This window comes from Brachyhypopomus gauderio, unplaced genomic scaffold (assembly GCF_052324685.1).
Source record: "Brachyhypopomus gauderio isolate BG-103 unplaced genomic scaffold, BGAUD_0.2 sc97, whole genome shotgun sequence".
NCBI classification, from domain to species: Eukaryota; Metazoa; Chordata; class Actinopteri; order Gymnotiformes; family Hypopomidae; genus Brachyhypopomus; species Brachyhypopomus gauderio.
In genome coordinates this window covers 680127-968484 of record NW_027506918.1, presented here as the reverse complement: position 1 = coordinate 968484, position 288358 = coordinate 680127, and the positions used below count along the sequence as shown (strand labels likewise).

Below are 288358 nucleotides of genomic sequence, written 5' to 3'. Positions count from 1 at the left end.
ACACCTGCACACTATAACACACACTTTTACTCACACTGTTTTCCCTTTATTCTGGAATTACAATTACTTCGATAATGAAAGTTCCTCTCCTATGAGGATCTTACCAGTAAAAATATCAGTAACAGTGGAACAGCAAAGTTAACGTTGCCTTGAATTAATCTGCATACATGTAATAATGGAACATTATATTTATAAATATATATTTTGACTATATCTTAGAAAATTCAATACATGTTTTTCCTCAAAATATTAGAATAATGACTTTGATTATTAACTATTGACTTAGAAAATATAATTTTTAATTGCTCTTTGTCATTACATTTTTATAAGCTGAATCATCAGAAAGATTGAGTCCACTGAATGTGAATGTATTACATGTGAGAAATATGGATCTGATGTCCTGACTCAGTGGCGCAAAAAGGGGGTATGCAGCGTATGCGACGCATAGGGGTATGGAAGTTATTCTGTGTCAATATTCAAATGAAAATGTAATACGTATTTGCATTTACATGTTCCACTCATACAAGCAACTTTGAGCTCAAAATTCAAATTCAAATGCAATAATTCCATTTACATTTGCAATGTGATAGACGTCTATTCATATTTCATTTACACATACATTTTGATGCTTTATTTGTGTCTTTATTGAAATGAAAAAAAAATTCCAGATTTGAATTATCAAGTTCATGTGATCATGCAAAGGTTGTATCAAAATTATAATTAAAATGCTATTCGCTTAATATGCTTTGCATTTCGTTATAACACGTTTGAAACGTAATTTTCAACCTCACCACCACGCTAAAAAGATGTCAATATTCAAACGTTAATGGAGAAATAGCGCCACCCCTGTTTGCAATAACATTACGATACCAACAGCGCTAAAACTGTGTCAAAATGCATCTTGAAAGTGCAATCCGAGCAGATTGCATTTTCATTTCCATGGTCTTCCACTATAGTCAAATTATAGTCAAATTAGATTCCACGGTTTCACTTTATTCAGCCAATCAGGTTCCACAGCTTTCCACAGCGGGCAGCCAATCAGGACGGGACTACAGCGCAGCAGTACAGGCGAGTTTTTTTAGACATGGTCACAGAAGCGCTCATTAGATTAATTCAAAGGGTAGCAGAAGAGTCCTTATGGTGAATTTACACTACATTAGTGTGAAAGTTTAATCGATCAAGTGGCAGACATATCAGCCTTATCTGGCGCTGATGTGACTGTTATTGCCAAATTGAGCGCTGTGGCAGAGCAACTGTGTGCCTCAAACTACGGCGGTAGAACGGCCGACCTCCGTGAAGCGTCTCGTGTGATCAGAAACAGAAAACCATTTCTGCTCGTTAATGCTGGTTTATTTAAATAAACATTTGTGCTGTCGTATTTTTAAAGTTATAAAGCGGTAATGCCTCGATGAGTGACGTTATCTAGAATCCCCCAGCGTCCCTGTTTAGTGTGGTTAATGCCACAGACGCGGCATAATTACCTGAACCCGCAGGTAATCCTCTACCAAGCTTTGATCTTTAACGTACTTGTAATCATGACGCGAGCAGAAATTTTAGAAGCGAGCAAAAAACTGAAACGCGCACTGAAAACAGGGAAGTGAGCGCACTTAACAGCGCTCGGTTTTCTTGATTTTGCGTGCTCAGTGTGTCTGACTTGCTTGATTGAATCTTATCTTTGCGCTCTCATATTAAAGATCGCAATCTCACTCCATACTACACATTGTGGGTTCATAGATTACCCTTGTTTGAGTCGAGTGGTCCTTATGTTTTCATGCCTTGGTAAGTCCTTAGTATAAGCTTCCGTTGTCTACGTTTCATGCCTTTCCCTAGTCTCAGACTATACCTTTGGGGTTCATAGATTGTGTTTGTTTAATCGAGTGTTCAGTGTACGTTTTTATTCTTTGGTCTGTCTTTCGTACGAGTTATTTTCCTCTACGTTATAGTTTGCACCTTATGCCCGGTTCACACTACACGATTTTAGGCTGGTTTTTCAGTCGCCGACTGTTTTTTGTAGATCGCCGACAGAAACTGTGGTCGGCAAATCGGCAATCACTCGTCGCTCGCTCAGTGTAGTGTGAACTGCTGAAAGACGCTCGCCGAGTGGTCGCCGACTCATCGCAGACGACCGGCAGATATCTAGCATGTTTAATATCTAGCGTGTTTAATATCTAGCCCAGTCGGCGACTGAGAGTCGGCAGCAGCGTCTAGCTACAGCCAATGTGAACGCGGAGAGAGAACCGCGGCACCGCTGAAGATATCTCTGAGAATGTAAAAAACTTTCAAGAATGCTTTCAAAACAGTAACCCAGCAAACACACAAAATCCTCACCTTTCTTACAACTTTACTACAACACTGTTTAAGTTATTGTGACAGCACTGGAGAAATAGTGCGATTGATTATAACTATGTTCACTGCAACGGAGAGATGAAATAATTCTGGCAACTTGGGACTATGGGACTAAAATAATAATAATAACGAAAATGTGGAGTACATGTACATTGTTTTATTCTTTATGTGGTGTTGCTGGTTTTCACAAGAGTTTCGTTTTCGTGTTCTCGTGTTTTTGGACGGCAGCCAGATGAGTCGGCGATTCCCCAGTCGTGTAATTCGTGAGCCCGCGTCACCGATCAGTCATGTAGTGTGAAAGCCACAACAACTGAAAGACTCGCGATTACAGCACAACCAGTGTAGTGCGAACGGCACAAAAACCTGACGACTGAAAAGTCGTGCAGTGTGAACCAGGCATTAGGGATCATAAATCAAGACCAAAAACTCGCCTGTACTGCAGAGCCAGAAACTATATGGCTCTGTGCTGAGCGTGCTTTAGTCCCGTCCTGATTGGCTCCCTGAGGTGGAAAGGGGAACCCGATTGGCTGAATAAAGTGGAGGGAGGTGGAATCTGATTGGAAGGCTGATGGGATCTAATTTGACTATAATTTGACTATAGTGGAAGACCATGGAAATGAAAATGCAATCTGCTCGGATTGCATTTTCAAGATGCATTTTGACACAGTTTTAGCGCTGTTGGTATCGTAATGTTATTGCAAACAGGGGGTGGCGCTATTTCTCCATTAAGGTTTGAATATTGACATCTTTTTAGCGTGGTGGTGAGGTTGAAAATTACGTTTCAAACGTGTTATCACGAAATGCAAAGCATATTCAGCGAATAGCATTTTAATTATAATTTTGATACAACCTTTGCATGATCACATGAACTTGATCATTCAAATCGGGAAATACATTTTCATTTCAATAAAGACACATATAAAGCATCAAAATGTATGTGTAAATGAAATGTGAATGGATGTCCATCACATTGCAAATGTAAATGGAGTTATTGCATTTGAATTAGAATTTTGAGCTCAAAGTTGCTTGTATGAGTGGAACAATTGCAAATGAAAATGGAGTTATTGCATTTGAATTTGAATTTTGAGCTCAAAGTTGCTTGTATGAGTAGAACATGTAAATGCAAATGCGCATTACATTTTCATTTTAATATTGAGACAGAAAAACTTCCATATAGGGGCACTGCCCTAGAGGGGGCGCCAAATCGATGAGATATAATACTTAATTTGTGTCCACCTTACGGTCGACAGCCCTCCCCCCCCCACCGTCAACAACTTATGTTCAACTATTTATGTTCGCAACCGGGGGCGCCGATAGTATGTTTGCATACACCTCTGAAAGTAAGTAGTTGCAACCCTGTCCTGACTGGAATCTCTTACCATAATGATACCATAATAATGTTCACCAGACCAAGTGTATAAGGGTGATGATCATTCTGCTGTATTGTCCCTGATTAAGTGTTTGATCTGTGTTTTCCTGATCTCTGTCACGTTACAGCCCCTGACTCCTCCCCTTTGGGCGTGTATTTATGTCATCTACGTCTAGTCGTCTGCGTCTGTGGATCTTCGTGGGTGTGGATGTGTCGGAATGTGTTCATTCGTCTCCAGTGTTGCGAATAACGCTGTTAAAAATAACGGCGTTAGGTAACGTCGTCATTTTGTCAGTAACGGGATAATATAATTTGTTACTTTTCCTGTCGTTACAACGCCGTTTACGTTACTGGTCATTAAAAGCGGTGCGTTACTATATATTGATATACTAATGCGAGCGGACCGCTGCCCAGGCTAGTGAGGAGTAACAGATCCTGATAGGTCACAGTTCTCGGTGTAACGCCTGTTTAACTTAACAAGTCAGTAAGCGATTGGCTAAGGCAGCGTTATGATAGCCAATCAGAGCCAGTGTTTTTACACGCGCGCCGAAGCACGCGAGTGACATGACACAAATGGAGAAGAGGCCGAAATGGCGTCAGGTGCAAGCCGAAGAAAACTAGAATTTTCAAGGCGATATAAACATTATTTAAGAAAATACTTGAAGTTCCTGAATGTCTACCAGACTGGGTATTTGATTTATTTAATTAAGAATAGAGGTTTTATTGTTAAGTTTACTTCTGTTGTAAACAAACCAGTTGTCTCAGGTTGAGAGAATTTAATTTAATTTCATAGATGTAAATGCACTTTATATAGTGTAACTGTTTACTTTTGCTTTTTTTTCTCTCAAAGATTTGGGATTTTAAAGGATCCTTTTATCCTGAGCTGGTCTGTGGATGTGCAATAAATATCAAAAGTTTAACAATTTTCTGATCTACTCATTTCAACTGACTGTGAAAACTGCTTAAAAAAAAAACTTAATTAATTGGCATATAACCTTTTTTTAACTGTAACGCAAATAGTTACTTTCCCTGGTAACGAGTTACTTTTATTATAGAGTAATTCAGATACTAACTCAGTTACTTTTTTGAACAAGTAGTGAGTAACTATAACTAATTACTTTTTTAAAGTAACGTTCCCAACACTGTTCGTCTCACCTGTGGCTCGTCTCGTGATCACTCTGGGCTTATGTGGTTTGTCTATTTAATGTGCGTTCGCGCAGTGTCCCGTGCTCGTCTTTGTCTAAGTCATACACGATAATGTGTCTATAGTTGTGTGTGCGCTATCCGCGCTAAAACATATATGTTAATAAACGTGGCGTTCATCAAGCAAGGATTCTGTGCCTCGTCCTTCGCACTCCACCGAGCATCACAGAAAGACGAGCCGACCAATCGAATGCCAGGATACACGACCCGTGCCAAGAAGGGGAAGAGGTCCAGCAGGCACCACCATGCCTCTTCCCCTGCACAGCACCGCGAAGCCCCAGTGACCAGCGAGGAGATGCAGCAGGACCCATTGTGCGCGCACCTGCTGCGTCAGGCTCGGGACACCAAGGTGGCTTCGATGGTGAAGCCGCGGTGAGGATGTGGAAGGAGCGACACGGCTCTCCCACTAGAGACTGTTCGCCTCTGGCGCTTGGCTCCCTAGAGCTCTGCTCAGCAGAGAAGACCCCCGAGAGCGAGTTCGAGGGAGTAGAGTCGGAGGAGGACTCCGAAAAGGAGGAAAGCCCTCCTCCGTCCGCGTACTCGGCCCCCACCGAGTATTATGGTGAGGGCGAGGAAGAAGAACGCCCTCCTCCGTCCGAGTACTCGGACGGTGAGCCGTGCACAGAGGAGGAAGACAGTGACCCGTGAACGGAGGAGGAGGACTTGAGTCCGCCCCCCTCTGAATTCTCCGGGGAAACGGTGAGGAGGAAGAGAGGGTGCAAGGAGGAAGTCTGTCCCTATCCCTCTGAGGGGAGCACTATGGACTGGTCCTGTGGCGAAACCCCGGTGGAGCCAATGATCTGGTGTTCAGACGGTGAAGAAGAGGAAATGGAGGAAGAGAGCACCACTCAGGAGGCCAGATCAGGGGAGCGATCACTAGGGTCTAGGGGTTTCACCTACTAATCCTTGAAAGTAGATATCACTGTCACTGCTCGTGGTCACTCAAGTTTGTTGACAGTGCAGTGGACGGATGCCATTGTCTCAGAATGCCCCCAAGCCTATGTTACCTTCTGGTTCTGCCTTTTTTAGCTAGGCTGTAATAATTTAACTTAGTGCCGGAGTTGCTGCCACACTCCAGAAATGTTTATAATTTTACCTGTCCTGTATATGTTCTCATACAGAGCTAATTTTCCCTGTTTCATTTCTCCACATGGCTGCCCGCCTGCTTGAGGAATAATGAGATGAGGAGAGACAAGCGATCCATCCTGGCCGGCCACCTCCTGCCTAACCGGATGGACATTATTACATCTCATGCAAAAAACTAGGGAGTTTTTCCTTGCCACTGTCGCCTTTGGCTTGCTCACTGGGGGCTAGGATTCGTCGGCACTTGTAAAGCTGCTTTGTGACAACAACTGTTGTAAAAAGCGCTATATAAATAAAATTTGATTGATTTATATAATTTGTTTTACCATAATTATTAATCAGTCTCATTAATTTAGAATCAATCTCATATTCTAATTATACCAGAACCACAAGTTTAGATATCAACTAAAGGTAATTAATGGTTTGGTATCTGAAGGATTTAACTATTAATTCTTTGGAGGTTTTGGCATCAACCACTTTTGAATGACATCAACACAGACAATTTGGTGAAAATAAATGATACATTTATTTAAAACCAACTATTCTAAAACTAACAGCATCAACAAGGATCAGTATATTTACAGTGAAGACTGGGTATCTAGTTTGTGTGTGTGTGTGTGTGTAAAAAGGAGAGAAAAGTAAATGTGTGCGTGCGCTTGTGCGCGTGTGAGGAGGCGGGGGTTGTAGTTCCAGTTCTCCTATGGAGAACAAAGCAACTAAAATGGCACCAACATTAAACAGTAGATCAGCGTGACTGTATGTTAATGAGCTCAGCTGGTTTATTCCAACGTGGTCAGAACAAAGAGTAATGGCGCTGGCTTAATAACTAAAAATTAATGTGGTGTGTCTGAGAATGGGGAAGACTACAAGTTGTCCATTAATCAGATAAATAAAAGATGGTGGCATGCACAGCAAAGAGGACTTTGTATATACAAATCTTGATGAAGACTATCTAAACAAAGTTGAACACAAAACACTGAGGTTTTAGTTAAACTTAGATAAGTCTGCAGTTCAAGTAACTTTGCCCTTTTATAAACTATGCCCAGCGGTCAGTGGTGGACGAAGTACACCAATTATGTACTTGAGTAAAAGTACAGTTACCTTGCATTGAATATTACTCAAGTAAAAGTAAAAGTTTTTTTTTTTTTTAAGTAAAAAGAAGTACAAAAGTATCTGCCTTCAAAAATACTTAAGTACTAAAAGTAAAAGTAAAAACCTTTTTTTTCTTAGCGTCACATCAAAACCCCTAGGCCTACTCGATCAACAGGTGAACAGGAAACAGTGCCTTACATTTGCTAGCAAACACAAAATACACAAAACTAGCCTATATTATCCTCACGACATTCATCTCCAAACTTTATCCATATTAATAATTCACACTAGAAAGGTAGACAAGTGGACAAACCATTTATTATGAAAACAAAATTCACCACCAAACAGAACAATAATTTCGAACCGGCCACTTCAGACCAGCTTGGGGGACTTTTTCTGAGGTTCTACGTTGTCCACCACATGGCGGTACAGGGAAGCTAGAAGCTACTGAACTCATAATATTAAACTTGGCCAAATAATTAATATAATAATAATCAGGGTTTCCAACTCTCACGCAATGAGCGTGAGACACACGCATTGACTGTCTTTACCAGAGACCGTCTTCATTCGCTCACACGACATACATCCGATTTCTCACACTGAAAAAAAATCTAGCTTATTTATCTCCGATCTACATCTATGATTCAATGAGTTACTAGTTCGCTCTGGCGCCAACCACTGGCGATTGATCGATCGCGATATAATACTTAATTTGTGTCCAACAATTTACACTCGCCGCCACTCCCACCAACATTTTACACACATGACGCCGCCCCGCCCCCCACCCCTAATAATAATAATTTTAATAATAATTTTAATAATTTTGCTTCGCTCATATTTGCTTGCCTTCGCCTCCCTCGTAGGAATGAATTGCGAAGTTCGCTTCGCTTGGCCAAATTCGCGTTTGTGTCCCCGGCTTTAACGTTTGATGTGGGAGTCTCCTGTGTTAAACTGGCGCTTGGTGTCTCCACAGATTGCAATTTGGGTAATAGCACTGGGTGGTTTCGTCGTCCTCCCTGAATACTCCTGGAATTAGGAGGGAATTTCCACTGCAGGCTCCTCGTTGATAAAAGCGACGTCGTCCAGGTGTGCTGGGAATCGTCCCTCTGGATATGAAGTCCAGGAATGAAAGTCTCGTTCACGGTTTAATAGGGAATTGATCGCCTTTGTTTCAGTCCGTGTGGCCGCGTTAACAAGCTTGATTGAAGTCGTTTGGCGAATCTGTTGTCGTGGTAACGTTGATCGGTTGATGGTTAGATTACACCGTAACTCGGGCTCGTTAATTAAGTAATATGACTTTCAGCTGTTTGCTGTTAGTCGTTGCAAAGTTCGCGTGCTCTTAATGAAAACCGGAGAGAGAGAATTGGCGGAGCCTCTCTTTAATAGGTCTAACCTCAATGTCAGTCAAACCAGAGAGAGAGTGATGAATGGCTGTTCAGGGTACTTAAACACCTGAACTGTAGACACACCCTTACTTGCGTCAAAGCACGCTTGTTCAATGTGTTGCCAGTGGTACTGCCACCTGCTGGTTTAGCATGGTACCTACATTCCCCCCTTGGTCTTCAGACTGGGGCTGATGTCACAGTCCTGATAAGCACAAAAGGTTATCCATGCAGTCCATGTTCCCTGTAGCATCCACTGGGAGGTGATCAATTCCATGATGAGTCAAGTTGTTCATCCCGCTCATAGCATGATCAATAAGATGGCTGGGAGATGCTGTAGAGACACATCTGGGCAACAAGTTCACTACTGGGCAGTTCTTGAACAGTAACTAAGGTTAACCAAACCAAGAAAAACAATGAAAGGATACTAATGCATGGCTTAGATTTCACTTGGCTTTATACAAGGAAAACAAGGTTACATGCAGGGTTAAATGCCTTTGATGTAAAAGAGGAAGTACATCAGGCATGGAGAAATGTGTGGAGTTAGCACATGTTGGTGTTAGTCTGTTGGTTGGAACAAACCTAACAATGTTTTAAAGGAAAGATCTTATTGAACTAAGACATTTGGGTTAATGTCCAGTTAGAGTGGTTTCTTATGGGATCTAGTAAAATGTAAATGGGGGTTTAACTGAGGTGTAATGCCTCATCCTATCCTGTGATAGACAATTATTTAAACAACCAAAATACATTTCTAATGCCACTATTGCTAAGTGTACACTTAAGCATCAGGAGCTGTCATCATGCAAAAATAACCAACATCTCTAGTGGTCCTGAGGAATAGTTATGCAATTTATGCCAGACTTATTTGGCCAAGTCTGCCCGAAATCTGAGAAAATGTGGATGGCAAACAGTTTCACTAGTTGTTGGACAAAGCTGGACTGCCATACAGTGTCTCAAAAGTTAACAGGAGGTAGGAGGTAACGCCGGGTACACCCCCCTTAGTAGAGAACCTACTGCATTGAAAATGCAGAGATGTGGGCGGAGATGATGCCAGGAACATCTCCCTTTAAAAGATCAGAGATCTAGAAAAATAGCTACATGCTTACAGCCTGAAGGTTTACATGTAACTTCATAATAACATCAGTTCTGCCTCCCCCCTGGCTCAGGCTGGAGGTCCACTAACTGATCCTTATCTATAGCTGTCCCCCCTTCCACTGGTTCTGTCTCTCTTTCCACCTCTTGGCTCTGTCCCTGTGATGAGAGTAGTGAGAGGGGCCTGCAGACAGAACAGTGTCTGGATTTACAGGGAAAGCATAGGGAGGATCTTGGAGCTCTTTGGAGTCTCCTCCAGGCATACTGGGCTGCACAACAGTCTCCCAAACTGTCTGTGTGGTCTTTCTGATCTCACGCATCGACAGGTCACCCTGGCGTGCTAAAAGTGTGACATGGGTTCTCACACAAGGGTGGAGATTGTGCAAAAATAGGGATTTGAAGGTTCGGGCTTGGCCGACATGAATGCTGACGCTTCGTCAAAGAAAAAGGAATACTCCTCAGCGAGGGCTTTGCAAAGCTGAGTGTAACTGTCCCTAATGGCAAACGGCTGTGACTATGAACGTGTGAACTGATCTAGAGGTGGTTTTCCAAATTAGCTTCACTTTCTCTCGTTCTGTTGCATAAGGCAAGTCCGAGAGGCTCTTCAACAAGGTAGTTTGATTTTGTGGGGTCGAATGGCTCCATGTCCTTGTCTAGTAAATCTAGCAGCTTTAAATGAGGGAAATGTTCAAGGACATGTCTGTTAGAATAGGAAGGTGGACCTTCACTATCCAAGTGGTGTAACTCATGGTCAATAGGGTGCCTACTGCCTCCTGTCTCTCAGTGCCTAGGTGGCAGTAATGAGCCTTTATGCATCTCAAGTTGAAAAATATCTGGATTTCTCCTTGAGGGAAGAGCTGGAACATGTACGTCACTCTCCTAGCCTGTGCGTGGGTCAGTGGAATGATGCTCAGCGTTTAAGTAAGGCCTGTTATCTGCTCTACCTGGTGAGACGTCCCTTGTCTGTACATTCTGCCAGTGGTGTACATCAGCATGCCTTCTGCCGTCCTGCTCTGTGTCTATAGGGGGCAACAGTGAGCCTTTGTGCATCTCAAGTTGGGAAATTTCTGCATTTCCCCTTGAGGAAATAGCTGGAGCATGTACGTCACTGTGCCAGCCTGTGCGTGGGTCAGTGGAATGATGCTCAGCATTTAAGTAAGGCTTCCTAGCTGCTGTACCTGACGGGATGTTCCTGGTCTGGGGCCTCATGTACAAAGACTTGCGTGGATTTCTTACTAAAAATTGGCGTACGTACAAATCCAGAAAATGGCGTACGCATAAAAAAATCCGTATGTATCAAACTGTGCATACGCCGGAATCCACGCACATTTCTTTTGTACATCCCAATCAACGTGGAATTGAGCGCACACGGTGACACGCCCCCCTATAAATATGCAAATTTATTTAAATTTGCCCTGCACCGGAGAAGTTTGCTCTCTGATCTATCACAAACCATGTCTAAACGGGGAAAAAAGAGGAACTTCACCGAATGTGAAAGTAGAGACGCTCCTGAATGAGGTAGAGGTGCGGAAAAAATGTTTGTTTGGCACGTTGTGGCATTACGGCAAAGCTTTAAATGTTGTGGGGTCAGAATAATGCACACTGGCAGAATAATATAATGCACCTAAAAATATCAGTGATGCGCTCACTAGCATCAGCGACTCAATAAAAGAGTTGGTTAAAATTTGCGCTGCACATTAATTTGTCCTGGCTCTGGGTCCACTGGTTGCTCCACCACCTCTAACAATGGCACGGCATACCTGTGCGCAACATTGTGCAGGACCCCACATGCCAGCTGCCCAATCGCCCTCTCCACGACTGACCGGGTGGAGAATGGAGAGAATTGTATCTCCGCTCCCGGTCAGTCTGTGGATTACAAAGGGTCATCAGCCATGTCTTGAGCACGTAGCTGCTGTTTCCTAAGTAATTTAACAATTACCCATGTTTAAAGTGAATTATTCTAAGCTGGAAATGTCAAATGCTTTTATTATATGCTTACATTTTGTTGCTTACCAAGTAGCCACCCGTCACACACTCTGCTAGCTTGTAATCTTATCCCAACCGTGCAGTTTGTAAGGATGTACTAATCATTGGGTTGATCCAGGCCAACGTGTCACTACATTAGTAAATTTTTACATCACAGATTATTTGCACGTTTATGGAATTAAAGTGCTTTTTATTCACATAAGCAAATTCCTCCTCAAATGGTGCCTTCATAGAAATGTGTGTGCAGTCGATCGCTCCGATTATATTAGGGTTGCATTATCGCTGCAAATTGCTTTAATGTCTGCCTGGTCAACCGCTTCTTAATGGGAACTTTATATAACTAGCTGACATGCAGATGATCCCATCCAAAACAGCTGGCATGGCCTGGCTTAAAGATGACTGGGACATCCCCGACCGGTCTGTCAGTTCTCTTTGAAACAAGCCAGGCACCAGGAAGCCGAGCGTTGTTGCTGGCAATGCGCAACTCCTCACGTTTCTCTCTCCAAAACTGGACCCAACTCAACACAAGAGGACAGTTCTTGGAAATCTGAAACGGCTTATAAGCCAGTCATCATCATGGGCTAAAGAATCATAATGGTCACGGAAAACGCGCTCTCGGCGAATTCGGCCATTAGCGATATCTTCCAGTAATGCCAACACTGCTATACCCAAGAACTCCAGCGCAACATTTAATGCATGTTTATATAATCTAGGCTAAGAGGAAACACGTTGAATGATCATTTCAATAAGGCAGTGAAATTGTCTGATTAATTTACTGTTTAATTTTGATTAATTTACTTTATTTTACCCAATAAGGGCTTACTACAATGTGTGCATGAAGGATATCTTAATAGTTGTAATTTCAATGCATCACCTCTAAGTGTCGCTAATAGACGAAAACACATTAGAAACATGCATACGCCAGAGGTGAAGGTGTCATAGGTTTACGCACTTTCTCACGTTCAAATCACATTTCGTACATCTGACCGTTTGCGTGAAACATAGCGTATGCAATGTTTTTGTGCGTACGCACCATTCGTACATGAGGCCCCTGGACATTATGCAGAGAAAAAGGAGGGCCAAAATACATAGCAGGATTAGTATTACTCTTTTTGTTACTCAAGAGTAAGGGGGCAGAAGCTAGGGACGAGTAAGAGGGCTCTGCTGACTTGTAGCAAGAGGATATAGACGGGGTATCTACTCTAGGAGGGTGATTCTCCACAGAGGCTTCACATTGAGCTTCAGAAGGTGAACAGTCAGTAGTATCATATGGATACTCTGAGGAAGAACTACTTACATCTAACCTAATACGACTCTCAGCTGTTTGCTGTTAGTCGTACCAAAGTTCGCGTGTTCTCAAAAAAAACCAGAGAGAGAGAGAGAATTACGGAGCCTCTCTTTAATAGGTCTAACCTCGGTGCAGGTCAAAACAGAGAGAGGGACAGGGTTGCCAACTTTTGACGTTCGCTTGGAGTGAGATTTTAACCTGGAGCCGGTGGCGAGTGTATTTTGTTGAGCAGGGGGGGGTGGAGAACGAAAGTTGTTGAGCGGGGGGGGGGGGGGGGGGGGACGTAAAATGGACACAGATATCATGTCTTTATATATTAATAAGTAAAATACATTCTGTTCCTGAAGACCCCCGTAAACAATCCTGGGAGAGAGACCTGGGAATTGCTATTTCAGATAACCTATGGTGCCAAATATTGAAAAGGGTTCATTCTTCTTCAATTTGTGCCAGACACGGGCTCCTACAGTGCCAAATAGTACACAAATCACATCTTACCAACGCCAGATTAGCGCACATCTTCCCAGACAGGAGTGATGCATGCGAAAGGTGCAACCAGGGCGGAGGGTGGTGATGTGGGGCGGGGTGAGGGATGGCAGGGGATGGGAATTATAGTTCTGGATTACACAGTCATATGTATGTAGATGTTTAAATTGCATACATGTTTGTTTATGACTTTTATTTTCTGTTGAGGTTATGCCGTTATGTAATGTTGTGTAACGTTGTGTTTTTCCAGTTGCAAAACCTAATAGAAAAAAATATATATATATATATATACAGTAAAAAATCTTCTTCTTCTGGATTTATGCAGTCACTTATGTGGTCAACCAAACCTGCTTGTCAGATCTCTGAGACGATGTAAGCATCAGGAGATACAGCCATAGAAACGTACAATACATTCTATCGCAGCGACATAATGAAACTACCGCATTATTTTTTAAGGTGGAACGGAAAGTGCGAATAAGACCCTGGCAAATAAAGAACCAACTTCAGCCTCGTGCTGAATATTCATTGTGTGATTTGTTTGTAACTTGTGCATTCGTCTGTATAATTTGTTCTTGTGTAATTTGTGTGTTAACGGGCCGCCCAATGGAGGATGGGTTCCCTTTTGAGTCTTGGTCCTCCCAAGGATTCTTTCCATGTAAAAACACACATTTATATTCATTGGGACGTGGCAAAAATATTTTATTTTATACACAGACATTCCAGTTTTCTCTGAGTCAGAATTAATTGAGTCTGTCATACCTCATTTTGCACAGCAGGTGTCACTAGTGAGAACGAGTTAACGAGGCTTCGGGTAATGAACCTTTTGGTGAACCTTTTAGCAGGAAAGCCCCATTGGTTCATGAAGCCTCGTTTTGCCATCACTAAAGGTAGCAGGCTGAATGCGCAGCACTGGACTGTGCGACCTGTGGGAATAAATACACCTCCACCTGATTATGTGACAGGTGTCAGTACTCCGGTGATTGGGAAGGTAGGAGTGACTGAGACTGAGAGGGTGCGCTCCGTCTGGTTGTGGGTGTGTGTGTGAGGGGAGAGGGGAGTGTGTGTATGCGCCCTCTGGTGGCGTCCAGGCTGACCTACCGTGACAATGAACTACTTTTTAAAAAGAACTTATCATTGCTTAACCTATAATTTTTTTTATGTGTTCAAAAAAAATTAATAATGTAATTATGATCATGTTATGATCTCATAATTATGTAAATATGTACTTCAAATGTTTTGCTGCACTCCTATTTAATGAATAAATATTAAAACCAGAAGTTGAATTAGTGCATGTTTCCCTGATTCAGGTACTTGATAGTAAACTGGCGCCATCTGGTGGAGCAATCACACTTTTTCAACTCCTTTATTTCTTTACAAAAGCTCCTCCTCCCTGTACACACCTGCCTGTTTGAGGAAGTAAGTCTGGGAGTGACACACGAGTCTTTATTAATTCAGCATTCAGGTGAGTTATAAATATTATGAGAACCTCTTAAATCTGGTATTTACTTCTTTCTGCCTTATTTCTGAAAGGAGTCTAAACTCCCTCAGCTGGATAAAGGACTACAGTGACTGATTCTCTCCTGTGCTACTGTGTTTATTACAGAAGATCTAAAAGTGAAAGTGAAGTTTGTACAGAAGGAGACATTACAGAGAAACAGCACAGCAGCTGTTGGAGGAAATGGCTGCTACAAACCCTCTGTCAGAAGAAGAGTTTTCATGTCCTGTGTGCTGTGACATCTTCAGGGATCCTGTTATACTGTCATGTAGCCACAGTGTGTGTAAAACCTGTCTGCAGCAGTTCTGGGAAACCAAGGGATCTCAAGAATGTCCAGTTTGTAGAACAAGATCCATCGATTTTAACCCTCCTCTTAATCTTGCACTAAAGAACTTGTGTGAGGCTTTTCTAGTCAGCAGGAGTCAGAGATCTTCAGCAGGGTCTGAGGTTCTCTGCAGTCTGCACAATGAGAAACTCAAAGTCTTCTGTCTGGAGGACCAGCAGCCTGTGTGTGTGGTGTGTCAGATTTCAAAGAAACACAAAAACCATGAATGCTGTCCAGTAGATGAAGCTGTGTGTGAATTTAAGGTATGATATGTACACTAATGTTTTAACGTTAATGTTGTAATGTTTTTGAAAGTGTTTACAATGATGTTGAAACGTGACAATCTAGACTAAATTTGTCAGATGACGAGATTTCAGACAACTAAATCAGACCTTCATTCACAGTGAAACTTAATATAAATAAAATATTGATATACAACCTGCTACAATATATCATACATCTCCACTTGATAGTAAAAGGATGAAAAGCAATCATAGTAATCACACCATTGTGTTCAGTTGTTATAATCTCTGTAATCTCCAGCACATCTATACAGATACAGTGATGAGTCCTGTAAGCCTCACACTGTCCTCTACTAAACCCGTATTTTACAGGACAAACTCAAGACCTCACTGGAGTCTCTACAGCAGCATCTGAAGGTTTTAGAGGAAGATAAACAAGCCTGTGAGAAAACAGCAGCACACGTTAAGGTGAAAGGTCACTCTGAGTTCTGAATGGTGCTGTGATCACTGTCCACGTACACCATAATGAAACACACACATTTGGACGGTTTATATTTCCTCATCATCTCCCATTCCAGTATCAGGCCCAGCACACAGAGAGGCAGATAAAGGAGGAGTTTGAGAAGATCCACCAGTTTCTAAGAGATGAAGAAGCAGCAAGAATAGCTGCACTGAAGGAGGAAGAGGAGCAGAAGAGTCTCATGATGAGGAGGAAGATTGAGGAGATGAGTGGAGAAATAGCATCTCTTTCAGATCAAATCAGAAACACAGAGAAGGAGATGGAAGCTGAGAACATCCCGTTCTTTCTAGTAAGAATCACTCAGTCTGTCTATTTCTCCCTCTCTCTCTCTCCCTTTCTCTCTGACTCTCTCTCTCACACACACACACACACACACACACACACAAATGCATAAGTAAAATGTTTTGACATTTGTTTTAGTGTGTGTGTGTGTGTGTGTGTGTGTGTGTGTGTGTGTGTGTGTGTGTGTGTGTGTGTGTGTGTGTGTGTAAGGGTCTTTAGAAACATTGATGTTATTATCATATAAGGAAGATGCATGTTTGACTCATATAAACAAAATGACTAAAGTTTGATTTGATTTTCTGTGTTTGTCCCTCTGTTTCCTTCTCAGAACGTGTCGTCCACATTGAAACAGTAAGTGATTATTATTTCTGTTTGATCTCCATATTGTGTTTGTGAAATTATTCAGATACATTCAGATCTTCAGTATATGAAACATGATATATGAAGATTATTTAGGTATTTAGGAATGTGATGCAGGGACAGAAGCAGCAGGAGGCTGAGGCTGTGAGCGAAAGATTTTAATATCCATGTTAAGACAAAAGCAAATACTCAGGCCACTTGGCAGGACAAACACAACAAGCTACTCAATGAATGAGGACAGGCAGAAAGTCCACAGACACGCGGAGGTCCGTAGTGCAGAGCAGGCTATTCCACGTTGTGAGGCGAAGGTGCAGGCTGAATGCACAGCACTGGACAGCGTGGGGATTTATGCAACCCCAATCTGATTATTGGTAGGTGTCTGTACTCGGGTGATTGTGATGATGGGAGTGTCTGGGAATGAGAGGGTGTGCTCTATGACGAGGTGGGCGTGCGTGCTCATGTGTGTGTGAAGGTGTGCGCCCTCTGGTGGCGTCTAGGCTGACCCACCGTGACAAGGAATAAAAACTATATTGATATTGATATATTTGAAAGACATTCATTATTGTGTAATTTAATGAAAGATATTTCACGTTATTTGTAATGATAAATACTTTGAATACGATATATAATATTATATATTTAAATAATATAATAGCTTTATACATTTCCAGAGTTCATCACACCCCAAAACAACCCAAGAAGGTGTCAGGAGCTCTGATCAATGTAGCAAAACATCTTTCCAACCTGAAGTTCAGAGTCTGGGAGAGAATGCAGAAGATTCTCCAGTACTGTGAGTTTTGGTGTTCTTTGATTAATTAGAGTAATTCTGTTCTCCTCATAATTAGAACTCTATAGAGAGAGAAACATTAACATTGTGTGTTTGGTAAATGAACTATTCCAGTATTAAAGGCTGTATTAGTATAAACAGTGAGGGGGACGACCAGTTGACTGCTGGTCTGAGGAGAGACAGTCAGTCCATGAGGAGATCTACACCACCCACTCTCCACCTCTACACACCACCCACTCTCCACCTCTACACACCACCCACTCGCCACCTCTACACCACACCACCCACTCTCCACCTCTACACACCACCCACTCTCCACCTCTACACCACACCACCCACTCTCCACCTCTACACCACACCACCCACTCTCCCCCTCTACACCACCTACTCTCCCCCTCTACACCACCTACTCTCCACCTCTACACCACCCACTCTCCACCTCTACACACCACCCACTCTCCACCTCTACACACCACCCACTCTCCACCTCAACACACCACCCACTCTCCACCTCTACACCACGCACTCTCCCCCTCTACACCACCCACACTCCCCTCTACACACCACCCACTCTCCCCTTCTAAAGTCAAAGTTAAATTTATTTATATAGCGCTTTTCACAACACATGTCACAAAGCAGCTTTACAATCTTATGGGTCCAGATCCCTAATGAACAACCCAATGGCGACAGCGGCAAGGAAAAACTCCCTATGATGGTGGGGATTAGGAAGAAACCTCAGGAGGACTAAGACTCAAAAGGGAACCCATCCTCCATTGGGCGGCCCGTTAGCACAAGTCCGTGGTGCGCAGGATGGTTCTACAGTTCTACAGTAATAGTTAAGGTTCTTGTTCCCTGGCCAAGTAGTCACAGTCCCTTCGGTGCAGATGGTGAGCCTCAGGTAGGAGCTAGCATCAGCACGTCCTCTTGTGGCAATGGCACATCCAACCCCGGCATCCGTACATCCACCGGCAAGCCAGACCATCTCCCAGGTGCTTGTAGGTGCTTGTGTCCAATTATCTTGGGTAGAAACATGCAAAAAGACTGAGTGGACATCAATTTAAACCACCAGTGATTTAAACGTACATAGCTCACGTGCCAGTGATCAGCATGTGGCTCCGGCAGGCTAATCTATAGCAGCATAACTAAAGGGAGGGGTTCAGAGGTGACCACAGGCATGAGGGCTCACTGAGACATTGCTTTCCAGTCAAGTCATTGTCACAACTAGAGTGATGCCATGACACAGCTGGATGACAGCATCAACATCTCAGATTACCAGAAATCTCAACGCCTGGGGGCCCCCGAGCCCCACACCTTAAAGGGGAATATTAACTGAAGGCTTGATTAAATAGGTGAGTCTTAAGTCTAGATTAAAATATTGGAGCTGTGTCAGAATCTCGGATTGGAGCTGGAAGGCTATTCCATAAGTGAGGGGCTTTAAAGGAGAAAGCTCTGCCTCCGGCTGTAGTCTTACAAATTTTTGGAACTAAGAGAAATCCAGCATTTTGGGAATGCAAAGGGCGAGATGGGTTGTAGTAAGCAATGACTTCACTCAGATATTGTGGGGCAAGACCATTTAACACTTTATAGGTTAACAGAATAATTAAATTCAATGTGATATTTAAGCCAGTGTAATGCTGCGATAGTGGGATTAATATGACTGAATTTTCTAGCCTTAGTTAGGAGTCTAGCTGCAGCATTTTAACAAGTTGTAACTTCTTTATGGACTGTTTAGAGCATCCAATTAGAAGACTATTAGAAGACAGCAGTCCAATCTCGACGAGACAAAAGCATGGACTAGCTTCTCTGCATCGACTAATGAAAGAAAGTGTCTCAGCTTGGTGATATTATGTAAATGTAAAAAGGCAGCCTTAGTGACATTGCATATACAGTATATGTGTCAAATGAAAGATCCGAATCAATAGTGACACCTAAACTTTTTGTGGTAGATTTAGGTGTTACTGAAAAACCATCTAGGGTAAGGGGAATATCAGCCCAATTGCTTCTAGCAGCTTTAGGCCCAAGAATCAGCACCTCAGTCTTGTCAGAATTTAGTTGAAGAAAATTAGACACTGTCCAGTTTTTAATGTCCTGGACGCAGTTCTCAATCTTGAGAGTTGTAGTGATATAATCCGGATGAGAAGATACTGTATATACAACTGAGTATCATCTGCGTAGCAATGGAAGCTACTACCATGCCTACGAATGATAGTGCCCAGTGGTAGCATATATAATGAGAATAATATGGGGCCCAGTACAGATCCTTGTGGGACACCATAGTTTACCTTAGAATGCTCTGAGCATTCGTTATTTACTTTGCCAATGAGTGTCTCCAACATATTAGGTAGAATATTATGATCAATGGTGTCAAAAGCAACACTGAAGTCTAGCAGTATGAGAAAAGAGATGTGTCCTTTATCAGAGGATATTAAGATATCATTCAGTACTTTAGCCATTTCAGTGCTGTGATGGTGTCTAAATCCAGACTGTCTGTAAGAAGGAAGAGAGTTGTGAAGAAACTAATTTCTTTAAAATTTTGGATATGAATGACAGATTAGAGATTGGCCTATAGTTGGACAGTTCCTGGGGGTTAAGACCAGGTTTTAAATTAGCGGCTTGATGACTGCAAGTTTAAATGAACTGGGAATGTAGCCCAGGCTTAGAGAATAGTTAATTATAGTAAGCAAAGGTTCCACATTGCTACACAGTCATTCTTTAAGTAGATGGGTTGGTACGGCATCTAGTATGCATGTGGAGGGCATAGCAGATTCCACCAGTGAAATAAGCTCCTCACAACCAATTGGGGAGAAGGATTCTAACAGGGCATCGGAGCTGACCAGACAGCTGTCAAGGTCCATTGGTATGTTGACAGGCTCTGAGATAGCACTACTAATGTTTTCCCTAATGTTATCAATCTTATCATTAAAGAATTTCATAAAATTGTTACTGCTACACTCTAGTGGTATTAGTGAATTGATTTGTTCATGGCTCCTCGTAAGGATGGAAATAGTATTAAATAGGAGTCCTGAATTGTTTTTATGTTTTTCTATTTTCTATTAAAGCCTATTTTTTCTATTAAAGTATGAGGATTTTGCCGTATGGAGGGCATGTTTATATTCAATAAGGCTGCTTTTCCATGATAGTCTAAACACTTCTAACTTTGCATTTCGCCATTTACGCTCCAGGATCCGCTCGGCTCATTTGAGACTACGTGTGTGCTTGTACCATGGCGCTATTTTTCTCTCAGTGGCTCTCTTATATCGTAATGGTGCAACCTTGTCTAAAGATGTACGACGAGAAGTCTCACCGTGCTCGGTAAAACGCTCTAGTCCTTCTAGGAAGAATTACTAAAGTGGATATGTTAATACCAAATCATAAGACCAAGTCTAAAGTATGACTACAATTATGCATAGGACCCACCACATTCTGAGTGATACCCATTGAATCAAAAATGTATTGCCTGAAAATGTATACCAAAAGAGTCACATAGATTTTCAAAATGGATGTTAAAATCACCAACTATAATCACCTTATCGGCTGATAGCACTACATGAGACAGGAAGTCTGAAAACTCCTGAGCAATAACTCAGAGCATGAACCGGGGGGGGGGGGGGGGGGGGGGGGGGGTAAATAGTAATTAACATAAACGATTGTGACGCTTTGATGGTTGTTAAATTTGATGCAGTGAGGATGAGATGTTCAAAAAAATTAATCTTGAAGCCGAATTTTTGAGAAATGCCTATATCGGAGTCATATATTGTGGCGACACCACCTCCTCAACCATTTGAACGGGGGTTATGGACATATCTATAGCCAGAGGGAGAAGCTTCGTTTAGGGCCATATAGTCATCGGGTCGGGTCCAGGTTTCCGTCAAGCAAAGCATGCATAGATTATGATCGGTATTTCATTAACATGCAATGCTTTAGAGAGTATGCAGAGAGTATGTTTTCAGGGTTGCCAACTCTCACGCATTGAGCGTGAGACACACGCATTTGACCGTCTTCACACGCTCTCACGCCACACTTCCGATATCTCACGCCGAAAAAAAAATCCAGTTTATTTACCTCTGATCCACATCTATGATTCAATGAGTTACTAGTTCACTCTGGCACCAACCACTGGCGATCGATAGATCGCGATATAATACTTAATTTGTGTCCATTTTAAGTTTGCCCCCCCTGTCAACAATTTACACTCGCCACCTCCTCCAGGTTCAAATCTCACTCCAAGCGATCTTCAAAAGTTGGCAACCCTGTGTTTTTAGGGCATTGTAAACTGGGGTGCCTTAAAATTTTGCATGCATATAAAGGGTGCCACAACTGAAAAAAGGTTGAGAAACACTGCTTTAGATGACAGGGATCTAATATTTAGCAGTCCAAGTTTCAGGATTAAACTACTCTCTGAGGGAACGTAGTTGAATTTATCCTTGATTAAATTTTGTCTACTAACTTTGCGAAAAAAAAAATTTCGTACTCGAGGAACAGACACAGTTTCGATCTGGTGTGACCTAGGTGACGTCTCTTTGCAGCTCGCAGACAGTCGGTATAGCCTGTGTGTCTGCTGCCTGGCCTCGGCTCTGGTTTGTCAATCCTCATTAACTACTCCTACACTACCACTATTAAGCCTAGCAGATATGCCATCACCATCACTTCCTCTTATCAACCTACTGCAGCATTTCACTCAGAGTAAAGGGCCTGCAGTCTGTAGATGTGACCTCATCACATAAACACATGAAGAACATGATGATTCATTCTGTTCTCTCTCCTCAGACCCTGTTACTCTGGACCCCAACACTGCACATCCAGAACTCCACCTGTCTGATGCTCTCACTACTGTAGAACTCAGACCACACAAATCACTGCTTCCTGATAATCCAGAGAGATTTGATGTGTATGCGTTTGTCCTGGGCTCTGAGGGCTTTAACTCAGGGACACACTGCTGGGATGTTGATGTTGGAGACAGTGATGACTGGGTACTGGGTGTAATTAGAGAGTCTGAATGGAGAAAGGGAGGGAGGTTCTGGGAGTCAGTGTGGAGTCTGAACTACTGTAAATTCACTGGTCAATACTGGACACGCTGCCCAGGACAGACACGTCACATCCTCACACCTACAGGGAAAGTGCAGAGGGTCAGAGTTCATCTGGACTGGGACAGGGGGAAAGTGACATTCACTGATCTTCTAACCAGCTCACACCTGCACACTATCACACACACTTTTACTGACACATTTTCTGTTTTGCCTTTATTCTGGAATTACAGTTCCTTTCCTGTGAGGATCTTACCAGCAAAGATATCAGGAACAGCAAAGTTAATGTTACCTTGAATTAATCTGCATACATGTAATAACGAACATTTTTATATATACTGTATATATATAATTTTAATAATACACTGCTCAAAAAAATAAAGGGAACCCTTAAACAACACAATGTAACTCCAAGTCATCCACACTTCGTGTTCAGATAGGAAGCAACACTGATTGTGAATCAATTTCAACTGCTCTTGTGCAAATGGAACAGACAACAGGTAGAAATTAGAGATTTTCAACTGATTTCAAAGATTTTTATTGATTGATATCTAGGATGTGTTATTTTGGTGTTCCCTTTATTTTTTTGAGCAGTATATATATATTTTTCTCTTTATCATTACATTTGTATAACCTGAATCATCAGAAAGATTGAGTCCACTAAATGTGAATGTATTACATGTGAGAAATATGGATCTGATGTCCTGACTGGAATCTCTTACCATAATGATACTATAATAAATAATGTTCAGCAGACCAAGTGTATAAGAGTGATGATCATTCTGATTATTGTCCCTGATTAAGTTTTTGATCTGTAAGTGTTTTCATGGTCTCCTTGTAACAGAGGCGAACCCGAGGGTAGAGAAGGATCCATTAGCAGGTTAGTAATAATGAGGGTATTTATCACAGAGGCTCAAAAACAGAGGTTCCAACACGGGACAACCCCGTAGGGTTAACAGGCAGCAGCACAAAAGGGCAAGGCAAAAACGGAGAGTCAAAAACCAGAACAGTCCAAGAGCAGCTGGCAGAGGTACTAAAAGGGGCTAGGCAAACGGGAGTATATCAAAAAGGGCAGAGCAAGGATCAGTAACCAGGATATCAGAGTATTTGGTAACACGGCTTTGTACGCAACACAGGGAGGCAATACTTCGCACTGGTGTGTTGAGAAAAGAGTCCTTATGTAGGGTGTGGTGAGTGGGTGATGCAGGTGTGCAGGTCAATATTCCGGTGATGGCGCCCTCTGGCGGTCGGCGGTCACAGCCGTGAGTGGCATTCCTGATCACCTCCTCTGCTGTATTGTCCCTGATTAAGTGTTTGATCTGTAAGTGTTTTCCTGATCTCCTTCTCTGCTGTATTGTCCCTGATTAAGTGTTTGATCTGTAAGTGTTTTCCTGATCTCCTCCTCTGCTGTATTGTCCCTGATTAAGTGTTTGATCTGTAAGTGTTTTCCTGATCTCCTCCTCTGCTGTATTGTTCCTGATTAAGTGTTTGATCTGTAAGTGTTTTTCTGATCTCCTCCTCTGCTGTATTGTCCCTGATTAGGTGTTTGATCTGTAAGTGTTTTCCTGATCTCCTCCTCTGCTGTATTGTCCCTGATTAAGTGTTTGATCTGTAAGTGTTTTCCTGATCTCTTCCTCTGCTGTATTGTCCCTGATTAAGTGTTTGATCTGTAAGTGTTTTCCTGATCTCCTCCTCTGCTGTATTGTCCTTGATTAAGTGTTTGATCTAAGTGTTTCCTGATCTCCTCCTCTGCTGTATTGTCCCTGATTAAGTGTTTGATCTGTAAGTGTTTTCCTGATCTCTTCCTCTGCTGTATTGTCCCTGATTAAGTTTGATCTGTAAGTGTTTTCCTGATCTCCTCCTCTGCTGTATTGTCCCTGATTAAGTGTTTGATCTGTAAGTGTTTTCCTGATCTCCTCCTCTGCTGTATTGTCCTTGAATAAGTGTTTGATCTAAGTGTTTCCTGATCTCCTCCTCTGCTGTATTGTCCCTGATTAAGTGTTTGATCTGTAAGTGTTTTCCTGATCTCCTCCTCTGCTGTTAAATCCTCCTGCTGAACCCTCTGCTCTTCTCCATCTGCAGTTGATCAAATGTTTATTGATACTTTATTCTTCATAACAATCTTCATTATGGAGTTGAGATGTGTAATTGTATACAGTGTACACAAATATAACCTGACATGCTACAAAGTGAAGGTTTTAATGTTCTGTAATTCTACTGTGTAGTGTATTTAGTTAATGTAAATTCATTCCCACTCCTGAGATTCACAGTTCAGGTGACACTTGCATAGTGCAGACAAGAGTTGCAAACAAGACAAGAGCATACTATTCTCCAAAGCTCAGGGAAGCTCAACAAATAAAGAAAAAAAAGCCAGTAATGGAAGACATTGGCTGGAAAATAAGTGCCTGCAGTGGATATAAGAGATCTGTGATGGAAAAATAAATGTCATGACTTCACTAGTCATGCAGAAAGAAAGGGAGCAGAACTCAGGAAAGAGAGGACTAAGAGTGGTGGAGGTCAATCATCTACAACAGCCCTATAACGGAGCTCTCGTACGTTCCATGTTGTGAATTATTGTAATGGACAGAAACACAAGACAACCTCAAAGTTTTAATGACTCTTTTATTGGTACCCACAGGGCTGCAGTGGCAAACACCTTGTCAGGACTCTGAAAAACAAATAAACAACTGTGATTATCTTGCACTATTCAGGGTGGCCAACTGATAGTGGAGGATTACTATATTCCATGTGTGTTTAACTGTTTATTGTTGGTTTTGAAATTAGTTCAACTTACCTGTTTGTTCCAGCATGCTGGCAGCCTCCTACAGGCCAAAGGACCTGAGCCCAGGGGGTTGATGGGTAATGTAGTCTGGAGGTTGTTACAAGTGGAATGTTCCATTTCCGATGTTTGAGCCGGGGGAGGGGACCTGCTTTTATGGTTCTGAAAAGGGGTTAAGGTTCCAGCATGAATGTTTTAATAATAAATGTTTTATATTCATACTAAAATATTGACTAAATAATAAAATGTTTGAGTTAAGTTGAAATAGAGAAATGTATTTAGAACTTGTACATTTTAAACCTTAACTGCGGGCGTGCCGGTGGGTGGTTGAGTCCAATGGGCTAATGTGTGTGTAAAAGGCAGAACAGTCATTCAAGAGTGGGCTGGCTTGGAGTGCAGAGTGGGTTTTAGGGCCTGGTTCATACTTGTGTATTGAATTGATTAGTTTATGTTGACTTGTTTTCTTTTTTTGTTTTTTTTTTTTTCCATTATTTATTAATGTCTGTTGTGTTGAAGGCACTCCTCACTGTGGAATTAATTAAACCTGTGTGCATCGCAACTTCCAGTTCAGTTTTTCAGTTTTTTCAGTCTCCACTCAGTTATCCTGCAACAGCCCTCACACCAGAAGAGGAAACAACCCTGGGGACACTGGGCCCAACTCACGGACGTAATTGGGGGACAGGGACACACTTTTTCAAAAGCCGGTTTTGGTCCCCCCCAGTTTTTACAGTTAAAACCAAATATTTAAATAGCGACGAATCTAGTGCTAGGACCATGCAGAACATGTACTCCGGTAACACTCCGCTCCGGTACGTCCCCACCCCCCCATCAACAATCTTCGTTTGCCACCCCCCTGGTCAACAATTTTTGTTTGTGCCCCCCCCCCCCCCCCCCCCCCCCCCCACCACCTATGAAATCAAAATTATGTCCATGGCCCAACTGCAACCCAAGGCATCACTGGGGGGATACATGTTGAATGAGTCCCTGACCTACCCCACCTCCACCTGCATCCCCTGTGTAACCTACCCCACCTCCACCTGCATCTCCTGTGTAACCTACCCCACCTCCACCTACATCCCCTGTGTAACCTACCCCACCTCCACCTGCATCCCCTGTTTAACCTACCCCACCTCCACCTGCATCCCCTGTTTAACCTACCCCACCTCCACCTGCATCCCCTGTGTAACCTACCCCACCTCCACCTGCATCCCCTGTTTAACCTACCCCACCTCCACCTACATCCCCTGTGTAACCTACCCCACCTCCACCTGCATCCCCTGTTTAACCTACCCCACCTCCACCTGCATCCCCTGTTTAACCTACCCCACCTCCATCTGCATCCCCTGTTTAACCTACCCCACCTCCACCTGCACCCCCTGTGTAATCTACCCCACCTCCACCTGCATCCCCTGTTTAACCTATCCCACCTCCACCTGCACCCCCTGTGTAACCTACCCCACCTCCACCTGCACCCCCTGTGTAACCTACCCCACCTCCACCTGCATCCCCTGTTTAACCTACCCCACCTCCACCTACATCCCCTGTGTAACCTACCCCACCTCCACCTACATCCCCTGTGCAACCTACCCCACCTCCACCTGCATCCTCTGTGTAACCTACCCCACCTCCACCTACATCCCCTGTGTAACCTACCCCACCTCCACCTGTATCCCCTGTGTAAACTACCCCACCTCCACCTGCATCCCCTGTTTAACCTACCCCACCTCCACCTGCATCCCCTGTTTAACCTACCCCACCTCCACCTACATCCCCTGTGTAATCTACCCCACCTCCACCTGCATCCCCTGTTTAACCTACCCCACCTCCACCTACATCCCCTGTGTAACCTACCCCACCTCCACCTGTATCCCCTGTGTAACCTACCCCACCTCCACCTGCATCCCCTGTGTAACCTACCCCACCTCCACCTGCATCCCCTGTTTAACCTACCCCACCTCCACCTGCATCCCCTGTTTAACCTACCCCACCTCCACCTGCATCCCCTGTGTAACCTACCCCACCTCCACCTGCATCCCCTGTTTAACCTACCCCACCTCCACCTACATCCCCTGTGTAACCTACCCCACCTCCACCTGCATCCCCTGTTTAACCTACCCCACCTCCATCTGCATCCCCTGTTTAACCTACCCCACCTCCACCTGCACCCCCTGTGTAATCTACCCCACCTCCACCTGCATCCCCTGTTTAACCTACCACACCTCCACCTGCACCCCCTGTGTAACCTACCCCACCTCCACCTGCACCCCCTGTGTAACCTACCCCACCTCCACCTGCATCCCCTGTTTAACCTACCCCACCTCCACCTGTATCCCCTGTGTAACCTACCCCACCTCCACCTGCATCCCCTGTGTAACCTACCCCACCTCCACCTGCATCCCCTGTTTAACCTACCCCACCTCCACCTGCATCCCCCGTTTAACCTACCCCACCTCCACCTGCATCCCCTGTGTAACCTACCCCACCTCCACCTGCATCCCCTGTTTAACCTACCCCACCTCCACCTACATCCCCTGTGTAACCTACCCCACCTCCACCTGCATCCCCTGTTTAACCTACCCCACCTCCACCTGCATCCCCTGTTTAACCTACCCCACCTCCACCTGCATCCCCTGTTTAACCTACCCCACCTCTACCTACATCCCCTGTGTAACCTACCTCACCTCCACCTACATCTCCTGTGTAACCTTCTTCTCGCTCCAACAGTGCTGTCTCATCTCCTGGTCCTTCCTCTGCTCCACGTACTGAAAGATCTTCACCTGCTCCTGATAATGAATGTAGATGCAGTGAGAAGATCATTTCTATTGAAAGCCAAAGGCTGCAGATAGAACAAGAGCGTCTGCAGCTAAAACAGGAACAGGTGCAACAGAGGGAGAGGCACCATATGGAACTGGTGGAACTGAAGAGGGCCAAACTTGAGATAATGTCCAAACAACTCTCAATGGCCGAGTTTCAGTTATCCAGGCCCTCAATTTCTGTGCCAATCATGTTACCCACTGAACAAGGTAAGATACTTTGCCATGTAACCATAGTGAATGTAAATGGAAGTTACTGATCTCTGATGTATAAAGAAAAAGCTAATCAAACTCATTCATTTTTATATCTAATTTTTCAAATTCTTTACAGTTTTGTGGCAGCTTCATTAACATTAATATTTTTCTTCCAGACTCCAGTTCTACTCACACAGTGTATAGAAGGTGCACGGACAAGGATTTTCAAATATTTTATTGAATTCCTCCTTCCTTATTCCTCCCTCTAATTATTGTTGCATTTAATTAGTGAAGTCAAATAAAACACATTGAAAAGCATAACTTGTACCCAATTAATTCATTAGTGTCTGTTAATTCCCTAAGAAACAACACACACAAACATGGGTTACACGTAAAAACTGTATCCCGTATTTTATTTTCAGTAAAACAGCCCTAATCATTTGCATTCGTGTTTCCAAGCCAGCCTGATAATGTCCTTCACTCCCAATTCCTGGTAAGATTGCAGGAATGTGAACTTCTCCTCACTCCTCATCATCTTCCTCAATGTCCTCACCAGGAACGTGTATGCCAGCCTGCACTGTAATGTTATAAATCATAGCCCATACACTATTATGGCACAGCTTTGTGCTGGTGAATACAGAAGCCCCCCTGATGACTTTTGAAGGAACCGAAAACTCATTTTCCAAATGCCCAACGCTCGCTCCACAACACTGCGTGTTCTCCGGTGTGCCATGTTGTAGTTCTCTTCAGCCTCTGTCTGGAGGTTCAAGACAGGAGTAAGTAAATAGGTCCAGAGTGGATAACCACTGTCACCCAGGACGTGTCCACCAGCAAACGCACCCTCAGTTGCCATCTGACACACTCCTGAATTTGTCCAAATTAAAGAGTCACTTCAGGCCACTTGGCACCATCACCACCATCACAACCACCACCACCACCACCATCATCACCATCACAACCATCACCACCACCATCACCACCATCACAACCACCGGCATCACCAACACCACCATCACCACCACCAATAGTTAGGGCTCAAGAGGCTGGGAGTGTGTGTGGGGATGAGTGTGTGGGGGGATGAGTGTGTGTGTGTGGATGAGTATGTGTGCGGATGGGTGTGTGTGGGGATGGGTGTGTGTGGGGATGGGTGTGTGTGTGGGGATGGGTGTGTGTGGGGATGAGTGTGTGTGTGGGGATGAGTGTGTGTGGGGATGGGTGTGTGTGTGGGGATGAGTGTGTGTGGGGATGAGTGTGTGGGGGGATGAGTGTGTGTGTGTGGATGAGTATGTGTGCGGATGGGTGTGTGTGGGGATGGGTGTGTGTGGGGATGGGTGTGTGTGTGGGGATGAGTGTGTGTGGGGATGGGTGTGTGTGTGGGGATGAGTGTGTGTGGGGATGAGTGTGTGTGGGGATGAGTGTGTGTGGGGATGAGTGTGTGTGTGGGGATGAGTGTGTGTGGGGATGAGTGTGTGTGTGGGGATGAGTGTGTGTGGGGATGAGTGTGTGTGGGGATGAGTGTGTGTGGGGATGGGTGTGTGTGTGGGGATGAGTGTGTGTGTGGGGATGAGTGTGTGTGGGGATGAGTGTGTGTGTGGGGATGAGTGTGTGTGGGGATGGGTGTTGTTTGTGGAAATCCCTTGTCCCTTGTTTCTGGAAATGTGATGTATGTTGGTGCAGGTCACAGAAGAGCTTTAGTCACAGCACACACACATTTACACACAGCAGCTTTGATTAGACTGTAGACATCACCAAGAGTGCTGCCATCCACCACTGGTATAAAAACAAAGTGCTGTCAGTAGCTGAATGGTGTGATTGAAGCAACATTTCTTCTGGTGCCTCTTGTTAACTCCTCCTGTATGAGACCAAGGAGAGCCATGATCTCCTCCCTAGGCAGGCGGTATCTGTCACACAGTTCATCATCACGAAGGTCAAGTTGACCCACACTTAGACGCCGAACTGAGTTAAGACGAGCTGCCTGTTTATGTTGATTACGGCATCTTCTTTAACGATGTCTTTGGTTGAGAACCAGTATTCTTTATGCAGCTGCCATGTTCACCACATAACCACCATTGTCAGCATTCATCTTGATTACTTATATGTATAAGTAATTAATGAATTAATTTGATTGGTTAAGAGTTAACAAGCTTAGTAGGCCAATTTGTAAACATTGCTCGGGGCACAATATATTATTTGAATTCTACAACTGTTCCACTGGAAAAAAAAATGCATATACTGTAAATTAATAAATACTATGTTGTAGTTTAACCAATTTCAATAGTTTGTTTTGTGAAAACAATAATTTCAGTTTAGTATGTATATTTATGTGCAGTATTGAACTAAAAACATTGGATCTAATTTACTTGACGCAATTACCCTTTCAAAAGTACATTTAACTGTTAATGGATTTGTGTTTGTACACACGTGCATGTGCAGTTCGGAGCGTTTTTAAAGGGATAATCAGCAGCCTCTTTTGTTTTTCAGACAGAACTGCACGTAAACTTCAGGTTAAGAACAACTTAGCGAGTTACAACAGGGTCAGACCACTCGTAGGTTCACAAACAAGTTTAAGTACGACGTGGGTTACGAAGGCATTTGGGAAACCAGTGTAAATTTAAGAATGTTCTTAAGTACGAGGTTACAAAGTAGGCCTACTTAGCATTAAGAACGTTACGGGAAACTCACCCCTGTTCAGTTAGAAAGCAACAATGATTGTGAATCAATTTCACCTGCTGTTGTGCAAATGGAACAGACAACAGGTAGAAATGACAATTAGCAAGCCCCTCCTTATATAGGAGTGGTTCTTCAGGTGGTGACCACAGACCTTTTCTCTGTTCTCATCCTTTCTAGCTGATGTTTTGGTCACTTTTGTATTTTGTCAGTTCTCTCACCATAGAGGTAGCATGATGTGGTGTCTACAAACCACAGAAGTTGTTCAGGTAGGTCAGCTCATCCAGGATGGCACATCAATGTGAGCTGTGGCAAGAAGATTTGCTGTGTCTGTCATCACAGTGTCCAGAACATGGAGCAGATACCAGGAGACATGGAGGGGGCCGTAGGAGGGCAACAACCCAACAGCAGGACCGCTAAATCCTCCTTTATGTAAGTGTAGCGCACATTTCATGTGGTGTTAACAGCAGTCATAATAAAATAACCGCCCGATTGGCGAAGGGCTAACTTTTGCCTAATGTATGCGTGGCATCCTCCAATCTCAACCAATTCGAATTTAGAAGCAAAATTTTGTCCTGCACACTCAGCACAACGCCGTTTCCTATAGGAGCTGCTTCAGCGAATCACAGCTGGGGATCGAGTGGTTCTGCCTACTGCTTTGTGCAGTCTACCAAGACCGCTACTCTTTCTTTCTTTTGTTCTTTCTGTTGATTACCCTCGTGTTAAGGATAGGTGTAGTAGCAAATAGTAGAAATCCTGCTATTAAAATTTATGAGAAATTAATGAGATTCATGAAATTAATCTCTCTCTCTCTCTCTCATCAGCTCTCTTTTTCATCTCCATCTCTCCCTGTATGTAGCTGTTGGAGCTGTTCCTCCACTCTCTGCTCCTCATGGTTTCTGCTCTTTTACAGTGTGAACACGGTTCTGTGAACACAGTTACTCCAGCTCCCTCTCTGGTCGTATGTGGGTCCTGCATGCTCTCTGCTGTATTCTATTCTCTGAACACCGAGGTCTTATTTGTGAATAAGAAATCAACAACTTTGCAATGCTAGTCCAGTGTCAGGAGTCTTAGCTTTTAACAATATATGTATTCATATATGAGACAGCTGAGGGTCGCTTGATTCACTTAGTCATGGTGCTCTGTCGCCATCTGGTGGAAAAATCATGTATGTTTACCAGCTTATTAACTCTTATACCAAAGCCCCTCCTCCCTGTACACGTCGGCCTTGTTGAGGAAGTAAATCTTGGAACGCCACACTAGTCTTTATTAATTATACGTTCAAGTGAGTTATAAATATTATAAAAACCTCTTAACTCTGGCATTTACTTCTTTCTGCCTTATTTCTGAAAGGAGTCTAAACTCCCTCAGCTGGATAAAGGACTACAGTGACTGACTCTCTCCTGTGCTACTGTGTTTTTTACAGAAGATCTAAAAGTGAAAGTGAAGTTTGTACAGAAGGAGACATTACAGAGAAACAGCACAGCAGCTGTTGGAGGAAATGGCTGCTACAATCCCTCTGTCAGAAGAAGAGTTTTCATGTCCTGTGTGCTGTGACATCTTCAGGGATCCTGTTATACTGTCATGTAGCCACAGTGTGTGTAAAACCTGTCTGCAGCAGTTCTGGGAAACCAAGGGATCTCAAGAATGTCCAGTTTGTAGGAGAAGATCTTCAAGAGACGAACCTCCCTGTAATCTTGTCCTAAAGAACTTGTGTGAGGCATTTCAAGCCAGCAGGATTCAGAGATCTTCAGCAGGGTCTGAGGTTCTCTGCAGTCTGCACAATGAGAAACTCAAAGTCTTCTGTCTGGAGGACCAACAGCCTGTGTGTTTGGTGTGTCAGATTTCAAAGGCACATAAAACTCATGACTGCTGTCCAGTAGAGGAAGCTGTGTGTGACTTTAAGGTATGAAATGTACACTTCTTATTTAATTGTTTTTAAATGTTTTTCCAGTGTTCACAATTATCATGAAATTCTAGATAGAATTTCTCAGATGATGAGATTTCCGACAACTAAATCAGACCTTCATTCACATTGAAAAATAATAGAATTAAAACATTGGTTATACAACCGGCTACAATATATCAAACATCTCCATTTGACGGTAAAAGGATGAAAAGGAATCATAGTAAACATGCCATTCTGTCCAGTTGTTATAATCTCTGAAATCTCCAGCACATCTATACAGATACAGTGATGAGTCCTGTAAGACTCACACTGTCCTCTACTAAACCCGTATTTTACAGAACAAACTCAAGACCTCACTGAAGTCTCTACAGCAGCATCTGAAGGTCTTAGAGGAACATAAACAAGTCTGTGAGAAAACAGCAGCACACATTAAGGTGAAAGGTCACTCTGAGTTCTGAATGGTGCTGTGATCACTGTCCACGTACACCATAATGAAACACACACATTTGGACAGTTTATATTTCCTCATCATCTCCCATTCCAGTATCAGGCCCAGCACACAGAGAGGCAGATAAAGGAGGAGTTTGAGAAGATCCACCAGTTTCTAAGAGATGAAGAAGCAGCAAGAATAGCTGCACTGAAGGAGGAAGAGGAGCAGAAGAGTCACATGATGAGGAGGAAGATTGAGGAGATGAGTGGAGAAATAGCAACTCTTTCAGATCAAATCAGAAACACAGAGAAGGAGATGGAAGCTGAGAACATCCCGTTCTTACTAGTAAGAATCACTCAGTCTGTATCTCTCTCTCTCTCTCTCACTCTCTCACTCTCTCACTCTCTCACTCTCTCACTCTCTCACTCTCTCACTCTCTCACTCTCTCACTCTCTCACTCTCTCACTCTCTCACTCTCTCTCACTCACTCTCTCTCTCACTCACTCTCTCACTCTCTCACACACACACACACACACACACACACACACACGCATAAGTAAAATGTTTTGACATTTGTTTTAGTTTGTGTGTGTGTGTGTGTGTGTGTGTGAGGGTCTTTAGACACATTGATGTTATCATATAAGGAAGATGCATGTTTGACCCTTATATAAACAAAATGACTAAAATTTGATTTCACTTTCTGTGTTTGTTCCTCTGTTTCCTTCTCAGAACGTGTCGTCCACACTGAAACAGTAAGTGAATATTATTTCTGTTTGATATATTGTGTTACACATTGTGTTTGTGAAATTGTTCTCATACATTCAAATCTTCAGTATGTGGTCTCTGTTATTTCAGAAACATGATATATGAAGACGGTATTTAAGAAAATATAAATACATTTTTGATACTGATTATGTGCAAAACGTGGTTAGATACACTGATATGTTTAATGAAAGATAATAATACAGCTTTGTACATTTCATGTGAAATTTTTTTCATGTGTTAATTTAAATGTTAAATAATTAGAATGATATATGCTAAAATATTATGATAATACAGCTTTATACACTTCCAGAGTTCATCACACCCCAAAACAACATAAGAAGGTGTCAGGAGCTCTGATCAATGTAGCAAAACATCTTTCCAACCTGAAGTTCAGAGTCTGGGAGAGAATGCAGAAGATTCTCCAGTACTGTGAGTTTTGGTGTTCTTTGATTAATTAGAGTAATTCTGTTCTCCTCACAATTAGAACTCTATAGAGAGAGAAACATTAACATTGTGTGTTTGGTACATGAACTATTCCAGTATTAAAGGCTGTATTAATATAAACAGTGAGGGGGACGACCAGTTGACTGCTGGTCTGAGGAGAGACAGTCAGTCCATGAGGAGATCTACACCACCCACTCTCCACCTCTACACACCACCCACTCTCCCCCTCTACACACCACCCACTCTCCCCCTCTACACACCACCCACTCTCCCCCTCTACACACCACCCACTCTCCCCCTCTACACACCACCCACTCTCCCCCTCTACACACCACCCACTCTCCCCCTCTACACACCACCCACTCTCCACCTCTACACACCACCCACTCTCCACCTCTACACACCACCCACTCTCCCCTTCTACACACCACCCACTCTCCCCTTCTACACACCACCCACTCTCCCCTTCTACACACCACCCACTCTCCCCTTCTACACACCACCCACTTTCCACCTCTACACCACCCACTCTCCACCTCTACACCACCCACTCTCCACCTCTACACCACCCACTCTCCCCCTCTACACACCACCCACTCTCTCCCCCTCTACACACCACCCACTCTCTCCCCCTCTACACACCACCCACTCTCTCCCCCTCTACACACCACCCACTCTCCCCTTCTACACACCACCCACTTTGTGAAGTTGGAGATACTAGCAGTGCTGAGTCACAGATGGAGGTGGAGAAGGTTCTACACCCACACTGTTCCAGGAACAGGACACACCACTCCAAACACCCAGACACATCTCCACCTCCCCACAGCCCAGAGTCCAGCTGAGCCCAAGCAGACACCCCCTGCTCCAGCCTCTGTGGGTCGGCGCCCCCCAGGGACCAACAGGTTCCCTTCATGTCAGCCAGGACCCTCCCTTGTCTGTTTGTCTGTCCCTGTCGGTGTGTATCCCTGTCACCATCTTAGTGTCTGTCCATGTCCCTGTCTGTGTCCCTGACACCATGTTTGTGTCAGTACCTGAGTTTTCCTTGGTGTTGTTGTCTCCACATCACTGTGTTTGTCTTTCTGTGTCACTGTGTCTGTCCTTGTTGTTGTGTGTGTCGCCCCCTGTTGTCCTGGTGAGGGTGTTGTAGTTGTAGCACGTCCAGGCATGAAAATCTGTCACCTTTCGGCGAAATTCGCCGTTTTGAAGTCGAAAAGGGTGACCTACGTGAATCGTGTAGATCCGAGGAGTTTTTTTTTTTTTTTTGGGGGGGGGGGGTCGGGGGTCGGGAGTTTATATGTATATATTTTAATTATCATATTGACTTAATAAGCAAACAGAGCACTTCCGAAATCGGCAATTCCAGCAGTTTCCGCCCAGAACCTTCATGGAGGCCAAATAGCGTTCAATCGTACGAACGTTCATGTTATTCATTTACTGCTAAGCAGGACGAGAAGTAGGACCTAGTGCTACACCGCGGACAAGTCAGAAGAGCGTACATTTACCACTACATTTACCAGATCGTACATTTCCCAGTGGATTTAATTGGGTTATTAATGGTTTCAATCGTTTGCATATTTTGCGGTAAAACAAAGTTACTGCCGTTCACTACAGCGTTGAACACTGTCAGAAAAAGCCACAAGCTCTTGTGATAAATAGGTAGATGGGCATACTAAGTTCGCGTCAACCCCGTGTAGTTAACGGCGACATAAAATGAGAAACAAGATTTTTTTTCTAGTGTGTCTGTAGTTGTAACTGGTGAATCCAGGGACGTGTGAGGATAACATTCGCGCCAGGGCTGAAAAGGTTGAAGATGAAGTTGTAAACGCTTGTCGTTTGAGTCTACCCTGTGCTTTAGCCCATGTTAGAAAATAAAAACACATGAACCGTGGTATTTTTACACTCATTTTCGCCGTATTTATTGGTTCATTAAGACGTAATGGTTTTGACTAAGCCATCCGGAATGGCGAAAACAGCTTCTCGCATTTACGGATCTGGCTCGTATATTGAATCCACTGACAAGACAGTCAAAACATTTTTTTAATGGATTTTACTATATTTTACGGAGCCCGTAAGGTGACATCACGTAAAAAATAATAACGCGTGGCCACGACTTATTAACGCGTGGGAACGAGATACTAATGTCGCCTTTCACACGCGGCAACAAAGTTTATTTTTCCCAGGGATGTTCGCGAACTGACTGCCCAATGAAGGTAAACCTGGCTTTATATAAAGTAATACTTAATTATCTTGTTCGCATGCGTTAATTATCTCGTTTGCACGCGTTAGTAAGTCGTGGCCACGTGTTATTATATTTTTTACATGATGTCACCTTACGGGCTCCGTAATATTTGGCATCACCTGTCGCTGTATGCCCGTACACCAGCAGCCACCCCCCCCCGTCGCCGTATCCTCATGACGTCACATGTCAATGCCCCCCACGTCAACGCCCCGTCGCCGTATCCCCATGACGTCACATGCCCCGCCCCCCGGTCTTCTCACCTTTTTAACCCCTGACCCATTTTCATGCCTGCACGTCGGTGGACTCCTCCCTGGAGGATCTGCTCCTGGGGGGTCTGGACACTGTGGTCCTCGTCCTCTGGTCCCGTCCTTCAGTCTGGGGACAGTCCACTGGTGTTAGTCACTCTGGGAGTAGCGCCCTTTAGTGGGGGAATTGTAACGGTATCCACCCACTAATGAGGACACACACACACTTCAGTACACACACACTAATAATACACACATGCAGTGTGACACTCAGTGTAACAGTAACACTGCACTAGTTAAGTGTCACATGTGATACTCAAATAATGAATACAAGATATGTAGAAATATATTAATGAATAAAAGTTTCAAGTGTCAAAACAACAAGCACACAAGTACTGCAGGGGTGTGTGGTGAACACACAACATCACCATCACTTCCCTCTTATCAACCTACTGCAGCATTTCACTCAGAGTAAAGGGCCTGCAGTCTGTAGATGTGACCTCATCACATAAACACATGAAGAACATGATGATTCATTCTGTTCTCTCTCCTCAGACCCTGTTACTCTGGACCCCAACACTGCACATCCACACCTCCACCTGTCTGATGATCTCACTACTGTAGAACGCAGACCACAGAAATCACTGCTTCCTGATAATCCAGAGAGATTTGATGAGTGGGAGTGTGTCCTGGGCTCTGAGGGCTTTAACTCAGGGACACACTGCTGGGATGTTGATGTTGGAGACAGTGATGACTGGATACTGGGTGTAATTAGAGAGTCTGAATGTAGAAAGGGAGGGAGGTTCTGGGATTCAGTGTGGAGTCTGCTGAACCTAATGGGCACTTATCGTACATACTGCCCAGGACAGCCATATCACGACTTCACACCTACAGAGAAAGTGCAGAGGGTCAGAGTTCAGCTGGACTGGGACAGGGGGAAAGTGACATTCACTGATATTCTAACCAGTTCACACCTGTGCACTATAACACACACTTTTACTGACACTGTTTTCCCTTTATTCTATAATTACAGTTCCTCCCCTATGAGGATCTTACCAGCAAAGATATCAGTAACTGTGGAACAGCAAAGTTAATGTTGCCTTGAATTATTCTGCATACATGTAATAATGAACATTAGATTATACACTGTAAAAAATGATTTTTTGACTTTATAAATATAATTAAGTTTTTAAGTTAATTAAGTTTTTTATTATCTAAAAGAATAATCTAGTATTGTGAGACGGACAGATAGTCGGACAGACCGACTTCCGTACTGGATGCTGCACTCGGTGCGCTCACTCTTCCTCTCTCTACAGAGCTACGAGAACCTTCTGATTTAGAGGCATTTCTCCCAGTCAAATCAGAACCAACACAATCACTGATACTGATACACAGTCACACAAACATGGAGCGCTGGCTAAAACGCAAATCTCCATCATCTCAAATTGAACCCAGGGGTGTAGTGGGGGGGGTGGACGCGGGGGGGACATTCACCCCGTCAACAACTTACCCCTAACCCCCCTCACGCTCAACAACTTACACTCGCCGCGACCCCTCAATTATTTTTTTAGGACTACACCACTGTAGATTGACCCCGACTACCCCACCTCCACCTGTATCCCCTGTTTAACCTACCCCACCTCCACCTGTATCCCCAGTTTAACCTACCCCACCTCCACCTGCATCTCCTATGCAACCTACCCCACCTCCACCTGCATCCCCTGTTTAACCTACCCCACCTCCACCTGTATCCCCAGTTTAACCTACCCCACCTCCACCTGTATCTCCAGTTTAACCTACCCCACCTCCACCTGTATCCCCTGTTTAACCTACCCCACCTCCACCTGCATCTCCTGTGTAACCTACCCCACCTCCACCTGTATCCCCAGTGTAACCTACCCCACCTCCACCTGCATCTCCTATGCAACCTACCCCACCTCCACCTGCATCCCCTGTGTAACCTACCCCACCTCCACCTGCTCAACAACTCTCAATGGCCGAGTTTCAGTTATCCAGACCCTCAATTTCTGTGCCAATCATGTTACCCACTGAACAAGGTAACATACTTTGCCATGTAACCATAGTGAATGTAAATGGAAGTTACTGATCTCTGATGTATAAAGAAAAAGCTAATCAAACTCATTCATTTATTTAAATCCTCCTTCCTTATTCCTCCCTCCCTAATTATTGTAGCATTTAATTAGTGGAGTCAAATTAAACACATTGAAAAGCATAACTTGTACCCAATGAATTCCTTGGAGTCTGTTCATTTCCTAAGAAACAACACACACAAACACGGGTCACAAAACCCATATCCCAAAAACTGTATCCCGTATTTTATTTTCAGTAAAACAGCCCTAATCATTTGCATTCGTGTTTCCAAGCCAGCCTGATAATGTCCTTCTCTCCCAATTCCTGGTAAGATTGCAGGAATGTGAACTTCTCCTCACTCATCATCATCTTCCTCAATGTCCTCACCAGGAACGTGTATGCCAGACTGCACTGCAATGTTATGAAGCATAGCACATACACTATTATGGCACAGCTCCGTGCTGGTGAATACAGAAGCCCCCCTGATGACTTGTGAAGGCACTGAAAACCCATTTTCCTGACCATCCTCATATGTTTTGGTCTTGCCCTCAGCTTGGATTGTTTTGGACGGAAGTATTTGATACACTAGGCCAAGTTTTCAACACCCCTCTGCCCCCGAACCCATTGACAGCTGTATTTGGAATTCCGCAAACCTCTAATATGCTCGTCTCTGAAAGACGCGTCCTGGCTTTTACCACACTGCTTGCCAGACGTACTATTCTCTTCAAATGGAAGCAATCTTCTCCACCTACTCACAACCAGTGACTCCATGAGGTGATTCGATACATTTACCTTGAGAAAATGCGCTCTTTTAAATCTGGGGTTCTTCAATCTTTTCAGGAGACATGGGGACCCTTTTTTATCGGTTCTTTATGACCAGAACTTCCTCCCGGTATGACGTTCCAGATATTCTTAGCTATTCTCCCCATGGAGGGGAATATAAGATTTGTGCTATATCTGTTTGTCCAATGACCTGCAGTATAGATATGTAACTGGAATTCTACCTTTTGTATTTTTTTATTTTTATTTTTATTTTTATTTTTATTATTATTATTATTATTATTTATTTATTTATTTTTGCTTATTCGTTTATTTATTTTATTGTATTACTTTTCTGTTGCTGTTGTCTTTTTTGCTTGGTGGGGACGGGAGGGGGGTTGTTTGATTCTGGGGTAGGCTTTCTTAACCCTAGGATGCATGGACGACCAATACCAACCAACCTGACCAATACCCCCTAACTTCCATGGGTGGGGTCAAAATAGACCCCAATTAGAATCAATGTGTTTTTGCAATGAATAAAAAAAAAGCTTTTAATTTTGGTTAAAGGTGATTATATTTATTATATTTGGGTCAACAAAACATGTCCAGATGAACAATATTCTGGATCCTCTACATCTGAGATATCAGATTCTGAGTCAATCCCACCGATGGACTCTTCATCCCATCCGTTCAGGATCATATCTCCAGAAAGGTCTCCGGGTATCCTAGCAGGCCTCTGAGTAGCCATGATAAATGTCTGTGCATTTATATGTAAGTAAAAGCACAGACATGCATGTGTGCCTGCACACACACACACGCCCCCCATTTAATAATGATATAATTGGTTACCTAACAGGTTAGCTTTTATTACAAGGAACCATAAATACAGTGAGTCTCTACATAACAAACACAGTAATATCAGCTAACTTACTAATCTACTGTAATGGTAGCTAGCTAAGTAATCCAACTAACACAGTACTAACATTACTACTAACCTTATTTTGTAGTTAGCTAGTTAAAACCCTCCCAGGTCTATTGATGCACTGGTGCGTCAAAGATGGATTTTAGACACGTCCATGTATTTTATTTCTATTAATTTTATTAAATACCTGTTTACTTTGCTGACCAACATGTTACTCTATGACAGAAAAGGCAAATGAGTTGATAAATTATGATAATACCCCTCTTATCGTCCTTGAGGTCAATTTGTCCCCACTGAATGTTTATCATTCAAAAAAATAGTAGTTGACTTTTTTCTTTTGCTTCATATTTTATGACAATTTCTAATTTGATGGGGACAAGTGATAAAGCATAAAATTGTCATGAAAATATTTTTTCAATGTGCTGAACACATATTGCACGCAGGTCGTCCTCAGGGGTCAATTTGACCCCAAGCTGTTTTAGCTGTTAAAACTTGTCTATCAGTGTGTGTGATCTAACATGACCACACCTGTAGGTGCACTTGATAGATCTGAGTTGATATATTTTGCTGATATACTTTGATAATTCCCACAGTAGAACTATTTCATGTTTGACTACTATCATGTTCACACTGTTTCGCAAATGGGTGGATTTTCATGTTGTTTTCATACTTTCATACTTCATATCTCTATAGAGCTAAAGTTTACAGTGGGCATAAAAACCTATTCCATGTTTTCACTAGTATTTGACATGTTCTTATTATCCTTTTTCTGGCTCACAATTGCCCCCCCCCAAAAAAAAACACACTCAAATAAACAAAAAAAAACATCTATTATTTTCTGTTGGTGGCGCTATAGTAAAGGCCCTATCCATCATCACCAAAACAAAACATTAATGTTGAGAAGTAAATTTGAGAAGATATATATAAAAAATTCAAGATTTAAGATTAAAATTTAAATTCTATTTTAAAGGTTTGACCTGATGGTGGCGCTAGAGGACAGGTCAACTCACGGATTTTCAAGGGGTTATTTATGTATTTAACAAATAAACAAAGCGCCTGTACCATAAAAGTGGTCAACAATGTTCTGTAAATCATTTTCTGGAGGTAAATATCCCTGGGGTCAGATTGACCCCAAGGACGAATCATGTTACTATATTCGAGTACAATAATACTTACATGTATGCTCCTGGTGGTGGGAATGCAGGCATCAGATGTGTAAGAGGGACAGAAATTGTATCCTGACAGTCACAATTGTTAAAAATCTAAAGTTCCCAAAGCAAAGCCTTGAGATTCTGTACGAAATGCTTGGGGTCATTTTTGACCCCACTTATGGAAAACTGGGGTAGTGATACAAAAACTGCAATTTCTTAAAATGTATAAAAACATAAAAAAAAATTCAAATGACCTCAAGTCACAAACATGTTTTATGAGGAATACCTGGAATATTGAAGTGTAAAAACTTTTCATTTCAGAGATTTTGAAGAAAAACATCCCTTGGGGTCACTTTTGACCCCACCTATGCATCCTAGGGTTAAGGGTTAAACAGTTTTTGTCATTTATCTTCTGTAAATACCAATCTTTATTTTTTGCCAGGTGTTCTGCGGTATTGTATATCTGTGTTGTGTTATAACCCTGAAAACTAATAAACATATGGGTACAAAAAAAGAAAACACATTTTCCAAGTGCCCAAAGCTCGCTCCACAACACTGTGCGTTCTCCGGTGTGACATGTTGTAGTTCTCTTCAGCCTCTGTGTGGGGGTTCAAGACAGGAGTAAGTAAATAGGTGCAGAGTGGATAACCACTGTCACCCAGGACGTGTCCACCAGCAAACGCACCCTCAGTTGCCATCTGACACACTACTGAATTTGTCCAAATGAAAGAGTCACTTCAGGCCACTTGACACCATCACCACCATCACAACCACCAATAGTTAGGGCTCAAGAGGCTGGGGATGAGTGTGTGTGGGGATGAATGTGTGTGGGGATGAGTGTGTGTGGGAATGAGTGTGTGTGGGGATGAATGTGCCATCCACTACACCAACAATTCCAGGAATTGTTGCAATTGCATGAAAACATATTTTGGTTTCTTGCAATGCATCCCTTGTTTGTGGAAATATTATGTATGTTGGTGCATATTGCAGTAGAGCTTTAGTCACAGCACACACACATTTACACACAGCAGCTTTGCTTAGACTGTAGACATCACCAAGAGTGCTGCCATCCACCACTGGTATAAAAACAAAGTGCTGTCAGTAGCTGAATGGTGTGATTGAAGCAACATTTCTTCTGGTGCCTCTTGTTAACTCCTCCTGTATGAGACCAAGGAGAGCCATGATCTCCTCCCTAGGCAGGCGGTATCTGTCACACTGTACATCATCACGAAGATCAAGTTGACCCACCCTTAGACGCAGAACTGAGTTAAGATGAGCTGCCTGTTCATGTTGATTACGGCGTCTTCTTTAACGATGTCCTTAGTTGAGAACCAATATTCTTTGTACAGCTGCCATGTTCACCACATAACCACCATTATCAGTAATTAAGTTGTTGTAATTAATGAATGAATTTGATTGGTTAAGAGTTAACAAGCTTACAAGCCAATTTGTAACCATTGCTTGGGGAACAATATATTATTTGAATTCTACAAATGTTCCACTGGAAAAAATTGCATATTTTAATATATTAATAAATACTATGTTGTATTTTAACCAATTTCAATAGTTTGTTTCATGAAAACAATAATTTTAATTTAGTATGTATATTTATGTGCAGTATTGAACTAAGGATGTTGGCTCCTCCCACTTTTCTCCAGTACTAGAGGAGTTTGGCTCCTCTCATCTTCAATCTGTACTAGAGGAGTTTGGCTCATCCCACCTCCCACCAGAACTAGAGGAGTTTAGCCCCTCCCACTTTCCTCCAGCTCTGCAGGGCCTTTGCTCCTCCCACTTTCTCCAGCATTGAGGGGGCGTGGCTTATCTGACCCTCTCCTGCAGGTCTGGAGGCCCACTGCTCTCCTCATTTGTTCTGATACACTCTTTGTCTTCTCCTCCTTCTCTGCTTTCCTTTCTGCCTTCTTCTCTGCCTGTTTCTCCTCCCTCTTGGGTGGATGAGTGCGACACAAATAATGAGGGGTTCTCTAACTGGGTGTCCTAGTAGTATTATCTATGTATTGGCTTGCTCACTGGGGGCTAGGACTCAGCACTTGTAAAGCTGCTTTGTGACAACAACTGTTGTAAAAAGCGCTATATAAATAAAATTTGATTGATTGATTGATTGATTGATTGATTGGGTGTAACGATGTATGCATTGTGGAGTGAGGAGGTGGACACAAACGCTGAGGAGAGCGAGATTTAGTAGACGGAATTCCGAATTCAGAGTTGAACAGGCAGGCATGGGTCATAACGGGTGAGACGTCAAAACATGAAACGTTGCCAACATGGAGAGACATGACGGGAGACTAAAGACTAAGACAACGAACGCTAAACTTTAAACAAAACAAAACACAGGCTAAATGTGTAACATACTAAACAATCAGGATACTGAAAACGCAGGCTACTGAAAACGCAGTGTGACACTGTGCAGACGTTTCCATCTCTCTTTTTAGGTAGAGGGATCTGAACTTTATCCACCAATCATAATAACAGAGTAGAGGGATCTGAACTTAATCCACCAATCATAATAATAGAGTAGAGGGATCTGAACTTTATCCACCAATCATAATAATAGAGTAGAGGGATCTGAACTTTATCCACCAATCATAATAATAGTGTAGAGGGATCTGAACTTTATCCACCAATCATAATAACAGAGTAGAGGGATCTGAACTTTATCCACCAATCATAATAATAGAGTAGAGGGATCTGAACTTTATCCACCAATCATAATAACAGAGTAGAGGGATCTGGTCATGTGACTAACATTATCTTCATGTTTGATCTATTTTTCCTCTCTGTTCCTCCAGCTGCAGGAGTCTCTCTGTCTCCTGTCTCACTCTCAGACATAATGTCCTCCTGTCTCCACTCTCTCTCTCTCTCTTCAGGTCTCTTTTTCATCTCCATCTCTCTCTGTATGGAGCTGTTCCTCCACTCTCTACTCTGTTGGTTTCTGCCCTTTTAACACAGTGTGATCAATCTGTGATGTTACTCCAGTGCTGGTCCAGTATCAGGAGTTTAGATTTTAATGACATGACAACATGTGTTTAATGTAATTTAATATTTTCATATTTAAAATATGCTGAAATGAGATCTGATTAATCTTTTGGCCTACTGAGTTTAGTCATTCTTGTATGACCATTGAACACATCCTAACAGTGATCTGTTCTACAGCTGCAGTTCTCTACACTCTGACAATACAGAGACAGCTGAGGGTCGCCTGATTCACTTAGTATAAATGAACTGTCACCAACTGTTGGAGAAATCATATATGTTTTTCAGCTTATTAACTTTTATACCAAAGCCCCTCCTCCCTGTACACGTCTGCATGTTTGAGGAAGTAAATCTTGGAGTCACACACTAGTCTTCTGTGTTCAAACTCCCTCAGCTGGATAAAGGACTACAGTGACTGATTCTCTCCTGTGCTACTGTATTTATTACAGAAGATCTAAAAGTGAAAGTGAAGTTTGTACAGAAGGAGACATTACAGAGAAACAGCACAGCAGCTGTTGGAGGAAATGGATGCTACAAACCCTCTGTCAGAAGAAGAGTTTTCATGTCCTGTGTGCTGTGACATCTTCAGGGATCCTGTTATACTGTCATGTAGCCACAGTGTGTGTAAAACCTGTCTGCAGCAGTTCTGGGAAACCAAGGGGTCTCAAGAATGTCCAGTTTGTAGGAGAAGATCTTCAAGAGATTATCCTCCCTGTAATCTTGTCCTAAAGAACTTGTGTGAGGCTTTTCTAGCGAGCAGGAGTCAGAGATCTTCAGCAGGGTCTGAGGTGCTCTGCAGTCTGCACAATGAGAAACTCAAAGTCTTCTGTCTGGAGGACCAGCAGCCTGTGTGTTTGGTGTGTCAGATTTCAAAGGCACATAAAACTCACAACTGCTGTCCAGTAGAGGAAGCTGTGTGTGACTTTAAGGTATGAAATGTACACTAATGTTTTAACTGTAATGTTTTCCAATGTTTACAATTATCTTGAAATATACTGCTCAAAAAAATAAAGGGAACACTAAAATAACACATCCTAGATCTCAATTAATAAAAATCTTTGAAATCATTTGAAAATCTCTCATTTTTACCTGTTGTCTGTTCCATTTGCACAAGAGCAGATGAAATTGATTCACAATCAGTGTTGCTTCCTATCTGAACACGAAGTGTGGATGACTTGGAGTTACATTGTGTTGTTTAAGTGTTCCCTTTATTTTTTTGAGCAGTGTATATGTTACAGAGTCTAGATTAAATTTGTCAGATGATGAGATTTCCGACAACTAAATCAGACCTTCATTCCCAGTGAAACTTAATATAAATAAAATATTGATATACAACCTGCTACAAAATATAAAACATGTCCTTTTGATAATAAAAGGATGAAAGGAATCATATTAAACATGCCATTCTGTCCAGTCGTTAAAATCTCTGTAATCTCCAGCACATCTACACAGATGTATATATACAGTCCTGAAAGACTCATACAGTCCTCTACTAAACCCGTATTTTACAGAACAAACTCAAGACCTCACTGGAGTCTCTACAGCAGCATTTGAAGGTCTTAGAGGAAAATAAACATGCCTGTGAGAAAACAGCAGCACACATTAAGGTGAAAGGTCACTGAGTTCTGAATGGTACTGTGATCACTGTCCACGTACACCATAATGAAACACACACATTTGGACAGTTAATATTTTCTCATCATCTCCCATTCCAGTATCAGGCCCAGCACACAGAGAGGCAGATAAAGGAGGAGTTTGAGAAGATCTACCAGTTTCTAAGAGATGAAGAAGCAGCAAGAATAGCTGCACTGAAGGAGGAAGAGGAGCAGAAGAGTCACATGATGAGGAGGAAGATTGAGGAGATGAGTGGAGAAATAGCATCTCTTTCAGATCAAATCAAAAACACAGAGAAGAAGATGGAAGCTGAGAACATCCTGTTCTTACTAGTAAGAATTACTCAGTCTGTATCGTTTTAGTGTGTGTGTGTGTGTGTGTGTGTAAGGGTCTTTAGAAACATTGATGTTATTATCATACAAGGAAGAAGCATTTTTGACCCTCATATAAACAAAATGACTAAAATTTGATTTCATTTTCTGTGAAAAAAATGTATTTCATTCCTCTGTATCCTTTTCAGAATGTGTCGTCCACATTGAAACAGTAAGTGATTATTATTTCTGTTTGATATATTGTGTTACACATTGTGTTTGTGAAATTATTCTGATACATTCAGATCGTCAGTATGTGGTCTCTGTTATTTCAGAAACAAGAAATATGAAGATGGTATTTAAGAAAATAAAAATACATTGATACTGATGATGTGCAAAAAGTGGAAAGATACACTGATATGTTTAATGAAAGATAATAATACAGCTTTATACATTTCCAGTGAAAGATTTTTCACTTGTAAATACAAATTTTGAATAATTTCAATATGATATATATTAATATATTATAATGATAGTACAGCTTTATACATTTCCAGTGAAAGATTTTTCACTTGTAAATACAAATTTTGAATAATTTCAATATGATATATATTAATATATTATAATGATAGTACAGCTTTATACATTTCCAGAGTTCATCACACCCCAAAGGAACATGAGAAGGTGTCAGGAGCTCCGATCAATGTAACAAAACATCATTCCAACCTGAAGTTCAGAGTCTGGGAGAGAATGCAGAAGATTCTCCAGTACTGTGAGTTTTGGATCTTGGATACTAGGGGTCTATAGGAAGTCCGGTACCCTGAGTCTGAGCTCCATGGATCTCCATCCCTGAGGGACCAAGCGTGTCAGCTGGGACTCTCCCTTGTCTCTGTGTCTGTCTCTGTCTGTCTCCCTGTCATCATCTTTGTGTCTGTGTCTTTTCTTTTCTGCGTCCCTGTCAGTCTTTGTTTCTGTGTTTGACTCTGTCTTTGTCCCTGTCTCCATCTTTGTGTCTGTCCCAGTGTTGTCCTTTGAGTTGTTGTCCCACCCCCTCAAGTGGTGACTGAAGCAACTTTCTTTACTCGTGTCTGCGTTATTCCGATACGTAAAGGAAACTTCCCCAAAGCTCCGTGATGAACAAAACAAAACGGTTGTTTATTCCAGGCTATACATGTGATGAAATAAACTTAAAACAAAACTTTCAAACCATGGTTAGGTCCTTCCAAATATATGATGCAACACAAACCGTAACGCTAAACACGGTAATAAAACTGTGTTGCTACCAGCATTCTCAACTACTCACTTATCCCCCAAAACCAATGGCGCATTTCCACACGGGCCTGCTTGGCGCGGTACGGTTCGATACGGATCGATTTGCAACGGAACGGTACGGTCGCGTTGTGTTTCCATTACAATGGTGGACCACCACAATGTGGGTGGAGTCGCTGTTGGCGCGCGGGTTGTAGTGCCGTGACATCATTTGTATGCGACCACAACACCGTACAACAATGGACGAGATGGCGATAGCGGAGGAGTCGCTCTCCTGTGACGGAACCTGTGACAACACTCCCTGGCCAATCAGTGTCATGCTCACTGTTGCCAACTCCTCAGTAAGGAAAGTCGCTATTGGTTGTCCTAAAAGTCGCTAGAATTCGCTAAATGACGTCATCACCTAATTTGCATAATACATGTTTTTTGAAGCTGTAAAATAATAACGTTGGGAGAGAAAAAAATGAGTAAAAACACCCTAAATATGTTAGAACTACAAATGAACAACATCTGTTGTCTTTGAAATAGGTCACTTCTCAAAATAACTACATGACTTTAATGCTTTGTATAAATAATTGTTTACGTAAATTACATAAATAATGTTTTTTTGCTGTGTTGTTAATTGTTAGTATATGAGTAGCAGTTAGCAGGAACTAGTTGGCATAGAAATCAACCTTACAATACAGGCAGTATGCCCGTGTATTATCTCCAATACATGGCTTTAGCCTGCCTTAAATTCAGGATTTGATTCCCACTCTTTCCTGTATTTTTGAGAATAGAGTTTAGAGTGAGACATGATGAGCAAGTTAGCTAGATGTTAAGCTTTCACAGAGACGCACATACTGTGGAGAGTTAGCTAAATGTTTAAGCTAGATGTTTAGCTTTCACAGAGATGCACTGTGGACGAGACGAGTGACTGGCTATGTGGTGAATGAGGTGAAGAATGACTGAGACTGTGTGAGTTAAATGCAGTGATTTCTTTTCGTGTCTCACTGAAGACTAAAGCATTTATATTTACATCCCCCATCAGCGGCAGCTTTGGGCATGAATAGACACCGTTAAACAGCAGCGTGACTACGGGCCGGGGCCGCAGTGCGCGGCAGTGGCTCCTCCACGGGCTGAGTTAAACCACCGGCGGCCAGCGGCCCGGTGGCCCACCAGCCCACTAACCCATCGGCCCACCGGGGAAATCCCCGGTAGCAATGTATGCCAGTCCGCCCCTGAGTTAGCAACACTGGTCATGCTGTTCTTCCACGTCACAGAAGTTTTCCGCTTTGGAACGGTTAGAACCTCGAGCGAGTAGGTACGAAAAAAGTACCTGAAGATATCGGCAAACTGGTACCTGGTACTAATGGAAACACTCACAAACCGTTGCGAATCGAACCGTACCACGCCAAGCAGGCCCGTGTGGAAATGCGCCATAACATGAGCTTCCCGCCCCGTCGCCACTTAGCTCTTAAAGAGACAGTGACCTAATTACTTCACTTAAACCAGTGGTTCCCAAAGTGGGGGGCGCACTTTAGCAAAAAGAATAAGTAAATTTATTATAAAAAAACATTTTGCATCCTTTCTGGGGAAACTTTAGAAGCAAAATAAGACATTTTCCCAGCATACTTCCTTAAAATATGGTTATTAATAAATTTACTAAACTCCTTCCAAAACCTTTGTGTGAAGGAGCAAAGCCAAAAGAGATGTGTTACGGAGCTTGGAAGTAAAGCCTGGTTTCGCGAGTGACCGTAGCGCGTAACTCCGCCCAACTCACGCGACCCTGCACGAACGGTGGAGGCGTTTATACTTGCGCAAGCTTCACTGCAGTGTTCTCCGAAACGATAGGTGGCGATAGGTGGCAGTGGAGAATAAAAAACCCCTGCAAAACCGGTGAAAGAACATTTTTACCTGACGCTACACCAGGCATCAAAATAAATAAATATATACACACACTATATATATACATAGATCTTTATAGATAGAAATATATATGAATTTGCGCAAATGGTGGAGGCGTTTATACTAGCCGCGTCACATTCTTTGTAGTTTTGTCCGAAACAATATGTGGTAGTATAAAGAAACACCCCTCAAAAACAGGGGAAGAAACATTTACCTGAAGAATTTTAATGTTGCTTTGTGTTTCAGGTTTGAAAAGTGCTGGAATTTAGGCTAAAGTACTTGAAAATGCTTGAAATTGTAACTACTTCATTTCACAACAAATATCTGTCTGACTGAACAGTTCTATGGTATTACGTTAACAAATACGAGCCTCTTGTAATTCCAGGACGAAACATGAGAGAACGTGAAGACGTTAAGATTGGGCGTTTTGAAAATAAACCACCATTAAATAATGTGATTAAAAAGCGAATTATTTCGAAACATTTCGAGTATATGTATAAATATTTAACTTAATTAAGTTTAACGTGCTGGGAAATATTGAAATGGACCTTGAAAGTGACGTGCAAGTGCTTGAATGCCACCTTGTATAGGTGTATGAACCCTGCAAATATGACTTTGTTCATTGCGCTGAGGCACGGCGCGCGCGAAGTTACAAAATTCGAGAGGTGCACGAGCAGACACACGTGTAAATAGTGCACGACTTCGCGAATCGACCACACGTGCGGAGCCACCGCAATTACGTCATTTTTGCCGCGTGGACCCTCGCGACGCGTCAAGTATAAACCCGGCTTAAAACATGTGCACATGTGTCAATATGGGGGTGGGTGTGTAGGGGGGGGGGGTGCAAAAATATTCTTATCTACTAAAGGGGGGCACGGCAGAAAAAGTTTGGGAACCACTGACTTAAACAAATGGTGCCTGTAGACATTTATATTTACATAATCAGTAAAAATATCACCTTTGGCATCTTAATACTATATTAAACAGCAATATATACACACATATGCACCTCTTTAGGGAAATTGGCAGTCCCTGACAAATTCTCCCTGAGTGTGTGTCTGTGTCTCTCTGTTCAATAAAAAGTAATGTCTGAGTGTGTGTGCATGAATGTGTGTGTGCTTGTGTGCCCAGTGGTGGATGGTGCTCTGCCACTAGGGTCTGTCCTCTCTCCCCTTCCTGCACCCCATTCAGTCCCCCAGGGGGCTGTGGATCCCGGTAGAGAGTACGCTGTGCGCAATTGGCTGCCGCTTCTCGCCGGTGTGTGTGATTGGTTGTCTGTGACTTGTACCTGTGTTAAAATTGTAAAGCGCCTTGAGTATTCTGAAAGGCGCTATATAATTCGAACATTCATTCATTCATAAAAAAGTAAATTAACTAAATACATTTACACACAATGCAAAGAAGGTCCTTATATTTTGTCTCCTACACCACTTGTGTTAGTCACTCTGGGAGTAGCGTCCTTTAGTGGGGGAACTGTAACGGTATCTACCCACTAATGAGGACACACACACACTTCAGTACACAGACACTCATAATACACACATGCAGTGTGACACTCAGTGTAACAGTAACACTGCACTAGTTAAGTGTCACATGTGATAATCAAATAATGAATCCAAGATATGTACTGCAGGGGTGTGTGGTGAACACACAACATCACCATCACTTCCCTCTTATCAACCTACTGCAGCATTTCACTCAGAGTAAAGGGTCTGCAGTTTGTAGATGTGACCTCATCACATAAACGCATGAAGAAAATGATGATTCATTCTGTTCTCTCTCCTCAGACCCTGTTACTCTGGACCCCAACACTGCACATCCACGCCTCCACCTGTCTGATGATCTCACTACTGTAGAACGCAGACCACAGAAATCACTGCTTCCTGATAATCCAGAGAGATTTGATGTGTGGGCGTGTGTCCTGGGCTCTGAGGGCTTTAACTCAGGGACACACTGCTGGGATGTTGATGTTGGAGACAGTGAATACTGGGAACTGGGTGTAATTAGAGAGTCTGAATGGAGAAAGGGAGGGAGGGTCTGGGGTTCAGTGTGGCGTCTGGGCTACAGTAAAATCACTGGTAAATACTGGACATACTGCCCAGGACAGAAAGATCACTACTTCACACCTACAGAGAAAGTGCAGAGGGTCAGAGTTCAGCTGGACTGGGACAGGGGGAAAGTGACATTCACTGATCTTCTAACCAGTTCACACCTGCACACTATAACACACACTTTTACTGACACTGTTTTCCCATTATTCTGCAGTTACAGTTCCTCTCCTATGAGGATCTTACCAGCAAAGATATCAGTAACCAGCAAAGTTAATGTTGCCTTGAATTAATCTTTATATATAAGAATGAACGTGTAGAAGAATTAGTTTTGTTCACTGGAAAATGTTACAGTTGATTAATCAATGAGAAATTTGTAATAAAAAGTGACATCTCATTCCTAATCCATAGGGTTCTATATGACATTGGTCCACCCTTTGCATCTAGAACAGCTTCAGCTATTGTGGGAAGGCTGTCCACAAGGTTTAGGAGTGTGTTTATGGGGAATTTTGACCATTCTTTCAGAAGTGCATTTGTAAGGTCACATACTGATGTTGGACGAGAAGACCTGGCTCTCAGTCTCCGCTCTAATTCATCCCAAAGGTGTTCTATCGGGTTGAGGTCAGGACTCTGTGCAGGCCAGTCAAGTTCATCCACACCAGACTCTGCCATCCATGTCTTTATGGACCTTGCTTTGTGCCCTGGTGCACAGTCATGTTGGAAGAGGAAGGGGCCAGCTGCAAACTGTTCCCACAAAGTTGAGAGCATGGAATTGTCCAAAATGTCTTGGTATGCTGAAGCATTCAGAGTTCCTTTCACTGGAACTAAGGGGCCAAGCCCAGCTCCCGAAAAACAACCCTACACCATAATCCCCCCTCCACCAAACTTTACACTTGACACAATGCAGACAAGTACCGTTCTCCTGGTAACCGCCAAACCCAGACTCGTCCATCAGATTGCCAGATGGAGAAGCGTGATTCGTCACTCCAGAGAACGCACCTCCACTGCTCTAGAGTCCAGTGGCGGCATGCTTTACACCACTGCATCCAATTTTTTGCAAAGCACTTGGTGATGTATGGCTTGGATGCAGCTGCTTGACCATGGAAGCCCATTCCATGAAGCTCTCTGCACACTGTTCTTGAGCTAATCTGAAGGCCACATGAAGTTTGCATGTCTGTAGAGATTGACAGAAAGTTGGTGACCTCTTCACTTTATGCGCTTCAGCATCCGCTGACCCTGATCCATCCGTTTACATGACCTACCACTTCATGCCATTTATCTTATTATGGCATGATACACAAAAGAATAAACATATGGTTTCAAAAACATAAACATGTAAGCATATAAGCATATCTGTAAACATATCTGTCTAGTCCTACACCATTTATCTAACTATGTGTCTGTCTAGCTCCACTGATTATATTGTTCCACTAGAACTACCAAACCTCTGCTGTTTGACAGTTATACCTTTAAGTCCCAAAGCACTGCCATATGACAGGTGTGAATAGCCCTTCTTGCCTCCAGTGTTATGTAAATGAGGCGTGTGTCAGGTGTGAGTGGTTGCTGCTTACACACCTTTCCTTACACACCTTGGCCGCCACATGAGACTGCAAGCTCTCTTGCAAGAAGTCTCCTCATCTACAGGACCATATGTTTGAGATTTGATTTGAGAAAGGTTGAAATAATGTGAAATTGACACAAACATAATATTTGAATTATAGTGGCATTTAAGTGGCATATTGATTAGTCAAAATGGCTCTGATTTTTTTAACCCTATATTAAGTCGTTTTTGTCTTTTGAAAAACTGCCAATAGCTAAAGATATTTTTACATAAATTTATACAAAAAACCCACAGCTACTTGAAATAGAATAATATTCTTGAGCAATTTTAACTTATCAATATGTTACTTTTTACAGTGTGTCTCTTCCAAAAACACAACAGCCATAACCAGCAAACAAAAATAGGAAATTTAGGAAATCTTACCAGAAGATAGTTCGGAGTCACTACTGTTTTTTTTTTTTTTTTGGCTCACCTCCACCTCCCTATCTTTGGAGGACAACTTAATTTTTTTGTAAGGATCAAAAGAAAACAATTCTGTATAATACAGTTGTCACGGTGACAGCTCCGGACCCTTCCCTATGGACGTGTCGTTATGTCGTCTGCGTGCAGTTATGTCCATGTTTGTAGTTCCGTGGGTGTGGGTTGTTTGTGAGCGTGTTTGTAGTCGCACCTGTGCCTTGTCTCGAGATCATGAGGGTATGTGTTAATCACCTATTTAATGTGCGTTCGCGTAATGTCTTGTGCTCGTCTTTGTCTAAAGTTTTGTGCAAAGTAAATATCTACTTTAAAATGTTTCGCTGCGCTCCTATTTAATGAATAAATACCATATAAGCGGATGTTTCCCTGCTTTTTCCATTAGCTCCGTCTTTGTGTTTTTTCTCGAGTTTCTCTAAACTTTATTTATTGTCTCTAGGCTTTTACGCACGCCCAGTGTGCATCTTATTTATATCCTAAGGATATTAGAATATATTTAATTGTAGTATGGAGTGCAGCGAGGAATATGCCATCTTCGTGTGTGTTTACATTCCACCCCGGGCGGACGCGCAGGCAGCGTGTGACGTCATCCACTACACTGTCGCAGCGCTACAAACACAGCACTACAGACACAGCACTACAGACACAGCACTACAAACACAGCACTACAGACACAGCACTACAGACACGGACGTAGTTTTGGGGGGGGACGGGGGGGACATGTCCCCCCCACTTTTTCAAAAGCCGGTTTTGGTCCCCCCCAGTTTTTACAGTTAAAACCAAATATTTAAGTAGCGACGAAGTCATGTCCCCCCCACTTTTTAACAGTTAAAAAAACAATATCCAAATAGCGACAAATCTAGCACTAGGATCATGCAGCTCCGAGCCCCCCCCCGCTCAACAATTTTCATTCAACCCCCCCCCCCCCCCCCCCCCCGCTCAACAATTTTCATTCAACCCCCCCCCCCCCCCCCGCTCAACAGTTCGCCACCCCAGGTTGTGTCCCCCCCACTTATGAAATCAAAACTACGTCCATGACTACAGACACAGCACCCTGACGCCTTCTATCTGATTGCTGGTGACTTTATTCACGTCACACTGGACTCACACCCTGCCTGCCTTTTTCCAGTTTGTGGACTGTCCCACCAGGAAAAACAGGACTATTGATCTGCTATATGCTAATGTGAGGGACGCATACAGGGCCACCCCACTACCACCACAGGGGAAATCAGATCACAATCTGATGGTTTTCCTACAGCCTCAGTACAAACCACTAGTACTGAGACAGCCTTCTACCTCTCACTCATTAAGAGTTTGGTCTCCTGAAGCAGAAGAAGCCCTCATGGACTGCTTCGAGACCACTGATTGGAGCGTGCTGCTGCATCCACACGGTGAGGACATTAAGGGAGTGACACTGCGTTACGGACTACTTGAACTTCTGTATGGACGCAGCTGTTCCCACAAGGACTGTACGCTGCTTCCCAAATAACAAACCCTGGATCACCAGTGACGTCAAGGACCTGCTCAATCAGAAGAAGAGGGTGTTCAAAGATGGAAACTTGGTGGAGCTGAAGCGTGTACTGGGGAAACTCAAGGTTCGTCTAAAAGAGGCCAAAGAGTCCTACAGGATAAAGGTGGAGAGAAAGCTGCAGGACAACAACATGAAGGAGGTCTGGGGGGCGATGAAAACCATCACAGGGTGCAAGAACAATAGCAGCAGCTCAGTAGATGGAGGTGTGGACAGAGAAAACCAGTTCAACTACTTCTACAACAGGTTTGACTGTCCTGCTCACGGCGTGTGCTGTCCAACTGGGTTTGCTGCTCCAACATGTCTTCAACCTGAGTCTACGCTTAAGGAAGGTTCCTGACACGTGGAAGACAACATGCCTCATTCCAGTTCCCAAGAAGGCACACCCGAAGGAGCTGAATGACTACAGGCCAGTTGCTCTGACATCCCACGTGATGAAGACCATGGAGCGACTGCTGCTGTGTCACCTCAGACCTCAGGTCCACCATGATGAGGACCCACTGCAGTTTGGCTACCGGGAGAAGGTGGGGGTGGAGGACGCCATCTTCCATCTCCTGCACAGAGCTCACTCTCACCTGGACAAGGGGAGCGGTGCTGTGAGGGTCATGTTCTTTGACTTCTCCAGCGCCTTTAACACCATCCAGCCCCTACTGCTGAGGGACAAGCTGATGGAGATGGAGGTGGACATGCACCTGGTCACCTGGATTACTGACTACCTTACGGGGAGACCTACAACATGTCAGGATCAGGGACAGCTCCTCTGATACAGTGATCAGCAACATGGGAGCACCACAGGGGACCATCCACTCTCCAGTCCTGTTCACCCTGTACACATCATTGAGGACTTTGTGGTGTGGTGCAAAACAAACCATCTGCAGCGGCGTGGGATGTCCTGCTCTGTACTGAAGCTGCCGATCACCTGTGGATCCTCGTTTTGGACTATTGAGTATACTTTTGTGTTTATACTGCCTATTGGCCTGAGTGCTTGTGTTCTTATTGAGATGGATAATAAAGTATTTCGGTTACAGCCTCTGTCTCCTGCTGTCTCTGTCCCCACATCACATGCACTAACTAACTAACTAACTAACTAACTATCTATCTATCTATCTATCTATCTATCTATCTATCTATCTATCTATCTATCTATCTATCTATCTATCTATCTATCTATCTATCTGGTGGAGCAATCAAAGTTCAACTTATTTATTCCTTTACAAAGGCTCCTCCTCCCTGTACAACCTGCATGTTTGACGAAGGTACATACATGGATATAAAGTGTCATCATTATGAATGACTGTCATGTCTCCTTTATGCATACTGATCATGTCCATTGATTATTTCCAGTTACTGATCTGTTCTGCTCCTCTCTGGTTGGTTCTGTTCCCACTGCTCCTGGTTTATTGAGGCTTTGGACTGGTTTCTTGATTCTTTACTTATCCCATTTGTACTGGTTTTGCCTGTTCTTGATATCTGCACTTGTTTTCGTATCAGTTTAATGTCTTTGGATCTCCCATGTGTCACGGTCACAGCTCCGGACCCTTCCCTGTGGGCGTGTCGCTACGTTGTCTGCGTGTCGTTATGTCCATGTTTGTAGTTCCATGGGTATGGGTCGTTTGTGAGCGTGTTCGTAGTCGCACCGGTTTCATTTGCTTTTATTTAGAATTTGTTTAATCTGTACACAAATGAGACACTTTATATTATAAATGTAAATTATTTGAGTTATTGAAAACATGGCAGTAAACACCATGATTATTATACATACACAATCTTTAGTTTGTGGTTTATAAAGACATTCTATAAAGAAATGCTTAGACTCATGTTTATCATCATTTTGAAAAATGTGAAACAATGCAGTATATTTTTAAAATGTGAAGTAGAAAAACAATGAAATACAAGTTCAAACATGGTTATTAGCCATTATTGAAGGGTAAAGTATCTCCAAACCAGTCGAGAAGATGTAATGGAGAAGAAGGAACGTTTACTCAGGGAGCAAGATACTGGTCTCCTCACACACTGTACACTGGATTTCTAGGTCTGATTGTGAAATACTGACATGTTAAACCACCTGTGTTTTCCTCACAGATGCTCCTGCTTACACGTCCTCTCAATATCACCACAGTCACTTTAGACACTAAACTGAAGGAAGAGACACAGAGAAAGAACCAAAATCAAACATATTAAATGTTCTTCTCACAGACCCAAGACTCTGTCACAGCCCAAACACTTTAGTCTCTATAACAAATGTATGAATACAGTCTTCACATCTGCCTTAGACCATTTGTTTAATTTCAGGTCAAAGTCAAACCAGTTTGTGTGGTATATTAGTGTGTGACGGTGAGGAAGCAGCAGAAGGCTGGAGCAGCAAAGGGTTTAATGTCCATTAAATATAAAACATTACGGCAAGAAAACATAAAACATTACAGCCAGCAAACATAAAACAGCTCCCAACAGGCACAAATGAGGCACAAAATTAACTTGAGAAACACCTCCATGTACAGCATCTCTCTTATGTGCTCACACTGTCCGTCTTCAGGCCATGTCCAGGTGTGAGAGGAGATTATCAGAGAGTAATCGGACTCTGGGTGTGATTATCAGGGAGTAATCAGACTCTGGCTGAGATTACCAGGTAGTAATCAGACTCTGGATGGATTTCTTTTCCCCACACATCACAGCACTGAGCTGCTGCTCACTGATGGGCAGGTCCAAGAAGCGTGTTCTGGTGCGTTCACACACACACACACACACACACACACACACACACACACACTGAGCTCACGCCGAGTTCAAAAGCACACAGTCCAAACACATTTAACCAGCGAGTAACATTAAGCTACTACCTGCATGGAGCAACACAAGCTAATCGCTAGTCACATTTACCATTCAGAGCCGGAGTGGCTAATCGGGAGATTCGGGAGGATTCCCGATGGGCCGGCACATGTCAATCTCTAATTTGGGCTGATTGGGAGGGAAAAATAATTTTGGGCCGGATTTGGGCATGAAACTCCCGGGCTGAAAAAGGGCCCAGTCCGGCCCTGGTTGCAAACAAGTAAAACAGTCTGTTATTACTTGTAACGCGGGGGTGCGTGCGGAATGACGAGGCACAGAATCTGGCTCGCACACTCAAGCGTCACTTTATTTGAGTGATGGCTTCAGCGCACACAGCACACATACAACTTAAACACGCACGGGCAACACTCAGACAAAGATGAGCACAGGACACTGCGCAAACGCACATTAAATAGACGGTCAACACACATCCTCGTGATCTCGAGACAAGGCACAGGTGCGACTACGAACACACTCACAAACAACCCACACCCACATACATGGACATAACGACACGCAGACAACGTAGCGGCACGCCCACAGGGAAGGGTCCGGGGCTGTCACCGTAACATTACTCCATTACTCAATTACTCAATATTACCTTCACACAGCCTTCTTACAGTTCTACACCGTTGATATACTTTGGTAAATGACACTAAGTCTCAGGCTCTATATCATAACACCACGTTTTGTTCGTCTGGGGTGTTTTTTTCTCATCTCTCCTAGATAGGATGCACGAGAAGTGGTCCATATAATCAAACAAAAAGAGGGTATCATAAACATATATAATCAATAAATACCCTCTCAATTACTAATACATGAACTTCAATAAATGAACTACTTTTTGAAAGAACTCATCACTGCTCAATTTTTTTTTATCTATGAGTACAATGAAAATTTAAATCTAGTAAAAATGACTGGTTTTATTATCCATAACGCTTTAACAGAAAAACTCAGGCCACACTGCAGAACTGACACGAACAGAAATGTAAACGAAGAAAATAGTAATGAAACGAGAATAATAGCGGAGCTTTTAACTAGCTTGTTCACAGAGCAGGTCTCTCCCACGGTGCGAGGCGAGGTAGCAGGCTGAATGCGCAGCACTGGACAGCGCGACCTGTGGGAATAAATACACCACCACCTGATTATATGACAGGTGTCAGTACTCCGGTGATTGGGAAGGTAGGAGTGACCGAGACTGAGAGGGTGCGCTCCGTCTGGTTGTGGGTGTGTGTGTGACAGAGGGGAGTGTGTGTATGCGCCCTCTGGTGGCGTCCAGGCTGACCTACCGTGACAATGAACTACTTTTTTTAAAGAACTTATCATTGCTTAACCTATAATTTTTTTTATGTGTTAAAAAAAATTAAAATCATGATCTCATAATTATGTAAATATTTACTTCAAATGTTTTGCTGCACTCCTGTTTAATGAATAAATATTAAAACCAATAGTTTTTATATTAGTGCATGTTTCCCTGATTCAGGTACTTGATAGTAAACTGGCGCCATCTGGTGGAGAAATCACACTTTTTCAACTCCTTTATTTCTTTACAAAAGCTCCTCCTCCATGTACACACCTGCCTGTTTGAGGAAGTAAACCTGAGTGACACACTAGTTTTTATTAATTCTGTGTTCAGGTGAGTAATTAATATAATGAGAACCTCTTAAATCTGGTATTCACTTATTTCTGCCTTATTTATGAAAGGAGACTAAACTTCCTCAGCTGGATAAAGGACTACAGTGACTGATTCTCTCCTGTGCTACAGTGTTTATGACAGAAGACCTAAATGTGAAAGTGATGTTTGGGCAAAAGGAGACATTACAGACTGTAACTAAACTGTAAAAACTAAGGCAGTGTTAGCTGACGTTCTCCGATTCAATCAGGTGAATCAATAGTGAATTGGCGCCAGCTGGTGGAAAGATCATAAAGGTTTTCATCTTTTTGACTTATTTAAACAGTCCCCTCCTCCCTGTACACAGCTGCCCATTTAAGTGAGTAAATCTTTGAATGCCACACCTGTCTTGACTCACGTCTGTCATAAATGTTTTGATGATCTCTATACTCTGGCATCAACTCCTTAAACTCGCTAACCTGGATGAAGAACTACACTTAGCCTAAGGAATTGACGTTTGGGCAGAACGATCTATTACAGCAGCTGTTGGAGGAAATGGCTGCTACAAACACTCTGTCAGAAGAAGAGTTTTCATGTCCTGTGTGCTGTGACATCTTCAGGGAACCTGTTTTACTGCCATGTACCCACAGTGTGTGTAAAACCTGTCTGCAGCAGTTCTGGCAAACCAAGAGATCTCAAGAATGTCCAGTTTGTAGAAGAAGATCCTTTAATTCCAACCCTCCTCTTAATCTTGCACTAAAGAACCTGTGTGAGTCTTTTCTAGAGAGCAGGAGTCAGAGATCTTCAGCAGGGTCTGAGGTGATTTGCAGTCTGCACAATGAGAAACTCAAAGTCTTCTGTCTGGAGGACCAACAGCCTGTGTGTGTGGTGTGTCAGATTTCAAAGGCACATAAAACTCACGACTGCTGTCCAGTAGATGAAGCTGTTTGTGACTTTAAGGTATGAAACATACTATATATATTTAACTGTAATATCTGTTTTCTTCCATGGTTTAGATTATTTTGAAATGAATATTAAATAGGCTAGATTAAACCTGTCAGGGGATGGGATTTGAAATTAAATCAAACCTTCACAGTTATTATATTTAAAGTTTATTTATTCAAAATTAAAATATAAATAACATTTTTAGACACATACTGTAAATATATAGTATTACTATTTTACAGTAAACGAAACTTGGTCAAAGAGTAAACGTGGTATTCTTTTCATTCTTGACATTATTTTGTAATCTTTGTAATCTCCAGCACAGATACAGACACTGAGATTAAATCCTGTAAGACTTGTACCGTCCTCTGCCATTTTTACAGAACAAACTCAAGACCTCACTGGAGTCTCTACAGCAGCATCTGAAGGTCTTAGAGGAACATAAACAAGCCAGTGAGAAAACAGCAGCACACATTAAGGTGAAAGGTCACTCTGAGTTCTGAATGGTGCTGTGATCACTGTCCACGTACACCATAATGAAACACACACATTTGGACAGTTAATATTTCCTCATCATCTCCCATTCCAGTATCAGGCCCAGCACACAGAGAGGCAGATAAAGGAGGAGTTTGAGAAGATCCACCAGTTTCTAAGAGATGAAGAAGCAGCAAGAATAGCTGCACTGAAGGAGGAAGAGGAGCTGAAGAGTCACATGATGAGGAGGAAGATTGAGGAGATGAGTGGAGAAATAGCATCTCTTTCAGATCAAATCAGAAACACAGAGAAGGAGATGGAAGCTGAGAACATCCCGTTCTTACTAGTAAGAATCACTCAGTCTGTATCTTTCTCCCTCTCTCTTTCTCTCTCTCTCTCTCTCTCTCTCTCTCTCACACACACAAACACACACACACACACAAATGCATAAATAAAATGTTTTGACAATTGTTTTAGTTTGTGTGAGTGTGTGTGTGTGTAAGGGTCTTTAGACACATTGATGTTATTATCATATAAGGAAGATGCATGTTTGACCCTCATATAAACAAAATGACTAAAATTTGATTTCACTTTCTGTGTTTGTCCCTCTGTTTCCTTCTCAGAACGTGTCGTCCACATTGAAACAGTACGTGATTATTATTTCTGTTCTGCCCTCATTAAAGAGTTCCCCTTCCTTAATTAGACAGACAGATGACTCCTACAACGCACCAGTTGGATTTGGAGAATTTATTCAAATCAACAGAGTGCAAAGGGGTAAACTAAAATAAAGAAGCAAAATAAGACACACAATCAGCAAAAAATATGTACTTATTACCATATCTAGTACATCTACTTCAAGCATAAAGCCTAGAACTAGCCTAGCAAGATACTAACTAGCTTAACATATGAAATAGCGAGATGCTAAATGATCAACAACGGTTACATCAATGAAATTACAAACTGCAGAAATATACACATCTTATGTTTATACATAAACATATCCATGAAAATACTGACAGACGATGCTTCTACAAGTGATTTCACACGACGATGGGCGCAAATATGTAAGCTGTTAAATCTTCCGTGTTCAAAACTGGTCTGACAAACAAAACAAAACTAACGGTCACATTCTATATACGTCACAGGCTTACCGTAAATCTCAAACGCCACCTAGTGGCAAGAAAGGTAAATAACACATAGAATACTTTTACAATGAACCCAGTCCAGAACACTCCCCGCCTGGTATCTAAAAAGATGCCACCTTTTATCCAGGTGAATTTAGGTACTATAAACACTAATCAGTCTCTGGGGAAAGTAGGACGACCTCAGAGACTGGCCGCAGAAAAGTCTGGCTTGACCCGTCCCTTAAAGTCTTGAACTCCACCTTCCTTACCCTCCCGTCCGTGCTGGGGAAAGTCTCGATGATGATGCCCATGGGCCAGTTGTTCCTCTGCAACTGGTCATTTTTCAAGAGGATAACATCCCCTTCTTTCAAATTGCATGTCTCCTTTCTCCACTTCCTGCGTCTCTGCAGAGTGGGGAGGCTTCCATCGATGCCAAAAGGTGGTGGCGAGGCTTTGGACCTGCCTTCACTGCTTGCCGTAGAGGTCCTTCTTGTCGAATTCACCCTTGGGAGGAGGGAGGGCACCAACCTTCTGCGTGAGAAGTGTTGCAGGCGTCAGGATGAATGGGGAGTTGGGGTCTGTCGACACAGGAACCAGAGGGCGGGCGTTTAGAATAGCTGAGACCTCTGCCATGAGCGTGGTCAGGACCTCGTGCGTGAGCCTTTCTGGGCCGGCCTTCAACAGCATCGCGTCTAGGATCCGCCTCGCCAGTCCTATTAGTCCAGGGGTCACCAACCTTTTTGAAACTGGGAGCTACTTCTTGGAGACCAATTATTGCGGAGGGCTACCAGATGAATTCGCATCAATCAATCTAATGAAAAGTTGTTGAGCGGGGGGGGGGGGGGGGGGGGGTGCGAGTGCGAGTGTCAATTGCTAAGCGGGAAGACCGCTAGCAACCGCGGCCAATCTATAATAGTAGCAAAAACATAAACGATGCAGCGCTTTGGTGCATGGCACTATAGTGAGCTATTTTTAAAACAAGCCCGCAGGCGACTCGTGACGTCCTCGCGGGCGACATGGTGCCCGCGGGCACCACGTTGGTGACCCCTGGATTAGTCGTTCCCAACTGCCCCCCATGTGCGAAGAGTGTGGTGGGTTGAAGATCCACTTACACCCATTGTCACCGAGATATCCTTGCACTTCCTTGTCGCTGGTCACAGAGTTCATCTGCAACTCCTTACAGGCGCCGACGAAGTTGGTGCCACAATCGCTCCTGATCTGTTTCGCTGGCCCTCTTAGTGAGAAGAACCGTTGTAGAGCGTTGATGAAACTCGAAGAGTCCATTGACTCCAGAACTTCTATATGTGTGGCTCTGGTGCTCATGCACGTAAAAAGTGCAGCCCATCTTTTGCTGCTGGCCAATCCGCCCCTGGTCCGAAGACGTCCACACCCACAAATGTGAAGGGAGGATCTGTGCTTAGGCGGTCGGCAGGTAAGTCGGCCATCTTTTGAGTCTCCATCTTCCTTTCTTTCTTCTACATGTGACACAGTGATGAAGGATGCTGTAGATACGACGTTTCCCACTAATAATCCACAGCCCTGCCGCTCGCACCGCACCCTCGGTGAGGTGCCGCCCTTGGTGCTGGACCTGCTCATGATAATGCCGGATTAGCAAGGTTGTGACATGGCTCTGCCCAGGTAAGATTACAGGACTAACCTCTCTGCTACCCATGTTTGCCTTGGACAAGCGCCCTCCAACCCTGAGGATGCCTGCACTGTCAAGGTAAGGACACAGGCTAAGGAGCGGGCTCTGCTTGGGAATGTCTATTCCTCCCCTAATGCATTCCAAAGTCTCCGCGAAGGCATCTTGTTGGACCGACCGTATTATGATGTTTCTCGCTTCCTCCAAGTCTTCTGTAGGATTGGGCCCTTCATGCATGTGCCAACCCTTGCAGCTGCCCTGTGTGAAGGAGTTTAGCAACTGCTCGATTGAGTGACCGCCAGCTGGAGAACCTCTCAAAATGTGTAGGGCCGAGTTGCTTAGTGGTAACCCTGTTGAAATGACAAGTGATCTGCGGGCGGATGTCAGAGTCAGAGTTAGGGTCGACCAAGTCAAAGGAACTAGACGTTGGTTCAACTTCATTAGCTGTCAACAGGAATGGTGGTCCGCGTAGCCATGTGGTGTGAGTTAGACTGCCTGCAGGGACTGCTCGTGAGCCGTGGTCAGCAGGGTTTTGGCCGGAGGGCACGTACTTCCATTGATTAGGGCTTGTTGACCTCCTAATTCGCTGCATCCTATTGCTCACATAAACATGGAATCGTCTTGATTCATTGTGGATGTAGCCTAGGACCACTTTACTATCCGTGTAAAAGGTCACAGCATCGAAGATGGTGTCCATCTCATCTACAAGTGTGTCTGCAATCTCTACAGCCAGGACCGCAGCACACAGCTCGAGCCTTGGGACTGTGGTTTCTGGACGTGGAGCGAGCTTGGCCTTGCCAAACATGAACCCAACTTCCACATCGCCACTCATATTGGCTGTCCTCACATAAGCAACAGCAGCTATAGCAGTGGTGGAAGCATCACAGAATACACACAGGGCCTTATTACTTACTTGGCGGAGAGAGATGGAGGTGTATTGACGCGGGATCTTGAGCTGTTCAAGTTCCTTCAGAGAGTCCCTCCACAGTTTCCATTCCCTGTACCTTTCCTCAGGAAGAGGGGCATCCCAGTCGCATGACTCGGTGGTAAGCCCTCTCAGTATGGATCTTCCTCGAATGCTCACAGGAGCAGCAAAACCTAATGGGTCGAACAGACTGTTTACTGTCGACAGGACCCCACGTCTTGTGTATGGCTTTTCTCCATCAGCAACGCGGAAGGTGAACACATCATCTGAAACATCCCAGCTCACCCCTAAACTTCTCTGCATGGGAAAGGGATCTATGCTAAGATCCAGGTCTTTCACCCCTTTAGCCAGGTCGTCAGAAGGGAAAGCTCTCATCACACCCACCCTGTTAGATAAGATCTTGTGAAGCCGGAGGTTGGAGATAGCCAACATGGATTGAGTATTGTGAAGAAGAGTGATGGCCTCCTCTTCTGAAGAGACAGACAGGAGGCCATCATCAATGTAGAAATTCCTCTCAACGAATAGCCTAGCCTCTTTTCCATACTCCCTCTCTCCTTCTGCAGCAGCTCTTCGGAGCCCATATGCGGCTACGGACGGTGACGGGCTATTTCCAAAGACATGTACACGCATCCTGTACTCAATGACATCATCATCCAGGTCATTATTACGATGCCAGAGGAAGTGCAGAAAATTCCGATGGTCCTCACGTACTACAAAGCAATGGAACATCTGCTGGATGTCAGTGGTTACTGCTACTGGCTCCCTCCTAAACCGTAGCAATACCCCGAGCAAACTGTTGTTCATGTTTGGGCCCGTAAGAAGGACATCATTGAGGGACACCCCTTGGTATTGCGCGCTGGAGTCAAATACCACCCTCACCTGCCCAGGCTTCTGAGGATGATATACTCCAAAGAACGGTAGATACCAGCACTCCTCATCTGGTGGGGAAGGTGGTGCTACTTCAGCATGACCATTCTCAAAGAGCTTGCTCATGAACTCAATGAAATGCTCTCTCTTTTCTGAGTGTTTCCTTAGCGTCCTGGTAACTGCAGCAAGACGAGTCCTTGTCTGCTCACAGTTGTTTGGCAGACGCTGGCGTGGGCTCCGGAAGGGGAGAGGAGCCTCCCAGCTGTTGTCATCACCCTGTTTCAGTTCCTTCTCCATAATTGTCAGGAAGGCAATATCTTCCATAGATGGGGCCGTCTTCTCATCATCTCTTGTGTTACAGAAGATGAACTTCCCCATGAGTCGGGTTTTGTCATTTGGCAGGGATGGTTGATTGGAGAATGAAGGATCCTGAAACTGGCCAATGAGATTGAGCTTCTCCTTGAGTTCGATCTTGTTGGGGCAGGGACAAAGGACACTGGGACGCCCATTCTCAAGAACATAAGTTCTGTAGACATTCACAGGCGAGGGTGCGTGCGCGCCATTAATACACACATCCCCTACTATCACCCAGCCGAGGGCTAATCGCTGGGCAAAGGGAGCATGTGGGGGGCCATTGCGCTGTTCAAGAACCTTGTGCACCTGGATCATGTCTCTTCCTAAAAGGAGTAAGATCTCGGCCTCCGGATCAAGAGGAGGTATTTTTGAGGTGAGGGACTTCAGGTGTGAATGGTGCATCACAGCAGCTGGCGTAGGTATCTCTGCCCTATTGTCAGGCAGTTGATCACACTCAATGAGTGTAGGTAGAGCTAGACTGTTTTTTTCATCAGCCGACTCCACGATGAACCCCCTGGCTCTGTGGCCGGCGGCCTCTGACACACCAGCACAGGTTTTGAGTGTGTAAGGAGAAGTGTCGTTGGCTATGTTGAACATCTCAAAGAATGATGACCTGGCTAGTGACCTATTACTCTGGTCGTCCAGGATGGCATATGCTCTCCTTTTCTCCTCAGGTCGGTCTTTAGGATATACGTAGACCAGACTAATTTTAGCGCATGACTGTCTCCACAGACCTCTGTGCAGATTGAGGTAGTGACTGAAGCGGAAGAAAGTCCTTCTCCCTCCCCGCCATGCTCTTCTGAGGAGCCGCTAGCAGGCTTTGTCGACCATGGTGCAGGACCGGCATGAAGGGCTGCGATGTGCTTGTCACTGTTGCATTCAGAGCACTGGATGATGTCCTTGCAGTCCTTAGCTTGGTGAGAGGTTGAAGAACAACAACGGAAGCAAATACTATTTTCTCTAAGGAAGGCCTTACGCTCGTCCAGCAGTTTTGCTCTAAAGGCTCTACACTTAGATAGGGGGTGGGGCTTTTTATGTATGGGACACTCTTTATCAAAGTTGCCTGAACCCTTAGTCTCGCTCTCCTTGGGGTGATTGGCCACCTCTATTTTATGCACAGCTACGGATTTAGCTGACCTAGGTGAGTATTTCTCCCCTCTAGGTGGCGTATTGTGGGGCACTGCTGCAGCAAAGCTCGGATCGTTCCTCATCCTTGCTTCTGAACGAATGAAGTCGGCAAACACAGAAAAGGGTGGGAAGATGGCGTGGTGTTTTTCTTTATACTTAGTACCGTGCACCATCCACTTCTCCTGCAGGTTAAATGGCAATTTTTCCAAGATAGGGTTAATGCCTTGCGCAGTGTCCAGGTAAGCTAAGGCAGGCAGGAACCCATCCTCTTTGGCTGCCTGTATCTCCAGGAAAAGGTCGCCTAGCTCTCGTAGTTGCTTGGGTTCTTTATTGGAGAACTTAGGGAATTGTTCAAGCTTGTGGAAGAGAGCCGCCTTCATGGCCTCTGGTGATCCATAAACCTCCTCTAATCTCTGCCAGACCATACTGAGGGCCTGACTTGGGTCATTGATACGAACTGACCTCAATCTCCTAGCGTGATCCGTCGACTCTGGACCAAGCCATTTAATCAGAAGGTCAAGCTCCTCACTAGGTTTCAGACCCAGATCTTCAATGGCGTTAGAGAAGTTGGACCTCCAAGCCCAGTAATTTTCGGGTTTGTCATTGAACTTTGTGAGTCCAGCTGTGAGTAGCTCACGGCAAGCTAAGAACCTTCCCAGCACTGATGCATCAGCACTGGGTTCTCCTCTCCGTGGATAACTATAATCCCCTGTATCTTGCCTGGGCGTCCATCGGTTCCTTGGTTCAGATGCCGTGTGTGGTGCAACATGACCTCCTTCACTTCTCGGTGTGAATTGCACTGGCGGCCGCCTTGAATGAGCAGCTGTTACCGTTGGCATTGTGGCTTTTACGGACAGACGTTGTGTCTCACTTAGGCTTAGTAGCTTGTGATGTCTCTGGAAATCATCACCAGAGTTGAGGTTAGCAGCTGCTGAGGAAGTTAAGGCAGCCTTTACATCCTGCTCTGGGTCATCAGTGCTCGCATCTGATTTAATATAAGCACACTGTTCTTGAACATATTTCTTTGTTCTCTCAACTGAATGACAGAGTGACCATTGGTCGACATTATAAACCCTAGTGAGCTCCCCCATAGCTGCCAAATCTACTGCCGATTCAAAAACATTAGCTTCGGCACAAGCAGCATCAGCCTCCTTCTCTTGCTGTATAGCCTCCAATGTGGCATCGAGACGCGTCTCCTCTACTTTCAGTTGAGCCTTTTTAAATTTAATATCAATTTCCCTCTGTGCATGCAATGCCCTTGCCCGTGCGGCTTCAGCTTTAGCTCGTGCTTCTATTGCAGCAAAGCTAGCTGCAGATCTTACAGAGTGCTTTGATGATTTTGTTATATTTGATGAATGAGAACACTCTGATCTCGTTTCATACTTATTTTCCCCTGTTGCTGACATCTTGACACTAGTAGATGTAGAAGAGGCAGAATATCTTACTCACTGTTGTAGAAATCACAGAGGAGTCCGTCTTTTACTGTTCTGCCCTCATTAAAGAGTTCCCCTTCCTTAATTAGACAGACAGATGACTCCTACAACGCACCAGTTGGATTTGGAGAATTTATTCAAATCAACAGAGTGCAAAGGGGTAAACTAAAATAAAGAAGCAAAATAAGACACACAATCAGCAAAAAATATGTACTTATTACCATATCTAGTACATCTACTTCAAGCATAAAGCCTAGAACTAGTGGGTGTGTGGGTGAGGACAGCTGGTTCGGGATCGGGGGCTGGTCGTGCCCGGTTCACTCCCGGATGCTCCCCTGAGATTACTGCACCACTCCAGTGGGGGGGTGCCTTGGGGTTCCGGGGTCCGGCTTGGCCCCCCGGCGTGGGGACGGTTGGCCCGCTCCCCTGGGCGGTTGTGGTTCGGGGCGGCCGGGTGCTCCTCGGCGGGAGGTGGGCCCGGCCGGGTGGTGGGTGGCTTTCCGGGCGAGTGGCGCCGTGGCTCTGCCGCTGGCCCATGACGGGGGGGCATCCTGGGGGGGGGCTCTGTTCCCCTGGACCTGCGCTCCTTGACTGGTGGGGCGCTGTCCGGGGTCTCTCTCTCCCACCTGCGGGGGCGGGCATGTGAGGGTTTCTGGGAAGTGCGGCTCTGGTACTCCACCGCTCCTTGGGGGGCCGTGGGCGGGTGGGATTCCCGGGTCTTTCTCTGCTCACCTCTGGCCTCTGGGGGAGTCTTGTCGCAGCTATCCACCCTTGCTGGTAAGTACATTCCATACATCTATCCTATGTTGCACTTTTAGGTTGCACATAAACACACTCACACACACACCCATACATTGCACTCATTTGTACTATATGTATTTGGTTTACTTTCTGTTCTTCTTTGCAGTGGCCATTTGAGCTGGTTGCGTGTTTTATTTTATTATTATTATTATTTTATTTTTTATTATTATTATTATAATAAATTTTTTTTTTCTTTTCTTTCTTTTCCTGCCTCTTTGTCTTTTCCCTTTTTATTCTTTCTCTCCCCCTCTTTTCTTGGTCCACCTAACCCCAATAATTATCACTTTGCATATTGTTATCACTATATTATATATTGTTATCACTACACTATATATTATACAAAATTGTTATAATTGCCATTTAAATCTGTACATAAAAACAAAGTTGTCCTCCAAAAATGGGGGGGTGGAGGTGGGCCATAAAATAAAAAAAAGGGAAAAAATAAAAAATAAATAAATAAAAATAAATAAAGCCTAGAACTAGCCTAGCAAGATACTAACTAGCTTAACATATGAAATAGCGAGATGCTAAATGATCAACAACGGTTACATCAATGAAATTACAAACTGTGCAGAAATATACACATCTTATGTTTATACATACACATATCCATTAAAATACTGACAGACGATGCTTCTACAAGTGATTTCACACGACGATGAGCGCAAATATGTAAGTTGTTAAATCTTCCGTGTTCAAAACTGGTCTGACAAACAAAACAAAACTAACGGTCACATTCTATATACGTCACAGGCTTACCGTAAATCACAAACGCCACCTAGTGGCAAGAAAGGTAAATAACACATAGAATACTTTTACAATGAACCCAGTCCAGAACAATTTCTGTTTGATCTCCATATTGTTACACATTGTGTTTGTTATTCTGATACATTCAGATCTTCACTATGTGGTCTCTGTTATTTCAGAAACATGATATAAGACGGTATTTAAAAAAATAAAAATACATTGATACTGATTATGTGCAAAAAGTGGTTAGATACACTGATATGTTTAATGAAAGATAATAAAACAGCTTTATACATTTCCAGTGAAATTTTTTTCATGTGTTAATTTAAATGTTAAATAATTTGAATATGATATATGATAAAATATTATGCTAATACAGCTTTATACACTTCCAGAGTTCATCACACCCCAAAGGAACATGAGATGGTGTCAGGAGCTCTGATCAATGTTGTAAAACATCTTTCCAACCTGAAGTTCAGAGTCTGGGAGAGAATGCAGACGATTCTCCAGTACTGTGAGTTTTGGTGTTCTTTGATTAATTAGAGTAATTCTGTTCTCCTTATAAATAGAACTCTATAGAGAGAGAAACATTAACATTGTGTGTTTGGTAAATGAACTATTCCAGTATTAAAGGCTGTATTAGTATAAACAGTGAGGGGGACGACCAATTGACTGCTGGTCTGAGGAGAGACAGTCAGTCCATGAGGAGATCTACACTACCCACTCTCCACCTCTACACACCACCCACTCTCCCCTCTACACACCACCCACTCTTCCCTCTACACACCACCCACTCTCCACCTCTACACCACCCACTCTCCACCTCTACACACCACCCACTCTCCACCTCTACACACCACCCACTCTCCACCTCTACACACCACCCACTCTCCACTTCTACACCACCCACTCTCCACCTCTACACACCACCCACTCTCCACCTTTACACACCACCCACTCTCCACCTCTACACCACCCACTCCCCACCTCTACACACCACCCACTCTCCCCTCTACACACCACCCACTCTCCACCTCTACACACCACCCACTCTCCCTTCTACACACCACCCACTCTCCACCTCTACACACCAACCACTCTCCACCTCTACACCACCCACTCTCCACCTCTACACACCACCCACTCTCCACCTCTACACCACCCACTGTCCACATCTACACACCACCCACTCTCCCCTCTACACACCACCCACTCTTCCCTCTACACACCACCCACTCTCCACCTCTACACCACCCACTCTCCACCTCTACACACCACCCACTCTCCACCTCTACACCACCCACTCTCCACCTCTACACACCACCCACTCTCCACCTTTACACACCACCCACTCTCCACCTCTACACCACCCACTCCCCACCTCTACACACCACCCACTCTCCCCTCTACACACCACCCACTCTCCACCTCTACACACCACCCACTCTCCCTTCTACACACCACCCACTCTCCACCTCTACACACCACCCACTCTCCACCTCTACACACCACCCACTCTCCACCTCTACACCACCCACTGTCCACATCTACACACCACCCACTCTCCCCTCTACACACCACCCACTCTCCACCTCTATACACCACCCACTCTCCACCTCTACACCATCCATTCTCCACCTCTACACACCACCCACACCCCATCACCCTGAGTCTGACCCTATAGGGCTGTATGAAGTGGGACGTGGGTCCTTGAGACTCCAGGCTAAGGGGCTTCCCACAATCCTCCATCAATCCTCCATCCTATTAAGAGGAGTCGTAGTGCTCAGAGGAGTGTGGTTGTGAAGTTGGAGATCCTAGCAGTGCTGACAGATGGAGGTGGAGGAGGTTCTACACCCACACTGTTCCAGGACCAGGACACACCACTCCAAACACCCAGACACATCTTCACCTCCCCACAGCCCAGAGTCCAGCTGAGCCCAAGCAGACACCCCTGCTCCAGCCTCTATGGGTCGGCGCCCCCCCAGGGACCAACAGGTTCCCTTCATGTCAGCCAGGACCCTCCCTTGTCTGTTTGTCTGTCCCTGTCGGTGTGTATCCCTGTCGCCATCTTAGTGTCTGTCCATGTCCCTGTCTGTGTCTCTGACACCATGTTTGTGTCAGTACCTGAGTTTTCCTTGGTGTTGTTGTCTCCGCATCACTGTGTCTGTCTTTCTGTGTCACTGTGTCTGTCCTTGTTGTTGTGTGTGTCGCCCCCTGTTGTCCTGGTGAGGGTGTTGTAGTTGTAGCACGTCGGTGGACTCCTCCCTGGAGGATCTGCTCCTGGGGGGTCTGGACACTGTGATCCTCGTCCTCTGGTCCCGTCCTTCAGTCTGGGGACAGTCCACTGGTGTTAGTCTCTCTGGGAGTAGCGCCCTTTAGTGGGGGGACTGTAACAGTATCCACCCAATAATGAGGACACACACACACTTCAGTACACACATACAGTGTGACACTCAGTGTAACAGTAACACTGCACTAGTTAAGTGTCACATGTGATACTCAAATAATGAATCTAAGATATGTAGAAATATATTAATGAATAAAATAGACACAATTTCAATTGTCAAAACAACAAGCACACAAGTACTGCAGGGGTGTGTGGTGAACACACATCACCATCACTTCCCTCTTATCAACCTACTGCAGCATTTCACTCAGAGTAAAGGGCCTGCAGTCTGTAGATGTGACCTCATCACATAAACACATGAAGAACATGATGATTCATTCTGTTCTCTCTCCTCAGACCCTGTTACTCTGGACCCCAACACTGCACATCCAGACCTCCACCTGTCTGATGATCTCACTACTGTAGAACGCAGACCACACAAATCACTGCTTCCTGATAATCCAGAGAGATTTGATGAGTGTGCGTGTGTCCTCGGCTCTGAGGGCTTTAACTCAGGGACACACTGCTGGGATGTTGATGTTGGAGACAATGAAATATGGGAACTGGGTGTAATTAGAGAGTCTGAATGTAGAAAGGGACGGAAGGTCTGGGAGTCAATGTGGAGTCTGAACTACAGGAAATACATTGGTAAATACTGGACACGCTGCCCAGGACAACAAGGTTACTACATCACATCTAGAGAGAAAGTGCAGAGGGTCAGAGTTCAGCTGGACTGGGACAGGGGGAAAGTGACATTCACTGATCTTCTAACCAGTTCACACCTGTGCACTATAACACACACTTTTACTGACACTGTTTTCCCTTTATTCTGGAATTACAGTTCCTCTCCTATGACGATCTTACCAGAAAATATATCAGTAACAGTGGAACAGTAAAATTAATGTTGCCTTGAATTAATCTGCATACATGTAATAATGAACATTATATTTATAATTATATATTTTGACTATATCTTAGAAAATTCAACACGTTTTTCCTCAAAATATTAGAATCATGACTTTCATTATTAACTATTGACTTAGAAAATATAATTTTTTAATTTCTCTTTGTCATTTCATTTTTATAACCTGAATCATCAGAAAGTTTGAGTCCACTGAATGTGAATGTATTACATGTGAGAAATATGGATCTGATGTCCTGACTGGAATCTCTTACCATAATGATACTATAATAAATAATGTTCAGCAGTCCAAGTGTATAAGGTTGATGATCATTCTGCTGTATTGTCCCTGATTAAGTGTTTGATCTGTGTTTTCCTGATCTCTGTCACGTTACAGCCCCTGACTCCTCCCCTTTGGGCGTGTATTTATGTCGTCTACGTCTAGTCGTCTGCGTCTGTGGATCTTCGTGGGTGTGGATGTGTCGGAATGTGTTAATTCGTCTCAACTGTGGCTCGTCTCGTGATCACTCTGGGCTTATGTGGTTTGTCTATTGAATGTGCGTTCGCGCAGTGTCCCGTGCTCGTCTTTGTCTAAGTCATACACGATAATGTGTCTATAGTTGTGTGTGCGCTATCCGCGCTAAAACTTTTATGTTAATAAACGTGGCGTTCATCAAGCAAGGATTCTGTGCCTCGTCCTTCGCCCTCCACCGAGCATCACAGAAAGACGAGCCGACCAATCGAACGCCAGGATACACGACCCGTGCCAAGAAGGGGAAGAGGCCCAGCAGGCACCACCATGCCTCTTCCCCTGCACAGCACCGCAAAGCCCCAGTGACCAGCGAGGAGATGCAGCAGGACCCGTTGTGCGCGCACCTGCTGCGTCAGGCTCGGGACACCAAGGTGGCTTCGATGGCGAAGCCACGGTGAGGATGTGGAAGGAGCGACACGGCTCTCCCACTAGAGACTGCTCGCCTCTGGCACTTGGCTCCCTAGAGCTCTGCTCAGCAGAGAAGACCCCCGAGAGCGAGTTCGAGGGAGTAGAGACGGAGGAGTACTCCAAAAAGGAGGAAAGCCCTCCTCCATCTGCGTACTCGGCCCCCACCGAGTATTATGGTGAGGGCGAGGAAGAAGAACGCCTTCCTCCGTCCAAGTACTCGGACGGTGAGCCGTACACGGAGGACGAGAACGGTGAGCCGTGCACAGAGGAGGAAGACAGTGACCCGTGAACGGAGGAGGAGGACTTGAGTCCGCCCCCCTCGGAGTTCTCCGGGGAAACCGTGAGGGGGAAGAGAGGGTGCAAGGAGGAAGTCTGTCCCTATCCCTCTGAGGGGAGCACTATGGACTGGTCCCGTGACGAAACCCCGGTGGAGCCAATGATCTGGTGTTCAGGCGGTGAAGAAGAGGAAATGGAGGAAGAGAGCACCACTCAGGAGGCCAGATCAGGGGAGCGATCACCAGGGTGTAGGGGTTTCACCTACTAATACTTGAAAGTAGATATAATTTGTTTTACCATAATTATTAATCAGTCTCATTAATTTTAGAATCAGTCTCATATTCTAATTATACCAGAACCACAAGTTTAGTTCTCAACTAAAGGTAGTTAATGGTTTGGTATCTGAAGGATTTAACTATGAATTCTTTGGAGGTTTTGGCAACAACCACTTTTGAATGACAAACACAGACAATTTGGTGAAAATAAATGATACATTTATTTAAAACCAACTATTCTAAAACAAACAGCATCAACAAGGACCAGTATATTTACAGTGAAGACTGGGTATCTAGTGTGTGTGTGTTTGTGTGTGTGTGTAAAAAGGGGAGGAGAGTAAATGTTTGCACGCGCATGTGCACGTGTAAGGAGGCGGGAGTTGTAGGCTGTGTTCGAAATAGTCTACTACATACTACTGGCGTACTGATCGAGCCCCAAATCAGTATGTCGTATGCAGTATGTGACCAAAATGAAAATTTCCAGTACGCGAAACATACCCGGATGACCTACTACTTCCGCAAAATATTCCAGTACGTGAACAGAGCTATCTTCGTGGTGTACTGCATCCCATCATGCAACGCTACGTTCACGTGACCCCGTAGTGTGCTTTGCTTTTGTCGCATACTGGAAACTGTACTGCATACTACTACGAGGACCAGTATGCAGTATCCAGTATTTACTGAGTCCAGTATGCAGTATCCAGTATGTAGTAATCTATTTCGAACACAACCGTAGTCTCAGTTCTCCTATGGACAACAAAGCAACTAAAATGGCGCCGACTTTAAACAGTAGAGCAGCGCGACTATGTTAATGAGCTCAGCTGGTTTATTCCAACGTGGTCAGAACAAAGAGTAATGGAACTGGCTTAATAACTAAAAAGTAATGTGGTGTGTCTGAGAATGGGGAAGACTACAAGTTGTCCATTAATCAGATAACACAAAACACTGAGGTTTTAGTTAAACTTAGATAAGTCTGCAGTTCAAGTAACTTTGCCCTTTTATAAACTATGCCCAGCGGTTAGAGTCTCACGTGTTGAGGATTTGGGGTAGTGTCGTCGTCCTCCCTGAATTAGGAGGGAATTTTCACCGCAGGCTCCTCGTTGATAAAGCGACGTCGTCCAGGTGTGCTGGGGAATCGTCCAGGAATGCGAGTCTCGTTCACGGTTTAACTACAGGGAATTGATCGCCTTTGTTTCAGTCCGTGTGGCCGCGTTAACAAGCTTAATTGAAGTAGTTCGGTGAATCTGTTGCCGCGGTAACGTTGATCGGTTGATGGTTAGATTACACCGTAACTTGGGCTCGTTAATGAAGTAATACGACTCTCAGCTGTTTGCTGTTAGTCGTAGCAAAGTTCGCGTGTTCTCAAAGAAACCCGGAGAGAGAGAGAGAATTACGGAGCCTCTCTTTAATAGGTCTAACCTCGGTGCAGGTCAAACCAGAGAGAGAGAGATTGATGGCTGATCAGGGTATTTAAGTACCTGGAAACCCTACTTTAGACACACCCTTTCTTCCGTCAAAGCAAGCTTGTTCCATGTGTTGCCAGTGGTACTGCCACCTGCTGGTTTAGCATGGTACCTACATACCTATTCTGAATAACCCCAGGTTCCCCCCTTCACGCACTGACCCAGCTTTTTCTACCTGGTCTACAAAAGGTCTCATTAAAATCAGCAATTTGTATACAGATAATATATTCATGTCCTTTTCTGATTTGTCAGTCAAATACAGTCTGCCCATTACTCATTTGTTTCGATTCTTTCAGATTAGACACTACTTGCAAAAACTTTTTCCCCACTTCCCTAATCGCCCTCCTGAGTCATATATTGACCAAATCTTTAGTTATGATCTTTCTCAAAAGCATATAATATCATGTCTTTATAGATTAATAAGTAAAATACATTCTGTTCCTGAAGACCCCCGTAAACAATCCTGGGAGAGAGACCTGGGAATTGCTATTTCAGATAACCTATGGTGCCAAATATTGAAAAGGGTTCATTCTTCTTCAATTTGTGCAAGACACGGGCTCCTACAGTGCCAAATAGTACACAAATCACATCTTACCAACGCCAGATTAGCGCACATCTTCCCAGACAGGAGTGATGCATGTGAAAGGTGCAACCAGGGCGGCGGGTGGTGATGTGGGGCGGGGTGAGGGATGGCAGGAGATGGGAATTATAGTTCTGGATTACACAGTCATATGTATGTACTGTTTAAATTGCATACATGTTTGTTTATGACTTTTATTTTCTGTTGAGGTTATGCCGTTATGTAATGTTGTGCTTTTCCAGTTGCAAAACCTAATAAAAAAAATAAATAAAATCTTCTTCTTCTGGATTTATGCAGTCACTTATGTGGTCAACCAAACCTGCTTGTCAGATCTCTGAGACGATGTAAGCATCAGGAGATACAGCCATAGAAACTAAGACCAATGCACTGTATGCACAGTACATTCTATCGCCTGACATGCCAAGTTCACAGGACGGTTATAAAAATATTCTACAGTAAAAAACCTTCTTCTTCTGGATTTATACAGTCACTTAGGTGGTCAATCAAACCTGCTCGTCAGATTTCTGAGACGATGTAAGAATCAGGAGATACAGCCATAGAAACGTACAATACATTCTATCGCAGCGACATAATGAAACTACCGCATTATTTTTTAAGGTGGAACGGAAAGTGCGAATAAGACACTGGCGAATAAGGAACCAACTTCAGCCTCGTGCTGAATATTCATTGTGTGATTTGTTTGTAACTTGTGCATTCGTCTGTATAATTTGTTTTTGTGTAATTTGTGTGTTAACGGGCCGCCCAATGGAGGATGGGTTCCCTTTTGAGTCTTGGTCCTCCCAAGGATTCTTTCCATGTAAAAACACGCTTTTATATTCATTGGGACATGGCAAAAATATTTTATTTTATACACAGACATTCCAGTTTTCTCTGACTCAGATTTAATTGAGTCTGTCATACCTCATTTTGCACAGCAGGTGTCACTAGTGAGAACGAGTTAACGAGGCTTCGGGTAATGAACCTTTTGGTGAACCTTTTAGCAGGAAAGCCCCATTGGTTAATGAAGCCTCGTTTTGCCATCACTAGAGGTAGCAGGCTGAATGCGCAGCACTGGACAGTGAGACCTGTGGGAACAAATACACCACCACCTGATTATGTGACAGGTGTCAGTACTCCGGTGATTGGGAAGGTAGGAGTGACCGAGACTGAGAGGGTGCGCTCCGTCTGGTTGTGGGTGTGCATGTGACAGAGGGGAGTGTGTGTATGCGCCCTCTGGTGGCGTCCAGGCTGACCTACCGTGACAATTAACTACTTTTTTTAAAGAACTTATCATTGCTTAACCTATAATTTTTTTAATGTGTTCAAAAAAAATTAATAATGTAATTATGATCATGTTATGATCTCATAATTATGTAAATATTTACTTCAAATGTTTTGCTGCACTCCTATTTAATGAATAAATATTAAAACCAGAAGTTGAATTAGTGCATGTTTCCCTGATTCAGGTACTTCATAGTAAACTGGCGCCATCTGGTGGAGCAATCACACTTTTTCAACTCCTTTATTTCTTTACAAAGTCTCCTCCTCCCTGTACACACCTGCCTGTTTGAGGAAGTAAATCTTGGAGTGACACACTAGTCTTTATTAATTCTGCGTTCAGGTGAGTTATAAATATTATGAAAACCTCTTAACTCTGGTATTTACTTCTTTCTGCCTTATTTCTAAAAGGAGTCTAAACTCCCTCAGCTGGATAAAGGACTACAGTGACTGATTCTCTCCTGTGCTACTGTGTTTATTACAGAAGATCTAAAAGTGAAAGTGAAGTTTGTACAGAAGGAGACATTACAGAGAAACAGCACAGCAGCTGTTGGAGGAAATGGATGCTACAAACCCTCTGTCAGAAGAAGAGTTTTCATGTCCTGTGTGCTGTGACATCTTCAGGGATCCTGTTTTACTGTCATGTAGCCACAGTGTGTGTAAAACCTGTCTGCAGCAGTTCTGGGAAACCAAGGGATCTCAAGAATGTCCAGTTTGTAGGAGAAGATCTTCTAAATCTGATCCTCCCTGTAATCTTGTCCTAAAGAACCTGTGTGAGGCTTTTCTAGCGAGCAGGAGTCAGAGATCTTCAGCAGGGTCTGAGGTGCTCTGCAGTCTGCACAATGAGAAACTCAAAGTCTTCTGTCTGGTGGACCAACAGCCTGTGTGTGTGGTGTGTCAGATTTCAAAGGCACATAAAACTCACAACTGCTGTCCAGTAGATGAAGCTGTGTGTGACTTTAAGGTATGAAATGTACACTACTTATTTAATTGTTTTTAAATGTTTTTCCCATGTTCACATAAATTTCTCAGATGATGAGATTTCCGACAACTAAATAAGACATTCATTCACATTGAAAAATAATATAATTAAAACATTGATATACAACCGGCTACAATATATCAAACACCTCCATTTGATATTAAAGGATGATAAGGAATCATAGTAATCATGCCATTGTGTTCAGTCGTTATAATCTCTGTAATCTCCAGCACATCTATACAGATACAGTGATGAGTCCTGTAAAACTCACACTGTCCTCTACTAAACCCGTATTTTACAGGACAAACTCAAGACCTCACTGGAGTCTCTACAGCAGCATATGAAGTTCTTAGAGGAACATAAACAAGTCTGTGAGAAAACAGCAGCCCACATTAAGGTGAAAGGTCACTCTGAGTTCTGAATGGTGCTTTGATCACTGTCCATGTACACCATAATGAAACACACACATTTGGACAGTTTATATTTCCTCATCATCTCCCATTCCAGTATCAGGCCCAGCACACAGAGAGGCAGATAAAGGAGGAGTTTGAGAAGATCCACCAGTTTCTAAGAGATGAAGAAGCAGCAAGAATAGCTGCATTGAAAGAGGAAGAGAAGCAGAAGAGTCACATGATGTGGAGGAAGATTATGAAGATGAGTGGAGAAATAGCATCTCTTTCAGTTCAAATCAGAAACACAGAGAAGGAGATGGAAGCTGAGAACATCCGGTTCTTACTAGTAAGAATCACTCAGTCTGTATCTTTCTCTCTCTCTCTCTCTCTCTCTCTCACACACACACACAAACACACACACACACACACACACACACAAATGCATAAGTGAAATGTTTTGACATTTGCTTTAGTTTGTGTGTGTGTGTGTGTGTGTGCATGCGTGTGCGTGCGTGCACGTGTGTGTGTGTGTAAGGGTCTTTAGACACATTGATGTTATCATATAAGGAAGATGCATGTTTGACCCTCATATAAAGAAAATGACTAAAATTTGATATCACTTTCTGTGTTTGTTCCTCTGTTTCCTTCTCAGAACGTGTCGTCCACACTGAAAAAGTAAATGATTATTATTTCTGTTTGATATATTATGTTACACATTGTGTTTGTGAAATTGTTCTCATACATTCAAATCTTCAGTATGTGGTCTCTGTTATTTCAGAAACATGATATGAAGATGGTATTTAAGAAAATATAAATACATTGATACTGATTATGTGCAAAACATGGTTAGATACACTGATATGTTTAATGAAAGATAATAATACAGCTTTGTACATTTCATGTGAAATTTTTTTCATGTGTTAATTTAAATGTTAAATAATTTGAATATGATATATGATAAAATATTATGATAATACAGCTTTATACACTTCCAGAGTTCATCACACCCCAAAACAACATGAGAAGGTATCAGGAGCTCTGATCAATGTAGCAAAACATCTTTCCAACCTGAAGTTCAGAGTCTGGGAGAGAATGCAGAAGATTCTCCAGTACTGTGAGTTTTGGTGTTCTTTGATTAATTAGAGTAATTCTGTTCTCCTCACAATTAGAACTCTATAGAGAGAGAAACATTAACATTGTGTGTTTGGTACATGAACTATTCCAGTATTAAAGGCTGTATTATAGGGGTGTAACGATACATCGTGGCACGATGCATCGCGATTCAAAAATGTAGCGATGTGCATCGTAGAGACTGACGATTGCGAGTGCGTTCTGTTATTTTTTTTCCATTTAAATGAATTGCATTGTTTTAACACCAGAGGGCGCCAATTGATTATATCCCTGCAAGTACGTCATGCGTCACGCTTCGTTTACAGCTTCTTCCAGTTTGCAATGGAAACAGGGGCAGGTGAATTTGAGATTGAGGATGCTCCCTCGTCTTTTAAATCCGAGGTGTGGCATCATTTTGGTTTCCCTGTTTCCCGAAACAAAAACGGTGAAAGGGTAACCGACAAAAACAAAACAATTTGCAAATACTGCAAGAAAACCATGGCCTACATAACGGCAAACACTACAAACATGATGCAGCACCTACAGCGCAACCACGGTGAAAAGCTCCGTCCACTGCCTGCGAGGAAGAAGCTACTCCAAGGCCAAACATCTCTAGAGAGTGCTTTTGCACCCCCGCTTCCCCAATCCAGTACAAGAGCGCAAGAAATAACCAGGTGCATTGGTGTTTTTATTGCAAAGGACATGAGGCCTTTTTCGGTAGTCGATAATGATGGGTTTCGACTACTTCTTAACACGCTCGAGCCCAAGTATAGCATTCCATCGCGCCCGCACTTTAGTCGCACTGTACTACCAGCTCTTTACAGTGAAACAAAGGCGAAGGTAATGCAAACTCTCAAAGAGGCAGATAGTCTAGCGCTAACAACCGACGGGTGGACTTCGAGGGCTACGCAGGGCTACATTACTATAACGGTACATGTCATCACTGGTGAGTGGAAAATTGAGAGTTTTGTCCTCCAAACACGTCCGCTTTTCGAGTCGCACACGGGGTTACACATAGCCGAGGTGTTGAAATCAGCCGTTGTGGAGTGGGAGCTCGAAAGAGCTAATCACAACATTGCTGTCGTTACGGATAACGCACGAAATATGGACGTAGCCGTGAAAGAGTCTGGGCTTGCACCACATATTAAGTGTTTTGCCCACACTTTAAATCTGGCTTCTCAAGCAGGCCTAAGTGTAAACCGCGTCAGTCGGTTGCTGGGTCGAGTGAGACGCATAGCCGCCTTCTTTCACCGAAGCGCCACGGCCACCGCCGTGTTGGCGGCTAAACAGAATCTACTGCAGCTCCCACAGCACAGACTCATCAAGGATATAATCACACGGTGGAATAGCTCTCTGGAAATGCTTGAGCGCTATCTGGAACAACAAGCAGCCGTAACGGCAGCTCTCGTTAGTACAGAGATACGTCGAAATGTCCGTGACATCAACACTTTGGACAGCTCCGACGTCAGTGACGCTGAGGATATTGTGAAACTTCTGAAACCTTTGAAAACAGCGACCACCGTGCTGTCCGATGAAAACAACCCCACAGTCTCACTCATCTTGCCGCTGAAGCACATGATTGAGCAGAGCATGGAGCCCATCGAAGAGGATTCTGCCACCGTGGCTAACATTAAGAAGGCCATACTGAAAGACATCTCGAGCAGATACACTGGGGAGCATGATTATCTACTAGAGAGCACAGCACTGGATCCTAGATTTCGAGCTCTGCCCCATGTACACCACGAGCAGCGGGAGGGTGTCTTCCATAGGATCATGAAAAAAGCAGTCCAGCTGCAATGTGAACAGGTACTTTCATTTCCTCTGTGCGCATGTGTCTAATTGTTAATGTTTCAAATGCAATGTAGGTGTATGTATAAAAACATTAATTTCTAATGTAAATAGCTAATTCTGCATCATGACTGTGAATATATAATTTTTTTTCACCTTTGCATATGTGAAAATGAGACACAACCTCAGGTTGGGTTTGGCTTAAAATATCCTCTTTTCTCTATTATGACCCAGACTGTAAAAGAAACAGAAAAGGTGGGAGCAACAATTGACCTGACAAGCACAGCACATGGAACTGTTCAGGAACAGCCACCTTTCAAGAAGACAGCACTAGAAGATCTGCTTGGGGACTGTTTTACTGAACCACCACCAGCAGCACAGACCAACAATGGGGTAGAGGCAGAAATTCAAATGTACAGAAAAGACCCTCCAATTCCACTGAGCAGCTGTCCTCTAAAGTGGTGGAAAGAAAATGCACATTTGTATCCATTGCTCTCTCCTCTAGCCAAAGCATGTCTGTCAGTGCCTGCAACTTCTGTTCCTAGTGAACGAGTATTTTCAGCAGCAGGGGACATTGTAAGCGCGCAAAGATCTCAGCTCCTCCCTGAAAATGTAGACATGTTGATTTTTCTCAAAAAAAACATGTCAGTGCCCTAGGTTAGGCTAGTTAAAGTAGAGTGTTTAAAAACTAAGCATTTGTTCAGCCTTTTAGTAGGTTATAGTACAATACTGTTGCAGTAGTATATTTTGTTGCATTAGCATAATTTAAAGATAATTCTTCATTCTTTTAATTGCAGAGAAGAGGGTTTTTTGTGTAAAAGAAAAAGTACACTTATGTTTCAGAAAAAATATAATTTGTTTTCACTTGGCTATTTAAGATGCTGAAGCCAAAGAAAAGTGTTTTGTTTACAAAATTAAACCTCTGTTTTTGGTAATTACCTTTAATTGCAAGGGGACTGAGGCCTTTTTTATGGAAATGTGCATTGTTTTACATTGTTTACACTTAATAAAAATAAATAATTTTCTTAATTTGCATTTTTAGAAAATATTGTGAGAAAATCGAATCGTGACCTCAGTATCGTGAATCGAATCGAATCGTGAGCAGAGTGTATCGTTACACCCCTACTGTATTAGTATAAACAGTGAGGGGGACGACCAGTTGACTGCTGGTCTGAGGAGAGACAGTCAGTCCATGAGGAGATCTACACCACCCACTCTCCCCCTATACACACCACCCACTCTTCACCTCTACACACCACCCACTCTTCACCTCTACACACCACCCACTCTCCACCTCTACACACCACCCACTCTCCCCTCCACACCACCCACTCTCCCCTTTACACACCACCCACACTCCACCTCTACACACCACCCACTCTCCACCTCTACACACCACCCACTCTCCACCTCTACACACCACCCACTCTCCACCTCTACACAACACCCACTCTCCCCTCTACACACCACCCACACTCCACCTCTACACACCACCCACTCTCCACCTCTACACACCACCCACTCTCCCCTCTACACACCACCCACTCTCCCCCTATACACACCACCCACTCTCCCCTCTACACACCACCCACTCTCCACCTCTACACACCACCCACTCTCCACCTCTACACAACACCCACTCTCCCCTCTACACACCGCCCACTCTCCACCTCTACACACCACCCACTCTCCACCTCTACACACCACCCACTCTCCACCTCTACACACCACCCACTCTCCACCTCTACACATTTACATTTACAGCATTTAGCAGACGCTCTTATCCAGAGCGACTTACAAAGTGCTTTGCTTCTGATCACAGAATACATCCTAGGAAATAGTACAGATTGGCCAGAATTCAAGACACCATTGAGTCAGGCTACTACTAAACTACAGGAGTCAATATCATTACCTAGTGTTTTGCAAGTTAGGCATTTGCCAAGAAGCACAAATAACCATAGACAGACATAAAATTTAAGAACACGGCAAGTGGTATCAGCTGAGTTAGTGCTCTGGTAAGAACTCAACAAACAGGTGAGTCTTCAGTCTATGCTTGAAGATAGCAATAGACTCTGCAGTCCTAGCAGCTAATGGAAGATTGTTCCACCATCTTGGAGCCAGGACAGAGAATAGTCTGGAGCTTTGTCTTCCATGAGACTTTAAACATGGAGTTTCAAGTCGAGCCAAGCTTGAGGTTCTAAGTGTTCGCTGTACAGATCGGCTTTTGACCATGGACATCATGTAGGGAGGGGCCAGTCCATTTTTGGCTTTGTAAGCAAGCATCAAGGTTTTATATCTGATGCGTGCTGCTACTGGAAGCCAGTGAAGCAGAGGAGTCACATGTGAGAACTTGGGTAGATTGAAGACCAGTCGTGCTGCAGCATTCTGAATTAGTTGTAGAGGTCTGATGACCCGTAGAGGAAGACCTGCAAGTAGGGAATTGCAGTAGTCCAGCTTAGAGATTACTAGAGACAGCACAAGTACTTGAGTAGCTTCCTGTGAAAGGAAGGGTCGTATTCTCCGTATGTTGCAGAGGAGAAATCTGCAGGATCTGGTCAGCTTTGAAACATGTGTTGAGAAGGACAACTCGTTGTCCAACGTTACACCCAGGCTTCGAGCAGTTTCTGATGGTGTTAACAAGATGTTCTCAAAGGAAACTGTGAGGTCGTTGTGTGGGTTCGGGGTTCCTGGAATGTACAGAAGCTCAGTTTTGCTAGGGTTGAGCTTCAAGTGGTGAGCAGTCATCCATGAAGCAATATCTGCCAAGCATGCAGAGATACGCCTAGAGACCTGGGTGTCAGAATGAGGGAAGGAAAGAATTAGCTGGGTGTCATCAGCATAGCAATGATAATAGAAACCATGAGACAAAATAATGTCACCAAGGGAACGAGTATATAAAGAGAAGAGAAGAGGGCCTAGGACCAAGCCTTGGGGGACTCCAGTGGAAAGTTTACATGGATTGGATGTAGATCCTCTCCATGTTACCTGATAGGAACGGTCTTCAAGATATGACTGGAGCTATTTCCAAGCAGAGCCAGTCACACCTAGGCTAGAAAGAACAGAGAGGAGGATGTTGTGGTTGACAGTGTCAAAGGCTACAGAAAGATCTAGAAGAATTAAAACTGATGATAGCTTGTTAGCCTTGGCAGCATGGAGCTTCTCGGTCACTGCTTTGAGGGCAGTTTCTGTTGAGTGCACCCATTTGAAGCCAGACTGATTAGGATCATGGAGTTGGTTCTGGGTGAGGAAGAGAGATAATTGGTCATAGACTGCTCGCTCCAGAGTTTTTGATAGAAAAGAAAGAAGTGATACCGGTCTGTAGTTGTTCATGTCAGAGGTGTCAAGTGCTGCTTTTTTCAGGATTGGTACCACCCTTGCCATCTTGAACACGGTAGGCACATCACCCACACTCCACCTCTACACACCACCCACTCTCCCCTCTGCACACCACCCACTCTCCACCTCTACACACCACCCACTCTCCACCTCTACACACCACCCACTCTCCACCTCTACACACCACCCACTCTCCACCTCTACACACCACCCACTCTCCACCTCTACACACCACCCACTCTCCCCTCTGCACACCACCCACTCTCCACCTCTACACCACCCACTCTCCACCTCTACACACCACCCACTCCCCATCACCCTGAGTCTGACCCTATAGGGCTGTATGGAGTGGGACGTGGGTCCTTAAGACTCCAGGCTAAGGGGCTTCCCACAATCCTCCATCAAGCCTCCATCCTATTAAGAGGAGTCGTAGTGTTCAGAGGAGTGTGGTTGTGAAGGTGGAGATCCTAGCAGTGCTGACAGATGGAGGTGGAGAAGGTTCTACACCCACACTGTTCCAGGACCAGGACACACCACTCCAAACACCCCAGACACAACTCCACCTCCCCACAGCCCAGAGTCCAGCTGAGCCTAAGCAGACACCCCTGCTCCAGCCTCTGTGGGTCGGCGCCCCCCCCAGGGACCAGCAGGTTCCCTGCATGTCAGCCAGGACCCTCCCTTGTCGGTTTGTCTGTACCTGTCGGTGTGTATCCCTGTCACCATCTTACCATCTGTCCCTGTCCCTGTCTGTGTCCCTGACACCATGTTTGTGTCAGTACCTGAGTTTTCCTTGGTGTTGTTGCCTCCGCATCACTGTGTTTGTCTTTCTGTCTGTCACTGTGTCTGTCTTTGTGTGTCACTGTGTCTGTCCTTGTTGTTGTGTGTGTCGCCCCCTGTTGTCCTGTGGAGGGTGTTGTAGTTGTGTCACGTCGGTGGACTCCTCCCTGGAGGATCTGCTCCTGGGGGGTCTGGACACTGTGGTTCTCGTCCTCTGGTCCTGTCCTTCAGTCTGGGGACAGTCCACTGGTGTTAGTCTCTCTGGGAGTAGCGCCCTTTGTAACAGTACTGTAACAGTATCCACCCACTAATGAGGACACACACACACACACTTCAGTACACAGACACTAATAATACACACATGCAGAGTGACACTCAGTGTAACAGTAACACTGCACTAGTTAAGTGTCACGTGTGATACTCAAATAATGAATCCAAGATATGTAGAAATTAATTAATGAATAAAACAGACACAATTTCAAGTGTCAAAACAACAAGCACACAAGTACTGCAGGGGTGTGTGGTGAACACACAACATCACCATCACTTCCCTCTTATCAACCTACTGCAGCATTTCACTCAGAGTAAAGGGCCTGCAGTCTGTAGATGTGACCTCATCACATAAACACATGAAGAACATGATGATTCATTCTGTTCTCTCTCCTCAGACCCTGTTACTCTGGACCCCAACACTGCACATCCACGCCTCCACCTGTCTAATGATCTCACTACTGTAGAACGCAGACCACAGAAATTACTGCTTCCTGATAATATAGAGAGATTTGATAAGCATGCGTGTGTCCTGGGCTCTGAGGGCTTTAACTCAGGGACACACTGCTGGGATGTTGATGTTGGAGACTGTGAACACTGGGAACTGGGTGTAATTAGAGAGTCCGAATGGAGAAAAGGAGAGGAGGTCTGGGGTTCAGTGTGGGGTCTGGGCTACAGTAAAAAGGCTGGTAAATACTGGACACGCTGCCCAGGACAGACACGTCACCTCCTCACACCTACAGAGAAACTGCAGAGGGTCAGAGTTCAACTGGACTGGGACAGGGGGAAAGTGACATTCACTGATCTTCTAACCAGTTCGCACCTGCACACTATAACACACACTTTTACTGATACTGTTTTCCCTTTATTCTATAATTACAGTTCCTCTCCTATGAGGATCTTACCAGCAAATATATCAGTAACTGTGGAACAGCAAAATTAATGTTGCCTTGAATTAATCTGCATACATGTAATAATGAACATTATATTTATAAATACACTACCGTTCAAAAGTTTGGGGTCACTTAGAAATGTTCTTATTTTTGAAAGAAAAGCAGTTTTTTTTCAATGCTAACATTAAATGCATCAAAAATACACTCTATACATTATTAATGTGGTAAATAACTATTCTAGCTGTAAACGTCTGGTTTTTAATGCAATATCTACATAGATGTATGGAGCCCCATTTCCAACAACCATCACTCCAGTGTTCTAATGGTACATTGTGTTTGCCAACTGTGTAAGGAGGCTATTGGATATTTAGAAAACCCTTGAAAACCCTTGTGCAAGTAGGTTAGCACAGCTGAAAACAGTTTTGCTGATTAGAGAAGCTATAAAACTGACCTTCCTTTGAGCTAGTTGAGAATCTGGAGCATTACAATTGTTGGTTCGAATAAACTCACAAAATGGCCAGAAAAAAAACAACTTTCAATTGGAACTCGACAGTCTATTCTTGTTCTGAGAAATGAAGTCTATTCCATGCGAGACATTGCCAAGAAACTGAAGATTTCCTACAATGGTGTGTACTACTCCCTTCAGAGGAGAGCACAGACAGGCTCTAACCAGAGTAGAAGGAGAAGTGGAAGGCCCCGCTGCACAACTGAGCAAGAAGACAAGTACATTAGAGTCTCCAGTTTGAGAAATCGACGCCTCACAGGTCCTCAACTGGCAGCTTCATTAAATAGTACCCGCAAAACGCCAGTGTCAACGTCTACAGTGAATAGGCGACTCCGGGATGCTGGCCTTCAGGGCAGAGTGGCAAAGAAAAAGCCATATCTGGCTAATAAAAGAAAAAGATTAATATGGGCAAAAGAACACAGACATTGGACAGAGGAAGATTGAAAAAAAGTGTTATGGACAGATGAATCAAAGTTTGAGGTGTTTGGATCACACAGACAAACATTTGTGAGACGCAGAACAACTGAAAAGATGCTGGAAGAGTGCCTGACACCATCTGTCAAACATGGTGGAGGTAATGTGATGGTCTGGGGTTGCTTTGGTGCTGGTAAAGTGGGAGATTTGAACAAGGTAAAAGGGATTTTGAATAAGGAAGGCTACACTGTAAAAAAAAAAATCCAAATTTTATGGAAAATAACTGTAAATATTTAATGTATTTTAACATTTTTTCCCAATTGTATACAAAACTTTGTAAAATTACAGACATTATTTGTAATTTGACAAAATGTCTTATTTTAAGTATTATGACAATAATTACAAGTTACATGCTTTTCTCCTTTTTTTACAGAAAAAATACAGTATTATTTATACGGTATTTTTCTGCTTTCTTAAATTATATACAGATTTATGTAAAATTACAGCAATTATCTGCAATTAAACATTCGGTTGATTATATAAAGCAGGGGTTGGCAACCTATGGCACGTGTGCCACCGTTGGCACGCCGAGGCATAATCACTGGCACGCGACACGCTGGACCAGCATCAGCAAAAATATATATAATGTAATATAAATTATTATATTATTGGATTATACTTTCGCGAGTGACCGTAGCGCGCGACTCCGCACGCACACCTCGCTCGAACGGCGGAGGCGTTTATACTTGGCGATCGATCGCGATATAATACTTAATTTGTGTCCATTTACACACACCCCCCCCCCTCCCTCCAACAATTTAAACTCGCCGCCATAGTGGCACACTCATTGACTGGACATGTTAAAGTTGGCACTCCATGTCTCAAACGTTGCCGACCCCTGATATAAAGGTTTATGTCTGTAAGAACAAAAAAGTTTTTTTCTCTGTTATTTTAATCAAAATCTTATTAACTTGTATTATCTAATGTCTTTTGGCACTGCTGGTTTAAACATGATTTTCAGTGTCAGAAATGAATGTGGTTTTCATAGTATTAGCTTCCATGTAGCAATACTCTTATTTTGATTGTTAGGCGTCCTCGTAATTCAGAGGATCCATTGATGTTCAGGAGAAAAATGTACACAGAACACAATATATAGGGTCCGGACATATTAATTTGCCATAGAACGTGATGGTAATTGATTTGATGAAAAAGAAAATAATTTCTGCAATTGAAAATGCTCATTTTTATGATGACTACAGAATGAGTCGTGGCTTCCTAATGTCAGTTCAGACATTAGATTTTTACATTGGCATATCTAAAGTATGTAACTGTAGTAATGGCTGTAGGAGATTTCTGTTGATTGTTCCATCTCTATTGATGTCGGTTCTCATTTTAGTTCTTGTGCAGTCAATGGCAATAGAAAATGGCAGTTTGTTTGGGTGCTGGACTTTTAAAAGAAACATTTCTAAACACTGGGTCTATACTTGAACATAACCAAGGAAATAACCGGTAACACACTGAGAAACAGATGAACTGATATACTGGGAACAACCAATTAAATATAAACGTTATCTCTAGGCTAGGGGCATAAACGTGATGTGAGCTCAACGTGTTGCTTTTAACCATCATTGGTTAATCTGACTGTCATTCAGGAAACTGGCCAATGACAACTGTTCGCGCCTCTCAGTTCATGTTTGAAAATTTCAGCGAGTATGCTGACGGTGGACATTACGGTCGGTCAGCCTACGAGCTATGGTGGCTAGCTGGCTACCTGGATTATTTTACATCTGCCTGCCAAATTATTATTTTGAGCAGATTATCATTGGATGATTCCACAAAATAAGATGGAAACGGGGCACAGAGGAAGAAAATTTAAGTGAAGCATTATTGGTGACATCAGGTAAGAAAACGTCCTTAATTTATGTAAGCCAACGTTAGCTAGTTAACTAGCTAGTTAGCCCAGTCTAAAAACACATTTCACTTGAATGTTTCATTTGATAAAGATGTAAACAATAAAATATTAATATCTAATATTTTCCGATGCATTAAAATACTTTTTCGGTCTAATTCGGTCACTGTTAAATACATAATGGGTTAAATAATGCTTTATCAAGTCTTTGTATAAGTTTCATTGAAATTTAGTTAACATAACTAGCTATGTCGCTAGATTTAGTTACTCAAATTTGATCTCGGTCTCATTTTGAATTGGTGTAATGTGAGGTGAACCTTGAAATAGTTTTTCTGAGGTAACATTAAGTCTAATTTGCTAGGAATGTCGCCGACTATTCTATCGCTAATGATTAATAGTCACATTAAATGATGTACAAATCAATGTGCTTAACAGTTCAGCTTTCTCCATATGCCTCTCATGTCCCATTTTTTAGTTGATGTCATTTCTACATTTTTAGCACTCTGGATCTGGATTTTGAGTGGCAGACATTAATGGGTTTAAAAAAAATCCGCCTCCATCACGTTCTGCAGTGGCTGAATATTGTACCGGCCGCCAATGGGCAGCGTCAAGGGGTGGAGTCTACAGGCCTCCCAGCAGGCCCTGCGGTGAGTTCCCTGTTTCCCTGGATCAGTGTTGCCAGGTTTGCGGTTTTCGCGCCAAATTGGGCTTGTTTGAAACTCCTTCCGCGGGTAAAAATTCTGGGGTTGCGGGGTGCGGTTTTTTGGGCTACTTTTGAGTTGGGCCACCACGGGAGTTACAAGTCAACAATAAGAACCCATGGCGATATAATACTTAAATAGTCTCAATTTTAACACTGTAACACTGCTTTTCCGGTCGACAATTACCCCCCCAAACAACTTAAACTCAACACCCCCCGGTCAACAACTTACACTCACCGCCACAACCCCCCTCCCTGCTCAACAACTTTGGGCTTTGGGCTAGTTTAGGCTTCTGAGGGGCGGATTTTACACTGACTTTGGGCGGGATATTTTTGTAGGACCTGGCAATATTTGTAGGACCGTTACAATATGTAATGAATATGAATAGACTTAAAACCAGTATTTTTTTGTCAAAACCTTTTCAGATTAATGGAGAAATTCCTATGCAATTAAAATTAATGTTGCAGCTGGACCGCTTCTTAGTTAAGTTAATGCAGATCTGCACTGAAGAAAGAAATAGTGAAGGAGACCAGGTATGGTTTGTGTAAAAAATAAAAACACCATTATTGGGATCATTGTGAAGATTTTGTCCATTGCATTTTAACCCTTAGGAAATCAATATGCTTTCTCATATGTTAAATATGTAAATCAAAAAAACAATATGCACCAAGGTTGGCCTACATTTTGTTTACTGTACAGAGCAAGAACGCAACACAGCCCAGAGCAAGAACACAACACAGCCCAGAGCAGGAGCGCAACACAGCCCAGAGCAGGAGCGCAACACAGCCCAGAGCAGGAGCATCACAGCCCAGAGCAGGAGCGCAACACAGCCCAGAGCAGGAGCGCAACACAGCCCAGAGCAGGAGCGCAACACAGCCCAGAGCAGGAGCGCAACACAGCCCAGAGCAGGAGCATCACAGCCCAGAGCAGGAGCACAACTCAGCTCAGAGCAGGAGCGCAACACAGCCCAGAGCAGGAGCGCAACACAGCCCAGAGCAGGAGCACTAGCTCACAGTACAAATCAATCTGGCCATTATGTTGAGGTGAGTGACTCTCCCTGCTGCACCACTACACTGGATCTTGGGGATCTGCCACCTCCTGAATCCCTCTTCACTGTTTATGTGTGTTTTCCAAGATTAAGTGCTAATTCACAGATGTCATTGTCATGATTCAAAATAACAGAGAAGTCTGATCCCTTTTTGAAATGGCTTTGCAGTTTTCATTCTTTGATGAAAACTGATGTCCAGATGTATAAGCTTAACAAAGCTGTGTAGGTTTTCAAAGGGACTCCGATAAGGTGAACGTATCACATTTTTGTCTCTTTGAAAGAGCTTTGTTAACCTGCACACTTGTACCCTAGACATCAATTGTTTTCCAAGGATGAACTTTGAGTAGTAATTTCAATATCAATAAATTTTCTACCTGCAAAGATTCAGAATCTAACCAAGTAAATGATAATTCAAAGACATGGTAAATATGGTAAATATTTCAGCTCATAAGAACTACAATATTTGTAATGTTATTGGCACAAAATTAACAGCAGCTAACTTTGGATTTTGTCTGCAACTTTTTAACAGACAGACTTCTGCTTTTCACTTCTGAGAGGCCAATGACCAGATCCTGCAGATTTCTTCTCTGCAACATACAGAGAATACAACCCTTTCTTTCACAGGAAGCTACCCAGGTGCTTGTACAGTCTCTCTTCATCTCAAAGTTGGACTACTGCGACTGCTTACTTACGGATCTTTATCTATGGGTCATCAGACCTCTACAACCGATCCAGAATGCAGCAGCATGACTGGTCTTCAATCTCCCCAAGTTCACATGTCACTCCAGTGCTGCATTCTCTTTACTGCCTTCCAGTAGCTGCATACATCAGATCTAAAACCTCGATGCTTGCTTGCAAAGCCAAAAATGGACCAACCCCTCCCTACATGATGGCCATGGTCAAAGCCCCATCCAAACCTTGAGTACTTTGAACCTCAAGTACGGCTTGGCTTAAAACGCCATGCTTAAAGTCTCACGGAAAACAAACTTCAAGACCTGTCCTGGCTCCGAGATAGTGGAATGCGCTTCCATTGTTGAACATTATAAGTTGTTCATTCATTCATTCATTCATTGGCTGTCCAGACTGCAGAGTCCTTAGCAGTCTTCAAATGTAGACTGAAGACTCATCTGTAGAACAGACTAAATCTCTAGCACTTGTCATAGTTGTTTCCGTTGTATGATATAGTACCTATGTGAATTTGCATTTCTTGTAGGTATCCATTTTAATTCCTGTAGTTTAGCAATATTCAGCCTATGTTTTTGTGTACTTCTGGGTATTTGCATTGATTTCTGTAGTTTAGTAGTATTCTGGTCCAAGGGTATCTTGAATTCTGACCTATCTATGTACTATTTAGAATTAATTCTGTGAACAGATGGCAAAGCACTTTGTAAGGCGCCCTGGATAAGAGCATCTGCTAAATGCCCTACATGTAAATGATAAGGAGTGTATCTTTCATTTCACATCAGTGTTATGTGTTTGTAGTTGTGTTCAGGCTAATGATATTGGTGATGGAGGAAGACACTGAGTACATTCCTGGAGATTTAAATGATTAAAAGTGATGATAGAGGACATTAAGGTGCTCAACACTGGTATAATATACTTTTTCATTTGTATAAAATAACTTTGCAGTTTGCATTGCACATTTGAGTTTGTCCTGGAAGTCATGAATATGGACAGGAAAAATCTGTAAAATTACGGTATTTCTCTGCAGAACTTTTTGTGCTGTCACTTTATTGAAAGTGCTTAATTGTACTAATTCAGGGAAAAGTTGTAAAATAAAGGTATTTCTCTGCAAAACTATTAGTGCTGTAACTTTATTGAAAGTGCTTAATCATAATATTTCAGGGAAAAGTTGTAAAATAATGATATTTCTCAGCAAAAATATTAGTGCTGTCACTTTATTAAAAGTGCTAAATCATAATAATCCAGGAAAAATCTGTAAAATAACAGTATTTCTCTGCAGAATGTTTAATGAATTTTTCTGTAAATTTATTGTTTTTCCACTTAATTTAAATCCGGGTTTTTCACTTTAAAATTAAAGTTTTTGTTTGGCAGCCACTGCTGCCAGTCGTTTACCGTTTTTTTAGGATTTTTTTTTTTACAGTGTATCACTCATTTTGCAACACCATGCCGTACCCTGTGGACAGCGCTTGATTGGAGCCAATTTCATCCTGCAACAGGACAATGACCCAAAGCACACCTCCAAATTATGCACAAACTATTTAGAGAAGAAGCAGGCAGCTGGTGTTTTATCGGTAATGGAGTGGCCAGCGCAGTCACCAGATCTCAAACCCATTGAGCTGTTGTGGAAGCAGCTTGACCGTATGGTACGAAAAAAGTGCCCATTAACCGAATCAAACTTGTGGGAGCGGCTTCTGGAAGCATGGGGTGAAATTTCTCCAGATTACCTCAGCAAATTAACAGCTAGAATGCCAAAGGTCTGCAATGCTGTAATTGCTGCTAAGGGAGCATTCTTTGACAAAAGCAAAGTTTAAAGTAGAAAATTATTTCAAATAAAAAAAAAACATTATTTCTACCTTGTCAATGTCTGGACTATATTTCTATTCATTTTGCAACTCATTTGATAAATAAAAGTATGAGATTTCAGGGAAAACACAAAATTGTCTAGGTGACCCCAAACTTTTGAACAGTAGTGTATATATTTTGACTATATCTTAGGAAATTCATCCATCCATCCATTATCTGAACCGCTTAATCCCACTAGTCGGGGTCACGGGGGGAGCTGGAGCCAATCCCAGCATCTCCGGGCGAAGGCAGGGTACACCATGGGCAGGTCGCCAGTCCACCGCATGGCCAACACACACGCACACACTCACACTCACACCTACAGGCAATTTAGAGTGATCAATCAACCTAACACGCATGTCTTTGGACTGTGGGAGGAAACCGGAGTACCCAGAGGAAACCCACGCAGGCACAGGGAGAACATGCAAACTCCACACAGAGCAGCCCAGACCGAGAATCGAACCCAGACCGCCTTGCTGTGAGGCGACAGTGCTAACGACCACACCACCATGCCGCCCCTTAGAAAATTCAATACATGTTTTTCCTCAAAATATTAGAATCATGACTTTGATTATTAACTATTGACTTAGTAAATATAATTTTTAAATTTCTCTTTGCCATTACATTTTTATAACCTGAATCATCATGAGTAGAGTCGGAGGAGTACTCCGAAAAGGAGGAAAGCCCTCCTCCGTCCGCGTACTCGGCCCCCACCGAGTATTATGGCGAGGAAGAAGAACGCCCTCCTCCGTCCGAGTACTTGGACGGTGAGCCGTACACGGAGGACGAGACATGCTGATACTGTTGATAATGACAGAATGCTTTGCAATGAAGAAATGCTTTGCCTACAGACGTAGATGACACGTAGATAAAGCGATTAAACCTGCTACTGAGTTTTTGCAAAATAAATATGTTTTACCATGCGACTTGCCATGTGAAGAGACATATTAACAGATTCGAACACCATATGCACTCTGTGTGCTGATAACGATGGTGTTCCCCACAGCAGGGACAAGCGAGCTCCTGTCGACAGCAGACGACACCTGCGAGTCCCGTTCAACGTTATTTGTCATTGGCTGGCTGACGTAAGGTCTTCAGGAGCTAACCGCTTAGATCTTCCCCTCAGGTGTGCCGTCCTGAGCCGCGTAGTCCCATCTGGGGTGCCAAGTAGGGGTGATGGGAGATGGGCGGGGTAAGGCAAACTGTTCCCATGCTTTGCAATGAAGAAATGCTTTCGCTAACACATGCTGATACTGTTGATAATTATAGAATGCTTTGCAATGAAGCAAGTTCGGCAAAGTCAAGGCGGGGACTGACGGTCGGAGGGGTTCGACTGGTGACGATCGGGAAGGGTCTGGTAAGACAAACTGTTCCCATGCTTTTCAATGAAGAAATGATTTCGCCGACACATGATGATACTGTTGATAATGATAGAATGCTTAGCAATGAAGAAATGCTTTGCCTATGTACATAGATGTCACACAGATAAAGTGATTAAACCTGGTACTGAGTTTCTGAAAATATATATGTTCAAATCTCCACTCTTCCGGTTCACCAGGTCCCCTAATCATTTTCGCAGGGAAAATAGGGGTCCTCGTATGTGAAGTAAAGCATGGTGTCCTGTATCCCTGCTCTCCCCTCCTGGGGAAGTGTCAACACCCCCCACAGGATGAGCAGGAGTATAGGGGTCATGGTGGGTGATCGTTGACCTTTCTTGACAGTTGTTGTGCTTGGAGTGCGGGCACGCCCAATCTGCACTCCTCCCACTCAACTGAGGCACCCTGAACACCCTCCTTTCACTCTGTAGGAGCTGGGGTGCAACCTACTCCATGCACTCTGCCTCTGTGCTCACCAGCTCTTCCTCCTTTAACTCTTCATGACCACCCAGTCCCCTGGTTTCAGGTTGTGTTGCAGACTTTCCCGTGGCTTAGGCAAGGCCTCTTACACTGACCTGTGAACTAGTGACAAGACAAAAGACAGATTTGCACAATAATTCAGCATGCATTTGGCATTTGGCGGCCTGCCAATTTTTTTAAATCAACATTTTGCTGGTCCAGTGTCAGGAGTCTTGGCTTTTAACAATATATGTATTCATGGCAACGTGTGTTTAATGTCATTTCATTTATTTAATGTAAAAAATATTAAAGTTTTGAAATGAGATCTGATTCATCTTTTGACCTACTGAGTTTAGTCATTCTTCAATCACCACTTTATTTATTTGGCTGATGTTACCGTGATTGAAACTCTTCCCCCACTCTCTGCTCTCCTGGTTTCTGCCCTTTTACACACTGTGATCATTCTGTGAACAGTTACTCCAGGAACCAGTGTCAGGTGTCTTAGCTTTTTATGACATATTCATGATAACATGCATTTAATGTAATTTCACATCTTCAAATTAAAAATATTAAGATTTTGAAATGAGAACTCATTCATATTTTGACCTACTGAGTTTAGTCATTCTTGTATGATCATTGAACACATCCTAACAGTGATCTGTTCTACAGCTGCAGTTCTCTACACTCTGACAAGACAGAGACAGCTGAGGCAGTTAGATTTGAGGTATAAAATGATGTTGGATCAGGCTAAAATCAGGTTCCTCTCTTAGGGAGTGACCTGTTCTTCATGATGCATTTGTTATTTCTCTGGTCCACCATCAATAAGGCCTTCAATAATCCTCTGAAACTGCCCATTTAAATGCGTTCACCTATCTGCCCACTGCTCAATATGCCATGTTGTGTGCTCGTATTTCTTCTTCCGAATTAATTTGTGTTCTAGATCAGCATTTCTGTGTTTTTAGTTTTCAAATGTAAGAATATGTTTCCTTACATTAGAAATGCTGACGAATTCAATAATCATGTACAAATTGCATACAATTGTAACAACTTGAAATAGAAAGGAATGCTTTCATTATATTATATTACATTATATTATGCTTTCATTATATTTAAATATTTTTTTTCTACATTCACAAAATCAGTATGGGAAACAATAACCTCTTAAATGTATGCTCCTCGTTTGTTTAATCTATCTCTTTTAAACAAAGTGCGCAGCAAACACGCATAGTGAACACAACCTTTTTGAATAAGGAACCAACTTCAGCCGCCGAATAAGGAGCTGCGAATAAGTAACCAAACGAATCTGAAAGTGCAAATAAGTAACCAAACGAATCTGAAAGTGCGAATAAGTAACCAACTTCAGCCTCGTCTCTTCGGCAACGTCCAACCTAGGCCGACCTCGCACTGGGCGGTTTTCCATGGTCCCCAATCCAGACCTTAAGCATTCTACCACTTCACATATATTCCGACATACAACAGTATTAACCTGCATGTTGGTGAAAGCTTGGATATTGCCAAGCCTGTCTAAGATTACTTCACATCTAAGCAATACATAATCTTCGTCCTGGCAATTCGCCAACCTCATAATCTCATTTGCCGTTTCTAGTAAAACGTCAGCCATGTTTCCTCCAAGTATGTCTCGCTGCAGCCTGCAGGAAGGCGGAGTTGGACATCCAACCCCGCCCACATCCAACTCCACCCTCTAATGCGCTCTCGTCTCGTCAACCCACTACTTCTTCATTCGAGAATAACTGTGTGGCACTTGAAAATATGCATAATAACTCACAAGTGTTCAAGAGACACGTCGTTGCGCTTAATTTACACATACCTCGTTTACTTTGTGTATCGTTCCACGTATGTTATTCATTATTTTTACTTATTGGGTGGCGAACGTAAAATGTTGACGGGGGGATGTAAAATGGACACAAATTAAGTATTATATCGCGATCGATTGCCAGTGGTTGGCGCCAGAGCGAACTAGTAACTCATTGAATCATATATGTAGATCAGAGGTAAATAAACTAGATTTTTTTCGGCGTGAGAAATCGGATGTGTGGCGTGAGAGCATGTGAAGACGGTCAAATGCGTGAGTTGGCAACTGCCAGAACAGGATCCGGAACTCTTTCATTTTGAAGGGTGAGTTCCGGGAACTGTCTGCCTCGATCCGGTACCTTTCAAGCCTACTAATTATAAGTTATGAAGAAATCTGTCTGCGTTGAACCAATTAATTGAACAAATAATTCTATAAAAGACATTTTTAAACACAATATCCACATTCCTAAATCACATAAGAGCTCTCCTTTTTAGCGATGCCTTTCTGTGTCTCCCCTATAAAGCTAGTTATACTTTCGTGAGTGACCAGCGTGCGACTCCGCACACCTCGTGCGCGTCACATTCTTTGCAGTGTCCTCCTGAAACGATATGTGGTAGTATAAAGAAACACCCCTCAAAAACAGGGGAATGAACATTTACCTGACGAAAATTAATGTTGCTTTGTGTTTCAGATTTGAAAAGTGCTGGAATTTAGGCTAAAGTACTTGAAAATGCACTTAAAATGCACTTCTGCACTTAAAACACTTATAAAACACATGTAAATAATTTAAAAGTAATTTATATATATACGAATTGGCTTGTTATTTTGACATTTGTGCGCCTAAGCGTTGGGTTTTGTGTGCGATCCGGTGACATTGTTGGCCTCAGTGACCCTGTGTCTCATGCTGCTGTTTGCGTTCCGGCATCGTTTGATTTACAAATTAAGCACTGGGTGTAATAGTAATGTTGGTGTTTAGTGTACTCAAGCAGCCCAGCCCACTTTCGCAAATGGCGACACACCTGAGCAACTCTAGTGATATGGCAGTGTTGTAGAGACCAAGAGTGGCACGATGAACACTATTCTGACTAATGGCTAAGCACATTATGATGTTGCCACCACACACCCCAGGGACACTGACGATGGCTCAGTGTCTTATCATGTGCCTTTCCCTGTGCCTTGTTTTAGTAAAGTTGTAAAGGAACTTTACAACCACTGCTGCTACATTAATATTTATTTTATTGCTGTACCTTTGGGTAAGAGAGTAATGTAATTTCAATAATTTGTATGTCCTGTACATATTCAGAACTGACAATTAAACAAGAAAAATCTAAAAAGATTGTACTAAGACTTAAATTATTCATGTGGGATAATAAAGAAAAACTAATTTTGGTCAATAACGTGAGTGTTTTTCTTGGCATCTGTTAAACTAATTAAAATCTGGAAGTTCTGTAAGTTCTGTTTACTGGGAGCAAAAACAGTCCGAGTTTCGAACGTAACATGGGCGTGGCTTCAGACTTGAGAAGAGGGTGGAGTTGGATGTGGGTGGGGTTGGATGTCCAACTCCGCCTTCCTGCAGGCTGCAGCGAGAGGCTTCTCTGTTGCTGTGTGCTGCCCTCTCTGGATTTCACGGGAGGTTCTGTAGTTGTAGCTCCGCCTACTGTTAATTTACATGTATTTGCATGCTGGTGAAGTTGAAAACGAAAAAGAAAAGTGGAAAATGAAAAAGAAAAGTGGAAAATGAAAAAGAAAATCACCAGCAGGTAGCGCCAGTCCTCCTTTTTTATTTTTATTTTATTTTTGTCACATATGACCCGTGCTCGAGTGAAACATTAAATTGCAAATTAAGTGATTTCATTTTATTTTTAATTTTGTCATAATATTTTCACACATGTATGGAAAAAGAAATGGCAAAACGGTGTTTTCATTTCAGTTTTATTATTGGCAGGATTTACCTCCCATATATGATGAGGACAGGGAAGTAAAACAGGTTATTATTGTGAAGAGCGCCACAAATGTGGCTCTGACTGGGGATCACTGGACCTCTGTTAGCATCAAGAATTATCTTGGTGTGACAGCTCATATTATAGATGATGAATGGAAGATCCAGTCATTTGCTTTGAGCATGCAGAAGACCACTTCTAGGCACTATGGAGATGCCTGTGGCAGAGGCATGGGAAATTAAAGAAATTCTACCATCTAAAATAGTATTAAAAAACATCTTCTGATTTACTTCAGTTCTTATTCTTCCAATTTCCTGAGCAAAACTCCCAAAATTAAACAACATTTTTGGTCAGAATTCCCAGTGTTATGAAAACTGTTTGCTCTGTTTTCTAAAATGCGATTAATTTCGATTAATTAATTAATTACAAAGCTTCTAATTAATTCGATTAATTTTTTTAATTGCATCCCACCCCTAATTATATATGAAACATTTTAAAGTAAATATTTACATAATTATGAGAACATGACGTTGATTTTCATTGCACTATACATTCCACACATTACGATACACAGCCACTCCCACACACTATTTTAGCCCACAGGTCCTGCAGGTCCATGTTGAACATTCCTTGAACCTACAGTCATGGCCAAAAGTTTTGAGAATAATACAAATATTAATTTTTACAAAGTCTACTGCTTCAGTTTTCATAATGGCAATTTGCATATACTCCAGAATGTTATAAAAAGTGATCAGCTTAACAGCAATTAATTGAAAACGACCAATTTTAACTATTGTTTTGACAAAGCAGCAGTTTGTTTAAGAACAAACCTAAACATAATAAAAAGCACTAATAGAAAATAACAATAAGAAAATAAAAAAATACATTAAAAAAATTATAAAGCGATTATGTTGGTCTTTTTAGTGAAGAGTTCTGACCGAATCCCACTGGGCATTCGCTCATGAAGTGCATCTCTCTCTCTCTCTCTCTCTCTCTCTCAACTCGCAAAACGTCAAATGTCTAATCTTTTTAGCGTTTGCTTTAATATACTGTACAGAGTAGATACTACGATCAGTTTGGACACCTACATATAGCCTAGGGAACGTTTTTGTCGGGAATCGGCGAGTATTTACATGTATTTGATAGCGGCGTAACATCTGTACGCAGCTCTCTGCGTGCCCATGAGTACGCATTCCAGTGTTTAGTTTTGCGTACAATTTCATACGCATAGGGAGTGACACCGGGTTGGGCCAGATTACTTTTTTTTATTACATCCTGGTGTGTAAAACAATACAGTTAAAAGAGGGTGTTCTCTGTTTTTCACATGACTGTGTATATAAAATACTGACAATAGTTGCCAGCACCTTGTTTTACCTGTATTGCCAGTTATTGTTATGGTAACAATGAACTGAAACAGCAATAAACACTGCAATCTCATATTGCAGTGAAATTCGAATCAGAGTGCAGACATATTATGAACTGTAACTTACATTACAGAACAGACTACAAGATGACCATGTGAAGCTTGTGTGGAGATTTGTTTAGCAAAATGAAAAGCATCTAGAAGTTCAAAGACTATGTGTCTTCATTTATCACAATAGGCACACTTTGCAAAGGCAGAATAGGGTAAACGTTCTCCCTATAGAGGGAGAAAGAATCTGTTTATAATACATAGGGAACAGTTCCTTTTGAGCATTTAAAAAACCATTGAATGTATTTCAAAGCTTTGTGAGCCATACATCATAGTAATGACCTAAGAAATACTGAATAATACGATAACTACCATGTAATAAACCACAGTAACCAGAGTAACCTCCATCCAACCCGTTTCTCTGAATTGGAGCTCCTGGGTGCTCCTGGAGCTCACTGGGTCAGAAACTCATGCATTAGCATACCTAGTAGGCTAGTCAATTTTACTATAGCTATGGTGAGCAGTATACTTTGGAAGGAGAAAGAGAAAACTCATGCTGATTAAGACTGATGTAAATTCTCAGTCTGAGCTGCATGCATGGGATTAAATGACACTAATTATATATAAGATTTAAATTTCTTTCTTTCCCCCTTGTAAGATTTGTCGTGTCATTTTTTTTTTTTAGAAATTAAGTTTAAAAAAAAAGGTCTCAAAAGTGAGTGTTTAATCAGATATTTTATCATGACATTTTGCCATGCTTGTCAACACTTGCTGAGTCTGTAATGGTGAGTGACTGAGTCATCTTAGCTCTTCAGCAACATGCACCAGCCCCACGAGAGAATGTGCTAGGAAGCCAACCAGACTGTTGAGGTGCCACTACACGGAGAGCATGGTCCTGAGAAAGTGCTGGAGGTACATACTGGAGATAAAAGTCTTTTGAAGCTGCACTCATGCTCATGTCACACTGTTCCATGGAAGTGGACACAACTCACATGTATCCCAGACCATCAAAGACCTGCAAGCATCCACACGTCACCATATTTTATAAACACACTGTACAGTGGTACCGTGCTTTTGTCTTTCGATCATTCCTCATCACACTTGTACACAACTGATTTACAAGATGGCATTCCTAAGACTATTTGATAATTATATTTTGGTTTTGCCATTGTAGTTTGATGATATTATATATACAGTATGATATGGAAGGGGGAAGGGTGACTGCACCTGAGTGTTTTACTTTCGATTCTGTGTGTATACAAAAGAACATACATGTTGAGGTTAGCTGAGAGTTCAAACCAATCTTGCTGAAGGTTGATCACTGTCCAACAACATATCTCCTTTTAACAATTACTTTTTTCATAGATTGTATAAGCTGAACAGACTTCTGCAAAATAACTGAAGAGAAATCCTCAGTGGTGCCTGTGAGATTGCTGTGACAGTATTGTTTCAACCAAAAAAATAAAAACAATTATTTTGAAGACATGAGTGATCAGGGTGAGTATGAAACATTTTGTAACATTCACCATTACCTTGTTGATATATGAAGCATAATGACACTGTCTAACAAGTCCAGCATCCAAGCTGAAAGTGGAAGGTTTTTCAGTTGATAGGCTTTGTTTAAATAGTTCTTAAACATACAAAAGAGCGTGGTGTGAGATTATAATAGTATACTGGTGCACTACAGTACATAATACAGTACACTATTACTATCTCACACCACGCTCTTTTGTGTTCGTTTAAAAATAGAAAATTCTGGATGAGCCGCTACTCTTTTGGTACAGTCAGGGAAAATATAACGTCTAGTTCATTTTAACTTACTTTAACGTTCACTTTCTGCTTAAAAGACTGTTATACTCAGTGATGTATAAAGTATTAGAGACCCATTGTAACGTGGCTCGCGCCACGGAGCGAGGTCGACACAAACGCTGAGAAGAGCGAGATTTATTCGAGGGAATACCATAATCGTCATCGCTTAGCCAGTCCGGGTCCATAACGGGAGGGCAGTCCGTAAAACATGAATACACGGGCATGACAAGGACAAGGGACACGAGTACATACAAAGAATCAAAGAAAGCAGGAACACACTACGGCCAAATACAAAGAATAAACAGTCAAAATACCCGACAAAGGACAAGGGAGACTCAGGGGCTTATATACATGGGACTGAAAACAAGGGACAGGTGTGAATGATAATACAGGGGCGTGGTAACAAACGAAGCATCACGAAGACAAACGAGCTGGGCGGGATGAACAGACACGGAACACAGACATGAGGGAGTTCGGAGTGACAGCTACGGGAGGGGGGCATGGTCATATGTGACACCCATACTTGAGTAAAAGTACAAGTACTCTATCAAAAAATTGACTTGAGTAGAAGTTGAAGTGTTCTTTAAAAACTTTACTTAAGTAGAAGTACAGAAGTATTCAGCATTTTTTTGTACTTAAATGAATCATTCAGATCAACATTTCCCCCATGTGTGGACACAAATATGGCCAGCAGAGCAAGTTTGGGGTTAGGTTAGATCTAAAAGATAGAACAACTACAAAGTGTGCCGACTATGTGCATTAAGGAAGGTTTAGGCAGGGATGGGAATGCATCAAAGCTGTAGTTCCATCATGCAGAAACAGGTGCAAGCAAAGTATGTGTTTACATGTTTCAAATATGTGGAACTTCAAGAACAAGGGTTTAAGAAGATAAAATGTTTATGAAGGTTTTTTAGCTTCATTAAATAGCCAAACAAAACAAAAAAAGATCCTGAGTAAACACGTTAACTTAAAAGGTTTTTGTTGAAGGAGCTGTAAAATTAAGAATCATTTACAGCAATTAGCAGAATGAGAAAGATAACTATTGGGAACAAAGCAGCACAGCTAAAAAACAATATGAACCAAGAAGAAACAGGCAGAATAGATTGGAATAGAGAACAGGTGATATGTTAAAATAGCCTAACGCACTGCCACACTGACAAAGTGATACATTGACACACTGATACACTGCCACACTGACACTCTGCCACAGATACACTTGCAGACTGATTAACTGCCACACAGATACACTGGCACACTCATACAACACCGGCACACTCATACATGGATATTCTGACACACTGTTACACTGACAATCATTGCCACACTGGCACACAGATGTACTGACACACGGATACACTAACACACTGATAGACTAACACACTGATACACAGACCCTCTAACACACTGACACAGTGATACACTACCACAGTGATACACTGATACACTGCTTGTGGGTTTCTTTCTCTCTTTCTGTCTGTCTTCTGAATTTTTGAAATTTTTGGTTTTCTTCCAGTACATTTGCTTCAAAATGATGAGAATTCAGACGACTGGTCTGGTGAGTATTCATTAAAATATGGATCAAATTACATATCAAATTAAGATGCCTGTGGCTATGGGAGGCTGTACAAATCAAGCTATGTTTAAAGAAAAGACTTTTGTTAATACAGAAGTAAAAGATGAAAACAGCAATCACTTAACATATTCACAAACATCAAAAGTCCATGAACGAAAGGGTTCACAAGCAACAACCCACAGGGCTAAAATGTACAGAGGAATATTTATACTGAGGAAGGAAGACACAGGTATCACAAGGAACACCACTCACAAGATGGTGACAAAGTGGTAAATAAATAAGTGGGATGTTTGATTTGTATTGGTTTCACGTCTGTATACTTCCTGTTAGAGTTGAGCGATATGGGAAAAAATCTTATCACTATAATGTTTTTCATATCAATCGATATCGATATATATCACGATATAAATCAAAACGCTATTTCCTTTAAACTTTAAGTGAGAAATTAACAACACGACTATAATACAACTCTTGTTTCTGGCTACAACCTGCAGATTGTTAATCATAAGAGTTGTTATACAGTGTAAAGGCTTTGATATCGTCTTCAGATTCACAACACACGGGTGTCAGGAAAGGGTTCCAAAGTTTAATAAGAACTGTAACTGAAGAAGAAAAGTTGAAACTGAGGGGCAGAAACACGGATAAGGGAATGAACAAAATTTTTGAGTCTGATTGAGCATCACAGACAGTAAATCATAAATCCCCTTACATATAGTCTCTCATTATGTTGAATGCCGCTGTTACGACTCCTCAGCAGAATCTGACTCCCCTCGTTTGCACACATATAAAGATGCAACAGATGATATTTGCGATTTCCGTTGTTTGTATGCATAAATAAGGCGTAATCTTCAAGTGTTCATCATAGCAAAACAAAATGAGTGCTCAGTGAACTACATTATAATCACTGTAGCTCTCAGGACTGAAATGTCTGGTTAACATCTTTTTTTTAATTTTGGTGACTTATCCGCATGTGTATGCTATTCCACATAAAGCACGTCAAGTGTCTAATAATATAACCCTTTTTATATTAACCTTTTTAATGGAGGGTTTCATTTTAATCCAAATATCTGTAGTGTCTTTATGTGCACGCAAACGAGGGGAGTCGGATTCTGCGGAGGAATTGAAATTCAGCACAACTGGACTGGAATTTCGAATGCTCTTTAAATGTAGCTAGATAGATAACTAGCTATTTAGACAAAAACTAAGGGTAAAGGTCTTTTTACTAAGGGTAAAAGGACACCACTAGTTTTGAGACATTGCATCATTTGTCTTACACGTGATAAAATTGCTTATCACTTTATTTCAAGCTAAATGCTCTTTAAATATCTTGTTTTTGATCACTGATGATAATTATTTTCATTTGAACTTTAATACTTATTGAGCAAAAATAGTTTCTATAATAGTACATTGAATTTACACACATGGGTCAAAAATGACCCGCATTCATATCCAGTGTTATATAATGCTGGTGGGGTTTTTCTGTGTTCCTGTCTTTTGAATCTATTCCTTTTATGATTGAATATTTCAAGTATTCATTAAATATCTTGTTTTTGATCACTGCTGATCATTATTTACATTTGTACTTTAATACTTATTGAACAAAAATAGTTTCTATAATAGTACATTGAATTTACACACATGGGTCAAAATGACCCCTTCATCCAAATGTGATATAAAATAAAGTAACATAATCCAATAATAACTAGTTTTAAGTTGTTACTTTAGTAGTGAGTGGGGTCAAACATTTATTTGGTTTTTACCACATATTTTTCATTTTATCACACACACACAATGTCAGGTTTTCAAAGTGACCACCCAAATGCAGACATCAAAGGAAGAGGAAATTTAAACAAAGCATCTTCAAAATAACCAATAAAGGGTATAGGCAAGATCCAAAAACAGAACATGGAGGAACAAGACAAATAGGGAAAGCAGGACAGGACAACAAGACCTTAAGATTATGACTCTGACTATGATGACTATAAGATAAATACCGCAACACTTAGTGTGGAAGACTAATGATGCAACAAAGGCTGAACAGAAAACTGGACTTGAATACAAACACAGACAAGGGGACGAGGGACAGGTGAAAAGACGCTCGGGTGAGGACAGTGAGCAGAAAACAGGTGGGTGACTGGCAGATCGGTGCAGCCTCTGCAGTGTCGCGAACGCTGTAACGGACCGTTGTGGTGAAGGGTTTTTACTGGTCTACATTCCAAGTCTCACCTATGGTCATACTGTAAGCTTTGGCTAGTATGAGATCATGAATACAATGAGACAAAGAATGAGACTGCGAATACAAGCGGCTGAAATGAGTTTCCTCTGCTGGGTGTTCGGGTCTCCCTTAGAGATAAGGTGAGGAGTACGGTCATCCGGGAGAGACTCGGAGTAGTCTCGCTGCTCCATCTTGTAGAGAGGAGTCAGTTGAGGTGGTTCAGGCATCTGGTTCACCTGCCCCCTGGACTGGCTGGCCTTTCTGTCTCTGCACCTTTTCCTCTTTCTGTCTTTGGGAAGAGGGCAGCGAGCGCACCTCTTCCTCTTTCGTTGGCCCTCCTTGGGGGTGTCTTTCTGAGGATGGGTGGTGGCTGTGGTTTGTTTTTGTAACCCACATCTTCCCACTGCCTCAAGCACATGCTGTTGGAGTTTGGGTGAGCCCTCCATGTACCTCTTCATATGTGTCATGACAAGATTTTTGTTCAGTTCCTTGATGAATAGCAGCCATGCAGCGTTCACACCACCCATATCACCAGGGTGTTGTGCAGGTGAATTCACACCACCCATATCACCAGGGTGTTGTGCAGGTGAATTCACACCACCCATATCACCAGGGTGTTGTGCAGGTGAAGTTGGTGTAGACATTGAGGATGGAAACACCCACTATGCTGTACTAGAGAACCACAGGCCTCTTCGAGGTTCAACAGTTAGCTAGTAAATAATAATTACTTGTGACCTTCTTACAAGTAATGTACTCACTCTCAAGGTAACCTAAACCTAATAAAATATTACAGTATGTACAATTGTCTTTCCCAAAGATCATCAAAATATTTTCTAAAGTAATGTTAGAACAATTGAAAAAACAATACTTGTGTGATGGGAGCTGTGGTGAGTTATGAAATGGTAAATGCATGTGGGTCGTTTGTGACCCATGTGTGTAAACTTGATGTATAAATACAAAAGATGTGTTTTTTCTGAAAGTAAAAAAGGAAAATAAGAATCAAGATTTGTATTAAACAAAAACAAGATATTTACTGCAAACTTGGGATATAAAATGATTAATGATTTATTAATTTAAAAGATGTACCATAGAAACACTCAGCCAAACATGAAGTAACATAGAAAATGAATGCGGGTCATTTTAGACCCATGTTGTGCATTAGAGGGGTAGTGATACAAAAAGGGTTTTTATTCAAAAAGTAAGAAATGAAAAAATAAATTAAGGATATATGATGATCAAAAACAAGTTAATTGAGGAATACCTTGAAGGCTGAATGATTAAATTAATTTATTGCAAAGATATAGAAAATAAAAACTCAGCTGGGTCACTTTTGACCCATGTTGCGCATCAAAGGGTTAATGAATATTTGGAATATTCAATCATAAAAAGAATAGATTCAAAAGACAGGAACACAGGAAAACCCTACCAGCATTATATGACACTGGATATGAATGCGGGTCATTTTTGACCCATGTTGTGCATTAGAGGGGGTATGCATATGTTGCGCATCAAAGGGTTAAATGTAGTGAACTAGGTATTTATGTAGTGAATGTAGGTATTTAGACAGAAACTAAGGCTTAAAATTCCATTTAATACAACATAGTTTCTATCTAAATAGCTAGCTAGTTCAGTTAATACAGCTGCTACATTTAAAGAGCTATAGGCCTACTACTTAAATCCCGTTTAACGTAATGAGAAACTGTGTAACACAATAGTTGTTTATGGCTAAAAACCTACAAAGTGCCTGCGTAAAAGCATTTGTTGAGAAAAACTTCCGTTGTGTTGTGGTCTAACGTTATAGACGGGCAGGCATGATGCAAACGCAGGATAATGCAATTAGAATTATTAGTTTAATATACAACGAGGGAAGACACGGCAACAGGGAAGCAAGAGTTTGTAAGGGGAACCACATTTAGGCCAACACAATGTTTATCAGTCTCAGGTCCATAGGCGGGCAATGCAGTCACTGTGGAGACTGGACAACGGGCCGTGGATAACCCCCTTGGAGTTTCAGGGCCAGGAGCCGTAGGTGACTCCCTCTGGGTTGCGGGGTCAAGAGCCAAGGGATTGTCTAGGGAAGGCGTCGTGGCCAGCGAGGAGATGTTCAGAGGGATTGAGGCCGGCGAGGAGATCCTTGGAGGCGACGGGGCCCGTGAGACAGCCACAAGGGGCATAGCCACTGGTGCAGTGTCGTCAGGAGGCAGGACCGCCGGCGTGACATCATCGGAAGGCGGGGACGCCGGGGCACCGTCGTCAGGGGCCGGGGACACTGGGGCAGCGTCATCAGGGGCTAGAGAGGCGTCATCGGGAGCAGCAGGCACCGGGGCAACCTCATCGGGAGCTAGGGTCATATTACTAGGGACCTAGTGTCATATTACTAGGGTCGGTCATTCTGTAACTTTTTCGATGGGCAGGCATGACGCAAACGCAGAATAATGCAATTAGAATTATTAGTTTAATATACAACGAGGGAAGACATGGCAACAGGGAAGCACTATAAACGGGAAACACACAGGAGCCAACACGATAGATAAACGGGGAAAGATAACTAAAGACAATAACTATACAACTACACATTTAAACTCACTGAACACAAAGGAATGAGGAAGCGACAAGGAGAACAACCATAAGTTACAACCTAAACATTTAAACACTACTAGGAGAATCACAGATAATAAACGGGAACTAACTGAAACTGAAAGGGAAACAAACAAAGGTAAACTGAGGCTGCTTTAATTGAGAACGGTGAAAAGGCACGGAGGGAATCAACGGGTGAGGCACATGCTACAAGACACAAAAGGGGAAACAAACTAATCGGAGGGAGAATCGGAGGCGAGCGGAGACAAGGCAACATGAGGGTACCAGAGGTGGGGACTCGAGTCACATGACTTGGACTCGAGTCAGACTCGAGTCATTAATATTAAGACTTTTGAGTTGACTTGAAAAAATATTCAGAGACTTAGACTTGACTTGGACTTTTACACCAATAACTTGGGACTTGAATTGGACTTGAACCTGTTTACTTGCAAAGACTCGGGACTTGAGGATAAAGACTTGGACTTACTTGAGACTTGCAAAACACTGACTTGGTCCCACCTCTGTAGGGTACTTACACTCAACGACCAACAACAATAGACTGGGCAGGGGAAACTAAATACACAGAAACAGGGAAATGAAACGAGACACAGGTTAAAACAGTGAGTGCAGAGGGCGTGACAGACAGAGGGAACTATGGAAATGGGGAGACAAGGCAGGACAAGGGAGGAGGGCAGAGTTGGGCATGACATGTGGCTGGATTTGCAGCGTTTCTGAATTTGTAGTGCGTTTCAGAAATGTAGTGCACACCTCATTTTGATGAACTTGCTTTGCGTATTTAATTATTAGCACGTGCGCTAAGCGGCCACTATTCCTACTTTCAGTGCTGTAGCCTATGCTTCAACCCTGAAATGGCTGTTTCAAATACTCTAGTTCATCCGCTTGATTGGTCTGGGCAGCGCTATTGTCATTGGCTATTCATATTGTCTGTCAAAACATGGCGGGAATTGAATTTTATCGATTTCAATCAAATGCGTCTTATATTTCTATTGAGACGTTATAATGACCTTATAGTTTTATCGCCCAGCCCTACTTCCTGTGGTTTCTTTAGTTTTGTTATTAATCTCCTTCAAAGTCCGCACTTGCGTCCAGCCTCCAACCGTTACAGTTAGAAGCATGCTAAGCATTTTCTATTGCATTGATCTTTATGGTTTGATCTGGTTTGACTGTTTTTCACGTTTTGGATTTTGTACCTCTGCTTGACTTGGACTGCTTTTTCACATTGACATTGGATTATTATTTTTTCTCCCTTGATCTGGGTTTGATCCGTGCTTTCTTTGACTACACCATTCGTCACAGTGTAGCAAATCTGGAAATCACAATGTATGATTTTTTGAACATCAGCCAATCAGCAAAAATTTTGGCCCTCAAAGACCTGTTAGTTCACCTCTAAAAAGTCCACCTCCACTTATTCTAAATTAGAAGCACCTGTTTGCGGTCGTTAGCTGCATAAAGACACGTGTCCACCCTAGGGCTACAGGGAAATTGCCAAGCAGCTTGATCCAGGCTCGCTGATGAACATTTGCATCACCGAATTAAAATATAATATTTGTGAATGTAATAATAGAAACACTTAGAATATTGTACAGTAGCCAGTTGAAAATGTTGCCATATGTGCACATGTACACTTGAGCTTTCATTTTCCTTGTCAGCACCATTCACTTCTGTATTCAAATCTGATGTTGAAGGATTACACAGGCAAACAGGGCAGTGCAGGTTAGGCAGAGGAAATAAAGAAGTACACGGGAATATAGTGTAGTCAAGCAACAGCAACTTGGAACAGGCAGGAAATCAGTACACAAACTGAGCAATGTGGGGACAGAGAAACAGACCCAAGACAGTGAAACAAAAAAAATGAATCATTACTGAATCATAATTAAAGAATAAACCAAGCAGCACAGTTAAGAAACAGTGAAGAGGAAGGAACAGGTTGTCATTATTAGCACACTCTAATTGGAGAACAGGTAATCTGTTAAAACAGCCTGTAATGGGGAGCAGGTGGTGAGGATAACACACCAACACAAAAACACAGATACGTTGATATACTGACACATTGCTTTTAGGTTAGGATTAGGCTTGTGTGTCGTCTGAATCCAGAAAATAGAATTTTTGAAATACAGTTTTGTTTTTCTTACAGCATCTTATAACAATGATGAGATTTCTGGTGAGTATACATTCAAATATGAATCCAATTACAAATAAATGAACTTAAAACTACAAACTGAAGCTGCATTTCCTGGAGCATACTGTGATATTGACATCGGTGTAAGTAAATGCATATTTCTATGGCAGCAAATACAGCTTATAAAAACATGTATCATGCAGACATCCCAAGTTGCAAAAGTTGATTTCAGGGATTTCAGTGAAGACAATCACAACAGTTTGGAACATTAAATACATTATGCAGTTAGCAACTGGTATAGGTTTACAATACATTATCAGTGATCAAGTATTTAGAAATCACCTACTGCATGTTCACTTGAAATTTACTGGATCACAGAATATTGTAAACTTTTTAGCTAAAAGGCCAGCTCAATGTTCTTCAGTCTCCCAGGGGGCTGGACTATTTGTGAAAAATTAAATATACAAAAAATAAAAATCAAGAATTCAGAATGTATGATTAAAAAAATAATTTCTTTGTATGTTACTGCTAGGGCTGCGAATCTTTGGGAATCCCACAATTCGATTCAGAATCGATTCTTGGGGTCACAATTCGATTCAAAAACGATTCTCGATTCAAAACGATTCTCAGGATCTCAGGAGCTACTCTGGTCTGGTGGCATGAAAGCAGAATACATTTATAAAGATATTATAATTGTAAATGTTTGATTAACATATTGCAATAACGTAAACACACAAAGGTAAATCCAAGACAATATGTCTGATTTATTTATTCTTGTACACAGGCATCCCAAGTTGCAAAAGTTGATTTCAGGGAGGTTACCCCCCCGGAGGTTAAGTTGTTGAGCGGGGGGTGGGGGGGGGGGGTGTCGAGTGAAAGTTGTTGAGCGTGGTGGGGGGGGAAGGCGGCGGCGAATATAAGTAAGTTGTTGAGCGGAGAACAGGCCAATCAGAACCCCCTCTCTCTCCTTCCCACTCGCGATTAGAGAAAAAAAAGTCTGTCGCCTGTGTGCGCGTTTGTGTGGGTCACTCGTTCTGAATTCCGGGAGATTATATGTGACTCGCGGGTATCAGGGAGACACTACCGAAATGCGGGAGACTCCCGCAGCTTCCGGGAGACTTGGGATGTCTGTGCACATATGTTTTTAACTTGTACAAACACAACACAATATCTTTGAGGCTGACACTCAAGCTACTTGAACTGCTCACAGTTATCAGAACACTACATTAAACTAATAAAACTGTAATAAAATAAATAACATTGGTAGGCTTAGGCTAGCTGCCAGAACTCAAAAATTTAATTATACAAAAATACTGCTTAGGCAACTGGGAACAGGCAAGAAATCAGTACACAGACAAATTGAGCAATGTGGGGACAGAGAAACAGACCCAAGACAGAGAAACAGAAACATGAATCATTACTGAATCGTAATTAAAGAATAAACCAAGCAGCACAGTTAAGAAACAGTGAAGAGGAAGGAACATGTCCTTATTAGCATACTCTAATTGGAGAACATGTAATCTGTTAAAACAGCCTGTAATGGGGAGCAGGTTGTTGAGGACGACACAACACACCAACACAATGACAAACTGACACATGGGCACACTGACACAAAAACACACTGATACGTTGATATACTGACACATTGATTTTAGGTTAGAATTAGGCTTGTGTGTCATCTGAATCCAGAAAATAGAATTTTTTTAAATACAGTTTTGTTTTTCTTACAGCATCTTTTAACAATGATGAGAGTTCTGGTGAGTATACATTCAAATATGACTCCAATTACAAATAAATGAACTTAAAACTACAAACTGAAGCTGCATTTCCTGGAGCATACTGTGATATTGACATCGGTGTCAGTAAATGCATTGTTACGTTTGCTGAGGTGTAGGCGTGACGCAACTGCAAACTTGGAGAGGTTTAATAACGAAATGAAAACAAAACAACAGAGTGTAAACAGAAATGCTACACAACGAATGGAGAATCTACATAAACACAGTACAGACAATACACCAAGGCTAGTAAGAAACGCTACACAACTAATGGAGAATCTATATAAACAGAGTACAGACAATACACCAAGGCTAGCAAGAAACGCTACACAACTAATGGAGAAACTATATAATTAGAGTACAGACAATACACCAAGGCTAGTAAGAAACGCTACACAATGAATGGAGAAACTATATAAACAGAGTACAGACAATACACTAAGGCTAGTAAACACATCCAAGTAAAATACAAACATAAGTCGAGCAACAGAAACTCGAACTAAGATCACAGACCCTCAGGAAAACAACTAACACCAATCAAAGAGAAAACAAGACACACCAATACTTAACGATATGACGAAACAGCGAAGGGAAACGCGGAAGAGGAAAACACTTAACTGGGCTTGGGTAGACTAGACTAGGCGACTCGGAGAACAACGGAGAAATAGGTATGAATCCGAAACTAGAGACAACTACATAAATAAAACAAACAAGCGAGAGCAGAGACAACACGCACATAAGCTTAAACAGAAACTAGGAACAAACGAACAATGACCAGAAACACGGAATACTTAGGGACTACGAAGAACTACGGCAGACGAAGGAGCACAGCAAACGGCCGACGTCGGTGAATGAGACAGGGGGAAACTAAATACACAAGAAGGGGGGAAAACAAGACACAGGTGCAAACGTTGATGAAAGGGGTGTGACAACCAGAAGGGAACCATAACACCGGGGAACTAGCCAGGGCTAGGGCATACGACACAGGACTGGGGCGGAAGGCGGAGCTAGACGTGCATATTTCTATGGCAGCAAATACAGCTTTAAAAAAACATGCATCATGGTCAACACAAATCAGCTTTATAAACTACAGCTGTGAGAAAAAATGATATATACTGGACTAATGTTTATCATGACATACGAATAAATAAATCATACTTTATAGATACAGAAGGTATCACTAATTATGAAACATAGAGCATTTTGATATATTCAAAGACAATCACAACAATTTGGAACATTAAAAACATTATGCAGTCAGCAACTGGTATAGGCTTACAATACATTATCAGTGATCGAGTATTTAGAAATCACCTACTGCTGTCATGCGAACCCCCAGGGAACAGGGGACTCGCGGGGTTTTTGTACGAGATGAACCCAGGGGCAAAACCCAAAAGAAAACACGACAAACTGAGTCCTCCGCGGGAAACGCCGAAAAGGAAAACTGAGTATAACTCAGAAAACGAAAACAGAAAAGAATACGGAACTCCCTTGACGTGAGAACAGGTGAGTGAAAACAACAAAAACGGTGGAGACAAAACTGTGTAACAAGGGAGCACAAACGAACAAAGAAAATACAAGCCAGAGAAACTGACTGGAATGAAAACAAAAGGCACACGGAGGAAAACCACTCAACGTGTCGTGATAAAAAAGGGAGCACAAACGACCAAAATAAATATAAGCCAGGAAAGGGAGCTGGCTGAAAACAAAAGAACAAAAACTAAATGTGGCAATAACTACGCCACCCCACTTTTATAGAGGGTAGGGGATCCCTGCAAGGCTTCTCAAATAAATGAGTTATAAGGCAGTTTAGCGAAAATATGTATATTTTATTTAATCCAAGCAATAGATAAAAACATCTTCACCACCCATCTCAGCGAATGCGGTACTCAGAGGGATAACACCGGTTAACAGTCAACCCTAGTCAGCACATGGAGATGGTAAATACAAATCCCACACAAGTAATAACCCTTTGTGGTCATACCCACAGGACAGAAGCAAAACAGCACAACAAACTTCGTAAAACAACCACAAATGTACCAACGCAGCTTCCACGACACTGCCGCACGCCAAACCAGCCAGCTCCCCCCTTGTTGGTTGAGAGTAGAGAAGTCATAAGCTGCCAATGACTCCAGAGTTTTTATAACCTTAATGAGCCCGCCCCACCCATAATTTATCCCAGCTGTAGGCCTACATCACGTCTTATTCTCACACCCATTATTAGCCATGCCACATTCACCCCCTCTTCCAAAGTTCACCGTCCCGGTGAACCAGTTAACTCACCAAAAGCCCTACTGCCAAGGCCGGAAAACATTAAGAACAGAGCTGGGTGTACCTGAGCTATAAACAGAATTTGACATAGCTGCACGAGGGAGATGAAAAGGATTTGGGTGCTGTCCTGCTGTACTCCGGACGGACCGCCGCACTATAGGAATAGGTAAAGGCTCCTGTCCTTGACCCTCAAGCATCAGAGGCTCCTGAGGAGCTAAGGGGATAGATAACGCGCTGGCTGTATGCCCCTGCTCTCCCTGAGCAGGATTAACTACCTGGCCTGAACAAGGCTCCAACACCCTGGAAACACCAGCTGCAGGGGACCTTACACACAACAATACATCTCCCAACGCGCTCTCTTCTTCTGAGTCATCTAAACTTGCCTCGGGGTGCCCAGGTAGAACAGGTTCTACAATGCCCCTCTCCGCTGACACCGGTGGGCTTGCTTCCATGGCCACCACCTTTAATTCTGACCGGTGTACCGTTTTACAGCCCCCCTCAATCCCCATTGGCCTAATCTTGTACAAGGTTCCCACCTGATCCAAACATTCAACTATCTCAAAGATGGTAGAACTCCAAAGATCCTGTACTTTATGCCTACCCTGAAAGTGGTTCCTACAACGTATCCGTGTACCTGGAGAGAGTATAAGTGCCGGTACATTATGATGACGCCTACGGTACGCTGCTGCCTCCTCCAAATGCCCTTTTGCCTTAGCATACACCTCAGCCAAATGCTCCCTATGTTGGGTCACCCAATCAGAGAGGTCAACGTTTTCCTCCCCCTCCTCATTAACATTCCCCAACAACCTGTCAATAGGCAGCTGCGGTTTCTGCCCAAACATCAACTCATATGGTGAATACTGGGTTGACTGATGTACAGTGGTATTATAGGCAAACACTAGCTGTGGTAACAGTTGTGGCCACTTCCTTTTCTTTTCTTGGGGCAATGTTCTAAGTAAATCATGCAATGTCCTATTAAATCTTTCGCATTGCCCATTGCCCTCAGGATGGTATGGTGTGGTCCGGCTCTTTTCTACGCCATAGAGCTCACAAAGGCGTCGCAGCAACTCCCCCTCAAAGCTACGACCCTGATCTGAATGAATCCTTTGGGGTACCCCATACACATAGAACCACTTTTCAGTTAACACCTTTACCACTGTACTTGCTTTCTGGTCAGGCACAGGATATGCTTGGGTAAACTTTGAAAAGACATTAGTGATTACCAACACGTTCTCTTGTCCGCTACTAGCTCGTTCCAAAAGGGTAAAGTCGATGGCCACAATTTCTAGAGGTCGCGTGGCCAACAAACTGCCCATAAATGTTCTTACTTTAGGGCAGGTGGCCTTAGCCACTGAACATCGGCCACACTGGAGGCACCAATCCCTCACATCTTGCCACATCCTTGGCCAGTAACATCGTTGCCGCACAAGCTCAGTAGTGCGTTCTATGCCCTGGTGACCATGATGGTCATGCAGACTGGCGAGAACCTCACCCTGCAGTGCTTTTGGCAGCAACAACTGCAGCACTGGGCGGGTTGCTGATGGAAACTGGACTTGTCTATACAAAACACCCTCCCTCTCTGTAATCCTGGGCCATTGCCTAGCCAATTCTCTTAACCCCTCTATCTCCCTCTTTAATTCTACCCCTGTAGGCTTCTGCCCTCGCCTCCAATACTGCAAGAACGCAGAAACACATGGATCAGCTGCTTGTAACGCCTTAAGATCAGCCTTACTGCGACTAGGAACTGCATCTATGGCCTGAGACTCCGCCAACAAGTGGGGTTTCTCAGGGCCACCTACCTGAAAGACCACCTCAGGGGGAATAGAAAGCCCGCCCACCACCCCCAAAGAAGAAGGTTCAGGAGGTGCAGGCAATCTTGAAAGGGCGTCGGCATTACGATTAGCCGTGCCTGGACGATACCGGATCTCATAATCAAACAAGGCTAGCTGAGAGGCCCACCGCTGTTCTACCGCCCCCAATTTTGCAGACTGTAAGTGGCTCAATGGGTTGTTATCAGTATAGACGACAAATTTATTGCCCAACAGATACTCCCGAAATTTTTCCGTTACCGCCCACTTTAAAGCTAGCAGCTCCAATTTCATAGTACTGTAGTTCGACATGTTTCGTTCAGTAGGTCGCAACCCACGACTGGCATATGCAATAGGTCGGCGCTGCCCATCCACATCCTGAGACAGCACAGCTCCCAGCCCTGCATGACTCGCATCAATTTCCACTTGGAAAGGGCGAGTAAAATCAGCATATCCCAGCACTGGTGCCCTCACTAATCGCTCTTTAAGGCCTAAGAAGCTCTTTTCACAGGTTTCATCCCAATGCTGCCCGAGAGGGCCCTGGATTCTAGGCCTAGGTTGCTTCCGCGAGCCCTGTAACGCACTCACCAGTTGGTGAAGGGGAGCCGCCAATTGGGCAAACCCTTCCACGAACCGCCTGTAATATGAGGCGAAACCTAGAAAGGACCGCAACTCTTTAACCGTTGAAGGCCTTTTCCATTCCTCTACTGCCCGGATCTTCTCTGGGTCGGTGGACACACCCGCAGCGGAAATAACATGACCCAAATAACCCACCTCTGTCTGAAAAAACTTACATTTCTGTAGCTTTAACTTTAGATTATGCTGTTGCAACCTGCCCAGCACCATATCCAATCGTTGGAGATGCTGCGGGACAGTTTGAGAGAAAATAACAACATCATCCAAATATAACAACAGTGAATGGAAACTCTGGTCACCAAAGATCCGTTCCATTAGCCGCTGGAACGTGCTCGGCGCATTACATAATCCAAACGGCATACGATTGAACTCGAACAAGCCGAACGGCGTGCAAAAAGCAGTTTTCTCTCTATCTGGTTCAGCTACTGCCACCTGGTTGTACCCACTGGCCAAATCCAATGTGCTAAACCATTTGGCACCACCCAACGCATCTAAGGATTCTTCAATTCTAGGCAAAGGAAAGGTGTCTTTGCGCGTTTTAGCATTGAGCTGACGATAGTCAACACACAGTCGAATAGACCCATCCTTCTTTTGAACAACCACGATAGGCGATGCGTAGGGGCTTGTACTAGGGCTTGCTACATTACGATCTACCAACTCCTGTATATGAGCTTTCACTAACTCATACTGGGACGGTGCAAGACGCCGATACCGCTGCCTCACTGGAGTAGAGTCCACAAGAGGGATGGTATGCTGAACCAATGTAGTACATCCCAAGTCACCATCATGCTGGCTAAAAGCGTCACGATACTTCTCCAAGGTATTCCTAACTTGGTCCTGTTCTTGAACTGAGAGAGACGGCCAGGTAAATTGGGAAAAATCAATACTACACCCACTATCCCCTTGGACAGACTGAATCGTCACTACCTGCTGCTGCTCATCTCTATGGACTTGCACGGTACTACCACTAGACCAGCCTTGGGGTACATGAAGTTCCCCCAACACCACTTTAGACTGAAGCCACCTATCCTGATACCCCACGTTTACCACCGGAACCTGCACGACTCCCTGGTTCACAGTCAAAAGGGCTGAAGGTATAAGGAGGTCACCAGGCAATTGGCCCTCCACAAACGACGCGGGCTCCAACACCCCAGAAGAAGGTACACCCCCCAGACCACCATGGCACGATGCGGGCACCAACTTCATAGTACCAGCTGGTATTCGAACGGCAGGGCCACGCTGTGTCCTCACCAGGCCCACTCTACCCCTTCGACAGGTACGTTCCCAATGCTGACATTGAGAAAAGGCACGTTGCCACACCTTACCATCCCGTTGAACATCTGGGGAACGGAACAAGGCTGGCCCATGGTGCAGAAACAGTTCGTTGTAGCAACGGCTAATTATATTCATTCCCAGTAAACCGGGAATAGACTCCTTAGCAAGATGAGCAGTAGAATTACAAGAACTTTTAGTAACCAATATGCCCATGCAGGGCAAAACCTTGCCCAAAACACAGACATTGGCTTCCAGATACCCCAAATATGGAATCTCTAATCCATTAGCAGCCTTCAACTGCAACCATGGACAAGACTGCAAGGATGACTGCAAACGACCCTGTAGATGCTGACAAAAGAACTCCTCTGTAACTGTGCTTACCATAGACCCAGTATCCAATAAGCATGCCACTGTCACCCCCCCAATCTCAATCTCCACTGTAGGACATGTGCCAATCAATCTAGTTGCACTTGAGAATCCAAAGCCCCTTTCCTCCCCTCCCGACGCCTGGGCGATAGCATCTAGTTTTCCTGTTGCTGAACAGTAGCGCTACCTACCACCCCTCCAGCTTCCAAAGCCGCCCTTCCATCTACCTTACACCAACGAGCAATATGCCCAGGCTTACCGCAACGTAGACATATCGGTTTGCCATCAGCCTGAAACCGATAGCGAGAATCACGGTTGAGAGAGTGACTTGGAGGGCCAGTAGTTACTGGAGACGAATCAAGACGTCGCATGATAGCGTCCAGCTGGGCTTGTTGCTTCCGCAGGCCCTCCTTTAAAACAGCCAACTCATCAGAGCGATTAACCAAAACGGCATTCACATCTCCCTCCCGCTCGGCTATTGAATGGGTATTGCAAGAATGTACACGGGAGCGATGGCCAAGGGACTCACCCTCCTCAACCCAACGAATAGCCTCACTACGAATCTCCAAAAAGGACGCCTCAGGATGCACACGAACTTGCCGCCTAAGCTCTCTTCGCAGTAAGCCATCACGTATGTGCTCAATAAACTGATCGCGCAAGGTAATGTCAGGGCTGGCGAAACAAGAAGGATCCCTACGCTTCACAGCCTCCATTAAAAACATTAATGCGTGGGAATAAGCCCTCAATGACTCGCCCTCCCGTTGTCGCCGCTGAAAGAACTGAGTCTGGAGGCTAATATACGACTGTGAACACCCATACACACTAGTTAAAATACTAAAAATACCTTCTGCCCCTTCCGTCTCCGAAGCCGGACGAAACTTAACTTCCGCTTTCGCTTCGCCATCCAACAAATCAAATACAACTAGTGCCTGCTCCCCCCTAGACCCAGGACGTAATGCCAAATACCTCCGCACTTCCTCCACCCACTCTTCCACCTTCAGGGAATCTACAGCTAGGTTTCCTGAAAACCTGGGACATTTTCGGTCCCTAGGCAGATAAACATAACGATCTACCGCCCCACCCACCATAGAAGAATTCCCTTGAACCAGCCTGGGGGTGGAGGAGTTTATTGAAGTACCTTCTACTGCATCGTCTACTCCGGCAGCTACAGGCGCCTGAGCTACCTCCTCCCGAAGTCTAGTATTCTCCGTCCTAAGCTGCTGAACCAACTCGGTAAGAGCCTTAAGCTGGTCTGCCAAATTTTCATCTGCCATTATAAAAAGGGGAAGAAGAGAGAAGAAAAAAAGGAAAAAAAAAATTACTCCCCACAACAATAAACAAAATCAATAATCACACACACACACACTTCCCCACCCCCCTAAAAAATAATAATAAATAAATAAATCTGCAACTGGAAGTGGCTCGGTCACAATTCCCTGGGTCCCCAGTCTTCTCCTGGATGCCGAAGTTCTTCTGTTGCCGTCTACTCTTCAGTCCACCTGTGACCACTGTCTTCCTTCTTTCTGTGCCTTTCCCCAACTCTTCTAATTACTAATCCGAATACTGAGCCACTATAACTTTGACCACCAATCGGTTAAACAGCCTTCATCTAATCACCGATCCTGCCAACTGCGCCAAAATGTGGCAATAACTACGCCACCCCAATTTTATAGAGGGTAGGGGATCCCTGCAAGGCTTCTCAAATAAATGAGTTATAAGGCAGTTTAGCGAAAATATGTATATTTTATTTAATCCAAGCAATAGATAAAAACATCTTCACCACCCATCTCAGCGAATGCGGTACTCAGAGGGATAACACCGGTTAACAGTCAACCCTAGTCAGCACATGGAGATGGTAAATACAAATCCCACACAAGTAATAACCCTTTGTGGTCATACCCACAGGACAGAAGCAAAACAGCACAACAAACTTCGTAAAACAACCACAAATGTACCAAACGCAGCTTCCACGACACTGCCGCACGCCAAACCAGCCAGCTCCCCCCTTGTTGGTTGAGAGTAGAGAAGTCAAAAGCTGCCAATGACTCCAGAGTTTTTATAACCTTAATGAGCCCGCCCCACCCATAATTTATCCCAGCTGTACATCATGTCTTATTCTCACACCCATTATTAGCCATGCCACATAAAAATAGAGAAAAAACAGCTTGGGGAAAACTTGAGAAAGGCCAGTAAGGGCGCAGGAGAAGAGACCTCGAAAAACAGTAGAGAGAGAGAGAGAGAGAGAGAGAGAGAGAGAGAGAGACGACTGCTCAGTAACCGGGAATAAGGCTGGCTGCAAGAGCGAGAGGCAACAAACAACTCAGCAGTGAGGCACTGCAACCGTGCCCATTAAATAGGGGAAGGCACAGCTGCAGGTCCTCACTGCTGATTGCGTCTCCCATGAGAATCCGCTCGTGGGTTCCCTCCAGTGGCGACAGGAGGGATGGTCCTGGACCCAGCCCTGACAACTGCATGTTCATTTGAAATTTACTGGCTCACAGAATATTGTAAATTTTTTAACTAAAAGGCCAGCTCACTGTTCTTCAGTCTCCCAGGGGGGCGGACTATTTGTGAAAAATTAAATATATAAAAAAAAATCCAGAAATCACAATGTATGATTTTTATATAATTTCTTTGTATGTTACTGCTGCAACTAAGTATTTTAACATCTTCCAATCAGCAGAAATGCTGGCCATCAAAGACCTGTTAGTCCACATTAGACACACCTGTTTGCAATCGTTAGCTGCATTAAGACTACCTGTCCACCCCACATAATCGGTAAGGCTCAGACTACTAACCTGACTAAGACCATAGAGCTGTCCAAAGACACCAGAGACAAAATTGTAGACCTCCACAAGGCTGGAAAGGGCTATGGGGCTATTGCCAAGCAGCTTGATCCAGGCTCGCTGATGAACATTTACATCACATGTTGCGATTGGCAGTAACAAACGTCGAACCTAACATTGACTGTCTTGTCAGCTGAAAGCAGGTTCACAGTTCACACTAATTATGGAGAAGCACTGTATGAGGTAGCATGATGGAAATTATTAACTAATATGTAAATTAAAATTTTGCATTATAAATTACAATCATACTACAAATAATGCAACCATTATCACAGTTTAGATATTTTTTTACTAAAACCTAGCCACTTGGGTGCACACACCAGTGTATTTTAGTGCCAGTCCCAAGCCCGGATAAATAGGGAGGGTTGCGTCAGGAAGGGCATCCGGTGTAAAAACTGCACCAAATCAAATGATGCGGATCAAAACAGAAATTCTATACCGGATTGGTCGATGCCCGGGTTAACAACGACCGCCACTGGTGCTGTTGTCCAACAAGGCATTAGTGGAAATTGGACTACTGTTAGGACAAGGAGGAGGAGGAGAGGGGGGAAGAGGGTTCTGAAGCTGAAGGAGAGGAGACAGAGTAGGAAGGTGGAGGTTAGAGCAATGTGGGGACAGAGAAACAGACCCAAGACAGAGAAACAGAAACATGAATCATTACTGAATCGTAATTAAAGAGGAAACCAAGCAGCACAGCTAAAAACAGTGACGAGGAAGGAACAGGTTGTCCTTATTAGCATACAGTGGTACCTCGAGATACGAGCTGCTCTATATACGAGCGATCCAAGATACGAGCACCGAGACGAGCAAAATTTCTGTTCGACACCCGAGTGCACGCTCGAGATACGAGCATGAACCGGTCATCACAGCCATTCGCACGTGTGCTTTGCAACGAGTAACAGTACGTACGGTGTATACAGTACAGTATTTCAATACTACAAACGTTTTTTTTTTTTGCATTATGGCTCCAAAGAAAGGCTCTAGTAGTGGAAAGTCCAGTGAGAAGAGAATGATAACTATAGAAACTAAGCAGGAGATTATTCACCTGCATGAGAAAGGCACTCGTGTAGCCGAACTCGCTGGTCTGTTCGGCCAGAGTACATCCACCATTAGCACTATCCTGAAGCAGAAGGACAACTTTAAAAGTGCAAACACGGCGAAAGGCTTGACGATATTGTCCCAACTTCTTTATTAATAAAGAACATGTCTTTTTTTCCACATTTATGCTAGTTTTGTGACTTTTTTAAGGACCGGAACCAATTACAATACTTTACATTGTTAAATTGCTTCCAGAACCGAGCAGTTCGAGATACGAGCACGGGTCTGGAACGGATTAAATTCGTATCTCGAGGTACCACTGTACTCTAATTGGAGAACAGGTAATCTGTTAAAACAGACTGTAATGGGGAGCAGGTGGTGAGGACGACACACCAACACATGGACACATTAGAGGGTTTTCCATCCACCGAGTTTTTGCGCATTTTGAAAATGCGCATGAAAAAAGCTGGATGGAAAAAGTCCAAAATTCGAAAAAAAGCCCAAATATTGCAAAAAGATTTTTATGCTAGGAGGAGGTGGAAAAGTTAGACTATCGCATCGCCAAAATTCGGAAAAACTGGATGGAAAAGGGTTTTTCGCATAAATGATGACGTATCATGCCTCAAGTCATGTGGTTCTGTACATGATCACGATGTAAAGATGGCAAATGCATACAAAAACAGTTCTGGAGAGAGCAAAAATTGAATTTAACTTCTCCATGTATAGAAAAGAAAAAGAAAAAAATGTTTCAAAACCTCAATGTGTAAAAATGCGTAACTGCCAGATGGATGTAAAATCACTATTGTTTGGCGTCCTCTCACGTGATCTAAAGTTTATTCGCATAACTGTTATGAATGGAAACAAGGCTTAATTCTCATTTTTTTCTGCCGAAACGTGGAAATTGCGCATTATTTTTTCGAAAGGTTTGGATGGAAAGCCGGCTAATGACACACTGACAGATGGGCACACTTGACACAAATACACACTGATACGTTGATATACTGACACATTGCTTTTAAGTTAGGGTTGTGTGTCGTCTGAATCCAAAAGACAGAATTTTTGAAATACAGTTTGGTTTTTCTTACAGCATCATTTTACAATAAGCGTTCTGGTGAGTATACATTCAAATATGAATCCAATTACAAATAAATGAACTTACAACTGCAAACTGAAGCTCCATTTCCTGGAGCATGCAGTGATATTGACATCGGTGTAAGTAAATGCATATTTCTATGGCAGCAAACACAGCTTTAAAAAAACATGTATCATGGTCAACACAAATCAGCTTTATAAACTACAGCTGTGAGCAAAACTGATATATACAAGACTAATGTTTATCATGACATACGAATAAATAAAACACTCTAAAGATACAGAAGGTATCACTAATTATGAAACAGAGCATTTTGATATATTCAGACAATCACAACACTTTGGAACATTATGCACAATACATTATGCAGTCAGCGACTAGTATAGGCTTACAATACATTATCAATGATCGAGTATTTATAAATCACCTACTGCATGTTCATTTGAAATTCACTGTTTCACAGATTCTGAAGTGAGGATTGTTCTGGTGGGTAAAACTGGAGTGGGAAAGAGTTCATCAGGAAACACCATCCTGGGCACAGAATATGCCTTTACAGCAGAAGCTTCACCTTCATCAGTTACAGAGGAGTGCAGCAAAAAGACTATGAACAACCATATGGGTAGAACAGTCACAGTGGTGGATACACCTGGCATCTTTGGATCATCGACAGAGGAAGAAACATCTGCTCAAATAAAGAAGTGTGTGCACATGTGTCTTCCTGGTCCTCATGCATTCCTGCTGGTGATCAGTGTGGGGAGGTTCACACAGGAGGAGCAAAATGCTGTGGAGTGGATTCAGAAGTTTTTTGGAGAAGAGGCCTTAAAATACACCATCTTTCTGTTCACTCATGTCGATCAGCTGAAAGGAAAAAAATTGGATCAGTTTCTAAAGAAAAATGATGACCTTTGGAATTTGATCAAAAGGTATGGTGGATATTTTGGATTCAACAATAACAATGTAAATGACAGGACTCAGGTCACAGAGCTCCTGCAAATGATAGATGAGATGGTGAAGAAGAATGGGGGCAAGCACTACACCAACGAGATGTTTCAACAGGCCCAGAAGAATGAAACGATTAAAGACGTGGTACTAGGAGTGGGATCAGCGGTGGGGGCAGGAATGGTCGTGGCAGGAGGGGTGGCAATTGGGGTGGCAGAGGCTGTAATATTGGGACCTGTGGTAATTGCAGCTGGTGGCGCTCTTGCTATTGGAACAGGGGTGAAGCTCCTATATAAAAAGCTGAAAAAGCAGACACCATAAAACACCAAATGAACCACGAGCATTCATTGTCTGAATGTTTGTCTGAATCATGCACGGCATTGAAATCATAGCTTTGTAATCATGTCATCTTACTTTCTTTTACACTTTTACTGGTCTTTCATAATTTTTTTATTTGAAAAATCTATAACCAATTGTACTGTTTATAGCTTTAAAAAAATTCTTTAATTAATGATACTGTTAACCTTCTGTACTGTTAATCTTTTGCAAATCCGTAACAATTTTTATTTGTAAAGTCCATAAAATATTAAATATTAAAATATTCCACTGTAATTGCTGGACTGTGTATGAACTGTACTAATCTACAAACTGTGACGCTCGGGGCAGGGCGAAGGAGAAGGCACAAAATCCTTGCTTTCACAAACGTAACTTTTATTTCACACATAAATATAGTGCGAATAGCGCACGTGAAACAATCACACTCTTAAACATGAAAGACTCAGACAAAGACGAGCACGGGACACCGCGCAAACACACATTAAATAGACGAATCATATAAGCCCCAAGTGTTGACGAGACGAGCCACAGGTGAGACCAATGAACACTCGGACACAACCGCACCCACGGAGATCCACAGACGACTAGACATAGACAACGTAAACACACACCCAAAGGGGAGGAGTCAGGGGCTGTAACGTGACACAAACATTTTCAGCCTTACTTGCTTTATTTTATCTATCAGTAAATCAGTAAAGATAGGGCAAACCATTGAACACTTAGAGTAATAGAAAATGAATCGTTTTTGACCATGTTATAAGAGACGACTATAATTTCTAGGGATGCACTGAAAGGATAATTTTGAGCCAAAACCAAAAAAAGAGACATTTGGCCAAATACCACATACCAGATGTTTTTCATGGTGTTTAATTCATTTTGCTACTTTTACACCAATGCCTAAATTAAATATGCTAAATGTATTTGTAACGAACAGACCTGTCAGAGGAAGATAAAACTTCGGAATAGCACTGCCTTTATTGAAAGAGATACAATCGCTCGAGGCGACCAATACAAAATACAGCCAGTGGCACGGAACACAGCAGTGTTGTGCAGAATGTGGGGACAGTTCAGGGTCACACGGGGAGAGCAGAGTCCGGGAGGTACAGGTACTAGGCAGGGTACGAGGTCTAGGAGGAAAGCAGAGGTCAGAGCACAGGAAGACAATCAAGGAGAGAGAGAGAGAACGCTCAGTATGCGGCATAGTCGGCAATACTTCACAACCTGGAAGTGTGATACAGGCATTTATTAGCAAAAGAGAGGGTACGAGAGGCAGGTGCAGCCAATATCCCTAGGAGAGAGATTGGAGTGTTGTTTCTAACAGTATTTTTGTCTTGGTTTTCAAAGAAAAATGCAATGCAATTCAATGACAACTGCATTTTAAAATTATTTACTGCACTATATACACTACCAGGGAAAATCTGGACTGTTTTTTTAAACATAAAAGAAATATGTTATTAAGCTTTAATAAACAAATATTAGATTATTTCAAGTAACTATCCTATATTTTTATTATATACATGTAACGATCTGCGCTGGGCAGAACAGGGAGGCGGACACAAACGCTGAGGAGAGCGAGATTTAATCATGGAAATTCCAGAGGCAGAGTCGTAGTGGCAGGCAGGGGTCATAACGGGTGGGCAATCAGAACAAGAAATGTAGACAGGCATAATAACGCAAGGAAATAAACAGGGCACTAAGACAATGAACGAATACTCAAAACAAAACACGGGGAAAACGCATACAAACTAGAGCAACCAGGTACAGAGCACACGAAAGACAGAGCAGTAAACTACGGACCATGGACACTGAACTAAAACAACCGATAACTAGATCTGGGATACACAGGGACTAATATACACAGAACTTAACTGGGAACAGGTGAGAACAATGACACAGGGGCGTGGTAACAAACGAGGAATCATCAAAACCAACGAGCAGGGCGGGACAAACAGGCAGGGAACACAGACATGAGGGAACCCAGAGTGACAGCTACGAGAGGGGGCGTTGCCCTACGTGACAATACATTTGCATGCTCTTGGTGTTCTGTTAACCAGCATCTTGAAGCAGCACATGATGATTTTCATTCATCCTGAAGACATTCTCACATATGCAGAGCACATGTAATAAAGGAAATAAAACCGAATTAAAACTGTTTGCTGAGGGTGCATTTAAAATGTGTTTGTGCTAAGAATTAATTCATACATACAACACCTTTTCCAAATTATATTTGTCTTATAACATATTTAAGCATAATCCTTGTTGTGGAAATGGATGAGGACTCAGACGTGATTAAATGATTAATTTATTACAAAAATATAAATATATATAAATAGCACAAAGACAGAGACAGACATGAGAGTCTCATTCAAGCATGACAACTCTGAGAACAAGGGGGCAGTCCCCCTGCTTATATACAATCCTAAACACAATTCAGCAGTTCTAACAGCAGGTTATCTTTAGCACAGCATGTTCCAAAAGGCTCCCAGCAGGCTACTTTGTCTCACGTGTGTATCTCCTAATATGGAATTCCCTAGAGTTAGCGGAAGCAACTGATGTATCAGTTGAACGCAGAGAAAGCTAAATGACCCAAGCAGGGTATCTGCACATTTTTAAATCTCAAATTCAATGACTTTTAAGACCTTTTTAATACTTCACAAGAAAAAATAATACCAGGTTTGCCAACTTTTCAAGATCGCTTGGAGTGAGATTTGAACCTGGAGGGTGTGGCGAGTGGGGAGGGGGTGCACGACCTCGCGAAGCGACAGCACGCGGGGACCTACGCGCTGGTCATCCTACGTCATTGTCGGCACGCGGAACCTCGCGCCGGTTGCGACACGTCAAGTATAAACCAAGCTTGACGCGGCTCAGGGATTATGGCACATGCAGCCCCTTGCGCAGTGCCCTAGTGCCTGTACATTTAAATTGTAATGGTCCAATGAAGGTAATTTAAAAACCAGGACATTTCCTCACTTAAAAAAAACCCAGGACAGGACGTGAAATACTACACAGTAGACAAATAATTTTTTGCGCTTACAGTTAAACTGCAGTTAGCAGCGAATGACTCGATATGCATATTACTATTACGAGTGCTATCATATCGCTTGTGTATTTCAGATTTCATATGAGAATCCAGCGCTTTACAGCCCATTGTACCAAGTTTGAATGTTTTTCGGCAAGTTCACATCGTGCCTCATACGAATCACTAGAAGGTTTCAGCCAGCCACAATATTTTTCATCCTCCACCCACTTCATTTAATCGACATTTACCCATGTCTGCATCGGAGCCTTGTATTGTTGTTCAGGCCGCAGCCCTCAAATAAGAAAAGCAGCTTGCTAGGCAGCTAAAGCATCATCTGCTGTTTCCACCTGTTAGGTGACGTACTACCGCCATGTTCCATGTGGAGTATACGGCCGTTGCACAAATGATAATTATTGTGGGATATACATCGGTCAAATAAAACAGAAAAACTGAGCAACACTTATTTAATGCCTCCCCTCCAGACATTTTAGACCTTGAATATATAAAACTAAATTTAAGACATTTTAAGACTTTTTAAGGACCCACGGGTACCCTGCCCAAGTATAGTAGCCTAGTGACTACCAGTTAACAGAGTGCTCTTACCCTTTGCACTCCCCTTGATCTGAGTCACAGTATAGCACACGTTACATTTACTCCGTTACATTTACTCAAGTAGCTTTTTAGACAAAAATGTACTTGTAAGAGTAGTTTTAATATGAAATACTTATACTTTTACTTGAGTAAATATGTGCTGAGAAAAATGACTTACTCCGTTACAATCAGATTTGCGCCGCACTACCATTAATTTAGTTTTGGAAAAAATTCGTCTTTTCAATGAGAAGATTGACTAACGTCTCGTCACCTGAGTATGAGTGACCAATCAAATGAAGCCGGTCAGTCACGTGATCACATACGCACACTTTCTCCACTGGTCGCAAGAAAGTATGGTGATGGAAAAACCTACTGAGCTTCCCTGGCCTCACATAAAAAGGACAGTTATATAATGCGCTGTCCTTTGTGTCTGCCAAACGTGTGGACATTTCAGCCTACAAGAACAACATCAAATTTGAGGAAACACGTTGCAATAAGTTTGCTGTATGTATCATTTTGTGTATGTAACGCTGCTCGCGCAGCGGAGCGAGAGGATGGACACAATCGCTGAGAAGAGCGAGATTTATTCAAGGGCATACCATATTCATCGTCACTAAGCCAGTCCGGGTCCATAACGGGAGGGCAGTCCGTAAAACATGCATACACAGGCATTACAAAACAGGGGGACACGAGCAACAGGCAAGAAACCAAAAGACAGGAACAATAAACAGCCAGGTACAACGATCAACATAGAAACAGTCAAAATACCAGACAAAGGACAAGGGAGACTCAGGGGCTTATATACATGGGACCGAAACAAGGAACAGATGTGGATGATAATACAGGGGCGTGGCAACAAACGAGGAATCACAGAGACAAACGAGCAGGGCGGGACGAACGGGCAAGGAGCACAGACATGAGGGAACCCGGAGTGACAACTAAGGGAGGGGGCGAGGCCATACGTGACATTACCCCCCCTCAAGGCGTGCCACTCCGGGGCGAGGGACAGGGACAGCGGACACAGGACAGACCGGAGGAACAGACCAGGGAAAAGTAGGGCACGGAGACCGGGGCACGGCCGGGACAGGGGAAACAGAGACTGGCCAGGAGCTGGGTCGGAGCACAGCACCACAGGCAGGGACCGGGCAAGGTATGGGAGCAGGGCTGGACGGGACAGGACCGGGAGTAGACACGGGAGCGGGGCCAGGGAACAGGGCAGAGGCAAACACAGAGGCAAAGACACCATGAACAACGGAGACAGGCACAGGCACAAGGTGGGTCACAACTTGGGGAACAGACATGGGGACATGGACAGAGATGACACCACGGGAAACAGACACAGGAACAGGAACATGGACACGAACAGACACAACCACGGGGACGGGAACCAACACAAAACCAGGGACAGGACCAGGGAGCAAGGGGAACACGGGCAACGAAACATAAGAGGCACAGGGTTGAGCAGGGGGCACACTAAGTCCATGACCTATAAAGGGCAGCACAGTCTCTGGGGTAACAGGCAGGGCCCGCTGGCAGGCAGTGGGAACAGGCGCGGCGTCCGCTGGCGGACAGCGGGAACAGGCGGCGTCCACTGGCGGGCAGCGGGGACGGGAGCCGGCGTGGACGACCTCTCCTGGGTCGCGGCGACGGGAGCCGGCGCGGACGACCTCTCCTGGGTCGCGGGGACAGGAGCCGGCATGGACGACCTCTCCTGGGTCACGGGAACAGGCGCAGGCGTGGACGACCCCTCCTGGGTCGTGGGGACGGGAACCGTGGTAGACCTCCTCCGGGTCACTGGGACAGGCCGCTGAGGTGAGGAGATGCGCTCGGGGGGCGTGACTGCCGCCCTGACGTCCTCGGGGTGCGTGACCGCCGCCCTGACGTCCTCGGGGTGCGTGACCGCCGCCCTGACATCCTCGGGGGGCGTGATCGCCGCCCTGACGTCATCGGGGGGCGTGATCGCCGCCCTGACGTCATCGGGGGCGTGATCGCCGCCCTGACGTCATCGGGGGCGTGTCCGCCATGCTGACGTCATCGGAGGGCGTGTCCGCCATGCTGATGTCATCGGAGGGCGTGTCCGCCATGCTGACGTCATCGGAGGGCGTCAGCCATGCTGACGTCATCGGAGGGCGTGTCCGCCATGCTGACGTCCTCGGGGGGCGTGACCGCCACACTGACGTCATCGGAAGGCGTGACCGTCACACTGACGTCATCCATCGGGAAGCGTGTCCACCACTCTGACGTCATCTGGGGTCCGAGCCGGCCACTCCTGGGGTGAGTGGCTACTGCTTCCCCCCAAAAAATTCTTGGGGGACCTTCGGGGAGCGGCTTCCGGGATCGGCGGGAGGAAGTCCTCTTCCACGTGGTCTGGGTCGAGCCTGGAAGAACACACAGACACACAAGCCCCTCAGTGGCTCTCTCTGCGATGGCTCCGCGTCCTCTGAGGTATCGGGAGCTCGCAGCAGCCATCGAGAGCCAACCAAGGGTTAAGCCAACGCTCGTCTGTGGTGTTCGCCAAGCTGGGCAGACTCATAGCGCTCAATAGGAGTCTCGTCGCGAAAGCCAATTGAGAGAGACTGCGCTTTCTTTGGTCTGTGACGAGACTTCCGTGTTCCCACAGCGCCAGGGGTATTCCTGTCTCTGGGTTGTTTGAGCTGTAATACAGGAGAGTCGAACCGACTTAAACCAGCCAACATCTCATTACAGTGAACGAATTCACCAGAGTCTCGCTCTCTCGCTGTGTCCTTGGTGGGTCTGGTATTATGTGACGCTGCTCGCGGAGTGAGAGGACGGACACAATCACTGAGAAGAGCGAGATTTATTCAAGGGCATACCATATTCATCGTCGCTAAGCCAGTCCGGGTCCATAACGGGAAGGCAGTCCATAAAACATGCATACGCAGGCATTACAAAACAGGGGGACACGAGCAACAGGCAAGAAACCAAAAGACAGGAACAATAAATGGCCAGGTACAACGATCAACATAGAAACAGTCAAAATACCAGACAAAGGACAAGGGAGACTCAGGGGCTTATATACATGGGACTGAAACAAGGAACAGGTGTGGATGATAATACAGGGGCGTGGCAACAAACGAGGAATCACAGAGACAAACGAGCAGGGCGGGACAAACGGGCAAGGAGCACAGACATGAGGGAACCCGGAGTGACAGCTAAGGGAGGGGGAGAGGCCATACGTGACAGTGTAATGTTATATCTCTGAGGCATAACGTTTGTATGATGTAATTATGAAATGTAACGCAGTGCAATACTAAAAACCAGTTCACACTCTCAATATGATGATTAAGTTTGCTACAAATTGATTCAATTGGCGTCAATTTGTAGCTACACAAAATCAAATCAAATATATTTGTATAGCGCTTTTCACAACATATGTTGTCACAAAGCGCTTTACAGGATTTACAAGGTTAACAATACTATGGGTCCAAATCCCTAATGAGCAAGCCAAAGGCGACAGTGGCAAGGAAAAACTCCCTAGATGGTGGGGAATAGGAAGAAACCTTGGGAGGACCAAGACTCAAAAGGGAACCCATCCTCCATTGGGCGGCCCGTTAACACACAAATTACACAAAAACAAATTATACAGACGAATACACAAGTTACAAATAAATCACACAATCAGGCTAAGTATAAGGTAATTAGAATGTAAGTTCTGGGTGTTGATATTGTCAATGTAAATGTCTTATGACATTTACAGTCTCATCAGTTAGTGCCTTTGTGGATCACATATTATTTACAATAAATATTTTTTATATATTATATTTATAATAAATTGTTTTTGTCATCATTAAAAGTCATTGTTTCAAGTAATTCAATTTCCCATGATGTAATTTATTGACACGAGACAGTACCCATGCATTTACTCACTACATGAGTAGCTTTTAATCAAAGTACTTTTTTACTTTTACTCAAGAAAATTTTTGGATGGATACTTTTACTTGAGTAACATTTGGTTCAAGTAACAGTACTTTTACTTGAGTAAAATTGTTGAACCTCTGCATAATATGAACTAAACATGGTTACACTGATCATGCATCATGGCGCCCTCCGTAGCAGACGTGTTTGCTTTCTCCACTTCTGAATCTTACTTCTTTCGCTTTTTTTCCTTTCTTGTATGTTTTTATTTCTTGCTTTGGACGTAGTACACAAATGCCTTGCACTACGGACATACAGCAGACTTTGGACAGGCATTATTGGACATTGCTGTACATAAACCGGACTTCACTGGACATATTCCACTGGAGCTACAACCCATTTTGCGCTCTTATAGCAACCACTGCTACTCCCGTCAAGGCCCCGAAGCATCGACCTTGCGTGAGCTCGCGGACCCCAGGATATCGCTTCAGAGATGACGACGCAAGCGAAGCAAGAGAAGCGGGCTACACGCTAGGCTAAAAGCTCGCGCTACCACCGCTGCCCAGCCTATTACTAGCAAACATCCAGTCTCTGGAAAACAAGTTTGATGAACTATGAGCCAGAATCATATCACAGAGAGAAGTAAGAGAGTGCTGCACTCTGATTTTCTCTGAGACCTGGCTTTTAGAAAACATCCCAGACTCCGCCATTCAGCTGGAGACTTATTCACTACACCTGTGTGATCGGACTGCAGCCTCCAGCCATACAACTGGAGGGGGCGTGTATGTGTATGTCAACAACTCGTGGTGCAACGATGTACACACTGTGTATAAGCACTGTTCTCCAGATCTAGAGTTTTTACTGCTGAGATGTCACCCTTTCTACATTCCACGAGAATTTACGTGTATTTTTAGGCGTGGTCTACATCCACCCACGGGCTAACTCATGGGTTAAAGCAAGAAATTTTCATTTGACTGAAAATTTTTCCTGGCAAAAGACAATGCCAGCAATTACTGACAATGTGGTGTAGTTGGGACAAGGCCTCTTTTGCCTAATTCTGCACAATAAACACATTTATAAAGTATATTTATCTAAACAGTCTGTGTAAGGAGAGAAGAGAGAATCTATGAAGCGACAAAATGCAACACCTGAGCAATAAATGTTTATATAATGGAGTTATCTGGGTGTCCTCTTCCATAAATTTTTTTAAAGATCAAGTCAAATTTAGTGAATCCTGGTGAGTTTTAAAAGGTATGATGCTCTCTTGTTTTTATCAGATTCACTATCGCAAAAACATAAGCTGTAAAAATTTAATGTCCAAAAATGGCAAATTAAATCACACAACTGGATAGAGATTTTAAATACAAACACAACAACACCGTCAGGATAGGATAACTGCGTACAGTACGTTATTCACGTACAGTATGTACCTTTGTTCCTAGCTTTAGCTGACTGTGCTCTTTCCCCCACAGAAGCCATTGGGGCTCATGGTTTAAATACTCGCCATCACAGCCAATATTTTTATACTGTGCATAAATACTGCATTGTACCAGTCCGTTTCATAACATCAATAAAAACTTCAATACTTTTTCCACGTTTGAATATTCTCAGTCTGTGTGTAGGTACATTTGTCAGCTTTGTCTTAAATTAAAGCCTTTCAAGAAATAGAGTTCTATTAGTAATGGCAATTTAATTACGGGGGCATATTGAAATGAAATACAAATAATCATTGGGTTTTTAAGTTTAAGTTTGAAAACATGCATTTCTATTTCTTTACCTAATACATCAATTTAAGCCAGTATCAATAGTTTGGCTGTCATCATTCATGCACAAATCAAGCCTTGAATATATTTCTGGCTTTAAAAACATGACTATCAACATGCCCCCTCATTATGTTTTAAATTCCCTGATCAGCCATTCATCTCTCTCTCTCTGGTTTGACTGACACCGAGGTTAGACCTATTAAAGAGAGGCTCCGCCATTTCTCTCTCTCCGGTTTTCTTTGAGAACACGTGAACTTTAGTACGACTAACAGCAAACAGCTGAAAGTCGTACTACTTAATTAACAAGCCCGAGTTACGGTGTAATCTACCAACATACTGATCAACTAGTGATGGGAATTTCGGCTCCTTTTAGGGAGCCGGATCTTTTGGCTCAGCTCCTCATAAAGAGTCGGCTCTTTCGGCTCCCAAATGGTTCCTTATTTGAGGGGGTGGCGAACGTAATTTGTTGTTGACGGGGGGGGGGGGGTCTTAGGCCCTGTCCACACGACGCCGGAGATTTTTAAAAACAGAGGTTTTTGTATCCATTTCAGCCTACCGTCCAAACGAAAACGGAGGTTTTTGAAAACACCTTCCAAGGTGGAGACTTTTGAAAACTCCGGTCTCGGCGTATTCGTGTGGACAGGGAAAACGCATGTTTAGGAAAACGCTGACGTCACATAGTGAGTCTGCGCATGTCTTTTTTTTTTTTTTTACATTCGCTCAGCTTGTTCAGCATGGACAGCTCCATGATTGTTTTTGTTGTCTCTGCAATTAGCGGATTATTAACATGTTTACAATTTAATTTTACTTTCCCATTACATAACACGCCTAAATGGGCTACATTCAGTTTTTAATAGCAATAGCTGAACCTCGTCATCTGTCCAGATAAAGGAACTCGTAAAACTTTTTGTTTTCGTTTTAGACATTCTTCACGGGTGCACTGGAGTTGTTCAGCAATACATTAGTCTTCTTCTTCAAGTGTTTTGATGTCATTCTGTGGGAAGTACGATCGCCCTCTACTGGGCTGGCATGTTATTGCAGCGTTTCTGAGTGGTGTGCGTGTTGTGATACGCAGCCGTGTGGACCTAGATATTTTTGAAAACGCTGATGGTGTGGACGGAGATATTTTTTACAACGGAGACAAAATCCTCCGTTTTTAAAAATCTCCAGCATCGTGTGGACAGGGTCTTAGAGGGGAACCAGCTCTCGTCGTTCACTTAAAAGAACCGGCTCTTTGAACCGCTTTTATCAACGAGGAGCCTGCAGTGGAAATTCCCTCCTAATTCAGGGAGGACGACGACACTACCCAAAATCCTCAACATGTGAGACTCTTACCGCTGGGCTTAGTTTATAAAAGAGCATAGTTACTGCAGACTTATCTAGAATCTTCATCAAGATTTGTATATACAAAGTTCTCTTTGCTGTGCATGCCACCATCTTTTATTTATCTGATTAATGGACAACTTGTAGTCTTCCCCATTCTCAGACACACCACATTAATTTTTAGTTATTAAGCCAGCTCCATTACTCTTTGTTCTGACCACGTTGGAATAAACCAGCTGAGCTCATTAACACAGTCGCGCTGCTCTACTGTTTAAAGTCGGCGCCATTTTAGATGCTTTGTTCTCCATAGGAGAACTGAGACTACAACTCCCGCCTCCTCACGCGTGCACAAGCGCACACACATTTACTCTCCTCCCCTTTTTTTACACACACACACACACACACACACACACACTAGATGCTGAGTCTTCACTGTAAATATACTGATACTTGGCGATGCTGTTTGTTTTAGAATAGTTGGTTTTAAATAAATGTATCGTTTATTTTTCCCAAATTGTCTGTGTTGATGTCATTCAAAAGTGGTTGTTGCCAAAACCTCCAAAGAATTCATAGTTATATCATTCAGATACCAAACCATTAATTACCTTTAGTTGATGACTAAATGTTATGGTTCTGGTATAATTAGAATATGAGACTGATTCTAAAATTAATTAGACTAATTGATAATTAAGGTACAACAAATTATATCTACTTTAAAGGATTAGTAGGTGAAACCCCCACACTGTTCTCCTCACACACTGGTCCCGTCACACACTGTACACTGAATTTCTAGGTCTGATTGTGAAATACTGACATGTTAAACCACCTGTGTTTTCCTCAAAGATGCTCCTGCTTACACGTCCTCTCAAGATCACCACAGTCACTTTAGACACTAAACTGAAGGAAGAGACACCCAGAGAAAGTGTAACGGTGGTGAACCCGAGGGTAGAGAAGGATACATTAGCAGGTGTACAAATCTTGAATTTTAATATAGAAAAACAATGAACTGAAGTCCCAAAAGGGGACGACCCCAAAGGATAGAAAGGCAGCAGCACAAAAGGGCAAGGCAAAAATTGGAGAGTCAAAAACCAGGCAGTGAGTCAAAAACCAGAGAAGACTAAGAGTGGCAGACAAAGGTAACAAAAGGGCCAGACAGGCAGGAGGATCAAAAACACAGAGCAAGGATCAGAAACCAGAGTAACAATCAGAGAAATACACAGGAACACACCTTGGTAAAGACACTCAGAGAGGCAATACTTCCCACTGGTGACTTGTGAACAGAGTCCTTAGGTAGGGTGTGGTGAATAGTAAATTAGAGTCAGGTGTGCTGATAAATATTTCGGCGATGGTGCCCTCTGGCAGTCACAGGCGTGATTGACATTCCTGACAGAAAAAACCAAAATAAAACATGTTAAATGTTCTTCTCACAGGCACAAGATTGTCATAACTAATTTAGTCTCTATAACAAATGCATGAATACAGTCTTCACATCTGCCTTACACCATTTGTTTAATTTCAGGTCAAAGTCAAACCAGTTTGTGTGATATATTAGTGTGTGACGGTGAGGAAACAGCAGAAGGCTGGAGCAGCAAAGGGTTTAATGTCCATTACTGCAAACATAAAACATTACGGCATGAAAACATAAAACATTACTGCAAACAAACATGAAACAGCTCCCAACAGGCACAAATGAGGCACAAAATTCACTTGAGAAACACCTCCTTGTACATCATCTCTCTTATGTACTCACATTGTCCTTCAGGCCTTGTCCAGGTGTGAGAGGAGACACTAAGTCTCAGGCTTTATAGCATAAATGTGACGCTGAGTGCGTGTCAAACAAACGAGGCGGCACAGAATATCAACACAAACTTGACGTTTATTACAATGAGGCGCAGACAGCGCACGTAGAACATTTAACTTATCCAAGTATATGACTGACAAAGACAAGCATGGGACACTGAGTGAACGCACATTAAATAGACAAAACACATAAGCCCCGAGTGATCACGAGACACATGTGAGACCAAGGAACACGCTCAGACATAACCACACCCACAGAGATACATAGACAGACATAACTAGACGTAGACAACATGAACACACACCCAAAGGGGAGGGGTCCGGGGCAGTAGCGTGACAGAGCCCCCCACCAATGGCACTACCCTTCCCGGGGATCCAGCATAGATGAACGCCCTGGACCCATGCCTATGAAACATAGGGACAGACACAAAAACCGGAACAGACACACACAAAAACAGAGCCAGGCTTCGCACCTGTAGGAGGGCTGCCAGAGGGGGAAACCCTCCCTGGGCTGCAGGCGCTACAGTGGGTCCTTTTCCCACCCTTGCCACAAAGCCGCTCGCCGACACTCGTCCTCCTCCCTTTGAGAACCCCACAGGGGAACATAACCTCCTTCCATCTCCATTTCCTCCTCTGCGCCGCCTGAGCTCCACATCATGGGCTCCTCCGGGGTATAGCACCAGAAACGGTCCATCTCACTCCCCTCAGGGATGGAGGAGGGCTGACTTCTTCCTCACCCTCTACGTAATACTCGGTGGGGGCTGAGTACACAGACGGAGGGGAGCCTTCCGACTCCTCCCCCTCAAACTCACTGTCGGGGGTTTAGGAGTCATCTCCGCCATGTAGAGTTCAACGGACCCGATTCTCAGGGGCCAGGAGTCTCTGGTGGGAGAGCACTGCCTCTTTCTCCACACTGAGAGAAAAGATGCTTCTTTCAGCTCTCACCCCTTTGTCTCTATGGATTATTCTTCATCTGCTGTCTGTCTATATACAATCAACCCCTGATGTGACAACCATCAGAATCCCTGAGAAGTGTTGATGGTTGCCCACCTTTGCATGCCAAACACCTCTGTCCTTTGATTGTATATCCTAAAGTGTTAAGGTCTTAACCCTAAGGTGACGACTATCAACCCAACCCAATGTTGATTGCCCAAGTGACCCATACATCCCACAGTGACCCCTCCTAGAACTCCTGTTCCTCATCACCTTCATCCCCCACTTACCCACCTTAAACTCCTCGTCTTCCTCCTCCCATATTCCACAATGTATATAAGGTCCTCCCAGATGGACTACAGGAGAACTGGTCGTGATCCACTTTGTTACATGCTCTGTGTGTCATGTAACATAAAGCCGTCCAGTCACCTGACTCCTGATTCCTGAAGGTTGAATTTCTAACAACACTCTCAAGGCAGCTTGGTGGAAATACTTGAGCTTGACGGTCACAGGGGCTTTGCAGTGATGTACAGGGGAAGAGGTGATGGTACTTACTGGCCCTCTTCCCCTTCTTGGTACGGGACGCGTATCCTGGCATTTTTTGGTCTTTCTGTGACACTGAGTGCGCTTACAATGAGGCACAGACAGCGCACGTAGAACATTTAACTTATCCACGTATATGACTGACAAAGACGAGCACGGGACACATTAAATAGACAAACCACATAAGCCCTGAGTGATCACGAGACGGGCAGGTGAGACCAATGAACACGCTCAGACACAACCACACCCACGGAGTTACATAGACGGACATAACTAGACGTAGACAACATAAACACACGCCCAAAGGGGAGGGGTCCGGGGCTGTAGTGTGACAATAACACCACATCTTGTCCCTCTGGGGTGTTTTTTCTCCTCTCTCCTAGAGATAGTAGTGTAGTAGTGGTCCATATAATCAAACTAAAAGAGGGTATCATAAATGTATATAATCAATATATAGCCTCTCAATTACTAATACATGAATTTCAATGAATGAAGTTGTCAGGGCTGGCTCGGATGCCATTCCTCCAGCCACTGCGGAATCGTTTTGGTTATGCCGTCACGTACTGTTGTTGCATATCGTTGCAAGGTGTCTCGCCACCTTTCTCTCTCTTACTAATCTGTCACTTATTCGATAATAACTCCTTTATTTCTTTACAATAGCTGCTCCTCCTCCCTGTACACACCTGCCTGTTTGAGGAAGTAAATCTGGGAGTGACGCACTAGTCTTTATTAATTCTGCGTTCAGGTGAGTTATAAATATTATGAGAACCTCTTAACTCTGGTATTTACTTCTTTCTGCCTTATTTCTGAAAGGAGTCTAAACTCCCTCAGCTGGATAAAGGACTACAGTGACTGATTCTCTCCTGTGCTACTGTGATTATTACAGAAGATCTAAATGTGAAAGTGAAGTTTGTACAGAAGGAGACATTACAGAGAAACAGCACAGCAGCTGTTGGAGGAAATGGCTGCTTCAAACCCTCTGTCAAAAGAAGAGTTTTCATGTCCTGTGTGCTGTGACATCTTCAGGGATCCTGTTTTACTGTCATGTAGCCACAGTGTGTGTAAAACCTGTCTGCAGCAGTTCTGGGAAACCAAGGGATCTCGAGAATGTCCAGTTTGTAGGAGAAGATCCTTTAATTCCAACCCTCCACTTAATCGTGCACTAAAGAACCTGTGTGAGGCTTTTCTAGAGAGCAGGAGTCAGAGATCTTCAGCAGGGTCTGAGGTTCTCTGCAGTCTGCACAATGAGAAACTCAAAGTCTTCTGTCTGGAGGACCAACAGCCTGTGTGTTTGGTGTGTCAGATTTCAAAGGCACATAAAACTCACGACTGCTGTCCAGTAGATGAAGCTGTTTGTGACTTTAAGGTATGAAACATACTATATATATTTAACTGTAATATCTATTTTCCTCCATGGTTTAGATTATTTTGAAATGAATGTTAAATAGGCTAGATTAAACCTGTCAGGGGATGGGATTTGAAAGAAATAAATCAAACTTTCACAGTTATTATATTCAAAGTTTATTTATTCAAAATTAAAATATTAATAAAATTTTTAGACACATACTGTAAATATATAGTTTACTATTTTACAGTAAACGAAACTTGGTCAAAGAGTAAACGTGGCATTCTTTTCATACTTGACATTATTTTGTAATCTATGTAATCTCCAGTACAGATACAGACACAGATTAAATCCTGTAAGACTCGTACCGTCCTCTGCCATTTTTACAGAACAAACTCAAGACCTCACTGGAGTCTCTACAGCAGCATCTGAAGGTCTTAGAGGAACATAAACAAGTCTGTGAGAAAACAGCAGCACACATTAAGGTGAAAGGTCACTCTGAGTTCTGAATGGTGCTGTGATCACTGTCCACGTACACCATAATGAAACACACACATTTGGACAGTTTATATTTCCTCATCATCTCCCATTCCAGTATCAGGCCCATCACACAGAGAGGCAGATAAAGGAGGAGTTTGAGAAGATCCATCAGTTTCTAAGAGATGAAGAAGCAGCAAGAATAGCTGCACTGAAGGAGGAAGAGGAGCAGAAGAGTCACATGATGAGGAGGAAGATTGAGGAGATGAGTGGAGAAATAGCATCTCTTTCAGATCAAATCAGAAACACAGAGAAGGAGATGGAAGCTGAGAACATCCCGTTCTTACTAGTAAGAATCACTCAGTCTGTCTCTCTCTCACTTAAACACACGTACAAAACATGTTAAATCCACCAATGTAGAATAAAAAGAATTTCTCTCAATCAATCAATCAAATTTTATTTATATAGCGCTTTTTACAACAGTTGTTGTCACAAAGCAGCTTTACAAGTGCCGAGTCCTAGCCCCCAGTGAGCAAGCCAAGGGCGACAGTGGCAAGGAAAAACTCCCTAGTTTTTTTGCATGAGGAAGAAACCTTGAGAGGAACCAAGACTCAGGGGGGGAACCCATCCTCCTCTGGCCGACACCGGTCACCATGACAACAACAACAATTTAGACAAAGAAATAAAGAAAAGGAAAAGATGTAATAATGTCCATCATGGTGTAGGCTCATCCGGTCAGGCAGTAGGTGGCTGGCACAGGATGGATCGCTTGTCTCTCCTCATCTCATATTTACTCGAGTAGGTGGGCAGCCATGTGGAGAAAATAAAACAGGAAAAATTAGCTCTGTATGAGGACATATACAGGACAGGTGAAATTAAACACATTTCTGGAGTGTGGCAGCAACTCCGGCATTAAGGTACATTATTACAGCCTACAGTTGTGATCAAATTTATTCAACCCCCACTGAAATAAAGTGTTTTGGCCAGTTTGACATTGATTTTGATCATTTCAGTCATCTTATTTACAATTATATCAAAGAGGCACTTATAAATTAGACAAACATAACATAATATTTATGATGGAATAACCACAAATGTCTTTACTGTGCTCACATCATTATCAGTTTTATTCAACCCCTTAGTGACATTATTTTTTAGTACTTAGTACAACATCCTTTTCCAGTTATGACAGCTTTCAAGCGTGAAGCATAGCTTGACACAAGTGTCTTGCAGCGACCTATGGGTATCTTAGCCCAGTGGTTCTCAAACTTTTTAGACAAAGTACCACCAACTGTCAAACGAAAAACCTCCACGTACCACCCCCCCCCCCCCCCCCCCCCCCCAAAAAAAAAAAGCTGTTTGGCAAGTTTAAGCTGTTGACGGGGGGGGGGGGGGGGGGGGGGGTTAGCGAACGTAAATTGTTACCGGGAGGATGTAAGATGGACACGAATTAAGTATTATATCACGATGGTTGGCGCCAGAGCGAACTAGTAACTCATTGAATCATAGATGTGGATCAGAGGTAAATAAACTAGATTTTTTTTGTCGACGTGAGAAATCAGATGTGTGGCGTGTGAAGACGGTCAAATGCGTGTGTCTCACGCATTTGGCAACCCTGCTTATTACACACACAAGTTATAATGTAGTTCTCCTATAGTTCGTGTTGGTAGTGGTTGGTTTACAGCACAAAAAGTCTTCGTGCGACATGCCCTCATACTCATATTGCACGTAAACGAGCAAGTTGGCTAAATCTGCGACATCTATGGATCATCTAACTGCAGTGAGAAGCATTTACTCATTTTAATTCTCTCAATCAATGTTTGTCTGATGTTGTCCGCCATTTCATCAATTCTACGAGTGACCGTGTCATTTGAAAGATGCACCAGGTCGAGCTGTTTAGCGACAATTTTCTCCACACATAATACGAGTAATCCCTTTTAGTTTCTGAATTTCAGGACTTGTCATAATTCTGTTTTAATAAAAAAAAAATGTGTTGTGTAAAAAAAAAAAAAAAAAACCTCAAAGCATCTTTTATTTTCCGAGTTCATCTGGCGTACCACCGCGGGGTGCTCTGCGTACCACCAGTGGTACGCGTACCACAGTTTGAGAACCACTGTCTTAGCCCAGTCTTCATGGGCAAAAGCCTCCAGTTCAGTCACATTCTTAGGCTTGCGCACTGCAACTGCCTTCTTTAGGTCCCACCAGAGGTTCTCAATTGGATTTAAGTCTGGTAATTGCGATGGCCACTCTAGAATGTTCCAGCCTTTCATGTTCAACCATGCTCTAGTGGACTTGGATGTGTGCTTCGGATCATTGTCCTGTTGGAAGGTCCAACGTCTCCCAAGCCGCAGGTTTGTGACTGACTCCATCACATTTTCCTCCAAGATCTCCTGGTACTGAAGGGAATTCATGGTACCCTGCACACGTTGAAGCTTTCCTGTACCATTAGAAGCAAAACAGCCCCAAAGCATAATTGACCCCCCGCCATGCTTCACAGTAGGCAAGGTGTTCTTTTGTTCATAAGCCTGGTTCTTCCTTCTCCAAACATAGCGCTGGTCCATTGTCCCAAACAGTTCTAATTTAGTTTCATCTGACCACAGTACACTGTCCCAAAACCTTTGTGGCTTGTCCACATGACTTTTGGCATACTGCAGTCGACTTTTCTTGTTCTTTGGAGTCAGCAAGGGGGTGCGTCTGGGCGTTCTGGCATGGAGGTCTTCGTTATGCAGTGCGCGCCTTATTGTCTGAGCTGAAACTTCAGTGCCCACATCTGACAGGTCTTTTTTCAGTTCCTTAGCAGTCACGCGGGGATTTTTCTCCACATTACGCTTCAGGTAGCGCACAGCAGTCGCGGTCAGGATCTTCTTTCTGCCACGACCAGGTAACGTTTCCACTGTGCCCTTTAACTTGAACTTGCGAATGATACTTCCGATAGTGTCTCTTGGAATATTTAACAACTTCGCAATCTTTTTATATCCATTGCCATTCTTGTGAAGAGCAATAACCTCTTCTCTTGTCTTCTGGGACCATTCTCTTGCCTTCACCATGCTTGGAAACACACCAGTAGATGTCTAGAAGGAGCTGAGTATCACAGTCCTTTTAAATCTGCCTAATTGGTGCTTATCATGCTTGATTGCTGCTCGTTGACATCCACAGATGTTTTCAATACCTGATGGAAAACACTGGAATGAACCTCTGTTCTTAGGAGTGGTAGTCGTAAAGGGGTTGAATAATTGTGTCAATGAAGAAATCACAAAAAGGCCATTTAATACTTTATGACAAAAAAAATTGATGCTATCTTAGTTGCATTTAGTTCTTTAACAAGTCCTTGTAAGATTTCATTATGAACACAATTACAAATGTGCACTGAATTCCATAAAACCCTTCGCAGCATTGGGGGTTGAATAAATTTGATCACAACTGTAGCTAAAAAAGGCAGAACCAGAAGGTAACATAGGCTTGGGGGCATTCTGAGACAATGGCATCCATCCACTGCACTGTCAACAAACTTGAGTGACCACGAGCAGTGACAGGATGACAGCACCAGCGCCCCAGTCTACCATAAAACCCTTCGTCTATGAACCCCTGGATCTGTACCTTTATCTAAGGGGGAATATTAATTATTAAACGCTAAACCAAATAGGTGGGTTTTCAACCTAGACTTAAAGATTGTGACTGTATCAGAGTCCCGGACGCACTTTGGAAGGTTGTTCCAAAGCTGGGGGGCTTTACAAGAAAAGGCTCTTCCCCCTGCTGTTACCTTATTAATTTGTGGAACTAATAAAAGACCAGCACCCTGTGATCTTAGTGGACGTGGGGGTTCATAGTAGGAAATAAGTTCCTGGAGGTATTCAGGAGCAAGCCCATGCAGTGCTTTATAAGTTAATAATAGAATTTTAAAATCAATATGAAATTTAACTGGGAGCCAATGCAGGGCTGATAGGACTGGTGTAATATGCTGAAATTTTGTAGTTCTGGTCAGAACTCTAGCTGCGGCATTTTAACTATTTGAAGTTTATTTAGATTCCTATTTGAACATCCTGACAGTAGTGAGTTACAGTAGTCTAATCTGGAGCTAACAAAGGCGTGTACCAGTTTTTCTGCATCATCCTGTGATAATGCATTTCTTAACTTGGCAATGTTGCGGAGATGTAGAAAAGCTATCCTAGTTTTGTCCTTATTAAGTTGGAGGACGTTTAGAGACATCCAGCGTTTATTATCTCTTACACAGGCCTCAATTTTTCCTAAACTGAGTTTGTCATCAGGTTTGGCTGATATGTAAAGTTGGGTGTCATCTGCATAGCAGTGAAAATTGACACCATGTTTGTTTATAACTGTGCCCAATGGTAGCATATATAATATAAATGGAGCCTTGCGGGACCCCATATTTAACTTTTGTATGTTTGGATGGAATATTATTGAGCTCTACAAACTGATGGCGATTTGTTAAATAAGAGTTAAACCATGAAAGGGCTGTGCCTGAGACTCCAACCCAGCGTTCTAACTACTTTAGCAAGATCCTATGATCAATTGTGTCAAAAGCTGCACTAAGATCAAGAAGCACTAACAGTGATACATAGCCTTGATCTGAAGCAAGGAGGAGATAATTTGTTACTTTGACTAATGCTGTTTCAGTACTGTGATGGGGCCTAAAGCCAGATTGAAACTTTTCAAATATGTGATTCCTATGCAGATATAGGCATAATTGCTGGGCAACAGCTTTTTCTATGATCTTAGATAATCTCTCTCACTTAAACACATGTACAAAACATGTTAAATATACCAATGTAGAAGAAATACAATCACTCTCACCACCATCTTTCACTAACTCTCTCTCTCACTCACACACACACACACACACAGAAATGCATAAGTAAAATTAGTGTGTGTGTATGTGTGTGTAGGTATGTGTGTGTGTGTGTGTGTGTAAGGGTCTTTAGACACATTGATGTTATCACCATAAGGAAGGAGCATGTTTGACCCTCATATAAACAAAATGACCAAAATTTGATTTAATTGTCTGTGTTTGTCCCTCTGTTTCCTTCTCAGAACGTGTCGTCCACATTGAAACAGTAAGTCATTATTATTTCTGTTTGATCTACATATTGTGTTACACATTGTGTTTGTGAAATTATTCTGATACATTCAGATCTTCAGTATGTGGTCTCTGTTATTTCAGAAACATGATATATGAAGATGGTATTTAAGAAAATAAAAATACATTGATACTGATTATGTGTAAAAAGTGGAAAGATACACTGACATGTTTAATGAAAGATAATAAAACAGCGTTATACATTTCCAGTGAAATATTTTTCACGTGTTTCACGTGAATACGATATATAATATGGTATAATGATAATATATTTTTATACATTTCCAGAGTTCATCACACCCCAAAACAACATGAGAAGGTGTCAGGAGCTCTGATCAATGTAGCAAAACATCTTTCCAACCTGAAGTTCAGAGTCTGGGAGAGAATGCAGAAGATTCTCCAGTACTGTGAGTTTTGGTGTTCTTTGACTAATTAGAGTAATTCTGTTCTCCTCACAATTAGAACTCTCTATAGAATAGGGTTGCAACGGTATGAGCTTTTCACGGTATGATAACTGTCTCAGAAAATACCACGGTATCACGGTTATCACGGTATCACAGTTTGTTACATATATTATTAAAAGATACACTGACCCTTAAGTTTTTTTTTGTTCAATGAACTATTTATTGTAGAAACCTGGAACTATTGTATACAAAATGTCTCCTTTAAAAAAATAAGCTGTACACCTGTTTATATAAATTCTGCAAAATTTGAAAAACCTAAATCATGGATTTCAGTACAATTATTTAGGTTTAAATTATTTAATATCTGATAAACTGAGCCTGGGTCAGTGTCTGATCAACAAATGTTGTAACCGGCCATTTTACTGCCAAGTTGCAATATAACGTAATACAGGAGAACTGTTCAGTCAGATAGCTATTTGTTGTGAAACCAAGTAGTTTCAAGCAAATTCAAGCATTTTCAAGTTTTTTAGCCTAAATTCCAGCACTTTTCAAACCTGAAACACAAAGCAACATTAAAATTCGTCAGGTAAATGTTCATTCCCCTGTTTTTGAGGGGTGTTTCTGTATACTACCACATCGTTTCGGACAACATGGCAAATAATCTGACACGGAAAGTATAAACGCTTCCGCCGTTCGCGAAGGTTCGGGCGAGGTGTGCGGAGTCGCGCGCTATGGTCACTCGAGAAAGTATAATCCTAGCTTTTTTAAGTCTTTGCTTTCACTGGATGTGAAAGACGCCATTAATTTACATGCGTTCATTTTAAAATTCTGACGTGCTTGTCGTATGTTGGAAATACTGATCCATGCGTTTGTTACATCCAGAATCGACTATTGCAATAGTGTTCTTTATGGTACATCCAGCAAAATTCTAAATAAACTTCAGTATATACAGAACTCATCTGCGCGTCTCCTCACCCAAACTTCATCACGTGATCACATTACACCTGTCCTTCAGAAACTCCATTGGCTTCCTGTTGCACAGCGTATTCAGTTTAAAATTCTTCTACTCACGGACGTAATTTTGGGGGGGGACGGGGGGGACATGTCCCCCCCACTTTTTCAAAAGCCGGTTTTGGTCCCCCCCAGTTTTTACGGTTAAAACCAAATATTTAAATAGCGACGAATCCATGTCCCCCCCACTTTTGAAATCAAAATTACGTCCATGCTTCTACTCACCTACAAAGCTCTCCACAACCAGGCACCATCCTACATCTCTGACCTGCTTCATCAGTACACTCCTTCTCATTGCCTTCGTTCCTCTGATGCCAACCTATTGGCTGTACCCACTAGGACTAAGCACCGAACCTGGGGTGACAGAGCCTTCTCGGTAGCTGTGCCCTCCTTGTGGAATTCTCTACCCAATCCAATACGGAACTGCTCTGAATTATCTGCCTTCAAAAAAATGCTTAAAACCCATCTTTTTAAATTGGCTTTTAATTTATAATCTACATATGTGTTACGGGATCTATATTGGCTGTATACTTTTATTATGACACCGGAAGTCGGCACTGTACCGGCACTCGAGCAATACACATCTAACGATACACTATCTCTGTGTGTGCCTCTCTTCTTTAAGCAATACTAGCACAGTAACATGGTGTCAGAAGTTCGTGAACTTGCGCTTTTGTTCGAGGCTGAATTGTAAAGCTACAGGATGTCACAAGAGGCAGGCGATAATGAGTTGGGAGCAGGTGCAGGGTAACCGTAAAATGGACACAGATTCAGTGTTATATCGCCGGTGGATGGCGCCAGAGCTAGCGAACTAGTAACGTATTGAATCATATATGTGGATCTGAGGTAAATAAACTGGATATTTTTTTTCGGCGTGAGATATCGGAAGTGTGGCGTGAGAGCGTGTGAAAACGGTCAAATGCGTGTGTCTCACGCTCAATGCGTGAGAGTTGGCAACCCTGCAGGTGCTCAGCAGCAGGTAGCGGTGCTAGCCTTAGCTGCTAACATTTCACCACCATCACCTATGAGTTTCATAGGTGACTGGTATGCAAACTGGGAAATATTCTGTGCAGAGTTTGAGGACTATTCTTTGGTCACGGGTCTTTCTGTCAAATCGAAGAATGTGCAAGCAGCTATGCTACGGACTGTCATGGGAAGTGAATGCAGACACATTTATCGTCACTAATCCTAAAGTTATACTGGACGCACTAGAGCGGTATTTCAAGCCCGCGAAGAACGTCATTTATATGAGAGGTACATGTTTGGGCGTTGCAAGCAGGAGGACGGAGAGACTATTGATACATTTGTTACCAGGCTGAGGGGAAAAGCTGCTACATGTGAGTATGGGCAATTAAAAGACGAGATGATTTGTGATAAGATTGTATTGGGCATTATGGATGAAGGCTCACAACGCAGACTGCTAAAGGATAAAGCTCTAACACTCGTCAGTGCTATCGTAATGTGTCGCGCATCAGAACAGACTGACATGCGAATGAAAATGATGGAGTGCGCACCTCATACCGACACCGTGCATGTAGCTGCTAAGCAATGGTTTAGACCGATCAAATCAAAACAGAGTGATTCACCTCAAATTGCAGACACAGATAATTTGTGTAAATACTGTGTCTACACACACCCTAGGGGTAGACAACACTGTCCTGCTTTTGGGAAGTCATGTGTGACGTGGCGCACGGGAGAGGAGGAGGAATGGAGTTCTAATAATTTATTAAAAATCAAATTTGAAAGTTGTGACCAACTACGCCACCCTGGGAATTACACCCAGAGAATTATCACAGGTCCATGGGTACCACGGGACAAAGAGAGAGATTTAAAAATGACAATTTTATTTGAACATGAAGATGGACAATGACAAGTAATAAAATAATAAAACAACACAAACGACTTGGCTCAGCTTCCAACAGAAACTCTTGGCTGCTAATTGACACGGATCATAAAAGAAAGAGAACAGCAAAAGCAGAGGAGCACACTCGGTGAGGCAGCTTAAAGCAAATAAATAAAAATCACACACGTGTACATAAAAAGAAAACACAATCACAAATTCTCCACAGTAAGGTGAACAAAAACCAAAAGGCTGACCTCACCTCCTGGAAACCTCCGCGACTCCCTTCGTAATAAAAGAAATAAAATAAGTAAAATGAATCAATAGCAACCACACAGATATTCACATACACTACTAGCTTGACACGGAGTTTGCTTCACCGTCGTAGATAGCAGCTGTACTCTATTTCCTGCTCTCTACAGCTAAACCAAAAGAAATACATATAATAAATACATGGAAGACAAACAAACACTAACGCCACCGTTGTAATCCGCCTCGGATCAACTGTGGACAAATACACTGCTGAAAATACTTTTCTCTGAGGGAAAAACGGCAGCTTATTCCCCCAAAGCTGGATATGGTTGTGCTGGGACAGCCACTGGTATCGCTCACAGCGACAACTAGCTCCGCGGAGGCACAAAACAACTGTGCGCAGGTAGGTTTTCGATTGGTCCAAACGCCGGCAGTCCCACTATAATTCGCACGGAAAATCACGAATTAAAGACAAAGTACAACAGTAATAAAAGGAGGTATTCTCATAGTGTGTCTTTACCTTAACGCCTAAGCCAACCAGGCTCAGATAGTGGCAAAAACGGTATGGTGCGGTGACGACAGACTTTCTAAATAGAAAAATAAAATAAACATTCTGAACGCCAACTACCACCTGCGCCCCGACCGCACGCACACACGCACACATACCTCAGAGCACGGTAACGACAGACTCTCAGAGCACGGTGACGGCAGACTTTCTCGGGGCAAAGCAGCGACCCGGAAGGGGAGGGGGAGAACCCAGAGCAGTCCTGATGGCCTCAATCAAGCCCTTTTTATAGGAGCCTCGCAATTAAAAGAACCAGTAAACTCGACGTAGTAATAAGGTTACCACCAATAGAAATGATCATTGATTTAATCTCATTAAAACTAAACCAACCGGCTACACATGCAAGTCATGTGGAACGCAAAATCACTTTGCCAAGATGTGTTTGAAAAGTAAAAAGACTGAGAAGAAGTTGCACTGTGTAGATTATACAGGGGACTCGGAGGCGAACACTGATGATGACATACATGCATGAGTCAATTGGGGCAGTGCAGACAAGAGGGAAGAAATGGTTTGTCATGCTACAAATTAATCAGAGGCCACAGCAGTGCCAGCTTGATTCAGGGGCCACGTGTGATGTAATGAGCTAAAGAGGCAAGATGAAACTGGCACCTAATACACTACTGCAACCCAGCAGTACCAGATTAAATTTGTATTCAGGTGACCCGTTGAGCTCCATGGGCATTTTTGAAACAGAGTGCACTATTAATGGCCAGATCCACCAACTGGCATTCGAGGTGGTCAAGACTAGTCAAAAGCCTTTGACTCCACCTGTGAGCGCCTGGGACTCATTCAGTTCATGATTCCAGCCACAGTGCACACCGTGGAGCACACTTACTCCGGGGCACTAACGAAAGAACAGTTGATAAAAGAATTTGGAGATGTGTTTAACTCACCAGTGAAGTCAGTGCCTGGTGTAGTTTATTTTGAGTTGGACCCGACCATTCCCCCTGTTCAATGTGCACCGCGCAATGTACCTATTGCAATGAAAGCTGATGTCAAGGCCTTGCTGGATCAATATCAGGCTGATGGACACATCACAGATGTCACTGAGCCGACCGACTGGATCAGCAATATGGTCATTGTCAAAAAGCCGGGCAAGTTAAGAGTGTGTTTGGATCCTAAATTCCTGAACAAAGCTCTGAAACGCTCCCACTATATCATGCCTACTCTTGAGGATGTGTTATACAAGTTGCCAAAGGCAAGAGTTTTCACATTATTCCTACAGTGTAGGCTAGATAAAGAGAGCAGCCTCATGACCACCTTCTGGACCCCTTGGGGCAGAAAGCGTTGGCTCAAGCTACCTTTTAGGGTTTCTGTGGCCCCCGAGGTGTATCAGCGCAAACAACATGAGCTTTTGTCCGGGCTTAAAGGTATTGAGCCTATTGCGGATGATATTTTAGTCATAGGCTGTGGAGACACTGATGAAAAGGCAGAGAGAGACCATGACATCAACTTGAGAGCACTGTTGGAACGCTGCAGAGAGGTGAAGCTCCGCTTAAGCCTGACAAAGCTGCAGTTCAAGTTGTCAGATGTCCGCTTTCATGGACACATTCTAACAGCCACTGGATTAAAGCCCGACCCTGAGAAAGTGAAGGCAATTGTGGACATGCCTAACCCGGCAGATGCGAAAGGTGTGCAGCGACTCATAGGTTTTGCCAACTACCTAGCAAAGTTCATGCCACACTTGTCGGCTGTCTGTGAACCACTGCGACGATTATTGGATAAAGACACTTCTTGGCACTGGCTCCCCAAGCATGATGCAGTGTCCGAACTGAAATCCTTAGCATCGTCCACACCAGTGTTGCGCTATTACGATGTTACTAGGCCTGTCACGGAGCAGAGCGACTCCAGCCAGAGCGGATTGGGTTGTTGCCTCATGCAAGACGGCCAGCCTGTTTCTTTTGCGTCAAGGGCACTCACTCCTACGGAGAGAAATTATGCTCAGATTGAAAAGGAGTGTCTTAGTATCGTATTTGCATGCCAGAGGTTTCACCATTATCTGTATGGACGTGACCTTATCACAGTAGAGACCGATCACAAGCCCTTGATTTCGATATTCAGCAAGCCCCTACTGTCTGCACCTAAGAGGCTCCAGAGCATGCTTTTGACACTGCAAAACTACAACTTAGGAATTACATACAAGCCCGGGCCTGAGATGTTTATTAGTGACACACTCAGCAGAGCTACGAAAAATTGTTCAGGCCTTGGTACAGAGTATGGACGACACGACATCTGTTCATTGCAGCGAGCACAGGAAGACGTGCAGTACATCAACCAGGCGGAGTACCTAAATGTGAGTGATCAGCGACTCGAACAAATCAGGAAGCATACTGATAGGGATGACAGTCTGCAGTCTCTCAAGTCCACAGTGCTTGCTGGTTGGCCAGACGTAAGAGACATCACGCCACTCTGCATACATGAATACTGGCCCTTCCGTGATGAGATAAGTGGGACTAAATATAAGGGACTAAAACAGGGAGATAAGGGACTAAAACAAGCAGGAGCGGGCGGGAGCGGGATTAAAACAAGGGATTTATTGGCGGGAGCGGGATTAAAACAAGCAGGAGCGGGCGGGAGCGGGATTAAAAAAGCAGTACCGCGCAGACCTCTACCGCTGCAACCCTAATAGAGAGAGAAACATTAACATTGTGTGTTTGGTAAATTAACTATTCCAGTATTAAAGGCTGTATTAGTATAAACAGTGAGGGGGACGACCAATTGACTGTTGAGTTTCGTGGTTGACTGGTATGCGAACTGGGAAATATTCTGTGCAGAGTTTGAGGACTATTCTTTGGTCACGGGTCTTTCTGTCAAATCGAAGAATGTGCAAGCAGCTATGCTATGGACTGTCATGGGAAGTGAGTGCAGACACATTTATCGTCACAATCTGAATCTCACCGAAGATCAACGGAATGATCCTAAAGTTATACTGGACGCACTAGAGCGGTATTTCAAGCCCGCGAAGAACGTCATTTATGAGAGGTACATGTTTGGGCGTTGCAAGCAGGAGGACGGAGAGACTATTGATACATTTGTTACCAGGCTGAGGGAAAAAGCTGCTACATGTGAGTATGGGCAATTGAAAGACGAGATGATTCGTGAAAAAAAAGCAGTACCGCGCAGACCTCTACCGCTGCAACCCTAATAGAGAGAGAAACATTAACATTGTGTGTTTGGTAAATTAACTATTCCAGTATTAAAGGCTGTATTAGTATAAACAGTGAGGGGGACGACCAGTTGACTGCTGGTCTGAGGAGACAGTCAGTCCATGAGGAGATCTACACCACCCAGTCTCCCCCTCTACACACCACCCACTCTCCCCTCTACACACCACCCACTCTCCACCTCTACACACCACCCACTCTCCACCTCTACACACCACCCACTTTCCAACTCTACACCACCCACTCTCCCCTCTACACACCACCCACTCTCCACCTCTACACCACCCACTCTCCAGCTCTACACACCACCCACTCTCCGCCTCTACACACCACCCATTCTCCACCTCTACACCACCCACTCTCCCCCTCTACACACCACCCACTCTCCGCCTCTACACACCACCCACTCTCCGCCTCTACACATCACCCACTCTCTCCCTCTACACACCACCCACTCTCCCCCTCTACACACCACCCACTCCAGTCTAAGGGGCTTCCCACAATCCTCCATCAAGCCTCCATCCTATTAAGAAGAGTCATAGTGTTCAGAGGAGTGTGGTTGTGAAGTTGGAGATCCTGGCAGTGCTGAGTCACAGATGGAGGTGGAGGAGGTTCTACACCTTCACTGTTCCAGGAACATGACACACCACTCCAAACACCCAGACACATCTCCACCTCCCCACAGCCCAGAGTCCAGCTGAGCCCAAGCAGACACCCCCTGCTCCAGCCTCTGTGGGTCGGCGCCCCCCCCAGGGACCAGCAGGTTCCCTGCATGTCAGCCAGGACCCTCCCTTGTCTGTTTGTCTGTCCCTGTCTGTGTGTATCCCTGTCACCATCTTAGTGTCTGTCCATGTCCCTGTCTGTGTCCCTGACACCATGTTTGTGTCAGTACCTGAGTTTTCCTTGGTGTTGTTGTCTCCACATCACTGTGTTTGTCTTTCTGTCTGTCACTGTGTCTGTCCTTGTTGTTGTGTGTGTCGCCCCCTGTTGTCCTGGTGAGGGTGTTGTAGTTGTGGCACGTCGGTGGACTCCTCCACTGGTGTTAGTCACTCTGGGAGTAGCGCCCTTTAGTGGGGTAACTGTAACGGTATCTACCCACTAATGAGGACACACACACACTTCAGTACACAGACACTAATAATACACACATGCAGTGTGACACTCAGTGTAACAGTAACACTGCACTAGTTAAGTGTCACATGTGATACTCAAATAATGAATCCAAGATATGTAGAAATATATTAATGAATAAAACAGACACAATTTCAAGCGTCAAAACAACAAGCACACAAGTACTGCAGGGGTGTGTGGTGAACACACAACATCACCATCATTTCCCTCTTATCAACCTACTGCAGCATTTCACTCAGAGTAAAGGGCCTGCAGTCTGTAGATGTGACCTCATCACACAAACACATGAAGAACATGATGATTCATTCTGTTCTCTCTCCTCAGACCCTGTTACTCTGGACCCCAACACTGCACATCCAAACCTCCACCTGTCTGATGATCTCACTACTGTAGAATGGAGTCCACAGAAATCACTGCTTCCTGATAATCCAGAGAGATTTGATGAGTGTGCGTGTGTCCTGGGCTCTGAGGGCTTTAACTCAGGGACACACTGCTGGGATGTTGATGTTAGAGACAGTGAACATTGGATACTGGGTGTAATTAGAGAGTCTGAATGGAGAAAGGGTGGGAGGGTCTGGGGTTCAGTGTGGGGTCTGGTGAACATAACGGGCACTTATTGTACACACTGCCCAGGACAGACAGGTCACTACTTCACACCTACAGAGAAACTGCAGAGGGTCAGAGTTCAGCTGGACTGGGACAGGGGGAAAGTGACATTCACTGATCTTCTAACCAGTTCACACCTGTACACTATAACACACACTTTTACTGACACTGTTTTCCCTTTATTCTGTAATTACAGTTCCTCTCCTATGAGGATCTTACCAGCAAAGATATCAGTAACAGTGGAACAGCAAAGTTAATGTTGCCTTGAATTATTCTGCATACATGTTATAATGAACATTAGATTATACACTGTAAAAAATGATTTTTTGACTTTATAAATATAATTAAGTTTTTTAAGTACTATCAAAAAAAATAATCTAGTATTGTGAGACGGACAGATAGTCGGACAGACCGACTTCCGTACTGGACGCTGCACTCGGTGCGCTCACTCTTCCTCTCTCTACAGAGCTACGAGAACCTTCTGCTTTAGAGGCATTTCTCCCAGTCAAATCAGAACCAACAGAGTCACTGATACTGATACACAGTCACGCAAACATGGAGCGCCGGCTAAAACGCAAATCTCCGTCATCTCAAATTGAACCCAGGGGTGTAGTGGGGGGGGGGGGGGGGACGCGGGGGGGGACATTCACCCCATCAACAACTTACCCCTAACCCCCCTCACGCTCAACAACTTACACTCGCCGCGACCCCTCAATTATTTTTTTTGGACTACACCACTGATTGACCCCGACTACCCCACCTCCACCTGTATCCCCTGTTTAACCTACCCCACCTCCACCTGCATCCCCTGTGTAACCTACCCCACCTCCACCTGCATCTCCAGTGTAACCTACCCCACCTCCACCTGCTCAACAACTCTCAATGGCTGAGTTTCAGTTATCCAGACCCTCAATTTCTGTGCCAATCATGTTACCCACTGAACAAGGTAACATACTTTGCCATGTAACCATAGTGAATGAAAATGGAAGTTACTGATCTCTGATGTATAAAGAAAAAGCTAATCAAACTCATTCATTTATTTAAATCCTCCTTCCTTATTCCTCCCTCCCTAATTATTGTAGCATTTAATTAGTGGAGTCAAATTAAACACATTGAAAAGCATAACTTGTACCCAATGAATTCCTTGGAGTCTGTTTTCCTAAGAAACAACACACACAAACACGGGTCACAAAACCCATATCCCAAAAACTGTATCCCATATTTTATTTTCAGTAAAACAGCCCTAATCACTTGCATTCGTGTTTCCAAGCCAGCCTGATAATGTCCTTCTCTCCCCATTCCTGGTAAGATTGCAGGAATGTGAACTTCTCCTCTCTCATCATCATCTTCCTCAATGTCCTCACCAGGAACGTGTATGCCAGCCTGCACTGTAATGTTATAAATCATAGCACATACACTATTATGGCACAGCTCCGTGCTGGTGAATACAGAAGCCCCCCTGATGACTTTTGAAGGCACTGAAAACCCATTTTCCTGACCATCCCCATATGTTTTGGTCTTGCCCTCAGCTTGGATTGTTTTGGACGGAAGTATTTGATACACTAGGCCAAGTTTTCAACACCCCTCTGCCCCCGAACCCATTGACAGCTGTATTTGGAATTCCACAAACCTCTAATATGCTCGTCTCTGAAAGACGCGTCCTGGCTTTTACCACACTGCTTGCCAGACGTACTATTCTCTTCAAATGGAAGCAATCTTCTCCACCTACTCACAACCAGTGGCTCCATGAGGTGATTCAATACATTTACCTTGAGAAAATGCGCTCTTTTAAATCTGGGGTTCTTCAATCTTTTCAGGAGACATGGGGGCCCTTTTTATCGGTTCTTTATGACCAGAACTTCCTCCCGGTATGACGTTCCAGATATTCTTAGCTATTCTCCCCATGGAGGGGAATATGAGATTTGTGTTGTATCTGCTTGTCCAATGACCTGCAGTATAGACATGTAACTGGAATTCTACCTTTTGTATTTTTGTTTTTTTATTTTAATAATAATAATAATTATTATCTCATTTTTATTTTTTGCTTATTCATTTATTTATTTTATTGTATTACTTTTCTGTTGCTGTTGTCTTTTTTGCTTGGTGGGGACGGGAGGGGGGGTTGTTTGATTCTGGGGTAGGTTCTCTTAAGGGTTTAACAGTTTTTGTCATTTATCTTCTGTAAATACCAATCTTTATTTTTTGCCAGGTGTTCTGCGGTTTTGTATATCTGTGTTGTGTTATAACCCTCAAAACTAATAAACATATGGGTACAAAAAAAGAAAACTCATTTTCCAAGTGCCCAACGCTCGCTCCACAACACTGTGTGTTCTCCGGTGTGCCATGTTGTAGTTCTCTTCAGTCTCTGTCTGGGGGTTCAAGACAGGAGTTAGTAAATGTGAGTGGAGTGGATAACCACTGTCACCCAGGACGTGTCCACCAGCAAACGCACCCTCAGTTGCCATCTGACACACTACTGAATTTGTCCAAATGAAAGAGTCACTTCAGGCCACTTGACACCATCACCACCATCACAACCACCAGCAGCACCAACACCACCATCACCACCACCAATAGTTAGGGCTCAAGAGGCTGGGGATGAGTGTGTGTGGGGATGAATGTGTGTGGGGATGAGTGTGTGTGGGGATGAGTGTGTGTGGGGATGAATGTGTGTGGGAATGAGTGTGTGTGGAGATGAGTGTGTGTATGGGGATGGGTGTGTGTGGGGATGAGTGTGTGTGGGGATGAGTGTGTATGGGGATGAGTGTGTGTGGGAATGAGTGTGTGTGGGGATGAATGTGCCATCCACTACACCAACAATTCCAGGAATCGTTGCAATGGCATGAAAACATATTTTGGTTTCCTGCAATGCATCCCTTGTTTGTGGAAATGTGATGTATGTTGGTGCAGGTCACAGAAGAGCTTTAGTGACAGCACACACACATTTACACACAGCAGCTTTGATTAGACTGTAGACATCACCAAGAGTGCTGCCATCCACCACTGGTATAAAAACAAAGTGCTGTCAGTAGCTGAATGGTGGGATTGAAGCAACATTTCTTCTGGTGCCTCTTGTTAACTCCTCCTGTATGAGACCAAAGAGAGCCATGATCTCCTCCCTAGGCAGGTGGTATCTGTCACACAGTACATCATCACGAAGATCAAGTTGACCCACCCTTAGACGCAGAACTGAGTTAAGACGAGCTGCCTGTTAATGATGATTACAGCGTCTTCTTTAACGATGTCTTTAGTTGAGAACCAATATTCTTTGTATAGCTGTCATATTCACCACATAACCACCATTATCAGCATTCCTCTTGGTTACTTATGTGTAAGTAATTAATGAATGAATTTGATTTGGTTAAGAGTTAACAAGCTTAGTAGGCCAATTTGTAACCATTGCTTGGGGAACAATATATTATTTGAATTCTACAACTGTTCTACTGGAAAATTGCATATATTAATAAATACTATGTTGTACTTTAACCAATTTCAATAGTTTGTTTCATGAAAACAATAATTTCAATTTAGTATGTATATTTATGCGCAGTATTGAACTAAAGACCTTGGGTCTAATTTATTGGATGCAATTACATTTTCAAAAGTACATTTAACTTAATGGATTCGTGTTTGTACACACGTGTGTGCAGTTCGGAGCATTTATAAAGGGATAATTAGCAGCCTCTTTCGTTTTTCAGACAGAACTGCACTCGCTAAGAACAACTTAACGAGTTACAACAGGGCCAGACCACTTGTAGGTTCACAAACAAGTTTAAGTATGACGTGGGTTACGAAGGCTTTTGGGAAACCAGTGTAAATTTAAGAATGTTCGTAAGTACGAGGTTACAAAGTACTTTAAGAACATTACGGGAATCTCACCCCTGTTCAGTTAGAATGCAACAATGATTGTGAATCAATTTCACCTGCTGTTGTGCAAATGGAACAGACAACAGGTAGAAATGATAATTAGCAAGACCCCCCCTATATAGGAGTGGTTCTTCAGGTGGTGACCACAGACCTTTTCTCTGTGGTATGTTTTGGTCACTTTGGTATTTTGTCAGTTCTCTCACCATAGAGGTATCATGATGCGGTGTCTACAACCCACAGAAGTTGCCCAGGTAGTGCAGCTCATCCAGGATGGCACATCAATACAAGTTGTGGCAAGAAGGTTTGCTGTGTCTGTCAACACAGTGTCTAGAGTATGGAGCAGATACCAGGAGACATGGAGGGGGCCGTAGGAGGGCAACAACCCAGCAGCAGGACCACTACCTCCTCCTTTGTGTAAGGAGGAACAGGAGGAGCACTGCCAGAGCCCTGCAAAATTACCTCCAGCAGGCCACCAATATCCATGTTTCTGCTCAAACTGTCTGAAACAGACTCCATGAGGGTGGTATGAGGGCCTGACGTCCACATGTGGGGCTTGTGCTTACAGCCCAACACTGTGCAGGGTGATTGTCATTTGCCAGAGAACACCAAGATTGGCAGATTCACCATTGGTACCCTGTGTTCTTCACAGATGAGAGCAGCTTCACACAGAGCACATGACAGAGTCTGGAGACACTGTGGAGAATGCGCTGCTGTCTGCAACACCCTCCAGCATGACCAGTTTGGCAGTGGGTCAGTAATAGTGTGGCGAGGCATTTCTTTGGAGGGCCTCACAGACCTCCGTGAAAATTAAAATCATGTTCTCATAATTATGTAAATATCTACTTTAAAATGTTTCGCTGTGCTCCTATTTAATGAATAAATACCATATAAGCGGATGTTTCCCTGCTTTTTCCATTAGCTCCGTCTTTGTGTTTTTTCTCGAGTTTCTTTAAACTTTATTTATTGTCTCTAGGTGTGACGTTCGTGGGTCGGTGAAGGACGAGACACAGAATCCTTATTTTCGACTGACGTCACTTTTAATCTTTAACGTGTATTGCGCAATAGCGCACGAGTAACACTCCTCAGACACACACACAACGTGTAGACTTAGACAACGACGAGCACAGGACACTAAGCAAGCGCACATTAAATAGACAAACCACATTATCCCCACGTGATCACGAGACGATTCACAGGTGAGACTATTAATCACACGACAAAACCCTAACCACGGATATCCACTGACGCAGACAAAGCACGTAGACAACGTTGACACACGCCCAAAAGGGAGGGGCCGGGGTCCTCAACGTGACAGACGCCCCCTCCAAGGGCACTACCCGTCCCGGGGTGCCAACAGGACCGAGTGCCCCGAACCCACGACGATGGGCGTATCCGACGCGCTCAGTCCTGCGTCTGGGAGGTGACTGCCCTTGGCGAAGCGTCCGCTACGAATCGCCTAGCACACCCTCCCTGGGAAGACGGGGGAAAAGACACACCAAACGGAACATTCACAAACACACACACAGGCACGCTTACACATAGTGGCACAAGAGGGAAAAATGGGTTTGGCACACACACGGGAAGACTGACAAACACTGGAACACACACACATGACATAGGCGCCAGGCTTCGCGCCAGAAGGAGAGCGAGTAGGGGAGAGAGGTCCGGAGCTGCTGGCGCTGCGTTGGGCAATCCCCCTCCTGCCTTCGCTGCAAACCCTCCGCCGGGTGCAGCGCGGCGGGCGGACGTGCCCGGTGCAGCTCGGCGGGCAGACGTGCCCGGTGCAGCGCGGCGGGCGGACGTGCCTGGTGCAGCGCGGCTGGCGGAAGCGCTCGGTGCAGCGCGGCTGGTGGAAGCGCTCGGTGCAGCGCGGCTGGACTCTCCCCCCTGCTGACCATCTGACACGCCCACATCGCTCCGTGACCGCCCTCTGGAGTTGACAGCGGGCGCGTCCACCTCCATCTCGGTCGCCTCGCTGCCCCGGCTCCAACTCATGGGCTGCTCCGGGCTGCCACCCCGGGAGCAGTCCATCCTCTCTCCTCCGGAGCGATCGGAGGACGTGGTCCACCTCCCCTTCACGGTTCCCACGGAGGAGGGAAGGCTCTCTTCTTTGTCCTCCGTGTAGGAGCCTTCTTCCTCGGTGTAGAGGTCGCTGTCCGCGAACTCGGACACTCCCGAGCCCACGGACAGAGGATAGCCCTCTCACTCCTCCTCCTCTCCGCCTTCCTCTACGGAGGGAGTGGGACCTACGGGCGGAGGGAGGTAGTCTTCTTCCTCCGACTCCTCCTCCTCCTCTTCCCCGTAGTCGACGGTAGACGCTTCGCACTCGGACGGAGGGTAATCGTCTTGCTCCTCCTCACCGTAGTCTACGGTAGACGCGTCGCATATTGAGGGGGGATAACCCTACTTGTCGTATTCCTCTAGCTCCTCCTCCTCGTAATCCTCCGCCCCGAACTCGCTCTCTGGGGTGGACTCAGTAGCACCGATAACGCAGGAGCCCACCCTCAGAGGCGAGAGGGCGCGGGAAGGAGACGGGTGTCTGGCTAGCCAGCCCTTCACTGCCTCCTGGCGGAAGACCACCGCCCACTCGGGACTGGAGGTTTCCCGAGCCAACCTCAGCAGGTCGGCACACAGCGGATCCCGTTCCAGCTGTTCCGACGTCGGCGTGACGTCGCCGTGCAGGGGTGAGTCCTCCCTCCCCGCAAGCCCACCCTCTGGGGGCGTCCCTGGCTCGTAGAACTCAGGGACGCTTACCCGTATGGGCGAGAGTCCCCGGGAAGGCGTGGGGTGCCTTTCTCTCCATACCCGTACCGCTTCCTTGCGGTACTCCGCTGCCAACTCGGGAATTGCGGTCTCCTGCGCCGCGCACAACATGTAGGCGCAATCGGGGTCAGCCTTCAGTTGCGCCAGAGTCGGCGTGGAGGAGGGCGATGCGCGGCGATGCCGCTTGCAGGGCTTCTTGCCCTTCTTCGGCTTGGTCTTGTAGCCCGGCATGTTGGTGTCTCAAACGGCTCGTCGTTCTGTGACGTTCGTGGGTCGGCGAAGGACGAGACACAGAATCCTTATTTTCGACTGACGTCACTTTTAATCTTTAACGTGTATTGCGCAATAGCGCACGAGTAACACTCCTCAGACACACACACAACGTGTAGACTTAGACAACGACGAGCACAGGACACTGAGCGAGCGCACATTAAATAGATAAACCACATTATCCCCACGTGATCACGAGACGATTCACAGGTGAGACTTATTAATCACACGACAAAACCCTAACCACGGATATCCACTGACGCAGACAAAGCACGTAGACAACGTTGACACACGCCCAAAAGGGAGGGGCCGGGGTCCTCAACGTGACACTAGGCTTTTACGCACGCCCAGTGTGCATTTTATTTATATCCTAAGGATATTAGAATATATTTAATCGTAGTATGGATTGCAGCGAGGAATATCGAGTCTATTCCCGGGAACAATTGCTGAGCGTCTGTCTCATGGGAGACGCGGGGGCATTGTACAATCCCGGCGTTGCTGAGGCGGAAGTATCGGGGCTCGCTAACTAACAAAACCGACGAGCTGGCTAGTCTGGTGAAGAACCAGAAGGTCTACAGGGAGTGCAGTGTGCTGTTTCACAGGACAAGGACCCGAAGCTCAGCGGGAAGCGCAAAGGTGGGGGGCTCGCTCTCTTCATCAACACCAGGTGGTGCAACCCTGGCCATGTAAGCGTGAAGGAGGTTATCTGCTGTCGGGACATCGAACTGTTAGCGGTGAGCCTCCGACCATATTACATGCCGCGGGAGCTCTCACACGCCATCTTCGTGTGTTTACATTCCACCCCGGGCGGACGCGCAGGCAGCGTGTGATGTCATCCACTACACTGTCGCAGCGCTACAAACACAGCACTACAGACACAGCACTACAGACACAGCACCCTGACACCTTCCTTCTGATTGCTGGTGACTTTAATCACGTCACACTGGACTCACACCCTGCCTGCCTTTTTTCATTTTGTGGACTGTCCCACCAGGAAAAACAGGACTATTGACACATACAGGGCCACCCCACTACCACCACAGGGGAAATCAGATCACAATCTGATGGTTTTCCTACAGCCTCAGTACAAACCATTGGTACTGAGGCAGCCCTCTACCTCTCACTCATTCAGAGTTTGGTCTCCTGAAGCAGAAGAAGCCTTCATAGACTGCTTCAAGACCACTGATTGGAGCGTGCTGCTGCATCCACACTGTGAGGACATTGAGGGAGTGACACACTGCGTTACGGACTACTTGAACTTCTGTATGGACGTAGCTGTTCCCACAAGGACTGTACGCTGCTTCCCAAATAATAAACCCTGGATCACCAGTGACGTCAAGGACCTCCTCAATCAGAAGAAGAGGGTGTTCAAAGATGGAAACTTGGTGGAGCTGAAGCGTGTACTGGGGGAACTCAAGGTTCGTCTAAAAGAGGCCAAAGAGTCCTACAGGATAAAGGTGGAGAGAAAGCTGCAGGACAACAACATGAAGGAGGTCTGGGGTGCGATGAAAACCATCACAGGGTGTAAGAACAAGAGCAGCAGCTCAGTGGATGGAGGTGTGGACAGAGAAAACCAGTTTAACAACTTCTACAACAGGGTTGACTGTCCTGCTCACGGCGTGTGCTGTCCAACTGGGTTTGCTGCTCCAACATGTCTTCAACCTGAGTCTACGCTTAAGGAAGGTTCCTGACACGTGGAAGACAACTTGCCTCATTCCAGTTCCCAAGAAGGCACACCTGAAGGAGCTGAATGACTACAGGCCAGTTGCTCTGACATCCCACGTGATGAAGACCATGGAGCGACTGCTGCTGTGTCACCTCAGACCTCAGGTCCACCATGATGAGGACCCACTGCAGTTTGGCTACCGGGAGAAGGTGAGGGTGGAGGACGCCATCCTCCATCTCCTGCACAGAGCTCACTCTCACCTGGACAAGGGGAGCGGTGCTGTGAGGGTTATGTTCTTTGACTTCTCCAGCACCTTTAACACCATCCAGCCCCTACTGCTGAGGGACAAGCTGATGGAGATGGAGGTGGACATGCACCTGGTCACCTGGATTACTGACTACCTTATGGGGAGACCACAACACGTCAGGATCAGGGACAGCTCCTCTGATACAGTGATCCGCAACACGGGAGCACCACAGGGGACCATCCACTCTCCAGTCCTGTTCACAAAGTGTCATCATTATGAATGACTGTCATGTCTCATTTATGCATACTGATCATGTCCATTGATTATTTCCAGTTACTGATCTGTTCTGCTCCTCTCTGGTTGGTTCTGTTCCCACTGCTCCTGGTTTATTGAGGCTTTGGACTGGTTTCTTGATTCTTTACTTATCCCATTTGTACTGGTTTTGCCTGTTCTTGATATCTGCACTTGTTTTCGTATCAGTATAATATCTTTGGATCTCTGTAACGTACTGATCAGGCAGACAAGGATCCAAGTGCGGACAATAGCCGCTTTTATTGAAACAGCAATTACGGAGTGATCAAACAGGCGAGTAACTCTGTTCAGGGGGTGTAGTGCAGGAGTGATGTGATCGTAGTCAGGACAGTCCAGGGTCACGCCGATGAGACAGAAGCCAGGAGGTACAAAGGGACTAGGCAGGGGACGAGGTCTAGGAGGAGAGCAGAGGTCGGTACACGGGAGAGCAGTAACACTGAGAAAACACTTGGTATGTGGCATGGCAACAATACTTCGCAACCCGGAAGAGTGAGGAGGAAGCTTAAATAGTAGCAAAGGGGAGGGGCGATGAGCGCCAGGTGAACCGCATCACACGGGTATCATGTGCTGTTCCTGACAATCTCCCATGTGTCACGGTCACAGCTCCGGACCCTTCCCTGTGGGCGTGTCGCTACGTTGTCTGCGTGTCGTTATGTCCATGTTTGTAGTTCCATGGGTATGGGTCGTTTGTGAGCGTGTTCGTAGTCGCACCGGTTTCATTTGCTTTTATTTAGAATTTGTTTAATCTGTACACAAATGAGACACTTTATATTATAAATGTAAATTATTAGAGTTATTGAAAAACATGGCAGTAAACACCATGATTATTATACATACACAATCTTTAGTTTGTTGTTTATAAAGACATTCTATAAAGAAATGCTTAGACTCATGTTTATCATCATTTTGAAAAATGTGAAACAATGCAGTATATTTTTAAAATGTGAAGTAAAAAAACAATGAAATACATGTTCAAGTTCAAACATGGTTATTAGCCATTATTGAAGGGTAAAGTATCTCCAAACCAGTCGAGAAGATGTAATGGAGAAGAAGGAACGTTTACTCAGGGAGCAAGATACTGGTCTCCTCTCACCGGTCTCCTCACACACTGTACACTGAATTTCTAGGTCTGGGGTGAGTTTCCCAAAACATTCTTAGCGCTAAGTACATCTTAACCTCGTACGTATGAACGAGGTTACGAAGTACTTAGCGCTAAGAACGTTTTGGGAAACTCACCCCTGATTGTGAAATTCTGACATGTTAAACCACCTGTGTTTTCCTCACAGATGCTCCTGCTTACACGTCCTCTCAATATCACCACAGTCACTTTAGACATTAACTGAAGGAAGAGATAGAGAAAGAACCAAAATCAAACATGTTAAATGTTCTTCTCACAGACCCAAGACTCTGTCACAGCCCAACTAATTTAGTCTCTATAACAAATGTATAAATACAGTCTTCACATCTGCATTACACCATTTGTTTAATTTCAGGTCAAAGTCAAACCAGTTTGTGTGGTATATTCGTGTGTGACGGTGAGGAAGCAGCAGAAGGCTGGAGCAGCAAAGGGTTTAATGTCAATTACTGCAAACATAAAACATTACGGCAAGAAAACAAAACAGCTCCCAACAGGCACAAATGAGGCACAAAATTAACTTGAGAAACACCTCCATGTACAGCATCTCTTATGTGCTCACACTGTCCTTCTTCAGGCCATGTCCAGGTGTGAGAGGAGATTATCAGAGAGTAATCGGACTCTGGGTGAGATTATCAGGGAGTAATCAGACTCTGGCTGAGATTACCAGGTAGTAATCAGACTCTGGATGGATTTCTTTTCCCCACACATCACAGCACTGAGCTGCTGCTCACTGATGGGTGGGTCCAAGAAACGTGTTCTGGTGCTTTCACACACACACACACACACACACTGAGCTCATGCCGAGTTCAAAAGCACACAGTCCAAACACATTTAACCATCGAGTAACATTAAGCTACTACCTGCATGTAGCAACACAAGCTAATCGCTAGTCACATTTACCATTCAGAGCCGGAGTGGCTAATCGGGAGATTCGGGGGAATTCCCGATGGGCCGGCACATGTCAATCTCCAGACATGTAAACAAGTCACTAAGTTGCAAGTAACAAGTAAGTCTCAAGTCTTCACAATCAAGTCTCGAGTCAAGTCCCAAGTCAATACAATCAAGTCTCGAGTCAAGTCCCAAGTCTTAAACTTCAAGTCCTAGTCAAGTCACCAGATGTAATTTCAATATTTAACACAATTGATGCAGTTGATTAGTAGTATATTCAGTTAGTCAGACTAACTAACGTTAGGCGTTTGAGTGTTTCGGTTCGCTTGAGTGAGATGTCGTCGCAATTGTCGTCGTCACCTACCGCCTCCCCCTCTCGCCTCAGTGACTTTCGTTCTTCCCCCCCGGTCCCCGCTTTCAAATTATCGTTGGTGCGGACCGCTCACACAAGTCAAGTTGCTCATGTGGACCCTTGTAAAAGTTAATTCACGACCCTTGAGTTATCACATCCCAGCTAACTAGCTAACCATTATAGCATTATGTTAAATATACATAGCAGAGACTTACTTTTGTTTGTGCAGCCTCAAATGTCGAACAAAGTTTGAAGTGGTTGCATCTCCATCTCTTATCCTGACTCCACATGTCTTGCATGTCACAGTTCTTCTTTTATTCACAACAGCATAATCTTTATAATTCAACATGATAATTTTTGGGAGCATGTGGCTTGTCCTCTCCGCACTAATTAACGCTGCTGCCCCCCCTCCCCCTCTCCCCCGATCGGCTACAGAACTTCACCTGTAGGTTACGGATAAACTGAGCTGAGCAGTTCACATTTTACAGCACCATTTAATACAAAATGATCCAGTTATGTGATTCTATATTACTTATTTATTATGTTAAAATTAGGGTGACCAGACGTCCTCTTTTTCCCGGACATGCCCTACTTTTGAGACCTAAAAAAATGTCCGGGGGGAATTTCAAAATCGTCCGGGATTTTGCGAAGGAAGTGTGGGTAGATGACATTAAAAAGTAGTGTATGAATGACAGGCTATCGTCCATCTGCAGCACTGACAGTTGTATTTTGATTGACATACATGGTAGCCAATCCGACGTCTAGGGTTTGACGACACCCCCCCCCCCCCCCCCCCCCGTCAACAATTGAATCGACACACACGCCGCTAAATAATTAATTTGTAAAAGGTGTCCTCCTTTTCAGAAACCCAAATCTGGTCATCCTAGTTAAAATAAGGATTTCAAGTCTTTTCAAGTCTTAATGCTCAAGTCTGATTCCAAGTCCAAGTCAGTAAAGGTAAGTCTAAGTCAAGTCGTAAGTCTTCAGTGATGTTGTCGAGTCAAGTCTCAAGTCATCAGTTTAGTGACTCGAGTCGGACTCGAGTCCAAGTCATGTGACTCGAGTCCACACGTCTGTCAATCTCTAATTTGGGCTGATTGGGAGGGAAAAATAATTTTGGGCCGGATTTGGTCATGATACTCCCGGGCTGAAAAAGGGCCCAGTCCGGCCCTGGTTGCAAACAAGTAAAACAGTCTGTTATTACTTGTAACGCGGGGGTGCGGGCAGAATGACGAGGCACAGAATCCGGCTCGCACACTCAAGCGTCACTTTATTTGAGTGATGGCTTCAGCGCACACAGCGCACATACAACATAAACACGCACGGGTAACACTCAGATAAAGACGAGCACAGGACACTGTGCGAACGCACATTAAATAGACGGTCAACACATACCCTCGTGATCTCGAGACAAGGCACAGGTGAGACTACGAACAAACTCACTGACAACCCACACCCACGGAACTACAAACATGGACATAACGACATGCAGACAACGTAACGGCATGCCCACAGGGAAGGGTCCGGGGCTGTCACCATAACAGAACCCCCCACCAGGGGCTCGCTACTCCCGGAGCGTCCCGTGCAGCTGGAAAGCCCCGAACCTGCACCGACGGGCAGGTCCGGAGCCGCCGGGACCACAAGCCTCCGAGTGCCGTCTCCCCCGATGGTGGGAACCGCCACAAACAGCCCTAGTACACCCTCCCTGGGAAGACAGAGGAGAAAACATTAAACAACGGCACAGCAACAAACACACACACGGGAACGTTAAACATAAAGGGCACAAGAGGGAACAGGGGGTTCGGGAGAAACACTGGGACAGACACAAACACAGGTACTGACAGACACGGGGACACGTTTATCATAGACAGGAGAGCTGCCAAGGGAGAAAACGCCTGCCGGCGGTGCAGTGGGCGGTACTCCCTACGCCCTCGGCGCGGATCCCCCGCACGCGGCGGACGCCCCAGCAGCCCTCTCGGTGGGCGCGCGTCCCGTCGCCGGGGAAGCTGTTGGAGGACGCGGCGCAGGGTACGCCTGCCACCTCTCCGTCTCCTCCCTTCGAACTCCCCCTAGGGGACCCCCGCCTCCTCTGAGCGGACGCTCCGCCGGCCGTGTCCCGTGTGTGGGTTCCTCCACCTCCATCTCCCGCTCAGAGCTGCCCGAACTCCAACTCATCGGCCGCTCCGGCGTGTCGGCCCGGGAGCAGTCCATCGGGCTGCCCTCGGGGTAGGGAAGAGGCACGCCTTCTTCAGCACGCCTCTTCTCCCTCACGGTCTCACCAGAGTAGTCTGTCAGCGTTGGGCTTACTCTCTCCGAGTATGACGTGCCCTCGGAGTGGTCGGACGGAGGAGGACTTACGTCATGTTCCTCCTCCTCGCTGTGGCAAGCAGCGGGGGTGGAACACTCCGACGCAGGAGGGCTGAAGTTGTCCTCCCCTTCACCGTAGTATAAGGTGGGGATGGAACACTCCGACGCAGGAGGGCTGATGTCGGCGGAGTACACCGACGGCGGGGGACTCACGTCCTCCCCGTAACACTCCGTGGGAGCAGAGGTTACTGACGGGGAGTAGCTGGCTCCACCGTCCGTCTCTTCTCCCGAGTCCTCACTCCCTAACTCTTCCTCGGGAGTGGTCACGCCCACCATCCCCGCATACACCACCAACGGGTCCTCCGGGGGGCGTGGCGACGATGTTCTGGGAAACCCCTGTCTGCCAGCCACCAGGGGAGAGGAGTCCCTCGTCAGGGAGCAAAATCCCAACCGCCAAGCTCGCTGGGCAGCCTGGCGGTAATGCTCCGTTTTCGACTCCTCCTTTGTCTCCCGTGCGTAACGCAGCAGGGACGCGCATACCGGGTCCCTCTCGAGCTCCTCCTCTGTTGTGGGAGCATCATGGCGTCGCACAGGAGAAGAGGGGTGGTGGTGTCGGCTCGCCTTCTTCCCCTTCTTGGCACGGGACGAACGTCCTGGCTTCATCTCTGTTTCGGCTTGTCTTTCTGTAACGCGGGGGTGCGTGCGGAATGACGAGGCACAGATTCCAGCTCGCACACTCAAGCGTCACTTTATTTGAGTGATGGCTTCAGCGCACACAGTGCACATACAACATAAACACGCACGGGTAACACTCAGATAAAGACGAGCACAGGACACTGCGCAAACGCACATTAAATAGACGGTCAACACATACCCTCGTGATCTCGAGACAAGGCACAGGTGAGACTACGAACACACTCACAGACAACCCACACCCACGAAACTACATACATGGACATAACGACACGCAGACAACGTAGCGGCATGCCCACAGGGAAGGGTCCGGAGCTGTCACCGTAACATTACTCCATTACTCAATTACTCAATATTACCTTCACACAGCCTTCTTACAGTTCTCCACCGTTGATATACTCTGCATATACTTTGGTAAATGACACTAAGTCTCAGCCTCTATATCATAACACCACGTCTTGTTCGTCTGGGGTGTTTTTTTCTCATCTCTCCTAGATAGGATGCACGAGAAGTGGTCCATATAATCAAACAAAAAGAGGGTATCAAACATATATAATCAATAAATAACCTCTCAATTACTAATACATGAACTTCAATAAATGAACTACTTTTTGAAAGAACTCATCACTGCTCAATTTTTTTTTATCTATGAGTACAATGAAAATTTAAATCTGGTAAAATGACTGGTTTTATTATCCATAACGCTTTAACAGAAAAACTCAGGCCACACGGCAGAACTGAAACGAACAGAAATGTAAACGAAGAAAATAGTAATGGAACGAGAATAATAGCGGAGCTTTTAACTAGCTTGTTCACAGAGCAGGTCTCTCCCACGGTGCGAGGCGAGGTAGCAGGCTGAATGCGCAGCACTGGACAGTGCGACCTTTGGGAATAAATACACCACCACCTGATTATGTGACAGGTGTCAGTACTCCGGTGATTGGCAAGGTAGGAGTGACTGAGACTGAGAGGGTGCGCTCCGTCTGGTTGTGGGCATGTGTGTGACAGAGGGGAGTGTGTGTATACGCCCTCTGGTGGGGTCCAGGCTGACCTACCGTGACAATTAACTACTTTTTTTAAAGAACTTATCATTGCTTAACCTATAATTTTTTTTATGTGTTCAAAAAAAATTAAAATCATGATCTCATAATTATGTAAATATTTACTTCAAATGTTTTGCTGCACTCCTGTTTAATGAATAAATATTAAAACCAATAGTTTTTATATTAGTGCATGTTTCCCTGATTCAGGTACTTGATAGTAAACTGGCGCCATCTGGTGGAGAAATCACACTTTTTCAACTCCTTTATTTCTTTACAAAAGCTCCTCCTCCCTGTACACACCTGCCTGTTTGAGGAAGTAAATCTGGGAGTGACACACTAGTCTTTATTAATTCTGCGTTAAGGTGAGTTATAAATATAATGAGAACCTCTTAAGTCTGGCATTTACTTCTTTCTGCTTTATTTCTGAAAGGAGTCTAAACTCCATCAGCTGGATAAAGGACTACAGTGACTGATTCTCTCCTGTGCTACTGTGATTATTACAGAAGATCTAAAAGTGAAAGTGAAGTTTGTACAGAAGGAGACATTACAGAGAAACAGCACAGCAGCTGTTGGAGGAAATGGCTGCTACAAACCCTCTGCCAGAAGAAGAGTTTTCATGTCCTGTTTGCTGTGACATCTTCAGGGATCCTGTTCTACTGTCATGTAGCCACAGTGTGTGTAAAACCTGTCTGCAGCAGTTCTGGGAAACCAAGGGATCTCAAGAATGTCCAGTTTGTAGAACAAGATCCTTTAATTCCAACCCTCCGCTTAATCGTGCACTAAAGAACCTGTGTGAGTCTTTTCTAGAGAGCAGGAGTCAGAGATCTTCAGCAGGGTCTGAGGTTCTCTGCAGTCTGCACAATGAGAAACTCAAAGTCTTCTGTCTGGAGGACCAACAGCCTGTGTGTTTGGTGTGTCAGATTTCAAAGGCACATAAAACTCACGACTGCTGTCCAGTAGATGAAGCTGTTTGTGACTTTAAGGTATGAAACATACTATATATATTTAACTGTAATATCTATTTTCCTCCATGGTTTAGATTATTTTGAAATGAATGTTAAGTAGGCTAGATTAAACCTGTCAGGGGATGGGATTTGAAAGAAATAAATTAAACTTTCACAGTTATTATATTCAAAGTTTATTTATTCAAAATTAAAATATTAATAAAATTTTTAGACACATACTGTAAATATATAGTTTACTATTTTACAGTAAACGAAACTTGGTCAAAGAGTAAACGTGGCATTCTTTTCATACATGACATTATTTTGTAATCTTTGTAATCTCCAGCACAGATACAGACACTGAGATTAAATCCTGTAAGACTCGTACCGTCCTCTGCCATTTTTACAGAACAAACTCAAGACCTCACTGGAGTCTCTACAGCAGCATCTGACGGTCTTAGAGGAACATAAACAAGTTTGTGAGAAAACAGCAGCACACATTAAGGTGAAAGGTCACTCTGTGTTCTGAATGGTGCTGTGATCACTGTCCACGTACACCATAATGAAACACACACATTTGGACAGTTTATATTTCCTCATCATCTCCCATTCCAGTATCAGGCCCAGCACACAGAGAGGCAGATAAAGGATGAGTTTGAGAAGATCCACCAGTTTCTAAGAGATGAAGAAGCAGCAAGAATAGCTGCACTGAAGGAGGAAGAGGAGCAGAAGAGTCACATGATGAGGAGGAAGATTGAGGAGATGAGTGGAGAAATAGCATCTCTTTCAGATCAGATCAGAAACACAGAGAAGGAGATGGAAGCTGATGACATCCCGTTCTTACTAGTAAGAATCACTCAGTCTGTCTCTCAATCAATCAATCAATCAAATTTTATTTATATAGCGCTTTTTACAATAGTTGTTGTCACAAAGCAGCTTTACAAGTGTCCGAGTCCTAGCCCCCAGTGAGCAAGCCAAGGGCGACAGTGGCAAGGAAAAACTCCCTAGTTTTTTTTGCATGAGGAAGAAACCTTGAGAGGAACCAAGACTCAGGGGGGGAACCCATCCTCCTCTGGCCGACACCGGTCACCATGACAACAACAACAATTTAGACAAAGAAATAAAGAAAAGGAAAAGATGTAATATTGTCCATCATGGTGTAGGCTTATCCGGTCAGGCAGTAGGTGGCTGGCACAGGATGGATCGCTTGTCTCTCCTCATCTCATATTTACTCGAGTAGGTGGGCAGCCATGTGGAGAAAATAAAACAGGGAAAATTAGCTCTGTATGAGGACATATACAGGACAGATGAAATTATAAACATTTTTGGAGTGTGGCAGCAACTCCGGCATTAAGTTAAATTATTACAGCCTAGCTAAAAAAGGCAGAACCAGAAGGTAACATAGACTTGGGAGCATTCTGAGACAATGGCATCCATCCACTGCACTGTCAACAAACTTGAGTGACCACGAGCAGTGACAGGATGACAGCACCAGTGCCCCAGTCTACCATAAAACCCTTAGTCTATGAACCGCTGGATCTGTACCTTTATCTAAGGGGGATATTCATTATCAAACGCTAAACCAAATAAGTGGGTTTTCAACCTAGACTTAAAGATTGTGACTGTATCAGAGTCCCGGACGCACTTTGGAAGGTTGTTCCAAAGCTGGGGGGCTTTACAAGAAAAGGCTCTTCCCCCTGCTGTTACCTTATTAATTTGTGGAACTAATAAAAGACCAGCACCCTGTGATCTTAGTGGACGTGGGGGTTCATAGTAGGAAATAAGTTCCTGGAGGTATTCAGGAGCAAGCCCATGCAGTGCTTTATAAGTTATTAATAGAATTTTAAAATCAATATGGAATTTAACTGGGAGCCAATGCAGGGCTGATAGGACTGGTGTAATATGCTGAAATTTTGTAGTTCTGGTCAGAACTCTAGCTGCGGCATTTTAACAATTTGAAGTTTATTTAGATTCCTATTTGAACATCCTGACAGTAGTGAGTTACAGTAGTCTAATCTAGAGCTAACAAAGGCGTGTACCAGTTTTTCTGCATCATCCCGTGATAATGCATTTCTTAACTTGGCAATGTTGCGGAGATGTAGAAAAGCTATCCTAGTTTTGTCCCCATTAAGTTGGAGGAAGTTTAGAGACATCCAGCGTTTATTATCTCTTACACAGGCCTCAGTTTTTCCTAAACTGAGTTTGTCATCAGGTTTGGCTGATATGTAAAGTTGGGTGTCATCTGCATAGCAGTGAAAATTGACACCATGTTTGTTTATAACTGTGCCCAATGGTAGCATATATAATATAAATGGAGCCTTCCGGGACCCCATATTTAACTTTTGTACGTTTGGATGGAATATTATTGAGCTCTACAAACTGATGGCGATTTGTTAAATAAGAGTTAAATCATGAAAGGGCTGTGCCAGAGACTCCAACCCAGCGTTCTAACTACTTTAGCAAGATCCTATGATCAATTGTGTCAAAAGCTGCACTAAGATCAAGAAGCACTAACAGTGATACATAGCCTTGATCTAATGCAAGGAGGAGATCATTTGTTACTTTGACTAATGCGGTTTCAGTACTGTGATGGGGCCTAAAGCCAGATTGGAACTTTTCAAATATGTGATTCCTATGCAGATATAGGCATAATTGCTGGGCAACAGCTTTTTCTATGATCTTAGATAATCTCTCTCACTTAAACACACGTACAAAACATGGTAAATATACCAATGTAGAAGAAATACAATCACTCTCACCACCATCTTTCACTAACTCTCTCTCTCACTCACACACACACACACACACACACACACACACACACACACACACACACACACACAGAAATGCATAAGTAAAATTAGTGTGTGTGTGTATGTGTGTGTGTGTAAGGGTCTTTAGACACATTGATGTTATCACCATATAAGGAAGGAGCATGTTTGACCCTCATATAAACAAAATGACCAAAATTTGATTTAATTGTCTGTGTTTGTCCCTCTGTTTCCTTCTCAGAACGTGTCGTCCACATTGAAACAGTAAGTCATTATTATTTCTGTTTGATCTACATATTGTGTTACACATTGTGTTTGTGAAATTATTCTGATACATTCAGATGTTCAGTATGTGGTCTCTGTTATTTCAGAAACTAAATATATGATGATGCTATTTAAGAAAATAAAAATACATTGATACTGATGATGTGCAAAAAGTGGAAAGATACACTGATATGTTTAATGAAAGATAATAATAGATACATTTCCAGTGAAATATTTTTCACGTGTTTCACGTGAATATGATATATAATATGTTATAATGATAATATATCTTTATACATTTACAGAGTTCATCACACCCCAAAACAACATGAGAATGTGTCAGGAGCTCTGATCAATGTAGCAAAACATCTTTCCAACCTGAAGTTCAGAGTCTGGGAGAGAATGCAGAAGATTCTCCAGTACTGTGAGTTTTTGTGTTCTTTGATTAATTAGAGTAATTCTGTTCTCCTCACAATTAGAACTCTCTATAGAGTAGGGTTGCAAAGGTATGAGATTTTCACGGTATGATAACTGTCTCAGAAAATACCACGGTATCACGGTTATCACGGTATCACAGTTTGTTACATATATTATTAAAAGATACACTGACCCTTAAAGAACTTACAACAAAAGTTTTTTTTTTGTTCAATGAACTATTTATTGTAGAAACCTGGAACTATTGTATACAAAATGTCTCCTTTAAAAAAATAAGCTGTACACCTGTTTATATAAATACTGCAAAATTAGAAAAACCTAAATCATGGATTTCAGTACAATTATTTAGGTTTAAATTATTTAATATCTGATAAACTGAGCCTGGGTCAGTGTCTGATCAACAAATGTTGTAACCGGCCGTTTTACTGCCAAGTTGCAATATAACGTAATACAGGAGAACTGTTCAGTCAGATAGCTATTTGTTGTGAAACCAAGTAGTTTCAAGCAAATTCAAGCATTTTCAAGTTTTTTAGCCTAAATTCCAGCACTTTTCAAACCTGAAACACAAAGCAACATTAAAATTCGTCAGGTAAATGTTCATTCCCGTTTTTGAGGGGTGTTTCTGTATACTACCACATCGTTTCGGACAACATAATTTCGGACAAAGTTTCGGACAAATAATAAAAAAAAAAATCTAGTTTATTTACCTCCGATCCATATCTATGTCGCCCTCCACTGGCGATCGATCGCGATATACAAACCCCCCCCCCCCCCCCCTCAACAACTTACGTTCGCCCGCTCACCCCCCCCCCCCCCCCCCCGCTCAACAACTCACGTTCGCCACCCCCCCGGCTCAACAATTAACGTTCGCCACCCCCCGTCAACAACTCTCACACTCTGACATGAATCCAAAACTTGAGAGCTCCGCCGTTCGCGGAGGTTCGGGCGAGGTGTGCGGAGTCGCGCGCTATGGTCACTCGCGAAAGTATAATCCTAGCTTTTTTAAGTCTTTGCTTTTACTGGATGTGAAAGACGCCATTAATTTACATGCGTTCATTTTAAAATTCTGATGTGCTTGTCGTATGTTGGAAATACTGATCCATGCGTTTGTTACATCCAGAATCGACTATTGCAATAGTGTTCTTTATGGTACATCCAGCAAAATTCTAAATAAACTTCAGTATATACAGAACTCAGCTGCGCGTCTCCTCACCCAAACTTCATCACGTGATCACATTACACCTGTCCTTCAGAAACTCCATTGGCTTCCTGTTGCACAGCGTATTCAGTTTAAAATTCTTCTACTCACCTACAAAGCTCTCCACAACCAGGCACCATCCTACATCTCTGACCTGCTCCATCAGTACACTCCTTCTCGTTGCCTTCGTTCCTCTGATGCCAACCTATTGGCTGTACCCACTAGGACTAAGCACCGAACCTGGGGTGACAGAGCCTTCTCGGTAGCTGTGCCCTCCTTGTGGAATTCTCCACCCAATCCAATACGGAACTGCTCTGAATTTTCTGCCTTCAAAAAAATGCTTAAAACCCATCTTTTTAAATTGGCTTTTAATTTATAATCTACATATGTGTTACGGGATCTATATTGGCTGTATACTATTATTATGACACCGGAAGTCGGCACTGTACCGGCACTCGAGCAATACACATCTAACAATACACTATCTCTGTGTGCCTCTCTTCTTTAAGCAATACTAGCACAGTAACATGGTGTCAGAAGTTCGTGAACTTGCGCTTTTGTTCGAGGCTGAATTGTAAAGCTACAGGATGTCACAAGAGGCAGGCGATAATGAGTTGGGAGCAGGTGCTCAGTAGCAGGTAGCGGGGCTAGCCTTAGCTGCTAACATTTCACCACCATCACCTATGAGTTTCATGGGTGACTGGTATGCGAACTGGGAAATATTCTGTGCAGAGTTTGAGGACTATTCTTTGGTCACGGGTCTTTCTGTCAAATCGAAGAATGTGCAAGCAGCTATGCTACGGACTGTCATGGGAAGTGAGTGCAGACACATTTATCGTCACAATCTGAATCTCACCGAAGATCAACGGAATGATCCTAAAGTTATACTGGACGCACTAGAGCGGTATTTCAAGCCCGCGAAGAACGTCATTTATGAGAGGTACATGTTTGGGCGTTGCAAGCAGGAGGACGGAGAGACTATTGATACATTTGTTACCAGGCTGAGGGAAAAAGCTGCTACATGTGAGTATGGGCAATTGAAAGACGAGATGATTTGTGATAAGATTGTATTGGGCATTATGGATGAAGGCTCACAACGCAGACTGCTAAAGGATAAAGCTCTAACACTCGTCAGTGCTATCGTAATGTGTCGTGCATCAGAACAGACTGACATGCGAATGAAAATGATGGAGTGCGCACCTCATACCAACACCGTGCATGTAGCTGCTAAGCAATGGTTTAGACCAGGTATCACCAAATGGCGGACCGCGGTCCGGATCCGGACCCGAACGCCGTCCTGTCCGGACCCAATCACATTCCTGATTAACTGGATACGGACCCAAATGCCAAAAAAATTTTAACGGGAGACTATATTTTAAACCAGAGAATTTATTTTCAGACGAGTGTTACGTTCACCACCCATTTGAGTGTTAGTTTCGCCCCCCGCTCAACAACTTTCGTTCGCCACCCCCCGCTCAACAACTTTCGTTCGCCACCGCGGACCCGGACCTAAGGTCTGAGCTATCTGCCAAAAATGGACCGCGGAAAGATTTAATTGATTACCCCTGGTTTAGACCGATCAAATCAAAACAGAGTGATTCACCTCAAATTGCAGACACAGATAATTTGTGTAAATACTGCGTCTACACACACCCTAGGGGTAGACAACACTGTCCTGCTTTTGGGAAGTCATGCAAGTCATGTGGAACGCAAAATCACTTTGCCAAGATGTGTTTGAAAAGTAAAAAGACTGAGAAGAAGTTGCACTGTGTAGATTATACAGGGGACTCGGAGGCGAACACTGATGATGACATATACATGCATGAGTCAATTGGGGCAGTGCAGACAAGAGGGAAGAAATGGTTTGTCATGCTACAAATTAATCAGAGGCCACAGCAGTGCCAGCTTGATTCAGGGGCCACGTGTGACGTAATGAGCTACAGAGACAAGATGAAACTGGCACCTAATACACTACTGCAACCCAGCAGTACCAGATTAAAGTTGTATTCAGGTGACCTGTTGAGCTCCATGGGCATTTTTGAAACAGAGTGCACTATTAATGGCCAGATCCACCAACTGGCATTCGAGGCGGTCAAGACTAGTCAAAAGCCTTTGACTCCACCTGTGAGCGCCTGGGACTCATTCAGTTCATGATTCCAGCCAAAGTGCACACCGTGGAGCACACTTACTCCTAACGAAAGAACAGTTGATAAAAGAATTTGGAGATGTGTTTAACTCACCAGTGAAGTCAGTGCCTGGTGTAGTTTATTTTGAGTTGGACCCGACCAATGCACTGCGCAATGTGCCTATTGCAATGAAAGCTGATGTCAAGGCCTTGCTGGATCAATATCAGGCTGATGGACACATCACAGATGTCACTGAGCCGACCGACTGGATCAGCAATATGGTCATTGTCAAAAAGCCGGGCAAGTTAAGAGTGTGCTTGGATCCTAAATTCCTGAACAAAGCTCTGAAACGCTCCCACTATATCATGCCTACTTTTGAGGATGTATTATACAAGTTGCCAAAGGCAAGAGTTTTCACATTATTCCTACAGTGTAGGCTAGATAAAGAGAGCAGCCTCATGACCACCTTCTGGATCCCTTGGGGCAGAAAGTGTTGGCTCAAGCTACCGTTTGGGGTTTCTGTGGCCCCCGAGGTGTATCAGCGCAAACAACATGAGCTTTTGTCCGGGCTTAAGGGTATTGAGCCTATTGCGGATGATATTTTAGTCGTAGGCTGTGGAGACACTGATGAAAAGGCAGAGAGAGACCATGACATCAACTTGAGAGCACTGATGGAACGCTGCAGAGAGGTGAAGCTCCGCTTAAGCCTGACAAAGCTGCAGTTCAAGTTGTCAGAGGTCCGCATTTATGGACACATTCTAACAGCCACTGGATTAAAGCCCGACCCTGAGAAAGTGAAGGCAATTGTGGACATGCCTAACCCGGCAGATGCGAAAGGTGTGCAGCGACTCATAGGTTTTGCCAACTATCTAGCAAAGTTCATGCCACGCTTGTCGGCTGTCTGTGAGCCACTGCGACGATTATTGGATAAAGACACCCCTTGGCACTGGCTCCTCAAGCATGATGCAGCAGTGTCCGAACTGAAATCCTTAGCATCGTCCACACCAGTGTTGCGCTATTACGATGTTACTAGGCCTGTCACGGAGCAAAGCGACTCCAGCCAGAGCGGATTGGGTTGTTGCCTCATGCAGGACGGCCAGCCTGTTTCTTTTGCGTCAAGGGCATTCACTCCTATGGAGAGAAATTATGCTCAGATTGAAAAGGAGTGTCTTAGTATCGTATTTGCATGCCAGAGGTTTCACCATTATCTGTATGGACGTGACCTTATCACAGTAGAGACCGATCACAAGCCCTTGATTTCGATATTCAGCAAGCCCCTACTGTCTGCACCTAAGAGGCTCCAGAGCATGCTTTTGACACTGCAAAACTACAACTTAGGAATTACATACAAGCCCGGGCCTGAGATGTTTATTAGTGACACTCTCAGCAGAGCTACGAAAAATTGTTCAGGCCGTGGTACAGAGTATGGACGACACGACATCTGTTCATTGCAGCGAGCACAGGAAGACGTGCAGTACATCAACCAGGCGGAGTACCTAAATGTGAGTGATCAGAGACTCGAACAAATCAGGAAGCATACTGATAGGGATGACAGTCTGCAGTCTCTCAAGTCCACAGTGCTTGCTGTTTGGCCAGACGTAAGAGACATCACGCCACTCTGCATACATGAATATTGGCCCTTCCGTGATGAGATCAGTGTGCAGAATGGCATTCTTTTTCGGGGTCAAAAAGTCATTATCCCCAAGTCAATGCGTCCAGAGATGCTAGCCCGCATACACTCAAGCCATATTGGTGGAGATGCCTGCTATAGACAAGCTAAAGACACCCTCTACTGGCCCAATATGCAGGCAGAGATAAAAGACTTTGTCAGGCATGCTCAACCTGCAATGAATATGCTCACAAACAACAGAAAGAGTCCATGCTTTCACACGAACTGCCAACACGGCCATGGCAAATTGTCAGCATGGATTTGTTTGCACACCGCCTGAAGGACTACCTGCTTATAGTTGATCATTATTCTGATTTTTGGGAGATTGAGCTACTGCCGGACATGTCAGCGGACACAGTCATCAAGCGCTGCAAGTCCCAGTTTGCCCGTCATGGCCAACCTGACAAAGTTATCTCAGACAATGGCCCGCAGTTTGGCTCTCTGTTCAAGCATTTTGCCCTTGAGTGGGAATTACCTCTGTTACCTCTGTAACCTCTTCACCAAGACACCCACAAGCAAATGGCAAAGCAGAGTCAGCGGTCAAGATAGCAAAGAACATCTTGCACAGAGCAGCACGAGATGGAACGGATCCATGGAAAGCTATATTGCACTGGAGAAACACAGAGAACATGGATAGCAGCCCTGTGCATCGCCTTATGTCAAGGAGGCTCAGAACATCTCTTCCTGTGACCAACAAACTTCTTGAACCATGTGTGGTGGTAGGCGTTACGGAGAGGTTGTGTCACCGCCGGCAGATCGCAAAGCACTTTTATGACCGTACAGCGAGAGATCTACCGGAGCTTGAAATTGGTGAGAGTATCAGAATGAAGCCCATGCATGGTGATGCCTCCGGGCATTGGAGACTTGGTACCTGCATTCGCCAGGTTGCACCATGCTCGTATCTGGTGGATGTAGATGGTACTCTATATCGGCGCAATAGAGTATATTATATATATATATTAGACTATATTATCCTTTTAGAATATTAAACAATTAAATCATACACACACACTGTTTATGCACTCCTTTATAATCATGTGTCTGGTCATCAATAGATTAAAATAAATAAACACTGAGATAAATACTGATTTGTATATGTCACGTGCTGCCTGCCGGCGTGATGGCTACTTCGGCGACGGAGAGCGATTTTATCGCTTGCAGTGTGCACACAGGGTAACACGGAGAGGAGTGTGCAGGAGTTTTGTTTTGGTTTTCTCTATTTCTCCATTATCCCATTGGCTGTGAAACATGAACACAAGATGTTCACGTTTTCGCGTTTACATCGCAAATCTGTGATCAGGCACATAGCCTGCTTGATCGTTACACTGAACATGGGCTTATTAAAAACGGTAAAAGGTTGATTAATAAAATGGAGCAGGTTCACAGTCAGGCTACCATTACCTCTGCGCTAGACAAACAGAGAAAATATGATCACTCCTCTAAAGAAGCAGAAAGACTTAACAGAGCTGTAGCTGAATACATCTGCATGGACCAGGTGCCTGTATATACAGTTGAGAAAACTGGGTTCAGAAATCTCATACAGCAGTTAGACAGAAGGTATGACCTTCGTGGCAGAAATTACTTCATGTATACCGAAATACCTAAACTGTACAGTGAGATCCGCAAGGTTGTTGATGCACAACTGGCCGAGGTTTCGTTCCTTGTACTACAGACCTCTGGACAAGTAGAACTGCAGAGACATACATGTCACCATTCAGTTCATAACAGAACAATGGAAAATGCAGTCTTGGTGTTTAGACTGTACAGTGCTGCACACTGACCATACTGCAGAGAGTTTACATGAGGCCCTTGAGGAAACTTTAACTGAACAGTGGAAGCTGGACATATCCAACATGGCTGGAATAACAACAGATAATGCCTCTAATAATGTCAAAGCATTTGAGCAATACAACTGGATCCCGTGTTTGGCCACAATTTGCACCTGGCAGTAAACAAAGCCTTGGACATTGACAGAGTAGCAGCCTGTCTGTCCAGGCTCCGTAGAACGGTCTCAGCATTCTGCAGATCAAATAAAATGACCAGATCACTAATAGAGAAACAGAAGACGTTGCAGATGCCAGGACACAAGCTCATTCACGATTAGCCGACCAGGTGGAATTCTACTTATGATATGGTAGAGAGATTGTGTGAGCAGCAGCAAGCTATCTGTGCTGTCCTGGCAGAGAAACGCAAAAAGTGGCATCTTATGCCAAAGGATACGGATGTCACCATCCTGGAGACAGTCAGAGATGTGCTTTCACCAATGAGCGACTTCACAGATGCTTTAAGCGGTGAGAAAGACCCCACCCTGTCTTCTGTTCTTCCCTTGACATGGAAAATAAATCCACATGCATCAGATGAGGAGTCTGACAGCATCCTTGCAAAAGAAATGAAACAAAGGATCAAAAATGACATAAAAAAGAGGTATGAAAACAAAAAGTTGCAACTAATTCTCAACACTGCCACATACCTAGATCCAAGGTTTAAGGAGTCCTCCTTTGTGCATATGGATGAAGATGTGAAGGAAGATCTTCTACACAGAGCATCCAGTGTTCAGTTACCAGAAGGAACAGAACAGGAGCATCAGAAAGATAGTGGGGAACATGCAATGGGACACATGGCAAAGAAAAAAAAACTTATCTGAAAAGCTTGCTGTCTAGCATAATGTCAGAGAAAAAGGGATCAGCAGGTGGTTCTGCAGGCACAACGGCGAATCTAATGAATCTAATGCAACTCCTGCTGAAAAACTTAGTAGTGAGTTCAGGTTGTACAGCCAGATGAAGGAGATTAGTCCTGATGAAGATCCACTTGCCTTGTGGGGGAAACATGCCACAAGCCTGTCTTTTCTTGAACATTTTACTAAAGAATATCTGTGCATCCCTGCCTCTTCCTGTGCATCAGAAAGAGTATTCAGTACTTCTGGATTTGTCAGGGCTGGCTCGGATGCCGTGCCATCTACATCCACAAGGGGCACCCGAGCCAGTCCTAGACTCCAGCAGCGCAATCAGCAATGATCTGTCTCACCTGTTGCCATGGCTTCTTAAGGAAGCCAGTGGAGACGGATCATTGCTGATTCGTTGTGGTTATGCCGTTACGCTCTCAGCCTCTCTCTTACTCTGTTTTGCAGCGTTTGCCTCTTTAGGTGTCTCGCCACCTATCTCTCTTATCTCTCTTCTCTGTCTTTTTTCAAGTCCTCTCCTGCGTCCCTTACTGACCTCCCTCAAGTTTTCCTCAACCTGTTTACCTTCCTATCCCGTTGCTGTTTGTATGGGAAGGGTTTTTTGTTTGAATAGCGTTTTTGCTATTAGTCAGCTCCTTCCCCTGACGTCCTTGTTTTTGCCTTATTTCTTTTTACGCGTTGAGCAGTCCGCGTTTATTCAGGCGCTCCTTTTAGTTCTGTTATTTATTGTGGCACTTGGTTCCACCTCTCTCTCGCTCTCTCTAACACGGTGTGTGCGTCCCTACCACCGTCGTTACAGGATTAATCTGCAGTCCAAGGAGAACAAGGTTGACAGTAGACCATGTTGAAACACTGGTTTTCCTGGCTAAGAACCTTAAACAGGCAAAGAAACTTCCTATAGTGCAGTTTCAGAAAAGAAGAGGTTTTAGATTTTAGGAAGTGTTTAGATAATTATGTTATAGTTAAGGTTATAATACCGAAACTTGTTTTTTGTTCAAATGTTTCATTTTAGAATAAAAACTTTTGCACCGATTGTTCAGTGTTCAATCCAGTTCAGTCAAAAATAAACATGTTATGTTCAGATATTTTTATTGTTTTTTTTCTTCCAAGTATCGTTTTGGTATCGAGAATCGTGATACTACAGTTGGTATCGGTATCGAAGTCAAAATTTTGGTATCGTGACAACCCTAGTGCGGAGTAGCTGAACCAAAGCGGAGTTGCGCATGCGCGGGTGAGTTTCTCCGCTGGCTTGCCTTTTACCGGTAATAAGCAAACGTACCGGTAATAAGCAAACGCACACGGTATGATAATCGTGCATTTTCATAATGTGGTATAGAGGTCTGCACTCCCGCGTTATTCCCGCGGGACCCATCAGAATATCTTGCGGTGCGGGACAGAATTTATTTGTTACTGGCGGGAGCGGGAGTTTAATTAGTCCAGGCGATGCGGGACCGGGACCGCATATACATCTAGAAAAATCCCGCAAATTAATAAATAGTCTAGAAAATTATAATAATAACAACGCAATGATTTCCATGCATAAGGAACAGGATGAAAACTAATCATTCAGTAAGTAAGCAATAAACTAATTCAAAATATTGGCTAAGCAACTGATCACGTGAACATGAAGTGTGCGTCATTTTGTCACAGAAATGTCAGAGACTGTGTAGTCAACCAGTTTCAGCTGTGGAAAATTCAATTAAGACAGGCAAATACACCACAATTAAGCCAACTACAGGAAAGTCTGATGTATGGAGGTCATATTTCATTGTAATTAATGGAGATGGAAATTGTCTACCATTTGTGAAAGATGTCAGAAAGTGTTGGTGTACGTCACCTGACGGCCTGTGTTTGGACTGTGGTAAGAAATGGGACAGCGCGATCCATCGCTATATTGCTGTTGTAATAAATACATAAGAAAATTTCAAGTACTAAATTATTTATTATAATTAATTCAATTCATATTAGGATTGCGGGCGGGGGCCGCAATCCTAAGTTAGTTTAAGTATCATATCGTGATCCATTGCCAAGTATAAACACCTCCGCCATTCGCGCAGTCGCAGTTAACATTTATTTTTGAGCGACCCTTTTTTTTTGGCTCCATAGTTTGAAAAACCCTGTCCTACACCACTGGTGTTAGTCTCTCTGGGAGTAGCACCCTTTAGTGGGGGAACTGTAACGGTATCCACCCACTAATGAGGACACACACACACTTCAGTACACAGACACTAATAATACACACATGCAGTGTGACACTCAGTGTAACAGTAACACTGCACTAGTTAAGTGTCACATGTGATACTCAAATAATGAATCCAAGATAAGTAGAAATATATTATTGAATAAAACGGACACAATTTCAAGCATCAAAACAACAAGCACACAAGTACTGCAGGGGTGTGTGGCGAACACACAACATCACCATCACTTCCCTCTTATCAACCTACTGCAGCATTTCACTCAGAGTAAAGGGCCTGCAGTCTGTAGATGTGACCTCATCACATAAACACATGAAGAACATGATGATTCATTCTGTTCTCTCTCCTCAGACCCTGTTACTCTGGACCCCAACACTGCACATCCACACCTCCACCTGTCTGATGATCTCACTACTGTAGAACACAGACCACAGAAATCACTGCTTCCTGATAATACAGAGAGATTTGCTGAGTCTGTGTGTGTCCTGGGCTCTGAGGGCTTTAACTCAGGGACACACTGCTGGGATGTTGATGTTGGACACAGTGAATTCTGGTCAGTGGGTGTAATTAGAGAGTCTGAATGGAGAAAGGGAGGGAGGGTCTGGGGTTCAGTGTGGAGTATGAACCACAGGAAATTCACTGGTAAATACTGGACACAGTGCCCAGGACACAGGGCCCACCTCCTTACATGTACAGAGAAAGTACAGAGGGTCAGGGTTCAGCTGGACTGGGACAAGGGGAAAGTGACATTCACTGATCTTCTAACCAGTTCACACCTGCACACTATAACACACACTTTTACTCACACTGTTTTCCCTTTATTCTGGAATTACAGTTCCTTTCCTGTGAGGATCTTGCCAGCAAAGATATCAGTAACAGTGGAACAGCAAAGTTAATGTTGCCTTGAGCTAATATTCATATATATAATAAGAAACATATATAACAATTATTATATTATATATATATATATTAGTGGTGGGCCGTTAACGGCGTTAACGGCGGTCGTTAATTTGATACTCTTATCGGGCGATATAAAAATTATCGCCGTTAATCTATTCCTAAAGTTGGGTTGGGAACTGGGTCATAATGGGTAAGCAAACTATGATGACTTTCAACTTGATAGTTTAGCTCGGCTGTATTCCTAACCAAATTGCACAGTAGGGGGCGAGAACGAGTTTTCAAACCTGTGAATTACAAATCGGACGTGTGTTTACATGGATGCAGCCACGAAGTCGCCAGGTTTGCTTGATAGAAAATTCATTTTTAGGAACGTAAAGTGTTACCGGAGCGGAGCTTGGATCGGTCGTTTTCTGCATGGTCCTAGCGCTAAATTCGTCGCTATTTAAATATTTATTTTTAACCGTTAAAACTGCAGAGGACCAAAACTGACTTTTGAAAATTACGTCCGTGAGGTTAAATGTACTAAATGTTGGCTTACATTTCAAATATCATGTTTAGCTGAATAAACATGTTATCAACCCCTTTTAATGTACAGTAAGTAGGCTTACAAATTCATGTTTAACTGAATAAACCGTTGAACACGAGTAGCCTACATTTTATTGAGCATGTATTTTTTCTTCAAGTATCAAAGTAGAACAGCTTCCTCAAGCAGTCATTGATGCATTTTGGAAACAGGAGATGAGCCCCTGGTCTAATGCACCCTCTGTATTAAGAAACCCTATCTCAAAAACTGACTTTTAGTCATTACTTGGGTAGCACGCACATGAGCCATTTTAATATAGATTAATCTAGATTAATTTCAAGATTTCAGTGAGATTAATCTAGATAAAAAAAAAAATCTATGCCCACCCCTAATATATATATATATATATATATATATATATATATATATATATATATATATATATATATATATCTCCTCTAATATATATATATATATATATATATATATATATATATATATATATATACTGCTCAAAAAAATAAAGGGAACACTTAAACAACACAATGTAACTTCAAGTCATCCACACTTCGTGTTCAGATAGGAAGCAACACTGATTGTGAATCAATTTCAACTGCTCTTGTGCAAATGGTACAGACAACATGTAAATCTTGTGCAAATGGTACAGACAACATGTAAAAATGAGAGATTTTCAACTGATTTCAAAGATTTTTATTAATTGAGATCTAGGATGTGTTGTTTTAGTGTTCCCTTTATTTTTTTGAGCAGTATGTATATATATAATATATATTAGAAAACTTGAAGACTTAAATACATGATTTTTCTTTAAAATATTAGAATCTTAACCCTAATTATTGACTAGATACTTTTGTAATTCATTTTAAAATTTCTCTTTTCTATTTTTATAACCTGAATCATCAGAAAGTTTGAGTCCACTGAATGTGAATGTATAACGTGAGAAATATGGATCTGATGTCCTGACTTGGACCTCTTACCATAATGATTCCATAATAAATAATGTTCAGCAGACCAAGTGTATAAGACTGATGATCATTCTGCTGTATTGTCCCTGATTAAGTGTTTGATCTGTAAGTGTTTTCCTGTGTTGTCTTGCGGGTCTAAAGTGACCCACTACCATGTTTAGCTGTAGAAAAAATACCCTTGTAACACTCTCCCTGCTAATGGATCCACTCTTATAGCGAGACGTTACAAACACCTTTTAAGGTTAGGGCGGAGAGTAATGCTTGGAGCTCGTACAACGAAATACAGTTTCAACCGACCGATTTTAATCCCTCCCGTTGTTTCCCCACCTATACATACATAAATACATATCAAGCAATTAACACCATAAATCAAACGAAACCACTAAGACTCGGCGATCTTAGTCCCCTGTGTGTCCGTTCAACATGTTTGTGAGTGCGTGTTTATGTATGAGTGTAAGTGCGTAAGTCCGTTCCCCCAGCGGCTTGATTAATCGCCGCGCGACACAGTCAATGATTCCACAGACACATAGGAGATGGAGGAGAGAGAGCTAGAGAACGGAAATGAATGGGAGGCACGGCGGCCTCACCAAAATCCGTCGGCTCACCCACAGCAAGGAAGATACAACTTCTGCGACATAGTCCGATCGGAGCTCCGAGCTGGTTATCCCGCGCCGGATCACCCTCAGTAAAACAATCCAAAACTCTCGGCGTGCACGCCAGGTAGAGAACGCCTTGTTGCTCTAGATATTGCACCCGCCCCATCTTGGTACTTGTGCAGGTGTCCTTTACTTGGTCACACACCACGCTACCTTTCTGCGCGGCTTCAATATCTGAGAGAGTACAGGGAAGGTCACACCAGTATGCTGCAGCTATGCAGACGCTACTTTCTGTGGTAGATGTGGCCCTCGACAGCGCATCCGGTACTACATTGCAACACCCCTTCCTGTAGTGGACTCGGAAGTTAAAAGCCTGCAGTCTAAGTGTCCACCTTGTTAATCTGGACACTGGCAGTACTTACACCCTCATCCAGGAAAGCTTATGGAGAGAGCTATCCAGAGAACATGAAGTGTTGTTGCCCTGTGGAAATCAGGCGTTTATTATGGCTGATGGGCAAGAGAGTAGGGCAGTGGGCATATATCCCCTCATCTTTAATCTCCATGACGTAGCGTATAAAATTGATGCGTACGTGTTGCCAGATGAACGTCTGTATATGCCAGTGTTACTAGGTTTAGATTTCCTCGTATTAAGCAAGATGACCCTTCAACCACATTTAGGCTGTTACACCATGTCTACTGGCAAGAAACACCAGTTCCTGGTAAAAACGAGAGGAGCCCTCCGGTGGACCTGTGAAGGGGGCAGGATTAACTTCTATATGGCCTCTGAAAAAAGGGGGATTGGCGAAGATGTTATCACAGACCAACCTGAACATGTGCAGGCTCTCTTAAGGAGGTGGCCCACAGTATGGACCAACAGACTGGGTGCCACTAAGATGGTTGCACATCATATCATCACCACGGATGAAAATCCGGTGAGGAAGAGAGCTTACCGCACTTCAGTCCGGAAACAAGAAATAATAAAGGAACACGTCCAGAAGATGCTAAAAGATGGTATCATTGAGCCTTCCGCTTCCTCGTGGGCAGCGCCTGTCGTCTTGGTCCCTATGCCGGAGGGCACCTTCCGTTTCTGTGTCGATTACAGGGGTCTGAACGCCAAGACCCTGCATGATGCCTATCCTATGCCTTTGGTGCATGAGATATTGGAGTCCATGCAAGGCGCCGCTTTTTTCTGCACGTTAGACCTTCAGAGCGGCTATTGGCAGGTGATGATGGATGAAAACAGCAAAATGAAGACAGCAGTGATTACCCCAATAGGATTATACCAATTCAAAACTATGCCGTTCGGGTTGCGCAATGCTGGCGCCACCTTTCAACGTCTCATGGAACAAGTGTTAGGAGAATTGAAAGGAGGGATATGCTTCGTCTTTATAGATGACATCATTGTGTTTTCCCGCACGCCAGAGGAACATCTCCAACACTTAGAAGCTGTCTTTGGTAAATTAAAGCAAGCCCAGTTGACGCTGAATGTGAAAAAATGCCGCCTTTTTCAAACTCGGCTTACCTTTCTGGGGCATGTTGTATCTGGTCAAGGGGTGGAAGTGGATCCAGAGAAGGTTGCTGCTATCCAGCAGTACCGAACCCCTACGGACTTGAAGAGTCTGCAAAGGTTTTTAGGTCTAGTGGGGTGGTATCATAAGTTCATTCCCCGTCTGGCTGACGTATCTATCCCATTGAACCACTTAAAAAAGAAAGGTGTTAGTTGGGAGTGGACAGAAGAGTGTCAACAATCTTTCCTGAAATTAAAAGCAGCTCTCCAATCTCCTCCGGTGTTGGCCCAACCCCAGCGGGACATCCCGTTCCAAGTCCAAACTGACGCGAGTGACGCGGGATTGGGAGCTGTGCTTACCCAGGAGATAAACGGAGAAGAAAAGGTCTTAGCCTATGCCTCAAGAGCACTCAGAGGGGCAGAATTGAGATACTCCACAACTGAGAAAGAATGTCTCGCGGTAGTGTGGGCTGTGGAAAAATGGAGACATTACCTTGAAGGCACAGTGTTTGACGTCTTTACAGACCACAGTGCACTTACGTGGGCCTTCAACTCTCCAAAGCCAGTGTCCAGATTAACAAGGTGGACACTTAGACTGCAGGCTTTTAACTTCCGAGTCCACTACAGGAAGGGGTGTTGCAATGTAGTACCGGATGCGCTGTCGAGGGCCACATCTACCACAGAAAGTAGCGTCTGCATAGCTGCAGCATACTGGTGTGACCTTCCCTGTACTCTCTCAGATATTGAAGCCGCGCAGAAAGGTAGCGTGGTGTGTGACCAAGTAAAGGACACCTGCACAAGTACCAAGATGGGGCGGGTGCAATATCTAGAGCAACAAGGCGTTCTCTACCGTGTAGTACCTTCCAGGTTTGGGGGAAACAACCATCAATTAGTAGTCCCAGAACAACTGACGAACCAGTTCTTGGACTACTTTCACAGTAGTCCTTTTGGAGGTCACTTGGGGAGAATGAAAACCCTCAGAAGGATCCTGGAGGTGGCTTGGTGGCCTAGTATGCGCAAAGATGTGTGGAAATACGTGAAGGAATGTCAAATATGCCAACGATATAAGAGCCCGAATGTGAAACCTGCGGGTTTTATACAGCAAACCGAAGTCAGTCAACCGGGGGAGATGATCGGGGTGGATTTTATGGGTCCCTTCCCGAGAAGTCGAGCCCGGAACACTATGTTAATGGTTAGTGTAGATTATGGATCCAAATGGGTGGAATTGTTTCCTTTACGAGATGCCAAGACTCCACAAGTTTGCAGGATACTCAAGGATGAAATATTCACCCGCTGGGGTGTCCCTGCGTTCATTGTGACGGACAGAGGACCACAGTGGACCAGTGAAATGATGGCGAAGTTGTGTGAAGCATGGGGCGTTACTCAAAAACTGACCACAGCATATCATCCCCAAACAAACCTGACTGAAAGGGTGAATAGAACCCTGAAAACCATGATTGCCTCCTTTGTGGGTAAACATCACCAGGATTGGGATCGGTGGCTACCTGAGTTTCGTCTATCCATCAATACTGCGGTTCATGAGTCAACTGGTGTGCAGCCTGCGGTGTTAGCTTTGGGGCGCTTCATAAAGGGCCCATTTGAACGCCTCATTGCTGTGGCTCCTACACCATACACTGCAGCCTACAACACTTTACATGACCACACAAGGTTGCGTAGGGAGGTAGAAAGGCATCTGGGTGTAGCTAGAGCCAGACAAGCCAGATACTACAATGATAGACGCAGATGTGTACAGTTTGTAGTTGGGGATCTGGTTTGGATCAAGACACACCCTCTGTCGAATGCAGCTGCTAAGTTCTCAGCCAAACTTGCGTCCAAGTGGAAGGGACCAGCTCAGGTTGTGAAGCAATTAGGCCCGAATAATTACAGAGTGAGATGGGGTGACGAGAAAGAGAGGACTGATAACATTAACGTGGTTGACCTTAAGCCCTACTATGGCCCTGCTATGCCGCTGGCTGGGGGGGGGGGGATCTGTAACAAGCTCACTATAGGTCTGCTCCGGTTAAGGTTTTATTGTGTTCTTTGTGTTGTGGGTTGGGGGATGTTTTGAACGATACGAAGAGTAACGGTATCGCATCGCTTTATCCCTTACACATCCATTGAGCCCTTGCCACCTCATTCACGACGTCACGGGCAAATCATCGAATGGGAAGTGAGGAACGTGTAAATAAGGACGGCACGGTTGGACGGTGGGGAATACCTGTCGAGAGAGCTAATTTTTCGGAGTCGCCTGGCGTGCACGCCGAGAGTTTTGGATTGTTTTACTGAGGGTGATCCGGCGCGGGATAACCAGCTCGGAGCTCCGATCGGACTATGTCGCAGAAGTTGTATCTTCCTTGCTGTGGGTGAGCCGACGGATTTTGGTGAGGCCGCCGTGCCTCCCATTCATTTCCGTTCTCTAGCTCTCTCTCCTCCATCTCCTATGTGTCTGTGGAATCATTGACTGTGTCGCGCGGCGATTAATCAAGCCGCTGGGGGAACGGACTTACGCACTTACACTCATACATAAACACGCACTCACAAACATGTTGAACGGACACACAGGGGACTAAGATCGCCGAGTCTTAGTGGTTTCGTTTGATTTATGGTGTTAATTGCTTGATATGTATTTATGTATGTATAGGTGGGGAAACAACGGGAGGGATTAAAATCGGTCGGTTGAAACTGTATTTCGTTGTACGAGCTCCAAGCATTACTCTCCGCCCTAACCTTAAAAGGTGTTTGTAACGTCTCGCTATAAGAGTGGATCCATTAGCAGGGAGAGTGTTACAGTGGTGGCCCGTATGGGGATATAGGAGTAGTAACGTCTGGGGCAGGCTGTTCAACCTGTTTAAGTTTTTTTTTTTGCTTTCGTGAGCAGGGTAGTTTCACCCGTTGGGTTTTTGAGCTCCTGTTAGAACACACTAACGTACGGACCCTTTACTCCGAAAAATTAGCTCTCTCGACAGGCCGCAAACATTCCACAATGGCTTGATCCAGATGGTTAAACCGCTCCTCTACATACTCCTTCATGTGTACTGATAACTTATCAAAAGGAGTTTTTTGCTAAACAATCTTTTTCCAACTTGAAATGTTATGACTTTTCCTAAAGGGACCCCATCATTAGAAAAATTGATAATTTGTTTTTGTTTATGTTTCCAAGTGAGCTGTACACCAATAGTATCCTAACACTATCTAATGGGTCAATTTGGGCCCGTGAATTATAAAAGCATTTAAATACCAGAAAAAAAGTTCAAAGGCCATACACAAACACTCTCTCACACACAAACTCTCTCTCTCTCTCTCTCTCTCACACACACACACACACACACACACACACACACACACACACACACACACAAACACTCTCTCTCTCACACAAACACTCTCTCTCTCTCTCTCTCACACAAACACTCACACACACACACACACACTCTTTTTTTCACACACACACACACACACACACACACACACACACACACACACACACACACACACACACACAAACACTCTTTCTCTCACACACAAACACACTCTCTCTCTCGCACACAAACACACTCTCTCTCTCGCACACAAACACACTCTCTCTCTCACACACAAACACACTCTCACACACACACACACAATCGCACACACACAATCACAATCACACCCACACACAATCACACACACACACAATCATAATCACACACACACACACAAACAATATCACACACAATCACACACACACACACAAACAATATCACACACAATCACACACACACACAATCATAATCACACACATAATCACACACACACACACACACACAAACAATATCACACACAATCACACACACACACACAAACAATATCACACACAATCACACACACACACAATCATAATCACACACATAATCACACACACACACACACAAACAATTTCACACACACACACACACACACACACACAATCACACATACAATCACAATCGTACACACACAATCATAATCACACACACAATCTCACACACAATCACACACACACACAATCACACAGTCACACACACAATCACACACACACAATCACACATACAATCACAATCACACATACAATCACACACACACACAATCACACATACAATCACAATCACACACACATACAATCACGTACACACAATCTCACACACACACAATCATAATCACACACACAAACACACACAATCGCACACACAATCACACACACACACACACACACACACACACACACACACACACACACACACACACACACACAATCAAAGAAACTGGATTGATGTATGAATTGACCTGCATTTGACCTGCATCTGCACTCTTGATCTGCAGCTAACCCCTCATATCACACAAGCTCCCAAACAAAGCAAAAAACTGACATATAGATATAATAATCTCATACATAATAAAAACAAATGCAAAATAGAGTATATAAAGAGACCCTGAATAAAAGCACCCCTGTGTAAAAGATAGATAGATAGATAGATAGATAGATAGATAGACTGATTGATTGATTGATTGATTGATTGACTGATTGATCGATCCCTGGGGGGGAAGTCAATTATTACAGCAGCAATGCAAAGAAAGTCAGGAATTACATACACAATAGAATAATATAGTACTTTAAATAAGAAAACTAAGACCTAATGTGTGCAAATAAGTGTTGTGTAAAGTTGTATCAAGGTGTAGTCTGCTGTGTGACCCTAGAGGGTTTAGCAGTGTCCTGAGTCCTCTGTTTAATGTGAGCCTTTGGTTGGTAAGTAGTAAAGTCACAGTAAGAGTGTTCCTGAGAATGGTGAATTGTTGTACAGTGTGATCGCTGTTGGGAGGAGTGATCTCCTGTACCGTTCCTTGTTGCAGCGGAGTTGAAGGAGCCTGTTACTAAAAGTGCTCCGCTGCGTAGTCAGTGTGTCATGGAGGGGGTGGACGAGGTTCTCCATGATGGCAGTGAGTTTTTTTAGGGTCCTTCTCTCTATAACAACCTCGAAGCCCTCCAGAGAGCAGCCCATTACTGAACCGGCCTTCCTGATCAGTTTGTTGAGCTTAGCTGCATCTCCTTTCCTGATGCTGCCTCCCCAGCATACTGCAGCAAAGAAGAGGGCACTCGCAACAACAGACTGGTAAAAGAGTTCCAGCATCTTGCTGCACACGTTGAAGGACCTGCGCTTCCTCAGAAAGTAGAGTCTGCTCATTCCTTTCTTGTACACAGTCTCTGAGTTAGCCTTCCAGTCCAGTCTGTTGTCCAGAACAACTCCCAGGTATTTGTAGTGTTGGGGGCTTTAGACTTCTATCAACCACTATAGCCCAGCGTGTTCGTTTGATGGGAAAGAGATAGCAGGAACAACCATACCAAAATTATAGCAATACCAAAAAGGCCTTTATTAAAACAGAGATATCTCTGGGGATCTCACACATTCTAACATCCTCCCCTCCTACCCACAGTTCTTCCATACCTTACATGGTATTGTTATTTGAACAAACAAGAATTCTCTCTCTTTTCTGCAACCCCAGCATTTCTTATACACGTATATATGGTTCCTGTCTATGGACTGTCGGGTCGGCGAGAGGTCGCCATGCATGAAGATGCTGTAAATCCATATTTCCCCAGCGTCAGCATAACCAGGCCTCCACTTTCTGCTTTTGCAATCTTACCCTTTCCACAGTATGATTTCCCAACGTCCCTTTTTAGGGTTCACAACTCGGACACGTTTAAAACAGTAGTTGCATTTAATTCCCATATTATGTTTAAAGGGTAAGCAAAATATATTGTTGCTAATGCTAGTGCTAAGCAAAAACCCAAAATCACAACAAACCCTCTCTTGATCTCTGATAAAACAGAGATCACAAAATGTTACGCTCTCATCTGACTCCCCATGATACAACAGTCACACCATAGCTGCTTGTCCCTGAGGATCCCTCTGTTCAATCACGGTGCTGATAAAGTATCACACTAAGTTTCTTACACATGGAATACAACAACAATTTTGCAGTTGCTATTAAGACAATAAAGGCCTTGACCCACCATGGACCCACATACACAGGGGGCAGTCCCCTGAAGGTCCTGGTGAGACAAACATTTTATGGCTTCACATTCAAATCAAAATCAAATCAAATATATTTGTATAGTGCTTTTCACAACACATGTTGTCACACAGCGCTTTATAGGATTTACAAGGTTAACAATCATACGGGTCCAGATCCCTAGTGAGCAAGCCAAAGGTGACAGTGGCAAGGAAAAACTCCCTAGATGGTGGGGAATAGGAAGAAACTTTGGGAGGTCCAAGACTCAAAAGGGAACCCATCCTCCATTGGGCGGCCCGTTAACATTCTGTTACATAGTAATCATCACATTGGTGCCAACTTTAATAATAATGCAGAAACAAACAAAAAACAAATAACAATAAACCAACAATAAACAAAGTCAAATAAACAATGTTAAACTAGGCTTTTGACGTGCCCCAGCTCTAGTGTTATTATGACTCGTGGTTTGAGAGCTCCGTATCTCTGCGCGCGTGTGATGTCTTCTCAATGACTTGGTGACTGGTAGATCTGCTTATGGCGTTGATTCTCACTTCTCCTTACGCCTGGACAGAATAAGCTTCACCGACAGCTTTTTAATGCATTTTACCATTATTTGTACAACCTTGTGGTTTTCCTGTCGGATGTCGCAAGCGCGTTGGGGGGCCCCCGAAAACTTCTCACTGTCATGAGCTCATACGGAGTGAATCCTGTAACAAAATTCACTGAAGATCTTCTGGCCAACAATACAAACACCTACATTTGTGCACATATCTTTTCCTTTATCCTTTGTTACCATTTATCCTTTCCAATTTACCCTGAGATTGAGAATGATAAACCAACCCATATTTGTGTCTCAAACCCAAATTTTGTTCCACAAATTTTAGCTCCTAGCTAGTGAAGTGCATCCCATTATCTGAGTACACTTAATTTATTATACAATGGTGCAGTATCCAGTAATTTATCAACATTTTGCAGACCAACTTAGAGTCCTCTGGCCTGGTGGGAAATGCTTCTACCCAAAATAAGAATTTATCCACAGTCACTAACAAATACCTTAGTCCCCGTACTGGTATTAACATGTCAGTGTATTCAGTCTGGATCTCCTCTCCTGGCTCCTATTGCCCAGGAAACTTGCCTAGACCTGGTCTTAAAACACAAGTTATGTGCATTACAGATATTCACATTTTCAGTCCAGTCTGCTAAGTTAAGTATGGATGTGACCAGTAACACATTTTCCTTCAATTTTGCTACCCCGTGTGCTTCAGACAACACTGATTTAATCAATTGACTTGGTAAAACGGTCTCCCATTAGGTCCTTTCCAAACCTCCTTACCTCATTTACCACCTTTGTTTAACCACAACATTTTTCCTGTAGTTTGCGTAGCTCTGAATCCTATGGCAGAGGAGACCACTGTCCTCTGCCCTGCAAACCATCTGATGGGCTCCTGTAACATATCCTGCCTCTTTTTAGCGGCCACGTCCGCAGCTGCATTAACTCTGTATTAAATTGCCCCCTTTTGATAACTTGAACATTTAATGATAGCAACTCTTACCAACAGTAACACCTTTTACATCTTCTTATCATTTAATGAATTTACCTCCTGAAGTAGTGTAACCTGCTCTCTTTGTACAGAGTTCTACATGAACCACTCCTTCCACGTACGCAGAGTGTGTACAGATGTTAACTTTCTTGCCTTCCACCCACCTTAGTGCTGCAATAACAGCCAAAATCTCAGCCCTCTGTGCTGATTATACTACCCAGTTTTACCTGAATGTGCTACCCAGAACTCGTCTGCGTCTCCCTGAGCTTCCATTACCACCACACCTGATTCAACACCACCATCTCCACTCCTGAACCTGCCCACATGTTCTCTACCCCAGGAATTGGTTCCATTTAGCTGCATATGCCACCTCAGTTACACACTCATGTGCTGGACCCTTCAACATACCATATTAATTCCTTCAAGTGAAAACATTAGGTTTTAAAACACAAAACCTTCTGTAGTGTGAACATTTGTAATTTTACAAAAGCCATGACGCTTTGACTGGTTAGAATATATAATGAATGTCTTGTGACTATGTGTGCTGTTTTATTTATTTAGATACTTTAGCACCTTCCTGTCCCCCCCTTTTTCTGAAACACAAAAGGGTGTTTCAGAAACATCTAGGGTAATCTGCCTGTGTCTCAAACGCAGCTGGTGGCTGTGAGATAAGGCCAACGTCATGAGGTCCCTCTGACCACAGAAAAGCTGTTATCTGATTTAAAATTAAGATATGGTCAAGATGATCGCAGTATTCTCTCTCCTGGAACCTGCTCAACATATCACATTAGAATAACTTTGACAAATGACATTGTTTTAATGAACGAAGTATTACAAGACTTAGCATGGCTCACACCTGGAATATTAGTTATTACCAATCCTTAGCTATAGTGGCTCTCCTAATCATACACCAGTGTCGCAAAGCAGGTGTCAGCCTCACAGGGACCACCACACCCTCAGGTCCAATATGCCCCTGGTTGCAATCTCCCATACCTGATCCTGTAGCTCTTCCTCAAATTCCTCCCCAAAATCTGGATCCCCTATTGGGTCATAAAACAAAGTAACATGCAGTAAGTCGGGTGGCAGGACATAAGGCTCGAGGAGATAAATCCACGGCTTCCAGGCCATAAATGCAGAGTGGATGCCCTTTGCAGTACAAGAGTCAGGTTCCACGAGGCCCCAGTATATGTCGACTGTAGGGGGCCTCTCCGTGGAGATCAGGTACATTCCGGTGTTTGTTTCCTGTGAACACTGGATCTCAGTACCGTCCGACAGCGTCACCACCAGTCCTAGAGGGCTACACAACACAGTAGCTCCTAGTTTAGTCAGAATGTTTCTTCCGCAGAGGTTAACAGGTGCCGACTCTGAAATGAGGAACTTGTGGTTAATGGCCTGCTGGCCACATTGCACAGTCATTGGAACAACTTTATGCAGATTTTGGTCACAGAATCAACATCAAGTAAAACACAGTTGATTGCTGAATGAGTTGCTCCTTTGTTTCAACCAGAAATGACAACCTTTGAGTACGGGCAGTGAGGGTCAGCATGGGGTCTGCCGCAGCTTTGGTTTGGTGCTGGTACATACAGACTTCTGGACCTCCCTTGTCCAACGGTGTTCTGAGGACACTCCCTCGACCAGTAATACTCCTGCCCACAAAAAAACATCCACCCGACATGCCACGACCACAGTTGCCAGGACAACCCTGACCACCGTTGCCCCTTGCCCGACCCCTCCCTCTTAAACTTGAGTTAAATCTCATTGGTGGGTACTCCCACTCCTGTTGCAGATAAGAAACATATTGAGGAGTCTGGGGCGGGCCCCTGTATGCGTACACTGCCTGCGTACACCATTTTCTAAACTAGTTAAGGTGTGAGCATTGGGACCCTGGGTGTATACCAGTTTGGGACACCCAGATGTATGCTGCTTGGCTCAGATAACTTGTGGGAGTTGACTTATCCAGCCATGTGACTTTAGAAATGGCGGATGCTGCTCGTACTGGCCATTTTACAGAGGGCCTCACCTAATGCTCCATTATGTCTAGTGAGGGGTACTTCATGTAACAGGTGGGTTGTGCCTGCTGCATACTAAAAAACACTTAACTTAAACAGTAACTTCACTTTAACACTAAGAATATGAAGGACCACCGTGACTATGCAAGGAAGAGAAACTTATATATAAGGGAATGTTAACATACCACAGGGCACAGGGAAAACACCATAGGAACTAAAGCAAACTAGTGATACAAAAACAAAACATAACCTTAGTAACAAAACCAGACTGCTAAAAACATGTGTAGCAAGGGAACATGTCAGTAACCTAAACAGAAGAGAAAACTGCTAGACAGGCAGATGCAAACACTAATAATGCATGAACATCTATCATACTTTCATTAATAACCAGACATCAAAACAAACTAAGAACAAGGAGGCTAGATGAACCAGTAAAAATCCAATACCAGCAAAGATTTTAAACATTTACCTAAACAAACTTATGACCCGACTGACCAGAGTAACAGAGGGAAAAAACACAAGATCACAAACACAATAGCCCACGATCAGAACATATAAAACCAGGAACTAAATCCCAGACAATAATGAGATATAAACTAGAAACAGCTGAGATGGCAAATGAAGGCAGAACTATACAATGAATGTATGACAGTGCATCAACGTGCTACCACACCTCTAACGTCTCCCAAAGCCAATATCTTTCCTGCTGTCAGCTTATCCAATTTAACTAGCCAAATGCCTCCTCCCTCACTGAGAGGGGGAAGGTGGTCAGTCAGGGCAGTGACGTCAGTCAATGGCAGAGGCTGATATTCCCGAAGGCCAGTGGGCCTGTGCACAAATGGCATGTTTAAAACTACCTGTAATTTTGACTCACTTTTCCTAGATCTAGTGCCCTGGTACGGCCCTACAGACTCATCCAACTCACAACACTCTGGGACTAAATGCTGGGGTGAGAGAGGCTGCTCTGTGACATTGCATCACTCTTCTCTGGCTTCTATAAGTTCCTCTACTAGGGAGACACTTCCTGACTTCAAACCACCGCCCCCCACCATTTCTTTCTCTGACATGTTATCTCCACTCTCATCACTTCCCCCCGCATGCACGCTCTCGACATCTGACTCCAACCTCCCTTTTAATTTGCAGTTAACCCTTACCGCGCGACCTGACTTACTTTTATTGTCTATTTCCCTTTTTCTTGGTCCCTTAACTCCCTTCTCGGTCTTTCCTAGTTTAATTCCTTTAGCAGGATTAGCATGTTTTTTTTTATTAATTTATTTATTTTTTACCTCTGCTCGCCTGCCTGTCTTCTGTGTGCAGTGTGTTATAATGTTCACCACTTCCTCTCTGTCAGTCTCTTCAGAGCGCTCAGACTCACTTCCTGAGCTAGATCATAAGGTGGCACATTTTTCTGACTGTCTGCTATCTTCCTGGCCTATTCCCCGATAGCCCAAGCCAACAAACTTATATTTTGCATTGCAATGCTAGTTCTCTTTCACAATTGATTATTTTATGGTTTAACTGCGCTCGCTTCAGTCTTCCTACATTCTCATGTTGCTCTTTCAGTTATTCTAATTTGCAGAGAGACTGTGATGATTTATGGTCAATGATGTCACCTAAAGACACACGGTCGTCACCTACCTGTCTTGGTCACCTCATACTTTTAATGTCGCATAACAGTAGTTGTATGAATTACTTTACAAGTCACAGTCATTTGTTCCTATAAAGTTTTCCACTCACATAAACCAACACCATAAACCAACCATTTTACATCAAACTTTTGCATACATTTCACATTTCCTTACCAGCCATTGTTGATAAAAAACTGGTACTCACCGGAAGTTGTCTTCAACTTTACTTACTAGACTGAGGGTTCTGTTGACACCGTAAGGTTTACCACCCTCAATCAATACAGGTTCTTGGTCTGAAACTGGGCGATTTTGGGGGTACCTCAGGTCCCCGGGACGCCTCCTGACCCAGCTGACTCGAGAACGCCGCTCGGTCTTACCGTCGCCTCATCAGGCAAACGGGAGGGTTTGCCACACCTCAGGAAACAAAAAATCACTTATCAGTACATATATACTTTACGCGATTTGCCTTATTTTATTCCTTATTCCTTTTAAACCATATATTTTACCTTTATTTCCTTGTTACCTTTTAAACCATATATTTTACCTTTTAAACCAAACCAAAAAGGATAATAAAAAAATTAAAAATTGCTATTTAATTTAGTATCGACCAAACACCATTAGTTCATCACAATTTGGAATTATACAAATGTGCAGAAATTTAGTTGTAACAGGTATTCTGCTTTACCTTTAATTGAGCTCGGACGAACTAATGGTATTTTAGAAGACGTGTTCCAAAAATCTATCTCTTCCCATCACGTCGGGAGGTCACCAATTGTTGTGGGCTTTAAACTTCTATCAACCACTATAGCCCAGAGCGTTCATTTAATGGGAAAGAGAACAAAGAGAATTTGATGGGCAGGAACAACCATACCAAAATTATAGCAATACCAAAAAGGCCTTTATTAAAACAGAGATATCTCTGGGGATCTCACATTCTAACATTTACATCAGAGAGACCCAACAAGTGTTGGTACATGCAGTCTTTATATACTGTTTTCTCCTCCCCTCCAACCCACAGTTCTTCCATACCTTACATGGTATTGTTATTTGAACAAACAAGACTTCTCTCTCTTTTCTGCAACCCCAACATTTCTTATACACGAATGCATGGTTCCTGTCTATGGACTGTCGGGTCGGTGAGAGGTCGCCATGCATGAAGATGCTGTAAATCCATATTTCCCCAGCGTCAGCATAACCAGGCCTCCACTTTCTGCTTTTGCAATCTTACCCTTTCCACAGTATGATTTCCCAACGTCCCTTTTAGGGTTCACAACTCGGACACGTTTAAAACAGTAGTTGCATTTAATTCCTATATTATGTTTAAAGGGTAAGCAAAATATATTGTTGCTAATGCTAGTGCTAAGCAAAAACCCAAAATCACAACAGTAGTTGTCCACCATTTCCATGTTCTGACCCTTGATGTTGACAGGCCTGGTTATTGTTTTCCTCCTCCTGAAGTCAACCACCATTTCCTTGGTTTTGGCCACATTGAGGGTCAGATGGTTCTCCTCACACCACATGACGAAGCTGTCCACTAGGTCTCTGTACTCTCCATCCCTGTCATCCTTGATGCATCCTACCACCACAGAGTCATCAGAGAATTTCTGCAGGTGGCAGAGGTCAGACTTATACTGGAAGTCTGTGGTGTACAGGGTGAAAAGGAATGGGGAAAGAACCGTTCCTTGTGGTGCTCCAACGTTGCTGACTAAGCACTCAGACCGACTGGATCCCATTTGCACATACTGGGGTCGTTCAGACAGGTCCACCCGCATCCTGTCCATTTTCCCTCTAAGTTTAAGAGGTTGGATGGTGTTGAATGCACTTGAAAAGCAAAAGAAAGTGACAGTGGAGTTGCTGTTGTTGTCCAGGTGTGCATGTGCCTTCTGCAGTAGGTAAATCACTGCATCATCCACACTGACCCGCTGCTGGTATGCAAACTGCAAGGGATCCAGAAAAATGCTTACTTGAGGTCTTAAATAAGCCAGCACAATTATTTCCATGACCTTCATAACATGTGATGTGAGGGCCACAGGTCTAAAGTCATTCAAGGAGGTGGTCGTGGACTTTCAGGACCCTCGTGCTGATGTTGTCAGGTCCTGTTGCTTTGCCCAGCCTCAGTTTCTCTAGTTGCCTCTTCACCTGACCAGTCGTCACCACTAAGTGAGTGGTGTTTCTATTGTTTGTGGTGATTGCTGTGTTGATGGTTGTGAGGTGAATAAGTTAGGAGGGGGTGTCTCCATTGTTCTTGGTGATTGCTGTGTTGCTTGTGTAAATGGCTGTGCATTGAGGTGGACTGTTTGTGTGTGGTAGACCATGGAGCAATGGTGCAAGTATGGGAGGGAGGGGTGTTGTGCTGAATCTGTTGAAGAATATGTTCAGCTTATTGGCTTCATCCACGCTGCCCCCAACTGTCTGTTGTCTTCCCTTAAAGCCAGTAATCTGCTTCATGCCAGTCCACACCTCCCTTATGTTGTTTTGCTGGAGCTTTCCCTCCAGCTTTCTTCTGTAGGCCTCCTTGCTCTCTCTCAGCCTCCGTTTCAGCTCCTTCTGCACCAGCCTGAGTTGCTCTTTGTCGTTTGCTTTGAAGGCGCGTTTTTTTCTCTTGAGTAGCCCCTTTAGGTCTTTAGTAATCCAGGGCTTGTTGTTTGGAAAACAGCGTACTTTCCTGACTGGAACAACAGTGTCCGTGCAGAAGTTGATATAATCCATTATGCATTCTGTCCTGTTGTCAATGTCCTCACCAGCTGCTTCACACAACACCTCCCAGTCTATGGTCTCAAAACAGACCTGTAATGCCTCCGCTGCTTCCGGTGACCACTTCCTGATCTCCCTCTTTGTTGCAGCCTGTCTCCGATCCACCGGGCAGGATGTGGGTGTCAACAGAACCAGATTGTGGTCTGACCTTCCCAGTGGTGGAAGTGCCGAGGACCTGTATGCATTCTTAACATTCGCATACAGAAGAACTTTGTTCTCCCTGGTACCACAGGCAACATATTGGTATTTTGGCAGTGTGGTGGAGAGTGTGACATTGTTAAAGTCCCCAGAAATGATTATTCGTGCGTTGGGGTGCTGAGTCTGGAGTCTCGCGGTAACCGAATGGACAACGTCACACGCCATTTCCATGTTGGCCGCCAGTACAATGTAAACAATAACAACAATAACTACCGTCAGTTCACGTGGAAGATAGTACGGTCTCATTCCGACTGCTAGCAGCTCAATATTAGGGCAGCAGTGACGTTCTTTCACCGTAATGTGCCCAGGATTACACCATCTGTTATTCACAAACAGTATAACCCCGCCGCCTTTCTTCTTGCCGCTAAGCTCGGCGTTCCTGTCCGCCCTTACCGTCTGTGTAACGCAGGGTGTACAGACCGGTACACACCGCGTAAGAAAATGAAGGGTGTATTGAACCCAAATGTCGTTAGGAACCAATTGGGATAAATGCTTATAATTAGGACTGTGTGTATAAAATAAGCACACGCGAACAAAACGAAAGTCGCTCTGCATACACACCATAGCAAAATGAAACTCAAAAAAAGACGCGGAATAAACTCAACGCGCGAAAACGAAACTAAAAGTACGCGGAAAACTCGACGCGCAAAATAAACAAAACCGTGAACACACGGGAAGAGAAAATAACAAAGACAATGGAAAGAACGTGATATATAAAATAGGATGGGGTACATGTAACTTTGTTATCAAAGCCGTCTTGACAGGTTTATTGCCCCCCAATAAAACTTTATGACCCCAATAAATTTTTATGACCCCTCCCCCTTATCGTGTTCTGTACATAGTGGGGATGAGATCTAATAGTAATTGTTTTTTATCAGGAGTCCCTAAATGCTCCTCTTTGAAGTAGTGTGTGTGTGTGTGTGTGTGTGTGTGTGTCTGTGTGAGGGCACGTGTCTATGTGTGTGTGTGAGGGCATGTGTGGGATGCCGGAGCGTCTGAGTGGGGCAGCGTGGCAAGGAGGGTGTTGTGAATGGGGAGATCACCGTCTCCATTGTGCTTTAAACTATGTTTGTGTGTGATAGGTAAGAGCGTGGATAGCCCCCCCTAAACAATTGACTCCCACCAATCTAATGTATTAGGGATCATCCTGTGTCTGTAACCAGATAGTGATCCTGTCTTTGATGCGTGTGTGTGTGTCCAGGTGTGTGTGTGAGTGAGGGCGCGTGCCTAGGTATGTGAGGGCACGTGCCTATATGTGTGTGTGTGTGTGTGTGTGTGTGTGTGTGTGAGAGCATGTGCCTAGGTGTGTGTGCTATCCAAAATCATATGGTCTTTTGAAGTATGAGCTGTGTGTCCCAAACCAGAGTGTCTCTAATTTAAATTAGTTGATTTTTATCAGAAACATATGGCTGTAGAGAGTCGTTTGATCAGGACCATCGTGAGACCCCTTTATCTAAATTAGTTTAGATGGTCTGAGTCATCTTAACGCAATTACCGTTGCAATCACCTGTCTGCATCAACTTCACACAGATAGTGTCTTCCATGGAAAATAAATATATTTTAGATAAGTAAAAAGTTTAATTGTCTTAAAATATTTACAACCTAGAAAAGTCTCGTGGATCGGCCGTTATCTTAATCAACTGAGTTCATGCAGATACTCGTTTAATTCATGGGGGAGTGGCTTCTCGCGAACAAAGCAGATTTTTTTACGCGGGATTTCCCCCGTAAAACCTGCGTGGCTTTTCTGTATAAATTCGTTACTAAAAAGCAAAGAGAAGTGTATCTTTTTTCCTGCGTTGCCGAGAACGAAAAAGCGCAAGAAAACTATGGCATCTAACAGCGTTAACGGTAAGAAAGATTTTCACTATTTACTTTTATTTTCATTGTAGATGGTCTGATTAATCTTTTTTAAATTTGCAAACAACATTTTATTTATCAATAACCAACCTCTTCCTAAATGCTATGTTTCTCACTGTTGTAATATATTGTTGCAGGGGGCGATGATCGTATGGTGTCAGAAGTTGCTCGCGATGCAGCGGGTGAAAGTAAGTATTTTATTTAGCATTTACTTTTTAAACGTTTACTTTTAAAAAAGATTTTAAACGTTTACTTTTTAAAAAGATTTTAGAAGTTCTTTTCAACTTTTCAACTGTTCGTGAAGGGGGTAGTGGGGGGGTGTGGCGTGTGTATCGCCCCAGAATGCAATGCGGGGGGCTGGGTGATAGGTGGGGTTTTGGGGGGTGCCTTAGTGTGATTTAAACTCGACGCGCGTTTCTCTTCAAAACAGCTCTATGCAATTGCCCGTGTTCCTGCGGACCGCTTTCAAGACGTCGTAAGTTAATTTACACATCGCAAAAAATGTACTTAGTTTTTTCGATTACTGAGAGCATTTTGTATTTTATTTACAGCTATAGTGTTTGGAGAATCTAGCGTGGTGAGGCCGGTGGCAATAGTGACGCCCAGAATTCGTTTAACCCTGCAAGTACCTAGTAAGTAAAGAGAAAATAATTATTTTTAATTATCAGTGATTTGTGTTGTTAACTGTAATGAACATTTTACATATTTTCTTCATTAGATACGCCTGTTGAAGAAGAACCATCTGACGAGGGTAATATTTCGGATATTAATATCGATCCCGAGCAGGAGGGTTACGGGGCTCCGGATAATATCGAGGAATACGACGCAGGGTACACGCCTCCCGGTAAGATTTTAAAAAACAAAAAACTAATTTTATTTTACCTTTTACGTGGAATAATCGAAACTCATTTCTTTTATGTTTTGTTTTCAGCATCGGACTCCGAAGACGGATATACTGACGAAGAAACCGAGTCACCCTACGTGATTCTTTTGGGGAGTGTAGAGGAGTACCCTACCGAACTTTTTATTCAATTCATGCAAGCCAAGGACGCTGTGGTTTTCGCTTTGGAGGACCTGGGTTTTAGTGAACGGAACGGACCATCTGAAGCGTTATCGGGGGAGCTACACCGCAGTTTGTTCGTAACTATACGTCTTGTTCAGGAGTTTTGGCGCATCATTGATCACATTCACACGCGGTAGGCTCGAGCTTATTACCTCTTGTGTTTGTTTTTTCTGAGTTTTTTTTATTTTAATCTTATCCTTGTTAGCAACATGTCTGAAGAATCCAACTATGTAAATACCGATTTAATCAATGTTGTAAATGAATTACCGAATGTAATACTGCCTGCTACAAACCACCGGGGTTTTGATGAGCCGCGTAGCGTGCCTGATGAGTTGGATCTAATCAACCAGAGTTTGCTCAGTTTACAGAATAGTGTTGTAAATGCACCGTTTGATGTCTTTGACGAAATAAATCAGAATTTGATGACGATGGATGTTGAGAATAATATTGTTTCTAGTTGTGATTTTTCTTTGGGTCAAAGTTTAAATGTTGACGCTGATGAGGGTTGTTCTAATTGGACAGCAACCAGGTCTTTGCATGGTACACTAAATGAGCCCGCTAACTGCACAGAAATATTGTCGGATACACCCGTAGCTATTAGCCCCAGTTATAATGAGGCAGATTCCTTCGTCGAGGAGCTGTCAGATATTTTAAATGATATTGACGGGGGTACCGGCTGATCTCTCCAGCGATAACAGCTTGTTTGACCAAATTGAGCGCATGTTTGACGGTATTGAGGAGGCCGAGTTGATTAGCAACGAGCCTAACGCTCAGCAGAGTGGGTGTGGCTCTAGTTCAGCAGATTCTGACACCCGTATGGTGAAGAGACCGCGTTTTAATAACACCGAGCTTCGTAGAGCTATAAATTTTTCGGCTCTGCTACAAAACGTTGATAGCTTTGCTGAATTTTTTGTAATGGTTTTGGAACAGCTAGAGGGGTTGTTGGCCGAAGCTAACCCCTTAATTTCTGCCGGTGATGCGATTACTGTAGCAATACGTGGTGATACGATCGATGTGGGGTCACGTGTACCTGTAGTCAATGGCAGGGTAGAAATGGATCATTTTCTGGCATTATTTGAAAATGCAATTCAAAGTAAAGTTGAAATATTATCGGATGATACATTAGAAATCGTTATTCAAATTGTTCATGCCCCCAGAGGCGGAGCCGGAAGGAAGCGTAAATTAGCTGATCTGCTGGAATCAGAAATTGTTTGTAAAAAGTTAAAAGAGTTGTATGTTTTCCATAACCGGAATAACTTGTGTTTTGCATTATGTGTAGTGCAGTTATTGAATCCAGAAATGAACATTGTAGACGTGGAGGCGTCGGCTAACAATTTACAGCGTGATGTTGGTCTAACTGCTGAGCATATGGTTAGTTTTGCTGATATACCTTTGTTTGAACAGCATCTGGGGTGTAAAATTGTGATTCTGTATCGTGACAGGTCAAAGAAAGGATACAGTTTTTTTCAAACCAGCGAGTTACCTCATGATAGAACGATCTTCATATATCTGCAAAATAATCATTATTACGGTGTAAAGAATGTCAAGGCCTTGTTGGGTAGTGAATATTTTTGTAAATTCTGCTATGCTACATACAGTCGTAAAATAGGTCATAAATGTGTTTACCACTGTAATGTTTGTCTTGACGCTGAATGCTACAAACGTAGTGAGGATAAGTTAACTCGATGCATGGACTGTCAAAGGTTGTGTAGGTCACGTTATTGTTATGACGCGCACAAACGACAGACGGGTTCTGTGGAGGGTAGTAGCTTGTGTAGCAGAGCGTTTTACTGTCGTAACTGTAACAAGGTGTTTGACATACCATTATCAGGCCGCATGAAACATAAGTGTGCGGAGCCGCGTTGTAAGCTCTGTGGCGAGACAATTGATTCGTCACATGATCACCAGTGCTTCATTCAACCACTGCCTGTGAAAGAGCCTTGTGAAAAGCTCATCTTTTATGATTTCGAATGCCACCAAGAAACGGGTAAACATGTCGCTAACTTCATCTGCTGTATGGATTTTAAAGGAGATACGTGGACTGCTGCTGGAGAGGATTGTGTGAAGCATTTCTTCACTAGGTTTAGAAATAAGAAATTTTCAGGGTACACGTTCGTAGCTCATAATGCTAAAGGGTACGACTCGTATTTGTTGCTCAACTATCTCGTCAAGCAGGGGGTTACTCCCACCATCATTGCGCAGGGCAGCAAGGTGATGTGCTTTACCGATGATGCATTCAATCAGAGGTTTATTGACAGCCTGTGTTTTCTGCCTATGAGGCTGGCAGCCATGCCGCGTGCGATGGGGTTCGCGACAGAAATCAAAGGGCATTTTCCCCACAGATTTAATATTCCTGAAAATCAAGGGTATGTGGGGCCTTACCCCGCCCCCGAATTCTACGATGTTGACAACATGATGAGGAAAGACAGAGACGAGTTTTACCGCTGGTATGAGACTGTAAAAGATGGTGTCTTTGATTTTGCTAAAGAGATAGAATTGTACTGTGTAAACGACGTGAAGATTTTGAGAAATGCATGCATGATCTTCAGACGGGAAATCTTAGAAAACTCAAACGTTGATCCGTTTAGCTGCATCACTATAGCTAGCGTGTGTTTAAAAATTTTCAGAACTCTCTTTTTAGCTAGGAACACCGTAGCCATTCCTCCTTTGGACCTGTATATAAATAGACAGAAGACGTTTTCTACACCCGCTATTCAGTGGCTAGAATTCTTAATGCGTAGCCAGAACATTCACATACAACACGCTCTCAATGGCGGTGAAGTATGGTTCGGCAGATACGCGGTAGATGGTTATTATGAGGCAGGAGATGGGTCAGGAAATGTCTTTGAATTCTTAGGATGTTTTTATCACGGATGTTCAAAGTGTTTCGCGCCACACGCCCAACATCCCTTATACAAAGACATGTCTTACGGGGAGGTGAGAGAGAGAACACAGGACAGAATCCAATACCTGAAACACACCCATAAGGTACAGGTGACTGTATTGTGGGAGCATGAGTGGTTGGAAATGAGAAAATCTGATGATGATGTGAAATGCTTTCTGAAATCATTCGACATGCCAGAACGGCTGAACCCACGTGATGCGCTGTTTGGTGGGAGGACGAACGCACTCCACCTCCACTATGTGGCACAGCCGGGCGAGAAGATCGAGTATTACGATTTCACCTCACTTTATCCGTTTGTGAATAAGACAAAAACATATCCCGTGGGGCACCCAACGATCATTTTTAAAGACTTTGAACCGTTGGAGAATTACTTTGGCATTTTCAGAATCGAAGTGCTTCCCCCTAGAGGTCTGTGGATGCCTGTCCTGCCATTCCGTGTGGGGGGGGGGGGGGGGGGGGGGGGGAGGAAAGTTGTTGTTTCCTCTCTGTAGAGAATGCGCGATCGCAGGGATGTCAAATTGCCAGCACAGTGATGCTGAACGGGCTCTAACTGGTACGTGGTCTAGCATAGAAGTTTTGAAAGCTCTGGAGCTGGGGTATACAGTTATCAGAATTTTTGAAGTGTGGCACTTCCCGGCAAACTCATCAGAACTCTTTTCGGGGTACATCAAGATGTTTTTAAAAACAAAACAGGAGAGCTCAGGCTACCCGGCATGGGTCAAGAACAGTGATGACAAACGCGAGTACATACGTCTGTACAGCCAGCGTGAAGGCATCGTGTTGCAGCCTGAAAATATTACCCAAAACCCTGCTAAGAGATCTGTGGCGAAGCTGGCTCTGAATTCTCTTTGGGGTAAGCTATGCCAGAGAGCTGACAGATTAAACACTACCCTTGTTTCAGAGCCTGAAGCATTTTTACAGTTCATGTTCTCTGAAATGTATAATGTCAGCAACTTCACATTTGTGACAGACGATGTGGCGATGGTTCAGTGGCGATATGCCGATCAGAGATGTTTGGATCCTGGTAATTCAAATGTTTTTATAGGTCTTTTTACCACTGCCTATGCCCGGTTGGAGCTCTATAATGTAATGGAGAAGCTTCAGAGGCGCGTGCTGTACACAGACACTGACTCTATCGTTTTTGTGTCTCGCGATGGTGACTGTAAACCTATGCTCGGAGATTTCTTAGGCGATCTTACTAGCGAGTTGGCAGATGGTGATCATATTGTGGAGTTTGTGAGCGGCGGTCCAAAGACCTACGGGTACCGCACGGCTCAAGGCCAGACGGTGTTGAAAGTTAAGGGGATCACATTAAATTACAACACCAGTAAAATAGTTAACCTGAAATCTCTTACGGATCTGGTTGATACGCATGTTAAAGATCCGAGTCAATCAAAAGAGCTCATGACATCACGAAACCAGATATGGCGAGATAAAAACGGTTTTCACTTAAGAAATAAACCATTATTGAAAAGATTCAGAGTCGTGTATGATAAGCGCGTGCTTCTGTCTGATTTCTCCACTGTGCCTTATGGTTTTTGACATCTCTAGCGGTCCTAAGTGTGTGGTAGGCGTGTTTAACTATTTAAGGCAGGTGGTAGGGAGAAACCCCGGTGTGTTTAATATATTTTTTATTTTAATTATTTTTATTTGTTATTGTTTTGTTCTCTTTTCTGTACATTATTGTGTATATCTGTAAATATGAATCACTGTGATGGTTTTGATGTTAGGTTACAACATCCTTTTTCATGCATTGTAAGTGGGCCTAGCAATAGCGGGAAATCTTTTTTTATTAAAACATTGTTAGATAATTGTGCTGTGACATGTACACATGTTCCTGATAACATTGTTTGGTGTTACAGTTGCTGGCAGCCGCTGTATGATGATTTGCTGAAAAAATTTAATATTAATTTCATCGAAGGTATTCCAGCATCTCTGTGTGACGATGCGCTATTCCCTGTTGAGAAGATTAACTGGTTAATTATTGATGATCTGATGGAAACGGCATCGAAAACTCCTGAGATTCAGAGGGCGTTTACAAAGTATATTCATCACAGGAATTTAAGTGTACTTTATCTGGTGCAAAATTTGTTTTATCAAGGAAAGGTGACAAGAACTATTAGTTTAAACACTAATTATATGGTTCTTTTTAAAAATCCGAGGGATAAACTCCAAATTAGTATACTGGCGCGACAGATGTACCCGAATAACACCAAATATTTTATGGAATGTTTTCTTGACGCCACGTGCCGACCATACGGGTATTTATTTATTGATCTCAAAGCGCCAACCCCAGAAGAGCTACGTCTCAGATCCGGTTTGTTCTCCTGGGAGAACCCCGCCGTTTATATCGCTAAGAAAAAAACATCTAAGATCTAAATCATGTCTGCTAGATTAAGGAAGCAACTCCCTGCGCTAAAAACCCTTTATCACGCGACGCAGAAGCAGAGACGCGATATTCTTCACTCGGCATCCGACGAGCTCATTTTATTCCTATGCGAAATAGCTTTCAATCTCTTGAAGGGGAAGATTCCTCTAACATCTCAACAGTATAGAAAATTAAAAACCAAGAAAAAGATTATTAAACTATTTGCTAATAAAAAAGGATCAATTATCAACAAGCGCCGGGCCGTTAACCAGACTGGGGGTTTTCTTCTGCCGCTATTAAGCGTCGCCATTCCGTTCATAAGTAGTTTACTGACATCCCGAGGTTAAATAATGGAGACCGCGGAAAAAATGTATCTGGTATCTTCGCAGCAGATTGAGAAAATTAAAAATGCATCCTCAGGAAAAGAAGGTATCAAGCAGGCGGTTGAAAATGAGATTGATGTTGCTATCCGCCGTATTCTAACGAGAACAGATCTTGACGGGTATGAAAAAGCGAAATTATATGCCTCCACGCTTCAAAGATATCTAAATATCGCTAAGCAAAACGATTCAGAGACCTTACGTCTAACATTGATCAAACCTCAGGAGACGAGCGGTGCTGATGTGCATACCGTCGCCGCCCCAGTTAGCGAGGATCGTGGCGGTGAGGGTTTGGTAGCAGAGATTATTAATAACGTGTCCGGCAGGAATAAACAAAAGGCTGCATACGTTATGGATAAATTTTCAAAGTCAGCGGGTCTCACTGCATGGAATGAAAATGGCGAGTTTATTTTCAAGGGCAATACCGTTGAGGGGTCGCATATGCTAGACCTGATAAAGAATTTAACCTCTTCACATAGCGTTGCGGATGAAAAGAGACCTCTAGGATGGGGCGAGTTTCTACAAGCCGCAGCGATCTTAAATCTCCCTGTTTCAGCCATCCCTAATGTTGAAGTGTGGCGTAAAATTTCTATATTAAAGACTAAAAATAGACGTGGTACACCAGCATTTACAATCACCACTCCACCGCCTAAGCGCCCGACAACGTCTGAGATTTTTAAACCGCCATCTTTAGACAGTTCATCGTGGCTTTCTTATTAATTCATGTAAAGAATGACTCTGTAATGTTTTATTATGCTTTTTATTCTAATAAAATTCATTTATTACATAATCAGTTGAGTATTTTTTTATAATTGGTACACATATTACGTGAGTTAACGCCTTGTATGCATGCGGTTGTACATGTCTTTTTGTTTAAGCGGGGGTAAATTTTTTTCACATAAGAGACAACCATGGCATCATTTCTTTTCAAATCATCATTATACATAGATACAATTTCAGTAAACGATTTTCCTTTAGCTCTGTTAAGTAAGAAAAACACGCAGTGTTGCCCACAACACATAGAATCATCACTCTGAACCTGCACAGAGTTATATTTGACCTCATCGCAGTTTTTATGCAGAAAACTGTTAATGCTGCGAGGGAAAAGCGGGTAGCTTGGAGAGTTACCGTATGAATCAAAAAATTCTCCAGAATGATCCTCATTCAGGTAAATGGCTAACCAATGCTCGCCAGGCATATGACTCGGGTGTGTGTTGACTATAATTAAACATGGGAAATTACTAAGCTTATAGGTCGGTAATTGATCAGCGGGTACAACACCGTAAAAACTTCTGCTCACGCCGCGACAGCTTCTCATGAGAAGCGTTAGTTGATTTGTATTCATCACTGATAATCAATTAGCACATTCCTACGGTTATTAATTTCAATAACGGCGTCGAATGCAGCGTAAACTATCAGCGTCACGGTACGGGGCAGCGGCTGACGGAACCTAAGTTCCAGACGTAAATTTCCAGATTTTATCAATGACAGATGAGATCCACAGTTCTCATCAGGAGCCAGATTAAATGCGAATAGTGTATACCCGTTGGCATATTCTTGTCTATTTATAGCCAAAGCCTGATCTTTCAAATGCTTGCCAGAAGCCTGTACAAGCGAGTGATATTCTCGGGCAATATTACCGTTAAGGAAATTCGGCTGGAAAGGTTTTGATGGGATTTGTACACCATCGATATACAGAGCAGCAAACTCTGTGTCATAATGTTTAAAATTAAATGGGTTTTTCACATAACTCCCGCTAAAGGCGTCATTGTCACACATAGCAAAAATTATACTTTTAGGTAAAGGACCTAGGAACAGATTTTCTTGGGCACATACACGGCTTCCTACAGGTAGGCTAAATGACTTCATACATACACGCTCTATAGGGAATTTTGCGGTGGTGTTTAAAAGAGCACGTGCGTGTCCCAGTTTTACAGCGGGTGAAACGGCCACTTTCTTCACAAAAAGAGATGCTGATAAAAGTTATATGGTATAATTCATATTCCCTTCTCTCATGAGACAGAATTCATCTTTACTACGGATCATTTTAACCCGGATATCCACCCCATTCAGTAAAAGCTTCTCCTGGAAGAAAATATCTGAATGTATGGGCCCTATCATATCGAATGTATTGCTACGAGCGCTAAACTCTGCTCTTTCTTTAAGTCCCTCATTACGACCGCTCGGTGCTGAAACATCTAATTGTCCACGTGTGTCTTTTGCAAACAAGCCGGCTGTGAACTGTGTACGTAGAGCTCCCATACCGTAATTCAACAGACACTCAAACATTGCTCTGTATGGATATGTGTTGCTAGACTGTGTTATTAGTCTATCGCCGAGCATAACGTCCACTTGCGAAAATAAGGATGCCACCGGGTAGTTAATGCAGCCTACCTCAGCGCCCGGATCAATATCTGAGCCGTCATCGTTAGTGATCTTGCATCTCAAATAAATGTATGAATTATTTAGATCAATGTAATCAGAGCCATTCCCGGCGATAAAAAATTCTATAGGTGTGGAATCCGTCAACGCTGACAGAGGGGGTATCTCTACAATGGTGTATTTTTCAATGCTTGTTTGTGTGTACGGTAGCGCGAAAATATCTAGCTCGCTCTTCACACACTCGGCTGAAAGACCATGTAAAAACGCCATATTTTAAAATATATCACCCCTCTTTCTCTTCTTCTGTCCCGATGATGATGATGAGCAGCGGTTCTTACTCCTGCGCCTACATGAATTAGTACTGGCATTCGGTTTAGAAGCCGCGCGTTTTTTAATCTGGGGGGCGTGTCGTCGTCCAGGAGGTCTTTTCCTCTTCGAAAGAGATGCGAGTCCTGACCCCTCCTGACTAGGGGGGCGTGTCTGATAGTTCATGACGTTAGAAACTACATCACCCACAATGCCTTTCGCCGCAGTTTTAAGGTGTGGTTTTGCAATATCGAATCCGCGTTTAATAATGGGTAGTGCTCTTCTGAATAATCCTCTAAGCACGCCCCCTAGCCCTTTCCCGTACATGACTGGACTCCCGCTAAAGCCTGGCAGGCCACTACCTGCCTGCTGAGCATAATAATCGATATAGCTTTGCGCGTCAGCGTAGTCGTTATCGTACATTCTCACAGACCAAAAGAATGTTTAACAGGTCTAAAATGAAGTTTAACTACAAACTTCCCGTATCTGAACGGTATATGAACGTTTTGATCGTTTTTAACTTCAACAATGATGTCACTTATCAGATGTTTGCTGACAGCTACGTAGTGTGGCCTGTCAAACGTGAATGTGACGATCTCGTTATTATCCCCCGTTATATGTACCATCCTCAGAAGAGGCACGAAGCTATCGCCCACTCTCTGGTATTGCACCACGTCTGAATACACAAATAGACTGTACAGCCCTGCACGAATATCTGCAGGAAATGGAGCTTCAGGTTTTTGAAAAGATAACGCGACGTCGTCACGCATACCTAACATTCGGGCCAGCTTACCCGCAGTATTAATAAAATATGGTTTCTCAGTAGCCATAGTTATTTTCCCCCTCATCGAGCTACATTTTAAAACCACTGCTATGTCGTGTTTCTTCATAGCTCTGTTCATTTCGTGGATGAGTGTTTCTATTTTACCATAATATCCTGAAGGGATTTGACACTTGAAATAAGCGCTGTCAGACGCGACATCTTGCGATCTTAATTCCACATTAAACGTGTTTTCATGCTCCCCCAACGAAGCCCAGGTGTGCGGGTACTGCACCTCAACCATTGCTACCTCCCACGCGCCCGAAAGTTCCAACGGCATAGCGAACTTCGTCGTGTAACGTGAAATCATATTATCCGGATAAACGCTAGCAGACGCGTTACTCGGGAGAGTGACATAAAATCCTTGCTCGAGCATGTTTGATTAAAAATGAGCCCGATGCACGCGTATAACGGTCTTTATCGCCGTGTGATATCCAACACGTCCTTAGCAGGAACCCAAGAATTAAATTTATCAGGCCAACCGACCCATTTGATAAGACAGTATTTAATCCCCTTACGTCTGCGCGTTTGTAATATTCGCTCTACTTTAAAAGCCTTATCCTTATTAAAAATAATGTTCTGTATCTCCTGCTCGTAAAATACCCCTTCCAAAATTTCTCCGTCATAATCCTTTAACCTATATACATGGGGGTCTCTAGGTAATCTCTCGTAAATAGTGAATATTTCGTCTGTATATGTTTGTTCATACCCTTTTTCAAACGGATGTTTAACTCGCGAAATTCTAACGGTGTCACCCACGTTAAAAGCGAAAGCACGTCTTTTTTTACCTTTAGGAAAACAATACAGCGTTTTAAACACACTGAATGCGTTGGTTTCGTTCACGTCGGATGGTTTCATCTTAATACTCGAATGATAAGTATTATTATAGGAATGAACCAGATCCTGAATAACGTCGATGTATTTTCGCGTGTTAAAACTTGTGAAATATCTCCACATACGCGTTTTCAGTGTACGGTTAAACCGCTCACACACGCTGGCTTTCACCCCAGTACCGGTTGCAAAGTGCGTAATTTTAAACTTTGTCATCAGAGCTTCAAAGTTTTTATTAAAAAATTCTTTACCACGGTCAGTTTGAAGCTTTCCCGGTTTTCTTCCTTCGTTTAAAATTGAATTGAATGCCTTGGTTACCTCGACAGCACTCTTATTTTTAATTACGCGAACCCACGCATATTTTGATAAGATGTCGATGCATGTTATCATGAATTTCATACCGTTATTATGCTCAGATAAAGCAGCCATATCGACCAGATCGTTCTGCCATTGCGCATCGATATCGAGAACAAACACTCTGTTTGTTTTAAATTTAGTCTTAACCGGCTTATGTAGCGTGTAAGAATCCTGTTCCATTAACCATCTTTTAACTCGCTTACCGTCAACGCGTTTACCAATTTTAGCAATAACGGATCTTCTCAGATTTTCAACCCCCCCATAAGACCCGGGCAAAGCGGGTTCGTAGTATATATTTTTAAACACCCGCTCAGTCATGGTGCTTATCTAAATAGACAATGACCGCAATGTTGCCAAAATCATTCATTTATTGAAATCACACACGTAGAAAATACACATTTAAAAATCACACACGTAGAAAATACACATTTTTTTAAAATTCACTCAATTTTCTGGTCGCGATTACAGGCAGAGTGCTCCAGACTTGGTTACCCGGCTTATTCAGAGTCTCGTGAACCCGCCAAAAGTCAGTTACGTCTGCATACAATTCTGCAGTACAGATCGCGTGATTTTTTTCGCGAACGTCTCTCAACGAGTCGGAAATGTTTCTCTCGCCGCTCAGGTCAGCAACAAAAGTTTCCGCAGCTCCACGTAGCTTCTGCGCTGACGGGCGCGAGCGATGACTTTTTCGAACCATGGTTTAAAGAGCCGGGTGAATAGCTTTGGCGCGTTGTTTGCCAGGTAGGTAGTCCTCTGGATCCTGCAGGCATGCATGTTGACGCTGGCTAGGATGGTCTATCGCGCAGCCGTGGCAGGTTTCTTTCAGGTCAGTTGCAATAATCTGACCCAGCAGTTCCCCGGTTACGGCACGAACGATGTTCAGGATCGGAGCGGTGATGCAGCCGTCTGTGCAGTCAGCGACTCCAGAATCGTTCAAAGACAGCCGCTTGTACGCGTCCACGAGCGCAGCCATTTCAGCATCATCTTTTGGGTCAAAGTCCTGGGATTGCGCCTTAAAAATGTTGAAAGCCATAGCGAAAATAAGCGATGAGAGCGTAGCCTTTAGCAATGCCTTTAGCGACGCTCGGGGTGCCGTTTTTAAAACCCTGCGCGAGGGAGAGTTCGTAGGCGGAGCTGTGGGTGGGTCGGGGCAGAGTAAGCATTCATTGGTCGTCTTCGGTAGAGGGGCGTGGTATGTCCGCTTCAAACACGTCAGAAAGATTTCTCCGAATATCGCCGAAATTATTAATATTTTCTGCATAACGAAAAAGACTGTGTACTTTGTAGAAAAAACTTGAGGTCATACCAATTGCACACCCCCTAATCAACCATTATAGCATCTCCTTCAGAACTCTCAGCCGCATAGCAACGTAAATTCATTTCTACGCCGCAAACCGATGTTGCTTTAATTGTGAATGTCCGTCCTTCACTTACCCAGCAATGCGTCGAATCGCAGTGATTTGGCAAATTATAATTTTCATAAGCATACTCATGTTGAGAACACCATTTTCTAAAAAAATGCCAACTAGCCTGGTCAAAAGTTAACATTTGATCCACATGAGTCCACATCAGATCGTCCTGCGACGTTGCTATGAAAAGCTTCACACAGCGCGCCTCATTATCCACTATTGAGCCAGCCACACGTCCGTCAGACAGAGTCCAGATCACAGTTATCGGCGAACCAATTCTCGAGATAAATTCGACAGATTTTCGTGGTGCTCCTGGACAGCATGCCATTTTTAACTCTCTGGTTGTAATAGCGTACACTCTGCATTCTCCGAGTCCCCTTTAAATACGTTTAAAGCGGTTTGGAGGGGGGGGGGGGGGGGTGGTCTACCCGCATGAACTCAGTTGATTAAGATAACGGCCGATCCACGAGACTTTTCTAGGTTGTAAATATTTTAAGACAATTAAACTTTTTACTTATCTAAAATATATTTATTTTCCATGGAAGACACTATCTGTGTGAAGTTGATGCAGACAGGTGATTGCAACGGTAATTGCGTTAAGATGACTCAGACCATCTAAACTAATTTAGATAAAGGGGGTCTCACTAAGGTCCTGATCAAACGGCTCTCTACACCCATATCAGCTATGAACCACAGGACGTTTTAGGCTGTAAATATTTTAAGGTAATTAAACTTTTTATTTCTCTAAAATATTTTCCATGGAAGACACTATCTGTGTGAAGTCGGTGCAGACAGGTGATTGAAATGGTAATTGCGTTAGATGGCTCAGACCATCTAAACTAATTTAGATAAAGGGGTCTCACGATGGTCCTGATCAAACGACTCTCTACAACCATATGTTTCTGATAAAAATCAACTAATTTAAATTAGAGACACTCTGGTTTGGGACACACAGCTCATACTTCAAAAGACCATATGATTTTGGATAGCACACATACCTAGGCACATGCTCTCACACACACACACACACACACACACACACATAGGCACGTGCCCTCACATACCTAGGCACGCGCCCTCACTCACACACACACCTGGACACACACACACGCATCAAAGACAGGATCACTATCTGGTTACAGACACAGGATGATCCCTAATACATTAGATTGGTGGGAGTCAATTGTTTAGGGGGGGCTATCCACGCTCTTACCTATCACACACAAACATAGTTTAAAGCACAATGGAGACGGTGATCTCCCCATTCACAACACCCTCCTTGCCACGCTGCCCCACTCAGACGCTCCGGCATCCCACACAGGCCCTCACACACACACACATAGACACGTGCCCTCACACACACACACACACACACACACACACACACACACACACACACACACACACTACTTCAAAGAGGAGCATTTAGGGACTCCTGATAAAAAAAACAATTACTATTAGATCTCATCCCCACTATGTACAGAACACGATAAGGGGGAGGGGTCATAAAAATTTATTGGGGTCATAAAGTTTTATTGGGGGGCAATAAACCTGTCAAGACGGCTTTGATAACCAAGTTACATGTACCCCATCCTATTTTATATATAACGTGGAATAACTTCAACGCATGAAAATGGAACTAAGGATGCCAGGGGAAGATTGGCAGCAGGCGAACGCCGCAACAAAACAAAACCCTTCCCAAAATAAAAGAGTAACCGATAGGAAGAGAGATAGCTGGGGGAAAATTTGAGAAGGGCCAGTAAGAGGCGCAGGAGATAGACACTTGAATAAGTAATAGGTAAGTGAGAGAGATTAAGGTGGCGAGACACCTTACAACGAAATGCAACACCAGAGAAAGCAGAGAAAGGCTGACAACGTATCGGCATGACCAAAACGAATCAGCAGTGATCCGTTTCACCAAGCTTCCTTAAGAAACCCTAGAAACGGCTGAAACGGATCACCGCTGATTGCGCCCAGTGAGTCTAGGACTTACTCGGGTGCCTCTTGTGGAGGTAGAAGGCGTGGCATCCGAGCCAGCCCTGACAGTCTGAAAGCCGGGGATGGAAACGTTGGTGTCCGGGATGTCTGCGTGTAGCCACGATTCAGAAAAACACAGCACACTGCACTCCCAGTATTCCCGTTGGGTCTGGAACAGCGCGCTCAGTTCGTCTATCTTGTTAGCGACAGACCTTACGTTCCCTATGATAACGGAGGGAATGAAGGGCTTGTAGCGTCTCCGCTTTGCTTTCGTTTTGGCTCCAGCTCTGCAGCCCCTGTAGGGTCTCCGGATCTCCGCAGGAATGGAAACATTGAAGTGGCACGGCGCAGATGTACGGAGCTCCAGCAGACGCTCCCTTTCGTATGTAGTCCTATCGACTGAACTCTCCATTACACTGTCTGATGTTTCCTTGTCCGGCAGTTATTTTATTCAAAACTGTGCACTCGACAGACTCAAACTAACACTGATTGTGTAGTGTATGTTAAAAAAAAAGAGCGAAAGAAACCTAGAAACTTAGAAAAGCAAAAGAAACCTAATATAGGTTAAAATAATGTCTTGAGGGACGGAGCTGCCGTAAAAGGCTGCCACTCAGTGCAGTGCCGGATGTTATGAGAGTCTACTTGTATTGTGTAATACGCTTTGGTAGTGTGGGTCCTGCTATAACCATATCCAATGGGAGTATGCAGAATGTTAAGACAGCACAAAGGCTTAGTGTTTTAACTGTAAGTGTTTTCCTGATCCCCTCCTCTGCTGTATTGTCCCTGATTAAGTGTTTGATATGTAAGTGTTTTCCTGATCTCCTCCTCTGCTGTATTGTCCCTGATTAAGTGTTTGATATGTAAGTGTTTTCCTGATCTCCTCCTCTACTGTATTGTCTCTGATTAAGTGTTTGATCTGTGTTTTCCTGATCTCCTCCTCTGTTGTACTGTCCCTGATTAAGTGTTTTATCTGTAAGTGTTTTCCTGATCTCCTCCTCTGCTGTATTGTCTCTGATTAAGTGTTTGATCTGTAAGTGTTTTCCTGATCTCCTCCTCTGCTGTATTGTCTCTGATTAAGTGTTTGATCTGTAAGTGTTTTTCTGATCTCCTCCTCTGCTGTTAAATCCTCCTGCTGGACCCTCTGCTCTCCTCCATCTGCAGTTGATCAAATGTTTATTGATACTTTATTCTTCATAATAATCTCTATTCTGGAGTTGAGATGTGTAATTTTATACACTTTACACATAAATGACCCGACTGGTAACTACTACAAAATTAAAGTTTGAATAATATGTTACTCTTATGTGTAGTGTATTAACACTCATGTCCAGGTGTGAGGAGTGTTGACTGCTTGGTGATTTATGCCTCACACTACAGATTCTCAACATAAATGTACACACTACTGCTAATAGGAGTGAAACCTCATGTAATATAGCACTCCTTACAAACAATACTTTTACATTTTCTTGTGTAAATAACAGAATGCACTTTAACATGTTGATAAGTGTTTTCAAATTCTTCCTTAGTAAGCTTAAGAAAACTATTACGCTTTTGAAATTTGATCTGATTGAGCTGATTCACTCATCTACTGACCTACTGAGTCTATTCTAGTATGAACACAACAGTGATGTACAGCTGCAGTCTTATGCAGTCGTGTGTGCATGTGTGTGTGTGCATGTGATCTACAGCTCTCCGCCCTGACATAGTAGTAGATCACTACTACAGCTCGCCACCCTGACATAGTAGTAGATCACTACTACAGTTCTCCACCCTGACATAGTAGTAGATCACTACTACAGCTCTCCACCTTGACATAGTAGTAGATCACTACTACAACTCTCTGCCCTGACATAATAGTAGATCACAACTACAGCTCTCCACCCTGACATAGTAGTAGATCACTACTACAGCTCTCAACCCTGACATAATAGTAGATCACTACTACAGCTCTCAACCCTGACATAGTAGTAGATCACTACTACAGTTCTCCACCTTGACATAGATCACTACTACAGCTCTCCAACCTGACATAATAGTAGATCACTACTACAGCTCTCCACCCTCCCATAATAGTAGATCATTACTACAGCTCTCAGCCCTGACATCATAGTAGATCGTTACTACAGCTCTCCACCCTGAGTAGTAGATCACTACTACAGCTCTCTGCCCTGACATAGTAGTAGATCACTACTACAGCTCTCCACATTGACATAGTAGTAGATCGCTACTACAGCTCTCCACCCTGACATAGTAGTAGATCACTACTACAGCTCTCTGCCCTGACATAGTAGTAGATCACTACTACAGCTCTCCACATTGACATAGTAGTAGATTACTACTAGAGCTCTCCAACCTGACATAATAGTAGATCACTACTACACCTCTCCACCCTCACATAATAGTAGATCACTACTACAGTTCTCCACCCTGACATAGTAGTAGCACCGAGACGAGCAAAATTTCTGTTCGACACCCGAGTGCACGCTCGAGATACAAACATGAACCACTAGGTGGCAGTACAGTACTATATGGAAAAAAAGAAATCATTAATCAGCTCAAAGACACACTCAAACGCTTTTCTTTCTCTCCCTCCCCCACAACCTTAGGTTCAAAAACACAAACCTACCTGTATGTGCGGAGATGACGTCATTTAGCGCGTTCTAGCAGCCAATAGCGTTTTTTTAATTCTTGAGGTGTTGGTAAGGTCGACTCCTGTACCCGGTCATCACAGCCATTCGCACGTGTGCTTTGCAACGAGTAACAGTACGTACGGTGTATTGATAGTAGTATTGATACTACTGTACTGTAATAACTATTTCTCCTACATTTATTTTATTGTTTAATTATACATGTTGCGTGTGCCTTTATTAATAAAGAACATGTCTTTTTTTCCACATCTACGCTAGTTTTGTGACTTTTTTAAGGACCGGAACCAATTACAATACTTTACATTGTTAAATTGCTTCGAGAACCGAGCAGTTCGAGATACGAGCACGGGTCTGGAACGGATTAAACTCGTATCTCGAGGTACCACTGTATGAGGAGTGATATACATATAGCAATGATTTCAAAATTACACATTAAGAACTTTCATGTTCAGAAACATGCAGAAATCTCTGGAAAGTCCAGAGAAGTTCCCTGCCCTGTAAATACTTTTTTTGTGGCCTGTATGTAAATATTCACTGTATCTGCACAAACACTTTTGGTTTAAATCCCTAATATGTTGAAGACCTTTTGAAATTGCTTTCTAAACACTCCAATGCGTTTGTGTCCTCGATACAGGGTCAATACCGTATGAGAAACATATGAGCATGTTCTCAAACCAGGAGAACATCTCAATCAGATACTTACAGTGTATGTACAGTCGGTGTGTTTACAATCATTGTTAACTGTGTTAATCATCCTAATCAAATGATTTCACATTAATTTTACTTCCTGTTAGGCAACATTAGTGTCATGTGTGTGACTGGTGAAATACTAAATACAGAAACTAATGAAACTGAAACATTCACAGAAAATCAGTCCCTCACTGACAGTTAATTACACTGAATTTTACACTATGTTATACATACTCTTATTATTAGAATGTCCACTAGGGGGCAGATATATTATATTACTGTTACACACATATTATTACAGTGGTGTAAACATTTTTCCCTGCATGAAACCATTAGTCAAAATGGTCTATTTGCTATGTGTAGTCAATTTTACAGGATTTTTACACATTAGCAGAACACACACACACAACTACTGCTATGTCAAGGTGGAGAGCTGTAGTAGTGATCTCGGGAGTCGGAGTTGCCTATCGAGGTCAACTATCATATCCTACTCCTGGTCGGGGGACACGGTCTAAGTCAGGGGTGCCCACAGTTTTCAGCTTGCGAGCTACTTATAAGATGACCCAGTCAGAAAGATCTACCGGGGGTGGCGGCGAACGTAATTTGTTGAGCGGGGGGGGGGTTGGCGTGGCGAACGTAATTTGTTGAGCGGGGGGGGGGGGGGGGTGGCGAACGTAATTTGCTGAGTGGATTGCAGATTGGCTACCGTGAATGTCAATCAAAATACAACCGTCAGTGCAGATGTGCGATTCATCTACTACTATTTTATGTGACGCGATCTGCGCACATTCCTTCGCGATCGACCGACACTTCCTTCGCGATCGACCGGTCGATCGCGATCGACGTAATAAGCACCCCTGGTCTAAGTGTTTCTCTTAGTCCTGATGTTTCTCCTCCCCTGACTTCCATGATGAAGCTGATGTGGTCGTGGTTCCTTACTGGTGGGAGCCCTATGCAGCTCAGTCAACACCCCTCCAGCACCTCTGCTAGCTTTCTCACCTGGTTGTGGCGTTATCTGTAACGTCCCTGAGAGAAGGTGATCTAAATGTAATGATCAGGGGGGTGTTCCAAGAAGCAGGTTAAGCGAGAAAACCCGGGTAAGTTAACTCAGAGTTCACGGAAACTCGAGGTTTTCCGTTCCAGAAACCGAGCTTAGAGAGAACCGGAATCAGTTACTATAGCAACTTATGCTCTGAAGCTAACCTGCTTGCTGGCAGGTTAACTTGGACCTGACCCAGAGTTACAAACACGTCATCATGACGTGTCCTTTCCTCGAAGATCATGTGGATATTGAAACTCAGTTTATTCGCTGAGTTCTTCGTCGGGAACGCCTTATAAAACCCCGAATAGACATAGGCCTACTATCATTTTCGGATTATTTTTTTAATGAACATTATCGTTTTCAGCACAATCCATTACTTACATCAATAACTTTATTATTATAATAACATTTCAAATATTACACATCGCGGATCAGCCCTAAATTCTCTCCAGATTGTTATATATCGGTCTTCATTTTTTGCTAGTGGAAGTTTTCTTTATAGTGTAGGAGATGCAGAATCTGTCTGCAAAGCTACTGTATGTCGGTCTGTCCGAAAACTATGTCCGGCATTAAAATGACTAGTGCCCGGTTTTGTGGTGTTTCCTGGGCTTAAGCCAGTTATGGACATCAAAGAGGAATTCTACAGCATCATTGGTTTGTCTTTAATTCACACGGACAATAAAGAAATTAAGCAAAGGAGAGGCAATATATAACGAACTTCATTCCATTTACATTTTAAGGATTTCCTAGAGTGATTGGCTGTATTGATGGAACCTACATTAGCTACCTATTCCAGCACCATTAGAACATGAAAATTCATCCATAGCATTAATGTACAGGTACTAACCTTTATAATCCTTAATGAATAATGTACTTATCTTTAATGGTAACAAAAATAACGTAGCTATTGTAACTGACCGTTCTCCCCATCAAGATCATATGTGATGCTTCCCACCTCATCACAAATGTTGAAGCCAGATGGCCAGGATCCGTGTATGATTCCACACTGTACAACAAATCTGAACAGAGTAGGCCTGCGGTAGTTTTGCTAGTTGTTCACATGCAGTGTAATAGTTAAATCATTGCAAACCCTAGTGTGATTATAGGACATGACGGCCTCCTTCATGGAGACAGAGGGTATCCCTGCCTGTCCTATAGGCCTACCTTATGACTCCCTATTCAGATCCTGCACCTGGACCACAGTCCCGCTACAATCAGGCCCACAGCAAAACCAGGGCAAGAATTTAAATGACCCTAGGAATCCTCGAGGCCAGGTTCCAGTGCCTGAAGGAGGGCAGAGTTACCCCTAATGGGGCGTGCCACATAATAATGGCATATGTGGTATTACACAACATTGCAACCATCCAGGAAGAGCGACAGCCTACCATCTCTGACATGCCTACAGACAAGGAACCTTACATGCATGTGGGTGACAACAGAGATGGTGGAGTTGTCAGAGACTCCATCTGCAATCACTGCTTTCCACATTAAATCATGCACCACTGTGACACCACCACATAAAGGAGACCCATGGGATCCCTATCGTTAAGTATTAATGCTTACATTCCTGGTAGGATTATATGGGTGACCCCATGGAATAAGTCCTTCAGTACCCTAGGCTGTTCATTGGAATGTGGTGGGAGGAGGTGTAGCTTCCTGATGTTTCTTTGGTATTGGGGGTGGGTGTATTTCAGAATATATCACTTCCTGTTAGTTCCTAGAGGGTAAGACTTTTATTATGAATGTAAACCCTGATGTGAGGACAGGAAAAGGAAGTATGGCAGCCATCTTAAAGGGGGAGGGTAATGTGTAAGAAGGTAGGCCTGGGGAGGCAGGCTGCGCAGCCACGAATGAGTATCGACCTTCTCACAACCTTGTCCTTGTCCTCTGGATTATCCTTCAAAAGAAGAAAGTGGATTACCCTTTAAAAGAAGAAAGCGGATTACCCTTTTTTGTTGAAAGCCAGGAATCGCAAGGAACTGGGTGAGCTCATTCCAATTTTTCTTTTTTTTACCTTTTGGGATATTTTTAATTTTTGTATGGCTGGGCCCATGTTTTTTGTTTTTTGGACTTTGGCTTGAACCATTGTGCTGCTGGGGTTGGTTTTTTTGGATTTTTCTCCTTGAGGACATGATATACTCCTTCCTTTTTTCTTTTCTGTTGTTGGGATTCAAAGGACGATACATTGACTTTTGACTGAGCTTAAATTCATTGTGGCTCTGGGTGTTTAGATGTTGCTGCAAGGGGTGAGGGCTGGGCTGAATAAAAAACGTATCATGTGCAACCTTGGTAACGTACTGGCACTTGCATGGTTTATACTCTCCTAATTAGTTCTCAGAATATTGATAGTAACAACCAAGTTGGTTAATTCGTTACACCACCACCCACCCCACCATCCACCCTGTAACCTTTTAATATACATTACAGTCAAATTCACTGTTGTTTCATTATTTCATTTTTCCTGTAAATAAATATATTTTATATTTTAAGAATAAGATATAGTTATGTACAGCCATACCACTGTGTACAATATTCTTATATCTGATGCCATGTGTTTTTCACACCACTCAGATTAGACCTGGAATTAGTAAGTGTTCAATAAAAAAATATTTAAAAACTCAATACAGTATTATAAAGGTGGAGAAAATAATAATATAATCGCACCCTTCTGCTAAATATAAAAATATCATTTTCACTCACGCATTAACTCTGTTGGCAACTTTTTGACATGCTGACTGCCTTTCTCTAGCAGCTACCGCAGTATTACATTTACGTTTAATAATATCTAAATATTCTGCATACGCAGTCATTATTACTTCAAGCTACAGTGGTGTGAAATACGATGTTCGGCTGATTTTCGCGTTTAAGTCCATGATAAATCCTATTTATCTGCGTTCCATTAAGAATGCCTTTCATAGTTACGCGTCTCTTTCATAGACGCGCTTCTGTCTGGGTCAACCTACTCAGAGTATGTCAGATCGGGGTAAGACAACTCCGAGTTCAGGGTTAAGTTTAGAGTTTTTTAACCCCGCTTCTTGGAATACCCCCCAGGACTCAAGGAGTTCAGAAGATAAACACTTGTACTGTACATGGAGTAGTACAGTAAGTATTTGATCTCTAGTTTTACATATGAAATTGCATGACATTTTAGGTTAATATGTGACAGTTTGGTATTTTATTATATTAAAAAATCTGGCTTTTGTTCAAAAGGTCATAATGCTTTACTTTGTTTTATATAATGGAGTACAATTGGGAAAGAAAAAAAAAAACCTTTAAACTTTAACACAGAGACCAAGTTAAGGTTTCCTGTCACAGTAGGCGGGGCTAGCTCCACAGGGGAGATGCCCACTTCACTCCCTCGGTCACAATCCCCCGCCTACTGATTATCACACACACCTGTCTCTAATTCCCTCTCACTCCTTACAAGCCCACAGGTCCTGCAGGTCGGTGTGGTGCAATCCCACGGCAACATCCTCGTTGTCTGCTGCTTCTGTTACCCAGTTACATTTCCCTGATGAGTAATTATTGTTAGTGGACTACAGCTCCCTAGTGAGGACAACCTACAAACCTTATTTGTTATCTCCTTCACAAATAACTCCACCCCTCCTTACACATCTGTACAAGGAAGTACCCCATGTAACACCACACTAGTTTAGTTAATTCTGCGTTCAGGTGAGTTTATTTCTGAAAGGAGTCTAAACTCCCTCAGCTGGATAAAGGACTACAGTGATTGATTCTCTCCTGTGCTACTGTGTTTATTACAGAAGATCTAAAAGTGAAGTTTGTACAGAAGGAGACATTACAGAGAAACAGCACAGCAGCTGTTGGAGGAAATGGCTGCTACAAACCCTCTGTCAGAAGAAGAGTTTTCATGTCCTGTGTGCTGTGACATCTTCAGGGATCCTGTTGTACTGTCATGTAGCCACAGTGTGTGTAAAACCTGTCTGCAGCAGTTCTGGGAAACCAAGGGATCTCAAGAATGTCCAGTTTGTAGGAGAAGATCTTCAAGAGACGAACCTCCCTGTAATCTTGTCCTAAAGAACCTGTGTGAGTCTTTTCTATCGAGCAGGAGTCAGAGATCTTCAGCAGGGTCTGAGGTTCTCTGCAGTCTGCACAATGAGAAACTCAAAGTCTTCTGTCTGGAGGACCAACAGCCTGTGTGTGTGGTGTGTCAGATTTCAAAGGCACATAAAACTCATGACTGCTGTCCAGTAGAGGAAGCTGTGTGTGACTTTAAGGTATGAAATATATACTAATGTTTTAACTGTAATGTTTTTCCAATGTTTAAGATTATCTTGAAATATATGTTAGACAGTCTAGGTTAAATTTGTCAGATGATGAGATTTCCAACAAATAAATTAGACCTTCATTCACAGTGAAACTTAATATAAATAAAATATTGATATACAACCTGCTACAAAATATCAAACATATCCTTTTGATAATAAAAGGATGAAAATGAATCATAATAAACATGCCTGTAGTGTCCTCTATTCACATAAGGGATGATGTGACTTGACAGTCAGATAAACACCTTTCTTCAACCACGACTCTGAAGACACTTGTCTATTTGTATTTTTAGAGGTTTAATGATTTGAAAAGGGTGAAACCGAAAACAAGTACAGCAAAGCATTAACCTGATTGTCTGCTTAGCTACACGTTTATCATAAACAACATCTACATTGCAAGTGTTCTCTCTAATTACAGAGACCAGTAGGCCTATATGTATAGTTCACATTCTACGAGATGGCGTTTAACACAGTCATTCATCAAATTAGCTGACACTGTCAACAATATTACCAAACATAAAAATATTAACATATACTGATGGAGATTTATGAATAAACCACCAACGAGCAGGATGAAAACAGATCTGAAGCGATGAACTGGAGATTGCTAACTTCTCTACCGTGTACTATAGCAAAACATGTGCTGTGGTCAACTTCCTGTATGACCTCAGTTTTAACAGAAAACAGAAACACATATTCTAAGATTCGCCACAAGATGGTGATATTCACTAAGACAAAAACATTAACGTTTACATTGAACTTGTAACAGCACAATGCCATTCTGTACAGTTGTTAAAATCTCTGTAATCTCTAGCACATCTATACAGATATATATATACAGTGCTGAAAGACTCATACAGTCCTCTACTAAACCCATATTTTACAGGACAAACTCAAGACCTCACTGAAGTCTCTACAGCAGCATCTGAAGGTCTTAGAGGAAGATAAACAAGCCTGTGAGAAAACAGCAGCAAACATTAAGGTCACTCTGAGTTCTGAATGGTGTTGTGATCACTGTCCACGTACACCATAAGGAAACACACACATTTGGACAGTTTATATTTCCTCATCATCTCCCATTCCAGTATCAGGCCCAGCACACAGAGAGGCAGATAAAGGAGGAGTTTGAGAAGATCCACCAGTTTCTAAGAGATGAAGAAGCAGCAAGAATAGCTGCACTGAAGGAGGAAGATGAGCAGAAGAGTCACATGATGAGGAGGAAGATTGAGGAGATGAGTGGAGAAATAGCATCTCTTTCAGATAAAATCAGAAACACAGAGAAGGAGATGGAAGCTGAGAACATCCCGTTCTTACTAGTAAGAATCACTCAGTCTGTATCTTTCTCCCTCTCTCTCTCTTTCTCTGTAATTCTCTCTCTCTCTCTCTCTCTCTCTCTCTCTCTCTCTCTCCCTCTCACACACACACACACACACACACACACAAAAATGCATAAGTAAAATGTTTTGACATTTGTCTTAGTGTGTGTGTGTGTGTGTGTGTGTGTGTGTAAGGGTCTTTAGACACATTGATGTTATTATCATATAAGGAAGAATCATGTTTGACCCTCATATAAACAAAATGACTAAAATTTGATTTAATTTTCTGTTTGTCCCTCTGTTTCCTTCTCAGAATGTGTCGTCCACATTGAAACAGTAAGTGATTATTATTTCTGTTTGATATATTCTGTTACACATTGTGTTTGTTATTCTGATACATTCAGATCTTCAGTATGTGATCTCTGTTATTTCAGAAACAAGATATATGAAGATGGTATTTAAGAAAATAAAAATACATTTATACTGATGATGTGCAAAAAGTGGAAAGATACACTGATATGTTTAATAAAATCTAATAATACAGCTTTATACATTTCCAATGAAAGTTTTTTCATGTGTTAATTTAAATGTTAAATAATTTGAATAAGATATATAATAATATATCATAATGATAATACAGCTTTATATATTTCCAGTGTTCATCACACCCCAAAACAACATGAGAAGGTGTCAGGAGCTCTCATCAATGTAGCAAAACATCTTTCCAACCTGAAGTTCAGAGTCTGGGAGAGAATGCAGAAGATTCTCCAGTACTGTGAGTTTTGGTGTTCTTTGATTAATTAGAGTAATTCTGTTCTCCTCACAATTAGAAATCTATACAGAGAGAAACATTAACATTGTGTGTTTGGTACATGAACTATTCCAGTATTAAAGGCTGTATTAGTATAAACAGTGAGGGGGACGACCAGTTGACTGCTGGTCTGAGGAGAGACAGTCAGTCCATGAGGAGATCTACACCACCCACTCTCCACCTCTACACACCACCCACTCTCCCCCTCTACACACCACCCGCTCTCCACCTCTACACACCACCCACTCTCCACCTCTACATCACCCACTCTCCCCTCTACACACCACCCACTCTCCCCCTCTACACACCACCCACTCTCCACCTCTACACACCACCCGCTCTCCACCTCTACACCACCCGCTCTCCACCTCTACACCACCCGCTCTCCCCCTCTACACACCACCCGCTCTCCCCCTCTACACACCACCCACTCTCCCCTCTACACACCACCCACTCTCCACCTCTACACACCACCCACTCTCCACCTCTACACACCACCCACTCTCCCCTCTACACACCACCCACTCTCCACCTCTACACACCACCCACTCTCCACCTCTACACACCACCCACTCTCCACCTCTACACACCACCCACCCTCCCCTCTACACACCACCCACTCTCCACCTCTACACACCACCCACTCTTCCCTCTACACACCACCCACTCTCCACCTCTACACACCACCCGCTCTCCACCTCTACACCACCCGCTCTCCACCTCTACACCACCCACTCTCCCCCTCTACACACCACCCGCTCTCCCCCTCTACACACCACCCACTCTCCCCTCTACACACCACCCACTCTCCACCTCTACACACCACCCACTCTCCACCTCTACACACCACCCACTCTCCCCTCTACACACCACCCACTCTCCACCTCTACACACCACCCACTCTCCACCTCTACACACCACCCACTCTCCACCTCTACACACCACCCACCCTCCCCTCTACACACCACCCACTCTCCACCTCTACACACCACCCACTCTTCCCTCTACACACCACCCACTCTCCACCTCTACGGGGGGGGGGGGGGGGGGGGGGGGGGGGGGGTGGCAGAGTGTTTAAAATGGAGATAAATTAAGTATTATATTGCGATCGATTCTTTGTGTTGACTTGTAACTCCTGCGGTGGCCCAACTCAAAAGTAGCAAAATGAATCCAAGATATGTAGAAATATATTAATGAATAAAACAGACACAATTTCAATCTTCAAAACAACAAGCACACAAGTACTGCAGGGGTGTGTGGTGAACACACACATCACCATCACTTCCCTCTTATCAACCTACTGCAGCATTTCACTCAGAGTAAAGGGCCTGCAGTCTGTAGATATGACCTCATCACATAAACACTGTCAGGGCTGGCTCGGATGCCGTGCCATCTACATCCACAAGGGGCACCCGAGCCATTCCTAAGTTGCGTCCGAAATCGCGTACTTAAGCAGTACGTTCTAGATTTCGGTGCAGTACGTTCTTCCCAACCGTCAAAGCAGTACGTTATTTAAGTACGAGATTGGTCAGTATGCATCCAACTTCGGACATACTACGTCCGCCATCTTACCTGTCACATGACCTATGACGTTACGCTACTAAATTAAAAGCCCCATTTGACAGTTTTCTAGTTTATGGTCTGTTCGCGATTTACATTAGATTTGCTTCATTTACATTTGCTTCATTTACATTTACTTCATTTACATTTCATTTTACATTTACCTCGTCAAGACAGTTCTTGCGATGGTATTCTCTGCAAGACGGCGTCGAGTAGTAGCTCGGAGAAGATTCCTCAGGAATTTGATCATTTACCTCAGGAGAAATGTAAGTACCGCTATCGTCTTTAGCAATCGTAGCCGGCACTTACTACATACATATTTGTGCTATATTACTGATTGGACAGCACAAATCAATGACATCTTAATAATAAGATGATTAAAAATACAGCTTCAAGTTATATTTCTAGATCAGAGGTCACTAACAGGCGGACCGCGGTCCGGATCATACCTGTCAAGTGTCCCGTTTTGGCCGGGACAGTCCCGTATTTTACCGCTCTGTCCCGGCGTCATCCCGTATTTTTATTTGTCCCGTATTTCCGATATCTCACGCCGAAAAAAATATCCAGTTTATTTACCTCAGATCCCCATATATGATTCAATACGTTACTAGTTCGCTAGCTCTGGCGCCATCCACCGGCGATATAACACTGAATCTGTGTCCATTTTACGCCCTCCCTAACTCTGCAAATTTCTATTTCCATGGTCCGCAACCAACGGACCCAAATGCCATCCCATCCGGACCCAGAATAAATTGTTAAAAATATTTTTTAATTTTGATGGGAGAATTAATTTTAAACCGGAGCATTTATTTCAGCGCTATTGAAAAAAACACTCCGTTACAAGTGTTACGTTCGCCACCTAAGCCCCCCCCCTCCCCCCCCGGTCGCCGCCGCCGCGATTAGCCCTGTTAGTGGAGCTAGAGTTAGTGGAGCTTCGAGCGTAGTGGTAAATATCTGGTTTGAATACCGCGGAGCAAAAAACATTCTTTGTGCTCATGATTATGAAATAATGTATAGTCAAACCACTTTCACAAAAATATTTATTCAATTTATTTTACAGTAAATAAAAAACCAAATTCTAATTGGATCAAATAAATAAAGTATTATTATATTAATAATTAATTAAACTATGTGCATTGATTTACAGGATGGGAGCCTGACGTATTGTCACCTCAATACAGCTGTGCCCGTCTTGCAGCTGTATTTCGGTGGTGGAGACCTCAGGGCAGATTTCAGACTCTCCTGTGAGACCATCACGTCACTCAGTAATGCACTGAGGCAGGAGACTGATCATGGGTGGAGCAGGGACATCGAGCTGTTGGTGTTCCTTTACTGGCTGGCACACGCAGCATCCTATCGTGTGGTCTCCCGAGCGTTCGCCATCCCAAGATCTACTGTGTGTGACATCGTGCACAGAATGAGCAAGGCAGTCAGTGGCATTTTGAAGAGGGTCATCATGTTACCTGCTGGTGATGAACTGGATGTGGTAGGAGCAGGATTTGCCCAGTTGGCTGGATCGGCGTCCTTCAAAGTGGCAGTTGGTGCCATCGACGGGTGCCACATCAGAATAAAACCCCCATCTGCCAATGCACAGTGCTACCTGAACAGGAAGCTTTTTTTATTCTGTGCAGCTGCAAGCGATCTGTGACCATCAGGGAAGGTTTATTGACATTTTTGTGGGTTACCCTGGGTCTGTACATGACGCACGGGTGCTGAAGAACAGCCCTATATACAAAGAGGGCTTAAACCCACCTAGAGGAAGGTGCATCCTTGGTGATGGGGGTTATCCGTGCATCAGCGCACCAATCCAGCTCCTGACCCCTTATCGAGAGCCTGTGCAGAACCCTGTACAGGCTCGTTTCAACAGCAGACTCTCTCGGGCCAGGAACATAATTGAAAGAACATTTGGAATGCTGAAGACCCGCTGGCGATCCATTTTCTTTAAAGCCCTTGAGGTGAGCCCTGTCTTCGCACCCGAGGTTGTGGCATGCTGCGCTGTGCTCCACAACCTCTGCATTGCTCACGGCGACATCATAGACCCAGATGTTCCAGAGGCTGATGACACTGACCCACCAGAGCCTGTCGGCACAGAACAAACATCAGGGGAAGATGCACGAGAGATTCTGGCTGCAGCTGTCTCAGCACCACAACATTGTGTTTTAGCTCTGCACGAGCATGGTTATATTTAGGCCTTTCTCTTTGAGTGTTTAAAACATCGCTTTAAAACCCAACGGCTCTTTTAAGAGCCACCCACACTTTCGCCAAAAGAGTTTCCATATTCTAATTGTACATGCGGCACGACGACCAATACAGTTTGTAATTTCCATTTGGCGCCTGCATTCAGTAGGCCAGCATTTCTGAATTAATCATTATTTTTAGTTGGTCTAATCAAGTTTTCAATGAATTTTTTAGATATTCATTGGCTGTAATCATCAACATTAACAAAAATAAACACTTGAAATAGATCACCTTGTTTGTGATGAATCTATATAATATATGTGTTTAGTTTTTTTGTATTTAATTACTGAAATTGATTAACTTTTTGATATAATTTACTGAGATGCACCTGTATTAGTTTCTCTATCTCCCTGCTGTAGGCTGACTCATCCCCACCAGAGATTAGACTAGTGATGGTGGTATCAGCAAACCTCAAGAGTTTGGCTGCTTCACGGAGGCACAGCTGTTTGTGTAGAAGGAGAAGAGCAGGGGAGAAAGGACAGGGCTTTGTGTGGAGTGAGCCCTGATGGTCCGGGAGTCAGACACGTTTTCCAACTTTCAAACGCTGATTTATGTTGATTTGATGCCAAATTAAAATCATTCCAAATTGTACTTGTTGGGTGTAAATGATGTATTACCTTTAGGTTATGAATATCATTTAGCATTAAAGTTTAAACAGAAAGCTTGCTCCATCAATACATTCAAAAGATCTATGAGAATTTCTACTCAGTGTGGCTACTGATCAGAAGACTAAAACTTGTTTAATTAATGAAGTTGTTTGGGACAAAAAGATCACACACATACTTTATGCATAAGCTTGAAAACTATGCCCTACCTATAGTATACCTATAGTATAAGACTTGTATAAGACACAAAATCTAAACATATTTAAATTAAATCTACAACCCAACTAATTCTAGTTACAAATGTATTACTGTCATCATTCTCACAATATATAATAACACCAAAAGACTTGAAAGCTGATATACAACTATTTATTTTTTAGCTAAAATCTCCAATACATTTAAAAATCTTTCCTCTCTCTCTCTTGCCTCCCTATCCCTCCTTTCCTCTCTTATTCTAGCTTCTGCATCTCTCTTCTCTTCTCGTGCTATTGTTTCCCTCTCTCTTCTTTCCTCCCTCTCCTCAGCCTCTCTCCATCTTCTTTCCTCCCTCTCCTCAGCCTCTCTCTGTCTTCTCTCGTCTCTTTCCTCAGCCTCTCTCTCCCTCTCATTTTCCCTCTCTTCCAACTCCCTCAAATATTCCATTAAATTCCCCCGCCTCTTCTTGGCAAGGGGTTCCTTTACAGAGGGCAGTGGCTCAACAGCATCACCCTGGCCAGATGAGGCAATAAGAGTGGGTGGAATAATTGATGGCCTCCCACCTATTGCCTCATCCATGGCAGCATACCATTTCCAGGATGCTGCTGTTGCTACACCACCCTCGGTACTCACCCCAGTGGGGGGGCACTTCAGTTCCTACAAAATTCATAAAAACACGGAAGAGGGAACAGGGGACAACACCTTGTATTATAACTAAACCTTCACTGAATTATTTTAATCTGATAAACTATCAGGAAGAGACTTACCTTATATTTTTGCTTAAGGTTCTCCCACTTTTTTTTTACATAAAGTGGAGAGATTGCCTTTGGCAATTTTTTCTCCAAGAAGAAGGCTCTGCAAGATAATAGACATAACTGTTAACTACAGTAAAATGCATACACTGTCTTTTAAAACTGTTAATACTACATCTCTATTACATAAAGCCTTTTGTAGTTAATAGTGTACATGAACTGTAATGCACATGTATTAATTTAACCTAAGTTACTTACTCAAAACCTCGTACAGCTGCATTCCTTTTACCGGTGAAGAGGGCCGCATTGGCCACCCTCCACAGGATAAGGTCCCTGGTGTCTTCATCGGTCCCTGCAATAATAAACTTTAGCTTTAAAATTGATGGTTACTGTATCAGTGTAGCAAAGTTACAAAAATCAATAATCACAAAGCTAGATATATTTTTATAGTATAGAATATGGTAAGAATAGGTTAGCCTTTCAATAGTATTACTAAAAAGGTGAGGTGAATGCACGAACGTCGTTATATCAGTATGACAAACAACCAAGGTTTAAAATAAAAGAAAATGAACATAAAGGAATTCGACCTGCAAACCACTTGTAAACCAGATTAAGCTAGTCATGTCTTAAAATCATTGCGAGCAAAATGGTCTAAAATTGACGGATGCGCTTCAGATTTGTTGCGAGTTAATCGGTACAATTAGTATTAGCTTGACGGGTCAACTAGCGAGCTAACAACAGGCATGAAAATGTACGATCTGGTAAATGTAGAGGTAAATGTACGATCTGGTAAATGTAGAGGTAAATGTACGATCCGGTAAATGTAGTGGTAAATGTTCGCTCTTCTGCCGTGTCCCCGGTGTAGACAGCACTAGGTCCTGCGCCACAACATGAATGAAGAACGTTCGTATTTGGCCTCTATGATGATGTATCCGGGCAGAAATGGCCGATTTCGGAAGTGCTGTTTACTTAAGTCAATATGATTTTATATAAAAATATCTCCCCACCCCAAAAAAACTCATCGGATCTACACGATTCACGTAGGTCACCCTTTTCAACTTCAAAACGGCGAATGTCGCCGAAAGGTGACAGATTTTCATGCCTGTAACAATATTACATCAGCTTGGACTCGCTGATGGTCATAAACACTAAAAAAATACAGAAATCCACAGCTCCATTCGGATATTCGCATATGCATATAAATCTAACAAAATCGACATTAATACCGCACATTTTTCGCGTTATCGGATATATGAGTTAATCGGTATTAGCTGACGGGTTAACTAGCGAGCTAACAAGATTACCTCAGCTTGGACTCGCTAGCTGTGTTAATAAAATTTTTAAAAACTATATATATGTAATCTAACAAATTGTATTTTTCATTCTCAGTGACACTACTTGTAACGTCACTTGGGTTGCACTTGGTTTGCACATCGTCATATTTTTTAAATGTTTTATTTTGTGTTTGTATCTACTTACACTTGTAAATTGCTGGCTCGCCGCTTTCCGCCATTTTATTTTTCTAACTTCGAACACCTCCGCTGCTCCAGTTGAATCATGGGATAGGACAGTTGCTCCAGTTGCATCATGGGATAGGACAGTGTGCTGCAATCACATACTTAAAAATGGCTGCCGATGCAGTACGTCATCCGGGTACGTTTCGCGTACTGGTTTAATGCATACTGTGGTTTCGGACGTACTAGGTTGCTCGCGTACTGCTTCTCGCGTACTATATAGTACTGTAGTACTCGGTTTCGGACGGACCGCTAGACTCCAGCAACGCAATCAGCAATGATCTGTCTCACCTGTTGCCATGGCTTCTTAAGGAAGCCAGTGGAGACGGATCATTGCTGATTCGTTGTGGTCATGCCGTTACGCTCTCAGCCTCTCTCTTTCTCTGTTGCAGCGTTTGCCTCTTTAGGTGTCTCGTCACCTATCTCTCTTATCTATCTTCTCTGTCTTTTTTTCGAGTCCTCTACTGCGTCGCTTACTGACCTCCCTCAAGTTTTCCTCAACCTGTTTACCTTCCTATCCCGTTGCTGTTTGTATGGGAAGGGTTTTTGTTTGAATAGCCTTTTTGCTATTAGTCAGCTACTTCCCTTGACGTCCTTGTTTTTGCTTTATTTCTTTTACGCGTTGAGCAGTCCGCGTTTATTCAGGCGCTCCTTTTAGTTCTGTTATTTATTGTGGCACTTGGTTCCACCTCTCTCTCGCTCTCTCTAACGCGGTGTGTGCGTCCCTACCACCGCCGTTACAAACACATGAAGAACATGATGGTTCATTGTTCTCTCTCCTCAGACCCTGTTACTCTGGACCCCAACACTGCACATCCACACCTCCACCTGTCTGATGATCTCACTGCTGTAGAATCCAGACCACAGAAATCAGTGCTTCCTGATAATCCAGAGAGATTTGATGTTCATCCGTGTGTCCTGGGCTCTGAGGGCTTTAACTCAGGGACACACTGCTGGGATGTTGATGTTGGAGACAGTGATGACTGGGCACTGGGTGTAATTAGAGAGTCTGAATTAAGTAAAGGAAAGTGTTTCTGGTTTTCAGTGTGGGGTCTGGGCTACAGCAAAATCACTGATAAATACTGGACACTCTGCCCAGGACAAACAGTCACTTTATTATTTTTAAATTTCTCTTTGTCATTACATTTTTATAACCTGAATCATCAGAAAGTTGAGTCCACTGAATGTGAATGTGTTGCATGTGAGAAATATGGATCTGATGTCCTGACTGGAATCTCTTACCATAATGATGCCATAATAAATAATGTTTATTCTGCTGTATTGTCCCTGGTTAGGTGTTTGAACAGAATATGAACAGAATCGTAAAAGAAACTACAATCAAACAGACAAAATGGCGACCGATTTATGGACAGAGGACAGAAAATATGATTTAGAAGTGTAAATACTGCGAGTTCAATTGTGACAAAATGGGGCAGATTTGAAAACATTACAGAATAAAGCATAGAAGTTACTCTAGAAATGAACATTTTCCTTGCCCTCACCAGGACTGTTTGTGCACGTTCCGGTCTTTTGGCCCTCTCAGTACTCACATGTTTCGGTTCCATATTGAAACACACTCTCTGCAACCTGCACCACGTGCAGTCAAGTTGCACTGTCTGTTATACGAGTTTCTTGAACCATGCACCGATGCCACATATTTCACCCACCTTCATAGTAGACATCTTCAGGACAACAGAGAGTTCAGTGTCTGTTTAAGGGCAGCACGTTTGAGAGCAGTGTCTACTCAACATTTAATGCACATAAAAGTAAGGTGCACAGAGATATGACTTGGACAACGTTTAAATCAGAAATAGTAGTCAGTACTGAAACAGAAGATGACAAATGTATTGACTGTGGTGATACTCTGGAGATAAATGTTGTGGATACAGCAGGTAATCTGGATGATGACAATGAAACACCTAAGGCTGAGTCTCAGCACTTGTGGGAAGATTTGGAGCATAACTTGGCAGCCCCGTTTCTAAAAATGCAAACAGTGCTGCATGTTCCAGAAAAATCCGTGCAAGAGGTCATTCAGCAACTTTGTGAGTTAGTTCAGTTGTCCCAGGCACCTCTGTACAGTAAAGTAAAAATGGTTTTACAGAAGCATCATACAAACGTTGATGAGTCAGTTGTTAGAGAGGTAGTAGAGACTTTGACATGCAGCAACATTATCACTACATGCTGTAGCAAGGATGGATGTCTAGCTACAATTAAAAGAAGGTTATCATATTGTAGGTACCATGCCTCCACAGACAAAGGAAGGGGGGTGCTCCCCCTAGGTGCATGGCCCACGTTAGGACGGATCTGGAACTACATCATTAGACGAATCCCCTTTAAAAGGGGGGATCCCCCTTTGTTCGTTCTCTCTACCTGGCTGCATCAAAGTAGCTACCTAGAGACGAAGAGCGCGCACACCTTCGAGAACAAAGCAGTACTGGTTCTGCACTCGGGCCCGTGCAACACGCGAGCGACGCCAGAAGTAACTAGTTCGCTACTTTTATTTCTTTTGCGGAGTTTGCTAAAACCCAATCGCTTCAGCTAGCCGATGATTAAGAACTGTTTGAACGATCGCGCGACGGCCGGACCTCCGCGAGTTCATCTTAATGTCGACAGCGATAACTTCCCTGGGACACCACGCAACGGACCACCGAGGGGCCGCCGATCGAACGGCCACCGCATCTTCCCCTGGACGGAGCAACGCGATCCAGCGAAACCTTCTCCTCAAAAGCGCACGAAGGAGTCCTCCTCAAGAGGCTACCTGGCCTACTGCGTGGGCCGCGGACTGAACAACTCAAAGTAAGACTGTGCATCTGGGCAGACTTAGAACAATATCTTGTTTTACTCTTTTCTGTGTGCTTAGACCGATATTTTGTGAATGCTTGTTTGCAGTGGTGTTTATAACCACGTTCATGTTAAACCGTACTCTGTTTAAGGCTTAAAGAGATATTCTGTTCAAAGCTTAAATAGGTATTCTGTTTAAACTTGTTCGGTTATTCACACTGATTCCTTTAGTTCATAGTTAATATCCAGTTCCTCGTGTACTTGTTAAACGTGTGTCCCACGATACGCTCGTTGGGGCTGTATAGTTGTCTAAAAGATCTCCTCCCCCATACGCACGTCCACACGCACGTACCCACGCACGCGCATCCGCGCGCACTAGATTACACATCCACACACACACGCGCACGCACACACACACACACACACACACACACACACACTAGCCTACCCTGTTGGCCCCTTTGTTTGTGATGTTTTTAACTATTATGCTTTGTGATTAATAAATGTTTTATGTTTAAATGCTGTCATTTGAGTCGTTGTTTCTCTGTTACAACCTGAAGCCAGAACTATTATTTGAACTGTAACCTTCAGATTTATAGTTTGTTAATCAAACAATTTGGGCTACGGGAGTTGACCACAATTAGTGGCGACCTTAGTTAAATGAGTTTATATAAAATTTGGGTAAATTTAACACAGTCTGAACTCCCACCATTTCGTAGGTAATTTTATGAGACTGATTACTAAATAAATTTGGCCAGCACCTACATAATTGGTGCCCCGTGTGAGGAATAGTTGCTTGGCTTCAGTTGTAACCGCGACAACGACTGCGCAGTAACAACCGCATAGTTAAAGGTATATACACCCATCCCGCCACTAGGTGACGCCAAAATCTAAAAACAAAGGTGTATGCAAGGGCAAAGGTTTTGTTTCATATACACTCATCCATATTGGATAAGACTAGATGTAATTAACACATAATACAATACTTAATACATTTTTCCCTAAGAATAACAACTAACCATACTCTAATTTGATCATTGCTAATTAATGAGCAACCACATTTACTGTCTACTCATATTAATTAGGAATCTTATTGATCACATCTGGGGTGTTGTTATTCAGCAACCATTGACTGGTAATGAATTAACTGTTATATTAATAAGCATTGATGTTTTGATATACCGATCTTGATTGAATTCAGAGTAGCCTTTTCACCTAACTCAAAGTTTGGTTGCTTGCTCCTGTTGTGTACCAGCATTCAATTCTACTCATCATTGGAGGTAGCTAGCGCATGGGCTAGCTGTAGTCCACCCTTGCCATAACTAGAATAGATCCCTTAGCCGCTCCAGTACATTGGGTTTGCAGAAGTTGCTGCTCCTCGCTTGTTGCCCTATTTGATATAGTCAAGGCTTGGTGCTAGCTTCATATTCCCCTTTGATATACTGCTTGTGGTTTCTAGTTGAGGCATATTCAAGGCTTGGTGCTAACGTCCTACCCCGTTTGAGTACATTGCTGGTCCCTATCTGACTCATTCAAGGTTTGCTGCTAGCCTCATACTCCTTTAGAGTATGTGCTTGTTGTTATTTGACCTAGTCAAGGCTTAGTGCTGGTTTCACACACGTTGAGTACAGTGCATAGCCTGCCTGCCCCTAGGAGACCTGAGCCCTAGTCATAGGCCTGAGAATGAGCACAGCATCAACATCCCGACGCAACTCTGGAGAGCAACCCCAGCAACCCCCTCACATCTCCCTTCCCAACCTGATCAGCCAACTCATCCGGCTGCCTGAAGAAGAGGAGAACAGCATCCAGCAATATTCCAGGGAGGACTGTGAGAGGAAGATAGGTGAAATGGTGGCTTTTATCCAGCAAGCTTCTGAGGTCAACATTCAGGAGGCCATTGGTCGAATATTCCTGCTCTTCCACAAGAAAACCAGGATGGAGCTAGATGCCCTGCAGGAGGAGGTGGATGACCTGACCAGTGCGCGACAGAGGCAGGAGGATGCCGGCTCGGGAGGTGAGAGCGACCTGGAGGTGAGGTCCATAGTGGAGGCAGTCAGCAGGATGTCCCTTCGCTCCCAGAACCCCAGAGATGGCCATGTCGTGCCTCCCCTGGAGCCAATACCATCTCGCTGGGACTCACGAGGTACCAGACAACCCAGCCTACGCCTCAGTCCGCCACGGCCAACAGTATCAAGAACTGCTCCACGCCACCACACTTCAAGTCATGACTCAGAGGAACACCCTGAAGAGCTCCGCCCAATACGGGCTCCCCGAACCCCCTCCAGGGTTCTCACGTCCCGCCACGCGCCTGAGAGACCCCGAACTACGCATCAGCACTACTCCTCCTCCATGTCCCCCTTTTTCTTCTCACCCCCACGACGAGAGTCAACTTGCTGCTCCTACCGCTCTGACGCTCAGCACCAGGAACAAGTTCGCTTTGCTGACCAGCAGCGGAAGGGCCTCCTAGAGGTGCGGAGAGCTGCACACTCCAGACCTCCCTATCAGGACTACAGAGACTACGGACCCGATGACTACTCCCCGGAAAGAGAAGAACCCCTGCACCATGACAGATATGACAGACGCATCCTCCAGTCTCCTCAGCATGACAGGTACGAGCCACATCACTATAGCTTTGCCCGAGAACCAAGACCTAGTGATGCCCCGTGCCTAAAGCAGCTGGACGCCCCTGCCAAAGACATTGAGCGCTTTGATCCAGAGAAGCGTGACCACAACATTGAAGACTACCTCAGAGAGATAAGGCATTGCCTTCTCGACCTGCCTCACTCCACCCATAGAGAGAGAGTCAAGTTAATCTGGAAGACGACTTCCAGATCAGTCCACGCATTCATAGAGGCCCAGCCAGCTGACACCCGTGACGACTTTGACCTGCTCTGTGAAGCCCTAGCAGAGGAATACTCCCCTTTTGCGGATGAGACGTCTGCGACCATTTCAGCCATCCAAATCAAGCATGGCCGCCACAAACATCCCCGTGACTTCTACACTCGCCTAAGACACGCCTACTTCCAAGGAAGAAACGGCCCAGGACTTGAAGAAGACAGAGCATTCAAGTCACTCTTCCTGCACAACCTGCATCCATGCGTGCGCACCCACGTGACTCTTCTCACCCGGCAAGGTGACCCATCCATGCGTGACATCCGGAAGATGGCACAGATGGTCTGGGAGACTGTTGTCTGATCGGGGGATAAGAGAGAAGAGAATCCCCAAGTACTCGCCATGCAGAACTCCGCAAGCGAACCCATAGAATTGGAGGGCGCGGAAGTACCAAATGGTAACCGTGTCCACCATGGGGCTAGCCTGTCTCACCGCTCCCACTTGGAGAAAAAGCCAAGGGATTGGAGAGACGGACACAAACAGTCCAAGGGGGGTGATCTACACCAGTCAAGGGCACCCCAGAAGAGCCGTGGCAACCACTACTCCTCCCATGAGCCTAAGCGATCACCTAGAGAGAACAGATGGGACAACCAGGATCGGACCTCTCGACGCCAAGAACACAGAGACCGAGGCAGAAGTCCAGAGACAGAGTCACAAGACACTGCTGAATTAAGGACGGAGCTTCAGCTTCTCAAGGATGCAATCACAAAGATGTCCCAGGAGAAGGACATGAACACCAACCGGCCAACCAAGGACCGTGAAAAACGCTCTTGTGAGGATGGAGGCCCCTCAGTCGCATGACTAGGCCGAGAACCCTCCTCAACGCTACGCCGGATGCATCTCATTGGCTGGGGAAGGGAACCATCAAGTGAGAACGCACTGCCACCAGCTGCGGAGCAAACTTCATCCAGTCTTTCTGCTTCTTCCTCTCCACTCCTGCAGTTCCAGGGAGACCTGGTCCGGAAAGGCAGCGCCCAACGCACCTGTACCAGTGTCCTCCAAGAAGATCACCCAAGTGTCAACACGCTACTGGATACCGGATCGGAGATCAGCCTTATCTGCACTGTCACATTCCCCACCATGAGACAGGCCTCACTCGCCATGGGGAGATGCCTCAACATTGAGTCCCGTCAGCTTAGCATCACCTGCTATAAGCAAGACCATGCCCCAACCAACCAGAGAGCTTGGTTGGAGTTCACTCTCCCAGAGATGAAGCACGTGGACCCAGTCAACACCTCTAAGTTTGACGCGGAACTGCTGCTCATCGGTCAAGACCTGCTCGATAGGCTGGCTCCTCTGATCAGGTGGTCATAGACCCATGTCACAGTCTGTAAGCCTGTCAGTGACAGGACTAAGACATACAACTGTGACTGGAGAACAATTCCCCAAGCATGTCAGGTGGCGAACGAGTTTGACTTGATTGTCCCTGCCAGGTCAGCCGGCATCCCGATTTGATTCATGGTTCTGAGAGGGCAGAAGTTCAACTGCCCACAGGCTTTCTTCCAGCCTGCACCATGTTTCTTTGAGCTGAACCTCACCACATGTGGCACTCCTCTCCTTGAACTGACCAGTCGTTCAGCTTACCTTCTGGTACAGAATTCAGTTAACTACACTACCCAGGTGCCTGCTCGAACAACGTTGGACCACTTAAGCGACCACGCATTCCAGGGCTTGGAACTGGATTCATGGTTCAGCAAGGAGAATGAGATGCCTGTTTATGTAGTCATGAATTGCAGTCCGATCCAACCTGTTGCGAATGAGATGACCGCTGATGTCCCCAAAGAACCTTACCCAGGGTTTGAGGAGGAGATCCTGCAGCAACCCTCTGAAGAAGCCGATGTCCTGACGACAGACCTTCAGCAACAAAAGCTGCGAGGACAGGGAAAATCACTGCAGAGCACGATCACTTTACCCAACACTATTGTCCAGACCCTTAGTCAGCTATCCCATGTAGTTGAGTCAGAACTTGTAGAGCAAAGTAGGGTTAAACAATCCTACAGGATGCACTGAATGAGGTTAGTTCCTCGATAACTGGCCTGAGCGAGGGTAGGATACCTCCTTACTCTGTCCCCATTGAAATAGTTGGAGGCATCAAAAAGTCAGCGACTGGAGCCACAGATGAAAGGTGCAAGGCCCGTATGTCAAGTAAAGATGATGTTACCGAAACTAGAGTAGAAAGGGCAGGTGACTTGTGGCTTGTCAACACCCCCCAGCATGAGGTTGTAATGATATATGAAAGCCATGACATGACCATGAGGATGAGACTCCCAAACCAGACTGTGCTTATTAGAGTCCCACCAGGGGTCTTTGGCCTTGTCCTCACTGGTTGGGTCATAACTGCAGGTGTCTGTCTGATGTTCCTGAGGTACACCCAAGCTCTAAATGCTCTAACTGACTCACTCACTAACATTCCTCAACACCTTCGCCTTCAACCACTTGAGGCACCTCTTCCTTCCCCTCTAAGGGTAACTACCTTGACAAGGCAGTAAACCCTGACCGTTCCTCTCCACATTTGTATAGATATAAAACCCATACCTTTATCTCAATGTTAGGAGGCCACACCGACACTACCTAGTGCGGGTGTAGTTAGTTGCTTATAGTTTGTTGTATATTTTGATTGTTTATTTTCTTTTTCTACCTTTGGTGTGTATTTTTCCCCAATATTGCATGTGATCTGCACAGATGTTACAGTCTAAATGTTCTGCCCAGATGTCAGTCATCACTTCCTGCCCAGTGTCATGTTTCATGATCTGCCCAGATGCTGTCAGTCTTGACTGTTTAGGTCAGCCGACCCAGGAGTGAAAAGGACACTGCATGGACATTGACGAAGCACTGGGGACCAAGGTGGACACTCACTAATCGGCGCCTGCTGTGGATGACAGGTGAACAGCGTGCTCTGAGGGCTCTACAACTTCACCATCAGACCAAGGGGGAAATGTAGGTACCATGCCTCCACAGACAAAGGAAGGGGGGTGCTCCCCCTAGGTGCATGGCCCACGTCAGGACGGATGTGGAACTACATCATCAGATGAATCCCCTTTAAAGGGGGGATCCCCCTTTGTTCGGTCTCTCTACCTGGCTGCATCAAAGTAGCTACCTAGAGACGAAAAGCGCGCACACCTTCGAGAACAAAGCAGTATTGGTTCTGCACTCGGGCCCGTGCAGCACGCGAGCGACGCCAGAAGTAACTAGTTCGCTACTTTTATTTCTTTTGCGGAGTTCGCTAAAACCCAATCGCTTCAGCTAGCCGACGATTAAGAACTGTTTGAACATTCGCGCGACGGCCGGACCTCCGCGAGTTCATCTTAACGTCGACAGCGATAACTTCCCCGGGACACCACGCAACGGACCACCGAGGGACCGCCGATCGAACGGCCACCGCATCTTCCCCTGGACGGAGCAACGCGATCCAGCGGAACCTTCTCCTCAAAAGCGCATGAAGGAGTCCTCCTCAAGAGGCTACCTGGCCTACTGCGCGGGCCGCGGACTGAACAACTCAAAGTAAGACTGTGCATCTGGGCAGACTTAGAACAATATCTTGTTTTACTCTTTTCTGTGTGCTTAGACCGATATTTTGTGAATGCTTGTTTGCAGTGGTGTTTATAATCACGTTCATGTTAAACCGTACTCTGTTTAAGGCTTAAAGAGATATTCTGTTCAAAGCTTAAATAGGTATTCTGTTTAAACTTGTTCAGTTATTCACACTGATTCCTTTAGTTCATAGTTAATATCCAGTTCCTCGTGTACTTGTTAAACGTGTGTCCCACGATACGCTCGTTGGGGCTGTATAGTGACTGATGAAACCGTGCCTTAGTTAGTTAGAGTAAATTTGCGTTGTGTTCGGTTTTCGCGCCATCGAGTTTCTCTTTGTCTAAAGGATCTCCTCCCCCATACGCACGTCCACACGCACGTACCCACGCACGCGCATCCGCGCGCACTCGAATACACATCCACACACACGCGCACGCACACACATACACACACACACACACACACACACACACACACACACACACACTAGCCTACCCTGTTGCCCCCTTTGTTTGTGATGTTTTTAACTTTTATGCTTTGTGATTAATAAATGTTTTATGTTTAAATGCTGTCATTTGAGTCGTTGTTTCTCTGTTACAACCTGAAGCCAGAACTATTATTTGAACTGTAACCTTCAGATTTATAGTTTGTTAATCAAACAAGTTGGGCTACGGGAGTTGACCACAATTAGTGGCGACCATAGTTAAATGAGTTTATATAAAATTTGGGTAAATTTAACACGGTCTGAACTCTCACCATTTCGTAGGTAATTTTATGAGACTGATTACTAAATAAATTTGTGTGCGTGAATTTCTACAGGTAATGCCAATAGAGTATGTAGTGGAGAAAGGCAGGACTGTGGCATATGTCCCTCTTTTACAAATGCTTCAAAAAATGCTGAACAAGCAAGATGTTTTCAAGAAGGCTAGTTCAACTACAGTTGTTGTCCCAAATGAGTTCAACACATGCAGAGATGGCAAATGGTTCAGAGAAAATGACCTATGCAGTGATGAGCTAACACTTGCACTCAACCTGTATATTGATGATTTTGAAGTGGCCAATCTACTGGGAAGGCAAACACAAGATGTGTGCAGTGTATTGGACCATTTCCAATATACCAGCAAAGTACAGATCTACACTTCATTCAATACAGCTTGCTCTCTTGTGCAACACAACAACTATCAAAGAATGTGGCTATGAGAAAGCACTATACCCACTAATTTCTGATTTGGTCTCTCTTGAAATGAATGGTGTCTACATTGAGCACTTAGGTAGAAGTGTCAAAGGAACTGTTTTATTTGTGTCAGCTGATAATTTGGGTGCACACTCTCTTGCAGGTTTTTATGAGAGTTTCTCCGTGGACAAGTTCTGCAGATTCTGCATGGCATCAAGGAGTGAGGCACAACAAAAATACGTATGCTCTGGGTACATTCCAGCTGAGAGACAGACATACACACAACACGCAGGTGCAGGAGACATTGCACAACCCAACTTCAGGAAAAAATACAGGTGTTAAGGGACTATGCCCTCTCACAGCAAATCTGGCGTTTTTCCATGCAATTGGAGGTTATCCCCCTGACCCTTTGCATGACATTTTGGAGGGCATAGTTCCCATAGAGCTGTCTCTGTGTATTGCAGACTTGGTGGCAAAGAAGTGCATTACATTAGAGGTGATCAATGAGGCCATCAAAACATTTCCTTATGCTTGCACAGACAAAACTGATCGGCCACAGCCTATTGTGAAGGGCTTTGATAAGAAAGGGACGATAGGAGGAAATGGCCATGAAAACTGGTGCCTAATCAGACTCCTTCCTCTCCTTATTGGCCATTGCATTCCTGAGGGAATTGATGCTTGGGATGTACTAATGCTTCTTAAGGACATTGTTGCATTAGCTCTTGCACCAAGACATACCAGTGTGTCTGTATACCTTCTTCAAAGCAAGGTGGCAGAGCACAGGGAATCAAATCAAATCAAATCAAATCAAAGTTTATTTGTATAGCGCTTTTCACAACACATGTCACAAAGCGCTTTACAGGATTTAAAAGGTTAACAATACTATGGGCCCAGAACCCTAATGAGCAAGCCAAAGGCGACAGTGGCGAGGAAAAACTCCCTATGATGGTGGGGAATAGGAAGAAACCTCGGGAGAACCAAGACTCAAAAGGGAACCCATCCTCCATTGGGCGGCCCGTTAACACACAAATTACACAAAATACAGACAAATACACAAGCCACACACAAATCACACAATCAGACTAAGTAAAGGTAAAAATGAAAGTTCTGGGTTTTGATATTGTCATTGTAAATGTCTGTTGATGAACGCCAGGCTTTCATTCCATGTCGGAGCAGCGATGCTGGTATTGTAGGCTCCGACTGCAGTGTTACTCTCCAGGTGAACCTTGGAGAAAAGATACGAGATGTAGTAAATATGTAACAAATTAATCAAAGGCCAAACTAAACAGATGAGTCTTTAATCGAGTTTTAAACATTGAGACTGTGTCTGAGTCCCGAATAGAGGCAGGAAGATTATTCCACAATTGTGGAGCTTTAAAAGAAAAGGCTCTTCCACCTGCTGTGATCTTTTTGATCCTAGGAACAGTTAATAACCCTGCGTCCTGTGAGCGAAGTGAACGCGCTGGGTTATATTGTTCAATAAGTTCACTAAGATAGTCTGGAGCTAAGCCATGCAGCGTTTTATATGTTAATAAAAGTATTTTATAGTCAATACGGAATCTAATTGGCAGCCAGTGTAATGACGATAGTACGGGACTAATGTGATCAAACTTTTTAGTTTTTGTTAAAACTCGTGCTGCTGCGTTCTGAACCAGCTGGAGTTTGTTTATCGATTTACCAGAACATCCAGCTAAGAGACTGTTGCAATAGTCTAAACGAGAGGATATGAATGCATGGATTAGTTTTTCTGCATCACTAGTATTTAATATGTTTCTAATTTTGGCAATGTTGCGCAAGTGAAAGAACGCTACCCTAGTTATATTATTAATATGTGTATTGAACGAGAGATCTGGGTCTATTGTGACGCCCAAGTTCTTTACCTCTGCGCTGGGGGTTATAGTAAAAGAATGTAGATTCAATGCTACATTATGTATCTTGTCTCTCGCAGCCCTAGACCCAACTATTATTAATTCTGTTTTATCGGGATTTAGTGCTAGAAAGTTACACGCCATCCAATGTTTAATCTCTTCTACACATTTCTCTATTTTACTGTTTGCGCCTAAATCATCGGGTTTTGCCGATAAATATAGCTGAGTGTCGTCTGCGTAGGAATGGAAACTGATGTCGTGCTTATGCATAATCTCGCCTAGGGGTAACATGTACAGTGTGAATAGAAGTGGTCCTAGGACTGTCCCTTGTGGGACACCGTATTTAACCTGCACAGATTTAGAGGTTTTATTATTAACACTTACACATTGGAAGCGGTCAGTCAAATATGATCTAAACCAGGAGAGTGCGACTCCTTTAATACCTACCGTGTTTTCTAGTCTATCCAGCAAAATGTTGTGGTCTACAGTATCAAAAGCTGCACTAAGATCTAACAGTACAAGGAACGAGACTAGCCCATTATCGGCCGATATTAGTAAATCATTCACTACCCTGAGTAAAGCTGTTTCAGTGCTGTGGTTTGGTCTAAATCCTGATTGGAACTTTTCATGGATACTATTTGATTGGAGATGGTGGTTTAACTGATTGGAAACTGCTTTTTCTAAAATTTTAGAGATAAATGGGAGATTAGAAATGGGTCTATAGTTGGCTAGAATCTGCGGATCTAGATTCTGTTTTTTAATCAAGGGTCTAATTACGGCGCATTTTAATTGTTTGGGCACGTACCCTAGGTTAAGGGAACAGTTAATCATATTAAGTAAGGGCCCTGCAATGGCTGGGAGTAGGTCTTTAAATAGACGGGTTGGAACTGGGTCGAATATACATGATGTAGGCTTAGATGAATTAATCAGTGTTGTGAGCTCTTTTTGCGATATAGGATCGAAGACATTTAGCTCGGTAATATTTTTGGATGCATAGTTACTAATAACTAAACTACTGGGGTTGGATTGGAGGTTAGGCTGCAATGTATTATGACTCTGTAGTCGGATATTATCTATTTTATTATTAAAAAAGTTTAAAAATTCATCGCTAGTGTGTGTAAGTGTTGTATTAGAACTAGTGTCGTTGATATTTCTTGTTAGTTTTGATACAGTCGCGAAGAGAAATCTAGGGTTATTTTTGTTGTTTTCTATTAGTGTCGAATAGTATGCGGCTCTAGCTTTTATTAAGGCATGTTTGTATTTGACTATGGCGTCTTTCCATGTGATTCTAAACACTTCTAGTGAGGTGGATCTCCATTTTCGCTCCGCTGCTCGAGCTGCCTGTTTTAGAAGACGGGTGTGGTCGTCATACCATGGTGCAAGCTTTTTCTCCCTAATTAATTTTGTTTTAACTGGAGCTACACTGTCTAAGGTATTGCTGAGTGTGTAATAAAACTGTTGTGTTGCCTGTTCTAATTCATTGGGCTGCAGTGGCATAGTGTTCGGTAGCTCTGGTAGTAAGTTTATAAATGTTGCTGCAGTGTCGGATGTGATAGTGCGCGTGGTTTTTGTATGGCGCATCTGATGTACATCGTATAAAGCCATTTCATATATTAGTAGGGAATGATCTGAAATGGCGTCATTTTGGGGGATGACTGCCAAATGTTCTATGTTTAATCCGTAAGTAAGTATTAAGTCTAAGGTGTGTTTACAGCGGTGGGTAGGCCCTGTCACATTTTGGGCTATACCTACTGAATCTAGTATGGAGTCGAACGCGATTTTCAGTGGGTCTGATTCATTTTCATAATGAATGTTGAAATCACCCACAATTACAAATCTCTCGATGGTTAAGACTATTTCCGAAAGAAACTCAGCAAATTCCTTAAGAAATTCTGAGTAAGGACCCGGCGGTCGATAGATGGTCACTAGTTTAAGCTTTGTTTTATTGCCTATAAGATTATTGCCTATTTCACCTATCAGAGCCTCGAATGAGTTAATAGAGGTGGTTGGTTTTACAGTAAAACCTATATCTATGTCATATATTGTGGCTACTCCACCTCCACGCCCTGTGATACGGGGCTGATGAACATAACTGTATCCAGGAGGAGCTGCTTCATTAAAACTTACATATTCGTCCACTCTAGCCCATGTCTCTGTTAAACAGAGTGCATTTAGTCTGTTATCTGTGATTATTTCGTTTACTATCACAGCTTTTGATGCAAGCGATCTAATGTTTAAAAGTCCTAGCCTTAGCTTAATATTGCTGCTTACTTCGCGTTGATTATTTAATTTAATTTTAATTAGATTTTTAAAACATATCGCCCTGTTATTCTTATACCTGCCACGGCTAACAGACACAGTCTCAATGGTTTGGTAGTTAGGGAAGTAAGTTCTACTTAGCTGATTTGCGTGGTTTGTTGTGGCTGGTCAGGCTCGGCGTAGCACGTCCTCGATGTTCCGGGAGAGGACTGCCGAGCCTAGGCGACTGGGGTGAAGTCCATCTCGGCGGTAGAGTGACGGACGCTCACGGAAACTCTCCCAGTTGTCGACGTAGTCCACGCCGACGCTGCCACAGGTGTCCCGGAGCCAGCTGTGGAGACAGAAAAGACGGCTAAACAACTCGCACCCTCGCCGGAATGTTGGAAGCGGACCGGAGACAACAAGCCTGGCCGACGTCTTCTTCCGTGCGGTGTCCAGAAGCGAGCGGTAGTGGTCCTTCAGGATCTCGCTGCGCCGGGCGAAGGTGTCGACAGCCCCCACGTGAAGGACGACGGTGCCGAAGTCATCTCGCTGCTTCAGCGCCGAGGGAAGCCGCCTGGCCACGTCCAGGACACGAGCGCCTGGAAAACAGGACACAGTGGGGTTTCTCTTTGACCCTGGCAGATCGACCTTCAAGTGTCGTGTAATCGAGTCGCCGATAACGAGGATACCGCCTTTATTCTTCTTTGGTGCCGGCGCTGGTGAGGGCGAGGTGGAGGACCCGGAGCTGAGCACCTCGAACGGGTTCGCAGAGGAGAAGTCCGGCTGAGGTAGGGGTGACGACGCCGGCTGCCTTCCGCGTCCTCGCTGGCGCTCCCAGCCTGGAGCACGGGTCAAGATGGCGGTCGCGCTGAGCCGCCGTGACGAGGGAGTGGAGACGGCCGAGTAGGCAGCGTCGCGGGCGGCCTCGAGCCTGGTCTTCTCCTGGGTGAGCTCCGCTTGCTTCTCCAGAAGACGTTCGATCTGTCGACCCAACTTCTCCAGCTCCGAGCCGAGCTTGACGAGAGCCCGTTCCTCCGCGGTAGCCATGAAAAACAGGGAACTTTTGCAGTCTACCTTCCCAGGTTTTAGATTGCGACCCAAACACCACTATATCGAGCATTACTCCAAACTTATAAAGCTGTATGGCCCACTGGGTGGACAATGAGATTTGAAGGAAAGCACAAGTTCTTTAAAAAGGTTGTTCGGGATGCTCAGAATTTTAAAAATGTTCCTATGACTCTTGCTGTAAGACACCGAAAAACTGTCAGCTACCAACTAGACGTTTGTTGCAGTTCGTTTTACAAGCCAGAATTTAAGATGGCCAAAGTAACATCTTTGTTGGTTACCTCAAGGTCTTGTAGGAGTGCTCAGATGTGTTCCTGTGTGTGACGCAGGATCTGGTGTTCATCCATAAAACCATGGGGGGCAACAAATGGTGGTTTACCTCAAGAGGTTCCCATAGCAATGGGATAAAACTGACTATTTGTATTTTAGTTATGTCAGTATGTTTGTGTGGCATGTTTAGTCTCGTTTTGCAGCTTGTTGTGTACTGGGTAAAGGTTATGCTAACAGGGTAAGAGTTCCATCACTCCCTGAGAAGGTTTGTAGACTTCACCCCAAAGGTGTCAGTGCTGTATGTGTAGCAGTGTGATATTGTTACTCCACTAGATTAAGCCCCTCCTAGAAACTCCTTACTGTTTCTATGTTTATTTGGGTGAAAACGAGCTATTAGAGCGGGTGATTATGGGACAGAGAAGGTCAAAGCCATTGGGACCATAAGTGGGTGTGGCTTATTGTCGCAGCGAGGGATTCAAAACCGTCGCCGTCGCATATTTCGTCCTCTTTATATAATCACTCAGACGAGAGGTATGTGCTCATATAACTCTTCCCTGATATTCGTTGTGTATCATTTATATTAACTGTATTAATGTTAGTGTGGTTTAGCTTGGTAACTGTCCGTAGAATGTACTGTTCTGTTTCATGTTTAAAGTTTTGTATTGTATTGTGTATAATTAATTAATAAGCATGTTCACGGCGCTCGCCAGCGCGAGTTATGTACGCGGAGAGTGCTAACTGGAATGCTAACCGTGCCGTGATAGTAGCCGAATGTTCGTTTTCTTTATTAGTAAAACACTGTTTGTTTTTGCTAATAGTTTGAAGAATATTTTCTTTTTTTATTTATATGTCAGTGTAATGCCGTGATAAGTTGGTTTTAAGTACCTTGTTTAATGTGTGGACACGTTATTTCACAGGCATGTCCATGAGAAACGTTGCTGGTGTGTCTTATTGTGTTTGTCCACTGTGTGCAGGCGAGTGGTGAGGGCATGCAGATACAGAGAAATCTGTGATAATAAATAGCTGCTTCCCACACATACGAGAGCTGTGTCGTCCCTTCCGGTTGTGGAGACAAGAGTTCAGATACAAAACAAAAACTACACAACGCAGGAAAGAACACGTTACAAAGTGGTGCCGTGACCCGGATCCAAGAGGTTGGCAGACTGCTGACCACCGAGTAGGTTGCTAACTGATTGCCACGACACGGAAGGGATTGTATCTACATGGCATTTACAGGCTAGATATCTTCATTCTGGTGTTCAGATATATATATAGTATATGTTTTTTGTTTTTTTTCCTTTCGATCTACCCTGTTGTTGATGCTTGCTTGAAAGCCTTTAATTTATTTAAAAAAATTTTTTCTTTTCCTACTGTTAAGCTCAGACTCATTCATTTTATTTTATCATTGCTAGTTTTTTTTTCTAAAGAAGGAGAATGGCAGGTAAACAGGATAGGCAGAGTGGGGACTTTAGTAACTTTAGTGTCGGGAGGGGTAGGGGTGTTTTGTTTTCTACCCCAGTTAGGGATAGGAATGTTGTGTCTACAGCCCCTGGAGCTACGACTATAGGTAGGGGCAGGCTATTTGGTTTGTCTGAAGGGGCTTCTCCGAAATTCACAACCAGTCCAGCAGACGTAAGTGAAAATTGCCCACCGGACTACGACTTGACAGGTAGTCATCTCAGTGAGTTAATTCAGCAGATAGGTTCGGAAATTGGTGCTTCTATCCGCGCCAGTCTGTCGAGTAACCCCGAGATCGGTTTGACTCCAGGGGGATGGCGTGTACCAGTGGCGCCGGTTTCTGATCCAAGTCAGCTGAATTCTACTGTAATAGATGCCTCAAAACTGAATTTAGTGCTGAAGTCAGATGGTGTTGGGCTACCATATTTTCGTGGTGATGACTCTGATAAGTGCAATATTTCTGAGTGGGAGGAATTGATGAAGATCCACCTTAGCAAAGGTGGTCATCCCGAATCAGAAGGGGTGGACGAGATTTTAAGTAGACTTCGGGGTCGTGCTAGAGACGTAACCAAGGTTTGGATGCGCAATAAGTCAGGAGTTATTGATGCGAATGCGGTCTTCGAACAATTGAGACATCACTTTAGCGAGTCAGTCAGTTCAGGACTGCCTTTAGCTGATTTTTATGCAGTAAAGCCACATGTCAATGAGAGTCCACTAGATTATTGGGTTAGGTTGAATAAAGCAGCGGACGTGGCAGAACAGAGTCTAAAGGGTGAAGGTAGGACTCAGTTTAATCGTGACATGGAGCTAGCAGTTCTCTTCATACAAAACTGCCCAGATCGAGACTTTGCTTTGGTATTCAAGAGCAAGCCCATGCGTTCTTGGTCAGCTTGTGAAGTGCAGGAACGGCTGGATGACTTATTGAGGGAGCGTAAAGCGAAATTACGCCATCTCAAACAACATGTGACCGGGACCTCTAAGGTGTCTCAGGAGTGTGATACGAGTGGTCTGATGGTTTCACCGTCTAATAGCCAGGGCTGTGAAGTGGAGCTGACTTCTGGGGTTACAGATAGGGACACTCTTGACAGAGTACTGGGCATGTTGGAGCGCACTCTCGCGGCTAGTTCTCAGAGGGTTTCCCCCGCTCGTCCCAGAGAACCCGCTGGACGCTCTCGTGGGTGTAGAGTTTGTGACAGCTTGGAACATTCTACCAATGTACATTGCAGAATGCACAAACTCTGTTTCAAATGTTTCTCTCCTGACCATATCAGCCCCAACTGTGGTGCGGGTACTCAAAAACCAAGTGTTGCAAAGCCTCTCAGTCAGCCTCAGGAAAACTAGAGAGCCTCGTGGTGAATGGGGGCACGACGGGGCTTACTACTGACACCTCCACTGCTGACGCTGAATCTGTGTATTCCTATTATTCTGAGATGGCACCAAAAACTAAGACAGTGGTTTTCCAGAATGTATTTAGAGCAGCACCCAATGACAGTCTATTTTACATGACAGTGCTTGTGCAAGGTAAAGTGGAGCTGGAAGGGATGCTGGATAGTGGGTCAATGGCCACCACAGTACGTGCAGATATCATTCCTCAGTTACGGGAAGCAAGAGTGATTACTGATAACATTCAGCCGGCAACCGATATGGTTTTAGTGGGTTGTGGGGGGAAACGAACTAAGCCTGAAGGGGTGTGTGACTTGATTTTGGAGTTATATGGCTTTCGTTTTGCAGTGCCTGTCCTTATTGTAGATGGACAGACTGATCAGTTAATCTTGGGTACTAATGTTTTAAAACCATTGATCAGACAATTTAAAGCCCATGACAGTTACTGGAGAGTACTAAATAAACCGGATAGTACATGTCATTCTACCAACAGTCAGTTTCTGCAATTGATGGCCAACCTTGAGAGATGGAGGGGGGAATCGATCCCAGAGAAAATTGGCACTGTGAGACTGAAGAGTGCAGTAACCCTGCAGCCCACAAGTGAACATCTGGTTTGGGCACGTTTACCACCAGGCTCAGTACTCTCTGTGGGGAGTACAGTTGTTGTGGAGCCAAGCACAGCCCGTTGTGTGCATCGCAACATTCTTGTAGGACGGGTTGTATCACCGCTCTGGGGGGACGGTTGGCTGCCTGTGAAGATAGTGAACCCCACTGCTAAGGAGATCACTCTGAGACGGAATGCCAAAGTAGCCGATGTATACCCGTGCATTGCTTTGGAGGATTTTGATTGTGGTCTGAGTGGTGCGGTCCAACAGAATGTGGGATCGGTGCACTATGCCAGCTCAAGCGGAGTGTTTACAACTGGCAGTTCAGTAAGACGCCAGCCGCCCAGTTGCGACGAGAGATTGACCGGTCTGGGATTACAAGACATAGACTTAGAAGGTTGTCAGGTGTCACCATTTTGGAAAGATAAGCTTGTTAGCCTCATTACCAAGTATGACAGTGTGTTCTCCAGACATCGCCTGGACTGTGGGGAGGCACGAGGGTGTTGTCACAGATACGGATGATAAGCCGTTTCGGCTTCCATACCGACGACTTTCCCCAGCCCACTACCAGAAGCTACGACAAACCCTGGATGAAATGGAGGAAAGGGAGATTATCCGCAAGTCGAGTAGTGAATTTGCATCACCTTTAGTATTAGTGTGGAAAAAGAACGGTGAATTGAGGCTCTGCACTGATTTCCGGTGGTTGAACGCGCGCACAGTGAAGGATGCACACCCTCTTCCCCATCAGGCTGATGTCCTTGCTGCACTTGGCGGTAATGCCTTTTTCAGCACGATGGACTTGACCTCGGGATACTACAACATCCCACTGCACGAAGGGGATAAAAAGTATACTGCGTTTTCCTCGCCGTTAGGGCTGCACGAGTACAACCGTCTGCCGCAGGGTTTGTGCAACAGTCCTGCCACATTTATGAGGATGATGCTGACCATTTTTGGTGACCAAAACTTTTTGAGTCTTCTGTGTTATTTAGATGACCTACTGGTGTTTGCCAAGTCAGAAGAGGAGAGTCTGCAGAGGCTGGAGATGGTCTTTCAGCGCCTCAAGGAGAATAATCTGAAGCTTTCTCCCTCCAAGTGCTACTTTTTGAGAAAATCTGTAAAATTTTTGGGTCATATTGTCTCAGAGGAGGGTGTGGCTACTGATCCAGCCAAGGTGGAAGCAATTGTGAAAGTGACTGAGCACCAACTCATGGAAGATGATGGTGTCACCCCGTCAGCAGCCAAGATTCGATCCTTCCTGGGTATGGTTGTGTATTACCAGCATTTTATAGAGCACTGTTCCTCGCTGGCGAAGCCTCTTTTTCAGCTGACGGCTACACCGAAGAGACCGCGGAAGGGTAAGGGCATGAAAAGACCTATTCAGACTCGCAGACTCACTCCAGCAGACTGGACTGAGGAATGTAAGCAAGCGCTGCATGACTTAAAGGATGCCCTACTCAACCAGGCGCTACTGGCGCATCCAGATTTTGCAAAACCATTTCTGCTATCTGTAGATGCATCCACAAAGGGCCTAGGGGCAGTCCTTTCTCAGGTCCAGGATGGGTGCGAAACAGCGAGACCTATAGCTTTCGCCAGTAGGTCTTTAAATTTCGCGCAGTCAAAGTATCCAGCACACAGGCTAGAGTTCCTGGCAATGAAGTGGGCCATTCATGATAAGTTTAGTCATTGGTTGCGGGGACATAAATTCACAGTGTGGACGGATAATAATCCTCTTAAATACATACTGACAAAACCGAAATTGGATGCTTGTGAGCAGAGGTGGGTTTCCAAATTGGCTCCATTTGACTTTGACATACAGTACATACCTGGAGTCAAGAATGTGGTTGCTGATGCTCTTAGCAGAGAGCCTTTTGTAAGGTTAGGTATTATGAGCAGGCTGAATAAGACCCCCTATGACATGCTGTTGCGTAAAGCGGAAACTTTGAATGTGGAAGACGTGCAGGACATGTTCCGGATATCGGGCAGGCCGTCTGAGTCCACCGGCTCTAGTGAGTCAGGAGCTGTTGGCTCTCAAGATGAGAGGGTACCAGCTGCGGGCCTAGAGAGCTGCAAGGGGAAGCTGTCTGGGGATGAGGTCTCTGCGGTGTTGAAGTCTCATGATCGATGGACGGAAGGTGCTCAGGCAAGAGCTGTCTGTCATATACAGCATTTCACACAACTGGCAGCTACAGTGCAGAGCCCACTGCCTGTATTTTCACTGGAGGAGCTACAAGATAAGCAGTGCCAAGATCCTGTGATCAACAGAGTCAGGTTCTTCGTGGAACGCGGGAGGAGACCATCCAGGAGGGAGCGAGCCCATGAGCACCAAGAGACCATGCGCACTCTGAGACAGTGGGGAAAACTTTCAGTACGATCAGGAGTACTGTATCGGGTGTCAAAACACCCAGTGAGTGGTAGAAAAGTGTTCCAATATGTGGTTCCCACCGCTTTGAGAAGTCAGGTCATGAAAGGTATACATGACGAAGCTGGTCACCAGGGTCAACAGCGCACTCTGTGGCTTGGGCGTCAGAGATTTTACTGGTCTTCCCTTGAGAGGGATATTAAGGAATATGTTTCCCGTTGCAAGAGATGCATCTTGGGAAAGACCCTAGAGCCAGAGGCGAGAGCTCCGCTTGTTTCAGTGACCACGACTGCACCCTTAGAGCTAGTCTGCATTGACTTTTGGTCAGCTGAGGATGTTAATAACAAGTCGGTTGATGTTCTGGTGATAACAGATCATTTCACCAAGCTGGCATGTGCATTCCCTTGTTCAGACCAATCAGCAAAGACTGTGGCCCGCTTGCTGTGGAACAACTTTTTTTGCATTTATGGGTTCCCGAATCGCATACATTCAGACAGGGGTGCGAGTTTTGAGAGTTCTCTCATTGCAGAGTTATTACAATTGGCAGGGGTTAGTAAGTCAAGCACTACGCCTTATCACCCAATGGGCAATGGCCAGGTTGAACGTTTTAATAGGACGCTGGGGAATATGATACGAGCTCTTCCGCCTAGGTCTAAGGCTAAGTGGCCACAGTTGTTGAATGGTCTAACCTTTGCTTACAATTGCACAGTGCATGAGACCACCGGTTTCCCACCTTATTTCCTGATGTTTGGCCGCACACCTCGCCTGCCTGTCGATGTTATGTTTGAGAGCATCCTCCTGGATGATGACACTGTCAACGTAGACAAGTATGTTCGGTCCTTAGGGGCAGATCTGAGGGAGGCCATTACGCTGGCGCAGAGGCACGCGGAACAACAGCAGAGTAAACAAACTGAGCAGTACAATCGGTTCTGCAAAGGGCAGCTGTTGGAGCTGGGGGATCGAGTTCTTCTAGCAAACAAGAGTGGAAGGGGCAAGAAGAAATTAGCTGATCGTTGGGAGAGTACTGTGTACGTAGTGGTAGGCAAGAATGGGTCGTTGAATGTTTACAAGATTCGCAACCCTGCTACTGGGTGCATTAAGACTGTCCATCGAAATCTGCTAATGCCTGTAAATTTTCTACCTGTGCCTTCTTGGGAAGGGTCTGAGAGTCAGGATTCTACTGCCACTGGTGGGTCTAGTTCAGAGGCGCAGCTATCAGCTGATGAAACAAATGAGCAAGGTGGGCGCACAACCTGTTGGATCGCTGACTTACAGGATGTATGGGAGCTGGAACAGGAGAATGATTCTGTGAGTAGTTGTGGAGGTGGCGCGAGTGAGGGTTCTGATTATGAAGTGCAGGGGCCTGCACAATATGCTGGGTCGGTAAGCAGTTCAGTCTTGGGCACTGAGGAACCGCAGGGTCGGGCAGAGTTGCCACTGTGCCAGAGTGGTTTGAATCAGTCAGAGCAGGGCTCTAGGCACAACACGCTCAGTGGAGTTAGCGACTTTGTGTCTTCTCAGCTAGATGAGGCAGTTGTGCATTCTGAAACCCCACAATTGGTTTCTTCTGACTCCATGCAGGAGGGTGGGTTGCGTACCAGATTCGGAAGGATTATTAACCCAGTGAATAGGCTGATACAAACAATGTCCTCACAGAGGCTGAAGCGTGTTGTTGTTTCCTGAACAAGTGGAATTTGTTTTGAAACCTGGTTAAGGGAATTTTTTTATGGGGAGTGTATTTTTTTTTGTTGTTCTTGCATGTGTTACTGAGCTTTTGTGGTACATGTATATTTTCCCTTGCTCTTATTGTTTTTTTTACATTGTGTCATGATCTTGACACAGGGAAATATCTGCTGGTGATGTGGCTTGTGTAATGGACTATGTACAAGGCATAGTTTTCTGCGGGTGGGCTGGGGATTAGCTGCCCCTGGTCTATCTTAGTCCGTCAAGGGATGGCTTGGGAGCCGAATGACCATTCTGGTTTAAGTAGAAGGGCCACATCTCAGTTGAAGAGTGATTATTATGCCAGTTGGTTCTTAATTTTTTTTGTTGCTTTATTTGGGGTTGGGGCTATGGAGTGTGTGTTGGGCCATAATCTAGCGTAGTATCAGTGGGGGAGGGTGTAGCAGTGTGATATTGTTACTCCACTAGATTAAGCCCCTCCTAGAAACTCCTTACTGTTTCTATGTTTATTTGGGTGAAAACGAGCTATTAGAGCGGGTGATTATGGGACAGAGAAGGTCAAAGCCATTGGGACCATAAGTGGGTGTGGCTTATTGTCGCAGCGAGGGGTTCAAAACCGTCGCCGTCGCATATTTCGTCCTCTTTATATAATCACTCAGACGAGAGGTATGTGCTCATATAACTCTTCCCTGATATTCGTTGTGTATCATTTATATTAACTGTATTAATGTTAGTGTGGTTTAGCTTGGTAACTGTCCGTAGAATGTACTGTTCTGTTTCATGTTTAAAGTTTTGTATTGTATTGTGTATAATTAATTAATAAGCATGTTCACGGCGCTCGCCAGCGCAAGTTATGTACGCGGAGAGTGCTAACTGGAATGCTAACCGTGCCGTGATAGTAGCCGAATGTTCGTTTTCTTTATTAGTAAAACACTGTTTGTTTTTGCTAATAGTTTGAAGAATATTTTCTTTTTTTATTTATATGTCAGTGTAATGCCGTGATAAGTTGGTTTTAAGTACCTTGTTTAATGTGTGGACACGTTATTTCACAGGCATGTCCATGAGAAACGTTGCTGGTGTGTCTTATTGTGTTTGTCCACTGTGTGCAGGTATGTGCGGCGCTATTGCATAGCATGTGATTGATTTATGTTGTAAAGGATAGAAAATGCATGTGTGATTTATATATATAATGCTTGTGTGCTTTATATATATATGTAGTTGTGTTCATTTACAATATCAGTTGTTGAATTGTGTGCTAGTGCATATTTGGTCCTCTTTATATAATCACTCAGACGAGAGGCATGTCCATGAGAAACGTTGCTGGTGTGTCTTATTGTGTTTGTCCACTGTGTGCAGGCGAGTGGTGAGGGCATGCAGATACAGAGAAATCTGTGATAATAAATAGCTGCTTCCCACACATACGAGAGCTGTGTCGTCCCTTCCGGTTGTGGAGACAAGAGTTCAGATACAAAACAAAAACTACACAACGCAGGAAAGAACACGTTACATATGGAATGCACACTGTATGCAAATGTACTCTGATGTCTTTACCAGCAACCTGATTCCCATTGGTTAACCTGGTTTTTGTGACTGCTGTCCCTTTAATAATAATAATAATAATAATCTTTATTTGTATAGCACCATTCATACATACATGCAACTCAAAGTGCTTTACAGTATAAATAAAAGAAACAAAAAGGAGAAGACAAAAAGGAAATGTTAGAAGAAATTAAAGTAAAATAACATAAAATGTAAAAAAGTAAACAATATAGTAAAAAAGTAAAGTAAATAAAACTATTAAGATAATTACAACAGATTTAGCTCACCCACGCTCTCTAGAACAACAAACACTCACACAGAGCGCGACCTTCACTCTCACTGGTTTTATGCAAGCTGTGTGCTCGTCGGCCCACCGTTATGCACGGCCACCTGGTGCTCGACTCCCAGCCGAGGGTGAAATTCCCAATCACTCAGTTACCCTGCCTGGTAACCACCAATGGTGCCACCTGTATTACCCCCCCCCCCCCCATGGAGTTCGACCACCAAACCTCTCGACTCTTGTCGAGTTAGATCCCCTGATCCTGACAGTTCCCTATGAACTGTGTCTGGCATCGCCTGTGTATACACGTACCAGGAGAGAAGTCACAACCTCTGCAATAAGTTTCTGCTGAGGAGAGAGACAAAGTTTAACTAAAAGCAGATCTAAAGAGGGAGCAAAGATAAGAAGATAAAAATAAAATATTAAAATTAAAGATAAAAAGAAATAATTAAATAAAGTGACAAATTATAAAATTATAGACTAGAGTTTCTTAACTAAAAGCAGATCTAAACAGGAATGTTCTTGAAACTATTCAGGGATGAAATGCCTCTGAGCTCTTCAGGAAGAGAATTCCAGAGCTTTGGGCCATAGTGGCTAAAAGCACCCTCGCCAATCTTTAATCGGCATCTAGGAATCACCAGTAGATTACTGTTTGAAGACCTCAGAGACCTGACTGGAACATATCTAACCATCATTTCACTGAGGTAAAGAGGGGCAAGACCATGAAGACATTTAAAAACCATGACTATGTAGTGGTATGGCCAAAAACAAAAAGTAACTCCGACTACGCCACCCCCGGGGGTATAAGCTCCCGGGGGACAGTAAATTTTGATCCTCCGACCTCCCAAAATTAGTCCCAAATTACCCAGGTTCCCGCACACTTCAGGTTCTTGCAATACACAGAGACAGGGTCAGAATAGAAATGTTTATTAATAACAAGGTCAATTTATAAATCTATTTAAAACCTGCACTCCCAAACACACACCGACTCACTCACACATTGGGTATACTCAGCTCCAAATCACACAACTCCAAAATGGCAAATAACTCAAATAAAGAACAAAAGAAATATTATGGGCCTTATGCCTGCACTCCCCAGAGAAGGACTGAGCACACCAAGCAGCAGCACGATAATCCCCCAAAACCCAGTGATCACACACACACAAGAGTTTACGCACTTGATACAGATAGTACACCCCAGCGGCACCGCAGATATCACCCCCCAACAAGGGCACCACAAACGGCCCAACCACCCCCCAGGAGGAACCCAAGGCCCAACGAAATTGAAACCAAAGAAACAAAGCAAATCCACACAGCAATAAATTAACCCAACCAAAGCAATAAACACAAGAACTGGATACCCACTTACACACACACACACACGCGCGCACACACCCCCACACACGCGCGCACACACTGTCGTACGCAGGGACCGACACTCGGCCCCGCTCACCGTAATGCCGCCGTTGGCGGGGTCAACACCATGTGCGAGTGCACTATAAAACACATAAAACTAGCAGCAGAACAACAGCCGGAGCGAAGCCCAGCACCGCGTGGCTGATGGTAGGTCCGGTAGAGAGAGAGAGAGAGAAGCTGGAACCACCCGGTAACCTATAACAAACCAAGCGACCAGATTAGCCAACCCCTCCATAATTACTGCGCCTGGTGCGGCGATATTAAAACGCTACTTACCCCAATCCAGTGTGACTAGACGCCCAACCCGAGTGCTAGTCTCGGGGTTAACAGGCACAAATATGGAGCCTACAAGGGAGGACGAAACGTTAGCCTCGACGCTATAAACGGTAGCATTTAGCGAATACGTGACCAAGTGATCACCTACCAAACCACGAGGAGCCCACGAATGAGATAACCCGCTGTAATGGGTTACCAGCGCGTAGCGCAGGACACAAGAACTTCTCAAAGCCACGGCAGAAAGCCGGCCACTGAGTGAATCACCTGAACACACATAACACTAGCGTTAGCAAGTGATAACTAACCTAGCCTTCAATGCCCGGAGAAAGCAATTTACGTACCTCCAGAAAAGTGTAGTTTAAACGAGCCCAACACAGCCTCAGCAGAAATTGCCCACAGATAACACACAGCAAACTAATGCCGATGACCGGACAGAACGGCGTAGGGCAGCCAGAACGTGCATCTGACAGTGTCGGCGCCCTGAATTTAAAGCCCAGCCCTACGTAGGATGCCCGAGCAGCGTGATGACGCAACCCATGACGCGGCATGGCTGCAGCACCCGTAGTGGTGCCGAGGCACCACCACAACTAGAACCTTAAAATCTATCCTAAAGCTGACAGGTAACCAGTGCAGTGAGTGGAGTGCAGGTGTAATATGATCTCTCTTTCTCATGCGGGTCAGAACCCTTGCAGCCGCATTCTGAACTCTCTGTAGGTGCAAAATAGAGCAAAATGTGATAAATGCATGGACAAGTTTTTCACTGTCAGCAGGAGTGAGCATATCTCGGACCTTAGCAATGTTTCGAAGGTGAAAATAAGCTGTCTTGCATGTAGTCATGATGTGTGATTTGAAGCTGAGCTCATTATCAAAGGTGACGTCCCAGGTTCTTAACACATTGTCTGGCATTCAGATTCATTTGATTTAAATAGGTCTGGACATCATTCCTTTGTGAATCACTGCCAAGAACAAGAACCTCTGTCTTCTGTTTATTTAATTGCAGAAAATTGTCAGACATCCATGTCTGTATATCATCTATGCAGTCAAACAGTGAGCAAATTGATTTTAGGGCTTTAGGTTCTAGCGAAATATAAAGTTGAGTGTCATCTGCATATTGATGATAACTAATAACCATGTTTATTAATGATATGTGGTAACGGAAGCATATATAGGTTGAATAGTAACGGCCCAAGAATTGATCCTTGGGGGACGCCACACGTTATTTTTTGACATGTGGAGGAAGAGGTACCTAATGCTACATAGTAATCACGCCCAGTTAGATATGATCTAAACCAGTCTAAGACTAAGCCACTAAGGCCTACCCAACTCTGTAGTCAATCAAGAAGAATTTCATGATCAACCGTGTCAAAAGCGGCGCTTAAATCCAGCAGAAAAAGGACTGAGAGTTTGCCTGCATCCTTATTCAATCTCAAGTCATTTACTACCTTAACTAGGGCTGTTTCAGTGCTGTGGAGAGCTCTGAAACCAGATTGAAAAGTGTCATTTATTTGATTTACTTTTACATAATCATTCAACTGGATTGACACAACTTTTTCAATGATTTTGCTAAGAAAGGAAAGGTTAGATATAGGTCGATAATTATTGAGAATTGTGGGATCAAGATTTCTGTTCTTTAATAGTGGTTTAACCATTGCAGTTTTAAAAATTTTAGGGAATTCACCCAATTGCAGAGACTGATTAACAATCGTTAGAACTTCATTTGCTAATGAGCTCAGAACCTGCTTGAAAAAGCATGTAGGTAAAGGGTCCAGTTCACAAGTAGAGGATTTTAGTGATGAAATCACATCAAGTAGTGTTACCATGTCAACTTCTTGGAAATAAGACATATTAAAGTTAGGCTGAGTAACTGATATAAGGGTTGATAGTCTATTAGTGCTTGTTGCTATGTTCTGCCTTATACTAGTAATCTTGTCCCTAAAAAATTTTGCAAACTCATCACATTTTTCAACTGAAACAGTCTCAGGGAAGAAACAGGAGGTGGGGTTTACTAGCTGATCTATACTTCTGAACAAGACAGCCGAGTTATTATTTGATGAATTGATTAAGGTAGAGAAATAGTTTTTCCTTGCTGATTTCACTTCACTGTTGTAATTGTGCAATGTTGTTTTATAAATATCAAAATGTACTTGCAATTTTGACCTTCGCCAACATCTCTCAACCTGCCTACAATCTTGCCTAAATTTTACAATAGAAGGAGTGTTTCTCCAGGGCATCTTAATTTTACCAGAGATTATTTTAGTTACCTTTGGTGCCACAGCATCAATACAGTTCTTAACTCTGTGTGTGAATGTTTCAACTAGCTCATTCCCATTTTCTGAGAGAGGAGGGAGGGACTGTATCATGTCTGTGAAGGCCACGGCACTGCCAGCACTGAGATAACGCTTGGTTATTGTGCGCTTTTCACTGAGTGTTCTAGTAGATAATGACATATTGAAATATACACCAAAATGGTCAGAGATTGCAACATCAATAATTTCAGTATTATTAACCTCTATGCTTTTAGAAATGATCAAATCTAAAATGTGGCCATGCTTATGAGTTGGGCCTGATACATGCTGTATGAGATCAAAAGAGTTCAAGCATCCTCATGAATTCTGAAGTGATTGGATTTGTGGATATATCCATGTGAATATTAAAATCCCCAGCAATTAAAACATAATCAAAATCAATTAAAATCCTTGAAAGCATTTCTTCAAAATCTGCAAAAGAAAATCTGCATGTAGTCTGGAAGGATGATAGATAACAATCAAAAGAACTGAATAAGTACTGTTGAGTTGTACTGCCAGATATTTAAACGTTGGATGTTCCCCTAATGAGATCTGCTTACAACGGAATGCTTTATGGTAAAAACATGTAACACCACCACCTCTCTTATTTACTCTAGAGACATTAAAATAGTTAAAGTCAGGAGGCGAAGCTTCATTTAGCACTATTGCTCCATTGCTATCAAGCCAAGTCTCTGTTAGAAAAAGAAAGTCCAGACAATAATCTTCAATTAATTTAGCTATTATAAAAGACTTGTTTGTGAGTGAGCGGACGTTTAGTAAGGAGACTTTGAAGACTTGATGTGTTTGATCGGCATCACTTACATCACGTGCATTTCACTGGGATCAAATTTTGTTTGTTACAATGTTTTGTGCCCTTGTGTTTTCTTCTGATTTCATTTTTATTTCGATTCTGAGAGCCATGCCACCGGCTATTTAAAATAACTGGAATGTAACTCTGACTAGGAGCATGGGTTCCAGTGTGTCAGACCTGAGTCACTGAGTGTGCAGGAGTTGAGTTCCTACAAGACTGCAGACTGTAGTGTTGCATAACCTCTTCAATCTCCTGGAGTTTACCTCTGAGACTATGGACAGATTCTCTGACAGGAGATGGTGGGCTCCTTTGACTGACATTACTGACGATACTGCTGGCGGTTGGGTGCAGGTTCCGCATGTGAGTGATTCCATACATTAGATTATCCACAAGCATTTGAGTCCCAGCCCTGTTAGGGTGAAGCTGATCAGGTTTAAAAAGCTCAGGACGCCTCCAAAAGATGTTGAAATTGTCAATGAAGTTTATCTTCCGATGAGCACAGGCTGTAGTGAGCCAGCTGTTTAGAGCCAGCAGTCTGGTAAAGTGACCACTGCCTCGATGTGCAGTTGTTATCGGTCCAGAAATGAACACTTCACACTGGGAAAACTCCAGAATGTCGAGCAGATGGTTAAAATCCTGTTTCAGAATCTCAGACTGTTGTTTGTAAACATCGCTAGAGCCGACATGCACAATCAGTCTTTCCATAGCTGGATGGTCTTGCAATATGCGTGGAATCATGGGTATCACTTCACAGATAGTAACACGAGGAAAGCAAAAGGCCTTAATACTGTTGCTCCATACATCTCTGATGACTGAGTCCCCAATTAGCAGCGTTTTGGGCTGTGGCGGTGTTCCTCGTCTCCTTTCACCGTTAATGCCTCGGCGGCTAACATGGTTAGCATCGTGATGGCCAACATGGTTAGCACCCCGATTGCTAACATGGTTAGCATCCCGATGGCAAACCCTATTAGCATGCTCATTAGTTAGCTGTCGACTGGCACGGATTTCAGGCTGGCGGTTGGGACAACTCTTAGCATGCTTGTTAGCATGCTGCTCGCTAACACAGTTGGCAGCCTGGTGGTTGGTCCGCGAATGGCCAGAGTTATTTGCATGCTGTTGCTGTTGCTTAGCAGCCAGACCGGAGTTGGTTCTCTGATGCTGATTGAGGTGTGTTTGATGTCCTTGATGTCCTGGAGAGGGAGACAGTATGTTGTGGTGAGACTGCTCTACTCCTGCTACTCCAGTTGAGGCGAGAGCTTCATATCTGTTATTTAAAGGAATGTTCTGTTCTGAATGTGGCGGGTCTGTTCAGACTGCAACTACGCCACCCCTTAGATTAGGAGGAAGGGGGCCTCCCCTCTAGGCCACTCAACTAAATGAGTGTAGAAGCCAGCCAATAAAACACATCCACCACGAGAGATGTTTAAATTACAACATACATTTTATTTTAATAAATTACCACAGCAAAAATATCTAAAAAAGACACTCAATAATAACTTTACTCTGTGTGGAATTCAGCTGGTAACATATGTAAATGTTTACTGTCAGTGCCGACTACGGGTGCAAAACACAGCGTGGCCAAGGAAAGGTCTCAACCCACGGAGTCCTCATACCATACCAAAACAACCAACACCACTGCAAACCATTCAACTAACCACAAATCAACCAAAGATCACCCACAGCAGCTCCTCACATCAAAATGACACTCCAAAAAGAGAAAAGAAAGACACACTAGAACACCCGGGTGGTCAACTCCTTGGCCACAAAACAATGAAAATAGCAAAAACACAAATAAACAACCTCGTAGTCAGCAACCTATGGTATAGTATTACAATGTTAACCGGTCATTCCCGTATCCAGATTCCAACACAGAGAACAATTTAACAAACAATCGGTGGCTCAGCACTGCACTAACTGTATATCTTCTCACTTATAAAACAAATAAAATAGTCTTAATTTAAAAGGGAGAAAACAGTGGCCCGCAAGCATCAAGCAACGCGATCCCGCCCCAGAAAGCACGCCGCTGCCGACGCCGACACCGCAACGTGCCGCAAGCGAAATGCTCCCGCAGTTGATCCAGTTACACTTATTCTTCCGTCGCCCTTCGGTAGCAACTCCAGCCAGCAAACCACCATACACCAAACTCTTCCCACTGCGATGATGCCACGGCAAACCAGCACGCTTCTGCCTGAGACCTAGTGGATCTAATCCCACCTAATTGGGCTCACTCTTATTGCTCCCCTAGCGTCACGGTGCACTCTCAACAGTGGGCGTGGCCTGTAATTAGTACTCAACTTGTATAGCCACCACAATTGTCACCGCTGACCCCAGATACAGCAACAACAATATTATGGTCTTTCAGCCATACCACATGAAGATTGCTGCTTGCCACCGCTGCTGTGCTGGTTTCTGCAACGTCCCTTCCCCCGAACAAGAGTCCAGCCCTTATTGTTGTTGTTAACGGGATTAGGAGTTGAGGCCAAGATGAGCTTAGGCTTTGCCCCCAGCACATCCCAGCGACAATGCAGAGAAACGTCTCTTTCTTTGCCAGTCACAGGGATGGTTTTATCAGCAGCTTGTGTGGCAAGAATCGAGTCCAGATATTCCTCATCCTCCCTTATAGAATGTAAGGTATGGATTCTTTCCTGAAGCTCCGCAACCCTCTGAGACAGTTTGATACACTCAGAGCAAATAGATGATGTGGAAGCATGAGCCATAATCGAGGCAATATCAAGAGAACCGGGCACACAAGGCTCAAATATCCAAGTTAAAAATCCAAGTGCAAAATTAACACCCAAGAAGTTCTGGCAGGTATTTCACAGCTGGGAACAATATCAGCTGCTGATAGAACGGTGCACTAAAATCACTAACTCACAAGGTTGAGGCGCAAAAAACAGTTCACTCGCAGTGTCGGACTGTCGGAGTGTCAAAAATGCTAAATTATCCTTTACAGATGAATGTAAAAAAGCTTACCAAGTGAAGTAATGAGTAATGGATCCTTTTAACTTGTAAAAATAACTTTAACTTTTAGATATAACTCAAATAAATGAAAAAAAACAGTAAAGGACAGGCAGAGCTAGCAGAAAAGCGTCTGTACAGGAGGAAAGCAGGAAGTTTCCTTTGAGATGCTGGGGGGATATAAAGGGAGAGGTTTGTGGGTGCAGGGGGCTCTGGCTCTTGGTTCTCTCTCTTTGCTTCCTCTGGGGTCTTGCTCTCTCTCTCATCCTCTTCTGGGTTCTTCTCCGTGATTCAGCCTGCACCGGTTGGTATCTGTTTCCATTAGGTATTATTGTCACTTTAATCTAGTATGGTTATGTTATTGTTTTATATTTTGTCGGTTATTGAATAAATCTGGTTAATTGTGTAGCCACGGACTTCCTTGATTATAGCTGTACTGTGCCAGATGAGCTCATTATTAGTATCAGTTAAAAGGTAAATCGCGGCGTTGCACAGGAGAAGAGGGGTGGTGGTGTCGGCTCGCCCTCTTCCCCTTCTTGGCACGGGACGAACGTCCTGGCTTCATCTCTGTTTCGGCTTGTCTTTCTGTAACGCGGGGGTGCGTGCGGAATGACGAGGCACAGACTCCAGCTCGCACACTCAAGCATCACTCTACACACCACCCACTCTCCACCTCTACACACCACCCACTCTCCCCTCTACACACCACCCACTCTCCACCTCTACACACCACCCACTCTCCACCTCTACACACCACCCACTCTCCCCCTCTACACACCACTCACTCTCCCCCTTTACACACCACCCGCTCTACACCTCTACACACCACCCGCTCTCTACACCACCCACTCTCCCCCTATACACACCACACACTCTCCACCTCTACAAACCACCCACTCTCCACCTCTACACACCACCCACTCTCCCCTCTACACACCACCCACTCTCCACCTCTACACACCACCCACTCTCCACCTCTACACACCACCCACTCTCCCTGGGACATCATCACCTCCACCTACTCCTCCATCCTGCCTCCTCCCCCATCCTGTATAAATGAATATCAATCAATCAATCAATCAATAAAAATTTATTTGTATAGCGCTTTTCACAACACATGTTGTCACAAAGCTCTTTACAGGATTTACAAGGTTAACAATACTATGGGTCCAAATCCCTAATGAGCAAGCCAAAGGCGACAGTGGCAAGGAAAAACTCTATGATGGTGGGGAATAGGAAGAAATCTTGGGAGGACCAAGACTCAAAAAGCAACCCATCCTCCATTGGGCGGCCCGTTAACACACAAATTACACAAAAACAAATTATACAGATGAATACACAAGTCACAAATAAATCACACAATCAGGCTAAGTATAACTTAAACTAGAATGAAAGTTCTGGGTGTTGATATTGTCAATGTAAATGTCTTATGATGAACGCCAGGTTTTCATTCCGCGTCGGAGTGATGATACTGGTATTGTAGGCTCCAACTGCAGTGTTACTCCCCAAGTGAACCTCGGAGAAGAAAAATATGTGATGTGGTAAATATGTAACAGATTATTCAAAGGCCAAACTAAACAGAACAAGTCTTTAGTTGAGTTTTAAACATTGAGACCGTGTCTGAGTCCCAGAGGCAGGAAGATTATTCCACAGTTGTAGAGCTTTAAAAGAAAAGGCTCTTCCACCTGCTGTGATCTTTTTGATCCTAGGAACAGTTAATAACCCTGCGTCCTGCGAGCAAAGTGAACGTGCTGGGTTGTATTGTTCAATAAGTTCACAAAGATACTCTAGATACACTAGGCCGTGCAGTGTTTTATATGTTAATAAAAGTATTTTATAGTCAATACGGAATCTAACTGGCAACCAATGTAATGACGATAGTACGAGACTAATGTGATCAAATGTTTTAGTTTTTGTTAAAACTCGTGCTGCTGCGTTCTGAACCAGCTGGAGTTTGTTGCAATAATCTAGGCGAGAGGATACGAATGCATGGATTAGTTTTTCCGCATCACTAGTATTTAATATGTTTCTAATTTTAGCAATGTTGCATAAGTGAAAGAACGCTACCCTAGTTATATTACACTATGTAAGTTTTGTTCCCAGCTTTTTAATGTTATATTCCAATTGCTTATGTCTAAAACATAATCAGTACAAATATCACCTCTGGCATCTTAATTGCTTAGTTAAGTGTCACATGTGATACTCAAATAATGAATCAAAGATATGTAGAAGTATATTCATAAGTAAAACACACAATTTCAAGTGTCAAAACAACAAGCACACAAGTACTGCAGGGGTGTGTGGTGAACACACATCACCACCATCACTTCCCTCTTATCAACCTACTGCAGCATTTCACTCAGAGTAAAGGGTCTGCAGTCTGTAGATGTGACCTCATCACATAAACACATGAAGAACATGATGATTCATTCTGTTCTCTCTCCTCAGACCCTGTTACTCTGGACCCCAACACTGCACATCCACGCCTCCACCTGTCTGATGATCTCACTACTGTAAAACTCAGACCACAGAAATCACTGCTTCCTGATAATCCAGAGAGATTTGATGAATGGGAGTGTGTCCTAGGCTCTGAGGGCTTTAACTCAGGGACACACTGCTGGGATGTTGATGTTGGAGACAGTGATGTCTGGATACTGGGTGTAATTAGAGAGTCTGAATGTAGAAAGGGAGGGAGGGTCTGGGAGTCAGTGTGGAGTCTGGACTACTATAAAAATACTGGTCAATACTACACACGCTGCCCAGGACAGAAACATCACTACTTCACACGTACAGAGAAAGTGCAGAGGGTCAGAGTTCAGCTGGACTGGGACAGAGGGAAAGTGACATTCACTGATCTTCTAACCAGTTCACACCTGATCACTATAAAACACACTTTTACTGACACTGTTTTCCCATTATTCTGTAATTACAGTTCCTCTCCTATGAGGATCTTATCAGCAAAGATATCAGTAACAGTGGAACAGTAAAATTAATGTTGCCTTGAATTAATCTGCATACATGTAATAATGAACATTATATTTATAAATATATATTTTGACTATATCTTAGAAAATTCAATACATGTTTTTCCTCAAAATATTAGAATCATGACTTTGATTATTAACTATTGACTTAGAAAGTATAATTTTTTAATTTCTCTTTGTCATTACATTTTTATAACCTGAATCATCAGAAAGTTTGAGTCCACTGAATGTGAATGTATTACATGTGAGAAATATGGATCTGATGTCCTGACTGGAATCTCTTACCATAATGATACTATAATAAATAATGTTCAGCAGTCCAAATGTATAAGGGTGATGATCATTCTGCTGTATTGTTCCTGATTAAGTGTTTGATCTGTGTTTTCCTGATCTCTGTCACGTTACAGCCCCTGACTCCTCCCCTTTGGGCGTGTATTTATGTCCTCTACGTCTAGTCGTCTGCGTCTGTGGATCTTCGTGGGTGTGGATGTGTCGGAATGTGTTCATTCGTCTCACCTGTGGCTCGTCTCGTGATCACTCTGGGCTTATGTGGTTTGTCTATTTAATGTGCGTTCGCGCAGTGTCCCGTGCTCGTCTTTGTCTAAGTCATACACGATAATGTGTGTATAGTTGTGTGTGCGCTATTCGCGCTAAAACTTATATGTTAATAAACGTGGCGTTCATCAAGCAAGGATTCTGTGCCTCGTCCTTCGCCCTCCACCGAGCATCACAGAAAGACGAGCCGACCAATCGAATGCCAGGATACACGACCCGTGCCAAGAAGGGGAAGAGGCCCAGCAGGCACCACCATGCCTCTTCCCCTGCACAGCACCGCGAAGCCCCAGTGACCAGCGAGGAGATGCAGCAGGACCCGTTGTGCGCGCACCTGCTGCGTCAGGCTCGGGACACCAAGGTGGCTTCGATGGCGAAGCCGCGGTGAGGATGTGGAAGGAGCGACACGGCTCTCCCACTAGAGACTGCTCGCCTCTGGCGCTTGGCTCCCTAGAGCTCTGCTCAGCTGAGAAGACCCCCGAGAGCGAGTTTGAGGGAGTAGAGTCGGAGGAGGACTCCGAAAAGGAGGAAAGCCCTCCTCCGTCCGCGTACTCGGCCCCCACCGAGTATTATGGTGAGGGCGAGGAAGAAGAACGCCCTCCTCCGTGAGCCATACACGGAGGACGAGAACGGTGAGCCGTGCACAGAGGAGGAAGACAGTGACCCGTGAACGGAGGAGGAGGACTTGAGTCCGCCCCCCTCGGAGTTCTCCGGGGAAACCGTGAGGGGGAAGAGAGGGTGCAAGGAGGAAGTCTGTCCCTATCCCTCTGAGGGGAGCACTATGGACTGGTCCCGTGGCGAAACCCCGGAGGAGCCAATGATCTGGTGTTCAGGCGGGGAAGAAGAGGAAATGGAGGAAGAGAGCACCACTCAGGAGGCCAGATCAGGGGAGCGATCACCAGGGCGAGGTGGAGTTCCATGCTGGGGTCCTTGGCGAGGGGCCATCCTGCGTCGCGCCCCACGGGGGCTGCCAGAAAGACTGGTCGCGTGCCCGTTGAGAGGGCTTTATGATTTACTCCTGGTACCATGTAACGTTATTGTATTCGTTCTTAATACTATAAAGATAGACACTTTAAGAAACTTGTCTTGTTTTATTTCCCACTCGCTCAACGTGTGTTCTTCCTACTCCCTCTATTCATATTCTACTTAACTATCGTTATTTCACTAGTGACATCTAGTGTTACAATTAAATTACATCATTAACTGAATATCATTATAGTGGGGTCAGTGTGATCCCAGTGTGTCCTCATGTCCAGCACACTTTAACTCCTCTCAGCCTGTCAGGCAGAGGACTTTGTTTCTCCTCTTTCTATGCTCCCTCTCTTCTTTCTTTTTCTTTCTTTCTCATTCCTCTCAAGCTGAACATTGCTGTTTTTCTCAGCACATTTTTCTCTGATTCCTTCAGCTTTTCGTCCTTCTGTCTCTTCTTTTTTGTCTTCATCCTTTTCTCCCTTTTTATTTGACGTTGTTCCTCCTTGAACTCTTCCACCATTTCTGTATTCATGCTCCCACACAGGTCCTCTTCTCTCTTGCTCTCACTTTTTTTTCTTCTCTCACTTTTTTTTCTTCTCTCACTTTCTGTCCATCTCCTCCATCTGTAGCTTCTTTTCACATTCAGGTCTTTTCTTTCGTTTTCTGACCTTCCTTGGATGGATTTACATGTAGCCTTCTCTCTACTGAACACATCATCTTAAAGTTTTCATACTTTGTCTCTTTTTCCTTAATATTTTCCTTCAATCCATCAATCATTGTTTCTTTTTCTTTCTCACCACGCATCTCCAAATATATTTGATGCCAATCATCTTCGTGTTTCTTCAGATTTTTTTTTCTTGTTCTGTTTGATCCTCTCTATGCCTCCATCTCTCTCACTCTCTACATCTCACTCTCTCCATCTCTCTCAGTCTCTCCATCTCCTTCAGTGTGTTCAGTGTAATCTCTCTGGTCATCACATCCTCCATCTCTCTCTTCTCTTCTCTTTCTTGCATTATGATTCTCTCCAAATAGGTCACTCTGTCCTTTATTTTCTGGAGATCTCGTTCCATTTCATTCTTCTCCCAGGTCAGGTCCACCTTTCTCTCTTCCTCTGTTCTCCTAAGTGAGAGTGATAATTCTCTTTCTGTTGTGGAGTGTATCTTCCTCTCAGTGTGACACTGTGCAGACGTCTCCATCACTCTTTTTAGTGAGGGCTCCTTCACTTGACCGTTCCATTCTTCTCCACTGCAAAGCTCTGCTATCATTGTTTACAAATGGTGTAATATCATTTCAATGGAGTCTAAGGACCTCCTGGTGTTAAGATCTAGTGTTTCTGTTCCTGACCTACTGAGGATTGGCGCCTCTTGGGTTCTGTCAAGGGACAGATATTGAAGTAATGTCAGTGTGACAGAGATTATTGATTAGATCATGTTTAGTTATTATAAGAGATCATTATGAACTTTATGATTTAGTACATGTCATTTGATTAGACAATAATGAAGTGTGTTTCAGTGTAATCATGTACTTGTGTTTAGTTCATATTATGCATGTGTGCTATACTGTGACCCAGGTCAGGGAGAGTGCAGAGGGTAAGAGCACTCTGTTAACTGGTTGTCACTAGTCACTAGTTAGCTTTCTCTGCGTTCAACTGATACATCAGTTGCTTCCACTAACTCTAGGGAAGTCCATATTAGGAGATACACACATGTGAGACAAAGTAGCCTGCTGGGCGCCTTTGTTTTGGAACATGCTGTGCTAAAGATAACCTGCTGTTAGAACTGCTGAATTGTGTTTAGGATTGTATATAAGCAGGGGGACTGCCTCCTTGTTCTCAGAGTTGTCATGCTTGAATGAGACTCTCATGTCTGTCTCTGTCTTGTGTTTGTCTTTGTCCATTTTATATATTTATTTATTTTAATAAATTAATCATTTTAACCACGTCTGAGTCCTCATCTATTTTCAGAAAAGTTCCCATTCTTTGCAATGAAGAGATGCTTTCGCTAACACATGCTAATACTGTTGATAATGATTGAATGCTTTGCAATGAAGCAAGTTGGGCAAAGTCAAGGCGGGGACTGACGGTCGGAGGGGTTCGACTGGTGACGATCGGGAAGGGTCTGGTAAGGCAAACTGTTCCCATGCTTTTCAATGAAGAAATGATTTCGCCGACACATGATGATACTGTTGATAATGACAGAATGCTTTGCAATGAAGAAATGCTTTGCCTATGTACATAGATGTCACGCAGATAAAGTGATTAAACCTGCTACTGAGTTTCTGAAAAAACCCAGTCCCCTGGTTTCAGGTTGTGTTGCAGACCTTCCCGTGGCTTAGGCAAGGCCTCTTACACCGACCTGTGAACTAGTGACAAGACAAAAGACAGATTTGCACAATAATTCAGCATGCATTTGGCGGCCTGCCACTTTTTTGAAATCAACAACTTTGATTTTGCTGGTCCAGTGTCAGGAGTCTTAGCTTTTAACAATATATGTATTCATGGCAACGTGTGTTTAATGTCATTTCATTTATTTCATGTAAAAAATATTAACGTTTTGAAATGAGATCTGATTCATCTTTTGACCTACTGAGTTTACTCATTCTTCAATGACCACTTTATTATTTATTTCTGCCTTAGAGTGAGAAAGTTAAGGTCAGCTGTGAAGGAGCTGTCGGTGGTAGCTGAAAGATCTAGCCAATGGCTGTGGATTAAGAGGGCACAGACTACGTGGGGTCATGTCCCATAAAGGTGGCTTGACCGGTCTTATGGGTGAGACGTTGGGAAGGTGAACTGTGTAACATAAAAGGTGTTTGAACAGCAAGCTTTGAGGGGGGTGAGGCTGGGACGCCAGCCCTCACCTTTGAGCCTCCTGGAGATGTTGTGGGCTCAAATCAATGAAACACCAACGAAGGGAGGTGCCCACCTGATGACCCCAGTGAAGAGCTTGCAAGTGGTTGTGGGCGTCGTTGTTACTTTGCTTGAAGGTCTGTCCAGGGTTGTGTTGTGGTCCGAGTACTTGGCAGTTGAGGCAAGTGACCATGAACATAGTACGCTGTGATTCTGGATCCTTGCCGAGCCAGTATCAGATTGTAGCTGTTGTTGTGTTCTGCTCAAACAACTGGTGTGTGTTTAGGATGTGTCGTTGTTGCTTTGGTTGAAGGTCAGGCCAGGTTGATGTGGTGATCTGAGTACTTGGCAGTTGAAGCAATGGACCATGAACATAGTACGCTGTGCTTCTGGATCCTTGCCGAGCCAGTATCAGTTTGTAGATGTTGCAGTGCTCTAATAGTGGTTGGTTGGGTAATAACATGCACTGTTATGGTTGTTGGAGAGAAGATGGGCGGTAGGGCCTTGTGAGGGGTATGGGAGTGGCATAGGATATTTCACCATCTTATCCGGTGTTTAAAAGTATAATCAATTTGGCTGAGGTTACCGTGATTGAATCTCTTCCTCCACTCTCTGCTCTCCTGGTTTCTGCACTTCTTACACACTGTGATCATTCTGTGAACAGTTACTCCAGGACCCAGTGTCAGGTGTCTTAGCTTTTTATGACATATTCATGATAACATGCGTTTAATGTAATTTCACATCTTCAAATTATAAATATTAAGATTTTGAAATTAGATCTGATTAAACTGTTGACCTACTGAGTTTAATCATACTTGACCACTTAACACATCTTAACAATGATCTGTTCTACAGCTGCAGTACTCTACACTCTGCCAAGACCAGAGACCAAGACAGTCAGCTGAGAGTCGCCTGATTCACTTAGTTGTAGTGCTCTGTCGCCATCTGGTGGAGAAATCATGTATAACATTTATACCGAAGCCCCTCCTCCCTGTACACGGCTACGTGTTTGAGGAAGTAAATCTTGGAGCGCCACAGTGGTCTTTGTTAATTATACGTTAAAGTGAGTTATAAATATCATAAAAACCTCTTAAATCTGGTATTTACTTCTTTCTGCCTTATTTCTGAAAGGAGTCTAAACTCCCTCAGCTGGATAAAGGACTACAGTGACTGATTCTCTCCTGTGCTACAGTGATTATTACAGAAGATCTAAAAGTGAAAGTGAAGTTTGTACAGAAGGAGACATTACAGAGAAACAGCACAGCAGCTGTTGGAGGAAATGGCTGCTACAAACACTCTGTCAGAAGAAGAGTTTTCATGTCCTGTGTGCTGTGACATCTTCAGGGATCCTGTTGTACTGTCATGTAGCCACAGTGTGTGTAAAACCTGTCTGCAGCAGTTCTGGGAAACCAAGGGGTCTCAAGAATGTCCAGTTTGTAGGAGAAGATCTTCTAAATCTGTTCCTCCCTGTAATCTTGTCCTAAAGAACTTGTGTGAGGCTTTTCTAGCGAGCAGGAGTCAGAGATCTTCAGCAGGGTCTGAGGTTCTCTGCAGTCTGCACAATGAGAAACTCAAAGTCTTCTGTCTGGAGGACCAACAGCCTGTGTGTGTGGTGTGTCAGATTTCAAAGGCACATAAAACTCATGACTGCTGTCCAGTAGAGGAAGCTGTGTGTGAATTTAAGGTATGAAATATATACTAATTTTTTTACTGTAATGTTTTCCAGTTTACAATTATCTTGAAATATATGTTAGAGATATATATATAAACATCATCTGATATAAATTTATCAGATGATGAAATTTCAGACAGCTAAATCTGACCTTCATTCACCGTGAAACTTAATATAAATAAAATTATTGATATACAATCTGCTACAATATATCATACATCTCAATTTGATAGTAAAAGGATGAAAAGGAATCATAGTAATCACGCCATTGTGTTTAGTCGTTATAATCTCTGTAATCTCCAGCACATCTATACAGATACAGTGATGAGTCCTGTAAGACTCACACTGTCCTCTACTAAACCCGTATTTTACAGGACAAACTCAAGACCTCACTGGAGTCTCTACAGCAGCATCTGAAATTTTTAGAGGAACATAAAGAAGTCTGTGAGAAAACAGCAGCACACATTAAGGTGAAAGGTCACTCTGAGTTCTGAATGGTGCTGTGATCACTGTCCACGTACACCATAATGAAACACTCATCATCTCATACGTACACTCATCATCTCCCATTCCAGTATCAGGCCCAGCACACAGAGAGGCAGATAAAGGAGGAGTTTGAGAAGATCCACCAGTTTCTAAGAGATGAAGAAGCAGCAAGAATAGCTGCACTGAAGGAGGAAGAGGAGCAGAAGAGTCACATGATGAGGAGGAAGATTGAGGAGATGAGTGGAGAAATAGCATCTCTTTCAGATCAAATCAGAAACACAGAGAAGGAGATGGAAGCTGAGAACATCCCGTTCTTACTAGTAAGAATCACTCAGTCTGTATCTTTCTCTCTCTCTCTCTCTCTCTCTCTCTCTCTCTCTCTCTCTCTCTCTCTCTCTCTCTCTCTCTCTCTCACTTAGACATACGCTCAAAACATGTGAAATACACCAATGTAGAAGAAAAAGAATCACTCACTAGCCATCTACCTCACACACACACACACACACACACACACACACACATACACACACACACACACACGCACACACAAATGCACAAGTAAAATGTTTTGACATTTATTTTTGTACGCGCGTGTGTGTGTGTGATGTTATCATCATATAAGGAAGATGCATGTTTGACCCTCATATAAACAAAATGACTAAAATTTTATTTTATTTTTTGTGTTTGTCCCTCTGTTTCCTTCTCAGAATGTGTCGTCCACATTGAAACAGTAAGTGATTATTATTTCTGTTTGATCTCCATATTGTGTTACACATTGTGTTTGTGAAATTATTCTGATACATTCAGATCTTCAGTATGTGGTCTCTGTTATTTCAGAAACAAGATATATGAAGATGGTTTAAGAAAATAATTTAAGAAAATTTTCTTAAAATGATTTAAGAAAATAAAAATACATTGATACTGATGATGTGCAAAAAGTGGTTAGATACACTGATATGTTTAATGAAAGATAATAAAACAGCTTTATACATTTCCAGTGAAATATTTTTCACATGTTAATTTAAATGTTAAATAATTTGAATACAACATATAATAATATATTATTCCAGAGTTCATCACACCCCAAAACAACATAAGAAGGTGTCAGGAGCTCTGATCAATGTAGCAAAACATCTTTCCAACCTGAAGTTCAGAGTCTGGGAGAGAATGCAGAAGATTCTCCAGTACTGTGAGTTTTGGTGTTCTTTGATTAATTAGAGTAATTCTGTTCTCCTCATAATTAGAACTCTATAGAGAGAGAAACATTAACATTGTGTGTTTGGTACATGAACTATTCCATTATTAAAGGCTGTATTAGTATAAACAGTGAGGGGGACGACCAGTTGACTGCTGGTCTGAGGAGAGACAGTCAGTCCATGAGGAGATCTACACCACCCACTCTCCACCTCTACACACCACCCACTCTCCACCTCCACACCACCCACTCTCCCCCTCTACACACCACCCACTCCCCCCTCTACACACCACCCACTCCCCCCTCTACACACCACCCACTCTCCACCTCTACACCACACCACCCACTCTCCACCTCTACACACCACCCACTCTCCACCTCTACACCACCCACTCTCCACCTCTACACCACACCACCCTCTCTCCACCTCTACACACCACCCACTCTCCACCTCTACACACCACCCACTCTCTCCCTCTACACACCACCCACTCTCTCCCTCTACACACCACCCACTCTCCACCTCTACACACCACCCACTCTCCCCCTCTACACACCACCCACTCTCTCCCTCTACACACCACCCACTCTCCACCTCTACACACCACCCACTCTCCACCTCTACACACCACCCACTCTCCACCTCTACACACCACCCAGTCTCCCCCTCTACACACCACCCACTCTCCACCTCTACACACCACCCACTCTCCCCCTCTACACACCACCCACTCTCTCCCTCTACACACCACCTACTCTCCACCTCTACACACCACCCACTTTCCACCTCTACACACCACCCACTCTCTCCCTCTACACACCACCCACTCTCCACCTTTACACACCACCCACTCTCCCCCTCTACACCACCCACTCTCCCCCTCTACACACCACCCACACTCCACCTCTACACACCACCCACTCTCCCCCTCTACACCACCCACTCTCCCCCTCTACACCACCCACTCTCCACCTCTACACACCACCCACTCTCCCCCTCTACACACCACCCACTCTCCCCCTCTACACCACTCACTCTCCCCTCTACACACCACCCACACTCCACCTCTACACCACCCACTCTCCCCCTCTACACCACCCACTCTCCACCTCTACACACCACCCACTCTCCACCTCTACACACCACCCACTCTCCCCCTCTACACCACTCACTCTCCCCTCTACACACCACCCACACTCCACCTCTACACCACCCACTCTCCCCCTCTACACCACCCACTCTCCACCTCTACACACCACCCACTCTCCCCCTCTACACCACTCACTCTCCCCTCTACACACCACCCACTCTCCACCTCTACACACCACCCACTCTCCCCTCTACACACCACCCACTCTCCATCTCTACACACCACCCACTCTCCACCTCTACACACCACCCACTCTCCCCTCTACACACCACCCACTCTCCACCTCTACACACCACCCACTCTCCACCTCTACACCACCCACTCTCCACCTCTACACACCACCCACTCTCCCCTCTACACACCACCCACTCTCCCCCTCTACACCACCCACTCTCCCCTCTACACACCACCCACTCTCCACCTCTACAAACCACCCACTCTCCACCTCTACACACCACCCACTCTCCACCTCTACGCACCACCCACTCTCCACCTCTACACACCACCCACTCTCCACCTCTACACACCACCCACTCTCCACCTCTACGCACCACCCACTCTCCACCTCTACGCACCACCCACTCTCCACCTCTACACACCACCCACTCTCCCCTCTACACACCACCCACTCTCCACCTCTACACACCACCCACTCTCCACCTCTACACACCACCCACTCTCCACCTCTACACACCACCCACTCTCTCCCTCTACACACCACCCACTCTCCCCTCTACACACCACCCACTCTCTCCCTCTACACACCACCCACTCTCCACCTCTACACACCACCCACTCTCTCCCTCTACACACCACCCACTCTCCCCCTCTACACCACCCACTCTCCACCTCTACACACCACCCACTCACCCATTATACACACCACCCACTCTTCCCTCTACACACCACCCACTCTCCCCTCTACACACCACCCACTCTCCCCCTCCTACACACCACCCACTCTCCACCTCTACACACCACCCACTCTCCACCTCTACACACCACCCACTCTCCCCTCCTACACACCACCCACTCTCCACCTCTACACACCACCCACTCTCCACCTCTACACATCACCCACTCTCCACCTCTACACACCACCCACTCTCCCCCTCTTCACACCACCCACTCTCCACCTCTACACCACCCACTCTCCACCTCTACACACCACCCACTCTCCACCTCTACATACCACCCACTCTCCACCTCTACACACCACCCACTCTCCCCCTCTACACACCACCCAATCTCCACCTCTACACACCACCCACTCTCCACCTCTAGACACCACCCACTCTCCACCTCTACACACCACCCACTCTCCACCTCTACACACCACCCACTCTCTACCTCTACACACCACCCACTCTCCCCTCTACACCACCCACTCTCCACCTCTACACATCACCCACTCTCCCTGGGACATCCCCACCTCCACCTGCTCCCCCATCCTGTAAATAATGAAGATACTAGGGGTCTATAGGAAGTCTTTGTATCTGTCCCTGCCACCATCTTTGTTTCTGTCTTTCGGGCGTCAGCGGCAGTTTTGGGCATGCACAGTTCATTTGCAGTGTGGACGTGGAGCAGTGAGGGTCTGCTCTGAGTGTGAGACTGCACTGAGTGTTGTGGGCGGGGCTCACGGCAGCACCCGCCCCAGAGGACAGCAACTGAAGAGCGTGTGTGTTCAGAGTCTCCAAAAGTCTCCAATAACACCACAAAAAGTTGCTAGATTTGTCGCTAGTCGCTTTTTACTACAAAAAGTCTCTACAGAGTCTGAAAAGTCGCTAAATATAGCGACAAAGCCGCTAAGTTGGCAACACTGTTCTCAACTACTCGCTTCTCCCCCTAAACCAACATGAGCTTCACGCCCCGTCGCCACTTAGCTCTTAAAGAGACAGTGACCTAATTTCTTCACATAAACAAATGGTCCTGTAGACATTTATATTTACATAATCAGTACCAGTATCACCTCTGGCATCTTAATACTATATTAAACAGCAATATATACACATATGCACCTCTTCATAAAAAAGTAAATTAACTAAATACATTTACATACAATGCAAAGAAGGTCCTTATGTTTTGTCTCCTACACCACCGGTGTTAGTCACTCTGGGAGTAGCGCCCTTTAGTAGGGGAACTAACGGTATCTACCCACTAATGAGGACACACACACACTTCAGTACACAGACACTAATAATACACACATGCAGTGTGACACTCAGTGTAACAGTAACACTGCACTAGTTAAGTGTCACATGTGATACTCAAATAATGAATCCAAGATATGTAGAAATATATTAATGAATAAAATAGACACAATTTCAAGTGTCAAAACAACAAGCACACAAGTACTGCAGGGGTGTGTGGTGAACACACAACATCACCATCACTTCCCTCTTATCAACCTACTGCAGCATTTCACTCAGAGTAAAGGGCCTGCAGTCTGTAGATGTGACCTCATCACATAAACACATGAAGAACATGATGATTCATTCTGTTCTCTCTCCTCAGACCCTGTTACTCTGGACCCCAACACTGCACATCCAGACCTCCACCTGACTGATGATCTCACTACTGTAGAACGCAGACCACAGAAATCACTGCTTCCTGATAATACAGAGAGATTTGATGAATATGAGTGTGTCCTGGGCTCTGAGGGCTTTAACTCAGGGACACACTGCTGGGATGTTGATGTTGGAGACAGTGAACACTGGGCACTGGGTGTAATTAGAGAGTCTGAAAGGAGAAGGGGATGGAGGGTCCGGGGTTCAATGTGTCATATGGGCTACTATAAAAACACTGGTCAATACTGGACATACTGCCCAGGACAGAAACTTCACTACTTCACACCTACAGAGGAACTGCAGAGGGTCAGAGTTCAGCTGGACTGGGACAGGGGGAAAGTGACATTCACTGATCTTCTAACCAGTTCACACCTGCACACTATAACACACACTTTTACTGACACTGTTTTCCCTTTATTCTGTAATAACAGTTCCTCTCCTATGAGGATCTTACCAGCAAAGATATCAGTAACTGTGGAACAGCAAAGTTAACGTTGCCTTGAATTAATCTGCATACATGTAATAATGAACATTATATTTATAAATATATATTTTGACTATATCTTAGAAAATTCAATACGTTTTTCCTCAAAATATTAGAATCATGACTTTGATTATTAACTATTGACTTAGAAAGTATAATTTTTTAATTTCTCTTTGTCATTACATTTTTATAACCTGAATCATCAGAAAGTTTGAGTCCACTGAATGTGAATGTATTACATGTGAGAAATATGGATCTGATGTCCTGACTGGAATCTCTTACCATAATGATGCCATAATAAATAATGTTCAGCAGTCCAAGTGTATAAGGGTGATGATCATTCTGCTGTATTGTCCCTGATTAAGTGTTTGATCTGTGTTTTCCTGATCTCTGTCACGTTACAGCCCCTGACTCCTCCCCTTTGGGCGTGTATTTATGTCGTCTACGTCTAGTCGTCTGCGTCTGTGGATCTTCGTGGGTGTGGATGTGTCGAAATGTGTTCATTCGTCTCACCTGTGGCTCGTCTCGTGATCACTCTGGGCTTATGTGGTTTGTCTATTTAATGTGCGTTCGCGCAGTGTCCCATGCTCGTCTTTGTCTAAGTCATACACGATAATGTGTCCATAGTTGTGTGTGCGCTATCCGCGCTAAAACTTATATGTTAATAAACGTGGCGTTCATCAAGCAAGGATTCTGTGCCTCGTCCTTCACCCTCCACCGAGCATCACAGAAAGACGAGCCGACCAATCGAATGCCAGGATACACGACCCGTGCCAAGAAGGGGAAGAGGTCCAGCAGGCACCACCATGCCTCTTCCCCTGCACAGCACCGCGAAGCCCCAGTGACCAGCGAGGAGATGCAGCAGGACCCGTTGTGCGCGCACCTGCTGCGTCAGGCTCGGGACACCAAGGTGGCTTCGATGGCGAAGCTGCGGTGAGGATGTGGAAGGAGCGACACGGCTCTCCCACTAGAGACTGCTCGCCTCTGGCACTTGGCTCCCTAGAGCTCTGCTCAGCAGAGAAGACCCCCGAGAGCATACTCGGCCCCCACCGAGTATTATGGTGAGGGTGAGGAAGAAGAGGAAAGCCCTCCTCCGTTCAAGTACTCGGACGGTGAGCCGTACACAGAGGAGGAAGACAGTGACCCGTGAACGGAGGAGGAGGACTTGAGTCCGCCCCCCTCTGAGTTCTCCGGGGAAACCGTGAGGGGGAAGAGAGGGTGCAAGGAGGAAGTCTGTCCCTATCCCTCTG

The 288358-nt window shown here is 43.8% G+C and overlaps 12 protein-coding genes and 2 long non-coding RNA genes across 22 annotated transcripts in view; 10 read left to right on the top strand and 4 right to left on the bottom strand.

Annotated features, from left to right (window-relative positions):
* LOC143496613 (E3 ubiquitin-protein ligase TRIM35-like) overlaps positions 1-701 on the top strand; it is a 7448-nt gene extending 6747 nt beyond the window's left edge. The window contains exon 7 of the mRNA XM_076992793.1: positions 1-701. This exon is cut by the window's left edge and continues 421 nt beyond it. Coding sequence (XP_076848908.1) covers positions 1-142 — 142 coding nt within the window. The 3' untranslated portion in view covers positions 143-701.
* A 14037-nt stretch (positions 702-14738) lies between these two features.
* Positions 14739-23119, top strand: LOC143496631 (E3 ubiquitin-protein ligase TRIM39-like). 2 transcript variants are annotated; one of them, XM_076992811.1, is made up of 7 exons: positions 14739-14786; positions 14928-15407; positions 15759-15854; positions 15965-16195; positions 16517-16539; positions 17220-17338; positions 22103-23119. In XM_076992811.1, exons 2-7 carry the CDS (start codon positions 15003-15005, stop codon positions 22654-22656), a joined length of 1428 nt encoding a protein of 475 aa, XP_076848926.1. In that variant the 5' UTR covers positions 14739-14786; positions 14928-15002; the 3' UTR covers positions 22657-23119. The 2 variants fall into 2 exon arrangements, with proteins under 2 accessions (XP_076848926.1, XP_076848927.1); XM_076992812.1 differs by having other exon boundaries at positions 14751-14786; positions 14931-15407.
* Positions 23120-24966: 1847 nt separating this feature from the next.
* LOC143496632 (uncharacterized) lies at positions 24967-27920 on the bottom strand. The gene is made up of 3 exons (XR_013125671.1): positions 27815-27920; positions 25154-25300; positions 24967-25027 (listed from the first exon to the last, which is right to left on the bottom strand). It is a non-coding gene; the product is annotated as an uncharacterized LOC143496632 (long non-coding RNA).
* A 4119-nt stretch (positions 27921-32039) lies between these two features.
* Positions 32040-52224, top strand: LOC143496612 (uncharacterized). Its single transcript, XM_076992792.1, has 11 exons — positions 32040-32719; positions 33061-33156; positions 33267-33497; positions 33882-33904; positions 34228-34346; positions 37401-37936; positions 45284-45688; positions 46271-46366; positions 46475-46723; positions 47357-47456; positions 51628-52224. The coding sequence occupies exons 1-11, from the start codon at positions 32315-32317 to the stop codon at positions 52179-52181; spliced, it is 2814 nt and encodes a 937-aa protein (XP_076848907.1). The 5' UTR covers positions 32040-32314; the 3' UTR covers positions 52182-52224.
* A 7661-nt stretch (positions 52225-59885) lies between these two features.
* On the top strand, positions 59886-95159 carry LOC143496611 (uncharacterized). Its single transcript, XM_076992791.1, has 18 exons — positions 59886-60849; positions 61218-61313; positions 61424-61654; positions 61932-61954; positions 70725-70843; positions 73073-73593; positions 74436-74542; positions 74581-74807; positions 78275-78345; positions 78937-79392; positions 79712-79807; positions 79918-80148; positions 80455-80477; positions 80798-80916; positions 87482-91451; positions 91931-92038; positions 92205-92548; positions 93083-95159. Exons 1-15 carry the CDS (start codon positions 60445-60447, stop codon positions 88024-88026), a joined length of 3270 nt encoding a protein of 1089 aa, XP_076848906.1. The 5' UTR covers positions 59886-60444; the 3' UTR covers positions 88027-91451; positions 91931-92038; positions 92205-92548; positions 93083-95159.
* Positions 80951-87610, top strand: LOC143496630 (E3 SUMO-protein ligase ZBED1-like). Its single transcript, XM_076992810.1, has 2 exons — positions 80951-82718; positions 82935-87610. The coding sequence occupies exons 1-2, from the start codon at positions 81099-81101 to the stop codon at positions 83355-83357; spliced, it is 2043 nt and encodes a 680-aa protein (XP_076848925.1). The 5' UTR covers positions 80951-81098; the 3' UTR covers positions 83358-87610.
* Positions 95160-103358: 8199 nt separating the features above from the next.
* Positions 103359-127032, top strand: LOC143496628 (GTPase IMAP family member 9-like). Of its 2 annotated transcripts, XM_076992808.1 has the most exons (6): positions 103359-103575; positions 105401-105442; positions 112408-112434; positions 114123-114149; positions 125495-125518; positions 125964-127032. In XM_076992808.1, exons 1-6 carry the CDS (start codon positions 103563-103565, stop codon positions 126758-126760), a joined length of 930 nt encoding a protein of 309 aa, XP_076848923.1. In that variant the 5' UTR covers positions 103359-103562; the 3' UTR covers positions 126761-127032. The 2 variants fall into 2 exon arrangements, with proteins under 2 accessions (XP_076848923.1, XP_076848924.1); XM_076992809.1 differs by lacking the exon at positions 125495-125518.
* A 14361-nt stretch (positions 127033-141393) lies between these two features.
* Positions 141394-157112, top strand: LOC143496615 (E3 ubiquitin-protein ligase TRIM39-like). The gene is made up of 6 exons (XM_076992794.1): positions 141394-141989; positions 142358-142453; positions 142564-142794; positions 147495-147517; positions 147829-147947; positions 156232-157112. Exons 1-6 carry the CDS (start codon positions 141585-141587, stop codon positions 156768-156770), a joined length of 1413 nt encoding a protein of 470 aa, XP_076848909.1. The 5' UTR covers positions 141394-141584; the 3' UTR covers positions 156771-157112.
* A 16308-nt stretch (positions 157113-173420) lies between these two features.
* On the top strand, positions 173421-188154 carry LOC143496617 (zinc-binding protein A33-like). Its single transcript, XM_076992795.1, has 5 exons — positions 173421-173508; positions 173619-173849; positions 176016-176038; positions 176344-176462; positions 186696-188154. The coding sequence occupies exons 2-5, from the start codon at positions 173742-173744 to the stop codon at positions 187238-187240; spliced, it is 795 nt and encodes a 264-aa protein (XP_076848910.1). The 5' UTR covers positions 173421-173508; positions 173619-173741; the 3' UTR covers positions 187241-188154.
* Positions 188155-195141: 6987 nt separating this feature from the next.
* LOC143496595 (uncharacterized) lies at positions 195142-202877 on the bottom strand. Its single transcript, XR_013125664.1, has 3 exons — positions 202744-202877; positions 202565-202602; positions 195142-202472 (listed from the first exon to the last, which is right to left on the bottom strand). It is a non-coding gene; the product is annotated as an uncharacterized LOC143496595 (long non-coding RNA).
* On the top strand, positions 202716-211259 carry LOC143496594 (uncharacterized). Its single transcript, XM_076992766.1, has 5 exons — positions 202716-207055; positions 207298-207342; positions 207419-207499; positions 207586-207711; positions 207799-211259. The coding sequence occupies exons 1-5, from the start codon at positions 207019-207021 to the stop codon at positions 208065-208067; spliced, it is 558 nt and encodes a 185-aa protein (XP_076848881.1). The 5' UTR covers positions 202716-207018; the 3' UTR covers positions 208068-211259.
* Positions 211260-225695: 14436 nt separating this feature from the next.
* LOC143496610 (uncharacterized) lies at positions 225696-288127 on the top strand. The gene is made up of 15 exons (XM_076992790.1): positions 225696-230283; positions 231221-231316; positions 231420-231650; positions 231964-231986; positions 232307-232425; positions 274649-275183; positions 275640-275647; positions 276083-276310; positions 276570-276757; positions 280818-281237; positions 281600-281695; positions 281801-282031; positions 282419-282441; positions 282782-282900; positions 286572-288127. The coding sequence occupies exons 1-15, from the start codon at positions 229879-229881 to the stop codon at positions 287114-287116; spliced, it is 3267 nt and encodes a 1088-aa protein (XP_076848905.1). The 5' UTR covers positions 225696-229878; the 3' UTR covers positions 287117-288127.
* Positions 234896-239580, bottom strand: LOC143496604 (uncharacterized). Of its 5 annotated transcripts, none has more exons than XM_076992782.1 (7): positions 239291-239580; positions 238070-238163; positions 237827-237914; positions 236588-236701; positions 235774-236100; positions 235485-235663; positions 234896-235415 (listed from the first exon to the last, which is right to left on the bottom strand). In XM_076992782.1, exons 1-5 carry the CDS (start codon positions 239322-239324, stop codon positions 236053-236055), a joined length of 378 nt encoding a protein of 125 aa, XP_076848897.1. In that variant the 5' UTR covers positions 239325-239580; the 3' UTR covers positions 234896-235415; positions 235485-235663; positions 235774-236052. The 5 variants fall into 5 exon arrangements, with proteins under 5 accessions (XP_076848897.1, XP_076848896.1, XP_076848898.1 ...); XM_076992781.1 differs by having other exon boundaries at positions 235485-235601; XM_076992783.1 differs by having other exon boundaries at positions 234896-235412; positions 235485-235601.
* LOC143496603 (uncharacterized) lies at positions 250501-254871 on the bottom strand. 3 transcript variants are annotated; one of them, XM_076992777.1, is made up of 2 exons: positions 253968-254871; positions 250501-250928 (listed from the first exon to the last, which is right to left on the bottom strand). In XM_076992777.1, the coding sequence occupies exon 1, from the start codon at positions 254857-254859 to the stop codon at positions 253999-254001; it is 861 nt and encodes a 286-aa protein (XP_076848892.1). In that variant the 5' UTR covers positions 254860-254871; the 3' UTR covers positions 250501-250928; positions 253968-253998. The 3 variants fall into 3 exon arrangements, with proteins under 3 accessions (XP_076848892.1, XP_076848893.1, XP_076848894.1); XM_076992778.1 differs by having other exon boundaries at positions 250501-254161; positions 254246-254871; XM_076992779.1 differs by having other exon boundaries at positions 250501-254411; positions 254502-254871.
* Positions 288128-288358: the final 231 nt, after the last annotated feature.

Excerpts from the sequence above, each read along its gene's own strand:
- LOC143496631 (XM_076992811.1), top strand. The coding sequence starts at position 15,003 with ATGGCTGCTACAAACCCTCTGTCAGAAGAAGAGTTTTCATGTCCTGTG. Across the intron at positions 15,408-15,758 it reads AAGCTGTGTGTGAATTTAAG|GACAAACTCAAGACCTCACT; the intron begins GTATGATATGTA and ends CGTATTTTACAG. Across the intron at positions 16,196-16,516 it reads AGAACATCCCGTTCTTTCTA|AACGTGTCGTCCACATTGAA; the intron begins GTAAGAATCACT and ends TTTCCTTCTCAG.
- LOC143496612 (XM_076992792.1), top strand. The coding sequence starts at position 32,315 with ATGGCTGCTACAATCCCTCTGTCAGAAGAAGAGTTTTCATGTCCTGTG. Across the intron at positions 45,689-46,270 it reads AAGCTGTGTGTGACTTTAAG|AACAAACTCAAGACCTCACT; the intron begins GTATGAAATGTA and ends CGTATTTTACAG. Across the intron at positions 47,457-51,627 it reads GCAGAAGATTCTCCAGTACT|ACCCTGTTACTCTGGACCCC; the intron begins GTGAGTTTTGGA and ends CTCTCTCCTCAG.
- LOC143496611 (XM_076992791.1), top strand. The coding sequence starts at position 60,445 with ATGGCTGCTACAAACACTCTGTCAGAAGAAGAGTTTTCATGTCCTGTG. Across the intron at positions 70,844-73,072 it reads GCAGACGATTCTCCAGTACT|ACCCTGTTACTCTGGACCCC; the intron begins GTGAGTTTTGGT and ends CTCTCTCCTCAG. Across the intron at positions 80,917-87,481 it reads GCAGAAGATTCTCCAGTACT|ACCCTGTTACTCTGGACCCC; the intron begins GTGAGTTTTGGT and ends CTCTCTCCTCAG.
- LOC143496630 (XM_076992810.1), top strand. The coding sequence starts at position 81,099 with ATGTGCATCGTAGAGACTGACGATTGCGAGTGCGTTCTGTTATTTTTT. Across the intron at positions 82,719-82,934 it reads TCCAGCTGCAATGTGAACAG|ACTGTAAAAGAAACAGAAAA; the intron begins GTACTTTCATTT and ends ATTATGACCCAG.
- LOC143496628 (XM_076992808.1), top strand. Across the intron at positions 114,150-125,494 it reads TAACAATGATGAGAGTTCTG|CATCATTTTACAATAAGCGT; the intron begins GTGAGTATACAT and ends TTTTTCTTACAG. Across the intron at positions 125,519-125,963 it reads ATTTTACAATAAGCGTTCTG|ATTCTGAAGTGAGGATTGTT; the intron begins GTGAGTATACAT and ends ACTGTTTCACAG.
- LOC143496615 (XM_076992794.1), top strand. The coding sequence starts at position 141,585 with ATGGCTGCTTCAAACCCTCTGTCAAAAGAAGAGTTTTCATGTCCTGTG. Across the intron at positions 142,454-142,563 it reads AAACAGCAGCACACATTAAG|TATCAGGCCCATCACACAGA; the intron begins GTGAAAGGTCAC and ends CTCCCATTCCAG. Across the intron at positions 142,795-147,494 it reads AGAACATCCCGTTCTTACTA|AACGTGTCGTCCACATTGAA; the intron begins GTAAGAATCACT and ends TTTCCTTCTCAG.
- LOC143496617 (XM_076992795.1), top strand. The coding sequence starts at position 173,742 with ATGATGAGGAGGAAGATTGAGGAGATGAGTGGAGAAATAGCATCTCTT. Across the intron at positions 173,850-176,015 it reads ATGACATCCCGTTCTTACTA|AACGTGTCGTCCACATTGAA; the intron begins GTAAGAATCACT and ends TTTCCTTCTCAG. Across the intron at positions 176,039-176,343 it reads GTGTCGTCCACATTGAAACA|AGTTCATCACACCCCAAAAC; the intron begins GTAAGTCATTAT and ends ATACATTTACAG.
- LOC143496594 (XM_076992766.1), top strand. The coding sequence starts at position 207,019 with ATGGTGTCAGAAGTTGCTCGCGATGCAGCGGGTGAAA. Across the intron at positions 207,343-207,418 it reads CGGACCGCTTTCAAGACGTC|CTATAGTGTTTGGAGAATCT; the intron begins GTAAGTTAATTT and ends TTTTATTTACAG. Across the intron at positions 207,500-207,585 it reads TTTAACCCTGCAAGTACCTA|ATACGCCTGTTGAAGAAGAA; the intron begins GTAAGTAAAGAG and ends TTTCTTCATTAG.
- LOC143496610 (XM_076992790.1), top strand. The coding sequence starts at position 229,879 with ATGGCTGCTACAAACCCTCTGTCAGAAGAAGAGTTTTCATGTCCTGTG. Across the intron at positions 231,651-231,963 it reads AGAACATCCCGTTCTTACTA|AATGTGTCGTCCACATTGAA; the intron begins GTAAGAATCACT and ends TTTCCTTCTCAG. Across the intron at positions 232,426-274,648 it reads GCAGAAGATTCTCCAGTACT|ACCCTGTTACTCTGGACCCC; the intron begins GTGAGTTTTGGT and ends CTCTCTCCTCAG.
- LOC143496604 (XM_076992782.1), bottom strand. The coding sequence starts at position 239,324 with ATGGCGGAAAGCGGCGAGCCAGCAATTTACAAGT. Across the intron at positions 238,164-239,290 it reads CGAGCCAGCAATTTACAAGT|GGACCGATGAAGACACCAGG; the intron begins GTAAGTAGATAC and ends TTATTATTGCAG. Across the intron at positions 237,915-238,069 it reads GCAGCTGTACGAGGTTTTGA|AGCCTTCTTCTTGGAGAAAA; the intron begins GTAAGTAACTTA and ends ATTATCTTGCAG.
- LOC143496603 (XM_076992777.1), bottom strand. The coding sequence starts at position 254,859 with ATGGCTACCGCGGAGGAACGGGCTCTCGTCAAGCTCGGCTCGGAGCTG.